General features: G+C 34.9%; 1 protein-coding gene across 2 annotated transcripts; it reads right to left on the bottom strand.

Annotated features, from left to right (window-relative positions):
- Nucleotides 1–70852: 70852 nt before the first annotated feature.
- Nucleotides 70853–261353, bottom strand: LOC149565469 (zinc finger FYVE domain protein). 2 transcript variants are annotated; one of them, XM_089819008.1, is made up of 36 exons: nt 260326–261353; nt 231041–231191; nt 230442–230726; nt 230001–230168; nt 229626–229847; nt 219687–219781; nt 197621–197798; nt 196862–197295; nt 181021–181144; nt 173351–173449; nt 173194–173265; nt 172913–173050; nt 172264–172417; nt 171797–172164; nt 155318–155787; nt 154843–155193; nt 154497–154724; nt 154154–154244; nt 153812–153889; nt 153313–153603; nt 152995–153192; nt 152344–152829; nt 152022–152183; nt 151592–151921; nt 151404–151486; nt 151149–151253; nt 150830–151067; nt 136335–136700; nt 128833–128934; nt 114690–114821; nt 98073–98161; nt 97613–97695; nt 97263–97378; nt 96992–97077; nt 96774–96873; nt 70853–71328 (listed from the first exon to the last, which is right to left on the bottom strand). In XM_089819008.1, the coding sequence occupies exons 1-36, from the start codon at nt 261249–261251 to the stop codon at nt 71263–71265; spliced, it is 7665 nt and encodes a 2554-aa protein (XP_089675134.1). In that variant the 5' UTR covers nt 261252–261353; the 3' UTR covers nt 70853–71262. The 2 variants fall into 2 exon arrangements, with proteins under 2 accessions (XP_089675134.1, XP_089675132.1); XM_089819006.1 differs by having other exon boundaries at nt 229986–230168; nt 260326–261335.
- Between the last annotated feature and the right edge of the window lie 27005 nt (nt 261354–288358).

Below are 288358 nucleotides of genomic sequence, written 5' to 3'. Positions count from 1 at the left end.
AGGGACTATACATGGGCTTATACTTTTCTTGATCAAGCATTGATCCAAAAGTTATTGCACTTGTCCTTCTACTTCCAAGTTTTGGTCTGGAGTAAGCTTATATGCTACATTGTTTGATAAGGATGCACTAGGAACAAAGTCTATTTGATGGCTTATCACCCTTCTTGGAGGTAGGGTGGTAGGAGTTCCATCACTCACAATGTCTTTGTACTTTTCAAGTAATGCTTGTACCTCTACAGGCAATGGGTCGTTGACCATCTCATCTTCTCCCTTGGACTTCAACACAACTACATAGCTTTGGCTCTATCATCTTTGAGATCCTTGAAAAAATATTTTCCACTACATAGCAACACACTAGGCACCTTAGGCTATGGTTCATCTCCCTCCGACAAAGATAGATTTTTAAAAGTTTGTCCTCCTTTCTTGAATGATATGGAGTTTTATTTCCCATCATATATTGCTTCTCTATCAAACTATTAGGGCCTACCTAACAAAAAATGGCAAGGATCCATGGGTAAGATGTCACACAATAGCCTATCCTTGTACCATGCTATGAATAAATCAACCCAAGTTTGTTCATTCACCAATATATTTTGACCCATGTTGAGCCATGTCACTTTGTATGGATTCACATGGGGTATCTTGGTCAACTTGAGCTTGTTGATTGATTCCCCTGATATTATGTTATCAGTAGAGTCTGAATCCACCACTACCTTGTAAACCTTCCCTAGACTATTACATCTTATCCTAAACAAATCCCTTCTATGCTTAGGCTCATCAAGGGCTGGTCGCTTGATCAATACCCTTCTATACATGAGGTTTTCCCCTTTTTCTGATTCTATGTGATCCATTTCATTCTCCTTGCTCCTAGAGTTATCCTCTTGAGCATATGCCACTCTTTTGTCATGGTTTGAAGAAGAGGGATTTTTAGGACATCTATACGTTGGATGGCCTAATTGACCATAGTTATAACATTTCATACTAGCAAAGTAAGAGTTACTTCTACTTGATCCTCTACATCTATTAGAACCTCCTCAATTACCTCTTCCTCTACTATAACCTCCTCTAGGGATGCTTTCAGTGGCTTTCTCAGTGATCTTGGTCTCACCTTCATTCCTCTGCTCATTACCTCTTCCTTAATATCCTCCTCTTTGTCTCCTCTAATTTTTTCCCTTGCCTCTATCCTTGAAGTTAGATTACCCTTTCTTTCTAGTCTTCTCTTCCACCTTTAAGGCTAGTTGATGGCACTTTTGAACAATAGTAGGTGTGCATAAGCTTATCTCCTCTTGGATATTCCACTTTAGATCACCCAAGTATCTAGCAACCTTGATTAGCTCTTATTCTCACTTCTTGGGTCTAAGGCATAACCTCTAAAACTCCTCTATATAAGAGGCCACTGCCAAGTCTCTCTATTTTAGTCCTTGTCTCCTCTTGTGAAGTTGAATTTCAAAATCCTTATACTTTAGTTTGGTTACCATATCATTCCAATTTTATATAGGCTTATTTCCCATCCCAATCCTTTCATCTTAGATATATTTCCACCATGTCAATGCTAAGCCTCTAAGCCTTGACTTGGCTACTTTGATCTTTTGTACTTTTGACACTCCTTTACATTCAAAGTGATTCTCCACATCTAACCAATCCATCATATCATCTATGTCCATCTTCCCACTAAATAAGGGCACACCTTCCAAAGCCTTCCCTTCTAGGGCTTTTATGGCTTTTAAGAAAGTCTCTTCATTTAACTAGCTTAGGGACAACATCTTCTTCTGTTATCTCCTTACACCTAACATTGCTTTCTTCTTCCTTTTCCCTAGTTGCATCAGCAACTACATCCAAATTTATCTTCACCTCTTCTAAGGCTTCTTCAAGGACTCTATTCTTTTCCATTTTCTCATCAACCTCTTTGGCTATCTTTTTATTTATCACCATTCTTCACTCACCCACTGACTCTCTAGTAGCTATAGACATACACTTCCTTCCCAAGTCTTTAACTTGCTTTGATACCACTCTAATGTAACAACTAGTCTTGCTCCAAATATAGCTCCTTCTAGGGTTTCCTTAGGTCTTTCTCTTGACCTAATAGGACTTCTAGTTACCCTACTCTCCTTAGGATCCTATCTATGAGGTCCTAATTCATTCAACTAGTACACATTAATTAGTTAGAATAACAATTCTTCCCCTACTTCCTAGACTTGTTAGCCCTTCTTGCTTTCTTGACAACAACTTTAAAATCATACCTCCTTTTGATCAATAAAAACTCCATGAATATGCACAAGTATTTTGAATCCCTTTCAAGATCCAAAACCACTTTGGATATTGGAACCTTAATTGAGTTCACAAAAAATACAACATTGGCTTTGAAAACTACCAAACAAGGCTACAAGCAATTAGCCCTCCTAATGATGGAAAATTGGAATAACTTGAAAAATTATTTAACAAGGGGGTAACCTAATAAATAATTCAAACACCCTTTTCAAAGGACTCAAGGATTCATGAGGTCTCAGTCTCCCAAGACATCCATATAGTATGACCTATAATAGTGCCTAAAAATTAGGGTTTGTAAAGGATTTAAACCAATCTGACAAGAATTGAGTGTTACCCTCCATAGAAGCTTCATCAATGCCTCCCCTTGCACTTGGGTCTTCAGCACACATCCCTCTATCATATTTTAAGTTTTTATTGAAGAATTCCAAGCATTCAATCCCTCCCAACACCTCTTCTTTCAACTATGATCCATAGGCATGCATCTCTGGCTTGCCTAGGGCACCACCAAAAAAACACTTCCCTTGCTTCCAAAGGACCCTCCTTCACTATAAAATATTCAAAAGGAGTCATCTTCCTAATCCCAAGAGCCTATATAGATTCTACAATGTGAAGAGGAGCTATGACTCCATTTTGCTCAATTGCTTGATTCAAAACAATAGGCAGGTAGAATACAAAACAATTTAAAAAACTAACAATAACCTTACAAAATCACAAAATACTAACCTAAAAAATATTAAAATGAATTCATCTAATACTTCTAATCATTGAAAACTCAATTTCAATCCATGAAAGTGCCAAAACACACATAAAGCATAAATTGTAACTGATTTCATGTTGTTCATTCCATACACACCAAAAACTTAGAAACTTCCAACCCTTTCAAAAGGTCGAGGGTAGCCTTAAGTACTCATCCTAAGTCCCATTCTAAATGTTTTAGATAGTTACCAAACCTTAATTGCAAATTTTCTCGAATGCAACAAAAAGTTGTTACTGTTGTCAATGACAACATTGACAATTTTTTAGCAACTTTTGGATCTTTTAGAGTTTGTCCCTTAAACTTGTTCCAAAGGTTACCAAACTTCACCAAAAGTATCAAATTGACTTAATAAATTTAAAAAGGAACTTAAACCACTTATTTTTCCATTGTACCTTCCAAAACAAAAAATTTCCTTATTTGACCTAATCGTGCAACTATGAGCAATTAAGGTCTCAAAAGGCTTCCTAACCTTAACATACCTAGGTTAGTCCTATTATTGTCCTAGTGGTGTGGATAGCACCACTACAAGCCAAAGTAACCTAGGATCCTAAGGTCTTCCATGAGCCTACCTAGGTGCCCCTACACCGCTATTCATCATATTGATCCTAGTAAACCTTTATCTAAGTCTTTTAATTCTAATGCTTTCTGTCAAAATCACCGTCAACCAGGTCATGATACTCAAAGGTGTTATGGCTTGAAGAAAATTATTCAAGATCTTATTGATTCCAAGGCTATTTTGATTGATTCTCAACTTAATCATATGAATATGTATATCGGACCACCTAATTGAAATTCGTAGATTTACACTAATCATTTGCATTGATAAAAAGAGAATGGAGTGAACATTTGAAATAGGGGATATGGTCTTCTTATATGGTATATTTTAAGATGGTATATTTAGTCCCCACTTTAATGGGGCTAAATGTACCATCTTAAAATGAATGCACTTTCCTTTCAAGACCTGTATTGTTTTCCCCTAAAAAATGCATATATAAGGTGACTTGGAGGATTCATTTTCATATCTCAACAACCAATTCACATCTCAAGATCATTCATACACTCAAGCTCTTTCTCTCTAGTGAAGATTTTGGTCTTTAGCATTCAAGCATTCAAGCAAGGGAATTTTTATTTGGCATTTGCTATTCAAGATCTAGCATATTGTTGGCCATCAAGGGAGGAGATCCGTATTGAAGCATTCATTATCTTCATTGATGCATATCCATTTCCATGGCACCATGAAAAAATTATGATAGATCCATTCCAAAGTGTGGAGATATCCTACATCCTAATTCAAGATCTACATTACATACACATCACATATACATAGGCAAGGTGAATCCTAACATTTTTCTTGTTCTTTAAAGCCCTTTACATTTACATTTCCCATTTATGGTTAATTACTTAACCTAGGGCTTGACCGAGGAAAGCCCTCATCAAACCCCAACCCCCAAACCTTTCTTTTTGTTTTGATTTACTGGTTGGGAGCAAAAATAATTGCAGATCTAGAACCTATAGTTCACAAGATTTTTGGACTCATCAGTTTCAAAGCCATGAAATACATCAACCTGGTTATAGGATGTCCTTCCATGTCAACCTAGTCCTCTAGTATTGGATTCTAGGGATATTTATGGGTTTTGTTCCTTTTGTCATTTTATTCCATGATTTGTGATCAAAATTTCAAAAAAAAATTAGATCCGAAAGTTATTAAGAATAAATACATCTTCCTTTATGCATTTCAAGGTGAGTCTTTTACATTTCATATATTTTGTTGGAAATCTCAATAGGAAACTAGATACTAAGAGAGGGGGGGGTGGGGGGCGAATCAGGATCTGTAAAACTTTTCACTGTTAAAATAATTAACTGTATTCACACCTAATCCATTTCATATCTTAGATCACATACTATACAATCATAAACATATAATTTTGAAATAAAATCTATTTGAGAATAAAATCCATTAAAATATAAAATCATAACATAATGATTTTGGTAACCCAGAAACACATCAAGATGAAGATAAAACTAGGGTGGGCATAAAACCCATGAATCTTTACTGTCGTGACAATAAAATTTTCCTATTAGGAATACAATTTCATTATATCTGATGATATACCTTGCGAGGGGTCTTCTCTACTACAAGCATTTAAGACTATTAGGTCTTACCTTGATTAAATGATTTTACACTTACAATAAAGTAAGGACTCCATTAGGAGATTTAATTAAGGTTTGTTAAAACCACTTTGTTAAGAGATTTTCCTTGACTCAATCTATCAAAATTGATTTAGTACCTAATCTTTCAATTTTCTCTGAATGTTGTTTATAAATCTCCTCTCTTCAATGTCTCAAATTGATCTCCTTATCTGATATGCTCTATTCTACCCTTCATTGCTCTGGTTTCTCTATCTGACCTCCTTCCAGACTTAGTCTCCTTTTCTATGTACTTATCTTATTCTTTCTTTCACACTCCTTCTCACTCTTATTATGATCTTAGGTCTAACCCTTCTTAAATAGATAATTGTAGAAAGTTCTAGATCTTGATCAATGATACATATTTCATCCTTTTGTGATTTTACTCTTCTAATTTTTTGATTGGTTAATCTACTTTTCTTGGGATCAATGCCTTCTAACAAAATGTGTAATATTCTCCTTAATTACCTCTACAATCTTTAAATGTCATGTAGAAGTTAGCTAAAATAATTTACATAAGTTTTTGTGCAATTACAAACTCATATGTCAAAAGTGGTTTACTCGGCACTTGAATGTTCTCACGCTTGGTCATAACTAACACTCGTATTGTCCCTTGACTTCTATATGCTCAACATATACTAAATCATTCAACATTAATTGACTTCCAAAATGTTCAGTCTCTTCTGTGTTACTCAACATGTGTGCTAACTTGATTTCTACTAGGGTGCTTGCAAGTAACCTTTGACTTACTTAGCATATGATAAAATATAAACAAGTCCTTTATAGCTCAACCTTCTTTGGATGGTTTAGTCATAGTGATGACCGTCCAACACTACCTTGGAAATGACTAAGTATTAGACACTAATAGGCAACTTGGGCTTAGAGATCAACAATCTCCCCCTTTGACATTAGTGGCAAAAACACTTTGTCATGAGTTAGCTATCCATACAAAAATAATGCTCCCCTTGAGACTATAACTTGGTCTTCAAAACTTTATCTCTACTATACATAACTATAAACTCTGATGTTGACTCATCTAATAATTTTATTTCGGATTTTTGTCTTATTAGAATATTTTCCCTTTCCCTTACATCATGAAGATATTTCCCCTGTGTTTTTGCCACTTGTGGCTTTGGGGTTTGCATGGGTTATCTTGTATTTATCCAAAAATGTTTGATGATTTGCCAAAATTTCAAGTCCTTTATTCCATCTATCTCTTCTTGATTTCCTGACTTGAATATGAATCTCTAGCTTAGTAGCTAGATCAATTAAGCTCTATGCTATTGAAAGATGTAGATATTTCCTTGTTAAATTTTGAGTTGTAGATAATTCCCTCTAAATTATCTCCAAATGGGGTAGAAGCATGAATTGAATTGAAATTAATTTATTTCCTATGCTATTTTCTCTAACCATTAACTTGGCTAATCTTTTTTGGTCAAATGTCAACTTATTGTATGAAGGTGAGCTTGAACTTACATTCTTACTCAATAAAATTGTACATGCCTTCATATCTACATGTATCAAATCAATAGAATGTTGATTCTCCAATGTGAAGAACTCAACATCACAAAGTTTCATATACAAAGAGTGAATGTCTCTCAAAATTCCTTCCAACTGAGTGGTAAAGTTAGAAATCTCACCCTGCCTAATTGCAAGTTCCATTGAGACCTTCTGCAAAACTTTGTGCTCAAATTTCTTCTTAGACCATCTCATCAATTTATCATTGGTCTCTATATCAAATGTTTGAACTTTATTTGAAGGATTTGAGCAAATACACAAATCAAATCCATGAATCCCTCAAATACATGCATGTAGAAAACCTATCACAGAGAAGAAAAAGACAAGAGGAGGCAAGGGTTTGCTCTAAAAACATGCAAATTGTATTCTCATATAAAGAAAAGATAAAGAATGACAAATACATCATTCCTTATAAAAGGAGATCAAAACCTAAAAAGGGTAACCTAATAGGTTACAAAGGGTAACCTAAAAGGTAAAATCTATTTAACAATTACTAATTAGTTATTAGATAGAGAATGCAAAAAAGTGCATAAATCGAAATCTTAAAAAGGGAGAAAACGTAATTTGATTACCACAAAGCCCTTGAATACTTGCATGTAGAAAACCTGTCATAGAGAAGAAAAAGACAAGAGGAGGCAAGGGTTTGCTTTGAAAACATGCAAATTGTATTCTCAAATAAAGAAAAGATAAATAATTACAAAGAGATCAATCATTATAAAAGGAGATCAAAACCCAAAAAGGGTAACCTAATAAGTTACAAAGGGCAACCTAAAAGGTAAAAGATATTTAATAATTACTAATTAATTATTAAATAGATAATGTAAAAAGTGCATAAAGTGAAATCTTAAGAAGGGAGAAAAGGTAATTTAATTAATGAAATTAAATTAACCTTTTTCTCTAACACCCTCCTTAAGATGAGCAACAATGTAGTTACAAGCAATGCAAAAAAAGAAAGGAAACTACAATGCAATGTTGAAAGAAAACTTGGGTCTCGGCAACAAGGCCTGATGAGGTACCCAATCACAAAAAAATCTCTATGAAATGGATAAATAGAGAAAACCTACTGGGAAAAACTCTACTCCAAAAAGAGATAGTTGAAAACCTAGTGAGGGACTACATAAGCATCCAACTAGAGGAATATTCCATAAAATAGGAACAAAGAGTGATCATGAAGAAAACCACTAAAGCATGAAGAAGTTGCAAAGTCTATCAAAAATAAATTGTTGATCTATAGAACTTCCTTTGAAATAGAACCTGACTAGGTAGAGAAGACTGTAATCTGCATCAAATCAAGAGGCAAACAAAGGTAAACAACTGAACTCAAAAATACAGATGGCATGAAACACCGAAGCCTGAAGTGTTGATCAATCAAACCAAGGAAGCATGAGAAAGAACATAAGAACCCCCCCTAATGCAGACAAGGGTGAGGTGATAGGCAACTAAGAAAGTGGGTCAATATCTCCTGCAAAACAAAAATAACCAAGAACATCAAGAAAGAGGAAGAGTTATATACACCTATAAAGGCACATGTCATCAACACATCATGGGGATAATGTCATGGAATGGACACTCACTTGACAAAGGAAGATGACACTAAAAGACAAACAACTATCCCCCTATGGAACTTTATAATGTGGTGTGAGTACAATAAGTCACAATGGTGAAAAAGATCCCGAAAATGAAAGAAGTGGCATTTTATCTTAGTGCATTTGCATAAACATGCTTAGAAATGATATCAATAATGATCAAAAAGGGAAAAGAGCTATTACAAAAAATAGTATAGCCCAAAAGATGACATCCCATGCCACAAAAATGATCCTCGAACCTAAAACATCCAAGATATCTACCATAGTGTAATAAAGAAAAAAATATGATAGAAAGAGAATGGAATAGAATCTAGAAGAAAAGCCAACATTTCTATAAAGAGAATTGAACCAACTTTCCAAAAATATAACATTTTTGAAAAATGAAGATGGGATGCTCAAGATATGCCCTCCAGAGTGAAAAACTAAACATCCAACTTTGACTACCCAAATACACAACCAATTTGCATCAAAACCAAAAAACTCCTACACCATTGTCTTTGTCTCGGAAACAACTTTCTGAGACTTCTTTCAAATCAAAAAAAGACATCTGTATGCTCAAGTTATGATGAAATAACCAACGGGGCCCCTAGAAATGCATCAAAAAAAATTATTTTTAAATAATAAAAATTTTAGAAAACTTTTTAAAAAAACCACACCACTAACGAAGTGGCGGTTGGGCAGTGGCAGTGGTGGGAGGGAGCAGTCATTGCGGTAGAGCCACCAACGGAGCCAGTAAGCGGTGACTGCCAACAGTTACCACAACAATAACTGCAATGGTGCATCTACGATTAGTTGATCACAATGGCTCAAAAAAACCCATTTTTTGCAATTTTTAAAAAAATATCACATTGAAGTGTGTGCAGAGGTCGTATGGCCCTGTTGGGCAAATTTTTTTGCCTCTCAGATCAACATTGTCCAAAATGAATGAACTTTATATGGAAGTAAGGGTTTTGACGCCTTTTAGATCCATTTGTGATGTTTGTTTGGCCTCAAAGTGCTCCAAATTTTAGAGACCCCCTATTTTCACAAAAATACCCAAAAAAACTCTAGTCTGATCCATCAAACCCTTGTTCTCCCTTTTTCTCCAAATACCAAACAAGCTACAATAGATCTAGCTCTGATACCATAAAGGATCTGAGAAAATACACAAATCAAATCCACAAAGCCCTCAAATACCTGCATGTAGAAAACCTATCATAGAGAAGAAAAAGATAAGAGGAGGCAAGGGTTTGCTTTGAAAACATGCAAATTGTATTCTCAGATAAAGAAAAGATAAACAATTACATAGAGATTAATCCTTATAAAAGGAGATCGAAACCGGAAAAGGGTAACCTAAAAGGTAAAATCTATTTAATAATTACTAATTAATTATTAAATAGAGAATGTAAAAAGTGCATAAAGCAAAATCTTAAGAAGGGAGAAAAGGTAGTTTAATTAATGAAATTAAATTAACCTTTTTCTCTAACATTATCAACTATATACACTAGCTGATCCAAAATTGGATGTTTCACATTAACATCATTAATCTAAAATGGATCAAGAAAAATGTCCTTTATATTGTGCAATACCTGCTTCTTTTAGTGTTCTCTTCTTAACTGCTCCTAATTTGTCTTGCGACATGACAAGGTTTGCAATTCTTTCATCTATTCTAGGGTCATATTATTCAATTCATACATAGGTAAGGTGATGATTTCATTTAAACTCATTGAATCCTCTATTATTTCATCTTTATGTGTCATCATTTGAGATCAAGAGGTGTTATCACTAAGTAGTGATATCTGCAATTTTTTTCCCTTTGCACTTGATCCACATGTCTTCTCCTATTGAGTTGATTGAACCTATTGGAAAGGTGCAACATTTAATGTCTCTATTGGTATGGCACTCAATAGTTGTATAAGAGCTTGAATAGCCTCTTGTTCTTTGGGTTTTTCTTCCTCTATTGTCTCTTTCTCTTCTTCTTCCACTTTCTCATCTGTTTGGCCCATTGTGATATGAGTAAATTGTGGAAACATAATTATGGCCTTTCCCTACTGCTTGACACTCATGTCAGAAACCATCATAACTGACATGACTTGAAAATCACCAATCTTTGCACTCTCAATCCTTGGATAGTCTTGAATTTGTAATAACACTAGATCGGTGCTTGGTAGAGAGGTATTTGATGTGACATTTTTTAGATCTTCCTCAGTTAACACATTCTGATTATGTGGGGATTAATCGGGAATGTCCCCTATAGTGGTAGCATCTTGTTGTTCACACCCTTCTACTAATTGTCTTATCTCCTCTACAAGTTTTGCAACTTCTTATGTATCATCTTCCTCTTCTTTTACTTCTTCATTTCCTCCTCCTCCTCCTTCTTCTTCTTCTTTGGTTGATGGAAAAACAATCCAAATGGTTCCTTCCATATAAGAATTCTTCATTTCTCAACTTCATGAGATTTATTCATTAAAAATTTGTAAGCCCTCTCCTTAGACATAAATTTATTTTCAAAATCTTTTAGGGCTATAGACATATGTGTCTTCCCTAAATTTGACATTTTTTGTGCTAACATGGTCTCCCTGATCTGTCTTTTAGTGGATAATGTCCACTTCCACTTAGCATCAACTTTATTATATAAATTCTCAGGAATGCCTTCAACTAACTCTATAGGTGTAGATTTGAAGTGTATCATCATATCTAACATAGCTTTTTCAAGCTTCTCTTGATCATATTTATTTAAAGAATAAAAATTAACTGTCTTCAACATTGCTATACTGGTTGATTCTTTCATTGTGTTACATACTTGGTCAACAATCATTGGAGGTGGTTTGGGTACAATCTAAAGTTTGCTCAGATCATCAAATTCTATTTCTTCATCATCTTCCTCCTCCTATGTTTTGACCATCTTTCTCCTTGGCCTCTTAGGTAAATTTTTCTTGGGTGTTTTGGTCGGATTCCTCTTTGATGGATTTTCTTTCTCTTTTTCAACTAGGGATTGAGATGCCTTTGACCTTGTAATTACTCTTCTATTTGGCTTTGGATCAAGTGATGTAAGAAACTTCTTTACACACTTTTCTAGATCCTCTTTCACTTTTGGATAAACAATTACTACTTTCTTCTGCTTTATTTCCTTGGGCTTGACAACAATTAGCTCTTTTCCCTTTGATGACTCGGCTTCAGCTTCATTATCAAATTCCTCATCCTCTCATTTTCCTTTAGTAATCTGAAGTTGACCTTCACCAATTTTCCCTCAAGTATCTTCTTCATTTTCCTATCTATCTTGGGAAATTTCATCTCTAATGTCATTCTATTATTGGTTGTGTCATATGTATTAAATGGCTCAACATTTGTAATAATTTCTTTAGATAACCATGCAGTTACTACTATTATCCCTTCACCAACATTCACTTCGTATTGCATTAACCTCAACCTTGCAACCCTCAATATTATTGCATGTTCATAGATAAAATTTGTATGTACCATAAAGAAAATATCATCAAAATAATTATCTACAGCCAAATTAGGTATCCTTATTCTATTCTTCATCTTGTTCTTGAATTCCTCAAAATAATTATCCATTATGGGTTCAAAATTTTCTCACAATTGATTGATCAAATCATTTATCTATTCTATTTCTGGTCTACTCTATCCCATGCTAAGGTGTCAATGGTGGGGAATAAATTTTTCATATAGAAGAATATACAAATGAGTAGGGAACCAAACTTACATGATGTATTCTTCGCTTTCCTTTTTTCTCCAAGATTTTATGACAATTGTTGCAGTTGCAACTCAACAAGATAGTAACTATGATCTTTCTTCATAATTTTGTATCTGAGGTCCACTACAATGCAAGGCACGCTATTTAGTTGGCTTGACTAATAGAACTTGTGTGCAATCACATGTATTGCAAACTCAATGACCGGGTCTTTAATCCCATTGATCAACATTCTAGGACTATTCCACTTTGCCTTCATTTGTTGCTTGACAACATCCCTCACAATAGTTCTCATTGTTTTAGGTCTATCCAAAGTAGGATAACTAGTAACTCAATGTATGATAACCTAGTTAATCTTTAAATGGTCCACCTTCTAACCAAATCTCCATGTCACGTACTTGACTCAACACAATTTTTATCCATACAACTTTGAAAACTTTTAGAAAGGCTAGGGCATGAGTCAACCCTTTCGTAGAAACAATCTTGAACTCATCCTTCAACACTCCATTATCACATAATTTCTCCAATGTTGCACAAAGTTCATAATCTCCAATTTATCCCACTTTAAACATATAACATGATCTTACATCATGAATCATCAATACCCTTGGTGGAATTGATGACAGGGAGCCAAATTCATCACCAGTCAATGCAATATTTGGATATTCCTTGAAGTTTGGTGGAGGACACTAATCGTTCCTCACAATAAATGCATTTTTTTCATTCAACATTTCTTGTGTAGATGTAGATACAAAAGATGCCATTTATGAACTAGGGTTTTGAACAAGTTCACTTCAACAACAACTTAATCTGGCACTAGAAAACTTACTGTGATCTTTCAATTTTCCAATGGCACGTTGTGATTCACTTGCTACATTGCTAAAATCACCTTAATCACTTTTAAATCTCTTGTGCATAGAAAATTACTTGGTAAAATGAAAATGAATACCAAAATTTGATATATACTTTCAATCTATCTATTTAGGTTTGCAATAAATGTGTTTGCACTTTGGTAAGTAAAAAAACAATTCTCTTAGCCTTCACAAGTTTTGTTTACACTTCTTTCCACTGAAATACTCGATCACTATCACCTCACTCGGTCAAATACCAATTCATTCAGCAAATACATTAGCTCGATTGATGTAAGCTCTTGTTCTATATTGTAATGTTTGGTCAATGCAAATTGTATTATTGATGCTCAACACTTGATAGTGTAACATATTCCATTGCTCAATGCATCTCTTAGATTTTTCCTAATGCATCTTGATTCATGTTGATATGGACTTTTAATAGCTTTTCTTATTAGGAACTGATGTATGATATAACATTTGAGTATACAGTCCCTTACATACCTCTTTGCTTAGTTGTATGTAGTGTGATCACATGATCCATTGGATTGGGTGATCTCAACTTTGCTTAATTCGCTACTTCCAACTTCTACTATCTCTTTCCCTATTTTACTCATCTCAACCTTCCCTTTTCCTTTGTTACTTTCATTTTTTAGTGCTGGTGCTCAGGTCCTATAGTCCTTACTAACATGTCCAACCTTAAGAAAATTGGAAAAAGTTATGTTTCTATTTAACCATTTCTTATAGTTTCTTCTAAAATGTGTCTTAATGTAATTCTCTAGAATGTGCCCATACTCTCCACAATAATGACAACTATACCATGTGTTGTAATCCTTCAAATCTGGGTGTAGTAGATGCATCACTTTTCTTTGACCAACATTCATGTGCTTGGTGTCCTTGCTTACTGAAATTAAAACAATTACCAATAAACTCAGGTTTAGGGTTTTGCATACTATTTTTGCTTCTACCAATGTTAGCCAGTATGTCCATGTTTACCACAATGATGACAAGTGGGTTTGCCTTTATATTTTTCATTTCTTTGCTATCCACTCCTTGATGAATATCCTTCCTTGGTAGATGAAGAATGTTTGACATGTCCTAGACCAAAGTATCACTAGATGACCTTGGTGATTTCATCAGTTCTTCAAAGTACTTAATAGATTCACTTGGTTTTTTCATTCTTTCCAAAAGATCTTTTTCAGATCTTAATGCATTCTATAGTTGGTCACTCTGTGATCTTAGATTTGTGATCTCCATGTCCTTTTTGTTAAACTCCTGATTTGTAAGTAACAACTAGTTCATCATGTCCAGCTGATTGTTTGTAAGATTTTTTACATCAAATGATCTTTACTCAAGTCTGGTAGCAATTTTTCTTTTGTCTTCTTCATCTTTCTTCTTTTGTTTGGTCACCTCACATAGTCTTACTGATTGAATTTCTTATTCTCTCTTGTGTTCTTTGACTTCTTTACTAGGAATGTTGATCTTCTCTAGTAGACTTGCAATTGCTTCATCAATTTCATTAGTATTCCCACTATTAAATAATTCTTTGACATCAAATTTCTTGTAAAGTGTGTCATTCCATTGAATGGCCATATCTTTCTTTTTCTTTAAGGATTTCCTTAATTCATCTTTTGCTCTTTCAAGTTGTTGCAGTATGGTATGAATTTAAATCATCTGGTTCTAAATGATCTTTCCCATTTTGTATTCCTCCATTTCAATATATGCACTCTTAAGTTGTTAGACTTCTTTCAAGAGAACTAAGCTTTGATACCAATTAATAGATATCTCAACGGAAAATTAGATATTGAGAGGGGGGAGGAGTGAAAATCACAATCTATAAAACTTTTCACTGTTAAAACAATTAACTATATTCAAACCTAATCCATCTCATATCTTAGATCTCATACGATATAATCATAAACATATAATGCTGAAATGAAATCTATTTAAGCATAACATCCATGAAAATATAAAATCATAACAAAATGATTTTGGTAACCAAGAAACACTTCAAGATGAAGGTAAAACTAGGGTTGGGATGAAACCCACAAATCTTTACTAGTGCAACAAATTTTTTTGCCTATTAGGGCTACAATTTAATCATATTTGATGATCGACCCTATGAGGGGTTTTGTTTGCTAATCGTGTTTAAGACTTTTAGGTCTTACTTGGATTAAAGGGTTTTTCACTTAAAATAAAATAAGGACTATGTTAGGAGATTTAAATAAGGTTTGTTAAAACTACTCTATTAAAATATTTTCTCTGACTCAATCTATCAAAACTAATTCAATACTTGATATTTTAGTTTTCTATGAAAGTTGTTTATAGATCTCCTCTCTTCAATATCTCGAACTGATCTCCTTATCTGATATGCTATGTTTTTTCCTTCACTTCTCTTGTTTCTATGTCTGACCTCCTTTTAGACTTAGTCTCTTTTTCTCTATACTTAGCTTATTCTCTCTTTCACACTTGCTTCTTCTCACTCTCATTATGATCTTAGGTCTAACCCTTCTTAAATAGATAATTGTATAAAGTTCTAGATCTTGATCAATAATCCATATTTCATTCTCTTTCTATTTTACCCTTCTGGTTTTCTAATTAGTTAATATATTTTTCTTGGGATCAATGCCTTTTGACAAAATTTGTAATATTCTCCTTAATTGTCTCTACAATCTTTAAATGCCAAGTAGAAATCAGCTAAAATGATTTATGTAAGTGTTTGTGTAATTACAAACTCATATGTCAAAACTAATGCTTAGTCATAACTAACCTTAGTCATGTAGTTTACTCGGCACTTGAATGTTCTAACGCTTAGTCATAACTAACATTCATGTTGTAACTGAACTTCTATATGCTTGACATATACTAACTCACTCAACATTAACTGAATTCCCAAATGTTTGGTCCCTTCTATGTTACTTGACATGTGTGTTGATTCAGTCTCCATTGGGGTGTTCGACAACCTTTTACTTTCTTAGCATATGATAAAATATAAACAAGTCCATTGTAGCTCGACCTTCCCTGGATGGCTTCATCACAGTGATGATTGTCTAATGCTACCTTGGAAATGACAAAGTGTTAGACACTAATAGGAAACTTGGGCTTAGAGATAAAAAAATCTTTACCCTAGATTTGCATCTTAATTGGATTGATTGTATTCACATAGCATCTAGGTTTACATTTCTTATGAAATTAGTTCAATTTTACATTCATATTATCCTATTAGAGGGCCTAAGAGAGTGTATTTATTTATATTAGATTCCTCTTTACAACCCATATTTTGTATTAGCACCCTTCTTCCTTTGTGTACTAGCTAATCTAATTTAGATCATGAGTAGAATTATACTTGGAAATCCCCCTCTTTCCCTCATATATATATATATATATTTTTTGAATGTCTCAATGCCTCGTAAAGTAGAAATCTACATCCTATTAGAGTGTGTTGGAATACTTTAGAATAACTGAGAGTGGGGGGGGGGGGGGTGAATCAGTTATCCAAGGTCCAGATGTATAAATAAAACTTTTCATAGCTTAGTGAACCCATAAAACATTTATACTTATGCATGCATCCATAAGATTATGCAATCACTAAAAACTTGTAGGTTAATGTCAAATCAACTTGTAGAAATGTAAAGCATGAAACATAATAGATTCATCAACACACTTGACACAATGATTTATGTGGAAACCCAATTTGGAAAAAACCACTAGTAACATGCTACTCTTTTCCCTCTTCTGAAGTGATGCCCTGTGAAAGGCCAAACCTGTTAAAGGTTACCATACACATTGTTAAATGTGACCCTATTAAAAGTGAGCCTTGTTGGAGGACTTTAGACCATTCACTTGGAATGTCACCTAGTTAAAGGATTCACAAATGACTGTTAGGTCAACCTTAATCCCAAGGATTTAGCCTAGATTGATACAATTGTTAGAGAGTAACAGTAAGGCTTTGATCTAATACAACTTACGACTTCACTTGTAGATTACAGATCTCTGTTTAGTCCTCAATTTTGCTTGGCCTTCATACTTGGCAGCTCTAATAGCTTGTTCACCCTTCAAGCATTCATTTCCTTAAGCCTTCTTGCTTAACATGCCATTTTAGACTCCTCTCTTAGGTCACTTGATGAAGCAAAACCCTTGACTCCTTGTCTCCCTTAGGTTCTCGCACATGACAACTTTGCTTCATGACTAGCCATTACTATAAATAGGAAATTAAGATATTTTGCTACTCATTCTCCATTGTCCAATTTAGGGTTTGGATGATTAGGTAGGATACAATGTATCTACCTCATATCTCATATCTCTTCTAGAAACTTCTCCTAGAATCCATTTTGAATTCACCTAAAAATGATTTACCTCAAATTTTGTGCCACCAACTCATCAACCTTATCTTTCATCTAGTTCATAAAATCCAAGAAAATAAACTTGTAGTCTCAAATTCATCGAATCTTCGATCTTTTAAATAATGTAGTAGCTCAACATTACCAACCTTCTGATGCTTGGCACATATTACGTTGCTTGAAATCCACTATGAAATTACTCAGCACGAACTAAAGTTTATTAGTGCTCGACATCAACTAAACTTTACTCGACATCAACTACTCTACTTGGCATACACTAGAATGAACATTTACTCAGCTCTAACTAATTTTCTATTCAACTTGCTCTATCTTTTCTCAACACCTACCGTCCACTCGATCAAGCTTGGCAGAAAAACTTTGTGTATCTTGTTCTCCTAAACTTTCTAAGTGTAACCAACCTTTGTAACCTTAAGTAGATCATTGATACATCATATCATCACTATCTTAATTGATCCTTTTACTTCATTACATAATCATAACTCAACCTTTCCTCTAGGTGTTATTGTTACATCTTTTGATTAAATCCTCTTCATCAATCAACTAAATGATAGTACTTGAATCTTATAAGTAGTTGTCTTACCAACAAATAACAAGTTTGATATTAGTGACAAAACAATGATTGAAACACATAGTCTTCTTCAACAATCTGCCTCTTTCAATCTCTCTCAACAATGATCTTTTCAATCAGATCTCAACAATCTCCCTCTTTGCCATTGATGGAAAACAAAACTGATCAACCAAATCAACCAAATGGTAAACACCTTTGTTCAACCAAACTGACTCGGTTAAAATAATAAGACAATACCAAAAAGAAAACTTGTATTGATATCTCTTCCTCTATCAACAACTTCCATGTTATGATTAGGTTACAAATTCTTTCTTATAACCCCCTCTTACTATATCTCCCTTTGACTAGGTAGATTAGGATTTCTCCCTCTTCCTTATATTCTTCTTTATCTCTTTGACAACAATCTCTTGATATCTCCCTCTTAATCAGTAAATCTTCCCTCAACATTTATACTGACTTGATTTATCACCCTCTTGATTAGTAAATCGCTCCATCTATGATTATACATATTGGTTTGATTAGAAGAATATCTCCCTCTTTGATAACAATGCCAAGGACATATGCTAGAAACTTGTCATCTTATCATGTAGATATAGGCTTTTTGGTTTCTTTAGTTTCTCCCTCTATCACCTTGCTTGTGACTAATTTGAAGTTTCAGCTCTATGATTACTTTAGGCAGGTCCTAAAGTAAGATCCTCTGCATCAATGTGTAATATATGAACATCAACTTGTTTGATGTAGGGCACTCCTCTTGTTACTTAGAAAACCTTTGATAGGGGTATCACCCCTAGTTTACCTCTTAGATACTCATGAGAATCCTTAGGTAATGCTTTTGTGAAGATATTAGCAATTTTCTCTTTTGTGTTCACATATTCCATCTTCACCTCTTTATCTTGAACTAGCTCTCTCAAGTAATGATACTTGATTTCAATGTGTTTAGTCTTTGTGTGCATTACTAGATTCTTTGATATATTGATAGCACTTGTATTATCACAATAAAGAATCACTAGTTCTACGATTTCTTCCTTCATTCCTTTGAGTAGCTATTTGATCCATACAATGCTTGTGCAATTTACAGTAGCAACAACATATTCAACTTCAACAATAGATTGTGAAGTACAATTTTGTTTCTTACTAGTCCATGTAACTAGTCTCTTTCCTAAGAAAAATGCTCCTCCACTGGTGCTCTTTCTATCATCAATGTTTCCAGCCCAATCAACATTAGTGTAGGCTCTCATTTCAAAATTTCCATTCTTCTTGTAGTATAGACTAGACTCTTTTGTTCCTTTCAGATATCTCATTATTCTCTTCATAACCATTACATGATTCTCCCTGGGATTAGCAAAAAATCTTGCAACTATCCCTACAAATAATGCAATGTCAAGTCTATTATGTACTACATATTACAATTTTCCAATCATAGACCTATACAATGTTTGATTCACCTCAGCATAATCATCATTATTTGACAAATTGTGTCCTGTCACCATAGGTGTACTTACTAGTTTGGATTCTTCTAATAAAAAAGTTTTCAATATTTCCTTTACATACTTTGACTGAGTGACGTATATCCTTTACATACTTTAACTAAGTGATGTATATACCATATTTCATCTGATATACTTGCAAACCCACAAAAAATTTGATCTCTCCAAACATAGACATTTCAAATTCTTGCTTCATCTAATTTGCAAAATCCTTACATAAAGCATCTTGACCTTCAAATATGATATCATCAACAAATATTTCAGATAACAAAATACCTTTGTCTTTCTTTTTCTTTACGTACAGATTGCTATTATCATTAGTCCTTTCAAATCCAATCTTCACAAGATAATTATGAAGTCTCTCATACCATGCTCTTGGTGCTTGTTTCAAACCATATAGAGCTTTGTGTAGTTTACATACCATATTCTTATTGTTAACATCAAAAAAACCTTCTAGCTATTGTATGTAGACTTCTTCCTCTAATATGTCATTCATAAATGTAGATTTAACATCCATCTAATAAACTTTGAAACCTTTGTATGCAGAATAAGTAAGTAGAGTTCTTTCTCCATCCAAACTAGCAACAAGGGAAAATGTCTCTCCATGGTCAATTCCTTCTTCTTGTGCATATCCCTTGCAAACTAATCTTGCTTTGTTCCTTGTGACTTCACCATTTTCATCTAGCTTGTTTCTAAATACCCAGTTGGTACCTATCACATAAATACCCAGTTGGTACCTATCACATTTTTGTCTTTTGGTCTAGGAATTAGACTCCATGTTTTGTTTTTCTCTATTTGTTCAATCTCTTCTTCCATGGCTTTGTACAAGTCAATATCTTCTAATGCATCTCTTACTAATTTGGGTTCCTTCATGCTCAACAAATATGTTTCACTTCTCAATCTATTTCTTATCATTGGTCTAGCATCTTTATCTCTAATGATTTGAGTAGTAGGATGATGTCTTTTGATATACTTAGACAATATTGGTTCAACTCCAGTTTCTTCATTTTGTCTTTCAACTTTAGGATCATTGTGCATATCTCTATCAGGTATCTCAACTTCTCTTCCATGTATATTAATATCAAAATCATAATGTGCATCCACTTCATTCTATAACTTGACAGCTAAATGTAGCTCGGTTCTTGAATGCAACTCGACATTCATAGAGTGTGACTCAATAGTCACTGTAACTTGCTATTGATTTGTAACTTGATTTGCAACATCTTCTTTAGTAGGCATAGCTTCATAAAGGTTTACAAATGACTTGTATTCTTCTAATTTTTCCATAGGTTCAGCTTCATATACTTATGTATATTCATCAAAGTTCACATTTGCACTTTCCACAATTTTGTTAGTGTTAGTATTCAAACACTTATAAGCTTTACTTCTTGTGGAGTATCCTAGAAATATACCTTCTTCACTTTTTTGCATCAAGCTTGCCATTCCTAATATCTTTAAGAATGTAACACTTACTTCCAAATACCTTAAAGTATTTTACATTGAGTGAGTATCCATACCATAGTTCAAAAGGTCTTGAATGAGTACCTTTCTTTATTTGCACATGGTTCAAGGTATAGATAGCTGTGCTTACAACTTCTCTCCAGTATTTCAAAGCAACATTCTTCTCCATCATGAGTGTTTTAGCATAGTCCATTATAGATCTATTCCTCCTTTCAACTATTCCATTTTATGGAGGGGTTCCAAGGACAGATATCTATCTTTTGATTCCTTTGTCATTACAAAACATCTCAAATTCATTTGATGTGAATTCTCCTCCTTTGTCAGATCTCAAACACTTCAGACTTTTATCTATTTCCTTTTCAACTCTTGCTAAGTACCACTTAAACATTTGAAAAGCATCAGATTTCTGTTTTAGAAACATAACTTTCATCATCCTAGAATAGTCATCAAAAAATAACATTATGTACTTATCTCCTTTGTAGCTTTGCACATCAATTGGTCCACACAAGTCAGTATGAACAATCTCTAGTATTACTTTAGAGGTATAAGTTTTACTCTTAAAACTTGACTTTGTCATTTTGCCTAACTAATATTGTTTTCACATTACATTATCAAGCTTCTTCAACTTAGGAAAACCTCTAACTTTCTTCATGTTAGTAATACTAACTAAGTTATCAAAATTAACATGACATAACCTCTTTTGCCATAGCCATACATCATCAAATTTTACAACAAGACAAGTAGCATCCTCTATATCAAGATAGAATTGATTACTTCTAGTTTGATCACCCTTTCCAATTAGTTTCCCCTTTGTGTCATACATCTTAGCAATTTTGTTTTCAAACTCAACCTTACATCCCAGATTGTTTAGTTGCGACACACTCAACAAGTTATAGTTAAGTCCTTCAACATAGTAAGCATTGTCACATAGAATCTTATCTATGAGTTTGATAGAACCTTTTCTTTTTATCAAACATGGTGCATCATTTCTAAAATTTACACCATTTCCATCATAACAATTTAGGGTAATGAACTTGTTTTTGTTTCAAGTCATGTGATGTGAACATCAACTGTCAATGATCCATCTATCATTCTTGTTCAAACAAGTCACAAGTGTAGTTGCATCATCTTCATCAGATTCATCCTTCATTGCAACATACACCACTTCATCATCTTGTTCATCAAAATCATCCTTTGTCTCCCTTTTAGCAATGTAGCAAGACTTCTTACCTTTGTCTTTGTAATCTTTGATGTCTTCATCTCTTCTACTCTTGTACTTGTCACCACCTCTGTAGTTCTTCTTTTCTGGACATCTAGCAGCAATATGATCAACCTAATTGCAATTGAAACAAATGATGGGTAACTTACCTTTGAACTTGCCTTTGCCTTTGTGAAATCTTCTTGCTAGTAGTGCTTCAAGTTGTTCAACATCCTCCTCATCTGTATCACTGTCACTGGACACATACTTCTTCTTCTCATCAAGTTCTGTTGGTCATATTGCCTTCCCACCAAAATCACCACATTTTAATTTAAAAGATAAACAACCACTTCCAATATTAATATTTAATGCCATGGAGAAATAATATCATAAGATTGGGAGCCAAAAGTCAAGGGTTCACGATGCTACAACAAGGGGTCCACCATAAGATTGCGAGGCAATTTTCAAAGGTTCACGATGCCATGATGTGGTCATAATGTCAAGGATATGAGACATAAGGTCCTCCAATATTACAATATGGTGTAAGATTATGCAAGGAAAAGGTGAGGTCCTCCAATGCTATGATATGATTAAGAGGTTGAGAAAGTGGATTTCAAGGTTCACGATGTTATGCTAGACTCATAAGATCAAAGAATTGTAATATCAGAGAATCAAAGAATTAGGAGAAGAGAGAGAAAGAATTAAGATTCTATGTCGGTCAAGTGGTCGAAAGTCCTAAAGGGGTCATTTGAAATGTTATGACAAGGCCTTAAACATAGCATCAGGAGGGAGAAAAAGAAGTGTTACGATACTATGAAGTGAAGAGGATATCATAGGATCATGAAAGGAAAGAGACTGAGCTCCGATGTTATGCTAGAAATAGCTAAAGAGCACATTGTAAGATCAGGATGTTGTAAGTCGAGATGTCATAAGATCAGGGATGTTGAAGGATCGTAAGGCCAAAGGTGAAGATATAAGATCTTACAAAATTGCCATATTTTGTAAGGTTGTAAAGGGAAATTTTCTTGGTTTTGATCTTATGCTTGAAGAACATGTGGGTCCAACTTCTTCAATAGGCCACTATAGACAGGGTGGATGAGCTATCAAAGTAGGTTGGCGTACGATGGGATTTTGATTGGCCAAGCCTCTGACATGTCAAGGTTGTGGGCCACATGTTTTGTGTTCTACCTTCTATCGTCTGATGCAAATAGATCAAGGGTGGTCACTTTGTCACTTTGAGAAGTTGCTTGATCTTTAGTTATAGCAAAAAAATGATGAGTTTCCATGTGGTAGGTGGGTCTATTCCTTTTGTGGGCCATAGTGTGGTGGGTCGATGTCAGATAGGTTGGCAAAGGACCCTATTTCTATTGGTTAGTGCACTGGCAGGATTGATGATTTTTTGGGACTATTAGATGGAGGAAGATTGATGTCTCTCATTATGTCGCTATGGAAAAATAATCAAACTTTAGCTATAGTGACATAGCAAGATCTTGCCACATGTCCCAGTGGCCCTAGTAAGCCAGTTACCATTAAATTTAACCGTTATGTGACATCATAGTTAAGTTGAAAAATTGGCACGATTAGTAATGATATGGTCAACTGCGCAAAGACTTTGTTGGGTTGGTAAAATGAAATAAGATTATTGGCCCATGTGGCCCATCTTAGTTGTAGAATTTAGTTGACTTTTGACTTTGCTGATTCATAGAGCCAAAAGCAAGAAAGATAGTGTTTCTTGCACGATCTAATCTTCATGATTGATCCCAACCACTTTCCAATGAATGCTATGCCTAGTGAACAAAGGAAACACTCCACCATCTCTGGTTTATCCATCTACTTAGTTAGAGTGATTTAATGGAACCATTTTTGTCTTCTCAAGGCTCTGTTTTGGCAAAATATTGGATTTCATCGTATTGAAACTTGTATTAAGATTAGATTTTCTCTAGATCTGGATGATTATTCTCTACACTCTTTAATAGTAGCAGTTGAGTTTGGTCCAGGACAGAAAATATCTTAGTTATGTCTAAGCTATAAAGGTAGATTTTTAAATCTTTGTAAGGGTTGATCTTTTTTTCTAAATTCTCTAGTATTACTTCATGCATACTACTATAATTTTTCATGCCTCTGAATCATTGTAATCCTTTCTGGAGTCTCCTTTAGCCATTAACACATTATCCAAGGTTCTTTGCCTCTAGTTAATGTTTTGTCTATGTTCTACAATTTGCATGATTATATCTACTTATGACATTCGAATGGTATTGAGTGGAGTTTCTTCCTATACCATTTTTGTTGTCTGATCTACATGTAATTATTGAAAGCAAGGTCTGAACCTATATTCTTTGAGGTTACAACTGGTTGATTATGCATTCATGAGCAGAGATAAGTTCAAACACTCTATTTTTGTGCATCACCCTTTAGGTTAGAGTAGGTAGATTTTCTTTCATGCATTCCTTCTCCCTTTTCTTCTCTAAGAGTAGTTAGGTGCATCCTGATAGTAAAGGAAGCCGGCCTTCTCCAAAGATTCAACCTCATAGTTCAAGTCCCATAGCTTGGAGGTTGTTTCCATGTTTTACAAGGTTGTCATTAGGTAAAAACTTTGGACAAGGGTGCAAACTTTTGTGATGACAGTTTTTGGCATGCCCGATGGGACAAAGAAGATTAAACTATATAAGTCTATTGGTTAGCCAATTTATCTAGATACACTAAGAATTTGGCTGTTATTCTTAGTACCATCAGCCTTTGGAGGCATTTAATCAAACACCATGGTGACTCTAGTGCACATCTTCTAGTTTCATACAAACATAGTGCTAGTATGTAAAGATCATCCTTGATCTTTGTGATTTTCAAGTTTTCTATGAGTATGTATTGTTCATAAAGCTTCAATCATGAATCCATTTCATAGAAATAATTACTACTTCACCCCATATCATGATAATTTTATTCCTTAGCCCTCACATTGTCAATTTCAATCTCAACCCCAAACTATTCATAGTCCTTCTACTCAAAATTATTACCCTCCCCCTACCCCTACTCCATTAGTGCAAACATCCTTATTTGAAGAACTTAAAAGTATGTTGATGGAATCCCAAAGGAAGATGGATGCATGGGATAGGAAAGTAGATGAAGGCCATGAGAAAATGCTAAACCTTGATAGGTGACTTGATGAGGTTGCAAGACAACAAGAGATAGAGAGACAAGAGGAGGAGATGGCCTACTAGGCCTATCTCCAACAAGAAGAAGAAGAGAGGAAGAGATAGAGATATTTTGAGGAGAATCTTGTAAGGAAAGTTGCTATAGCAAGAGGGGAGGAAATGAGGCTCCAGTCAACTCATTTTCAAGTCAAGGAGGCAGATGCCTCCCTTCTCCAAAGTATGTCATTCCAAGCTTCAAGAAGCCCCCTCCATTACAAGAGCCTTCTATTGTAGCCCCTCCACACCTGGTAAAAGAAAGTTGGGTTGATCATGACCCCCCCCCAGACCTATCACTATTACCCTATTTCAAGATGGATTAGTTGTATGGACTCCTAATGGTCCAAATAAGGAGTTTTGGGGGAGTGAAAACAAGCCCACAAAGATTTTATGTGAAGAGTTGTAGCTACTAAAGAGGTATTGAGGAAAAAGAAGACGACCCAATCCTCTTATTTGAAGAGCTTTCCTCCTTTTTTGAGGAAGAAGAAGACAACAAGGTTGTTCCTCACCTTGAGGAACAAATCATGGCTTTTGAGCCTTTAAAAGAAAATGAAAATCTGCCACAAGTTGAGCAAGAAGAAAACCATTTTTTGTAGCAAACAATCCTCCATGATATGGAAGATGGAAAAGAGAGCCTCAAGGATAGCTCTATCCTTGTGGAGGAACATGTTGATATGCACAAGGTTGTCCCTCAACCTATACATATCACTGCAATAGAGAAAAATGATTCTGATGAGGAGACCTTTTGGGATGAGCTAGAGATGTTTTGTTCATCCTTGGATATAAAACAACCAACTCCTTCATCAAATGATCATGAGTTGTAGCAGCAATAGGTGGAGAATTGCACCATACCAGTGAAGTGGTTCATGAACAACATGAAAAAGATGTGAAAAAATCTCTTCACAAAAGGAGGAGGAGCCACTTCCAAACCAGCAAGGTACTACCATTGTAGAGCATAACCAAATGGTCGAGGATGATTCCTTTGGCCGTGCACCATCAAGATGATGCCTCATAAGGCATCTAGCTCTACAACGAATTAGAAAGTTTCCCTTAGTCATGCTTATACTTGAGCATGAGGAGGAAGATCACAAAGAAGAGCAAGTGTGTTTTGCTCCACAAGGAAACACCCCAGTGTTGGAAAGCTTCATTGTTTTTAGCATTGGGAAGGAGGTGTTCCATGCAGCAACATGTTTGCCATACTTGCTGTCATTTTCAGCTGCCCTTTTGTATGAAAGAAAAAATCAACTAGTGAGGAAAGGGAGCTATTTCAACAAACCAGTCTTGGGCTTTCTTAAACTTGCATATATGTAAACACTTGTACATAGTAGAGTAAGTTTTGTTTTCATTTTTTTCTTGTTTTCCAAGAAATGCACGGGCATAGGTTTTCTCTCTATGAGATAGCGAGTTTTTTGAAGCTACAGAGTTCTTGTTTTGCAGTTAGAGGTAGGGTTTTTAGTGTTTTTCTATCATAGAGGTAGGGTTAGGGTTTCATAATGCACAAGATCCATATTTTTCATGACTTTTTAGCCCAGTGGATGCTTCAGGTAATTGGTGTTATGCATAGCTGGCTTGCATCCCCTTTGAGCCACCAGAATTGTTGGTCATATTGCCTTCCCACCAAAATCACCATATTTGAATTTAAAAGATAAACAACCACTTCCCATTTTAATATTTAACACCATGGAGAAATAATATCATAAGATCGAGAGTTGAAAGTCAAGGGTTCACGATGCTATGACAAGGGGTCCATTGTAAGATCGCAGGGCAATTTTTAAAGGTTCATGATGCCACGATGTGGTTGTAATGTTGGGGATGTGAAACATAAGGTCCTTCGATATTAAAATATGGTATAAGATCGCACAAAGAAAAGATGAGGTCCTCCAATTCTACGATATGGTCGAGAGGTCGAGAAAGTGAATTTCAAGGTTCACGATGTTACGCCGGACTTGTAAGATTAAAGAATCGTAAGATCAAAGAACCAAAGCATTGAGAGAAGAGAGAGAAAGGCTTAAGATTCTTGCCGATTGAGTGGTTGGAAGCCTTAAAGGGGTCATTTGTGATGTTACAACAAGGCCTTAACTGTAGCATTGGGAGGGAGAAAAAGAAGTGTTATGATACTATGAAGTGAAGAGGATGTCATAGGATCATGAAAGGAAAGAGACTGAGCTTCAATGTTACACCAGAAATAGCCAAAGAGGATGTTGTAAGATTAGGATGTCATAAGATTGGGGATGTTGAAGGATCGTAAGGCCAAAGGTGAAGATGTAAGATCTTATGAAGATGCTAGATTTTGTAAGGTCGTAAAGGGAATTTTGCTTGGTTTTGATCTTATGCTTGAAGAACATGTGGGTCTAGCTTCTTCAGTAGGCTTCTACAGACAAGGTGGATGAGCTATTAGAGCACATTGGCATACAGTGTTATTTTCATTGGCTGAGCCTCTAACATGTCAAGGTCATGGGCCACATGTTCCATGTTCTACCTTCTACTATTTGATGCAAACAGATCAAGGGTGGCCACTTTGTTGCTTTGAGAAGTTGCTTGATCTTTAGTTATAGCAATAAAGTGATGAGTTTCTATGTGGTACGTGGGTCCTTTCTTTTTGAGGGTCATAGTGTGGTGGGTCAGTGTCAGACAGGTTGGCAAAGGACCCTATTTCTATTGGTTGGTGCATTGGTAGGATTGATGCTTTTTTGGGACCATTAGATGGAGGAAGATCAATGTCTCTTGTTATGTCACTATGGGAAAATGATTTTCCTTTAGCTATAGTGACATAGCAAGGTCTTTCCATGTGTCCCAATGGGCCCAATAAGGAAGTCACAGCTAAAGCTAACCATTATGTGACATTGTGGTTAAGTTGGAAAGTTGGCATGGTTAGTAAGTGATATGGTCAACCTCGTGGAGACCTTGCAGGGGTGGCAAAATGAAATAAGATTATTGGCCCATGTGGCCCATCATAGTTGCAAAATTTAGTTGACTTTTGACTTTGATGATTTGTCGACCTAGAAGCGAGAAAGATAAGGTTTCTTGCACGATCTGATCTTCATGATCTTCTATTGTTTGTGATTCTCCATAGATGAACCGTGGGAAAGAATTTTCAAGATTTTTGGGCAAGTCATGCAATGGACTAGTTAGATTCAAAGGTGAACTTTGGGCATTGAAGAAAGACATCATGCATAATGATGGGAATGTACAAAGTAGAATGTAGAGAAAATGATGATTATGGAATACGTAATGCAAGTGGGTGGTGTTTTTGGTATCCTTTTATCACTGTGATGCTTGTGAAAGTGACTGACTTCTAGGAACTCGTATTTATTCTAGAAAAGTGCACCTTTGACAAAGCACACTTTCTCAAAACTACGCACCACATAGTTTTGTGTAACTGTGCACCTGCGTAGCTGCGAAGTTGTGCACCTGAATTTTGAAAAACTCAAAAAAAATTCTAAACTTGTGCGAAGCACAGATTATTGCAAAAGTGTAAAATTTTGAAACTTTGGCAAAAAAATTCTTCTTTTTTGAGATTTGAAAAGTGTGTCCCTCCTTTTAGCGCCACTTCTATTGGGTGATCATTATGCACAAGGTCAACGATAGGAATCCATTGTGCAATTCCTCTCTTGAAAAGCTAATATTTTGGGGATCAACTCCAAGGTTCAGTATTTGTCTTGCGATCTAACAAAATTTTCTTAGTTGAAGATAAATGTGATTGTTCATTGGGAGGCCTTTGCTGGTTCTATTATGATCTCGAAATAAAGTAAAATCTGTTCACTGTCTCAAAGTCACACATGAAAGAACAATATTTTTGTATTTTTTGGTTTTTCAATGAATGTAATTCTAACAGTGCAACTAAAATGAGTTCCTATTCTAACAAGGGGTTAGCAAAGAAAATAACATGAAATTTAAATAACAAGAAATTGAAATCCTAAATGGACATAAGCTATAGAAAACAACATGCTACGAGTTAAACTTTCAAAGAAATCAGTAGGAAACCAATGAAAATAGGAGCAACGCTTCCTAAAATCCACTGATGCAATCATTGATGAGAAACTTTAACAATCGTATGATATTTCACCTTTCATCAAATCACAAGGCCATGGAAAGTGTGCTCATGCAAGACAAAAAGTTATGCAGACACAATTTGATGATCTCTTCTCAAGCTTAATACGTCAGCAAAATTCTTAAAATCTGTAGCAAACACTAGAACTAAAAGATCGTACAACCAAAAAAAACACAATAAACCTTTGGCTCAATCACAATCTCATGATCAAAATTCATAAAAATATGACACATTCAGGCAAGAATCACTACACTCCAAATGTGAGCACCAAAAGCATAATTTTATTGCATAATGATGATGACCTTTGTTACATATTACAATGGGGTATTTATAAGAAATTGTCTCCTCAATTTGTGTTGAGAGTGAGAGATATCTTCATACAATAAAATGCTTTTAAAACATTAAAACAAACTAGATATATACAGACTAATAATTAATCTAGTGCTTAGAGGGACTCCATCCATATTCTATTCATTAATTGGATTCAGGAGCCCTTTACATGTCAAAAACAAATAAAATATGAGAGAGAAATTAGGAGGAAGCCTTCAAGCAAAGTAGGAGTGTCTTGAGGTGCCAAAAATATAAGCTAGTCCTTTACTAAGTGTGTGTCAAAGTTAAACTGCCATCAAAATGTGTTCCTGATGCATGGAAATCGCTATTTTTGGAACAAGTAGTTAACTATAGGCGCACCTCTAAATTGTGGAGTTGCAAACCCGCAGACTTGCACAATTGCATGAAAATGCGGACCTGTGCACCTGCACACCTAGAAGGTCCAAAAATGCAAAATTTTACTTAGTGCTAGAAATGAAATTCTGGCATCTGGGTTTTGTTCTTCTTCATCCCAAAGCTATGTTTGGATGTTTGCCCTTGAATTTCTCTATCATCTCAAAAATTTTAGCTGCATTTGGAAGATCTAAAGCCTCATATTTATCCTTGACCTTCTGTCTCTAATTTTCTACCTCAATTCCAGTGTTAGCAAAATCCTCAAGTTTGGTATCCAATTCTAACAAGGATTCTTCTATCCTGAAATTCCAAGGCACTCGTGTTGAATTTTATCATTAATAATAGCATAAGATGAGGAACCCATTCTAGTTTATGTGTCCAACCTCTATATCTTTGATATTTTCTTCTCTCCAACTGCCTTATCCAAAAATGATCAAATGTTTGAAACTTTTTCACAAGATTTTCTATGCATTTTTAAATGGCTTTTTCAGAGGTCTTCTACTCAAAATTTTAAGTTGAAACTTTCTTCGGTCCCTAAAAATAGGGAGCCAAAGGCTCAAGGCTCCCTAGTTTTAGGGACTAAAATTAGATTTTCAATTCTTCTTTCCACTAGTGTAAACGATGTTGATTTTTGAGCTATAGGTCAAAAGTTATGACCCCGACAAGATGAGGATGTCAATTCATCTGAATAAAAACAAACATTAGTCTGGAGGAGAAGAAAAATCAATTAGTTCAAACCCTAATACAAACATGAACAAAACTAAGAAATCCTAAATGCCAAAAAACACCAAAAAATTGAATTATAACCCCTTAATGCAAAAAGGGGTGCACCAAACAGGCACCACGCGGGTGTTGCCAAGCAGGTACTATGCGGTTGTGGGGCACGGGTGCACCATGCGGGTGCCACCACGAGGGCATGCCATGGGTTTTGCATGGGAGATGTCGTGTGGGTGCCGTGAGGGTACCCTGCAAGTGCACCGCAAAGGCACCATGCAGGCATGCACCATGAGGACGCCGCACGAGTGCGCCATAAAGGCACTGCACAGGCATGCGCCATGAGGGTGTCGTGCAGGCACTGCACAAGGGCACCGTGTGGGTATGTGCCATGGGCGCTATGTGAGTATGAATCTTACTTGGGCACTTAGTTTGTCGATGGAAAAAATGAAAATGGAGTTAGAAAAGAAATGTGGGGAGGGGGGTTTATAACCCCCTCACATGCAACCCTGCGCAGTGTGCACATGTTTTTTTTTTTTGCCTTTTTCTAACTTTTTAATTCTTTTGTGTTTTTTAAAATTTTGACTCTTAACATCTTTTCCCTTGACTCTCAAAGTGTGAGTTTAGGAGTAAGAAAAAATTAGGGGGTCCCCATTCCTAGTGAGGAATGGGGCGTGTGTTGTGAGACCACAACACTTACCAGTAGCTCCTCTTATTGCATTGACAACTTCTTTTATCCTTTCAACACATTGAGCAATATTCTCACCTTCTTCCATTCTCATATCATCAAACTTACCTCTGAGACTTTTAGCTTTGGGTCTAAGAACATTTGCATCTCCTCCACAAATAGTAGTTAGGGCATCCCACATTTTCTTGGCAATATCAAGACCTTTGATATCATCAAATTTGGCATAACATAGGGTAGAGGAAATCTCCAACATTTCTTGGTTGTGTTCTTTCTTCTTCTTCATATCTTTAGTAGTTGGGGCACTAACAAGATCAACATGCTCCATATAAATGGTAGATTGTGCATGATCTCCAAGTCCTCCAAGGTGTAGCTTCATCAAACTTTTCTATGCAGGAAAGTTATCCCTATTAAGCTTGGGTACTTCTCTTTTTGACATCTTGATCTTTGTGCTTCTAGTAATTTCAAACTAGTTCTCTCAAGTAGATGACTCTAAACATAACAGATTCATCAACACACTTGACATAATGATTTACTTGGAAACCCAATTTGGGAAAAACCACCAGTAACATGCTACTCTTTTCCCTCTTCTAAAGTGATGCCCCATGAAAGGCCAACCTATTAAAGGTTACAATACAAACTGCTAAATGTGACCTTGTTAAAGGATTTCAATCACCTTATTAGAAGTGAGCCTTGTCAGAGGACTTTTGACCATTCACTTGGAATGTCACCTAATTAAAGGATTTACAAATGATTTTTAGGTCAACCTTAATTGAAAGGATTTAGCCTAGACTGATACAATTGTTAGAGAGCAATAGTAAGGCTTTGATCTAATACAACTTACAATTTCACTTGTAGATTACATATCTCTGTTCAGTCCTCAATTCTACTTGGCCTTCATAATTTTTAGCTCTAATAGCTTGTTCACCCTTCAAGCATTCATTTCCTTAAGCCTTCTTGCATAACATACCATTGCAAAATCTTCTCTTAGGTCACTTGATGAAGCAAAACCCTTGATTCCTTGTCTCCCTTAGGTTCTCGCACATGAAAACTTTACTTCATGACTAGTCATTCCTATAAATAGAAAATTAAGATTTTTTTTGCTCATTCTCCATTGTCCAATTTAGGGTTTGGATGGATTAGGTAGGATACAATGTATCTACCCTATATCTCATATCTCTTCTAGAAACTTCTCTTAGAATCCACTTTGAATTCACCTCAAAATAGTTTACCGCAAATTTTGTGCCACCAGCTCATCAACCTTATCTTCCACCTGGTTCACAAAATCCAAGAAAACGAACTTGTCGGCTCAGATTCATCGAATCTTTGATCTTATAAATAATGCAGCAGCTCAACAATATCAACCTTTTGATGCTTGGTACGTACTATGTTGCTTGGCATCCACTATGAAATTACTCAACACGAACTAAAGTTTGCTAATGCTTGACATCAACTAAACTTTACTTGGCATCAACTATTCTACTTGGCATACACTAGAATGAACATTAACTCGGCTCCAACTAATTTTTTGCTCCACTTGCTCTGTCTTTTCTTGGCACCTACTATCCACTCGGTCAAGCTTGGCAGATAAACTTTATGTAACTTGTTCTTCTAAACTTATTAAGTGTAACCAACCTATGAAATTACTCAACACGAACTAAAGTTTGCTAATGCTTGACATCAACTAAACTTTACGTGGCATCAACTATTCTACTTGGCATACACTAGAATGAACATTAACTCGGCTCCAACTAATTTTTTGCTCCACTTGCTCTGTCTTTGCTCAGCACCTACTATCCACTCGGTCAAGCTTGGTAGATAAACTTTATGTAACTTGTTCTTCTAAACTTTCTAAGTGTAACCAACCTATGAAATTACTCAACACGAACTAAAGTTTGCTAATGCTTTACATCAACTAAAATTTACTTGGCATCAACTATTCTACTTGGCATACACTAGAATGAACATTAACTCAGCTCCAACTAATTTTTTGCTCCACTTGCTTTGTCTTTGCTCGACACCTACTATCCACTCGGTCAAGCTTGGCAGATAAACTTTATGTAACTTGTTCTTCTAAACTTTCTAAGTGTAACCAACCTTTGTAACCTTAAGTAGATTATCAATACATCATATCATCACTATCTTAATTGATCCTTGTACTTCATTACATAATCATAACTCAACCTTTCCTCTAGGTGCTATTGTTACATCTTTTGATCGAATCCTCTTCATCAATCAAATAAGTGATAGTACTTGAATCTTATAAGAAGTTGTCTTACTAGAAAATAGTAGGTTTGACATCAGTGTCAAAGCAATGATTGAAACACATAGTCTTCTTCAACAATCTCCCTCTTTCAATCTCTCTCAACAATGATCTTTTCAATCACATCTCAATAGAGTGCTTCCATTTTACCACTGAACAATTAGTTCTATTAACTTATAAGGTTATGGGACTTTCCTTACATTTTTTAACCATTACAAAACATTTAAGAGCCCTTCCAAAATATTAAATCACTTAGATACCACTAATACTATCCAAAAATAATAAATCCATTGTGTTATTCCTGTTAGGTCATCATTGGTCTCTCATGTGCCACAACCTTTTAGTACAAGACCAAGTTTATTTAAAACATACATGAGTCTACTTTAAAATAATAGACTCTAGGGATTTTTGGATGGTGACCTATCTAGGTATCATCAAATGCTCATGAGGCACTATATTACAAAGGGTTTTATAACAGTTTTAACAAAACTCAATCAACCTCTAAACATGTGTCATCAATACCAACAATAATGGATCCAAGAAAAACCTAAGTCAACAGTCTATAATTCAAAATTAATCCATGGCATCCATAAATCCATTTACATATTAAAAATGCATAAAAGAAAGGAAAAACATAACTGTTACTATAACTAATTATGTTTTCAACTTCAAACTGCAAAATCTTTATTGATCATTCAACCTAATACATTACAATGGCATTTTTTGGGGTCTACCTCCTTAACAACATGAACTAATTTATTCCTTTAATATCCAAACCTCCAAACTACTCTACTTCTAACTGTCTACATGCTCTATAAAGATAATAGTTAATGGTTTCTCTTATAAACTTGAGAAATAAGCCTCTAACTTTACACCATTCCCTTCATTCAATCAAATGCACCCTTTTTATAATGTTTCTTGACATTTATGGATCCTTGACTGACCAACGAACTCTTTTGACAACATTTCATTTCACTTGTAAAATGCAAGATTTTTCAGTGTTTCTCACACTATTATTTTGATAATTTGTTATGGAAAGGCAATCAAATTTCTAAAAAAATCAGTAAGAGTTGAGTGGGAAGTACCCTAAAGAATTAGACTATTATTATTTTTATCTGATGACAAATTTATTTTTCCAAGCCATCTTTCCATATCACTCGTGTTGATAATGAATTCATCTTGATATAGGATCATCCTGGCTATAAGAATCTTACATCACCCAAAACATATTCCACCCTTCATCAAATCTTTATCTCAAAAAATATCATTCATCAACATAACTTACAGATTCAAGGAAATATTAAGTTTCCTTTGTTGATATCCAATGAAATGTTTTATTTTCTTCATTGGCATAACTTTACATTGTTGAGATAATATTTAATTTTTTTATGTTGATACCTAATGGACTTTATCCGAATATCTCCCCATTACTGGGTTAGCAAAAAAATTTACTATACCAATTATCGATTAGTAATTCAATATGTTGTGCATTGATAAATTTTAGTAGTGAAACTATACATTATTAGAATAATATTTATTTTCCTATAATGATTCTCAATAAGTTATGTTAGAGTAACTATGTTGATACTCGATGGACTTCATTAGAATAACTATACATTATTGAAATAATATTTATTTTACTATAGTGATTCATTATAAGTTATATAGGAGTAGCTATGTTGATAGGGTAAACAATATTTTTAATTTGTTTTTGGTGTTCCTCATAATTTTGATAGTGTGTTCATCAAAATTTTGGTGAACCTCATCATAGAAGTGATAGTATTGTACCTACAAGGGTATTTTTTTTTCACTCATTGCTTCTATGAGGTGGAGGGTTTATTGAAAACTTAAATACTATGTTCATTAGAATTTTGACGAACACCTTCAAAATTAATTGTTGCTTGATCGAAAACTCTAACAAACGTATGGCTTGTTTCCAATATATGTTTTGTCAGAGGTATGATGCAATGTTTTTTCATTGGGCCATTTGACAAAAAAATAGCGATGGGGATCTCTTCAAGAGTTTATCATAATTATAATAGAAGTCTATCATAATTTTGATGAATGATCATGAAAAATCTACCTAAAATATACTAGCGAGTCTCCACCTCCATTGGGACTCAACCACCTCCATAGAAACTATGGAAGATAAGGAAGAAAATAGAACCTATCACACCCTTCTTGAGGCCATCATAACATGTCCCAAATCAACAAAGATGATAATAAACACAAAGTAGAAACAACCCATAACCAAAAAATAGGTCATTCCCTTGAGAACTATCTAGAGACAACTCGACGGTGGAGATAGAAAGACCACTATCCATGCAAAAAAGATGAATAATGAAAATGGATAATTAATTAGAAATAAAGAATCAACATAAAAATCCAGAATCCTTATTAAAATCACATCACTATGTACCAACCATAGGATCCAAAAGGTCCTGTTTAAGATTTATCTCATCCCATAAATACTTAAAGGAAAAACAATCCTCTAGATCACTGAATACAACCGGTAGACCAACACACCCAAAAGTAATAAATAATTTAGAGACCATGGGTCATTAGAGAAACTAAAAATATTTCCCTAATACAAATATGGCATGATCTAAACACCACCAAAAAGTGATATTCTAAAATCTCTCTCCTCAAAGAAGGCCACAAAAATATAGACACTCTAGTATGAAGGCCCCTCGCCATTGTCAAAAGGCAAAAACAACAACGATAAAAATTATATAACATATAAATAAAGAAAATGGAAATGTCATTCACACCCATCCAAAGCATAAACTACACAAAGAACCTCCATCTAATAAATTCTTGTTGGCATAACTGATCTACAACTTGTTGATGAAGAAAGGAACTTATGTATTTCATGTTCATCAATTATATTGTTTGTCATTAATGTCAAATGTTTGACATACTATATTAATTTATTACCATATCTTTAGCAAGTATAATATTAAAGGCACTGAGAAACTGACAAAGATTATTTAAAAGGAGACTTATCGGGTAACAATTAGAATAATCAATGGAAGAAATGTTAGTGTTGAAATGTCTTACCGGACTATCAAAGAAGAAGACTTATTGGAGAAGTGAATCTCTTATTAGAGACATGATAAAGGTCAAGTCATCATTAAGTTATTCATAGGAAGATTGTTTGAGAAGTTTCCAAAAGGATGAAAGGATATTATTGTAATTGTTGGATCTAGGTTTAGGATTTGTGATATATTTAAGGAAAAGAGGAAGAAAAGAAGAAGGTATTGTGACTACAAGAAGCACAGATGCAAAAAGGAAGTAGAGAAAAGACAGGGCTATTGGACTGCAGAGGCAGTGAGTGAGTTATGATCTTAGCAAGAGAATAGTTAATAATATGGTATTGTATTGAAGAACTTTAAAGGATTCGACTTACCAAGGCAGTGCATCTTATAGATCATTTTATTTTTGTTATCTTCTTAACATTGTAATAGTTCAAATCCCTTGAAAAGGGTGGCATTAATCGGTATATTGTAAAAAAATTAACAAGGTAGCGTTCTTAGATTAGAGTGTTGAAATCCTTTAGCAAGGGTAATCCTAGTCGAGTAAAGATCCTAACAAATCTAGAGGAAAATCCTTTAACAAGGTAGACTTGACAGTATTTTGTAACCCTTAATTGGGAAAGCTCCTAACCAAGCATATTCCAGAAGAGTACAATATTTGTGAGCACTATTTCCACACTGTGGTTTTCTTCCAAATCAGGTTTCCATGAGATAAATATTGGTTTTATTATTATGTGAATTCTTTTAGAAACTTGATAAAAGTTAATAAATTTGGTATAATTTCATCCCCACCTCCCCTCTCAGTAATCAATCCTATACCTAAAATTGGTATAAAATCTTTGGTCCTTGATTTGGAAGCCTAACTTCTTAGGGAAAAGACCTCAATATGTTTAAGAAGCACCCAAAACAATAGGGGGTAGGGGGCGTTGCGATAGATAGATAGATAGTTGTTAGTTTTGGAGATGGCAATTCTATATGTAACATGCCTATTCTAAGGCCTATAGATAGTAAGGATCAAAATACTTCATTTTGGATTATGAACCTTACTATCTATAGGCCTTAGAAAGTATGAAGATGCTTTTGGAATATGGGCTAGCAGGATGAAGTCACACTTATCAAGACTTGGAGATAATGCAAAAGACTATCTTACCACTAAGCATATAGAACCATTTGTTCCTCTTGATGACGCATAGAAGGAAGAAACATTAGTACACAAAATAGTAATAATATAATTGGCTAGTGCTTTGAGGAAATATGAGTATGTTAATATTTCGAATCTACAACCATTCAAGAAGACGTGGGATAAACTACTACAAGTACACGATGGAGACAAGAATATTCTAGAAGCTAAAGTAGAAGAACTAAAAGAAAAATTGGATGCCATGAGAATACATAAAAATGGGGCTATTTCTCAGTATGAAACAAGAATCAAGGAGATTGTTGCTACAATCAAAGGAGCCAAAGGAACTGTTGAATAAAGAGAATTTGTAAGTAAGATGTTGATAATGCTACCTGACTGATTTGCAATTAGAGTTTCTTCTATACAAGTGCTAAGAATGGTTGATAAAAGAAAGATTACCATTGATTCTCCTATCGATAAGCTAACATTTTTTGAACTAAGAAACTATGATAATAGTCAATCAACTAGTGAGATAACACTTCAAGATTGAAGAAGTGAAGAACCACACCAAAGAAGAATATTTTTTAATGATGGAGAGTATGAAGAACTAGCAGTAGAAGAGAAAGAGATAGAAGAGCTAGAAGCCCTAATTGCTAAAAGATTTCCCAAAGGAAAGGGTATATACAAAGGAAAGAATCCAATTACATCCTAGAATTGTAGGAAAATTGGTCTCTTTGTGCACATATGTCCTAACAAACCAAGCAAAGAGAAAACCAAAGAAAGGATGAACCTATACAAAAAGAATAAACACTTTGGTCAAAAAGGAAATAAGATACATCACATAGATGAGGATGAAGATAATGAAGATGATGTTGATGGAGATGAAGAAATATTATTTGTTTCTGAAAAAGAGCAGTCATCTACCAACAAGGATGTTATCAGTGAGCAGAAGGCATTAATCTCAAGCATGGATATTGGATCATTGATAGTGGTTGATTTCACTACATGACTAGAGATATGGACAAATTTGTAATGATGGAATAGTGCAAAGGAGGTTCAATAAAATTTGGAAGAGGGTCACTCTATGTAATTAGAGGAAAAGGTACAATCAAAATAACTGATCATATTATTTGTGATGAAGTTTATTAGGTAGATGGTTTACAATACAATATTTTATGTATTTCTCAATTGAATAACATAGGTTTCAAATTCAAGCTTAGTAATGGAAAATGAAAATATATGAAAAAGAATGGGAAACTAGTTGCTACTGATGAACACACAAAATAAAATCTTTTCAAGTTACATACCTCATTAGGTCATTATATAATTGCTAAAATAGAAGAAAGTTGGTTATGAAATTATAGGTTGTGTCATGTAAACTTTGATAATCTAGAAAAAGTGAGCAAAAAGAAAAGAGTAGGAGGAATGCCAATAGTGAAAAAATATGATAATGTTGTATCTAAGAAGTGTCAGTTTGGAAAAATGACTTTTTCAAGTGTCTCAAGTAAAGAACATTCAACACATAACCTATTGGATTTAATACATAAAGATCTTTGCGGTCCTATCAGTCCTAAAAACTATCATGGAGACAAATTCCTCTATATTATTTGTTGATGATTATTCAAGGATGATGTCTATTATGTTCTTAAAGGAAAAACTAGAAGCATTTGATATGTTCATAAAGTACAAGGCTAGAGTAGAGAAAGAAAGAAGCATAACATTGGAATTTCTTAGATCAAATAGAGGAGTTGAATTCACATCTAATGAGTTCAAAAAATACTACGAAGAAAAATAAATCAAAGGACAATTGACAACACCGAGAACACCCCAAAAAATGGCATTGCAAAGAGAAGAAACAAATCCATTGTGGAATGTGCAAGAACTCTACTAAGTTTGAATAAGGTGTATACATGAAAATCTTTCTTTTTTGGGAGCACAGATAAACAAGAAAATTTTAGTTGTACATGTATATGAAGATTCAAATAAACTTAAATATAACTAATCTACTTGAGTTTTAGAGCCAATGCAACCAATGAAAGGATCTCACACAACCTCAGAGCAACTCAACAAGGGCACCCAAATGAGACCTTGTTGGTGTACTCAAGATTGAGGGATGTGGATCTACTATCCTCAAACAAAACTATTGAATCTCAAGATGATACATGATGTGCAATGATGGGTATGAACCTATGCTAAATGATCAAGAATGCTTCAAGAGATGACTATGGAAGCAACCATTCTTGAGAGCATTCAAAGGAGGTGAATGTGGATAGAAACAATAAAATAAAAATGCAAATCTAGAATGAGAATACAAGATCTAAGACATAAAATGCAAACAAATACCAAATATTAGCTCTAAGCATAAAATCTCTAAAAATCTCTAGAACTAAACTAACATGATAATAATGCAATGAAGCAGATGAGAAATTCTTGAGACAAGGGTTCCATTTGTAGGCCTGAGGGAGACCTTGAGGAGGTGGCATCTATGTGGCATCTGCATAGGTGCCACAATGGAGACACATGGGCTAAAGGACAAGCCATGAAAAAGTAAAAAAGAGCCTTTATGATTTGAGTGGCTCAAGATTTTCTCACACATGTCTAAGAAACCTTGGGGGAAGGAGTGGGAGACAAGGATGTAAGAGTCCTTTTTGGAGAATTTAATGAAAGAGGGGCTCTTAGGAATTGAGTTGCTTATACATGTGTGAGCAACCACTTAGGGCTAAAAAAGGTGTTTAAGAGGGAGCTTAGGATCAATAAAGTGGGTAGGCTTAGAAGGATGAGAGTGATGGGTGCTAGGCTAGGTTTTAGGTGGGATTAATACTAAGATTAAATAAAATTTAATTTAATCACGAATTTAGAGCATTCAATAAAGTGGAGGGAATTAAATAAGTTAGAATTTATTTAAAAAGGGGATTTATGGAGCTCTTTGTATTAAATAAATTTAATACATTAGGGGAAAGTATTTAAATTGAATGTAAATACATTAGGGAAGTGAACCTATTTAATTTTAAAAAATTAATTAAATAAGTAGAGGAACGTGACAAATATAATTAATCAATATATAATTAATTACAGTGTCAAGGGAGATATTACTAAATTAATATAGTATTTTGGGACAATTTTAAGCATCCACATAAGGTATCATTCAAATTTTGGAGAGAAGCCATGATTACAACAATCTATACACTCAACCAGGTACAACTCTAAAAAGGAGTAAATAAGACATCGTATGAAATCTAGTATGGACGAACACCCAATGTAAGCTATTTTAGAATATTTGGAAGCAAGCCCTATATTAAAAAGGATGAAAGAAATGGAAAGCTTGAAACTAAGAGTGAAGAAGGGATATTTTTAGAATACTCAACTAGAAGAAAAGCATACAAGTGTCTGAACTTGAAAATAAACAAAATAGTTTAAAGTGCTAATGTGAAGATAGACAAATTCTCTGAATAGAATAAAGAAAAGAATAGTACAAAACTAGAGGAAGACAATGAGATGATATACTTTGAACCTGAGAAGATAGAAACACAACATGTGACTGCAATAACTAATAATGATGATCAACCGACAACAACATGGCAAGAGAACATTGAGGAGAAAAATTAAAATACATAACCTATTATGTCACCAAGACGCATGAGGATAAACCACAAATTTTTAGACATATTTGGAGATAAAAATGGAGGAGTATTAACCAGAAGTCAATTAAGAGAAAGGAATACAACAGGTTGAATATTAGAGATAGAGCCTGAAATGGTCAAAGATGCATTCAAAGATGAAGATTGGAAACAAGTTATGAAGGAAGAACTAGAACAAACTAATAAGAATAATACTTGGTCACTGTACATTTTGGCAAATATGTGACTACATGACTAAAACTTTTGGTCACGCTACTAAAATTTTTAATCAAGTGACTAAAACTGATCATATTTCACTATTTCTTAACAATTTACAACTATAGGTGACTAAGTGACTAATTTGGTCACCTAGTCAAATCACAAGGTAAAGTGACTAAATAAATGATCAAATAAACTACTAATAATTAGTCACTAATAACTAGTCACCCAAACTATTAAATAAAGGCTCACAATAGAGTCCAATGGTTATTTCTTGTCAAGGTTCTTTAAAAAATTGGCTTTCCAGATAAACGGTGCAAATCCTTTCTTGTCCATTTAGGACTTGTTTTTCCATTCTCATTAATGGTACTCTAGTTAGTTTTTTCAATGCTATGCAAGGAGTGCGTCAAGGAGACCCTTAATTGGAAAGATCTATTAGAACTCATAAGTGTTAAGAATGCTATATAGATACTCAAGTATATTGAAGTTGGAAAATTAAAGATAAATGACCATTTAAAATTATATAACATGTTTAGTAAATTTAAATTGAAAAATTAAAGACAAATAACCATTTAAAAGTTAAAGGATGTAAATGTAAAATATATAAATAATTAAAAATATAATTAACAATATTAACAATAATAAAAAATTAAACAATGCAAATGTTTTTTTTATAAGATAGATATAAAATAAAAATATAAAAATATAGTTTATTAATATTAAAATAAAATGAGAGAAGAGGTGCCAAAGTGAAATGTGAAATGAGGCAAGAGAGAAAATTTTGAGTTAAAAATTCTGCCAAAATTTTTCCACGGGGAAACAAGATCAAGGTTTCATTTTTATGGTTCTTGGTTGCAATGTTAATTATGACTTTGAAGGAAGGTACAGAGAAGGAAGGCACATGCATTCAATGACAAAGTTGAAGATATAGAGAAAATCGCAACCGTAAGCTATACTATCCACACTGACAAGGTTAATATGAGGAACAAGAGATATGTAACTTGTAAGGGTCCTTTGACTATTTATAGAATGAAGGGAGCCATGATTGTGAGCAATTTGAGGAATCTGCCCTGGGCTATGGTTACTTGAGTGGATATATTAAATTTGTTGAAGCTTGAATCAAGAGGACACTTTGGGCATTTTCTAATACAGACTAAATTTACATATGAGAAGATTGATGTTGTTTTTGGCTCTTTTGAGAAAAAATTCCCTATAGGAGAAGGGTTATGTATTGCTTTGAGCAAAGATAGTTATTTCTGATTTGGCAAGGATTGCAAATTCAAATGAAGTTCAATCTATTGTGAGATCTATTCATAAATATGTTAAGAGGTATCCCCTCAAGAAGAACTCATTAAAAAACTTGGGTGCACTTTTGAAGCTCAATCCATATGCAAAAACTGCAAGACATATGACACTTTTGGCTGAGAATGTTAAGGTCAGATAGGAAAAGCTAGACAAAAAGTGAAAGGAGCCAAAGGTAAGCAATCTCCTAAGTATTTAATTGATCTTATTGTGTTATTTTGAACTTTAGATTTATCGTGCTTATTTTTTTGTTGGATATTTAGGAATGCTATGAGGATTGGCTCTGAATATTATGGCTAACTATTAACTTCTCTTCTTGTAATTCATTTATTTATTTATTAAGTTTTGTTTAACTTTTTGGTATGGTTGAACCTTAGGATACAATAAATAGATTATTTTTATCATGACTTGTTAGGATTTTCTTACAGTTATTTTCTTTAAGACTAATGATATATTAGGATTCATACTTCCAATACATGTCAAAAACTTGGAAGAAGGAGAAATAAAAGATTTACAATTTCATAAATTATGCTTAAGTTTCAACTAATAACCATGATTATTGGTTCGAAGCTCTTCTTTCTTGACTTATAACTTGCAATTGACATATGTAATGGAAACAAGTAATCTAAAATAATAATCTTAGAACCAATAATAATTAGTAACTCTTTAGTAATCTTATGAGTAATCTTTATTAATGATCAATGTGTTGTCTCAATCACTTTACAAGTTGATATCACATGCATAATCTATGGTGTTCTTGTACATTAACTACCCCTTTGTCCTAATGTGACTAATTGCTATATTAATTGTAGGCACTTTCATATGACTTGATAAATTTGGATATTAGAAATAATTGCAATATTTTACAAATACCAATTTTTCCTGTAATTATCTTCAAGAAAATTTCTATAGTACACTTTCCTCTTGTTATCATGACCCTTTCCCTCAAGTCTCCCTTGTCCCTTTCTTGTAGTTATTTATCCATATTGTAGAACTACCACTGTGTTTGATCTCATGGCTTTATAACAATGTGCTATCACTCAAATTGTTATAGGGTATTAACTCCATGGTCATCCTATGAATCAGACTTTAATAGTTTGTGACTATTAAATTCCTAGTTTAAACTATCTTTCTACATCCCAAAACTGTCATTACTAGTTGTCCTTAGCTTAAGCTTATTTGTCCCCTTGATCTATCCTTCTTGTAATGCCTACTCATGTGACAGTCACTAAGTCTTTTAGATTTTTGTATTTACAATCAGATCATTCACCTACAATCTCATAAATCTCCTCTAAATTATCTATTGATGTTGTGTATAAGGATAAAGATTGTCATTTTGAGTTATATGAACCTTACCATATTCAATGTTAAATCATGTATCTTGAGTTACCTGAAGAACCACCTTTTGGGTTTTCTCATTGTACTTGAGGACCATTGTGTTCTTATAAACTATTATTGTCCTTGTCATTTTCCTCAAGCATTAGTATTATTGATTTTGTCTCTTTTCCTTATGAAAAATGATGCATTTCCCTTGTCCTTGATTTTTCTCTTATAGTTTGTATCTCATAGTGTTATGAAAGAAGTTCATCAGTATGCTTCACTTCTTCTAAGCTCAAGCTTCTAGATCTCATGGTCTTATCATCAAAGCTTAAGCTTTTGGATCTCACAATATTTTGTGCAATTGGAATACGTGCAAACAAGAGAGACCATATAGTAAGTTTCTTTTTTTCATTAGTTCCAGTTGTTTCTACTTTTAACAATGAGTTTGAAATAGTTGTGTTATTTACGCTTCTTGGAGACACCATGGTGCAGGGGCACCCAACCAAGGATTTGATCAAATGAAGACATCACGTGTGAAGGAAGGTTCAAAAATATTAGTGAAAGTCAATTCAATTTTTTTAAGGCCCACCATGGTCGTATGTAATGGTCAAACTAATAAAATATATATAAATCCTAAATGCCCTGATAAGGACCTTAAGGACAAAATGATGTAAGTGGGGCTAATAATGCCCATATGAGAATAAAAATGATATATAAAGGTTTTAGATAGAGTAAAATATCCTTAAGGAACCTTTGGAAGGAATTTGAATGATATTTAAATCCATTTTAGCAAAGAAATTAAAGTTAGAAATTTGAATTTTCAAATTCTAACAGTTAGGAGCATTTTGGAAGGGAAATGATTTTAGACCCTCAAATACATCACTAATGACTCCAAACCAGTTTGGATCAGTTGGGGAGGTTTTTTACCATGGCATATAACCTGGGAAATGCCTAGGGCATCAATATGTACATACTAAAGATCATATTGCATGGATTGTGGTTCAAAAGTTAATTAAAAAGCTTCATTTCTCTTGCAAATCCATTGATTTTTTTAATAATTTTTCCCATTAAATGTTATGATTTGAATTTTTTCTGATATTATTCATCAATATAGGTATTCCCATCGAAGCATTTGATTTTTTTATTACTTTCCTTTCAATATTGGCATATTGTTGTAGCAAACAAGACATTCCCTTAAGGCTAGATTTGAAGTTTTCAATATGAATGGAATTAATCCATGAATGTAGCTTATATTTTTCATGTAATAGACTCCATAACACTTTTATAATATGATTTTAACCAAAAATATGTAGCAAGAAGATATATCATAGGTGTACAACATTGGGAAGAGTGAGAAAATGACACAAAAGTGGTGTCATAGGTATAGCAGCAGAGAATCTAGCCAAAGGAGGTCATGGTTTTGTGTAAAAAAGTAAAATTAATCATCATATATATGGTTTAGGATAAAAGGATAGGTCCTAAAAGTGATTTCTTGATTGGGTTTGAGAAGGCCTTAGCTTTTTGCCTTATTTGGTGAGGGTTTCGTAAAATTCATATATAGGGAGTTTTTGGGTTCAAAATAATTGAATAATCCTTATTTTGGGAACATTAAAGGATAATTTACCAAGTTATAGGGTTGGGTGATAAGTATTTCTTATAGTTCCTTTGTAAAAGAGGGAGTTTTAAGCCTAAAAAGAGGCTCATAGTGTAACAACAAAGACATAGTCCAGAACAACCCTACCCAATATTTTTTTTTTATTGTAGAGAAGTAAAATGGGTAGTCAAATATATAATTTATTTGTCAATTTTCTTTTTAAGTTGGGAGAAAAATGTGGAGGAACATTGAAAGCCTAACTGGGGCAAGTAGGCCTAGTAGGCAAAGTTGTTTGGTGTTTTCTTAAGGATAGACACTTGAAAATTGGTAAACTTGTCATTTGAGATATATTATGGGATTAAAGGCCCTTAGAGTCTTAAGAATTCATTGAAGAGATCAAGTACTTGATTTGGGAAAATTAAGCCTTAAGGTTGTGTTGGGAAACCTTTAGAAAATAAATTATTTTGAGCATTTTTATCATATAAATTGGAAAGTCCCATCCTTCTATACATAAAGTGGTATTAGATAACAATAGAATCCTTTGGGAAAGGAGAGGGGAGTTCATGTTAGAAGGGGAAGAGTTTGGAGTCTCAAAACATGCCTCCTAGGATGACAAATATTGAACTTGCCAAACGTGTGGCACAACAAGCTGAAGAGTACAAGAAAGTTATGGAAAAGATGAGGAATATGGAAAGAGAGTTAGAAAAGTTGAACAAGAAAAATAATACAGGTATTTATCAGGAGGATCAAAGTGAGGATGAAGAAGAAGCAATAGAAGTTGAAGAAGAAGAAGAAGAAAGGACACCAAGAGAAGAGGTGGACCCAAATGATGTAAGAATGGCTAAACTTGCTCAAGACATCAGAGGAAATGACTACAAAGGAAAGTTTGATATACAAATGTATAATGGGAAAATGAATGAATATGAGTTGATTGACTGGTTTGGAGCGGTGGAAAAGCATTTTTATTGTGAATATGTGGTGGAAGAACATAAAGTCAAGATTGTAAAATCTAGGCTAAAAGGGCATGCATTGTTATGGTGGGATTGTTTGTAGGTGGAAAGGTGGAAGAAAAGAAAACCTAAGATCAATTCATGGACAAAAATAATGGAGAAGATGAGGAAAAAATTTCTCCCTAAAGACTACAAGGTGCAACTATACAAAAGAATAAAAATCTTAAGATAGAAGGACATGGATGTCCAAGCATATACAAAGGAGTTTCACAAGTTAGATATTAGGGTTGATCATGATGAGGAAGAAAAGGAAAAGGTTGCAAGGTATATTGGTCGATTTAGGTTCAACATCCAAGATGAAATCAATCTTGCAGCATCAAATACTATTGAGGAGTGTTATAAACTTGCAATGAGGGATGAGGAAAAGATTAAAAGGAGACAAGAGAGATAGAGAAATGACAGCAATAGAGGTAAAGGAGGAAGTGTCAGACCTTCAAATGACAATCAAGGGTAACATGGACAAGACAAAAGCACAAAGCCTTTGAAAGATCAAAATAAGAGCACAAAAGATGAAAGATTTTGTGGAGAAAGATAAGTCTATATAAGAAGGTGTTTCAATAGTGATAAAGTGGGGCACACTTCATACAAATGCCCATTAAATGAGCCCAAAAAGAAAGGAGGAAGAGTCCATTTGGTTCAAGAGAAAAATAAAGAAGAAGATATTTCAAAGAATGCAGATCCTAAGGAAGGAGAGTTCTTACTGGTGAGAAGGGTACAATCAATAAGATGACCAACCATACTTAGAACTAGGTGCAAGAGCAAAGGAAAATTTTCCCAAATGATAGTTGATTCAAGTTCACATGATAACTTAGTATCTTATGAAATGGTTGAGAAATTGGGATTTCCAAAAAAAACACATGATCCTCCTTATCAAGCCACATGGGTGAGTAAGGATCAAGGAATCATGGATTACTTTCCTTACAAAATTGGCATATTGTTGTAGAAAAGAAGGCATTCCCTTAAGGCCAATTTTGAAGTTTTTCAATATGAATGGAATCAATCCATGAATGTAGTTGTTGTTTCTCATTGAATAGACTCTATAAAACTTGTATAGTATGATTATAACCAAAAATATGGAGTAGGAAGAGATATCACAGGTGTGCTCCATTGGGAAGAGTGGGAAAATGGTACAAAAGTGGTGCCATAGGTATAGCAGAAGATAATATAGAAAAAGGAGGTCATGGTTTTATGTAAAAAGTAAAGTTAGTAATCATATGCATTGTGTAGGATTAAAGAATAGGTCTTGGAAGTGATTTCTTGGCCTAATTTTTGGCCTTATTTGGTGAGGGTTTCATAAAATTCATATCTATGGAGTTTCTTGGTTCAAACTAATTTAATAATCCTTGGTTTTCAAACAATTTAAGATAATATACCAAGTTATATGGTTGGTTGATAAGTATTCCTTATAGTTCCTTTGTAAATGAGGGGATTTTTAAGCCTTAAAAGAGGCTCATAGTGTAACACAAGAGACATCGTTCAAAACAACCCTAAACAATATTTTTATATGTTGTATATAATAAAAATTGGTATCCAAATATGTAATTTTTTGTCTTATTTTTTTGGAAATTTGGGAGAACAACATTGGAAGCCTAATTGAGGCTAGTAGGCAGAGTTGTTTGGTTTTGCCTTAAGGATAGGTGCTTGAAAATTGGTAAATTGGTTATTTGATTTTCCTCAAGGGATTAAAGGCCCTTAGAGTCCTAATAATTCATTGGAGAGATCAAGTACTTGATTTGGGCAACTTAAGCCTTAAGGCTATGTTGGGAAACCTTTAGAAAATGCATCATTTTGAGCATTTTTGTTTGGAACTTGGAAAGGCATCTTTCTCTACATTACACCACATTATTTCTTATAGATGGATTTATTTCCAAGTTATAATATGAACAAGAATATTCTCCTTAAAATGACCCCTCTCATCCTCATCTATAGTTTATGTATTCTTTCTTTTTCATTTATTGATTCTATAAATGGAGAGTCACTCTTTATTGTAACTTTGTGAAAAAAACTTAGATGGTCCTTTTACTCTAGTTTTGGGCTCTAATTTTATCTCTAAGAGACTCTCACCACCTAGCATGATCCACATATAGATTAGATTACCTCCACATGAAAAGAAGGAAGTCCACATTGTGCACTTGATCGCACGTGCAATCTTTAGATCATACCCAGTCACAGTTGGTCATGTAGCTCTTTCCTCACCACACATCCAATCCAAAAACCTTGCAGACTTCTCAGCTTCTTGGCCTTTGAATGCACCAAAACTATGTAATTTTCTATGCGTTTAGATTAACACAAGTACTAAGGACACTATGTGTATTATGCAAATAATAACTTATGTGTGAACTTGTTTGTCTTCCTCTAGGCAAATCATTTAATTGATTTATACCATTCCCAAACCACCATGACCATTGCATGTGGCATTTGAAATGAGGCTCTCTTAAAATAATTGTGGATTCTCAAACCTTCAAACTATGCAACCCACACACAAATAGAGAGAATAGTTATTAGAATTTATTTGAAAATAGCCTAAATTGATGGACATATCTATTGGTACAGTGCTTTTATTATTTTATAATCACTATGATAAAAGAATTCAGTTAGAAATATCTTGGATTGTTGGATATATCTATTGGCATAATGTTTCTGTTATTTTATATTCACTATGATAAAAATAGACAGTTTCTTTTCTTATTTGAGTATGTATGTTCTCTTAATAATAAACCTAATTCATTATGGGAATGACATTTGGTAGATAAAGGGATTTGTATCCAACATGGAGGATGAGATGGAGGCTTGTGGCTGCAACATAATAAAGGTAATTAAAATAACTCTTTTTAGGCTTTTCGATATAATATATAAAGTTTAGGAGGAAGAAACACCTAGAACTTGAGGAGTTTGTTTCTTTTTCTAGTATAAATACAGCTGATGAAAAACATATTGTTGACTCCATTAGAATATAAAACATAACTACTTCAGTAATCAAAAAGACAAGAATGACCACACTCAACTAGTCTATGTAGACTATGTTCAATGACATTTCAAGGAAGGGGATGGAAGTGTGTATATATGACATCAAGATTTAACCTTAGACATCTATTACTCTACTAAATTTGAATGAACATATTTAACAATACTATAGCAACAACACAATAGAAATTTCTGATTTTATTGCTAAAAAAACTTGATAGACAAGGAATATAAAACATTTGGTACACAATTTTATCCATATATTTTATAGAATTTTCATCCAAAGCCTATACACAAAGGCTTTTAGATTTGGAACCTTGATGTGTTTTTTGTGTCCCTACAACACCCAACCATCACTGTGTCAAGCTCAACCTCTGGGATAGAGTTAGTTTCTATTTCTCTAACCACCATTTTCTTGAAATAAGAACCAAAGTGATAAGAAGCCATTTCCCCCTTCCATTAAATCATTACTAAAATCAACTACCTAGAAATTTTATTTAGATTGAGAACAATACCTAAAAGGCCTTGGTAGTTATTGAAGTGTTCCTATTTCTTTTATAAATTGAATAAAAATTGATGTCAACAATCCTTGGAATTGTCTCCAAGATAATTAAGGGATGTCTCAGACATCTTTAGCCATTTAAAGGATGGTCATATGTACATGCATCATCCTACCTCTTTGGAAGGCATTTTGAGAATGTTTTCACGAATTCCCTAGATGTAGGGGATGACCAAGCCACTAAGGGGCGTCTATCGATGTCTTTCTATGGTTAACTATCAAGATGTAGGAGGTAGTGGATTTTTTAGAGGGGGAGGACACATCTCCATTTAACAATGTGAATATGAACCACTTTTCATGCAAAATAATGACAAAATAAAATAAGAAATATTCCTAGGTTAAAAACAATAAGAACACACACAATCGATTCAAAGACGATCAACTTATGGTTTATTTCATTTTATAAATTTTTTTATTGAAAATGGAAATGGACTTTTAAAATGCATATTCAATCAACATTGGAGAATAAAATCATTGGATGTTTTTAGAGTTTTTAGCATTGTCTATTTCCACATTTGTATTCTATGTAATACCATTTATATAAATAGCAAGTTTATGCACTAGCTTGATTTTTACATGTCTTTGATACTCTTTCCTTTGGCTAATGGTCGTATATGCCATCACAAATCTTCCAAGTTTTGCTTTCATGTCGCGTCCTCATTTATCTTTTGATCTCCACATCTCACATTTGTGGTCTCAATTCTAATAAATGGTGTCTTCTTTGGAGTTTATATATCCTCAAGAATCTTCTTCTTGACTATTTATTTTCATTGCTCTTTCTTAGTGAAATGCGATAAAGTATATGTCTCGAAGCTCCTTGTCATGGATTGAAATTTTGCTTGTTGTACATCAATGCTATTATCCATGACATAAATGCTCTATAATTTATTTTGTAAGAGTTTGATACATATTATGTTTGAATGACTGGTATGCAAATTTTCGGAAAAAGAAGTAATCTTATTATCAAGTGAATAATATATGGTTTTGCACATAGATTAAAATTTTCTTTACTATTTTCTTTCCCCATTTTCTCTCCTTTATCTTATTTTTAAATGGTATATAGAAAGTTCCCATTGAAAGTCACAAACGAAGTTGACCTTTCAATCTTGAAGGTTATACCATTACTCTCATCTCACACTCATAGGCTTCCAATGCTTGATATTTATGTGAGTGAAAGTTAAATGGTGATAATATAAACATAGATATCGATAGTTTCACTAATAGTAGACTACTTAAAAATTGGTGCACAATGATGTCACACTATTAATTGCATTAATGTGTACTTTTCAAATTGCAAAAAAATTGAAAATCTGAAAAACAAATAGCTAATTTAAACCATGTTTGTTTTAATGCACCATTATTTTCTTCAAACTCTTGTAAAAAAAGATTTGGGGTTATTTAGTTTTGATTTGCTAGTCTTTATCACTTTGTGTTTCAATTTGCCACTTTGATCAGTCTTTATCACTTTGTGTTTTAACTTATCTTGATCTGATAACATAGTGGTGGTAGTTTTTGAATTTTAATTTGGAGCACCGTTTCCATAAATTAGAACTGGATTCAGAATGCTTTTGAACCAATTCCATTTGGTTGCAAATTTCAGAATTTCTTGACTAGTTCACAGAAAGAAAAATGTTTGTAGTTTATGGTTTTATTTTAGATTTGGTTCATGGATTTAACAACCAATTTGATGATTTGAATGGAAGGGTCAATTCATAGTTTAATAGCATGAAATTCCAATGTTTATGGTATTTAGAAGATTATGTCAAAACTAAGTTGGTTGCAAGTGGTATAGAGTTGCATGTTATCAGATTATTTTAGCCATTTCTTGGTTATTGAAAATATTGCATGGGTTGCAAGATCAATCAGTCAAATATATTCTTCAGGACAAGGTTTTGTTGACTGAAATTTTAAAAATCCAAATCTGAAATATAGAACTGATCCAAACCTTTGCATTTGAATAAAACTTTGGTGCTTCTTGTAACCATTACAAGAATTAGTTCATATTAATGGAGATTGAAGTCTTGGTTAAGAAAATAAGTTTTTTCTCATTGAATGGCTTTATGTTCAGAGAATCCTTCCTAGAAATAGCCAACTCATCACCATTTTTCTACATTTAAGTTTGATGAGTTTCTTCTTGTAACCGATGCAACAATCTACGATTTACACAAAGTGTTTTTGTTTAATGTCATGGGGGATTTGATAGTTGCATATGAATAGTTCTTTGAAATTTCATGTTGGACATAGTTTATTGTATTCATTGCAGTCTTGAATTGGGGAAATTGGTTATCTTGTTTGTGGGAAACCAATCATAAGCTAGGGGAAGCCAATTGGGAGCCGATATGAGTATCAAACAAGTTATCTACAATTCATTTTAGTGTTCCAAAATATAAAAGTTGTCGGTCTTGGCATATCATTACAGTCTATATCACCTTTGGGTTATGCTGGATGATAATCTTTGAAAGATATGTTTACATATTACCATGAAAGAATATATGGTGCATCAAATTTTAAACTTGCAAACCGAGATAAAATCTATCACCCAACATGTGGTAAGAGTTGGATACCAATATGTTTGACAAAATGTAGATTAAAGAAACAAATGAATATGAACTACATGGAATGGAATTGTAGATGAAGGGTAACCAAAGATAGGGGATTGTCACAAGGTAGGATAGTTCATTTATTATTGATTTCTAATTTGTATAAAGTGGTAATGTTGATAAAGTGTTGGAACATGAAGTTCACTGGGTCGATTATCCAGATTTGATAGTAAGGTATGAATGGGACAGTCTTGATGACTCTAAAATGTGATTACCCATAATATCATGGTTATAGGGAAAAAAGCTAGCAGGAACTACAAAAGACATTGTGAAGTATTTTGGTTATGATTCTTCATGTCTTGTGATGGTAGGCTCAGTAAAACCCAAGAGAAATTAATTAGCTTTCATGGAAGTTCTTTCTTGCTTAATAATTTGTAATTCATAATGTGTATCTATTGTGAACTATAATGCATTTGAATTAAAAAAATTCTTTCTCATTCCGGGTTGGTGAAGACACTCACGGATATTGTGCATAGCAACAAGAATGGAATTCTGACTATCTTGACAAAGCCTTTAACTTTAGTTGGGAATCTTTTATTGTGAGACAAGTATGATCTTGTTTCCTATCTCCTTGTTCAAGTTCCATTTAGCGATTTTTCTTTTCTTTTGCTATTGACAACTTCTTTTGGTATCAAGAACAAATTGTTTAGTTTAGCATTCTCAAAATGAGCAATTGCCTTGGCTCAATTTGAACTTTTTTATATATGGTCTAACAAGGTGATTTTTTTGTCCCTATTAGTTTCTTAAATACAATCCTTGTGCTAACAACTCTTGTTGAAAACTATTTCTTTGTATAGGTCATGGATCTATCTAAAACTTGTCATAATATGACATTGCAAGGTCTAAAAATCAAAATCAGGTTTGAACATAAGATTCTGGAATAAGGAACAAAAATTAAAATTCTTGAATATTTATTGAAATAAAATTTTCTACCAATTCCAAAATAAATGTAGGGTATGACAAAATAAAAAATTTGTAATTGCAATTAGATTAAACAAAAAGAAAAATTTAGCACTGCTAAAATATTAGCTTAGGAAGCATAGATAAGAAAAGAGATTTTTTCATGAGATTAACGCACCAACTGTGGTTCAAAGGGTCCCTCAAGTGTGGCATTATTTCTACAATTAACAAACCAAACTCACTAGAGATCTTTATGCAAAGAGTAACTTCAAACATAACTTACTTTAATACAGGATGTCTTATTGTAGCTACTTTTTCACCTTAGTCCTTCTATCTTTTTCTTGTTGGATAGTTGATATTTTTAGAACTCCAAAACTAGAGTTGAGCAATACAGACATGGGATGTAATTGGCAAAAAAAATCCAGTACACCCACAAACCTAGTCTCTACAGACAAACTGATGTTTTAATCAACTAATTTTGAGGGAGCTTATGATCCTCAAGCATCTTAAGATGCATGAAGTGCCAAAAGTTATTGGCGTAACTCCTCAAAACCCTATAGAGCATGATATAGGTGAAGTGAAAATTTACATCCATCTTACAATCAAATATAATATTAATGTTGAAATTAGTATACATGAACTACTGGATTGTCCAATATGCATGAATTCTATATATCCTCTCATACATCGGGTTTGACAAACTCTAAACCTTGGTGAATTTTGTTATTCTTTTCTATGTCTTTTTCATTGAAGATTTTTTTTTCTTTACAAAATTTGTAATCTTCTAGATGAATGTTGTTCATATGCCTATTCAAGATGGTTATGCACCATTCATCATATGAAATTGTAAGCACCATAAAAAAAAATTTATCACACAATCTAGATTTAAAACAATATCTACAGTCCAAAATGATTAACCTAAGCTTAAAATAATTCTATAAGCTGAAACAATATGCACTAGTATTGATTGGTATGTTTTTATATGCCCAACATAATAAAAAATAATGACTATATTCATGATGATTTATTTCCTATGCAATTTTTCTCAAATACTTCCAAATATATTTTACAACTCCAAATTCTTAACCAAAACCTTCAAGTTACACGCTTATTCAATTTGAAATGTGAACTCTATTGGTATATTTTTATATAAACAACACTATTATAAAAATAATGGCTATGTTCATGATGATTTTTTTTCTATGCAATTTATCTCAAATAGTATTTTGCCAACTATATTTTACAACTCCAAATTCTTAACCAAAACCTTGAAGTTGCATGCTTATTCAATTTGAAATGTGAACTCTAAGATTTGTGGCCATTTTAGCTGAACTTAACTCTCTCAATCTATTTGGATCAAGGCATGTGTTTTTCACATTTTTATTTGATTCAACTCGACTTATTATTATGTGTAGCATACCAAGGGAAAATAAACATTATGGAACTCCAACAAACTCAACTATACCTTTATGAATCTAGGGGGGATATTCAAGTGGTTCTGTTGTAGCTATTGCAACCAAGTTCGTGGACATTTCTCATGGTGAGGGTTTTGGAATGGATTATTAGTTTTAGAAAACTAAGATCCGTTGGTCATTATTATAAGATAGTTTTGCATTCCAAATCACCTCTTTTAATTGTTAGAACAAGTTTTAGATCTCTTCTTAGTAGATTTCCTTTTATTTTAACTTGAATATTATGCATTTCTCAAATTCATACCTTGACATTTTTGAACCTCGAGCTTTAACATTTAGTTTACATTTGTATTGTATTTGCTACATGAAAAGTACTTTTATAAAAGGAAATGAGCATTGATGATTTTTTTTCAAGAGAAGCCCCGGGTTGATTACAAATGATGGCTCATGAGGTTCATATTGTGCAATTGGACTTAAAATCTCTTCTTTTTGTTATATGAACTTTTCTCTTAAATACTTGGCTACAATCCATTGATACAATGGGATGATTTCTCCTTGATGCTCTTTGAATAACATGTTTTACCACTAACCTTGAAGAACACTTCTGTGTACTGTTTGATATTCTCGGTTGCTTGCTTCAAACGTTGCTTGTTGTTCAAAAAATGAAACTGAAAAAGAATAGGAACAAACTATATCTTTAGTTTTTTCACTATCTGATCTCGTCTTATTATTTTTTCTTTTACCTTTCTGTTACATTTTGATTGTACTTCCCTCTAATTTTACACATATCTAACCCTCTTAGGATGTTGTACCTCAAACTCAAATTATTCTTCAATATTATTGATCTAAGGAAATAGCTCTTTTGGTTCAACATTTCTCAAAAATTTAGCAACTTCAATTGTCAACCTTTTTGAAATATTGGAGATGATGATAAGCACTTTGAATTTCTAGAGAATCTTCAACCATCATAGGTCAAGCCACCATGGAATCCAAAGGATACCATGGGATCCTATCCCAAAGTCTCACCATCCACCACAAAAACCATATTAACCAGTGACAATGTACTTTGGAGAAGCATTGTAAGGGCTATTTCCTAGCACACAACCAATAGATCCCACCCACAATAGAGCATCCTACATGAAATAGAATCCATCATAGCCAACCATTTCTAGACACGTGTCTAGAGATAGAAAAGTAATGCAAAACCTACCACAAACAATGAATATAACAAAAAACACTCTCTACCCCATATGCTAAACATGAAAGCCATCACTAATAACACCTTGGCACATAAAAAGCATCAGGGAAGCACACATACTCTTATAGGTGTTGAGTAGGGCCACACACAAGGAAACCCTACACAAGTCTTATAACATCATCTTCCACAAAGTCCAAAATCAAATGCAATAACAATTGGTTTTTTACAACCATTAAAGACCAATGTAAAGAGGTCAATCGAGATGTCAAAAAAATGGTATTAGAGAAAGTTGTGAATACCTCAAATAAAGGATAAAACCAATGTGAATATTCTCCATATGCAAACTCCAAACACTGATCAAACCTAGAGGGGAAAAGGTTAAAAATTAGGACCCCCATAACCAAAGCATAACTAGAGACAACCAAAGAGCCACCATGTTCAACATATAAGGCAATAAATCTCACAAGAGCCATTGGGGCTCCATCCACATAACCAACCAATATACTCATAAAATAATGTTGTTTTTAAATATTATTAATTCAACATATTTATTAGAAAAGTTAATTTATGAGACTTATTAATAAAATAGAATTTAAATAATAGAAATTTTAAAAGATATATAATGAAATAACTCAATAGAAGACAAAGTGTAGGATTGTTTATCCACTTCACACCTCCAGGAAATAAATTATTTATAAGATTAAAATGATGAAGAGGTAATCAAAGATGAATAGTTTTAGTGTCAGAGATGTATAATAGAATATAACAAGAAACCCACTAATAAAAGACAATTTTTTGAATGTTACATCTTTCCCAAATTTGAATCAAATAATATTTTAAACTTTTTATTAACCAACAATCCGGAAACCATTGTGATAATTATGAAATTGTTGTGATTATTATGAAACCATTACAACCTTTTCAAATTTACTAAAATAGCTACAAAATTGTTGAATATACAAAAAAAATGTTGTTTTTCCAATAGTGGTTTAACCACTAAATGAAAGACCAACAAGAACACACAAGGAAATAGGAGAGTCGAGAGGCATCTAAGGCACAAAAAAGAGATCAATGAAAACAGTAGAAGGAAACTATTAAAGGTTTTACACTTTTTGTCATAAAGATATTTTTAGACATATGTGCAAAACTTTATTTACAATGTCAAATAACAAAAGTGAGTTGATCTCTTCTAAAAAAATAGATATGATAAAATTATTTCACTAATGAGAAAATTACTTAAGAAGGATTGATGAATAATTGATAATCTTAGAGATGATTTCTTTCATACTTGACCTATATAACATTTAACTAAAACTACTCTGATTTTATTTGATAATGAAATTTAAGTTCGAAAGAAGTGATACTTATGTTTCATATATGTGAATTTCAATCTAAGAAAAACTTTGTATAATTGAACTTGAATAAAATTTAATCATCAATCTAAATTTTTGATAATAAGAACATTAAATCAATCAAAATTCTTTACTAAAATGTTATTTTTATATAAAAAGAAAATACAAATATATGTACTTACCAATAAAACCCTAGATTTCTTTATCAGCGGTCACTTCCTTTCATTTAATTTCAGTGGTCCCATTCCAACAACAACACATTTGACTGCGGTTCTGAAAACGACCTCTACTAATGCACCCAAATTTTTCTATTATTCTATCAAAATATTTCCTCTTACAAAGGTAAAGACCTTTTGTTAAATTTATAAAAATTTGTAATTAGCAAATGTAATAACGAGACAAAAATGAAGAGATAATTTGTTTTTCCTTGTGTTCCCCTTCCCAGCCATCTTTGTCATGTCACTTTATTATTAATTATTTTGCTTTGGATTTAGACAAATAGAACCTTTGGAAAAGGTATTCTTACAGCTTTATGATGATATGGGAAGACTAGTATTTCATCATCATGATGTAGATTTTATTATAATGCCTTTTTTAATAATGGCCCATCAAATTTTGCCCTTTTGGCTATGTGAATATGATTACATTTAATTGCTTGGAAAGTAATGAATGTGATGGGAAGGAGTAATCTTCCTCTTCAAGTTAAAGAATGCATAAGATTCTAGGGACACTTCATTCTTGGCTTGCGTTGGAGACATCATGGTGATGGGCATGTTCATCTTGTAACGATGTGATAATGAGTTCCTTTCAATGGCATTATTGTTAGATGTTTAGATTAATCTTATCGAAGTATTAATTAGATTTGTATCTCAATAAAGTTTGTTTGTTTAAGGTGGATGATATAAGTGTTTTTTTTAATAATTGAAGTATTATTATTTTATGTGGGCTTTAAAATATTTAGTTTTTTAAAAATAAAATTATGTTATTATATGTGTTCTATGGGGATGCATCTCTTATGGTTTTGGGGTTGTACTCATACCGAAAACAAAACGGGGACGTGGGATGGATTTTGGCTATCCCTTGACTCGTCTCCTTTTCGACAAATTCAGAAACATTTCCAAAATGACTAATTTTTTGACAAGAAACTTGGGGACGACCACTAGTACCAAGGACAATTTTACCATCCCCTATCCATCCCTGAAACTACTGGTTGTCCCCCTTTTTCCAGCCAATTTGGTAAATACAAAATGCCTTCCAAAAATCATTTTTTTCTATTTTTTGTTGTTCGAGCAGCCCCTAGTTGTCTTAAAGACATAATAAAAAAATGCAACCCATGTTTGATCCATTAAAACACTAACTCTTCTAATCATTTTTAGATTTGACATACTTGCTAAGAGGAAGAAAAAAAAACAGAAGTGCAGTAGCAGTAGTGAGAAAAGATTGTGTTTAGTGAGGAAAGATTGCATTTAGTATTTACTAACTAATTTAGTTCAACTTCTCTTTATTACATGCTGATTTCAACATGATACTTGGAGCCTTTAGGCATTTTGATTTTTGCTATATATGTACGTGATATTGTTATAATGGAAGTACTTAGTATTTGTCATTTGATAATATTCCATGTATTGATCTTCTAAAATGTCTATGGTGAATGGTTTATCAATGTTATGATATTCATATTTGAATTTTGTCTCTATATATAAAAAATCGCCTATGTTTTTAATCGTCATCCCCTAAATTTTGGCTTCGACCTGTACCTGTATCATAAACACATCCCCATCCTGGAAACTCCGTGGAGCATAGGTTATTATATATAGATGTTGAAATATTTTTAATATAGTAGATTATAATGATTTGAATAAACATATGCCTAAACTACAAGTCCTTTTTAGCTAAGTTACCACATGTCAAGGATCTAGTCCATCAAATTCATCTAAGGATCGAACATGACCCAAACTCGTATTTAAGAGTTTGAAATTTGGTGGATGTCTTTTTATATCTCATGTTATCATCTTCACCAATTGTATTCAATTGGTTGAGCTCAACTCTTTAAAAAATATTTAGTTTTAACATATAATTCTCGAATTTACTACTTTTATTGTTTGATTAGTTATTGTAAATAAAATATTATCTCTATTTATATTATACTTCAGCTATTAGCTATTAGTTTTTCCCTTTAATTTCACTTTCCAAATAGTCATGTGCTAACTCTAGCACTAATGAAGAATATTCATACCTAACTCATTATATCATCTAAAATTCATTATCCATCTATCCTCCAAGCTCATGCATGGATTATTATTTAAGAGTCACTCTTGTCATAACATCACATTACATCTACATATTTTTATTTCATTAACTCTTTGTTGTTTTGAAATTATTAAGAAACGTATTAATTCTTAAATTTTAAAATTAAGAACCGAAAATGAAATTTTTTAGTTTTTTTGAGTTAGAAATAAAAATTACTTATTTTTCATGACTCTAGATATCAATGTAGTTAGACGTGAGTTTATTATTGATCAGATGGTTAGAATGATAATGGAGAGAGTCATTATGGCTTGGTCTTTCATGTGTAGAGAAAGTCTATCTTGCTCATCTTGATGGAAAATGATCTATAAGGTATTGCTTACGTATCACCCATAATATTTTATTTTGGGGCTCTATTTACACCTTGCCTAATAATAATGTTACATAGATATTTTATTTTGGTACATATACAAATGTGTGTGTCATGTGGGTTAGGAATTCTTGAGGACGTATATATTATAAGGGATTTAGTAATACATAGTTAATGTGGGTGACACAACAAACAAAATAAATTATTTCTAGACTCATGAAAAAAAGGTTCATAGTTTAGTGAGCTCTTGGTTTTTAAGTAACTTTTTTTATGTAAATATATTTTGGCTTTTTGTGAAAGGTTGTTCTATGGATAATAATTACGATATTAATTATTTAGGTTGGCTTGTTGAACATGTGACTTGTTGGTTATATATTGCATTCTTTTTAATATGGCAATTGATCATGTTGTTGGGCTTAAACTTGTGTAACTTCATCATCATTTTTTTTCAAATCAATTAATAGGGGATTTTTGGGCTCCTAGTGTTCTAAATCAAATCATAATGGTTATTATAAATTTGGTGATCTCATTTCATGTACTTAACATTATTTTTTGATTATTTATTATGCATTAGAATAAAGAGAAATATATGATTTCAAAATTAAAGTCTCAACTTGTTGCTAGATTTTAAATGAAAGATCTTGGTGTAGCTAAACACATTCTTGGGATGAAATTAGAAGAGATAGAGCAAACTGAAACCTATGGATAGGCTAGTGTAATTATGTGAGTTCCATTTATAGACATTTTAACATGCAAAATTGAAGACCATTATGTTCACAATTAGAATGAAGATATCTATTTCATATTGTCCTACATCCCCATCAAAGATGAAAGACACAAGTAGAGTAACTTAGCATAGTGCAATTGAAATTTTCAAGCATGTTATAATCTACACCAGATCAAACATTTTCTAAGCATTCCTAGCAATGTGTGCTAAGTTTAGTTGGAGGGTCATCGAAATGGAAAAAGAAGTGTCGACCAATGAGAGTCATACTAATCTCAATTCCAATGAACATAACATGCCAACTAGTAGTTGCATTGAATATGCAAGTGGCTTGGTCTTATGGAACTTGGAATATTTCACATTTCTAAGAAAAACAATAGGAGTTGTTGACGGGATTACAATAAGGATGATTAGATAGGAAAAGATCGAAGGCCCAGATTGTAGTAGTTTATTTTAGTTAAGAGAAGACGTCCACATTAAATTATAGATAGAAAAATCTTTGCACAACAAACAAAATAAATTATTTCTAGACGCATGAAAAAAAGGTTCATAGTTTAGTGAGCTCTTGGTTTTTAAGTAACTTGTTTTATGTAAATATAATTTGGCTTTTTGTGAATGGTTGTTCTATGGATAATAATTACAATATTAATTATTTAGGTTGGCTTGTTGAACATGTGACTTGTTGGTTATATGTTGCATTCTTTTTAATGTGGCAATTGATTATGTTGTTGGGCTTAAACTTGTGTAACTTCATCATCATTTTTTTTTCAAATCAATTAATAGGGGAGTTTTGGGCTCCTAGTGTTCTAAATCAAATCATAATGGTTATTATAAATTTGGTGTTGATCATTTCATGTACTTAACATTATTTGTTGATTATATATTATGCATTAGAATAAAGAGAAATATATGATTTCAAAATTAAAGTCTCAACTTGTTGCTAGATTTTAAATGAAAGATCTTGTGTAGCTAAACACATTCTTGGGATGAAATTAGAAGAGGTGGAGCAAATTGAAACCTATGGATAGGCTAGTGTAATTATGTGAGTTCCATTTATAGACATTTTAACATGCAAAATTGAAGACCATTATGCTCACAATTAGAATGAAGATATCTATTTCATGTTGTCCTACATCCCCATCAAAGATGAAAGACACAAGTAGAGTAACTTAGCAAAGTGCAATTGAAATTTTCAAGCATGTTATAATCTACACCAGATCAAACATTTTCTAAGCATTCCTAGCAATGTGTGCTAAGTTTAGTTGGAGGGTCATTGAAATGGAAAAAGAAGTGTCGGCTAATGAGAGTCATACTAATCTCAATTCCAATGAACATAACATGCCAACTAGTAGTTGTATTGAATATGCAAGTGGCTTGGTCTTATGGAGTGTGGAATATTTCACATTTCTAAGAAAAATAATAGGAGTTATTGATGGGATTACAATAAGGACGATTAAATAGGAAAAGACCGAAGGCACAAATTGTAGTGGTTTATTTTAGTTAAGAGAAGAGGTCCACATAAAATTATAGATAGAAAAATGTTTGCACAACAAACAAAATAAATTATTTCTAGACTCGTGAAAAAAAGGTTCATAGTTTAGTGAGCTCTTGGTTTGAAAGTAACTTGTTTTATGTAAATATAATTTGGCTTTTTGTGAAAGGTTGTTCTATGGATAATAATTACGATATTAATTATTTAGGTTGGCTTGTTGAACATGTGACTTGTTGGTTATATGTTGCATTCTTTTTAATGTGGCAATTGATCATGTTGTCGGGCTTAAACTTGTGTAACTTCATCATCTTAGTGTTCTAAATCAAATCATAATGGTTATTATAAATTTAATGGTGCTCATTTCATGTACTTAACATTATTTGTTGATTATATATTATGTATTAGAATAAAGAGAAATATATGATTTCAAAATTAAAGTCTCAACTTGTTGCTAGATTTTAAATGAAAGATCTTGGTGTAGCTAAACACATTCTTGGGATGAAATTAGAAGAGATGGAGCAAACTGAAACCTATGGATAGGCTAGTGTAATTATGTGAGTTCCATTTATAGACATTTTAACATGCAAAATTGAAGACCATTATGTTCACAATTAGAATGAAGATATCTATTTCATATTGTCCTACATCCCCATCAAAGATGAAAGACACAAGTAGAGTAACTTAGCAGAGTGCAATTGAAATTTTCAAGCATGTTATAATCTACACCAGATCAAACATTTTCTAAGCATTCCTAGCAATATGTGCTAAGTTTAGTTGGAGGGTCATCGAAATGGAAAAAGAAGTGTCGGCCAATGAGAGTCATACTAATCTCAATTCCAATGAACATAACATGCCAACTGGTAGTTGCATTGAATGTGCAAGTGGCTTGGTCTTATGGAGCATGGAATATTTCACATTTCTAAGAAAAACAATAGGAGTTGTTGATGGGATTACAATAAGGATGATTAGATAGGAAAAGACCGAAGGCACAGATTGTAGTGATTTATTTTAGTTAAGAGAAGAGGTCCACATAAAATTATAGGTAGAAAAATCTTTGCGCAACAAACAAAATAAATTATTTCTAGACTCATGAAAAAAAGGTTCATAGTTTAGTGAGCTCTTGGTTTTTAAGTAACTTGTTTTATGTAAATATAATTTGGCTTTTGGTGAAATGTTGTTTTATGGATAATAATTACAATATTAATTATTTAGGTTGGCTTGTTGAACATGTGACTTGTTGGTTATATGTTGCATTCTTTTTAATGTGGCAATTGATTATGTTGTTGGACTTAAACTTGTGTAACTTCATCATCATTTTTTTTTTCAAATCAATTAATAGGGGAGTTTTGGGCTCCTAGTGTTCTAAATCAAATCATAATGGTTATTATAAATTTGGTGGTGATCATTTCATGTACTTAACATTATTTGTTGATTATATATTATGCATTAGAATAAAGAGAAATGTATGATTTCAAAATTAAAGTCTCAACTTGTTGCTAGATTTTAAATGAAAGATCTTGGTGTAGCTAAACACATTCTTGGGATGAAATTAGAAGAGATGGAGCAAACTGAAACCTATGGATAGGCTAGTGTAATTATGTGAGTTCCATTTATAGACATTTTAACATGCAAAATTGAAGACCATTATGTTCACAATTAGAATGAAGATATCTATTTCATATTGTCCTACATCCCCATCAAAGATGAAAGACACAAGTAGAGTAACTTAGCAGAGTGCAATTGAAATTTTCAAGCATGTTATAATCTACAACAGATCAAACATTTTCTAAGCATTCCTAGCAATATGTGCTAAGTTTAGTTGGAGGGTCATTGAAATGGAAAAAGAAGTGTCAGCCAATGAGACTAATACTAATCTCAATTCCAGTGAACATAACATGCCAACTGGTAGTTGCATTGAATCTGCAAGTGGCTTGGTCTTATGGAGCATGGAATATTTCACATTCCTAAGAAAAACAATAGGAGTTGTTGATGGAATTACAATAAGGATGATTAGATAGGAAAAGACCAAAGGCACAGATTGTAGTGGTTTATTTTAGTTAAGAGAAGAGGTCCACATAAAATTATAGATAGAAAAATCTTTGCACAACCAAAATAAACATGCTCAAGAATACAAAACAAAGAACAAATGATTCAACTTTTTGTATGTCTTCTAGATCTCAATGAATATGAATACGATGGTTGCATCTAGGAACAACAAGAATATCAACATGGACTGAGAGATTAGGTGAAGATTGCCTAGAGCCTAGAAATTGCGTTTTTTCAAAACATTGCTCCTCCTCCTATTTGTTTCTTTAATTACCGCCCTTCCCCTCCCTTCTTTATAGACCCCTCCCCTCTATAGCATGATGCAAAAAAAAAAAAAAAAGTTATTGTTAGTAAAAAACTAGAGTATTGATGGCATATAGGTGAGAAAGTCTGTAAGAATAATGTGGGAGGTTGAAAATAATACAATAGGTTAAAATAATGTAGTGTTCATGAATAATTATTTACTATTTCAACCAACATATGATATTAAGTTATATCATATCATATCACATTATTTATTTACCATTCCAACACGTCACTTTCTTTCTTTTTTATGAAATACTTTTTATTTATTACTTTTTTTAAATCATATATTTTTGTTGGAAGACTCTAGAAATCAACATTTAATACACATAACATATATAACTATTGACATATAATATGAAAAAGAAATATCTAGATTGAGGATGTATTGTGGGGTTTTCATTATCATATTTTATCAACATTGGTGTCATAAATGAAAATCATAGAATATAAAAATAAAATAATTATATCACCAAAAAAAATGTTTTTTGTGCAGTGAAACAACCAATAGACAATGATATATATATAATTTAAATTCTTTAGTGAATGTTAAAAAAAAAACAAGAGATGCAATATTAAATAAAATTCAAAAAATAATTAGATAAAAGCAAACAAGTAGAATTCAACGAGACTTAATTACGGAAAAAATGTTTTATTTTACTAGGTTTTAAATCATGTGGCAGCTACTCAAAATATAGAGCACCATGTTTGAGCAACGAGAAGCTTTTTAGGTACCTAATCATACATGTGCAAGGAAACATGCTGGATGGTTATAATGTTATCGTACTTTTGTTGAGTGAATTACATCCAATGAAGAGTTCCCCACGTTTGGAGACAAATGAAGAAATTATCATAGTTCCATGTCTCCCGTAAATTAGACGAATAAATGGCGTGCCCTGGATCTCCGCACTCACTACAATCGTGTCCTTATCCAACATACTTGGGGACCCATTTCAAAAGCTAGTCAAATGTTTCTTTTTCTATTTTAACTTCAAATTAATAATCCAACATGGAGCATGTTCTCACGTAAAGAGATCTTTTTCTAATATAATTACACATTATGATTGAAAAAACATGCAGCCAATTCGGTGATTTAAGAATAAGGAGCTCTTAATCGTGGTCAAAACAAATTATCATAATGTTCATGAATGGTCAAAAATTGTTGAAAAATAAAGAACATGATATATATAAGGATAGGTATTATGAAGAGAGTGAATGGAAATTAATTGTTTTTGACGATTTCTATGTTTGTAAAATGTGAATGAAAGAAGTAATTTTGTATGTGTAGGGTAAAGTTTTCGATTAAATATTAGTGAAGGTTAAACATCACTTAAAAGTAAACAATTGAGAATTCTTGATCCTTGTTAGTCATGAAGATTTTGGAAAGCAATAAGAGTATTGTATTTGACACTGTAAAATCATGCATTACTTTATGAGTCTACATTAAAAAACACACACTATTTGTACCTATAAAGAATGTAGTTATTTTTGTTAATATTTTATAGGATGACATTTTCGGAGTTTGATAAATTTGTGTTGTGTAGAAGTTTCATGAGGTATAATTCCTGAACATTTCACCATTAGCAAAATCATTTGGAGGTTGGGCTAGCCATTTTCTCTTGGTTGTTACTTAATGTGGATAGATTTAGAGGCTCAAATGATAGAAATTCCTAATAACTTTTGCAATTTAAACTGCTCCAAGCATTTGTCTAACGACCCAAAACCTACATGCTAATCCACCTCTATTTAACATGTTAGCAATTACCCTTACTATTTTGAGTTTTTTTGCAAGCAATGTAATATGTTTGATTGTTAACCATTACAAACAATAGCACTATTCTTCTAAAGCATTCCAACCCTATCCAATATATACATGTAGCATTTGATTATAGCCTCAAAACTTTACACATACCTCAAAAACCTTTGAAATTGCTACAAAGCATAAATTGATATTATCTATAAAATTATATGATCAAGAGAACTTCAAGTAGATGGCATGTATGAAGAGATTCTTAATACCTCCATTCTATAAATCAAATCAAGTGTAATAAATTTGTGGAATATGCATGCATTCAACTCAATAAAGCAATAGATCCCCTATCAAGCAACTTGTTAACTAATAAGTGCTTCAATTGATTACCAATCAAAGAGCCATACCTCCTTGGATGAAGTTGGCGCTATATGTGTAGTTGAGAAGACCTTAATTTGTCATATTTTTTCTACAAGGGAATTCAAAATGAAGCAATAAAAACAATAACTATTTTTGAAAGAGAACCTATTAGTACAACAATTAATGTAGTTAATGCCGACAAACATTCTACAATGGCAGAATGGGGGAGTGGGATGGTGTGAGTGTGTTAATGTTAACTTTTATTCTTCTAGGTTAAATTTGACAACCATCTACATGTCAAAAATTTAAATCTTATTATAAATAGAATATACTTTTAAAAACAATTTAATAAATACCACATAAAATATCCATTTAAACTATAATATTTGTAAATATAAATCATTGAATTTAAGAAATTAAAATAAAAAGCTTAAGTTAGTAAAAAACTAAATAAATGGAGATAAAGGGAATATAAATAATTTTAAATGTAGTAAATTAAATTATAATTATTTTGTAGTGGATATCTATCAGCATTTCTTTAGATATTTAAGATATCTATACTAGTTCTCTATTTCCATTGAAACAAAGTTGTAGCTTGTTGATACAACTTATCAATCACATTTAAGCACATTACTCCTAAATCACATAAATCAACTTAACAACTTGTTCTATCATTAACAACAAATTAAGATACTCTTTCCAACAATCTAAGCAAATAGGGGTATTGTAGTGCCAATTCACCTTTGCCTTGTAAATGTCTATAGATATATCAATGTGATGTCTATAGACAATGTTGAGAAACCACCGAACTTGACAAGTGAATGTGTTCTATTAAGTCAAACCCCTTAACAAATTGAATTAATGACAATGAATGAAGCAAAGAAGATAACAATCATAAAGGTTTAACTTGTCTATACGACAATACAAATTGAATTATTTTATTGCACTTTAAAATTGAGGCATGCTCTACTTATTCCTTGTTCTATCAAATTCACTTCAACATTTGTATTGCATGCATTCTAAGTGCAAAATAAATGTTTTTCACAAATTTGATGTAGTAAAATATATCGTATGATAGGTGGGAGAGGAAAAAACTGAACTCAATATCCAAAATTTCAAGGATTGGTTCTCACCCCTAAAAAATGAATAAATAATATTTAAATTAGTTTTGAAGTGGGAAACAAACACATAAAAAACTAGTGTATATATATAAAGAACAAATAAAGATGGAATTATGAGTCAAAATTAACATAAAGAACTATTCATAAGGTAGTTGAATATTTATTAAAAATAAGTTTGAATGTAAATTTATAACAAGTAAATTATCACTTATTAATATATATTATCGAAGTTAAACATTAAAATTAACAAGGAACCAAAATTAAAGAAAATTAACAAACATAACAATTTTAATATTAAATAAGAGACATAAATCAAATAATAATATAACAACTAAATATATTGGCATTTATATTTTAATCTTAATAACCAATTGTATATAATATTTACAAAAGTTGAATCCTTCCAAAAACTTATCATCACCATCACCCTCCCTCTAATAATAAAATAATGATGTAATCCATCTCTCACAAGCTTCCTAGACAATCTAATTCAAATCGAGTCCAAGATGAATGGCGAGCAACTAACATCTACACACGACACTATAAAAGAACTCCCAAATTTAAGTGTTTGTCCTTTAACAATAAGAACGCATATTCTCAAAATTGAATTGTTGAAAATTTCATAAAAATCTATTATATTTTTAAAAAATTTAAAAGCTACACAAAATGTTATATTATATGAGTTCAGCGGCCTATATCATATGGAGTTCAGCGGCCTATGAATAATACTTCAAAAAATCTTTAAGTCAATAATAATGAACGTCATTGCTTGTTGACTACCAAAATCATTGAGGAGGCCATTCTCAAAGTCTCCTATTCGACATGTTATACGTTATTGATTTTATATTATTTTGACGTGACTTACTCTACAAACTATTTTCCTACCAGTCGCATAATAATGGCCCCTCCCAAAAGACTATCGCAATCACTTTAGCCTATTGAGCAATTGGGGGGGCTCATCATTAGTCTACACAAGAGGCGAACAGCGCTACTTAAGTCTGCTTGAGTTGTCTTGCTGTCCCATAAGCTATTTTTGGCCTCGTGGACGTTAAAATTTTATCTATCTATCTATCTTTAGCCTAGACACGCACCTGACTCTATATGTAATATAGGCAGTATGCCTTCTTTGACTTTATATATGGTTTTATTCTATCACCGTATTTGTTTGAGTGTGCAAGTCTCTAGCCTGTCTCAGAATCCAGCTCCTAGGTGCATAGGAAAGTAAAGATTCGTTTACAACTGTTTGGAACTAATACACCATTCCTAAGGCAGTAGAATCAGTCGTTTTATTATATGCATCATTGCAGTTGTAATTCCATAAATACATCAGTCTTATGAATTGTTTTTTCACTGAAGTTGTACTTACTTTAGACTAAAGATTTATAAGCTACAAAACACACAATTAAGCACCAAGACAACCGCTATATATTTGCCTTCAATTTGATAATCAATTATCAATTCCCTTGGACACTAAGATGCTTTAAACGGATGCCCTTAATGAATTAGGAATTATTTATTTGGCTGTCATTAAGGGATGTCTAAATCTACTCCATCAAATTCCCCTGAAAAGTTATCCAACCTCAAACTCCTTTTAAGACCCTTTCAAGTTTTGACTTGCATTAATATAGGGCAAGCCTAGGAAGGTTTGATGCAATCCATCATTGCAATAATAATTGTCCACTGTACTGCTAGGTATAACTAAATGGACTCTTCCAATGCATCTTAAAAAATATTATCAATAGTATCATTCATAAAATAACTTATAATTTATTTGAGGGCTGCAATGAAGCGTCTGGTTCAAAATTTAATACCACAGCTGATGGCAGGCTCTCAGGTTGATGGATATGGAGTGTGCAACATAAGAAATATACATATAAACATTTTGAAAATATTTTAAAAGTAGACAGTCGAAGTAAGTTCTTTGAAGGGATAAGACTATGCAAGTTAACAAACTTCTGGATCAAAATTCATAATAAAAGGAACTATTAAAATTATTAATGTTGCAAATTTCGGTCCATTAAACTGCTTGCTCTCATAAACATCTTTAAAATTTTCTTCTCCAGTCATTCATTCAATCATTAATTTTGTTTTTAACATCGACCAGATTTCATCATCTACAAGACATCTAGACAGCTTGTGGAAACAACAGCATACCCATGGTTTTGAACGGGTGGTAGAATTTGGGAGTGCTTCCAGAACTTTGTTCACTCACAAACCTAAATAGGCATACAAATCCATACTTGTTTATGTAATTTTTTCTCTGAAAATAGATCTCTTTACTTCGTGCTTGTGCATGATTTTTGCATATTACTAGTACTTTCCCATCAATTAAAGATGGGACTAGTCATATCTTTGAATCACTCCATGAATTTAAAAGTTGTCATTAATCATATCCTTGGTTAATCCTGTAACCAATTTTTGCGCTTGTCGTATGGTCCTATTGAAGAGAGCTCTCTATTATTGCTTTACATGACCATCATGTAAGGGCAATATATCTCTAAAGCTTTTTATATGAGAGATGTAGCTTTGGCTAAACAATACATTTGTAAACCAGCATTTATGTCTGGATTTTTTTATACTGTAAGAAAAAAAAATTAACACAGATCCTTATGATGTATAATTAAATGACAAAACTCAAAATTATGAGGATTCTGCCATTAAAACACTTGATCAGGGACCCAAATTATATTGCTTGCCTTTCCTTGGCATAACTTGTCATTAATTGGACGTATGCATCAAGAAGTTCATTGTAAATGAACTTGTTCATCTCAACAAAATCACTGGAATTTTTACAATAAGCTGGATTACTCGTAGTCATACAGTAACATGAACCAAAATATGAAAAGAAATTCTGATTCACATGAGGCAAAAGTTGGCACGTAATTTTCTTCCAAAATTTTGGTGGAACTCAACACAGTGAAGAATAATGAATACATAAAAACGTAAACCTTATCTTTACATTTTCCACAAAAAAATTGGCCAGCATTCAACCCGCTGTCAAAACTAATAAAGAAATCAATGATATAATACAGAATGGACATTTTTTACTTGCAAGACAACAATGATCGTCTTGCCTCCAGCTTACGGCTATTGCTACATATATTGTGCCAGCCACTGTTTGCACATATCCAACACCGGAAGTGCTCCACTTTTTAAAGCCTGCAATTCTCAATGAGTTGAATGATCATCAGAAAAACGTTTTTCATACACAATGTAAAAAAAAATATGCAAAGATTATGAACATAGAAATCATTATTGTGCATTCTTAATTTCATAAAAAATTCCCATTGGTGTTTTTGGATAAGCAGCTTACACATTCATGATAATGTAAAACAGACACATTAAGTGTTTTAAATCTGTAACAGCTTCTTATGTTTCCGACTGTAATTTTACAAAATTTATGCCACCAATAGAAGAACCTTCCTTGAAATGTAAAGAAAAAACTGGAGTTTTTCAGATACTTCCCAAATTTTGGCGAGAACAGTTTTGTAAGTACTTATAGTACATAAAAACATATCCTCCTCTAGAACTATTTTCTATCGCCAACTTTTGAATGTGATGTAGCCTAAGATACGTGTGTACAATGCATTGGCAGGATCGATTTATAGATAGTAGATACTACGACAGGCGAATCTCCCACAAAAATGCACCAAAAACAAAACAAAGTACCAACTGTTTTTTTTTTCCAGATTCACAAAAACATAGTGATTTTTTTCCAAATTTTTTGTTGTTTTCAGCTCCAAATTATGCAGATCATGAAGATCAAATGCTGAAATTTTCCAAAAAATCCATGATGTTTTCAATCTTTGCAAAATTGGTCAACTGTACATTTTTGTGGGAGGATAGCCGCATCCATAGATACTCCTCAAAACTAAAATAGAAATTCCTGTATTCTTCCAACTTTAAAAAGTCAGATATATATTGGCCAAAATGAAATGATATTCTATAAAAGGACTCAAATATCAAAACTCAAATTGATCCACTCTTCTACTAGAACGGGAAAAAGAAGCAGAAAACTTTATGATGCTAGGACTTATCTTACTTTCTACACTAGCTTCTAATGTTGAAGAAAATTTAGAGTAACTTAGCTAATAAAGTATTGTCGTGAGATTGTCTGTTTTATTGTTGCTTTAATATTTATTACTTATATTAGTGGAGCATATCAATACATTTTTATACCTGTTTTCTTTATCTTTGTTTATTGGGAAAGGCATAGGTATTGATACAGTTTATAATGGCTGACGGTTCTAGTTTAAGAGGCCTAGGGTAGAAAGAATTTTCCAATTTGACCAAGAATTATCACTTTGGCAACGTGTTGCCATGATTGTGTAGTACCTTCATGATGGCATAGGTTATTTTTTGCATTACAACCAATACCATAACAAGTATATGGATTCATATAGTCGAATGAAAGTTCACTTTTGTGCAATGCAGGGTAAGGAATCAAAATTCACTTAGGACCTGCAAGGGAAAAGGAGCAAATTCTCTTATATATCAAAGAGCAAGAAGAAAAAGGCACAAACAACAGAGCACAATCCAAATCCCATCCTTCAAGAAAGAAAAGATCATATAAACCACTTCCAAGGCTGTCTTTTTCTTTGTCAATAATGATTATGGCCTTAGTTATTGACTTGGGATACGGATCTAATTAGGGCATGTGAATCAGATCTGTGGATTCGCGATTTTTTTTCCTCAATTAGGATTCGTGAATATATATATATATATATATATATATATATATATATATATATATATAAGAGAAATATACAATGAGAGCAAAATAGAGAGCAAATTTGAGGTGAACTGCATTTGGATGTTGCAGAAAAGGGTCGTTTTAGGGTTAGAAAGCAAAAGAGCTATTAAAAAGGTCATTAAATAAGTTAGACCCACTTAAAACCTTGGTCTGCATGTTGATCCTTGAGGATTCGTGCTGGATTCATGTTGATTCGAGTAGGATCCTTGTTTTACACAATGGCTTCTTTCGGATTCACAGCCCATCCTTGAGGATTCCTGCTGGACTCATGCTGATTCAGGCAAGATCCTTACACAGATCAACACGAATCCAGATTCGGATCCGGCCTCTAGGGCACAAATCCAGTAACTAAGATTATAGCACATCTATTGACTGCAACACCATCTTCCCATAAAAATGAAATAACCCTTTACTTCCAACAAAAGTGGCCCATTGGAAATAGAATATCAAAATGAAACAAGAAGCACTATAGATGAGCACACTGCTCATTTCATTTATGTTGATGGGCATCCTTTCAACCTTGTGAGATTGCTATATTTGAAAAGAACACTTATCAATTTATCGAACACTAATGTAATGTCCCCATTTTTAGTAGATTCCTGCAGTTGGCCAAGTCAATTCACCATCGCGACCCTCATAAGCTAATAGTAGGACTTGAGAGTCTCAATTGTGTGGTTATAGGCTTTCCAATAGCCTACAGTGTGCTTTGGCTCCGTTTGAGGGACCTACTATTTATAGTAACTCGATTTGTTGGTTCCAATGAGCTCAGTTGAGTTAGAGAAGCTGGGTGATGCTCTCAGTTTTTATTTCGGGCTTCCGATTTGAGCTCCAAGAATCTTGGAAAGAGCATCTATTTATAGTATGTCACCCCCGTCAAGTTCATTCATCATCTTTCATCAACAGGATTGGTGTTGTTAGATTTCAATTCTGGCGATTCTTCAGCTATTTTCGCAAGACGAGTGAATTATTATTATTCATTTAAATATGTTGAGGTTGTTATTTTTGTTGGTATTGTTTGTTGGTTACCTCAGAATCATAGCTCGTTGGAACCTGGACGAAAAGTTTTAAATCGTGAGAACAAGAAACAGTGGCGTTGCATTTCAAAATATTAAGTTATGGTGGAAAAGGTCATTTTTGGAGCTAAAAGCAATTAATAAATTATATTAATGGCACTTTATTATATTTTAATGTTGTGTGTGGGAAGCTTCTTAAGTGAAGTTCATTTGGGAAACTTGTGCCATTTTGAGATTATAAATATAAGGCCATTTTATGGGAAAGGCATCCGATTAGTTGTTTATCTCTTTGCTTGTCTTTGTGACAATTTTGAGTCTGTAGTTTTGTGCCCTTACTGAAGTATAAGGTTAGATTATGAGTTTATCTTGCAATTTGTTGTTGAGGCAAAGCAAATTGTAATTGCTTCTCTACTGTATCTACTGTTATTGAGAAGTTGATTGAACAAGTGCTGAAGACTGGATTCTGGAGAACGAATTGAAGGCTGAATTATTAATTTTATGCTTCTACATCCTGGCTGTGAGTTCAATCCAAGTGTTAGAGGGCTATTGTTTCACTATAGGGCAGCAATTTATCAATTGCAAGGTCATGTTCAGCCAAGGAGGGTTTATGTGACATTTCTAAGGGGCCGTGTTACAATTTCAAGAGTTGTGTTCAATTTATACGGCCTGCGATATATATTATTGGGCCTGCTGTAGATTCACATTGGACTGCAAATTAAAAGTCAAAGTCAATCTATATTTCCAGGTTCTTGGCATTTTAATATATTATTGCTGCTACTATTTGTTTGAAACATTTTTGGTAATGAATTAAAGCTGGAGCAAATCCTTTGTCTTTCATAATTATATAATTGCACAATTCGTAGGGCAGAATTATGAATTAATGTTGGCATTCATACAAACTTCTTAGTATTAAATTGATCTGAAATTTTAACTGCCCAATTGCATTAAAAAGTGTAATTTTGAAAATTAGATTATCAAATTTGCAACAATAACAATAAAGACTGCCAAATGTTCGACGAAATGTTAGAGTATTGATTAGCAAAGGAAAATTGATGATTGTTAAGGATATAGCCATCTAGGGTTAGTACAACCAACAAATTATATAGATCCTAGCTAAGAAAGGTATGTGCCCCCATATTGACAAAGTAAAGAAATTTCTAAGTGACATCTATGTGGTCAATCAAGGTTTCATGGGGTCAAAATGGGAATGCCCTTCATTTATTTATGGAATAAAGGTTTTTTGAGAGCATGTCCTCCATTAATTTTATTGAGTGCTTCCTCAAGGAGTAACGTTTTTAAAAGTAAGATTATGAAAGGCAAATAAAGGACACAAACTTCATGCTGACATCATCGAAGACTCAATAGACAGTGCTCAAACATTCTCCACACCATAATTGACAACGCTTGAAATTACAAGATAAGTTTACAGGTGGAGACAAATATTGGCAATTCTTTTGGACACCAAGTGTGCTCTACTTACTCAATTTGGAAATAAAAATAAGAATGGTTGATAGATCAAGTATATCAAAGAGATCCACATTGAGATTAAGACTCAAATGTTTATGAAAATCAACAATATACCATAAAGCCATAAAGCCATTTTCGATGACTCCAAGTTGGATTTATTAAAGTTAAAGAAATCTTGATATTTGATTTGTTGATTTACTTTGAGTTATCAAATTTTAACTATATCACCTTTTTTTCCTATAATGTCCCCATTTTTAGCAAGTTCCTGCAGTTGGCCAAGTCAGTTCACCATCGTGACCCTCGTGAGCTAACAGTGGGATTTGAGGGTCTCAGTTGTGTGGTTATAGGCTTTCCAATAGCCTATAGTGTGTTTTGGCTCCGTTTGAGGGACTTACCATTTATAGTAAGTCAATCTGTTGGTTCTAATGAGCTCAATTGAGTTAGAGGAGTTGGAGGATCCTCTCAATTTTTTTTCAGGCTTCCGGCTTGAGCTCCAAGAATCTTGGAAGGAGTGTCTATTTATAGTAAGTCACCTCGTCAAGTTCATTCATCATCAGGATCACTTTGGTGTTGTCAAATTTTGGTTCTAATGCCTCTTTAGTTGTTTTTGCAAGACGAGCGAATTATTATTATTATTCATATCAATACGTTGAGGTTGTTATTTTTGATAGTTTTGTTGGTTGGTCACCTCAGTATCATAGCATGCTAGAACCAGGACGAAAAGTTTAAATCATGGGAACAAGAAACAGTGGCCTTACGTGTTAGAATTGTAAGTTATGGTGAAAAAGGTCATTTTCGGAGCCAAAAGTAATTAATAAATTAGTTTATAATGGCACTTTATTATATTTTAATTTTATATGTGGGAAGCTTCCTAAGTGAAGTTCATTTGGGAAACTTTGTGCCATTTGGAGATTATAAATATGAGACTATTTGATGAGTAAAGCATCTGATTGAATATTATTTTCTTTGTTGTATTGGTGACATTTTTAAGTCTGATGATTTTATGCCCTTGCTGAGATATAAGGGTTTGATTTGTGGTACTCATCGTTGATTGTCAAGGTTGCATGGACAAGGATACGGTATCGGATACGGGAATGGTATCGGGTACAAGTACGGCTATTTTTTGAGACCTCTCATTTGGGAACGGCAAGATACAACATTCATAAAACACTTATATATATATATATATATATAACAAATTTTCTAAGTCATTAAAGAAGATTTTCATTATAATCAAAGCATTATGAACGCATAATTGCGACATATTCCAAAATACTGTAGTTAGATATAGTTTTATTTTTAAAACGAGATTCAAATACATAAATACTAATAGTTTGGTAGAATCACATGCTATCAAAAATATCATCACTGTTCTCTTGAAACTCGAGATCTAGATCATCAAGATTATCTAAAGAGCTAGGATAGTTGGATCATGTGCGACCACCACCTAGATTCTCAGAACCCGTTGACAATTCACCTAAGGAGCCTCCGACTTTGTCAAAATTGAGGTTGAGATGTGTCGATGCATTTATGGATACATCAATGTCACTTATCTCTAGTTCTACATCCCAAAGTTTATTGGGTCCTTTGATGTAGTCTGTGGAGGAATGTGACAATAGACGAAGATTAGAATGCACATAGACAAGATCCTCTACTTTGTTGGCTGCCAACCTATTTCGTTTCACAGAATGGATAAAGCCATATGTACTCCAATTCCTCTCAAATGCAGAAGAACTAGAAACCTGCAATAGAAGTGTTTATATTATAAGTTACAAAGACACAAACAATCAAATAAAATTGAAATAAGAAATAATTCTTATTAGAATAATTAGTATAAAAGCAAACCTGTGATAGAAGTTTGATGGCTAGCTTTTGCAAATGTGTAGTCAAGGCACCGTGGAAATTCCACCACTTTATAGGATCCATTTCTTTTTTATCTGCCATTGCATCAAAATCTGCATAAGTTCCATCAGAGGAAGCAAATGTCCCAAACTCATCTCGAATCTCTGCAGCAACTCTAGGATCTGTAAACATTTTCTTGAAAGCTTGTTTATATCCTTCAACAACCTCAACATCCCTATTTGGTGCTGTCCCATTTGGCAATGCTAACATATCAGCATGATAGTACTTAGGGTTTAAAGCATATGCCAAAAGTTGCAAAGGAGTTGTCATTTTATCCCATCTCTTTTTTATTACCTCATATATTTGCTTAAAAAAAAAATTCAGAGGGATCTTGCTCTTTTGCTATAATAATATCTCTAACTTTCTCCACCATTGTATCTATGCAATCATAGATGTCACCTAATATTGGCTTATCAGTATCACACCGACGAATGAGGGTGTATATTGGCTCAGTGAAAGATAGTAAATAATCTATTTGAGCCCACCAATCCTCTTCAAGAATTAATGTCCTTACATTATTTGCTCTATCTGTTTGTGATTGTCTCCATACTGCCCATATGTCACTAATCCCCATACTTTTCAAAGCTTGTTTGACATCAACAAGCCTTTTGAGAACAATGTAGTGTGTGGCAAAGCGTGTTTCAGCCACCTTCAATCAAAAAATAATTATTTTTAAAAACATATAGATCATAAATACATTTGAATATTTTTAATTTTTAAGACAAGAAATTTACCTTTAATAACTCCAGCTTGGCGAATTGTCTATAAATGGCTTGTGACACGTGATGATTACAAATAAACATCTGAATTTTTTTGGCTTCTTCATAAATCTTTTGTATCCATTGAATTTTGCCAATTTTTTGTAGCATCAAATTCAAGGAATGAACTACACAAGGAGTCCACCAAATTTTTGGATATCTTGCTTCCACGGCCAACCCGGCTGCTCTACATACTTTTGCATTATCTGTGATCACTTGAACAACATTTTCTGGCCCCACAGATTCAATTGCTTCAATTAGAATGTTAGCAATAAACTGTGTATCTTTCTCTTCAGCCTTGCATTCCACTGCTCTCAAAAACATTGCCCCCTTTGGGCTCATTGCAACCACATTGATTAGTGGCCTGTTTCTAGCATCCTTCCATCCATCACAAATGATGGAAACCCCTGAAATTTTCCATGAATCTCGGATCACTTGCAACTCTCTATCAATAATATCTTTTTCTTTAATCAAAATAGTACAGATCTTCTCGTACCCTGGGCTTTTGTATCCTTTTGGAGCTTCATTAATAGACCTAACCATCTCTTGCCAATATGGGGAGAGAACCACATTAAATGAAATTCCATTCGCATATAGACAACGTGCAATACTCTAATCCGTATCCTCTCGACTTTGCAAATTAAATGCCTTTTCAAGAGGTCCTAAATTGCGCCTCTTGTCACCAGCAAATGTTCCTAAAGTTGGATGCAAAGGAGGTCTATTGAGACTTGACCTTTGTGTTGACTTTTGAACTTGACTATTAGCTTCGTCCTCTTCTTTTTGATACTTTGCAATCTTCTCACATGATAATCCCTTCCCTGGTTGACCATCAACCTTTGGTCCAGGGCACACTTCACATCCTGTACCTTTTATGTGACAAAGGTGTCCACGAACCCTCGTATAAGAAACATTATAATCAATTAGATACTCATGACACCTCCATTTAAAACCTCCGCCACCTTGAAATTTTTCGATGATGGTTTTATGTTTCCATAATGGATATTTAGCATTTGGTTTGATCCACTTGTCATTTTCTGATGCTTTGACATCCCCTAACGATGATGCCATGATTAGGGTCCTGAAAAAAATTTAAAAATTAGTAAAATTATGAAATAAAAACAAATTTACATTGATTTTACAAAGTACAAATTTAAAATTATAATTTATAAAATGATTAGCTTGAATATAAATCAAATAATTCTTATTTCAAATTTAAATTTACAAGAATATACTTTAAAACTTGAATCTAAATTATTTTATAATTTAATAATAATTAAATATACTTATGATATTAATTAATTTTGTCAAAATATCTATATAATTATTAATGTTATTTAATGATTTTTATAAAGTTTAAATAATTAAATTTTAACAAAAATAAATAACAATATAAAGATAAATTTAATTTAAAATTTAGTAATTGTAAAATTATAATTATAATTTTAAATTTAACTTAATTTAAAAACTAAATAAAATATTAAGTTAATTTAATTTAAAAATATGTAGTACAAATTTAATTTTAAATTATTATATTAATAACTAATTACTATATTAACTTAATTTATATTTTTAACTAATTTTAAATTAAATTTCATATAATATAATATAATTATTATATTAATATTAATTTTAAATTTCTAAACTACATATTAATATAATAATTTCATTGATTAATTATCATTGAAAAATAAAATTAAACTTGAACTAGAATCGTATTTAAAAAAATTGAAAATAATTTATAATTACAAAACTTGACAAATAGTAGGGAAAATGAAAAATCAAACCGAATTTTTAAAAAAATAAACATTACCTGAGTTGCGACAAAAAACCACGGAGACGCACACACAGGAAAACGACAGAGACGCACACGCAGACAGACGTTCACTCAGCGGAGAAATGAGACGCATTACAGGAATAATCAAACGCAAATCACCAGAACAAGAACAATCAAACGCAGATCACCAGAGAAATCGAATCGCAATTCATTATTCAATCGATTGAAGCATTTATTTATATCGACTTGTTCTCTGTTTTTTCCCGTTAAATCTGAAGTTCGATTCATTTGTTTTTAGAATATGTATCCGCTGTTTCCAAATACAGCATTTAATTTCTTTAAAAAACGGCAGTAATGGCAGGTAACTCGTTTTTTACCCTAAATTTGGCTCTAAAAAATTAGCAAGTTGCAGTCAACGTTTTTGGCACGCATCTGGAAAAGATGACTTTCAAAATACGGGTGGAAATGAATTTCCGTCGTATTTGTGTCGTTTTGTATCCGTATCCGTATTAGATACGGCAATACGCATGTCTAGGGTTGGGGGGTGGCATTTCCGGTAACCTTGTTGATTGTGCCTTCCACGGCTGAGGTATTGTGGTTAAGTCTGAAATTGTTCTTGTTGCATTATCTTCCATGACTGTATTCTCTATTGCTTTCGAAGAAGAATTTAGTGCTGAGGGTTTTGACTCCTGAGATTGTTCTTGAAATTGGGTGCAAATTGTTGCTGTGACATAACAATCTGTTTCTTGATTATCCTCTATATTACTGTGGTTGAGAAGTTGTTATTTTCTGAGGGATATTAGCTGGTTGATGAGAGTTTAGGGCTACAAATTAATTGATCACACCTGCGATCTGCATTTAAGAATGTGTGGTGCATTTGTGAGGCTGCCGTACACATTCCTAGCAGAGTGTGGACTTTTTTTTCACACTTGGAATCATCCTATAAGGGCTGTGATCATACTTTTGGAAGCTGTGGTTAGTTTGGACAGGCTGCATTAAGTTTTTGAGGCCTGTGAACTATTTCCAGAGGTCTGCGTCCCATTTTCAAGGTCTGATTTTGACCAGGCAGTGGCAATGTTAGCAGCTGGGAAGTCAACACATCATTCCTACATCTATACCAAGTTCTTTAAGTTACAAATTGTAATTATCATTTGCTGAAACTAATTATTTGAATGACATGCAAATATATTAATTGATTGAGACTTCCAGCTCTCTGCATTTCAAATTCATGGGTTTAACTGCTTACTCTCTGCATTCAATATATTTAGACGATATTAATACATATTTCAAAATCAGAAACCTAAGCATTGTAACACAAATTTCCAAAATCAGTTCATATCATTTAACACTGTCAGTAAGAACCAGCTGGAGTTTTCACAAGGGTATTAGAGTTTGTTTGCCAAGTGTTTGACAAAATGTCAAACTACCAATTTGAAGTGGAATTTAATGTTTATTTGAACTAAACCGGCTGAGAGTTGTTACATTTCCCTTTTTATTTTTTGTTGAACATCTTTGTATGTTGAAAGGAGGGGTAAATCAGCATGCACAAAAACTTCACTCACTTTGTCATATGCCTTTAACAATTAACTTTAATCCAACTAACCATCAATGAAAGATATTACAATGAACACACACACATGAACAACAGACTTGCATGGGAAACCCAATATGAGAAAAACCATGGTGAGAATTTACTCACTGTATGAATAACTAATTACAGTATTTGTTTTAGGATCACTCTCATCAAAGTGCATTGCTCTCTAAAGGAGGATATGCATGCCAAAGGACACTGCCTTAGGACAAGCTACAGATTTGCACAAGTTGCCAAAAGAGAACACAATCTTCTAGCAGGTATAGTGAAATGATGACATAAAAAGATTAGGATCTCCTAATCAAACACTGCAATAGATTTGTCACATTTGCACCTTCCACCTCTAATCTCTCTTATTCACATTACTCTACCTTCACATTTGATCTATACACAATTCACATCCATTCCATACCAAATTCATCCTCTCACACATATATATATACTATCTTGATCATCAAAAACATAATAACATCATTTACAAGAAATATAAACAATGTCTACAGAAAGTTGGCCACCATGAACACAAATACTCCATGCAATTCACCCCAAGGGATGAAGGGCGGCAATTTAAATCATAACACACCGCCCATTAATAAATACATCAACATGCAAATATTGCAACCAAATTTAAAGCCTGAACTAAATGAATTATGTCAAAAATAATTAAAGCATATTAGCAAGTAGGCCCAAAAACACTCTGAATCCACATGATGCCATGCAAACTACCACACACCATGCCAGGATTGCTTTCAAACTCTTAACTCTTCTTTCAAACATATATGGATCAATAAGTTCATCAAAATTACTTGAGTCGGCCGGAAACCAACACAGACAACCATGACGCACTTAGAGCAACATAATTTAACTTGCAAAGCAAAGCACCATAAGATATCTAAACTAGAACACTGCACTTACATTAAAAATATGTCAACCAAATAGCAAAACCTGAGATACCAATGTGGAGCAATGCAAAGCATTCTTTGAGCTTGCACTGATTATTCTTGACAGCCAACCTTCCTATCAGCAAACAAAAAAACACAACTTCTTCCTCTGAACTTTTGTGGACTTGAAAAATATGATAGTGCAACATCAAAAATGATACATTTCAAAACCAAAACGCAAGTTGTCAACTTCTTATGTGGAAGAATGTAAAGCATTCTCCAATAAGGTTTTCAAATATTCTTTCCTACATATTCTAACTTTCCACACTTCCATCTTCCGAATAAGCCACATAATAACTTGGTATCATCATGTGAGCACATCAAGTACTCTTTCCTGCATATCAAACTTCAAGTACTCTTTTATATAAAATTTCAAATACTCTTTCTTGCATATCATCCATCATATTCTCTTTCCTGCATACGTCAATAACTCATAACACAACTTTCCTCCTTTTCTACATCAAGTACAACTCTCATACTTCTCTGCATCATGTATAACTCTCATATTTCTCTTTCATCAGGTACAACTATTACACATCTTTGCATCAAGTACAACTCTCATACTTCTTGCATTAGGTTGTCATCAATGACAATGTTGAACCCATGATGCTAACAATCTTCCCCTTTGTTACAGATGGAAACACCAACCATAGATGGAAAACTCGCAGATTAGTCGGCGAGTTTTAAAAACTCGCCGAGTACTTAAGCTGGGCGAGTAAATCCCAGAAAAACTCGCAGTTGGAAAAACTCGGCAGTGAGGCAAAAACTTGGCGATTACTCGGCGATTACTCGGCGAGTTTTTGGTTAAAACTCGCAATTTACTAGCCTGCAGCCTGTGACAGCTAAAAAGGGCAAAAAGTGATTTGTATAGTTTAGCACCTATACACTGTATGCTTATTTGTTGGGGTTAGCACCAAGAAGCCCTGATTGTAAAGTTGAGTCATGCTTCACTAGAATAGAAGTCGTCTAGTGAAGGAGGCATCGTACTTTGTACTCACTATTCCCTTATTCTCTTGTGTCTAAAAGTTTGAAGAAATGTTTTTTTTTAGGTATTTTTGTCCTGAATCTACCACATACCATCTAGTGTTCCTCAAGAAACCTAACTCTTTCATAATATAAATAACATCATTTAATGCACCTACAAGAGGTCTCATTCTTTCACAGCTGTAATGGTTTCAAAACCCCATGCTTTGTACCCAATTGTAAATGTGGTATCATAAATACCCATCTGCCCACTGGATCATGGTCAGTGAAGAGGGACCCACTGCAACTAAAGTTGGTTTTTATAGATATTATGCAAATTAAGGAATTTGGCCTAATTTTGTACTTGATCAAAGCTCAGTGTTGGTTTTAATAAATACATGCTTTAAACTTAAGCAATAAATTCTGCCAAACCTTTAAGTTAGGTGTTACATCATTAGATAAGACACAGGCTTCATTGCTCATAAATTCTTCTTCCTTGTGGTTGGTGACTCTGCAATCTACAGGGTGCAAAGTCCCCAACATGTAGCGTACTCACCAATCTACCACTAATTAACTTGGGTTCTCTAAACTATGCTTGTTTCTTTTGTATTGTCTTTAATTAACTTATTAGATGCATCTTCTCATTAAATTTTGCAAAATAAATGTATTTTTAATTAAATTTCAGCGGTTTTTTAGGTTCCCAAGTTTTTCCCGAGTTTTTTTTTTAAATCGCCGGGTTTTTCCCGATTAAACTTTTGGGAGGCTTGGCAAGTTTTCCAACTATGACACCAACAACAAAATAAAAGATAATGACCCAATATATGCACTCTTACTCATTACTTCTATTTCTTTCCCCCTTTGACATCGAAGATAAAGGGTGACAAAAACTAAAAGATTTTCTAATTAAATCACTCTACCTTTCAGCAACATCTCTACTATGTAATTCTCTTCTTTCTTATATTTTGTATATTGTTCTCTTCTGAACAAAACACTTTCATGAACACCATTCCTCTTGACAAGGAGCTTATATCTCTTTAGCTCTTCTCCTACAATCAGGAAACCACAACCTTCACTATTCCCTCGATAGTAGCACCTACATCGTTCTAGGAGACACAAGATAGACAAAAATTCTCCTAGAATGGAGTGCCTTTCTTATGAATCTAGATTGAAAAAGGAATGGCAATAACCCCTAACCTCTATCGAAGATTCTCAAAAGTATCCTTTGCTAATGCGTTAGCCAAAATATATACAATTTGTTCCTTATCAACTCAACTTACTTTTCAATAATGTACAATTTGTTCCTTACCAAGTGCACAATCCAACTTAATTTTCTCTTTCAATAAGTGATATAAGATAGAAATGTGCTTTAGTCTTTCAATGCACCAACAGATTCTTTAAAATATTGATAGCAATTGGGTTATTGCACATCATTAAAATAACTTTATCATTGAACATCTTCGTATGTTTAAAAGTAAATCTCATTTACATTACTCAAGTATAGCAAGATGTTGTTGCACTATATTTGCCTTTGTAATAGATAATGAAACCCTATCTTGCATTTTTTTGTCCAAGAGACTAGCCTATCTCCCAAGAAAAATGCACCACCACTTGTGCTTCTATCATCCGCACATCCGGCCCAATAAGTCAGTAAATGCTTTTAGATAAAAATCATTATCACTTTATACCATAATCAAAAGTCTAGACTCTCTTTCATATATTTTAGTACCCTCTTTACTTCCATTTCATGCAACTTACTTGGGATTAGCTTGATATCTAGCAATCCAACAAATTGCATGTACAATACTTGGTCATGAAGTAGTCAAATACAGCAGTCCTCCTATCATAGATTTGTAAAGTCTCTGATTGACTACCAGAAATTCATCATCTTCGCTCTAGTGACAACCAGTAGCCATAGGGGTTCCAACTAGTTTAAAATCCTCCATCCCAAACTTTTTTATTAGTTATTTGACATACTTGGTGTGAGAGATAAAAATACCATTTTTTCCTAAATCACTTCAAGACCAAGAAAGAATGACAACTCACCAATCATAAACATTCTATTTTTTTTTTGTATCTCTTCAACAAGGAACTTGCAAATGTTGCCATCACCTCTAAATATAATATCATCAGCACATGCAATTGCAATCAACAACTTATCATTTTCAATCTTTAAGTAAAGATTGTTATCCAGTGTTTGCAGTGTCTAAACTGAAATTCTATTGCAACAGACATTTGTCCAATCTAGCATAACAAGCTTTAGGAGCTTGGTTGAACTTATAGAAAGCTTTTTTGAGTCTGCAGATCATATCTGGATCATCTAACAACTTGAAGCCATCTTGCTGTTCAATGTAGAGATCCTCTTCGAGTACTCCATTCAAAAATACACACTTTAACATCCATTTTATATACTTTGAAATTCTTTCAGGCAACTAAAGCAAGAAACATTCTAATCGCTTTCATTCTAGCTATCTAAGCAAAAGTCTCATAAAACTCTATTCCTTCAATTTGAGTACAATAGTTTTTTTGTTTACTTGCCTTGGCAAGTCTTCTCCTTGTCTAATCACCTTTATCTCTGTCTCCAATGACCTGATCTTTAGAATGATGTCTCCTTGGTTCTTGAATTGTGCAATCAATTATAATTTATAAAATTGACATTGTTTATGGCTATCTTTGTTATGGGGCTAAGGAATATGCTTCAATATAGTGATCAGTATTGTCTCTAACCTATCTTTATAAATATGCAAGCTTATAATTGTTATATAAATAGTCTCCAATATCACATTTCTTTGTTTTATATGATCTTAGAAGATATTAAATAATGATATGTTCCTTTGTTTCTTCATTTTCATAGTTCTGATATCAGACTAGATAGTATTTCCTTTTCATAAGTTTTTCCTAGTTCTACTGCACTATTCCATGTCATTGCAATTCTTCTATGAATACAGTATTCTATTATTTATTGTTATTTCTCCATCATCAATATATCTCTAATAAGGTGTTATGAAACCAAACTATTATGCAATGCCCTCTAGTGTTGTGCCTTATGTCATTAATGAATATAAATAAGTGTAAAGTTTCTGCAAATTCTGAACTTGAATAAAACTTAGATTATACATTCTTTATGCTTGCTGTATTTAATCTTCAATGTTCAGTCTTGAATGAATTGAGAGATACACTTCTGAAAATGTTTTTCACTTCTGCAAGTCGTCTTAGGGCAGTATTGATTAAGGAGCAAACTTATTGTTTCTTGTGTGTCCTTAGACTTCAAGCACACCCTTATTAAATATAGGGATCAAGGGGCATGTCCTTACAAAGGACATGTCCCTTCCAAAGTCTCCTTTGACTCACCTTCTTATAGTCGGCAACTTTCCATGCAAATATTAGTTTCTGAACTAACCAATGTGATTAGTAAGTCCTTAAACTAGTACTCCATGATAGGCGCCAATATCCATAAGAGGATAAGACAATGACTTCAGACCAATTGAATGCAAGATCAGATCAGTACGATCTGTAATCAGATCACATGATTGAAAGTTACAGAATTAACACCCCCTCTTAACTTGATAATCATACTGAGAGATATCATATCTAGCAACATCAATTAAAATGAACAAGCAAGGATTGATACTCTATATCTATCTGAATCTTCTTAGAAATGCGGTATCATTGAACATATTATACAATGTCATATTACTAAACCTGTGATATGACATATCACTGATACTAGTGATAACAGTATTGCAAAGAATACAATATACAGGATAAATCTGGAGAATAATTAAATTCTTCCTTTATCCAAGTTGTGACTCATAGGTACTAGTATCCCTATATCACAACATGATCCTGAGTTAAGCTCTAATAGAACACAGGATAAACTTTAGAGAATAATAAAAAAATTCCTTTATCCAAATTGTGATTAATAGACATAGCAATGTCCACTTCACAATGTGATCTTGAACTCATCTAGATCTTACAGTAGAACTCTATTGTTTAGCACATTATCTAAGAGATCATCATCTCTCATAATGTCATTCGTACAAGTGTTCATTATCTTAGAGATGGTCACCTCTAAAGTAATGAATACAAATGAATTACAATTCAACTATACTAAGTCTTTTCCTGAAGTGATCTATATTCACTCAAGAGAGAAGTTTGGTGAGAATATCTGCTGTCTGATCTATAGTGCAAATGTATTCTAATTTTACAGTATTCCTATCTACCATATCTCTTACATAATGCTAAGAAATTTCAATGTGCTTGGACCTGTCATGGAAAACTGGATTCACTAAAAGCTTGATGAAACTTTGATTATCACAATGAATAATCGTAGGATTTACTGCTTGACCAAATAATCCCATAGGTAACTTTCTAAGCCAAACTGCTTCCCAAGAGGCCATCGCTACTGCAATGTATTCGACTTCTATGGAACTTTGTGCTACTGAATACTGTTTTCTACATAGCCAAGGTATCATTGTTGATTCTAAACTGAAACATCATCCTGAAGTACTTTTTCTATCCTTAATACTTCCACCCCAATCTGAGTTTGTGAATCCATCTAAATCCAAGTCAACTTTCTCATATTTGAGCCCAAGGTTAAGAGTGTCTTGTAAGTATCTCATAATGTGTTTGACTGCAACTAGGTGAATCTTCTTTGGCTCACACATAAACTGATTTAAGGCGTTAACAACATAGCAAATATCAAGTCTTGTATTTACCAAGTACATAAGGGACCAAATCATTTGTCTGTAGAGAATAGAATCTACGAAAGGTGATTCTGTTGCTGCTTCTTTAAGTTTATGTAGATTAGTCTCCATTGGAGAAGACATAGACTAGTAGTTCCACATTCCAAATCTCTTCAAGGTATCTAATGTATACTTCCCTTTATTAAGTATAATGCTATTAGAATTCTGTCGTACTTCCAGTCCTAGGAAGTAATAAAGGAGTTTGAAATCTTTCATCTCGAATTCTTTGATTAGATCTTTCTTGATCTATGAGATGATCATCACCTATTATTAGTAAATCATCAACATACAACATCAAAATTACCATATCATCTTTATCCCTTTTATAATATAGATTTGGATTGGCTTCATTTTTGGAGAATCCTAAGCCGGTGAGATACTTATCAATTCTTTCATACCAAGCCCTTGGAGCCTGTTTAAGCCCATAGAGAGCTTTATTGAGCCTACAAACAAAAACTTTAGGATCATGAGTTTCAAATCCTTCAAGTTGCTCCAAATATACCTCTTCAGTAATCTTTCCATTCGGGAATGTTGTTTTTACATCCATCTGATGTACTTTCCATCCTTTTGATGCTGCAATAGTTAGGACTGCTCTTACAGAGGTGTATCTGGCAACAGGAGCAAAGGTTTCTTCATAATCAATTCCTTCTTTCTAAGAGAATCCTCTGGCTACAAATCCGGCTTTGTATTTTTCAATGCTACCGTCAGCAGCACGCTTTATTTTAAATATCCACTTGGAAGAAACAACAAATTTTCCTTCAAGTCTAGGAACAATTTCCCAAACATCATTCTTCATAATGGATTGGTATTCTTCCGTCATAGCACCTTTCCAAGTTGTATGTTTAATAGCTTCTGAAACATTGGTTCGTTCTGATTTAGATAAATCATTCATGTTTGTTGTATAATTAGAAAATCTTTTGGGTCTTTTGCTTTCTCTGATTGTTCCAGATGGTGCAATGAAGTCTTGTGCTTCCTCTACTGTCTTAATGGCCCAAAGTGGTCTTTTCTTCAAGATTAATATTATGAATTTCATCTTCAATTTCTTCAATGTTGTCCCTCTAAGACTCAAATTCAGTATTTCTTTCAAAACTAGGTAATGGAGAGGCTTCTTCAGAACTTAAGGCTCTTTTGAATGCTGAATCTTCTTCAAAAATTACATCCCTACTAAGTTCAATTATTTTTTGACCAGGCATGAAAATCCTATATGCTTTAGATGTTTCACTATACTCTACAAAAATACCTTTCCTCCTGGAGGGTTCTAACTTAGTTCTCTTTTCTTTTGGAACATGTATATACACTAGGCACCTAAAAATCCTAAGATGACTTATATTGGGTTTAACCTTAGTAAAGACTTCAAAAGGAGTTTTATCTCTACGGTAGGAGTGAGGACTTTTGTTTTGAATATAGACAACAATACAAGAGGCTTCTGCCCAAAGATAATATTCTAGATTTTGATCAAATATCATAGCTCTTGCAACTTCTATAATTGTTCTATTATTCCTTTCTGCTACCTTGTCTTGTTGCGAGTTATAAGGAACATTATACTCCCTCTTAATTCCTATTTCTTTACAAAACTTTTTAAACAAATCTAAGGTGTATTCCCCTCCACTATCAATCCTAAGAGTTTTAATATTATGTTCCGATAAGTTTACAGTTAAGGTTTTAAATTCTTTAAATATCTTCAAGATTTCCTCTGGTTCTTTGCATTTTAAGAAGTGAATCCAAGTTTTTCTAGAGAAGTCGTCTATAAAAAGTATATAGTAACAAAATCCTCTGAGAGAAGGAACAGACATAGATCCACATAAATTTGAGTGGATTAATTCCAAAATATTGTTAGTTTTTCTAGTGCTATCATGAAATGGACTTTTGGTGTTCTTACCCAGAGCGCATCCATTGCATATGCTTGAGTGATCTTTATTCAATTTAGGTAAATCAATAACCATCTTCTCCATAGTTGATAATGTTTTGAAATTTAGAGGTCCTAACCTTCTGTGTCAAATTTTGTTTATATTAGGAGCTTAATGAATTAAGGCTTGAATAGGTCGATTAGGTTCTGAATTTAATTCATACAAATACCCTTTTCTTTGACCAATCAATTTTGCTCTCTTAAATGAGGAGTTCTTAGCCCAGGTTATGACTTTACTATCCATGTATGCAACATTATGTCCATCTTCAAGTGTTGTAACTAAGAGTAGATTCCTTTTCATTCTTGGTACATAAGAGTACTCCTTTGAGAAGAAGAGAACTGCCCGACTTTAGTTTCAAGGTGCAATTTCCAATTCTTTTGACGAAATGTGTTGAATTATCACCAATGGTGACTTTGCCATTAACCTTTTCTGATATAGAGTCTAGTGCTTCTTTGTATCCTGTAATATGTCGAGATGATCCACTATCAATCATCCATGTTTTACTTGAGACTTCATTTGATAGTGCCAAATACAATACACGATTCTCGGGATCATAGTTATCTTCTTCCTTCGTAATGTTTGTATAGTTCACTTGTTGTTTAGAATTCTCGGGGCAATTAGATCTGTAGTGTCCAAACTTTTTGCATCTGAAGCATTTTATTTTGGATTTATCTTTCTTAGGTTTGTCGTTCTTTTGATTACCCCTTTTCTTCTTGAAATGCTTCTTCTTGCCTTTCTAGGAATTTGTATTAAGAACATGAAGTTCTTCATCTTCCGTTTTCAATTTTCCTCCTTTCTTAAGATTTCTAGTTCTTCTTGAAGACAATCTCCCTTAAGTCTATTGAAGTCAAGAAGATTATCTCTAGCACTTACTCCTTGTGCGAATGTTTCCCATGAATCTAGTAATCCATCTATAGCCATCAATGTTAGTTCCGTGTCATTAATGATGGTTCCTATACTTGCAAGTTCACCTCTTAGACTAGCAACCCTTCGGAAGTAAGAATTCATTGATTCTCCCTTCTTTATTTGTATGTGATTTAGTTGCCATTTTAGTGCGAGAACTCTAGTTGCATTGTTAACCTCATATGCATTTAGTAATGCATTCATCATATCAAATGTTGTTTGATGTTTTGTTTGCATGGGTACTATATCATTTTTCACTCCATCTAATATGATTTGAATGGCTTTCCTATTTCCTTTACTCTAGATAGATTTATGAGGTTCGACTATAGGTTGTCTGGATGCTGAATCAACAAATTGTTTTACATAATTTTCTTCAAGAATCATCATGATTCTGAACTTCCAAGCATCAAAGTGTTCTTTCCCATCAAACCTGTCCTCGGGTCTGATTGTGTATGCCATTGAAAATAGGAGAAAGATGCTAGATATATATCAAGTCTGATTATTTAATTTGCAGAGCCTAGGTTCAACTACCAGAGCTTTGATACCATGTAAAGTTGCTGCAAATTCTGAACTTGAATCAAACTTAGATTATACCTTCCTTATGCTTGCTGTATTTAATCTTCAATGTTCAGTTATCATTGGTTGTCTCAGACTGCTGTGGATAGTATTTATTTACTATGTAGTGGACTGCGTATGTTGTGTATCCCTCCATAGAATGTTATGCAACTTATTATGCTGGTATCACACTTATTTCTTCTTCCATTTTTTTGCTAATTGTGCTTGCTCTACTTTTTTATGACTAGAATGGATGAGTCATCATTGAATCTCCTCTATATATTTTCATCTCTGTTCCTGAAACCTGCTGACATGTGACAACAGACTTCATTATCCTTTTGCACTTCAAACATGATTGCTTATAAGAGATAGAAAATATCGATGAGAGATAAGACTTGTGTTCTTATTTGCTACCCATTTGTAATCTACACAATTTCTCCCGCACACCTCTAGAGATTTCTAATTTCAATCTCTATTAAACTATTTATATACTAAAATAGTAAAACGATTTGGATGCATTTCAAGAGGTATGTCCTGTGATTTACAATTATTCATAACTTTTGTTTGGTTAAGAATCTATTATATTGTGATTAGAATGTACACATTAGTTAATTTATTATTGTCTTATTATATCTATATAATTCACTTAGTAACTATTTATATAATCATGTAGTGATATCTTAGTATTCAATAACATATTATATTATTATATGTCTTGATTTTCATATATAAGTTTAATTCTTGATTTAAACTTATTAACTCTTTATACAACTTATATACCTTTTTATTATTATATCAATTTATATCAATTTAATATATTATAAAAATAAATAATATTTTTAATATTTGGTCATTCATTTATTTATCATTATCTTTAATATTATTTATTAAATTCAATCTTTAAAAAAAAAATCAGATTACTTTTCTTCTTATCTGATCCTTCTGTCTTCCAAAACTCCTTTTTATCTATGGGGGCAACAAGGACTACTACTAACTCCATTTCAAGTTCTAGAATATTGTAGCACTAGCATGACATGCTTGAAGTAGAATGCCCCAAAAAGCTTCCCTCATCACATACAGCATTCAGGTGCTTTTCCAAGCCACAACTAGTAAGGTGTATTTGTATTATTTACTCTCATTTGTACTATGTTAAGAAGATCAACAACAATGTGTGCAAAATCTCTCCAATACACATTAGGGTAGGTTAGCATAAACCATGGTTCTAACCATTCTATAACTATTATTTTCTTGCTTTCAATTACTCCATTTTGTTGCAGAGGTCTAGGAGCAGACAGTTGTCTCCTAATGTCATTATCTTCAAAAAACTATCAAACTCATGTGATGTAATTCACCTCTATAAATATCAAACATTTGATTCTAGCATTCATTTAATTCTCAACCAAATTCTTGAAAATCTTAAACCTATGCAAAGCCTTTGATTTTTCTCTTCAAAATGTGACCCATTCTTTTAGAATAATCATCAATAAGAAGCATGAAGTACCTTTCACCATTTGACTCTCTTGTCGTTACGGATATGTACCAGCTCCGATGGTCTTGTAGTTGAGTACTCCTTGATTTTGTAATTGTTTCTGTTTTTCTTTCCCAACTGACATTCTCTACACATATTATAAGCAAGCCTGATGATTTTGGGCAGATCTCTCACTACATTGTCAGATTTGATCTTTCATCATATTATAAAAGTTTATGTCCCATCCTTTTGTGACATAGCCAACACTCATTACTTTGAGCAAAAGAACAACCTTCTCCACTCTTTTCCTTGAGATAGCAAAAATTTCCATTTCAAATAACTTCTCCAACTATTCTTTGAAGGCTTTTCTAGATACCACTTCTAAATTGATGAAAGTTAATCTCAATTCCCTTACTGTAGAACCGGCATATGCATAATAGATTTCAACTTAGTCCTTTTACATAATACACATCACTAGCTTTGTGTTTTTCATCAATGGATATAGTTACCTTATCACATATAGGTGAAAAGCCTTCACCAGTAAATGTAACTGATCCTCCATCATAGTTTTTCATCTTGATGAATTTTCTCGTCTCCAATCATACGATTTTATCATCTGGAATCAATGATCCAAGGTCTAGATTCTTCTCTAATATGTAGAGCTGTCTTCACAGATTTTTTGCAGCATTTTGTCTTTTGGACCTATTATTATAATAGCCAAGAATGGTACTTCATCATTTGAGCCACTTCCATCATCTTCTGATAAACGAGTCTCCATTGAATAAAAACTCATCTTTCCTTTTTCTCTGTTATCTATTCTAGTATTTATCCATACTGTTGCTTTATAAAATGATAATCAGCAAGTTTTAGTAGGGTTAGGTTATAGTTCTCATTTCTTGCAATAAAACTTCATTGTCTTATATATTTCCACCAGTCCCTGTGATTTCATTCACCCGGTGCTTGTAGCCTTCAATATTCTCATCCTCAAACTTTTTGAGAGTCCCAAGTTTATTTTTCAAATTCTGCAACTTGATTTGCTTGATTTTCTTATCTCCTTCATACATGATACCCAACTTTTCCCTAACTTCATATAAGACGCCTGTCTTACATCCCATGGCTTTCAGCAAGTTCGAATCACCTAAACAACTAATAATAGCCTTTGTATTATTTTCATAAGCCTTGATTTCATCTGGTGTAGAAGTGCCAGATGTCACAAGTGTCCATTTTCTAGCAACATCCAAAACTCCAAATGACAAAATCAAACTCTGATTCCATCCATTAGCCATCTCGGATCTCCCTCAAGCAATTAAGCAATGTAACACTAGTACTGAGGTATGTTGGGATGAGTTTTCGGGACAGGGAGAAATGGGCCTCATTTTCGGGACAACCAAGGAATGGTGCAAAGAAGGAATGTTGTATAGTATACATATAGAACTTGAAATGCTTGTTATGAAATGATGTCTCAGTAGAACATACCAAATTAAAATACTTGAACGTAACAAAATTGCAACATGAACTAGAACCATTGAACATTCAACATAGTAACATATTACATACCCAATAGTAACATTAAAAAATTGAAAGTCAAATAGAAATCCAAGTCCCCATACTAGGGGCAGCATGGTTGTGGAATGGCGGAGGTGGGGGTATTAGGGTATGTGCGTACCGGGTGCGGGGACGTCTCGGGGACGGCTACTCCGAGGTTTAGGAGGGGGGTGGGAGTCTCTGTGTAACACTGCAATTAAGCTTCTTTAAGAGGAACTCAACTCTCATACCAATTGTTGAACAGCTCTGAAAGCTAAAGAGGGGATGAATTAGCATGCATTGAAAACTTATTCATAATACACCTTTAACAATTAAATGCTAATCCAACCAACCATAAATAAAAGATATTGCAGTGAACACACATATATGGACACCATATTTATGTGGAAAACACAAAATGGAAAAAGCACAATGAGAATTAAATCACTATAAAAATAGCTAATTACAATATTTATTTTAGGCCCACTACCATGGAAGCACACTGCTCCCTAATGAAGGACATGCAAGCTAAAGCACATTGCCTTACGGAAAAATATAGATTTCCACAAGCTACCAAAAGAGAACATAATCATCTAGCAGGTACAGGGAAATGATGAATTGAAAAGATATAGGATCTCTTGATCAAACATTGCAATAGCTCTATCAAATTTGCACTTGTTTACCTCTTCTCTTTCTCATTCACCTTACTTTGCCTTCACATTCACTCCATACACATTTCGCATCCATTCCATAACAATTTCATCCTTTCACACACATATAGATAATATATATATACTAGCTTGATCATCAAAGACTCAACAAGGTTTACCATGAGAAAAGGACAAAATGTTTGCACAAAGTTGGCCACCATGAACACAAATATTCAATATGCTCCACCCCAGGAGATGAAGGGAGCCAATATATACCATAACATGTTGTCCATAATAAAGTCATCAAAGTGCAAGATCACAACCACATTTAAGGTCAGACCCAAATGAAACATGTAGAAAAACATTAAGGCGTATTAGTAGGTTGGCCCAAAAACACTTAAAGCACATGACATCATGGAAAGCACCACATTCCACAACAAGACCACTTTTGATCTCTTAACTCTTCCCCCAAAGCATATCGAAATCAAAAAGTTATAAATCAATTCAGCAAAATTTGTTGAGTCGGCTAGAGACCAACAAAGGTAACCATGTTGGGCTCAACACAACGGAGCAAACCAACATATGATATCTGAATTGGGACCCTGCAAAGACATTAGAAACGTGTCCACCAAATTGCACAACCCGAGATGCCAATGCAAAGCACTCTCCAAACTTATCTTGACTACTCCTGACAGCCAGCCTTCTACTTAACAAACAAAAAACACGACTTCCTCTAAACTTCTGTGGAGCTGAAAATATGATAGTGCAACAACACATTTCACCACCAAAACCACAAGTCATGGACTTTTTAATATTTATGCAGAAGAATGCATAGCATTCTCCCATAAGGAATTTTAAATACTCTTTCCTACATACTCCATCTTTTAGATATACCACATACTGACTTGTTATCATCATGTGAGCACATCAAGTACTCTTTCCTTCGTATCAAACTTCAGATACTTTTTCCTATATATTGAAATTTCACTTATTAAAACTTTAGTAAGCACAATGAGGCAATGAATAAAATTTACACAAATAAGAAAAAATATATCTTACATGGAAACCCTTTCGGGAGAAAACCATGACTAATAGCCACTTGGATCTATTATCCAAATCCAGCCTTGCAAAAATGGAGTATTCTTTACAAAGTTTTAAGGCACCAGGCCACAAGAAACACCAATCCCCTACAACTGAGAACCAAACCAGCAAGAAACATCAATCTCTTTGAATGAGAGGAACCAACACACTGATCTCCTTAGATAAAGCACCAACCTGCAAAATAATTGTGATCTGTTGTGTGTGTGCATGTGTGTTTGTGTGTGTGTGTGAGTGTCTGCCTTTGCATGCGTGTGCGTGTGTCTGCATTTGCATGTGTGTGCCTGCACTCTGCTTTACATAGTCATGATGCATGAGATGGCTGTTGCATTAATTAAAATCCTACAAACTTTCGGGTTTTCTTTAAGCCATGTGTTCTAATCCCGCATTTTATTTTGAATTAACTCTTTTCTTGTATTATATCATTTAGTCCAGTGCACAAATAGATATACGAAGCTTGATTTGAATAAGAAAACCACAATAATTTACCCAAACCTATTAATCTGGTTGCTACTGGTGATAGAATAATTATAAAAAAAACTTCTTAATGGCAAATAACAAAGTCTTCAAGGAGAATTTTCAAACCAAATATTACCTGGTGAGCAACATACTGAACATCTGCAACATTTCCACTTCGAGAAGCAATCTGAAATGCACTTTTTAAGCGACCACACACAACACATGCCAGAACTTTTCTGTATTGATGGTGACAAAGAAAATCATGATATTACTTTAAAAAGAATATGTTGCAGCAGATTAAGTCACTAATGCAAATGAAGCAAGAATTACAGATTATCTCAGGCAACAGAATACCTGTGGCTGCTAGAGAGCATATCTATAAGTTTGTCCGGGCGTTCTCTGTGTCTATTGGCAAATACATTTATAGCTGCTCCCAATACCTGGCATAGGCAAAGTCATCCACAATCATCATCAAATTTCCACTCAAGCCTTAGAATAGCACCGTGTTCTTTATCCTTCCACAATTGGAATAGATTAAGACTCGAAAATTTACCAGCCTAAACAATGCCATTTCATTGGAAAATCATACAATAGCATGATCCACGCAGAGACATAACAGCTTTACCTGATCCCAGTCATCCTCCTCAATTGTACCCTTAATGTTCTTTAGAAATTCGGTCAATTGATTTCCTTTCTTCCTCTCTGCAAGTGAAGCTGCAACACCAGCATAGATATGGACAGCTGCACAAAAAGTGAATTCGCAGTAAGTAATGGAAGAACAAGAAGAAACTGCATAACTTGAAACACAGTGTAATTACACATGAGAGCTTATATCCGGACTTTGTTTCTGGTGTCAAATTATAAAAATTGATGGATTGCACAACAGCTGCATAATCTGTTTTTACAATGTGAGGACGTTTATCCAGGAAAATTGAAAGAAAGAAAAAAAGACGTGCCAGATGAATTGACTCATACCAGGAAGATTGAATTGATAGATTATTTGAAAAGCTAGATCGAAATTCCGCTCAACAAGAGTTTCAGCAATTTCACACCTTCGTCTGCACAAAGTAATTGTCAACTAAAACAATGCTTAAAATGCAATGAAAAAGCAATATTGGCATGTGCAGAAACATGAATACAAGGATACGCAGAGTCAAAGTATCAGATTCATTACTGACCACACTATGTTGTCAATTAAGGTAGATTGAACATGTCATCAAAACAAAAAATCCAAAACTAGAAAATAATCAGCAATCACACAATTTCATGCCAACTGTCATTCGCTGGTGTGAGAACATAAGTTACCTTTTTTGCAAAGATAAATTTACATTGCAACTATTTAAATAAGTTTTTACATATTCTAAATTATAATAAAGTTCTCTGTGGACATTAAAATAGTTCCAGAAAACTGGTTTCCAATTCTAAGGATGCAAACCTGAACGTCTCAGAATCATTAGGATTTCCAAACAGAGAGTGCTTCCATGGTGGGAATTCTGCATCACTGAAACACCGAACTACATCCATCTGCAAGATTGATTCAAGTACAATAGTTAATACTTGCTCTTACCCAAGCAACAGATTGAACTATCAGATTGAAAGAAAAAGTATCAATTCTTTTTATTTTTCAATATAAAATGTGTTATCAAAAAAGATTGAAAGTTCACATCTTCCAGAAAAATCTTTTCAAGCTTTAAAGAAAGCATCATGGACATTTCCCTGCACAAAGCAAACTAATGCCCTTTTTAAATCACATTATTTTATCCTGTAACACCACTCTTTTTGTCCTCAGTACTATTATAATATATTTCAGTCTTGACTTAGTATCCCAAAGCCCAGGAATTAACACAATTTTAAGAAAAGAAATGTAATAATATAGCCTAATAAATATTAACACATTTATCAATATCCTTCCTAAAGTGCTCTAATCTATAGTCACAGAACTGACAACGGAAAAATAAAAAGAACAAATACATGAAAATAAAAGAACACGAGACTTGCATAAAAGAAATTCTGAAAGGGAAACACAAAGACAACAAAGGAAGCACTTAAGACACGGCATGCAATCCAAAACTACAACATACATGTTCAGTTCTGAAAGGGAAAAATTGGAACAAGTTTGTCAAGCCATAGAAATTGCAAAAAAAAATTGTAATCAATCCAAATAAAGATCCATTTGAATATCTGTTTTTTTTTTAAAAATTTAAACGTTAATTTAAACAACAAGATGAAAAATTAATTTAAGAAAAATCAAATAACATGTCTAATATAAGATTTAAGTTAGTAATTTAAAGCGCAAAATAAAGCAAAAAAAGGCTCTGGCGCGAAAAATGCAAACTTTGGCAATAAAAAATAAAACATCTTCTAATATTCATTTGGGTATTAGGGTTTCTCATCAAAAGCAAGGATTGTAGATGGTAATTGCTTCAATATACTAGCTAAATTGCCTTCCTTTGCAACGGGTGCAAATGGCATCCCTCTCAATCCTAAGTATGGAGGGTGCAGAAATTCCAGTGGATCTAGGACAAGCAAGGTGTGCATTCTGTTGACAATTTCCAGAATGGATCAGCAAGACCTCTGTCTTTTCCGTAAAAGGCAACTAGGGTTTTTAATAATCCTATAAATGCAGATAAATTTAAGTAGGGGCAGAGGAACGAACATCAAGCGAGCCAAGGATCAATGGGAGGCAAGGCACGATAGTTGGACCACTGTTTGGGGGTGTCGAAAATCTATACTCCCTAGACACAAGATCATCCTTAAGATGAGTGGAAAACTAACAAGAGGAATGTGGGTTATCCCCATAACTGGCAAATTCCAGAGATAGCCTATTAGACAAACAAAGTTTTTTGGGTAAGCCAACAAGTAAAGATTAACTGCATAAAGAAAGGGATGTGGCGCCATCAGACAGAGGACTAGCTGGCAGCCCTCCCCGCTCAACTGGGAATGTACAAAATGTCCTTAACATGACAAAAGATCAAATTGACCTTCTCAAAAATATTGCAAACCCTAAGATAAATAGGGTTCCTACAAATAATTTGTATTTTCCAACAAGAAATATCAATTTCTCTTATCTAGAACAATCTAACCTGAACACTGTAGGAGCACTAGAGTCTCCCTGAAATTTGCAAACAATGAGATCTACAGAAAAAATAAGGCAGGAGAGATGTATGGCAATTGTCATTAACAATGAATATACTAAAGGTCTCTGGAGGCATTGCAAGAAGCACAAATTATATCCAAAGTGGTGTGGCCTAGTTCCTCGATAAATGGCATTGTTGGTTGGCTGAAGGAATCCCTCAAAGAGCAAGTATCACTATCCTAATATGTAGTTTTCTTTACATCTATTGTATGTAAACTTCATTAAGAAAACATTGTTGAATGGAAAATATTACAATTTTTTTATTATATTTATAAATTGGAAGTGAACTTTGAACCAAAAAAACTTGATACTATAATTGCTCCGGGTAGTCATTCATCAAAGAAATTTTACACAGTAGGATCTTAAGGAAAATCGGGGGTTTGATGGGAAGAGCTGTAGGTATCAAAAAAAAAAAAAATCTTCAAACCTCTTCTGTCAAATTTTTAATAAATTTAGAACTTGATGCGACAATGTTAAAACCGGTAAACATTATAACCAACCAATCTATCTATTATGTTAATGCTGAAATGTATAATGGTTAGATTGATATAGGAATTGTCAAAAAAGAGGATGATTTACATAAAAAAATGGGGCAAATTTTGTGATTATACATTCACAACTACCGCAACAAATTGACTAGAGGTTCTTGTGTAGATGTTTGGAAGCATTTAGCTTTTCCAGACAATGGATAAATTTGATATTAATTGCACTTCCACACCAAAAGATTCCATTCTCTTTCATGGAACACTAAAAGGATTTTTTAATATCTCTTGGGTCTCTGGAAAGAAGATCCCATTGTTTCCACCAATATAGCAGAGTTTATTACCAAATACAAAACTTATGCACTTAATCTAGGTTACAATATTATCACGACATTCATACGACTAAATGGAAAAATACACACAAATGGTAAAATACATCTTTATAGATAGTATCAAAGAGTTTACATTACCAATACCAATGATATCCAGAATTACCATATCCTTTCCCATTCTCTAAGATCCCTACATATAGGGCTTGGGTTCGTTACGAAAGCCAACCGTTGCCATCCTTGGTACATGGTTTTTTCTAACAACTAGTTAAAAGTACCATCTATATTATCTCCTCCCCCCCCCCCCCAGCCCACTGAAAAACAAGTCATCTCCTGATGATAGTATCAACAATGCTTTATGAAGAGGGGTGAAATGACATCCTTGGAGTGGCAGACAATTTTTGTTTGAGAAGAATTACAGACCATTATTACACCATTTGTTTAGCGTGTGCACCTTCTAGAAGCTGCAATGCATCCATTCTATCTTTTCCTACTGCTGCCAATTATTCTACATGCATAGTCGTCACCTGTGCAAGTTTAGATTCCAGTTTCTCCACTTGCTCCCACAGAATAAATCGCTCACCTTCTGTCTTTGCCAATTCCCAAATAGCTTTTTTGAGCTCTATGTAGGTGGACCGAAAAACTTCCTCAATCTCAGACAAAATAGTCAAGAGAGGGTCATGTGCCCGTATAGCTCGTGATGCTTGCCACTATTGAGACTGTACCTTTGCCTCTTCAATAGGCTATCCCTGTTCAGTAAATAACCTTTTGCATTCCTCATGGCAACCATCTTTCATGAAGTGCAAAAGTGATTCGGTTGCTGAAAATACAGTGGTCTCTAGGTTTCCTTCTAATCTCATGTATAGCTTTAGTCATAGCCTCTAGCTCTTTAAGGAATTGTTGGGTGCATTCTTCAAAGTGTGCAAGTATTCCTTCTTCAGCAATGTGCTGATTTCTTTTCCTTTCATGCATGCGGGCTCTGTCTGTAGACCTCCTCCACCTTCTTGAAGTCGTAGAGATGGTTCCTCTATCATAGGTGGTGCAGGATTTCCCAACAAGCTTAGGGAAGGGGGCAGTATGTGCCCTACTTCAAGCTGAAATTCGGCAAGGAGATTATCTACCTCCTTTTCCATCATACCACGATCATGTTGTTCATGTGGCCCAGTCTCCATTGTACCATAGTTCTGTTGATTTTGTAGCCTTGTCAACTTGAGTTTGGGGTGTTCGCATTATTTTGCTTATTCCTCATGCAATTGGTTGTGTTGTCTCAATTCTTTGAGGGGTACTAATTCGTACCATATAGCCTGCCCCTTTTGTGGTCCTTAAATCCAATACCTTCGTATTTGGTATTATGTCCAATCGAACAAGCTGAGCCATAGATGAAATCTAGCAAGGTGCAAGTTTATCTACTTGGCTCCCCAATCTAGAAAAGCTAGTCCACCATCTACTCCGCCTGTGCCTTTAGTGTTAGTGTCGCTTGCCTATTCCATGTCCATGCAGTCCTCCTGGTTTGTACGCACAGTGTCTCGTGAGGGCATACAGCCTGTGGTCGTGCACGTACGACCTGTGTCCATACGACCCTCCTTGTGTGTATACCCCTTGTCCTTGGAAGCCATACGCGTACAGGTTGTACAACCTTCATTTGTTTGTATGGCATCATCTCCTTTGTGGTAAGAATGTAGCATTGTGCTTGTACTACTTACTTTTTGGGGAAGTGGTCCTTGTACTACTTCTACCATTTCAATGTCTTATGATGTGTCGTCCCTAGCTGTTGTAGAAGTGTGGCACTCTTCTTCTTCATCCTAGCTAGATTCTTCTGATGATGTTTCTTCTTCCTCTTTAGTGCTTCTTTCCATGGCTTGTACATTCTTTGTGTTAGTTGCATCCTGTATTGCCTTTTTCTTGCATGGCTCTACACTTCCTCCTGTTATGGCATCCAAATGCAGCCAATAGAACATGGTAGGTTTGCATTGTTGGTTCCTCAAATTGTTGGTTAGAAAACCTATGAGCCTTGCTTGCTCAATGCTGGGAAATTCAACACAATTTGGCCAACAATTGGGATTGATACTTACAGATCAAACCCTCTTCACTTTAGGATCCGCTAACCTAGGTGGGTGTCCCTAATGCAAACTTTTTGATATAGCTTATGCATATGTTATCGCTTAATGCTCTTGTGATAGCAAGTTATTCCCAAGGAGAAATCAATGGTGTAAAGTTGAATGCTAGGATGAATGTTTTAGATGTAAAAATATGATGAAGATGGTAATAGTGACTTAAAGTGATGTTGGTAATCACATAGAGAACCTTACTAATTATAATTGTTGATCAACTTAACAATAGCTAGACCAATCCTTTGCCATTAGGTAAATAGAGTCTAACCCTAAATCAAAGTACCATCAAACCCTTGAAGACAATGAGCACGCCATTGCTTATTGGATAGAGAACTTATCGAATATGGACCCTAGTCTAAGTGAATTTAACCCTAGTAACGGAGACCAATTAGAAAAACATTACATAGTATGCTAAAGTTGATAATCAAAGATACATGTAGAATTCAATCCATCAATGATAACATAGATTCAAGAGGACAATACTGAATTATGAGTTATTAAACATCCAAGGATCCGAATAGAGTATCAAAGGAGAGTATCTTATATTGCTATATGAAATAAGGAACAATAGTAAAACAGTGAAGATTGCACAAATCTTGAAATTGCACCAAACGTTAAAGTTCAAACTACTTTATAATATTGCATAAAGAGGTAAATATATCCAAAAATATCGAACTGTATAAATAACCTGTATGTATCTTGTAACTTGTAAGTTCTCTAAATGAGATCCTGGTACCCTTTCTTATAACTATTTGTAACTGACTAAACACTAATGCATATAAACTAAGAGGTTAACTTAACAAGTGTTGTATATCATTCATTCTCCAGTAGTGGCGGCCTCCTCTTCACTTGTTGTTGCACCCTCCTACACCAGCTCAGGTGCCATGTAGTCATTGATCCATTTAGAGATCTGTGCATGAGAGGGCCATGTGAATCTGGAAACCTTAGGAATTAACTTCCATATGTCTTACCATTTCTTTCTTGTAGCCACTCAAACATCAATTTGAAATCTAGCAAACTTGCTCTCCAAAGCAATGACCTTATCTAGTAAACTGTGGAAATCATTTATCTGGAAGCTTTCCTATTCTTTCAAGCAATTCGTTGCCCTTTGTGGCAATGTCATCATTTCACTCTTCCATTCCTCCAATCTTTTGGTCTTCCCACTGTTGAAGATTGTAGCTGCGATAGAGATTTTTAACTCTGAAAACATGGACATTATTACCGTTATTGTCATCTTCAGCTGAAAAGGTGACTTAAGTCTAGTTTGTAAATGACATGTGTCATTCACATGCACTGAGGCATGAATATTCGAAGAGTTATAATTAATTATATGAGTTATGGGAATCTCAAGAGACCTTCGGTTATAATGTGAAGATTCTCTCCTATTGTTATATATTCGCATCAAGCAAAGGATATTGAACACTTAAAGTTTTATGATTAATAAAATAATCTTTTGTTGTGTAGCTAGGTTTTTCCCTTCATTCTAGAAGGCTTTTCCCAAGATATTTCTAGTGTTAATTGTTTCAGTTTTGGATCTTTCTTATTGCCAGTTTATCATCAGTGATTCCTAGCGTCTAGTTTTAGCATGTTATCAGAGCCAGGTTTGATTTTAGCAATGAAGGAAGCCTATTCGTTTTGTATAATATAGTTGTGTTTGAGTTCTCTCAGTTTCTTTCTCATGTTGAATTATATAGTTGTGTTCAATTCTCTTGCTATTTGGCATCTCGTACGTTTGTGGATCATCTTTTGAATCTCTTTTCAAAGATTAGTGGTGATTAAATAAATATTTCCAATTTTGTCATTTTTTGGTATTTTTTGTTTTTGTGATTCTTGTTGGAATCTAATGTTTCTGTCGACACTGATTTATGGTAATAATATTCTGGAATTATCATTGTTCACATGTTCGGGTTGCATTTCTTCGATTTTTATTCTTCTAGATGATGTCATCTACTTTATATCTTCAGTAGTCTCATGGTAATGTTTTAAGGCGTACTTCTTTGGATATTGCAAGCTTATATTGTTGGGTGTTTTATGTCCTTTATGCCAAATTTTTAATTCATATTGGGCATGGCATTTTTGAGCAATAGGGTGGCTGTAGTGTCATCTTGGAAATTCTTTTCTCTTTGCATGCAACTTTATCCAATGTTGATTGAAACATTTGGATGTTATGTTTTGTTTTAGATTATTGTAGTTTGCATGATCTTTTATATTTTTTTATGAAGACCTCTAATTAAGCCTTGTTCTTTTCCGGCCCATATTTTCTATGGTTGTGGTGTGTTGGTATCTTAGTGTGTGCGTTCATCTTTCTTCAATATGTTTCATCAATTCTTCCAAGCAATGGATCAATCGTGCAACCTCATCTTATTTCAGTTAGAGCAAGAAGGGAAGTCACAGCTCCAATCGGTCCTCATGACATTTCTTTTAATTTATCTTGTAAATGTTAGGCTCTCTTTTTGGCATAAAGTATCAACAGACTCTAGTTTGATAGGATAATCGTATTTATGAATACACTCACTAAAAGATTATGTTAGAGATTAAAGAGCCTCTTTTTAATTAAAGGAAGAAGCAGGATTATTATTATTACTGTGTTGTGCAACTTTCAACAAGTGGTCTTACTTTTTCATTGTGAAAGACACATCAGCTATTGTTCATAATGGACTTCTCCTTCTCTTCCCACGTTGAGGATTTTGAGCAGTCAAGCTTGGAGCAAAATCGTAATTCTTTATATGGATGAACCCACCAAAAGAATCTGTGAAGATTAGTGTAACCGTTTAGGCTTCATACTCACGATGGTCGAGAACATGTTTGGAGTTTATTTTCTTTTCTTTAGATTGATAAGAGATGGAACGCCATTGATTTGTCATCATCATTGTCTTAATCTGTGTTCAGGTCCTTGTTCTGAAGATTTCCGCCTACCTCCTCAAGAAGAAATCTTATTGCGGTAGCCGAGGATCAATATAGTTAATAGAGAGGGTGACTAATGATAAACTTCCAGTAAAGAGAATGTTCTGACAATGTCATCTTTATTACAGGTCTTGCGGGAAGCATTGTCATTCACTCTTTTGTGGTAGTATACAACAAAAATTGAGCAATGTGTTGGAGGGGGACAATATATATGGAAATGCAATTTTAGCCAAAGCCAATATAGAAGCTCATATTACCAAATACACTTTCTAAAAATAGAAAGGATTCATCTCTATTACTCTTGACTTACTATACATAGTAAGTATGGAAAATGGAGTCCAAATGATATCGAACAAAGGCCAAATCCATAAGTACCTAAATGTTGGAGATGAATCAATCCTCAAAAGACCCTCTAACCATCCTCATTAGCCTACGAGGATCCAATATTAGACTAATCCCTGAAATTCTAATGCTGGCAACAAATAGGGACATTACAGATGCGGCCCATTTCTTAGAGATTAGTGATACCATGGTTTTTACCCAAAAGGGTCTCCATGAGATAATTTTGGGTGTCCTTGTCTTGCTGTTTTAAATCTTTGCATCTCTTTAGTTTCTTTTGATTTGAATTCTAAAATTATTATTCACCCCTCCCCCTCTCAATATTCTTGTGTTTTTCAATTGGTACCAGAGCTAGGTTCTTTCTTATAAAAGCTTCAAGCCTATGAATATGTCTGTCCTATGTAACCATGAGTGCCTTAGAGGGTTTTGCCACAAATCATGCTGCTCTTTTTTTTATGGGAATAACTATGTCTTTTGGAGTGTTCCAATGAAAACCTACATTATGTCCATAGGATTTGATGTGTAAATGTGTGTGCTCAATGGATACAATGCCCCAACTCAACCCCCTACTGATGCTGATACAAAAAAGGACTTTGAAAATAATGCCAAAGCCATGAATGCACTGTGAGTCAGCCAAAGAAATTTGGGATAAGGTGTTCAATGCTTATCATGGTGCTGATAAAGTTCAGAAGGCAAAAGTTACAAACCCATAGAACAATTTTTGAAGGCATTTGCATGGAGGATGAGACTGTAGCTTACTTTTTAAGAATTGATGAAGTCGTGAACGATTTAAGAGGTCATTGTGAAGCTATTGATGAGAAGACCATTGTCCAAAAGATTCTATGCACTTCGCCTTTAATGTTTAACGCAAAGTCTCTGTTGATGTCAGATTTGGATACTCTCACTGTGGATAAACTACATGGTATCCTAACAGCATATGAAATGGATACCAATGTTGATGGATCATCAAAAAGGCAAACTGTTTTCAAGGCTGCAAAAGGTTAAAGAGGAGAAAAAATCATGTGATAGCTCGAATGGTGATTCAAATGATGAGATAGCCAATCTTGTAAGGAGGCTGAAAAAAGGGCTTAGCAAATGTAAAGGTAAGCTGACTTTAAAATGTTTCAACTGTGGCAAGTTTGATCACTTTGCTTCTAAATGTCCTTATGAGAAAGAGGATGACAACAGTGACAAAAGAAGCTTTATGTTTGAAAGAGCTAGAAAATTTGTAAAAGGAAACAAGAGATTTGTTAAGTCTAAAACAGGTGCTCTACTCCAAGGATCGTAGTGATGGTTTTTCCAGCAGTGAGGATGATCCTCAAAATGACGAAATATTATTCATGGCAATAGATGACTTGAATTTGGAAGAGCATGAAAAATCTGGGGTTCCCAAGTTTGATGGCTCAAATTTCACTATTTGGAATTTTAGAATGATAATTTACATTTAGGCTTTGGTCTTGATGTATGGGAATGTGTTTCAGCTGACTATGTGCCTCCCATAAATCTCTCAAAGAGGATGACAACAAATGGAAAAGCAATGAGTGTCATCTTAAGTTGTCTTGCCAATTCTAAGTGTGACATGTACTTGCATCTGAACACAGCCAAAGAAATTTAGGAGCAGCTGTGTGCAACTTATAGGAAAGATCTTCAAAGTGATATGGCTCATATAGCCATGGAAAACACTCAGCTTGATGATCAAAATCCTAACGAGGATGATGATGTGGAAGATGGTGAAGTTGACTCGGAACTTGAGTTGGTTGCTGCCTTTTCTGAAATGAAGAAGCTCAAAAAGAAAAATCAGAATATTGTAGACCTACTGCAAGTGAAATGCCAAGAGAAACTAAAGATTGTTATGGTTCTTAATAAGGCTGAAAAACAGTTTGTTGATTCAAAGATTTTGAATGGAGAAAGATCCAGGGAAGTTCAGAAAATTAGATTCAAATGAACGAAGAAAACAATTTTAGACTAGAAGCTGAAGTTGTAACTCTTAGAAATCTTGGAAAATCTACTACTTTGTCAAGCAAAGACGTGGACATCAACAACTTCAGCACGTCATTGGATAATCTCCTAGCTTTATAAAAAAACAAGATTAGATAAGAGAGGGATTGGACAAAAAATTGGCCAATGCTCTATGTCTCAAGAAAAGGAACAACAGACCACAAGTGGAGAGCGGCACATTTCCATCAAACCAACTCATTTGAACAAGATGAACAAGACCACCTTCTATGGTTATTGTTTTTCTTGTAATTATTTTGGACACAAACCAATAAATCCCAGCTCTTTCTCTAGGAGAAAGCTTTATTACTTCAACAAAAATCCTTTTGGTTCTTATGGCAATTATAATATCATTTGTTATAGCTGAAACAACTTGGTCATACTGCAAAATTTTGCAAGAGTAATAGTGCAGGGTCATTGTACCATGGTGAAGCAAAATTAAAACCAAGGATTATGAAGTTCGGAGGAAGAAGAATCAAGAGGTATCTCTTAAATCCTTGGTTGTTCGGACTACTCTTCTTGCTAGAAATGAAAAAGACACAGTATGTAAACAGTGGCTGCTATAGACACATGACTGGTGACTTAGTAAGTTCATTCTATTAAAAATATGACAGGAGTAAGGTCAAATTAGGTGGCAGTTCATCTGCTGAAGCTATTGTATTGGAACCTTAACACTAATTAATAGTGCAACTAAAGTTGAGAATGTGCTTTATGTCAAAGGTCTTAAACACAATTTGTTGAGTGTAAGTCAGCTTTGTGACCAAGGTTATGATCTTGTCTTTAATTCTAATGCTTGCACCATTAAGAAAGGTGAACTCATTGCAAATGCTACTAGGGTAGAAAACAATCTTTAAATTCTCGATCATACTAATGATATAACTTGCTTTTTGAGTCAAGTTGAAGATGCCTGGCTTTGGCACAAAAGAATTGGGCATATAAATTTTGATAATTTGATTAAGTTCAACAAGAAGGAAGCGGTTAGAGACATGTCTTTGCTAGAGAAACCAACAAGCATTATTTGCAAGAATTGCCAAGGGAAGCAAACAAGAGCTTCCTTCAAACCAAAAGAACGTTCCAGCTGCAAGCCACTAGAGCTTATCCACACAGATCTTCGTGGGCCAACCAGGACAGCAAGTCTACAAAGTGAGAGGTACTTTATGTTGCCGATAGATGATTACCCTCACATGAGTTGGGTGATCTGACCTTCCCAAATGTGATACACCTCAATTTGCTATAATACTTTGAACTGGGTATTGAATTTTACAGTCCCTTAGGAAATTGTTATATGTTTCTTCCTGTTTCATAATGAGTAATATTATAATGAATTGATTATTTAGATTTATTAAGTGGATATAAGTACATGTACTTTAGCCCTCAAACATTTATTCTCATTATAATCCCCAATGTTAATGAATTGACTAATTGCAATATCCTTTTATTGAGATACTCCCAATCTTCTAACTCATATGGAATTTTATAAATGCAATTCATATGGTATGACACTCTTGAAATGTTGGGTCTACTTCTTTGTTGGTTGCTACATTAATATGGAAACTCACACTCTTAATTAGTTTCTCATTGTTGCTGGTGATAAGGTTGTTCATGGTTGATTGTCGATTCTACTATGTAGAACACCCTTATAATCTCCAAATGGTTGATTTGATGATCCATTATATACTAAGTACAATTTCCATACCTCTCTAAATCATTGTCGACAGTACTCTTCTTATCTTTTGCTGATTGTAAATGTGTAAATGCTATCGAAAACACGCTGATGTTTATATCATAGCTAATTTGATTGGAAAGTATTTGTTGGGACTATTACTTTCGCTGACTAGATTAGATTCCTTTACTGCCAATTGGATTAGATAAGGTGTCTGGCTCCTTCTTGTCTATTAATACCACTTTCCTTGCAAGTATCTATACCTCTGATGATTATACTTAGTCCTCCATAGTTATTGTCTGAATCAATATGAACCCCTTAAATGCTTAATGATCAGATATGGACTGTCATTAGTTTATAAAATGCTTCTATCTGTTCAATTTCTGAGTGTCGCTTGAAAATGAAGATTCCCCTCTTAACACATGCTAACTTGAATTCCTAATTTACAGAATAACTCATTGCAGGAGCTCTTGCAGTGACGACAATACCTTCGGAATAACTTCACAACATTGAAATCTCAGCAGCAACAACAAATACTTAATCAAACCTTGATTGGAAGAGTTTAGAATGAACTGGGAACAAACTATGAATAGAATGACGAGAAAAAAAATGGCTGCACAACAATGTTTCTGTTGAAATATTTTAAATCTTTGGTTATTTTCTTAGTCCATAAATGCTTGAATGAACTATTTGACTTCTATGACAAGGTATTAAACTCTCAAACCGTTGATTATATATTACTAACTCTGGAATGTTCAATTGTTTATGGTTATCACCATTTATAATCTTGTAGGCAACCTCCACATGAATAATTGACTGAATCCTCCCTGCTAACTCATGAGCTCTCTGCGATCCAACGGTTGAGTTTTCGTTGTCACCAATCTTGTTGTTACAATGTTCTAATCAATGCTCGATGAGTACCCTATTGATAGTATATTTCCTTGCTTCTTCACTTCTTCACCATTTTTTTTTATCCCCCCTAATTAATGAAGTCGACTCATGATATATAATATAATGGAGGCGGATAAAGATTTCAAATGTTGCCTCAAAGGATATGACCACCAATAATAAGAGTTTAGGAATTAATATCAACTCACATCAGTCGATTGAAGTTTTTATTTGTTTTATGGCATAAGCATGATAATCTTCATATATATATATATATATATATATATATATATATATATATATATACACACACAAGGTGGAGATGATATAATTTTATTTTATATCCCAAGGGATATAATGTTGCAAAATAAGGAATAGAAGTATCATTGTACGTCAGTTTACGCTTAGGTATTTTAGTTAAATTAAATGTTATTTATTTTGTATTACAATATTACTACATTCAGATTATATTATACCATTATATGAAGAATAAAATTATTAATGTCAATTTATACATTTGAATTATCATTTATTTATTTTTAAAATTTGATTTCATGTTTCTATTGTAATTATAATTATTTATGTTTATTTATAATCACAATTGTAGTTGTATTTATTCATTTCTTTAATATTTATTTATCAATAAGAAGTCTTCTGGATTCAATTGTGTATTTTTTTACCATCAACGTTTCGGATCATACTACATGATCCATCATCAGAATGTGAAAGAGTAGGATAGAAGAGATATATAGTACATGATTCATATCTCTACTATCCTACTCTTTCACATCCTGATGATGGATTGTGTAGTATGATCCAAAACGTTGATGATAAAAAAACACACACAATCGAATCCAGAAAACTTCTTATTTACAAATGGATTGTGGAAATCTGATGATGTTAATTTATTTATCATTTTAAAAAAATTATCATTTAATTTAATTAAAATAAGGGGACATTACAAGTAATTTTTCTCAAAGAAAAATCTAAAGCTCTAGAAAAGTTTAAATTATTTAAGGCCTCGGTTTAAAATGTAAGTGGATTTAAAAATTATATGTTTTGTTCTAATTATGGCGGTGAATTTATCTCTAATGAGTTTGTGAGTTTTTGTGAAAAACATGGAATTAAGAGACAAGTTTCAACCCTTAGAACACCACAACGAAATGGTGTTGTGGAAAGGAAGAATAGAACAGTTGTATTGCTTTTTGTCAGGTGGCAAACAATTTGCTGCTCCTTGGCCGTGTCTTCAGGACTCATAACATAATGATCTATGTGATTAGATTTTATCATTGACATTTTTTGCTACATCCTTGTGACTGTTCAGCTAAAGATTTTTCTCTCGTTAAGAGGGAGTGTTAGAGGTTGTAGCTGCAAGAAATCTTTATCTCTGGGCATTGATTCCATTATAGTCACCTTCAGCTGAAAAGGGTGTTTATGATAATTGTAATATTAAATATAATGACATGTATCATTCAACATGCATTAAGACACGAAATGCAAAGAGTTGTGTTTATTATAAAGGGTTATATTGTTAGGAATTTCAAGAGACCTTTCATTGTAAAGTAAAGAGTCTCTCTTGTCTGCTATCTATCACTTCAAGAGAAAGGCATTGTACACTTGAACATTTTATTATCAATAAAGAAGATCTTTTGTTGGTGTGGCTAGGTTTTTCCCTTCATTCTAGAAGGGTTTTCCGAGGATATTTATGTTTGTCCCTTGCATCTATTTTGGTTTTCCTTATTGCTATTATCTCTATTTTCTGGGGAAAACCCAACAGCAGTGTCTGTTTTAATGTGAAAAGCTTCTTGTTGTCTGTGTGTCAAGAGGCTTAGTGGTGTGTGCTCTGGAGCACACCAATAATTGTTCACAGGTGGCCAACCGTTTAAAACAGGTCACGCAATAATGGATGATCAAGCATTTCACAACTGGTCACTCATATTGGAAGGTGCATGGTCATTGCCAAATGGAAATGCTAAGATAGGTAAAATTGATGATATGCAAACACATAATCTCTTACATGGTCAATATTTCCTTCCACTGTGGAAATCACTCAAGGTATTCAATGTTGTATAATAATGGGAGTTTGCCAAGCCATCCGAAGGTATATCCTTCCATTGTTTTATAATGATCAACAATTATAAATAGGCAGGTGAAAATGATGTATTAGAGGTTTGGTGCCAATCTGCTTGTTAACGTGTCTGAAGCTATGACTGCTGAATCAACAGAAATAGTCAAAGATTCTCAGTACAACAAGTGCTTAAGAAATCTGGAACAGTTACATTTTTAGCACTGATTTTCCTTCAATCTGCTCATTAACGCTTGTGTTCTTACATGTCATGCCATTTTTGGGAGCATGCATGATTCAGGAAAATCATTTAAAACGATTATTGACGGACATGACAGGTGGCTCTTGGCAGACACAAAAGGATAGATTTCAATGCAGATAAAATGCCTTGGCGGTGACCATGGTTTGCATGACAGAGTGAGATTGAGGCGTTGTTGAACCATAGTAAGGTGTCAGATTGTGCTTGTTTTTACAAAAAAAATCCCAGAAGAGTGTTGCATTAATAAATAATGTTTTCTGCGTGAATACAGAGAGATAGCAGGGGTTAATATGTTCAGGGCTGTGAGCGTATGAAGATTTCTATGTATGTCAAGGTGCTTGGGTGACTGTGGTGAGCAGGTAGTACTAAGTTTGATTACTCTGTGTTGAGATAAGAGAAATGACCTCGGTAAACTGAGATGACTTTCACAGCGGTGAGTTGATGAGTTGATCTAGATACATTTGCATTTAGTTCAAGTGATCTTGAATATGCAGGAGCCTGTTTTCATTAAAGCATTTGAAAAGTCTGGGAAACAGTTTCAGTGAGTTTTAACAATTCCTGGTAAACAAAGAACTTGATCTGACTGTAATATTGATCTCTATTATCTTGTTTGTTAAGGGAAAGGGACTTCTGGAGGTAGTTGCCTCTGATTGTCAAGGTTGGAGCCTGTACTGATTTGGTTGTGCAAGAGTTGCAGCTCTTCATGGTACTGGTAGCAGCCCATTTCTTAGAGATTAGTGATACCGTGGTTTTTACCCAAAAGGGTTTCCACGAGATAAGTTTGGGTGTCCTTGTCTTGCTGTTTTAAATCTTTGCATCTCTTAAGTTTGTTCTGATCTAAATTCTAAAATATTATTCACCCCCTCCCCCTCTCAATATTTTTGCATTTTTCAGGCCTGCGTATTCAAGTCAACGAGTGGAACACCTTGGATAATTGCTTTCAAGCCTCTAAATTTTTTTAAAGTAATTAAGTGTTTTATCTTGTAGTGCATTTTTTGCTTACCTAGACAGTTTCTCTCCTAGCAATGTGAAAGTTGCCAACCTATATGTTTGTTTGCATTTACCCCATAAGTTTCAGCATGCTTTATTTCTGATATTCTGTTTGCCACTGTGTTGCCCTCCGTCTCCCAAGCATTTAAATAAAGATTTGCAAAAACAAATTAAATCAAGTACACAATTTTTGTTTGCCCAAAACCCTGCACAGGACCCCACATTCTGCTGAACGCACCTCCTTCACAGAAATCAACCTTTCACTGTCAGATCTGGAACTGCATTTGGCACTGCCAAACAAAATCCCTATCTGTTTGAACCCTTTGTCTGTCTACAATTGTATTGTAAGCCTGTTCAAAACCATTGCCGATTCTGGGATTTAACTGTAACATACTATCATCATTTGGAGGAGGAGCTATGAGTAAGGGATGAAAATAGCTTGCAATTATTTAAAGTTTCTTTGCTTTAAAAGTTCATATAGAGAAGAGTGCATAGAAATAATGTAGTTCCTTCGAATTTCTATACATTTTTTTTTTTCAAATAAATGAGTCTGTCTTGAGCAAATTGAAAACTAAGCCTGCCAACTCTAAGTTTTGCTACACTAATTTCCATATCAAAATATCATTTTTCTATTTAAGAATTAAATTCTTTTTCTTGTGGACTCAGACAAGATTGATTCATAATTTCCATCATAAAAGTTCAAATTTTCTAAGTTAAAATTAAAAAATTGTTGTCAACAATAAACTTTTCTGTTATTCAATCTGGCTGAAACATATAGTGTTTTAACTCAACTACCTTGGTTGTTACTTTATCAGTAATTAACTTATTTGTGATGTTCTTCAAATGGCAAAGCACAATCACAATGAGAAATCAGTTTATGGATATCCATACCTGTATAGCAACACGAGCAGAAAATTTCACAAGCTCTTCTTCTGTAAGCTTCTCAGAGGCACTCTTTCCTCGCCCAGGCTTTGGAATGCTTTTCAATTTATGTCTTGCTGCCAGCCCATCCTCAAAATGCATCTGAATATGCAAAAATAAGTTAAGAATTTTTAAATATTTACATTAAATTTCCAAATTTATACAGTACCTCTTTTACAAGTTCACACTATAGGCTATCAATTTGAGATCCAAGATATTCCTAAATTGTGAAAAGAAAAAGTACACTCCTTCTAACAAGGCCAATCCCCCTAGAACATGATTTTACATTCAAGATACTTAAACCATAGCCAGTGTATATCTTCCACTGCATGACGCAAATAATTAGCTTATCGGTATCTATGTTAGTTTAGCAGTTATGTTGTGCTTCCTGATGAAAAATAAAAATACATATCAAAGCCAGGATATTTTGTCAAAAAACATTATATAACTATCTAAGATCCAAGATGATTCTAAATTGTTAAAGGGACTGGGCAAAATTATGTTCCTTTTATAGCCGACACTGTAGGCTAACAAAAAGCATTATAGCACTAATTAAGATCAAAGGTACTTCTAAATTATCAAAGGGAAATCTATGTTCCTTTTACAGTCTACACTATAGGCTAACAAAAAGAATTATAGCACTAAGTAAGATCAAAGATAGAAATAAGTTCTCAAAGGGGTATCTATGTTACTTTAACAAGTCCAGACTACTGGTTATCAGAAATAATTACAGAGCTAATGAGCATACTTCTAAATGTTGTACGGAAATCTATGTTACTTTTCTCAAGGATCATCCTCCTAGAACATGATTTCTTATTCATGATACAAAAACCATAGGCAATGCATATCTTCCACTACATGACACAAATAACTAACTCATCAGTGGTTTAAGTTATTTAGTGTTTCTTTTTAGTATCCTCATCATAAAAGCTATATACACAAATCAATTAAAGCATTATCTGCTGAAAACATGCCTTCACAATTGTAGCCTCCTACCAACACTTATATCATATATCAATAACGATGCATCACAATTGAATATTAAACATGGGAAAATATTAAGTACAAAATTCCAAATAATATCAGAAACAATATTAAACCAAATATATTAACACAATCAAAGATAAAATTGTCAACATCTAGGCTATATAGATAATGCCATTAACTAATCTCATTAAACTTAGTTATGCAGAAAACATAATACATGTCATAAGCCCATGTGTAATTAGAGAAAGTGTAAAGTACAAAATTAGGATACAAATGTATAGCTTTAGGAAGAAAATTGTCAATAGAAGAATAAATTTGCTTCAGATAAGAGGATAGCGTGGCGGCTAAATTCTTCAGATGTCCCATTGAAACTCGGTTATTAAGTGGTTGGTTTTAGTTATGCATATAAACTTAAGGTGACTAAATAATTGGCGAAGCTTCTGCATTTAGATTACTCTTCTCTCTTTAGCCCCCTTTCTTTATAAAGGGCAGATAATAATTGTTTCAGTAGTTGGAATATTTATTCAGAATTATGTAGCAGTTTTCACATAAAGATTGTTTTTCTTCACCAGCTGGCAGCTGCTCACCTTAGAGCCTGGGCTGTTCCAAAACTCTAGAATACAATCATTCCACTCGGTGTTCTCATTTTTGCTTTAGCGACATGATATTGATTGAGTTAATAGTAACTTCTTAAATGAATGTATTGACAAGAGTTTTTCTATTTTAGTTTAGATTGCAGAAAGGATCATTACTATAGTATCAAAGCCTTGATACTACAAACCTAAAAAATGAATTCGATATGCACAGAACTGAATTTGAATACAAAAGTAGAAGGAACATAGTTGACAAACTTGTAATAAGTGCTAAGTGTTCCATTCACTCTCATGAGAAATGGGTTCTTGTGAACCACTAATCATGGAACATGGGTTAATAAATTTGACTCAAAAAACTACAAAAGTGAGTCCTTGTAGTCGGTAAAATGTATAGTGTAGCCGACGGGTAGAATAGTATCCGAATGGGCGCATGACGCTTGAGTCACCCCTTCGGAAAGGTATATGTACATGCCCAAGATGGACTTTGGAATCATCGTTGTGATCATTTGTAGCCATTGTATTTGGATTGTAATCATTGAGTGCATATATGAATAAAGTATCTGTTCTGCGTTGAATCGTGCTATACTATGTGTTAGGTTTCTTTACCCTGTACGGTAAACATTTGGTGCCATTGCTAGATGTACCTGGAACGAAGGAATGATATGAAGATTAATGCCGAATTTGCTTAACAAGGATAGGAACAAGGTGAAAGATAAGGATGAACTACGTACAACACAAGAAATTTTAATTTTAGCACAACAAGCAGAGCGCATGCAGAGACTTCAGCAGATTGTCGAGGGGCACCGAAGGGGTGAAGAGGCACAGACGGAGGGAGTACAATCACCTAGTAGGCTAAGGAGTGTTGAGGAATTGCTAGAGGAGACTCGACAACGCTTAAATTTGGTGGAAGAAACGAAAGAGTTTTTAAACCTGTATACGCCGAGGGTAGAGTGTTCGAACGGAAGGAAAGCAACTCGCACAGCTCAAAGTGTCGAGGGAGCATGAGCGTGGAGTGATCTCTTCGTTCCCGATACATCAGACGAACGGATACAGGCGGAGAATAGAACAGCCTCACTTGAAGAAGACCTTTCACTAGGCAATGCGGTTGTTGGAAACAAGACTGATATACAAAATAGTGCGGGTGTACAAAACAACGCAGGAGTTCAGAACAGCACGGGTACACAAGTACCTCAGAATCAAAGGAAAGTAACGATGGCAAGTCCTAAAGAAAAATTACCCAAGTTTCATGGTGAGGGTACAGCTGTAATGTTCCCTTTCTAGCATTCATAGCATGATGTTGTCGTTAGCCTATTTCCCCACAGTCCCGTAGGCTAACTAGGACATTAAAGGGGCTTAGAGGCCATTTGGCCTAGACAGTTTCAATTGCAGGTCTTTCTGAGGGGTTCTGAGGCAACTTTGGGCATACTTACTATTTATAGTAAGTCATCTTGGACATGGCCGGACATTCAATCACAGTGGTATGTCGATGGTAATTGTTTAAAATCGATAGGAAAACTTATTTATCATTGATAAGATTTGTTATGCATTGATAAAGCCATTTTATAAAGTTAAATTTAAATATTTAACTTTATTAATGCATAGACTATAGTTTGTGGAAAATATTTAAATTAAAAGAGTTCCCTTTATTTTTATAACACATTGGAGACATAAGGTACATAAAGGGAGTTATGTTTTATCCCACATTGAGAAAACGAAGGATTGAGCTCTTGTGAGAACACTATAAAAGAAATGGAAGAGCTTTTTTTTTGTATGCTTGGATGAAGATTAATGTTATGTTGTTGGATATCTGATTATCGGGCTTGGAGGACAGAATCCCTCGTTGCTAGCATTCTCTTCGCTGTTGGAAGACACAGTCAGGAGGATCAATGGTGTTTTCACTTCAGGAAATACACTGGGTTTCATTTGGGACGTTCGCATAAAGAAATTTACAAGGGTTTGAGGTGCAGATCTTAAGTTAGTTATTGCTATAGTGCTGCATGAACAATATTTTTGCTACAGTCGGCATGAACAGTATTTTGCTACAGTACGGCGTGAACAGTGTTGGTATCAAGTTTACTTGTTTTTCCGGCTGATTAGAAGTTTGGAAGGCTGCCGACTACATCTGCAAAATACTACGGCAACTAATTCCAGGTTTCTTCTGTCAAATTTTGATACTTTGCCTAATAATTGTTGAATACAAGTCTGAATAGTTGTTGCAGCCTTTAAGGCAGCTGTAAGTGCACATCTACATTTAAAAATCACCCTTTATCAGCAGATTGAAAGAGTTTCCAAATTTTTCATATATTGTTGAATGTGTGCCAAGTGTTTGTGAAAATGTTATGATGGGTATTATGCATTTTAATGTCACTTCATAGTTGTTCGTAAATCTACTTATTGGAAAGCAATTTATTGAGGAAATCAGCTTTATGAGTTTGCATACAAAGTGTTTGACAATATTCCTTAAGTTAAATTTCTACAAGTCAAAGTTTCAAATCAAGGGAGAATATTACAACAGCAGACCCTATCCGACATTGTAAAACATGTGAAACCATATGGACGGCAAATGGTATGACAGATGAAGATGATTGGGTCAGACAGTTCCCAACGACCCTACGGGGTGTGGCAATAGATTGGTTTTCCGACATCACTCCTCAGAAACTCAATACATGGGAGAATGTTAAAAAAGAATTTATAGTAGAATTCAGATTGCTTCGGGATGATAATGAAATAGTGGCTGAGATATATAGTACTAAACAAGGAAAGAATGAAACAATCCGGGCCTATGCCAGACGACTAAAGAACTGGTTGGAAAGATGGAAAGTCAACCAACGGACGGTTTGAAAAAATGGTGGTTTGTGGAGAGGCTATGGCCGGCTCTAAAAAAGAAGATGAAGATTGTACCACCGGCGTCATACACCGACACATATACTCGTGCAGTGGATTTAGAAAGTGAACAAAAGACAAGTAAGAAGAAAAAGCATAAATCCTCCGATTCAGATGATTCTATTGATGTTTAGCATCAGGAGAAGCAATACTTGAATCTTCTATGATGTTATTATTTGCAAATACATTTCAGAGATATAAGCATTTGTATTCTGTCACTGATATTTGCCTTACATTACAAAGATATAACTATGTCACTATCTGATATGCATCACAGAGGCATATGTATACGTACATGTATTCATATTGATTTATGCATACATATATGTATGCATATACCTCTATTATACATATAGAATAATTGACAGTAGATATGCATAATGATTGACCAAGTCAATTGGTCGGGTTTCATATTACTTGTGACAAATATTATTGCTTTGTTGGGTTCCATATTACCTGCAACAAATACTATTGTCTCCGTCGGGTTCCATATTACCCGCGTCAAGTTTCATGGCCTGTGTTGGGTTTCTAACCCATGCCTTGATTATGAATATTGTTATTGTGCTCTTATGTTGTTATCGGGCAACAATACTTAAACAAACGTTGAAACAGTTTCATGTTAACTAAACATGCCTCCGAAGAGGCATGTCCCTACGTGGCCTTTGTAGAGACATGACTCTTCGGAGTCATGTCTATCTCCTCTTATATGTATATGTGCTCATTCGACTACAGTGAAAGCATCAATAACAGGCATTTGAGTACCTGCAATATAAGATCAACATTATTGAATATTATTGTTATTATTTACATCATTTGTATTTCAGTGAGCCAATACAATGATCGTTGATGAAGAAGGAAGACTATCAAAGACCTTGCTGCAATCACAGTGAAAGATAAGTACTTTCATTCTGCATATTTGAATCAGAATTTATTTACAAACATTTTGTAATTGTTTGTCTATCAGAGATCTTTTATTCTTAACATGGTATTAGAGTTGCACTGATAAGAAAACCATTACAAAATATTAAATTCTAAGTCTAAATTAAAAGGAAAGAAAAGTTTTTGTTAAGCATTAAGATGGTGAACCACATAAGAATTGAAGATAGACTAGATGAAGCATCTAACTTTTCATCTTGGAAAACCAGGCTATTAATAATTCTAAGAGAGATGGAATTAGAAAATCACATTGAAACAAATTTACCTATGCCTGAAAATGAATCTGAGAAAGCAACATGGAAAACGCATAATAATAAAGCAATGAAAATTATCATAGATTCAGTAAAAGATCATATACTTCTTTTTATAGCCAATCTTAAAACTGCATTTGATATGTTCTCCACTATTCAAAATACATTTGAAATTAATAATACAAGTAGATTGTTAACTCTGAAACAAGATCTACTGTACATAAAAATAAAAAATGGAGAATCCATTACCTCTTATTACCTTAGAATTATTGAATTAAAAGATCAACTTGCTACTATGCAAAGTCAAATGGATGATAAGGAATTAAGTATGATTGCCCTTAGAGGTCTTCCCCTATCATGGGAAACTTTCATAAGAGGTTTAAGCTCTCATCCTGAACTTCCAAAATTTGATCAACTAAAGAATGAATGCACTCAAGAGGAGTCCAGATTAGCCTCCAGATGTTTAATTTCAAATCAAGATGGTGACATCCAAGCATTGTATTCTAAATCAAATTAGAAAAGAAAGTTCATGCATAACAAGAAGGACAACAAAAAAAATCACAAATCTCACAAATATCGTAATTGGTCCAAAGTAGGATGCTTTAAATGTGATAAGCTTGGTCATTCCTACTATGTATGCCCTGGAAAACAAAAAATTCAAGCAGCTTTAGCAGAAGTTAAAGAAGAAAATAATGAGAAAATAGATAAAGAAAATTATGCATTCATAGTAGCTCTCTCAAGTGAGTTAAGCACTAATCATAACACCTGGATCATAGATAGTGGAGCTTCTTGAATGATCTGAGAATGATCTGACTACTCTAGGAGAACATGGATTTATTTTCTAAAACAAAAGAAGTCATCTAAGATCTTATCTAAGTTTAAAGAATTTAAAGCCGTGGTCGAAAATCGATCAGGACAAAAGATCAAAACCCTTAGGTCTGACAATGGGGGTGAGTTCACATCTGATATTTTTAAAAACTCTTGTATTTCTGTTGGGATTAAGAGGGAGTGTTCTGTACCTATAATCCTCAACAGAATGGAATAGCTGAAAGAAAAAATAGATCTATAGTTGAGTCAGCCAGGGCCATGTTACATGATCAAAATCTTCATTACTCCTTTTGGGCTGAAGCATCCAATACTGCTGTCTACATTCAAAATCGTTGCCCCCACTCTATATTGGAAAACACCACTTCAAAATAAGTATTTACCGATGTTAAACCAGATTTAAGTCACCTAAGAATATTTGGATGTCCAGTCTATATTCACATACCAAAAGAAAAGAGAACCAAATTAGAGCCTTCCGAGAAAAAGGGAATATTCATTGGTTATAGTGAAACTTCAAAAAGGTACACGATTTACATTCCTGGACAAAGAACAATTGAGATTAACAGAGATGTCATATTTGAAGAAGACACTGCCTTCAAAATTTCTATTACTAGTGATGAATCCATTTCAGAAGAAGATCAAGCTACAGAAATTGAGAGGAAGAATAATTCTAACATCTCTTCCATGTCAAATCATACAAAATCAGAAAACGTCAACCATACCAATAAGAAGAGACCCCTTTGGGCCAGGAAAATGTTAGCTGAAAATCAAGTTGAACCAGATGATGTAATTCAAGAAAGCAAAAGAACTAGGAATCAATCGTGTTATGTTGCTCTGCTATCTGAACTCATAAAATCTGAACCTACCAATGTTAAAGAAGCACTTTCACATCAATTTTGGAAGAAAGCTATGATTGAGGAATATAACTCTATATTGAAAAATGATGTATGGGACATTGTACCAAGACCCAAAAACAAATCTATTGTTTCTTCCAAATGGTTGTTCAAGATTAAACATGTTGCAGATGGGAGTATTGAAAAATACAAGGCAAGATTTGTAGCCCGAGGTTTCTCTCAAAAGGAAAGCATTGATTATGATGAGACTTTTGCCCCTGTTGCCAGGTATACTTCAGTCAGAACAATCCTAGCTATTGCTACATCTAAAAGATGGAAAGTACATCAAATGGATGTCAAAACAACGTTTCTCAATGGAAAGATTGAAGAAGTTTATGTTGAACAACCAGAAGGGTTTAGTATTTTTGATTGCAAGACTCATGTTTGTAAATTGAAGAAAGCACTTTACGGTCTTAAACAGGCTCCCAAAGCCTGGTATGAAAGAATAGATAATCATCTACCGAAATTGGGATATGCCAAAAATGAAGCTGATCCAAATCTATACTTCAAAACTGAAGGTGATGATATGGTTATCTTTGCATTATATGTTGATGATTTGCTAATTACAAGTGATGAACATCTTATAGAGAAATGCAAACAAGATCTCTCTGCTGAATTTGAAATGAAGGATCTAGAGTTACTTCACTATTTCTTAGGGTTAGAAATCTAGTAGCTGGACAACTGTATTATACTTAACCAGGGAAAATATATAGTTGACATATTAACCAAGTTTGGAATGATGGAATGTAAACCGACTGCTTCACCTATGGAGATAAACCTACACAAACTAAAAGATGATATGAATGAATCTAAAAATGTGGATCTTACTTATTACAGACAAATTATTGGATCCCTGATGTATCTAGTTAATACACGTCCTGACATATGTTATGCAACTCATACCTTGAGTCAGTTTATGTGTGGACCTAAGAAGATACATTTGCAGGTAGCTAATGAGGTATCTAAAAGGCACTATTGGAATGGGAATCAAATATGACAAAGTCAATCTTAAGCTAATTGGATACTCAGATTCTGATTGGGTTGGAAGTTCTATTGAGCGCAAGAGCACTTCAGGATATTGTTTCAGTCTTGGATCTGGTATGATTTCTTGGACTAGTTGAAAACAAACTTTTGTAGCCTTAAGTTCTACCGAAGCCGAGTACATTGCATCTTCCTTAGGTGCCAAAAATGCAGTATGGCTCCGAAAGTTGCTCTCAGATCTCTTCAAAAGACCTTTGAAGCCCACCATGATTTATTGTGATAATCAAAGTTGTATCAAGCTTTCCTCTAACCCTGTGTTTCACAATTGCTCTAAACACATTGAAATTCCATTTCATTACATCAGAGATATGGTTAATCGAAGAGTCATCAATGGGAATATATATATACAAAATTACAAATGATCAAACGGCTGATATCCTTAACAAACCTCTTGCTAAAGTGAAACTGAATAACTTCAGAGAAAGACTCGGTATGATTATTTGTAATGGAAATTTTTTGAAATAAAAGAGTTGTTCATTTGTTTCCACTGGTTACTTAATATTATTTTATATGTAATGAAAGGTGATGATCTTTCATGGACATATTCAATTATAGAAAATTATTTACAAGGTGACGATCTTGTAAATAGTTGATTATTTTTGGGCTTCTCTAGACATTGCTTAAGTGCAAGTAGAGATCATACTTGGCCTTCTCTAGACATTGCTTAAGTGCAAGTAGAGATTATGTGTGTTATCTCTAGACATTGCTTAAGTGCAAGTAGAGATCATTTACTGTTCATGCAGTATTGCTTATAAGATGACTCTGACTGATGTTTTCTTCTTCTCCCTAGCTAAAGAGGGAGTGTTGATGTTTAGCATCAGGAGAAGCAATACTTGAATCTTCTATGATGTTATTATTTGCAAATACATTTCAGAGATATAAGCATTTGTATTTTGTCACTGATATCTGCCTTACATTACAGAGATATAACTATGCCACTGTCTGATATGCATCACAGAGGCATATGTATACGTACATGTATTCATATTGATTTATGCATACATATACGTATTCATATACCTCTGTTATACATATAGAATAATTGATAGTAAATATGCATAATGATTGACCAAGTTAATTGGTCAGGTTTCATATTACTTGTGACAGATATTATTGCTTTGTCAGGTTCCATATTAACCATGACAAATACTATTGTCTCCGTTAGGTTCCATATTACCCGCGTCAAGTTTCATGGCCTATGTCGAGTTTCTAACCCGTGCCTTGATTATGAATATTGTTATTGTGCTCTTGTGTTGTTATCGCACAACAATACTTAAACAAACGTTGAAACAGTTTCATGTTAATTAAACATGCCTCCAAAGAGGCAAGTCCCTACATGGCCTTTGGGCCACGTAGAGACATGACTCTTCCGAGTCATGTCTATCTCCTCTTATTTATATATGTGTGTGTGTGTGTGTGTGTGTGCGCGCGCGCGCGCATGTGTGTGTGCTCATTCAACTGTAGTAAAAGCATCAATAACAGGCATTCGAGTACCTGCAATATAAGATCAACATTATTGAATATTATTGTTATTATTTACATCATTTGTATTACAGCGATCCAATACAGTGATTGTTGCTGAAGAAGGAAGACTATCAAAAACCTTGCTGCAATTACAGTGAAAGATAAGTACTTTCATTCTGCATATTTGAATCAGAATTTATCTACAAACATTTTGTAATTGTTTGTCTATCAGAGATCCTATATTCTTAACAGATTCATCCTCAGAAAGTAGCAATAGTGATGAGGAATCAAACAAGAAGGTGTGAGCATTACAGAAAGATATGCTTCAGATGATGAAAGAATTCAAGAATTTGAAAAAGAATCCAGACACAGTGAAGAGAGAATTTTTGTGCACAGATTGCAAAGAGGATGGCCATACGAAGGGCTCATGCCCGAAGAAACAATTTTGTGACATCTGCCAGGTAGCGGGACATTCGCTGAAAGAGTGTCAATTTAACATGAAAGCGAAAGGACACCAGCAGGTGTTACATCCCAGTTTTTGACCTGGTTTGAAATATAGCCGTTGAGATTCACATGAAGTCAATTGACAATTTAATTTGATGTAATCTGGCGAAATGGTAAGTTAGTCGGTCGATATGATTTCAAGAGCAGATGACATGTTAGTTGATCGTTAATCGCCAATTCATGAAATTAGGATGAAAGGTTAAGTGTCATGATTATTTATGATTATATAATTTATAATACGGAGAAAATTCTTGCAGGGAGCATGCCGAAAGGGTGGAAGCATTGTCAGAAAAGAATTAGGCAGAGCGTCACCATCACTGGGCAGACGGGTAAAGGACCTAACCAGAATACATCTGCAAAACTTGCATGAGTTATTTTAATAAATAGTTTAATTAAAATAATTGATTTATTTAATAAATTAATTAATTTAAATAATTAAATTATTTATAAATTATAATTTAAAGGACTTTAAATTACCTTTTGCCGTAGTACTTTTAATAATTGTTTATAAATGTTCATTTAAATATAATCAAATGATTTGGCACCATTAGTATTTAATAATAATTTAATAGTTGTACATTATAATAATGATCAAATTATAATAATTGTATTATTATAATCTTCGAATTTTAATTTTCCAATTCTTTCCAACTTCTTATTCTTTTCTTTTAGTCAATTTAATATTTGGTATCTGAATGATCATCTTGGGTTGGAAACCAATTTAATTTTTATTTTTTTTGGCATTTGGAACTATGTTATAATCTTTTCATTTTAATCATTTCCTCTTCTCTTTTTAATTGATTTATTACCTTGGGGATTTAAGTCGATTGAAATCGTATAGGTTCTTGTAACTGTAGGAAGCTGTATAGTCAAGCCTTCCATTTTAATTGAGCCACACATTCAAGATCGAACTGTTCATTTATTTTTCCTCCATGTCAATACCTGATCGGAAATTCTCAATTTTGCAAGGTTGTGGAACAGAGAGAAAGGCAAAAATACTGGCATCAAAGTAAGCAAGAGTCACGTAAGGCTTATGATTGTTTTGTTCTTGTACCTTTAATCACTAAATCTGCACTTTAATCCAGTATGCCGAAATGATATTCATGTTTAAGAAATGTTGAGTCCATAGCCAAGGCAAAGATATATGCATGTTCTCCCACCCTATTTCTGAGCCGGATGTGAGTCTGGAATATCCATTGGAGATTGACTGTTCTTTCATTTTCTTTTTATCACTTCAATCTCCTTTAGCGCTTCATTTGTCTGTTATCGAGAATCTATTATGATTAGACTCTTTGCTGATGACTTGGAACAAACTTGAAGTTGATAGAAGGTTATAAAACGACAATCATATCACTTGTAATGTATTGTGATTGCCGTCCCAATGCTCTGGCCTCTTAATATACATGCTGATACGCTAGTTCCATATATATGTCTGAAGGTATCGTGGAAATCTTTGATGACATGGGTTGTTTATTGATTAAACTCTTTCATTATTTTCCTCTATAATGGTTTGAACTCAAAAGATTCCACATATGATAGAATATGTTATCGCTCTATAAATATATGTACGCTGGTTCATAAATACATTTATGCTGCTTTGGAAATACATGACGTGGCTTTATCACAACAAATATTTGAAGGTTTTGATACTTTGTTTATTACCTAGTGTCTTATTTGCCTTAGTCTTCATCGTTGGTAGTATATCAAATATATGTATCCAGGATGGCATATTCATCGTATATTTCTCTGATTTTGTTTAAGCTTCTATTATGTGCGATATGTATGAACGTCTCTGTTGTTCGTCTTTATCTTTCTGATCCATGGTTCCTTTAGACAACACTTTGAAAAACTATATGTAAATGTCTGCCACAAGATTGCTGTTTATACATTCATCAGGCTCCATCTTCTCAGACTCTCTTGATATAATATGTGTTGACTATATACCATTGCCTTTTCATTGGAAAGTATTGACTCTAATGTTCAAACAATTTAAGAGGTGACCAATCATTTCTTTTATTACTGGCTTCCATAGTTAAACTATTCGGCTATAAACTCTCAATGCTGCTCTGTATTTTTATGAGGTCTGGAATGCTATTATCGGGACATGAATTCATGAACAGAGTACCAAAGAATTTGCCAGGCTTAGAGCTATAATAGGGTGAATAAGGTACATGTTAAATCAGTAAAGGTTAAATGTTCAGGCACCAAGGAATCACCGGCCTAATGGCCTGATTATGGTGAGGTGTAGATGAACCTGTGAACAAGAAATGCAAGAATGAAATCAATAATCTAAACATTTATATATATAAACAAACTAATATTTATTAGCTCATACAAATTCCTGTTATGGTGATCTCCTGTTGCCAAGTTGTATAGCGTGTTATACATCACAATGCCCAGTGGATGGAATGATGTTCCCTGTCAATTTCGGGTAGGGAGAGCCTTTCTCGTTAGAGATCGTGTGGGGACATATTGTGGTCCGAGGTTGGGTGGTTAAGCCCCTGACAATATTTCACCTCTCTCAAGATGTTGGTTATGCGTCAGACAAAGATAAGCCATGCATTCAATTGTTTATCAGAAACAAGTACTATCATTTTTATTTATGAGGTAAGATTAAATTGAAGTATTTCATTGTTATCATCATTTTACTTTCATATGTATGAATAACGAATATAAGTATACTTTCTAATCTTGAGTTACTATCACAGATAGGTAATCGAAAGGAAAAGAAATCTGAAGCCCTAATTGATTGTATGACAGTTGGAACCTTAAAAGATACTGTGGTATTGGAAGCCCTAATTGAATCCGTGGTATCGAAAGCCCTAATTGTATCCGTCGTCGAGGAAGCCCTAATTAAATTCGTGGTAAATGATGCCCTAATTTAAAAGTAATGGAAGTATTTAATTGTAATTATCATTTGATTATAAGATAGCGGTTTTTAGATGGAATAGTTAATTGGAATTCACATTCAAGTTTTTTTGCCAAAACTACCTAGATTTACCCAATGTCCTGCCTCAGCCCCTATGCATACCTTCCCAAGCCATCTTAGATCCAAACCTGAACCAAGATCAAGTTTTTGCTTAATACGTAGTAAAATCAAAAAACCTGGTAACTTAGATTGAGGTAACAACTATGTTTTGGAGCTTACCTAAATTAGATATGTACAAAAGATCTTGTATAATTTTTATTTTGACTCGCACTCTTGCTACGGCTAATAACTGTTATGCAATCATCTGGAGTTAATTCTTATCTTTAGGCTAAAACATGTATAAAATTATATTTATGTATTTTGTATAGTTTATGTACAGACATACATACAATGTATTCAACTAGAAAAAAGAAAGACCATACAAACCTACCCAAATCCCTATTTCTGAGCCAATACTTTATCATTACTGATAAAATGCAAACATTTATACTATCCTTTGTAATTAAGTTTTTAAATATCAATTTTATATATCACGCTAATTACTTTCTGCCAATTATCACTAAAAATTAGGAAAAACAAAATAGTTAGCCCATTGCCCAAGACTCATTCCCCAATACCAGACACTCTGTTGGAGACTAATTTAAACGAGTTTTCATTAAAATTGCCATTTCCTAAGATTTAAAAGGAAAAAACTATAAGAGCAATATTTATTTCATGACCAGCACTAGCATACTACAATAAATCAGGAGTATTTTCATTTACTAGCTGTATAGCCAAAAAAGTGATCTTTACTTAAAAATTTACAACCTTTGCATGCTCCAGATGCTTAAGTGCTTGTTCTTGGTGAGCTGAATTGAGAAAGAGTTGAATACAACAGAGGCCTGCAGCAACATGGTCTTTTCTTAAAACCTGCAGAAACAATGAAAAATGTCATTTAAGCACTAGCCATTTAGATCACAGTAAAACAACGTAGAGCATGAGTGAGAGAGGGTAATATTTTCTTCTCTGATAAATAATTACAGTTATTTTTGTGCACGAAGGTGATTTCTATTTAACTCAACCTCTGTCAAATGACACAGCAGACCTCAGAAACAAGAAATGACAAAAAATGGACCAAATATACAAGATGCTAAGAAGAATATTTCAGATAAACGCCAACCATAATATGATATGTGGGATTGACAACATACATCTGTACAACAAAAATAGGGCAACAGATTTGCATACATAATTTTATAAGCTAGAGGCAGAAAGACGGCATTTAATCAGTATTTTAAAACGTTTAAATTTATAAACACATAAAACCACACAAAACATAAAGAAAACAGCTATCAAATTACTTTTTGGACAAATTCACCAATTAATTTAATAAAGTTAACATATAATTATTTGGGGGCATTATGACCACAATGTTTGATCCACAGAGATCGTACATTTCATTTTAATATGATGGGATCTAGTTTTGTGAAGCATTCACTATCATGAAGCCTTCATTTCCAGATGGTAATCCCTTGATGATATATTTTCAAGTACATGAACCCAGCTAAGGCTTACTAATCTTCCCTTCTAGTTTTGGACTATATCATCCTTCTCATTTATTGAAAACTTTCAGTAATTTTTTTCAGGAATGTGAATTCCAATTTCTGTCATACAACTTGTTCTCACCTCCTTTTTGAGGAGGATATTTATAATGAATTTGTAACTAATATTGAATTTAAAGTGGCTAAGTATCTTTGGAAGGAACCATTCAACCATGAAGGTATTGCTTTCCAGTGCAACATGTGCTTTGGCATTGGTTATGTTGCTGTAGATTACTCCATCCTAAAACATTAAAAAAAATCGGCCTAGCTTCATGGTGGCAGGATGCTTGATGCCATCACTTAACTGTGTGGGAATTCCTGTTGGATTTTCTATACTTTCCTAATAATAAAAATTTGAAGACCTCTTTAGACTCTATACCATTCTCTATACTTAGGAAAAATGACATAAGCTCCCTTGGTGTCTATCACACATAAATCATAAATGGTTTCCAATGCAAAAACCCACATGGGTGTCTTCAATCCCATGTGTGGAGCAGCCAGATGTGGTGCTAGAGTGACCTACTTGATTCTCCCAAAGGACATGAAATGGAAAATTGTTTCCAATTAGAAATCTAGAAGATCAGAGTATAACTTTTTTGTAATGTCCCCTTTAAAGATTGACCTATTTTTTGACATAAAATCACAAATTCAAGTAAGAAACAAGGAACATCACATTGTTATGGATATAACTTTACCCAAAGAATTAAGAGCAAGATAGATCCTTGTTGAGACCTTAAATCATGTTAGACAATCATTGAACATACAATTCACAAATTCATTCATTACTACTAGAGCTAAAAAATATATTTTCTCAATCATCTTAATCATATAACATATATAATTTATTATTTGAGTTCAGCCATAACAGGGCTTGGGCCATGTCAAAGACTGGGGCTGTGATTACCATGACTTTCTGGCCACATAAGTGGTCTTCTTGATCTTGATGTGTTTCTTCTTTCTCATTGTATGTTAATTGTTTTCCCTATTGCTGTGTTGTGTCTCTGGAGGTGCATTTATTGGAGCATTCAAAACAATGTAGTTTCACCCTACTCGGCATTTCTGTCGGATGTTGTGCTAGGCTTGAATAATATGTTCATCTGTCATTCAACAACCGCCCAACCAAGTCTTTCAAGGAAGCAGTTACCAGCAAGGAAGTAAGTTGCCAGACTCTAGACATGTTTTTTTCTATGGTTTCTTGTGACATGAGATACAAAGAATGCAGAGATGTTAATTGTCCATCCTCTTCATTAAAACTATCTTCACTCACCAAAACAAGATTTGCTTGAAATACTTTGTAAAGAAAAAGTAAAATTGTAGAATGTATCAATTCTCCTTGATGCTATAGATATTAGCAAAGCTCTAGCAAAGAATTTTTTGGATGACTTGCTTAGGAATCTTTGGTTACATAAACTCGGTGTTCAGATCTCCTTATGTAGGCTTATTCATTATTTTTCTTCAAAGAATGTAAGATGGAAAACATTGTTACAAGTAAAGAATTTTGGAATATTGCTCAATAGGGCCCATAAATGATCCTCTGATATTTTTAATGATGTATTATTGACTTTACCTAGCCCTCAATGGCTCACCATCAAGAACGTTCCTCCCCTCTTGTCGTCATTTATCCCCCAAATCCTTGCTTCCATTGGCAACCCTCTTAGGATGGACGACATTTTGCTCTTGGTCACACCAAAAGTCAAGGTCCCAAAAAGAATTGAAATCTCTCCAAATGAGAATAGCTTTATATACAAAGTGGAAATGCTAGCCACAATTAATGCTTACTTTCTCTACAACATCTTAGGAAAGATTGTCCTATTCTCTCAAAGAGGAATCCTAAGTCCCTTGTCATGACTTTTGTGGGCCCTTATGTGAACTTGGTCCCCAAGGCTTTCTCTTTTGATGCAAGAGCATCCTAGAGTAGGTGGCAACCCTATATGCTGGAGTGGTTTTGACTTTGGAGTCGGAGGACTTGGTCATTATCGGGGTAGTTCTTGGTTGTAGTTTCACCCAAGGGACTCAATGACTAAAGGAGCGTGGTGATGATTGTGGTGCTTGGTTGATGTTCTACTCGGTGGAACTAGTGCTCAGTGATGCCTGTGGAAGCTCGATGGGCGTGCTTGTTGGGTATACTTGGCGTGCTCGGTGATTGCTGCTAATGCTCGATGGCTTTGCTCACCGAAAGGTGTTCATGGGAGATTTGATTGGCCGACTTGGTGCATTTAATATCTGTTGTGTGTGTTGTGACATGGATTGATCGTGGGATGTGTGAGAACCTATTTAGGATCATGTTTCTTTCTCCTATGTGCATGTAATGATTGTTGTAAGCTGGCTAAGGCATATTATGTTTATTTGGGTTCTAGATGATTCTATTTGTAACAAGCCGACTTGTGGCTGTGCAAGTATAAAGAGAGGTTTGGGTAATGTTTTAAGCAATAGATTCAATAGAGTCAAGGCATTGGGTAGCAAAGAATCAAGGAAGGAATCTGGAGTGACGAATTGTGAGCAAAGCTAGTAGCTGAGTTTGGGGTTAGGAAAGAAGGAGATTACTTGGTGGCTTGCGAGCACAAGTTTGGATCTGTGAGGTCTTGCAAAACTACTACTATAATTGCTTTGTATTTGGGAAGGCCTTACAGCCTGACACATCGCATGTAATCAATTATTTGATGAATAAAGAGTTGGATTATCTATCAGATCTATCTTGTGTTGTGTTTCTCTTGTGTGGTTGTTGTTAGGATCTTGGTCACTAAACTAGGGGTTCACTCAGCCTTGCACTGCGTCAGGTGGTATCAGAGCGAAGGTTTGATCTGGTTGGTGATTATTGGAGCGTGGTTGTGGGGATTTCCTAAAATTCTTATTGCAGATCCATGTCCTAGATTTGTGAGACTTTCTTGTTGTTGTGTGAGGTAGCAAGTTGTGATCTGACTTGCAAACAACTCAGGTTGTCACAAGGTGCTCAGGTTGGATTTGTAGCAAAGGGTTTTCAAAGATCTTGAAGGATGACTCAAAGAAGATTGGACCCTAGGGCGATTGCAGATCTCTGTAACACTGTAGAGACTAAAAAAATAGAGAACGTTAGATCAGATTTCAGATCTGAGATGGAGTTGAAGAAAGATATGGTTGCTAAGATCATGAGAGCTATAGCTAGCGTACCGAGGAATGTGGGTACTATAGATAGTTATGAGGAAGTTGTTAAAGACTTTGAGGTTGGTGGATCTAGTGATGAAGACATAACCAATCGGATGTAAAGATCTGTGGAAGATAGAACTAGTCATTTGGACAGATCTAAAGCTCAATTGAAGCTGAAGCATAAGATGGATGTTTCTAATTTCTCAAGGACTTTGAATCCTGAAGACTTGATTGATTGGATTGGTGAATTGGAAGATTACTTTGAGTTAGAAGATATTGTTGATTTGCTCAAAGCGAGGTTGGCACAGACTAAGTTGAAACGACATGCTACCTTATGGTGGAAAGAATTGCAAAGAGATCGAGAAGAAGATGAATTGAAAGTCACTGGATGGAGATTGATGGTGACAAAATTGAAGGCAAATTTCATTCAAGTTGATTATGAACTTGAATTGTTTAAGAGATTGCATAGTCTGAAACGGATAGATATGTTTGCGAAGGACTATACCGAGGAGTTCTACAAGTTGACTATTATGTCTAGACATAGAGAACTTTCTAAGAAAAAGGTGGCCAGATATATTTATGGTTTGAGATTCAATATCAGGATGAGATTGGTATGTTGAAGATCGATTCGGTTGAGGATGCTTATCAGTATGGTCTAAAGGCAAAAGATAAGTTGAAGAGAAGACATCAAGGTAGTTCTCAATGGAAAGAGAAACAAAATCACTCGGTAAAGGATAAACAGATTGCTGACAATGAACCGAAACCTATTGAACAAAGGAAAAGAGAAGGTAGAGGTGGATTTAAGGGTACTTGTTTTAGATGTGGTGAAGGACATAGATCTTTTAAATGTTCCCAAAAGGCTAGTCATCGAAGAATGGTTGTGGTGAATGAGGTTGACTACATGGTGAATGAGCCCAAGCGAAAAGAGAACTTGTTGGTTCAGCGAGTGTTGCTTGGTAAGAAGATGTTGGAACCTTGACAAAGGAGAAATTTGTTTAGGGCTCAATGTAAGTTTGGAGGCACATATTGGAATGTGATTGCGGATGGTGGTAGTATTGATAACCTAGTTGTTGAGGAGATGGTTCAAAAACATGGTTTGAAGAGGGCAAGACATCCTTGTCCTTATAGGATTGGTTGGTTGCAAGATGAACATGCTTTGGAAGTGAGGTAGCAGTGTCTTGTTAATTTTCAGATTGGGCAGTATGTGAATCAGGTGTTGTGTGATATTGTTGAGATGAGTAGCTGTCACATATCACTTGGTAGACCTTGGCAGTATGATGGCAGGGCAATGCGTGATTGTGTTAAAAATGTATTTACTGTTGAGAAGGATAGCGGAAAGATTTCCCTGATTCCTTTACAAAATGTAGAACTCGATATGAGGAACCTAAATTTTGGTAGACGAGTTGAGTTCAAGGATTCTCAAGGGGTTAGAGATTAGAGTGGGAAACAAAGCTATGTACACCAAGGAAGGATGCGAAGAGGCAAAGTCAAGAGTTGTTTGTTGCAAGAAAGGATTTGCAGAAGTGGAACAAAGGGAAGAGTGTGCAAGTTGAAGACTTAGAGGACATGTATGTGAAGACCAGTTTAGGGTTTATTTGCTGAACCTTGGAATATGTTCTTCTATTATTGGGTAGGTGGCAATATTGTATGTTGGAGTGGTTTTGACTTTGAAGTTGCAATAATGTTCAATGCAACGAAGATAAACTCCATGCAAGAAATGGAAAATTTAACTTGAATGTCAATAAAACAATCTCTATCAATTTTAAGAAAAACTAAGGCAGTTTATATCCTCAATCAAGAAGCTCAAATGCACTGTAAATATAATAGTTCCTGCTCAACGTGGATTTGGTTAAGGATGAGGACTGTTGTGATGTAATCCTTGTGCTTAGGAGGATTAACCAATGGATGCTCAAAGATGTTTCAGATATTGATAGGTGGACTATGAGCATTAATAGATGGAAGATATGCTAGGCAAAAAGAAAGCCTTTGATAAAAGGAGCATAGAATCTATCTTGAAATATAAACTTTTTGAGATAATAATAAATATACAACCCCACAAACATTGGCAACAATAATAATCTGGTCGAAGTTAGAATTACTCTTAACAAATTACAAAATCAAAAGATTAGAGGAATAAGAATCCAATCAAAACCCAACTGGATGAAGAATGGAGACAAGGGGTCTAAATTCTTCTTCAACATGATGAGGAGTTAGCAAACCAAAGAAAATATTAGCAAGATATTTGATTGGATACATATCACCAATGATCGGGATGGAATCAAAAATATGTTTATAGATTTCTACAAGTGCAAAAGACAAGGACAATAACTACGATGAAGCAAGGAAGTTTTGTGCATCAACTATCCCTAACAAGATAACTTAGTACTCATCTCATGTGAGTGCTAAGTGTTCCATTTATTCTCATGAGAGATGGATTCATGCTGAATCACTACTCATGAAACATGGGTCAATGAGTTTGACTCAAAATCACACAATTAAATCCTAATAGCAATATCACAATTTGAATTGCTATGGAAATTAACTCCTACTTATCAATTGATGAGCTTAAGGGGCTTTCTAATGAATGGTTCATAAGGCACAACACTTAGTGAAGGTTTTGCAAATGGGGTTGCAAGCTTTGGGTTTAACCATGGAAGAAACTCCATAGTTAAGCACACTCAGACTAGAGTAGTACTGGGATGGGTGACCTCCCAAGAAGTCCTATTGCTTCACTCTTGTGAGCATCACCTAGATCCAATGAGTGCTAAGTGTTCCATTTATTCTCATGAGAGATGGATTCATGTTGAATCACTACACATGAATCATGGGTCAATGAGTTTGACTCAAAATCACACAGTTAAATAATGATAGCAATATCACGAGTTTCTTATTTGTTTGATTAATTACTTTTAAATATAAATCTTGGTGTTCTTTCTTATGCTTGTGGTGTTTCTTATTTGTTTGATTAATTACTTTTAAATATAAATCTAAAATGTATGAATGAATAGAAGAATGTCCAAAGCCTTCAAAATAATTGAGTAGATTGAGCAGGACTGCCGCACAGAGTAATATTTCCACTATCCAAAAGAGTTATCTACTTGTACTCTCTTGTAGATCTACAAATTTGTAAAGAAATACTGTACATTGAATTGTTATTTAGATATAGGAAAATTCCATTGAAAACTAAAAAAATTAACTAAATATCTCAAATTACGAAATTGTTTTTCCAATGAAAAATACAAGAATTGTAGATAGTTGAATGTTCTACACCTTATATGCCTGCCACATATTTGTTAAGGAAAAATAAAACAGCTTGCCTTGATTTAGACATAATACATTTTCTAGATGCTACTATTTCAGAAAAATATAGAAAGATAGTTTAATTGTAACATTGTTGTTAATTTGTTGCATATTTAATGCTACTTGATGAAATATCAATAACATCTCTCCAAAAAAAAATATAGAGCTATATAGAAGTATATTAAAAGAAATAACCAATCCAGCAAATAAAGATACCTACAGTGTATGATTTTCATATAAGGATGCGATACAACAAATAAAGATACCTATAGTGATATATCTTTCATAAAAGGATGATATACAAACCTGAAATCTATATAAATGGTTGAAATTGCGATGTGTTTCACAGTAATTGCAGATACGGGTTAAAGCATTAGCTGTGTGTTGATTCACAGCTGTCTCCTGTGTACTAGATCCAATACTTCTCGTTGCAATAACATGCTCTAACACAGGCATAGCTCCATGGCCAATGCATAACTCACAAAGATCATCAATTGTCCCATAATCTGTTGCTACTGAATCCTGCCTTTGTGGCAATGAAGATGCAGTTGGTTGCTGGTGCACAGAAGATTGTGGAGGTGCAGGAACAGCATTTGGAGGAAAGAAAAGCAAGCATGCATCTTTATAATGCCCATGTCTAAACATGAATTCAAGTATCTCCCCACGTGCATACTGGAAAAAAAGGTATATCAGTAGGATATGTCACAAATATTCTTTTGAAAATTACTTCAGGATTATTCAGCATACATGCTAACAGTTTTCTACTACCCTTGTATAAGTACAACCTGCCTTGCCATACTTTGAAAACAGACAATTAAAGAAACAGAAAACACAATAATACAGGTGAATTCATATGATATAAGATTTATATCCTCAAGGATTATTCCAATCATGGGCAATATATTTGACCATAATCATAACAACTGAATTTGTAGTGTGTGCACAGCAGTTCCACAAGCTATACCTGTAAAGGCTGTAAGCTTCATTACCTCCAAGAAATGATCTTTTAGCATTTTAGTGAGGAATGGAACAAAATAAAAAAGAGTGAATGAACATTCAGCTTGTGAAACCTAAATTTACACCCTAAGTAAAAAGCTCTTGAGAAAACATAGATGTTGAATACATGTGAAAACAACTATAACAAAAAGTAGAAAAAATATAGGTGATATATATTATTAGTGATCAATATAAGGAATGATCATTCAGTTGAAAACCCTAAAAGTGTTCATTCCAAGAAAATTCATTTCTTTGATTTGCTGCAAGCCTGCAACTCCATAACATAGTTCAACTCCATAACAAGTTGAGACTATGTAACCATTTTCCATGATAGTAGAAATTATTGCACCAATCTGAATATAAATTCTAAAAGTTTAGAAATGGCTCCTACAGTGATTCCCAAAATCAATAAAAATACAAATACCTAAGGCCTCAAGCACCCAACAATTATCACAAAAGTGTATTTGAAATTAAATATAGTTGTAGTTAATTTTGAGTCTCCCTCTTTTCGGATTTCTCATAAACTGGTAACCTCAATCAAACAAATTCTGAATCTTTGGCAGGTTGTTTGTAGCTTTTACTAGATGATAGTAATTGAAGCATGTTTTCTTGTCAATCTGCGTAAGTCCCTGAGTCCCTTCTATTGTCAAGGTTGTCACTAGCAGTTCCATCGAGCTTGAGTTTGATCCGAACATTTCGAGGTGGGTATTGTTGAGGCCCTTCATCGAACTCAGAATTTGATATTTAGTGACATGTGGGTTACATTTACTCATAAAATGGTGGTCAAACATTGCTTTTTAGCATAAGTTCCATGTTGATCAGAAGTCAGTCAAGATCGTTATACCAATAATTGTTGGAATCAATTCAAGATGTAGAGTTGGTGAGTTTATATGATTAAAAAGAGAATATTGTTCCTTTCTACTCATATGTGCCAAAGGATATGATGAGCAACTCTTTGTAAATTCAACTTCCATTCCACAGAGCTTTTCCACAGGCATTTTTTTTAGATGGAAATTGTACACCTTCGGAATTAAACATTTGGCCAGATTGGTCTGAAGATAAAAAAATTTGGGAGCACTGAATGAAGAAAGAGGCATTGCTTCAGCATCTCCTTAGCGATTAGGCTACCGTGGGGATCAATAACACCCTTAGCTAAAATATTACAGATATATTTATTCCCCTATAATAGACCACAATATAGTGTTGAGAATAAATCTGTCCCCTTAAAGATTTGTGTCTGGGTCTGAGTCTGGCTCAGAAAGTGTACGGCCTAGCCTCACAGACTTGACAAAGTTTGTAGAAAATCTAGAAAATCAACAAGTAATTTTCACAAAAAAAAACAGAAAAAAATTCAAAACATTTTTCCTCGTGTATCATAGTTTTTTAATTCCGAAGTTTTATCAAGTCAGCTGGTGCCAAAAAATTGAGGTAGAAAACGGCTTGCCAGGTCCAAGACAATGCTATCATACTTGTTAACCATTTTGCCCCCTTTCCTAATTCCTTAAAAAACTATGGTGGTTGCCATGTCCACGTCCTTTGAATTATTATATTGCCATGCAAGCCAATAGGGATATGGCAAAAATCTTTGACTTTTCTTTTGTATCCCTAAGCCTTATAGCTTTCATATCGAAGGAGGCTTTTCAAGCTACGACGATGCGATTATCCCTTTTCACTCGGTCATAGGCAATTAGCACTTAACCGTCAGGGAGGCTGCAAATGTGCGATACAGTCTTCTTAACCATCAATGCAGCTTCCTAGCAATTAGTGCTAGCATCCAGTTTTTGGGTTGCAAGGTTGTGAAGGACGAAGGGCATCTATAGTTTTCTTCCTAGCCATCAAATGAGAGAGATCGACGCTTGGCATTTCCTTGCTTTCTGAAGATGCATGATGTTTAGTCAAAGTGGGGAAGCGACAAGCTGTCGTGTGGACAAGTAGGACCAGATTCGGTATGTGGGTCGTAGAATGAAGAAGGTGACAGAGTGACAGTGCCTGATTGGTCAAAGGTTATAATTATGCCAAAGGTTTTCTAGTTTTTGCAACGATTATCAAATCTCGGCGGATCAACGATCATTGCTTTCCCGGATTTTGAAGGTGATCGAGCTTTAGCCATTGGGGGAAAACGAGCGTGTGACGTGTGTCATGGTGGGCCAGGTGCATTTGAAATCCTTCAATCACAGCGTCACAAGGGTCATTTCGAAGGGGAATTCATTGAATAAGGGCTGAGCATTTCAATCGATTTCTTTCCATCGAGATGGCTTCATTTTCCAAGTTGCGATGTTGCAAAAGTCAAACATGCTGCATTCAATTTCAACGTTTTCACATCATCACCAGGGATAAATGTTAATTCGAGGTTAAGGTTGGTAGAAGGTGAAAGCCTTCACTCAATTTATCACAAGGTTAAATTACTAACCTGTGGTCATGGTTGTGAAGTAGTGAAACACTTTGAGTGCACCATCGCAGAGTCAATGGTTGAGTTAAGGTTTTAAGTTGCAATGGCATGATGGCAGTTAGCTTGAATGGCTTCGCAATTTCACAAGGATAAGAAATGTTAGAGCCCTAAACGCGGCAATGTTGCAAAGGGTCATTTTCAAGTTAAGCGTAAGGTTGCAATAGTTAAGAGGACCAAAATGATAACAGGCTCTGAAGCAACAATAAGGCAAAGATGAAGACATTGCAGTTTCGCATGGTTAAACAGTTAAAAGGAAATATCAGTTGCGAAGCCGCAAACACTAGGAAGTCCATAGGTCAACATAAAGATGAATGATAGGTAGGGTGGCGGAATGCTAAAAGATCATTGGGCCACGCCGCGAGGTTGATTATTCCAATGCTGACACAACTTACTTGGCATGGTTACAAACACGACATCAAGCAGTTCTTCAATGGTGAATAGTTTCTTTCCTTCGTCACTCTGGTTATCCATCTACTCAATCTGATTGGTTATGGCCGCCATTTCTATCTTCTCAAGGCTCAACTTTGCACGTAAGATCAGATTTCTTGCATCTAGATGTTTACCCTGATCAAATCTTCTCCAAATTTGCAGTGATTGTTCTCTATGATTTTTAATGACAGTAGTTGAACTTTGGCTTAAGGTAGAAGTTTCTCAATTATGCTTGAACTATAAAAGGAAGTTTTGTAACCCTTCCAAGGGTCGGTCTTTTTTCTTTGATTCTATAGCAGTTTTATCATATGCTCTGCTACTGTAATTTCCTTTTGCCTATGAATGAATATATTTCTCTGTTGTACCTCATTCTCCCTATAAAATAAGTGCAAAACCTTCTTGCCTTGTTAGTGTATTGCTTACATTCATCAATTTGTATGACTATATCTATTTGGCCTTGAATGATATAGAGTGAAGTTCCTTCCTTATAGCATCTCATTTGGTCCCTTATCTGCATGTGATTGTTGAATTAAGGCAAAGGTTGAATTAGTGTATTTTGAGATTATATTGGTGAATAGTGCATTGTTAGGCAGAGATAAGACTGAACAAACTATTTTGGTGTATCACCCCTTTAGATTAGAATAGGTAGTTTGATTTTCATGCATCTCCTTCTCCCTTTTCCTATCAAGAGTAGTTAGGTGCACCTTGACAGTAAGGAAGCCGGCCTTCTCCAAAGACTCGATCTCATTGTTCAAGTCCCACAACTAGGGATTGTTTTCATGTTTCACAAGGTTGCCTTTAGCTAAAAAAATTCAAGGAAAGATGCAAACTTTTGTGACAACATTTTTTGGCACACCCAGTGGGACTGGTATTGAAGCATTCTTAAGTCTATTGGTTCACTAGTGTCCAAGAAACGAACTTCAAATTCATGTTGAGAAGATAGTGTTATTCTTAGTATTTTGAGCCTTCAGGAGGCTCACATTCAAGTGCATGGCGACTTCATCTCCACATCTTGGTTTCCAGACCAAAGTTGTTGTGATTCATGCCCAAAGCTCAAACAAGGGCATCTTCTAGAGGTACTTTTCAATATACTAAACTTTCATTTTCAAATCCTAGAAGAAGAAATAGACTCTCTCTATCACTAGTTAGGAGTTCGGTAGTAGCACATACACCTACAAGATCTCTTTCTACTCCTCTTGTTGATAGATCATAGCCTAGGGTACCATCTTTCCATTTGAATAGACCATTATTCCACATGGCCCAACCCAGAAATCAGGTCTTTGCCACTTTTAATGGTGGGAGCACTCTCATTCTAGTTTAGAGACATAATATTCCAGTATCTGCTCTCAAAAGCCTACCTGATTTTACTGGTGAAACTTCCATCTCTCCTATAGAGCACATTCAAGAAATTTCAAACATCTATAATATGCATGGTATTACAGAAGATGATATTGTTGTTAGATTGTTAGCTTCATCTCTAAAAGGAAAAGCCTTACAGTGGTATAGGGGATTACCAAATAATTCTATCACTAACTGGGATGAGTTAGGGGAAAGATTCTGCAAGCATTTCAAAGATAAAAGTGATCACCTATCACTTTTAGAACAGTTAACTACCATTAAAAGGGCACCCCATGAATATATGACTGATTTTAATTATAGATTCCAAAAGACATGGGATAGAATACCTGCTACAGTGAAGCCTACTCCTGGTAATGCCTTCTTACACTACCTTAGAGCTTTCAAAAGTGATATCGCTACCAAAGTGCAAACTATGGGAGGGGACACCTCTCCGGCCGCATATGAAATTGCTGTAAGGGCAGAAAACATCTTGATACAAGGAGGGAAATTAGCTTCAAGGCCTCCAATGCCTTTCTTCCTAAATATGCCTACTCAACAGCCCACGGTAGCCCCTATCCCTACCACACCCACAAGTCAACCTCTTGCCATAACCCCAATAGCCTCTACATCTTCCAATGAGTTAGGAGAGTTGAAAGACATGATGCAAGCTCTAAGCAAAACATAGACAAGATCAAGGAAAGAAGCTAGAGGATAATTTCTCAATGGTGCAGAAAATGAGCAACAAGATGGGTGACCTTGGAAAGGCAACAAGCTCAAAACAGCAGACCTTTTCAGCCTCATTATCAAAACCCCACAACTAAACCACCAAATCAAAGTCAAGGTTATGTTCCATACAACCAAAATAGGCCTATGGTTAATACCCCTGCTGCAAATACAAGCACAAATCCAGTAAAAGCGTTAGTTCCTCAAAACAACCTTGCTCATGAGAATGATTTTTGCCTTTCTTGCAACTATTCCTATGGGTATTGTATGTGCTAGAGGGCAGAATCACCTCAAGCACTAACCACACAAGATCAAGTAGCGGGACAGCAATATAGTGCCAGCCAACCTATTGATGTTTCTCATCTACAACAGCAGGGTGATTGTTCTTTCATGAACCATCAGCCAGAAGAACATTGTCGTGCTAATCATGATAGCTATCACACCATTTCCCATAACATCAGAAGCAAAAGGAGAGTTGTTGAGGATGCTACACCTCCATCAAATCAAGCGTCAACTTCAAGCGTTGCTCCTCACGTTCCAGTCACAAGTGCACAACCAAATGTTGCTCCCCAATAGAAGCAAGATATGAGCAGCAAGAGGCCTACTGAATCTCAGACTACTCAATGTCAGTCTTCAGTCCCTATAGCCCCCAAGGCTCCAGTTAAGACAGTTGGCACTCATCTCAACATTGTAGATCAAATGAAGAAGGCCAATGTTAGTATTCCTATGTGGAATGTTGTTGCCACTATGCCATCACAATTGGAATTACTACAACAGGAGTTGAAGAACATAAACGTTATAAATCACTCAGTTCAAGAGGATGGTGCAACAAGCCTAGTGAAGCCAAAAAAGGAAGGAGAAACAAGTAAAACAAACAGACCTCCTCCCTTTTATCTCACTTTGATTATAGGGGGCAAGCTAGTTCATAACTGCATGATAGATTTTGGAGCTAGTAGTTCTGTAATGCCTAGGTCTATAGCTGACCTCCTTGGTATTAAATATGAGCCAATGGTTAAGGATGTACTCCAGTTAGATGGTAGCTCTGTCAAGACAGTAGGAATCTTAAAACATGTGGAAATGGCATTGCATGCATGCCCTGGCTGTACTGTCACTGAAGACATATCAGTAGCGGAGGCTAAGCCACATTTTGCAATCTACCTTTCTAGGGATTTCACTGCACAAATAGGTGGTTACATTGCATCTGACTGGTCCATGTTTTTTAGAACAAGATATGGAACAAAAACCTCCCTAAGAGCAGAGCCTTTAGCCCTCAATCATATAGAAACTTATACTCCCAGCCCCATAAACATGAATTGCACAATTAGGGAAGAAGATGAGGAATGCATAACTCATGAACATGCCTCTTCTCTACCAAAGGTGCCTAATTATATTTTGGATGAGTAGCCCGCTACTTATCAATTTAATCCAATGCAAGAGGCTGAGGAGACAGGTCTTGGAACTTATTGTATATTGGAAAGGGATACTCCTATTCCCAATCTCATAAAAACTAAAGAAGATACCAATGGATTGTGGAATATGTTCTTTGATGGCTGGAGGAACAAAAATGGTTCAGGTGCTGGTGTAATGCTTGTTTCCCCTAATTTGGAGAAATACTACTTTTCATATAGACTCCAATTCAGTTGCACTAATAATGTGGCAGAATATGAAGCCCTGATCCAAGGTCTCCAACTTGTACAAAGGAGAGGCATCAAACTCTTGAAGGTATTTAGAGACAGTGAGTTGGTTGTAAATCAAATCAGGAATTAGAATGTCACAAAGAACAACCTTCTAAAGTCATACAAGCATAGAGTTTGGGACCTACTTGAAGACTTTCAAGCATTCAACATTCAGAGCATCCCTAGAAATAAAAACAAATATGTTGATAGGCTTGCAACAATTGGTGCTCATCATAATATACCAGAGCATGTTGCTGATGAAAAGGAGCAACAAATCAGTATTGTTGTAAGGCCTGTTGTCCCAGACAACTGCACTAATTGGCAAGTATTTGACTCTAACTTGCAAATTGTTAATATTTTGCAAAATGAGGCAGAATTCTTTGCTGAAAATCAGTCTAGGCTGCAAAGTCAGTATGGAGATCAGATTGTGAATCTCAACTCCAACAAATTGCCTAATGGTCTAGTCACTTTGGAGGGCATATTCAACTTTGATGATCAACCGAGAGGCAAAGGTTAAAACTTGACTGTAAAGAAGGATGACTACACACCTGTCACCATTGTTGATGGAAAGACTCTCAACTTGGGAAAGCTATGCACTAAGACTGAACAAGAAGTTTTTGTTAATCTATGTCAAGAATTCAATGATGTTATTGCTTGGACATATGAAGACTTAAAGGGTTTTGACCCAAGTTTATTCCAGCATACTATAGATTTAAATCATGATGCAAAGCCTGCTAGACAAAAGCAAAGGCCAATCAACCCTAAGATTGAACCATTAATAAGAAAAGAACTATTTAAGCTCATAGAGACCAATATCATTTTCCCTATTAAGCACTCCTCATGGGTAGCTAACCTTGTCCCTATTAGGAAGAAAAGTGAAGAAATTAGGCTATGTGTAGATTTTAGGGACCTTAATAAGGCTTCTCTTAAGGATCACCATCCCCTTCCCTCTATGGAATAGATTCTATCCAAGGTTAGTGGCTCAAAAAGGTTTTCTTTCTTATATGGTTTTCCAGGCTATAACCAGGTGTTAGTCCACGAGTCAAACCGATACAAGACAGCCTTCACTACCAAATGGGGTACTTATGCCTATTATAAAATGCCATTTGGACTAACTAATGCAGGTGCTACATTTCAAAAGGCAATGGAGATGGCCTTCAAGGGTGTGCTAGAGAATTTTGTGCTGGTATATCTCGATGATATAACTGTCTTTTCAAAGCATGCAGCAGATCACTTTGATCATTTGAGACATGTATTCATTAGATGCAAAGAGTATAGTGTGTCCCTAAACCCAAAGAAGTGTGTTTCCCACTAATCAAGGAAAGCTCTTAGGGTACATTGTATCAAGAGATGGCTAGCCATAGATCCAAAGAGGGTGGAAGCAATTCTCTCTCTCCCACTTCCTAGCCATTAGAAAGGATTGCAAAGCTTTCTTCGTAAGAAGGTTCATCCCTGATCTTGCTTCCATGGTAAGACCTCTCACGGTCGTGTTGAAGAAGAATATAATGTTCACTTGGACCAAGGAAGGGAAGGCCAACTTTGAAGAGATCAATAATCAATTGCATCAGCTCCTACTCTTGTCAATTCTAGGTTTGATAGAGATTTCATCCTCTACTCTCTTGGAGGGGAGTCAAGTATATCAATTGTTCTAATGCAATTGAATGATGAGTATTTGGAGCAGCCCATTGCTTTCTTTAGTGAAGGGCTTAGGGATTATAAGAACAAATATAGCTATGTAGAGAAACAAGTCCTTATTGTTGTAAGGGCTCTCAAAAAGTTCAAACACCTTCTGTCTCATAACTATGTCCAACTCTTGGTTCCACATGCAAGTGTGAAGGATTTCCTCTTGAATAAAGATACCAATGAGAAAAGAGCTAGATGAATCACCAACGTCATGGAATATCAAGATCACCAAGCTTGAAAGAGGTAAAGGATTGTGTGAGCAAATGATTTCATCCCAAGAGATAACTGAGGAGGTTGCTCTAGTTTTAGAGGATGTAGAACCAGTAGGGGATGGAAATCTGAATAGTTGGATACATGACATGACTACCTTCTTGTTGGGAAGAGAATATCCACAAGGATTAGATAGAGCTAAAAGAAGACAGTTCAGATTACAGTCTATTCCTTTTGTCCTTGTGGATGGGTTTCTTTTCAAAAGAGACCTCAATGGAGCCCTGTTAAGCTGCATTAATCCTGATCAAACTGATAGAATGATCAGAGAGTTTCATGATGGTCCTGATGGTGGTCACTCCTCAACCAAAACAACAGCCGTGAAGATAATGAGAGCTGGTTATTATTGGCCAACTTTGTTCCATGACTGTCATAAGCATGTAAGGAAATGTGAGAAGTGTACCTTCTTTTCAGGAAAACAAAGATTAGCAGCTCTTCCTCTTCATTGTATTTAAGTTGATCAACCATTTGTCCAATGGGGGTTGGACTTTATCGGTCCAATCAATCCACCATCCAGCTTTGTCACAAGTGGATCTTAGCTACAATGGACTATTTCACAAGGTAGACAAAAGCAGTAGCTTTGAAGGATGCCACAGAAACTTCAATAGTGGAATTCCTTGATGGAATTGTTACCAAGTTTGGTGTCCCTTCAACTATAATATCAGATAATGCCAAGTCCTTGTTGGGAGTCACATTTTATCTTAGCCAATTGACCATGGCAATGGCTTGGCTGAGTCCTCCGATAAGAACCTAATTAGGATTATTGAAAGGACAATTGAGGACAATCAGAGGTCCTAGCTTTCAAAGTTGAGAACGACTCTTTGGGTTGACAAAATTACACCCAAGAGAGCGATTGGGAGCTCGCCTTTGTATGTTGGTATATGGAAGGGAAGCAAGGCTCCCTATTTCATAAGAGTTCCCCTCTCTCAAATTGGCTCATCAATTGGAGCTAATTGAAGATAATGCCATGACAGTAAGGATGGCAGAATTAATGGAATTAGAAGAGGAAAGGCAATAGGCTATGCAGACACTTGAGACACACCAACAGCTGGTCAAGAGGAGTTTTGACAAGAAACCTAAAGCCAAGGTTTTCATAGAGGGAGATCTTGTTCTCAAGTAGGACAGAGCTAAACCAGGTAGGCACTCCAAGTTTGATACTATGTGGAGTGGCCCATATGTTATCACCACCTATAAGGAGGTCAATGCTTTCCAGTTATCCAAGCTTGATGGTGATACTTTGATAATTCCAATCAATAGAATTCATCTTAAACCTTTCTTCTAGAGAAGGGTGAAGGTTTTTTGTACATAGCAGAATCGTTTTCATGTTTTCAATAAGTGCACGAGCATAGGTTGTTTCTCTGTGAGATAGCAAGTTTTGAAGCTTTGCAAATGCAGTGATGCAAAGTTGTGACCGAATGCAAGGTTCATTTTTGTGACTCCAGCCCAACAGATTGCTCAAGGCCACTGGTCTATGCTTAGCAAGCAAGCATCCCCTTGGAGTTGCCAAAAATGTTAACCATTTTACCCCCCTTCCTAATTCTTTGAAAAACCAGGGTGGTTGCCATGTCCACATCCTCTGGATTATTATATTGTCATGCAAGCCAATAGGGATACAGCAAAAATCTTTGACTTTTCTTTTGTATCCCTAAGCCTTATAACTTTCATATCGAAGGAGGCTTTTCAAGTTGCGACGATGCAATTATCCCTTTTTTCTCGATTGTAGTCAGTTAGCACTTAACCATCAGGGAGGCTGCAAATGTGTGATACGGTCTTCTCAACCATCACTGCAGCTTTGCAACAATTAGTGCTAGCATCCAGTTTTCGGGTTGCGCGATTGTGAAGGACGAAGGGCATCTGCAATTATCTTCCCAACCATTAGATGAAAGAAGATCGACGCTTGGCGTTTCCCCACTTTCTGAAAATGCGTGATATTTAGTCAAAGCGGGGAAGCGACAAGCTGCCATGTGGACAAGTGAGACCACATTCGGTATGTGGGCCACAGAATGAAGAACATGACAAAAAGGCAATGTCTAATTGGTTGAAAGTGCTGATTATGCCAATTTTGCAGCGACCGTCAGATCTCAGAGAATCAACAATCATCGCTTTCCCAGATTTTGAAGGTAATCGAGCTTTAGCCATTGTGGGAAAACGAGCGTGCAAGGCATGTCATGGTGGCCAGGTGCATTTGAAATCCTTCAGTCGCAGCATTACAAGGGTCATTTTCAAAAGGGAATTCATCAAATGAGGGCTGACCATTTCAATTGATTTCCTTCCATCAAGATGGCTTCATTTTCCAAGTTGCGATGTTGCGAAAGTCAAACATGTTGCAGTCATTTTCAATAATTTCGCATCATTGTCAGGGTTAAGGCTGCGAGAAGGCGAAAGCCTTCATTCAATTCGTCGCAAGGTTAAATTACTAAGCTGTGGTCATGGCTGCCAAGCAGAGAAACACTTTGAGCGCACCATCACATGGTCAATGGCTGAGTTAAGGATTTTAAGTTGTAATGGCGCCATGGTGTTTAGCCTGAATGGCTTCGCAGTTTTGCAAGGATAAGAAGTGTTAGACCCCTAACCACGACGATGTTGCGAAGGGTCATTTTCAAGTTAAGCGCAAGGTTGCAACAGTTAGAGGACCAAAATGATAACAAGTTGCGAAGCAGCAATAAGGCAAAGATAAAGACATCGCAGTTTCGCATGGTTAAACAGTTAAAAGGAAATATTAGTTGCTAAACCACAAAAACTGGGAAGTCCACAGATCAAATTAAAGATGAATGATAGGCAAGGTGGCAGATGCTAAAAGATTATTGGACCACGTGGCAAGGTTGATTATTCCAATGCTAACACAACTTACTTAGCATGGTCGCAGACATGGCATTAAGCAGTTCTTTAATGGTGAACAGTTTCTTTCCTCCGTCACTCTAGTTATCCATCTACCCAATCTGATTGGTTATGGCTGTCATTTCTGTCTTTTCAAGGCTCAACTTTGCACGTAAGCTCAAATTTCTTGCATATAGATGTGTACCCTGATCGAATCTTCCCCAAATTTGCATTGATTGTTCTCTGCGATTTTTAATGACAGTAGTTGAACTTTGGCTTAAGGCAAAAGTTTCTCAATTATGCTTGAACTATAAAGGGAAGTTTTGTAACCCTTCCAAGTGTCGGTCTTTTTTCTCTAATTCTATAGTAGTTGTATCATATGCTCTGCTACTGTAATTTCCTTTTGCCTATGAATGAATATATTTCTCTGTTGTACCTCATTCTCCAATTAACATAAGTGCAAAACCTTCTTGCCTTGTTAGTGTATTGCTTCCTTTCTTCAATTTGTATGACTGTATCTATTTGGCCTTGAATGATATAGAGTGAAGTTCCTTCCTTACAACATCTCATTTGATTCATGATCTGCATGTGGTTGTTGAATTAAGGCAAAGGTTGAATCAATGTATTTTGAGATTAAATTGGTGAATAGTGCATTGTTAAGCAGAGATAAGACTGAACAGACAATTTTGGTGTATCACCCCTTCAAATTAGATTAGGTAGTTTGATTTTCATGCATCTCCTTCTCCCTTTTCCTCTCAAGAGTAGTTAGGTGCACCCTAATAGTAAGGAATCCAGCCTTCTCCGGAGACTCAATCTCATTGTTCAAGTCCCACAACTTAGAGATTCCATGTTTCACAAGGTTGCCTTTAAGTAAAAAACTTTAGGCAAGGGTGCAAACTTTTGTGACAACAGTACCATAAAAAAGCTTTTAGTTTAGCCCAATTATCGAACTGCCAAATGTAATTCCACTTTCTAGGTCTGCTCAAATGATTGTCAATGTGCTAGCATGCTGAGCGGATCGTTTGTCTCGCCATAATTTTTAGTTCCTCCTGGAAGATTGGACACGCTTCTACTTCATACTTCTTGTTTAAACATATGGCATTCTGTTTATAATGCAGCATTAAGAACCCCAAGGTGGTTGAATCTCCACTCTACAAACCCTTACTGATTAGAAATGCAGAAATCAACCAGTTGTAATATTTTGTTCCTCAGAGTTGTGAAAGTCTAGGAAAGAATTAGATTGAGCTCTTGTAAGCATTCCACCAGCCAGGCCAAAAGAATTTAATTCCATTTTCTAGTTGTCAAATTAGATAATGATGAAGTATTTTGGTGCCTATGTCAATGTGTCTAAAACTTTAAAGACACAAAATATTGGAGAGCCATTGGGTATGATATTGAAAATAGTATAATCTGGACCCAAGTGAGTTGTTGAAAGGTTTGTAATCTCCAAGCCAATTTTATAGCAAACACTACTTAAAACTGTTCTCAGTTCCTTTCCATTAAAAGTCTTTAACAGGTTCATTTTTCTCCCTTTTAATCATGTTCAGGTTTTGCATCTTAATTGTTTTAGTGTCAGCTGATTTCTAAAAGTTTGGGTTCTTTCTGCTCTCTATTTTTCTACTGTAACTATATTTACTTGAGAGTCACAATGATATACTTTGGAAATTATAGAAATTTCATTTCAATTATTTTATTGAAGTTTAAGAGACTGACCTATTACAACTAACAGCCTTTTATCTACCAACTGTTGCATTAATTTGTCTTGGTATACAACCTTGTAATTTAGGAATTTATTTTTCCTCCTTTAAATGTATGAGACTCTCTCAGAATTCCTTTTACACTATAATTGAAGCTGCACTGTGGAGTCCCATTCACCTATTAAGGTCATTTATGGACATCAAACTATTATTTTTCCATGCAACAGACATTTAGAAACTCACTGCAATAAATGCTTGGGTTGCCATATTAAATCCAATAGCGACGTTTGATTTCTTGCTTAAATGGAAACATGTCCATTGTAGTTTGAGCCTTTACCCATATTTAGTTGCACCCAATGTTCTATTAGATGTACCAATGTCAAATCCAAAAACTCTTCAGAGTATGAGCTTGTACTCTTCTACCCTTATTAACACAACACTTAATTTTTGTTATAATTATCAACTCCTGTCTAACTTAATTCAATGATTGGCCAAAGTACTGTCATCTTTCCTGACCAGGATATAAATCAAAATCACTAGTAACCAAAAGTGTATTATATAATCCAATGGATTATAGGTAACACCAGACCATATTGGATATATTATCTCAAATAGAGTGAAAAATTATGGCCAAACATAATTGCCTATTATTCTGATACCATATAAGGCATGGCATTCAAAGTTCAAACTAACCGCAATTACACACCTAAATTTATTATAGCTTACCTCTTGTAAATAACTAACACATTCCATATAACGAGCATTGTCCAAGTTACTCCGAGGGCCATCTTCTGCCATTTCTTGGGTAGAAAATGGTTTGTAGGGATCAGTAGAATCTTCAGATGGCCTTCTTAGTCTCTCAGACCTGGGGAATGATGAAGGCATGTACAGCACATTCAAATATGCATCTGCAGACAGAGAATCGTCCAAAATGGTTGGTGCACTTTTTGCTAGGTGATCATACCTGCAATGAGCAGAACAGATGAAAACATGTTCTTTCTGGTTCTTCTGGAAGCATTTAAAATGCATGATAAAAATTACTTACAGTGAATGCACACCAGCGTTATCTACAGGTGGACCTGCTTCAATTGTATTTATGATCTCACGAATAACAGGTACAGGATCACCTTTGTGCAACTGAAGAGCCTGCCTATAATTCATTAATAATAAAATAAGTGAGAAGCTAGTTAAAGTTTTAATTGACCAAAGAGCTTCTGATTCTACATATAAATTTTGTAAATTATTCATATTTGTTTATAAAGCTTCACATATAAATGCAAGTGTCGCATAAGAAACATACTTAAACTTCACACGAGCCTGGGTATAGTGTTCCATGCGAAGCAAAGCGTGACCCCATGCATTCCAGACAGGAAAAGCATCAATCTGACAAACAAAAAGAACACACAAGCCATCATGCCAGAAGCTCCATACAAGCATTTTAGCTACTGTAGTATATTACCCGCCTAAAGATTAGATTCTCAAAAATACCTTACACTTCTTGCATGTATACACAGCCATGCTATACCGTTCATCTTCAATCAATCTGTCACGAAGCTGAGCAGCTGATTCCTTATCTGCAACATCACCCAATGATGCAACTACACCTGATCCTAGCAAACTTTGTAGCAACTCAGCATGACTTAACCACAAATCTGCTTGTGCTAAAAGTTCAGACAATTCGTCTGTAAGCTGATTTCCAGTGCTAGAACTACCAGTGTCAGATGATCCATCATCAGTCTCACGGCTTTTATTCATGCTAGTTGATAACTCTGCTTTTCCAGAAAATTTCCTCAATTCTGTTTTGGCATGGGCTAGAACCTGCAAGTAAAAAGCACTAATCATTAGAATTGCTCTTTTATGGAAAATAAGTAAATAGCCATTTTATACTCAGAATTACATGCTATAAAATAGTTAACACCTGTACAAAAGTCTCTGTAGCATGATATGCTCGACCCACAATTTCAGTTGAAGCATTCAACGGTATCTGCTGTGCACTAAGTACGTGCTTCATTTGTGTAATGCACAATTCCAGAGCTCCTTTTGCAGCTACTGACTGATCCGAGCACAGAGAAAGGAGGGCCTAACAGTAGAAAGAATGCTTGGACTCACCAATTCCAGTATATGTACTTGTAAGAAATTATAATCTTCAAACAATTCAACATGTAAAACATCACTAGATAACATTTATTCTGATATAAATAATCACAACTCTAGCACATAGCAAAATTGATGATATGTACCTTCAACAGAATGATGTCAGGTGCACTCTCATATCGGTGAGAAAGACGAACACCCTCATCTTTAACTGGATCTCCAGTCAATACCCACCCTTCGGCCATTGCTACTGATGCAAGACGTTCTTGCCCATCCACAGAGAACACAGGTGTTCGATCCTCCTGGATACCTGCCATTGCTTCCCATGCAACTCTTTGTGATGGAGGCAATCCTGAGCTTTTTCTTTTCCTGTTCATTTCTTTTGGAGCAATTTTATTTCCACTATCACGGGAAGTCCATGAAAAAGCTCGACGAGCCTCTTTTTGCAGATTGCTTAAACTGTTGCTAAAATTTGATCTGGTTGATGCACTTGTGCGAGGGCTTGGTTTGCTTGATACATTTGCCATTGATGAGCGTCGTTCACTAGAAGGATAAGTACTAACAGCAATTGCCTTAGCAGCATATGTAAGAATCAAATGTTCATCTCTCAAGGAAGGAAACTCGTTAAGCAGCTGCAAACAAGATCAAATTAAATGACATAACAGTACTGTTCATTTCAAAGAATAAAAACTAGACAAAAATTATTCCAATTTCCTTGTAAGTTACAACCCATATATAGATTAAATTTTAAAATGAGGGCATGTACACATTATGCCAAATAGCAGAAAATAGGGAACCTGTTTAGCAGACTGCAACTGTTTCCACATCAAGAGAGTCTCCAGTATAAGATGTGGATGCTCATGCAATGCTGAACACCGTTGCTGCCATGGCAAAGGCAAAGCCCCAAGCACCCGAAGACCCAAAGCCCACCTGTTCAGTCTGGCAGCTTCTGAATCTGATAGTGTTCCCATTCCCCTCTTCAGAAAAAAATGGACCTACACAAACCACCATCATGGTGTTTTCATGGACACTTCCATCCACTATTTTCGCTTGATAGGTAGAAGATAAAAGGCCCTACTCTAATGCAAACTGGGTGCTTAAAAGTTCAGTCATACCAAAAGTTGTTTGGATTGCAGGTTTGGTAGTTGTTGCATGGCACCCATTGCAACGGGCAAAGCATCATCTGGTTCATGCAATGAACAAAGAAATCTGGATGCTTCTGCAGGGCCTCCACCACCTATGGGATCAGCTGTCAAAAGCTTGACAAGCTGTCGCCCCTGCAACTCACGGCGTAGTTCAATTGATAAACCAGCACTTTCAGCTACTTCCAATGCTGCTGAAACTGCTCCCTTGCCAGCCAAACGAAGTGCCAGCCCTTCTGGATCTACTTTGCACTCATCTTCAACCTGTCATATTATATGAATAACGAAGTGAATAAACAGTGTTTACTTGTGGAACAAATTCAGGTATGCAAAAGATTATAAATATACATTTCAATAATGATACAATCCTACTAATAAATACAATTCATCATCAAGAAAAGATTATTTACAAATAACATCACAAGGAGAACAAAACTTTCATTATATTTTTCATAAAGCCAAAACTATGAACCTCTTGCCAACTGCCAAACCGTCCATCCACACACAGAATGTGGTTACATCTCTGCAGTGCTTGCTTCCTGTGTACCACCTGGAAGAAAGAATGATTCACTGTGACTTATTTCCTCCATGCATCAATACAATTGCTACATGGAAAGAATGCATTACTTTACAGAAGTTTATCAAACTGCATTAAATTATATTTTGACTTCATCAAAGTAATAATCAAGCTAACATTGAAAGGTAAGAAACTTCGTCCCCAAAGCATTTCCCTAAATTCATTAAATTACATAACATCCAACTAGTCACTATACCATATAACAAAACCACGTGAGATAGTAAAAAATGCATATACCTCACGTCGCAAAGTATCTTTCTCGTCTAAGTGGCAGCTACACATTGTAAGAACATCCATAGCCTTATCTAATTCCCAACGGTGCAAATATCTAAAGGCAGCAATGTACAAGATGATCGCAAAATTATATAAATCTCACATCATGAAAAAAGTCAATACGTGTTCTTTAAAGAAATGTCGCATTGTGAAATGCGGATGCAAAAAAATGTTTCGGCCTCTAATGCTTTCAGATGAGCACTGTACTAATAAATATAAAAAAGGTTTAACACATGAAAGCATTTCATTATTAATAAAAGAAAGAGAAAAACCAAAGAAATTATATTTATAGGAATCTAAAGAATACTTGAGAGCCAGATTCGCAGCAAGCCTTTTGTCGCGAAGCCGAATGCAGTATTGCCAGCTACTACTCCAAAAGTTTTGATGAGTTCCATATCCATATAGCTGTCCAGACTGTAAATGGCCCTCTTCTCCTCGCTCAATAAGCAACTTTAACAAACGATCTGAGGCTCCCTCCCGCAAACAGCGATCTGAAAGAGCTAGAGCATCAAGCAATTTCCCTTCCTCTATAAGACTGTAAGAAATAGAACGAATTCAATTAAAGAAATATATAATGGGACAAAAATAGACTTAAACAAAACATGAACACTCTAAAGACTAAGAGTAAAGAAAAGCAAAAGACTGAGATGAACCTCTCTACAGCCTCTTCATAAGGCACCTCGTTGTCCCAATCAAACAATAATGAGTTTATACTGTCTGGTTTTAGATTCCTTGAATTCATAACCTCCTGTGGAAAAGCTGAAGAGGTCGGATCATCCTTAGATTCAATGTCAAAAACAGATTTTGTAGATGGCATTCCAAGGATAACGTCATCATCTTCTTCTGACTCATTGCCTTCAGAGTCACGGAGACGCTTTACTGTAATTTGTTTATCTTCCTTGCTTTGCAGATTGGTTTCAGTCACACGCCTTGATGTGATAGGTGAATCAGACAAGCGATGCAAATTTGCTTGCATTTGTATCCAACGGTTGAGAGTTGGAAACCTATTTTGAAATTTCACCAAATAAAACTAGAAAATTTAGAAAAAGAAACCAGATAACATATCAGATGAATACAAGAATAAATACAAGAATCATTGTGAACAGCTGAATTCAAGGTAGCTAATACCGATATGATTGGTCAAGCGAAAACTCATAAAATATTCTGTCTGCATCTGATGAGTCTGCTGAAGATTTTTTCAAGCCAACTGACTCGGAGTACTCGTATCCAGCTGAAAAAATACTACTCCCAAAAACACATGCCAATACAGCTCTAACAGGGGAAATTGTAGATAGGTGCTTGACTACATTCAATCGAAGAGGATAAAATTGAGCTTTAACATCTTTTGATTTTCCATACAAAGAGGCATGAGATCTGGAATGCATTGAAGCAGAAGGATTGCCATGAAATCCATTTTCCACATTTTGTTGGGAATAGGCAGCACGAGGAATGCATGCCCAACCATTTTTAGATCGTGGAGGGAAGACAGGAGGCACACAAGCTGAAATCACCTCATGAACCAGATCTGCCCCCATAATATCTGCTACTTTACCAGCTGCATCAGCACTTCCCCTCTCAAACACCAATCGAGTCAACAACTGCAAAGTTAAGTTCCAAGTTAGAAAAGTCAGCAGAGATGAGCACCCTAATAAACATATACACCAAGCTAGCAGAATCAATGGCATGATAAACATAAAATACAGATCTTTACAAATGTGGCAGCTCCAAAGCAACTAATCAAACATCCCATTAGCATATACATGGATCACTAATGTTTGCAAGTCATAGCATATTGAGTTTGAAAAATCAAACTTACATTACACTACAAATCACCTTGAAAGTATTAAATGCTTAATTAAAAACACAACTCAGCGGAAGCCTTAATACATTTATACATACATGAAATTAAGCATCAAAGACTTTAGGTGAAATAAACAGAATTGAGAGAGAGAAGAAGATAGAAAGTGCAAACAAAGTTTGATTTCGGAGTTCGCCACAAACATGACTACGTCTCCGGGTCGACTCCAATAGAGTACGACCGATCCGATTAATCTCCAGAAATCAATTACAATTATGCACCAAGAAGACCATTTCTTCTAGCAATTCGATAACATAACAATACTCCGAAGTACGAAAATGGCTCCAAAAAAAAACTCCTTGAAAAATCTCCCTAATCCTTCAATACTTCACCAAGAGCAATTTCTCTCCAAGTCTCTCTTAATTTCCCTCTTTTCCAAATGACATCCTACCCCCCTTTTTATACAAAATAATTTGCCTAAATTGGCTCAAAACCAATTAAGGGTATAAAACAAAACATCCCCTTCGAATAACCCCCTTTGCCATTTTTACATTTTGGCATTTATATAATTTTAGGGATTAATGTTGTTAAAAATAACAAATAAATCTATTTTAAGGGGGCTCTGCTGTTTGATACAGGTTAAATAACACATCTGCCATGCATTTAACAAGCCACATAAGTGGTGTATTGGCACGTAGCTATTTTAGGGACGGCCAGGTCGAGGGTTCAACTCCCACCTATGCATCTTTTCAAACGGCTTTGGCGGCATTAATAGTTTAAATAGAATATTTGACAACTACATCATAAACACTACATGTGACTCAACGGCCATGCCTTATTTTGGCAAAAGGGTGGTTGGGGATTCGACCCTCACCAGTCCAAGTCTTCAATCCGCTTGTGTAAATGCCACATGTCAAATGATGACGTCATGATGATGTCACCATTTTAAAAAATTTGCCTCCATCTTCAAACAAGCATAACTTTCACATATGAAGTCCGTTTTTGATGAAACGAATGCCGTTGGAAAACTTGTGACGAGATCTTCATTTTAAAACCCATAATATCTGCTACTTTACCATTTTAAAACCCATAATATCTGACTTTTAGAACTTCCCCTCTCAAACACCAATCGAGTCAACAACTGCAAAGTTAAGTTCCAAGTTAGAAAAGTCAGCAGAGATGAGCACCCTAATAAACATATACACCAAGCTAGCAGAATCAATGGCATGATAAACATAAAATACAGATCTTTACAAATGTGGCAGCTCCAAAGCAACTAATCAAACATCCCATTAGCATATACATGGATCACTAATGTTTGCAATTCATAGCATATTGAGTTTGAAAAATCAAACTTACATTACACTACAAATCACCCATATGAGAACCATGCACACACAACTCACATGAGAGACATGAAACCAATATGGTCCCTCGGAAGAGGCTTTACATTATCGAAAACTCGCTGAAAATATCCCACATAAATATGTATAGTAATAAGGGCCAACCTACAGATTGAGTTTTACCCAAATGTGTCTCATTCCAGCATAATCATATAAAAGTACATGAAGCTAACTCTCTCCCAAAAATTCCTAATTAATATTACTTCATCCCTATGTATTCCACTTTGTCTACTGTTTAATAGTTACTCAACAATCTGACATGCTTTGATTTATGGTGTGTCTGTTAGCTTAAAAGATCTTTGGACATAAGTTTCCTGTTTGTTAAGGGATGTGTACTATCCTTTAACAAACCAGATCTGAACATGCTTAAACATGGACAGGAATGGCCTCTGCACCTTAAAGTATTATAAGAAATGCAAGTGTGATGAAAATCAAGGCAAACTACTTTGTTCAAGAGCACTGCAATCCAGTAACCATTGTGTGTTGGAGTTTGCATGTTGTTTCAGCTCTGTCAAAGTCGTAGACAAGGAGTGCACAGTATCCGACAGACTCAGATTTTCTACCTCTAGTTTAGCTATACAGTCAAAGAGCCTTTGGTGTTTGATTGGCGCGTATGGAATCTCCATCATACCACTAAAAGTCTCCTTGCAGCAAAAAATACAATAGAAGAGAGAAAGCGCCTGCCACCATAACTGGATCAACCAAGTCTTCAGTTGAAGTAAAAACCAGAAGCAAGAGGTTCCCAAGAGCCTGAAGAGGAATGACCACAACAAGTAGAAACCAGCACAGAGTGAGACGACACTACACTAAGAAAGAAGGCGCACTTAGGATGAGAACCCACAAACAAAATTCCACAACAATAAAGAGATACAGGGTCAGCTTAGTGGTCACAAAGCAAGACTGCGATGACAAGAACAACCACCTCCCATCAGGCAAAGGTTGAGGTGAAAAGGGCAGGAGTGAGAGCAATCAATAATGTAAGCCAGAACTGCTAACAGCGACAATAACAGAGGAGAAAACACCTGTGCAGAAAGCAGATCCAAGCTGACACCCGGAAGCCAAATCAAGAGGTATTCCCCGTGTAGGAGGAAAACAACACCACAAACTATTGAAGCAATAAAAGTAAGCAGTAAAACCCGCAAAAATACCTAAGTTAAAATGCCAAACGAGGGCCAAGAGAACAGTCGCCTGACGTAGAAAGGTACCACGACCAAAACAAAATGATGCCAAAGTCTGTTGCAGGGAGTGAAAAAAGAAGACACAGCGACAACAAGAACAACCCATAAGCAGAGAGACAGTGACTAGAGAAACCACAAGAAAACTGCGAGAGAAGACAGTGCAAACCTAACAACAACAGGAAAACCAAGCCAGCACAAACACATAGCAAGCCAAGAGATAAAGCCAAAATATAGGCTCCATGGTCCTTCTTAAACATGTCATTCTTGACATTATGCTGAGGTAATATCATATTTTGTGTTTATCCTCCCTAGCTAAGAGGGAGTGTTAATGTTTTGTAGCTTAAATCAGATAAATCCTATGAGACTAAACTATTGAAGATAGATATATTTTATTTTATTGTGTGAGATATAATATATATAGATGTATATCTAAATTTTTATTATGAGAAATCAATATAATAATGATTCAAAGATATTATATATATATATATATATATACTCAATTGTTATTATATTAATCAAATAATAATGAATAGACATGTCCCATGAAGGGATGTGTCTCTCCTAGCCTCATCCTCCATATAAATGCAAGAGAGATCGCTGCATTTGAAAAACATAGAAATCACAGGCAATGCCATTACATTTGCAGAAATCTTCCTACATTAACATGATATTAGAGTAAGGCTGCAAATGTAAGAAAATCAGAGACAACAATAATGTGGAATGCACAAGCTTGTTTGTGAAATAATCAATAAGATACTTTGCATACTTTGACAATGCCAGCATGTGTTTATGGAGACTAAATAACAGATACCTCGTTTTATATTGAGCATTCAGTATACATAGAACGCATTCAATATATTCAGACCAAATTCAATATAGGGCATGGTGGAAAACAATAATTGTAAACAACATCATCTATTTGGGTAGAATACACAACTACCATCAAAGACTTGTAAAAACTAACAAAATGAAACTCTCAGAGCAGCCTGAACTAAATTAGAAGAATAGTTGAGAAGCAAAAACAATGATTAATATAGGAAAGCCCTATCTTACACATTGGTACAATAGACTATTATCACAGCAGTCCCACATGCCCAATAAGACTGCAACATTACAAAGCGCTTGAGCCAAGGACCCATCATCGACTATGTGGCAAGACTTTCATGGGAAACGAAATCCAATGAAGAGACCGTGCAGAACAAAAGGTAGTCAATTTAGTGCTAATATATGTATGTGTGTGTGTGTGTGTGTGTGTGTGTGTGTGTGTGTGTGTGTGTGTGTGTGTGTGTGTGTGTGTGTGTGTGTGTGTGTGTGTACAAGAGCAATACATTATGATTGTACAATGAGAAGAAGAGAATCCAACATAAATAATCTCATTCTATAAAACATGGCTGAGACAAAGTGGTGACAGCTGACAAGTAGTGAATAGAGGATTATCAAGAATTACACAGCGACCATATTATAGGGTCAAGAGATAAGTGAAAACCATGTATCTTGACCGATATGAGATAAAATGGGACTTGAAATAAAGTGGAAGTAATATATTAAGACAAATTTATTGTGGGACTAACCAAACATGTGGAACGAGTAAAGAAGATTCGATACAAATCACAGGGAGGAGAATTGGAATACCATACAACTAATAATACATCTAATAGTGGCATCAGTAATTTAGATAAAGTCATAAGACGAACAAATCAGCATTTACAAGGACAATCAAGGATGTTGATGTACAGTTAAGTATTACATTTATCTACTCACTGTAATCTCTCTCTTATTTGAATTTCTATACGGATTATAAGAGCTATTTGCCTTGATCTTTTCTTTTCTCTGTGGGGATGTTCTTGCAGGAAAAAGAAGATTGATATCAAATTCGAGGGAGTATGACACTTCAAAGGTAACTTTGAACGAGGAGCTCAGAAAATTGATTCAGAGGGACTCTGACAGTTTATCATAAGCAATCTTGGATGAAAGGATCAAGAGATTGATATATACTTAATGAATTCTTCTTTGTGAGAGAAGTTCAAGGTGAAATCACTTGGTTCCACCCTCTACGTTGAGGCATGGTGGACGTCATGTGAGTCACTACATGACTTTGTGGTTACTATAGTAAGTTAACAATCTTACAATAGTCTAAACTTCTATTATGATGGATATCTTATGATGTCTAAGTAGGTCATGATAGATTATATCTTGCATGGTGGATTAATTTTCTTAAACAGAGCATGAATATAATGTTCCTATGGTAAGTATTATTAAGGATTTGAGGGCACACTTATGAAAATTTGAGTATTTGGTGAATATCATGTGACTTGATATTCTCAAGCCATTATTCTTGATATCATGAGATGATATCTAATAATGAATATCCTCTGAGCAAGGATATTCTTAAGCATGTCAATCTTAACATTACGCTAAGGTAATATCATATCTTGTGTTTATGCTCCCTAGCTAAGACAGAGTGTTGATGTTTTGTAACTTTAGTTAGATAAATCCTATGAGACTAAACTATTGTGTGTGTGTGTGTGTGTGGGTGTGTAATTGTATTAGGAGAAAATAAGATAATAATGATTCAAAAATATTACACACACACACACACACAATTGCTATTATATTAATCAAACAATAATGAATAGACATGTCCCTTCATGGGACATGTCTCTCCTAGCCTCATACTCCATATAAATGCAAGAGAGGTGGTTGCAATTGAAAAGCACAGAAATTGCAAGCAGTGCCATTACATTTGAAGCGACCCTCCTACCTTAACAAGGAGCAATGGAGATCTCGGCAACAATAGCATCAGGAGTCATCATCATTGTCGCGTTGGGAGTCATCAACAGTTTATATAAAGACTCCACCCTTTTTTGAGATGAAATGCAGTGGCGGCCCATGTCGGAGGGGTGAATCAGTAGAAGAGATAAAATTCAGATCCTTAACCAATTAAAACTTTTGATAAAGTTAACAATTCTTTAAATTGAAAACTAAAGGAATGCAACTTGAAACTAAATTTTGAAGAAATGCAACCACACAATGAAGCCAATGCACAGTAACTGCAAGGAAAACCCACAACAGGAAAAACCATGGTGAGAAATGTTGCTAGAATCTACTGTCCCAATCCAGCCTCAAGAATAAAATGATTTACATTAAGGGCACCAACCCTAAGGAATCACCCAATTCCTTGCTAAAGAACACCAACTCTAGTTATCAAATCTCTTCAATCTGAGCACCAACCCAGCATCCTTGAGGTACCAACTACAGAAAGTTACAAAACGGGTGTTTACTAATTTTAAATCTGCAACTTTAAACCTCACAATTATGATGAGGTACAATTAAAAGCTAAGTCACAGGGTTCGCCGAATTTTCAACTTCAGATTCGGAATTCTGCGAACCCATAAACAATATTAAAAATTCGTTCATATTCGTCATTAATTCGTACGGAATTGCTTTGTAGGGTTTTCTAGAAAAAATTTGTGAAACCATGCCGTTAGTCTGCTAAAAGTGCAACCGTTTGAAGCTTGGCTGGACAAAAACGATTGTATCTGCTACCGCAGCTACGACAAAACGATTGTTCTACATTTCTGACTGTGCCTGCGTCTCCGTTTTGCTACATCGAGCGTGGTCGACAGTGGGGTTGCGTCTGCGTCCAGCGTGGTCGACAGTGGGTTTGCGTTGGCTCCAGCGGGATTGAGGTCGTCGGAACTCCATTTTCCATGTATCGGTTTAGGTTTGTAATAATTGATAACAATATTACTATTATAATAACAAAATATGATTTGTAAACGAAATTATAAGAATAAATATAGTTTATATTATTTTAATAGTTTATGATAAGGTTACACTTATTTTTATTTTTTTTATGATTTGTATAAACTATATTATAAGGGGCTGAGTTGGTGATTCATATAATAATAGAGTTTATAATAAGATTATTTTTATTATTTTTTAAGCAAACGGAAATTTTAATAATAAATAACATTATAATAATAAATAAATTAGACATATAAAAATACTAATAAATAAATTCATAAATATATTATTATAATAATAATAAATATATTATAATAATAATAATAATAACTAAACCCATAAACATGTAATTATTCTTTGCATGAAACTCATAAATATATAATAATAATAAATAGCTTTTATATATATATATATATATTTTAAAGTTCTATAAGGCGAATTTTATGTCGAATTTTTTTTGATTTTTTTAACTTGTCGAACTTCATTCGAACTTCATAGTTGTCGAACTCGAACCTTGAGACTTAGATTAAAAGTACTGCAAACCGAATAGTATCACCCTTCAGATGATTTGGTCTGATTTATACATCATAAAAGAAAATCAATCTCCTGATGAATCTGCAATTTGCAAGTCCTGTCCACGTTTTCTGAGCACAGCTCCATCAAACAAAACATTATTAAACAGTGTACCACTAAATATTTTACACCATTTCAACAGTGTATTCCTGAAACAGTGTCAAAATGAATAATTGCATATAGACTATAAAACTCAGAGTTTCAACATTCACAGAATTCTGTACTTGATCAGAATTCTTGAATAGATCGTGTGTCTATTCACCCATTACAACTCAGAAATGATTGCAGATCGCAGTATTCTGAATCATATATCACTATTTTGAACAATTTATCTATGTCGGGCACCTTCCTTTCTCTTCTGGAGGCAATCAATAATCAACCACATAAATATCAAACTCAGGCTGCAATTAAATAATGTTCCCTATCTCCATAGGCTATATGGTTATAAGCAGTCTCAACTACCGAAGAGGTTACAACCACAGCCTTAGTAGTTACAACTGCCATCCCTTTAAAACTTAACATTTCCTTATCTTGCCAAAACATATACACATCTCTAGAATCGTTAATGTTTTATGAAGTTTGTAAAGACGGTTTATAACAAATTTAACTGCACCAACCACCATTTAATCTCAGTTACCAGATTCTGCTATTTAGGTTTGGGTCCTGGTACTGGTACAGTTTCGGTACTGGTTCCTTCAGGGTACTTCATGGGTTCTTTGTGGGTCCTTCTGTTAAGGACACACAACGAACATTGGCACCTAGGAAGTGCCCCAGGGCGATAGGTCAGTTTATGTATGTATTTCTGATTTTTTTATCAACATGCTCTTTGTATCAGCTTTAGATAGTGTCTTGCAACAGCTTGGTAATATTATTCAAGTCAAAATTGGTCTATGTAATGCACTTAGTTTATGACAGAAGTTAACAGCAGTCCTACTTAATTCATTTGAAGATCAGAGATTGATATTTTTTGTTTGTAGATCTGAGAACATTACTGTTGATAGATTGGTAAAAGTCAGCCCATAGCTATGTCTATTGATGATTGTCGGATTGATGTCAATTTGTAATTCATGTAATCTGAAACTATATCAGTAATGCAATTAATTCATTTATAATTTTATTGGCCATTATGGATTTATGAGTATCACTCTTCTTTTTATATTTGAAACGTTGATTTTTTAAAATAAATACATACATATATGTAAGAACCGAAACCTGCAAGGGGGGAAAATTGTTGTACCCACGTATCCAAACTCCGTATCCATACCCGAACCAGAACCCGAATCGGCAACTTAGCATTTAATCAATGCCAATCTTTTATCAAACACAATAAACCATGACTGCAAGAACTGAAGTAATCACTCAACTTTATTGAGATTTTTCTGAAATATTCTGTAATCCTTATACGTTTGCAGATCAAATTTTGTTCATTCCATGCAGATTGAACCGAGTATTAACATGTAGATTGAATTATGCAGATATAACCACTGAGACTTCAAATGTGTTTGTTCTTATCAACATTAATCCGCTCTGTGTTCACTTTTCAACATCAATACAAAACAACTCTGTCCTTTATCAGGATTAATTTCATTTGCCAAACGATCAAAAGAAAAATTATCATTAACTGTCATTATAAGATGCAAATTTCATTAAACTTCTGTGACTTCTGTATTTCTTTATATTTTCTAACACCGTACTTGACATCAACGACAAATATTCTACAAACTAATTACCACAAAATATTAAATTTTGAACATTTAAAACCCTAGTCACTAAGCTAATGCCCTGTCTTCATTACCCTTTTGGTCCCAGCTCAATAACCTACCTCTTACCCACCCTCAACCCTTAAAATAATCTGAATCAATCTTAAGAATCCTTATTTAGAATTTAAATACATATAATCAAATGATACATTTATTTACCATAAATATCTAAAATTTTCAACATTTAAAATCCTAGTTACTAAGTAAGATAAGGCCCTATGTTCTTACCCTTTTAGTCCCAACTCAATAATCTATCTCTTACCCACACTCAATCCTGAAAACAACCCAACCAGTCAACATGCCCTTCCAATACTAATTAATGGTGTATTCACACAACACCACACCCCTACCCATGACATCCTTTTCTCCACTACCCAACACATCTAAATAACACCTACATCATTATTCTTTTTAATAGTGTGTCTTATATGCAGACAGCCCCTGAGAAACCTCCCACAAAATTCACTCCCTTGTGGAAGGCTGGAACAAGATCACCACACCTGTCAACAACTTCATGGAGATAAACATCACAATCTCCCTTGGACAGTAGCACAAAAACAATTGTTTTCATACTTTCCAAGTCATACTTATTCTTCCTTGGCTGTACAAAAAATATCACAGGGAACAAAGCAGAGTTTTTTGACTTGTCTCAGCTGCTCAGTGCCCTTAGACATGACCTCCATTTTGTTTGTTTTTTTAAGAAGCCCACTTACACCATCCACCACAATATGGATTGGCAGCCTGTGGATGATTGGTCTGATCATGTACTCATAGTTCAATAGAAAAAGATAGGGGCTCCTCCTACCTCAGCACCCTCATTATTTTACTATCCCTAAATCCATTATTCATATTCTCTCCAACTCTTTCCATAAAACAATAAAAGCTAACATTGGCATTCTATCTTTCAACAATAAGATCTTGACCAATTTCATATTATTAGCATCTCCCAACATTAACGATTGTTGGAAGATCACTAAGGATTTGTCAATATTTTTGTCAGTTTTAAAAACCAAAATTCTTGTGCTAGACATACAATTATTCACATCAAGTATACAAGAAGATGAAGAAGAAAGGGTGTAGTAAGGCCTCACTTTTGTCATCCTTATAATGTGCATAGCCCATTATCTAAAACTAGACAGTAACCCTTCATCAACTACTATCGCTACTTCCAAGTACATTGTCAGGAAATTAAATTTAAAATATGACTAGTAAAATTTCCATCGCTTTCCCTCTTATCCATGGTCCTGAATTTGCATCTCACTCTTTCCCTTCGCACAAAAATCCACTCCCCATAGTGTGAAATTCATCTCTCCTTCTACCATTGTCACAACATCCCCCTTCCAAAAGTTTTGTCAACCTTATTTCTATGCACAAGAATGCGCATAGCCCATTATCTAAAACTTAACAGTAACCCTTCATCCAATACTGTCACTACATCAAAGTACATTGTCAGGGAATTAAATTTAATATCTCACTGGTAAAATCCTCATCACTTACCCTTTTATCCATTCTCCTGAATTCGAATCTCACTATTCCCCTTCACACACAAATCCACTTCCCATATTGTGCAATTCTCCTTTCCTTGCACCATCCTCACAACATCCCTCTTCCAACTCTGGGCCTCTACCTTGCTCTGCCAACTTCTATTCCTAAACCCACACCCATCCTAACCCCATCAACTACCCATTGTCATGTTTTTCATTCACTCTCCAAAAGTACAATTCTCTAGTGAGTATAGTGTTCAGCAGACATCTGCTACTGCAAATGCAGAGCCCCTCATATAACCAAAATCAGACTTCTTACAATATTTCATGAGATTGTCAGCTTCATTCCAAGTCAAGCAAATTATATAAACGAATCTAAAGCCCACAATTCATTCATAGATACCAATCCATTATAGTTGCAGCACATTGTGACGAAGCAGCAGGGAGTGATAGAGACAACAAATAATAACATCAGCATGCTCAATGTTTTCCATTATTGGGTTGCTAACAAGATTGCTTTCAACAATATTTAAAGGGCTGAAGCCCAACTTTGATGGAGACTCTATGACTAAACTTAGCTTAGTCGGTGCACGTGGCATTATTGGACTGCTTTGTGATTAAAAGATATTACTACCTGAGGGTTTGCTCCTATGATGAGGTAGAATGGCCATGTGACTGAGTGGGAGATGATGTTCAAATATATTGTGTGTTTCGGGAGGAAGAACTTGTAATAAACATTAAACTATCCATTATAGCATGTTGTGGTCATCACCACGTGTTACCCACCATAATGGCATGTCATCAGATATGACCATCTGCGTTATCCAATAAAGGATTTATGATGTCTACCATTACGACATGAGGTCAGGAATCACCACTTGTGCTACCCACCATAATGGATTTAAGATATCTACCACTATGGCATGTCGTCAAGTATCACCATGTGTCATCCACCATAATGGATTTACAATATCTACCACTATGGCATGTCACCAGGTATCACCACATGCACTACCCACCATAATGGATTTGTATATCTACCATCATTATGAATCGTCACCTCACAATGAAGGTCACAGCATACAAGTGTCTTATCTTTGTAAGATCGTCACCTCACAAAGAAATTCATTTCACAGATAAAAGTCACCAAAGATTGTCTCACGTCTTGTTGTCATGATATATACCATGAACCATATCAAAATATGGTAATTAGGGCTTATCCCTCAAAATTCTCCCACACAAAGAGAATGCATTAATTAGGGATTGTTCCTCAAACTGCTCCCTCGCAGAGGACGCGTTATAGTATATCTCAACGGATCACTGATACTAATACTCCCTCTCAGTCATGGCTTCATTCTCCATAATAACAAGCCTATCTCGAAAATGCATAAATTTCACTCTAGTAAGAGGCTTGGTGAGAATATCAATTATTTGGTCCTCAATGCTTTTGTAATTCAAGTGGACAGAATTCCTTCCACCATATCTCTATTATAGTGATACACATTCTGTTTTTCCATGAACATAGGGCTGAATTCTGCATCACTCTTGGTAAGTCCCAAGCTCACAAGTATCCATCTAAGAATATCTTGAGCTGGGTATTCACATTAAGGTCTTCTAGCCAAAGGACTGCATTCTCCCTCCGAATCAATATGAACAAGGTCCTTGGAAATTAAATGAAGAAGATCTTCTAGTTGCTCCCTCTAAAGCTCAAGTGCTTACATCAACCTCCTGAACTGTTCATCCAAGCTTGCCTCTAATGGCTTGTCGACTCCCTCTTTTGAAGAAGCATCCCCAACTACCAACTCAGTCTCGTAGAAGCAATTACCAAGTTCTTCCTTCCTTGATTTCAATCTCTTATGGTTCTTGGCCTGTCCTAAAAGAGTTTAAGAGAGAGATTACAAATAGTTCATAAAATTAAATGATCCCGTAGGGAAATGCCAGAGATAGAAGCATTAAAGATTTAACATGAACTAATTACTTAAAAAATTCATGAACATTATTCAAGGATATGAGATAATTATCTCTTATTATCAAGTCTTGCAGCCCTTGAGTTAGTCATGTAGTTGAGACTTATCTTGTCATCCACAAGATTTGTATAAGACTCCTCTAGCATTATTCTTTATATCAAGAATCTTTTGGTATGCATTAAGGTATGCAACATTCAGAAGTGGGTGTCATTTTGAGATTTGATTCTAGGAATCCTCCAGAAAACTTTTATTGAGACTTAAACTCATTTCTTTGGCAATGATTTATTGCATTTAATAAAAGATTATTCAATTGCATTCAATAACAGCTCATGTCTAGTGTAAGATAAGACGGCCTCATTAACTGGTCGATCGGCTGTCATTTGGAGGATGAACCCTATCTCAAATTCGACTTAATCAAATATGAAGGGATCCCTATTTTTTTTCTTTCCTCCACTTTGCTTGGAAGAGAATTCTTATTCTGTCTTAACTATTAGTGACAAGCAATTTGGAAGGGATGACCTCTAACGGGTCCTATATATACGATTTTATATCCCTAATCATGGGCTTTTTTATTCTTATGATTCCCAGTCTACTCCTGGTCATTGGGAAATTCAGATATTTGTAAAGCTTCCAAAATTGCATTTGGAGTTTTCTTTATCTGATTTACACAAGCTTGTGAGATTTGAATGCCCTCCTTAAGGGGATGTTTGTGCTTAAGCTTCAGCAGTTTTCTCTGATAAATCTTTGGGTGGGAAATATATATTTTATCTGCATTAGCTGTCATGATGGTCTAAAAGATCAACATTTCATAAAGTCTGAGTATTTAACATTTCATAAATGATTGACGATTTAAGGCTTCTCATCAACAAACAGGTGTTTAAAAGTCTTGTTTGTTTCAGGCATGGTGCTTGTTTTGGGGATACCACTAAGTACTTATTACCATTTTGGGAAGGTTATGGTGAGCAGAAAACATGAACACGAAATTAGATTGATAAACTAATGACATTTCATTCTTTGTACTATTCCTCAATTTCATGCTTGGGTTTTATAACCCCAATTGATCTTCCTTAAAACATTATTCCATTTCTTTTATGAATTCTGAAGTTAGGAATCTCTGAAATTGTAATGAATATGCAAGGTATCCCACCAAATCTCAAATTCACATTCTTTTTTTTCTATCTTAAAGTTTTGCCTGTAGGAAATTGTGATCTTGTGTTGAATACAAATGTTAAACCTGCGAATTTATCTGATTTTTCTCTTTGGACCTTCTCTTTTGGTGCAATCTTAGAACCCATATTCTTGTACTTGAATTTGGAAGACGGGCTGGAGATAGCATAGCTGCGAAGCGCCTCTCTGTTTGGAAAGCTGTTTGGTTTTTATCTTGATTGATGAATAGTTTGCTGTCATTATGTGGATAATGGCTTCGGTTACGGGCATCTTATCTTTCCAAAAGCTGTCATATCTAATGACCTGAAAACATCCTGAAATATTGACGTGTGGATAATGGATTTAAAAGCCAGAGGCATCCTCCTGACTTTCCATGTTCTGGTATATTCAAGTGGATAAAGTAGACTGTGTCCATGCTCGTCAAACAAATCAGGATACTCACATTATGATGAAATGAAAACAGAAGTAGCTTCATTTACTAGATGCACGATTACCTCTCTATTCACCCCTTCAAGGCTACACAGGTTTTTTTTAGGACGTTCAATCATCCAGTTTCGAATCAATTTATGTCATAGAAGTCATATTCTTGCTAAACCCCAAACATTAATCTGGCAAATTTTATTTTTTTATTGAAACTGCCAACTTAACTGAAGTTAGGTACCATGAAATAATAAGATCACAGTAGCCTTTATGATATTTATAGTATTGAAGGCTAAGTCCGTTTTGATTTTCTATATTTCCACACCTAGTTCATATTTTATTTTAAAATGCTATATTTTTTTGGATTTCCAGAAATGTTATTGTCATTTGGTAGGCATATTTAAGCAATGTTGTAATTATTAAGAGTGCACACATAATGTTTCATTCACTTGGATGGTTTAAATGCAATGTGCCCAATATGCCTTTTATCTTGCAGCTTCATACACATATTACTTTGACATGGATTCAAAAGGTACTACAGATCCAAGTCTTGGTATGAAACGGCCAACAAATCTCATGTTGTCACCTTTGCTTACTGATCTGTACCAGTTCACGATGGCATATGCATATTGGAAAGCTGTCAAGCATCTTGACAAAGCAGTGTATGTAGTTGCAAATTTGTTTCAATGCTAAGATGTTTCTTGGACTTACTTCTGGTTTTTTTTTTTTTGGTTAAGTAAATTTGAACATTGTTTCGTAACAGGCATACGAATAAAACTCTGGAATCATCAGTATAAACTTTGGTTTGCTCCAAGTTTGGCACATCGTAAATTGAATAATGTTATATGGAGAATTATTACAAAAATAGGCTACTTGATCTCTGTCATCCCTGACTTACAATGGAAATGACAAACGATGGTGAATAATGTATATTCACGATTAAAGTTTAAGGAGGACAGCACTCTTGGATTCTCTTCTGAATATCATTCACTAATTTGTTTGGTTATTCAGTGACACATATAATATATCCAGTGACATGTATATTCACCATTTCCTCCCTGACTATGGTCGTAGGCTCCCGTATAGTATAAAAGACTTAATAACTGTGTTAGATTTCAAGGAATTGTTGCAGATTTGTCAGATTATCATTACATATGTCTCAATAATAATAGGCATCAAAGTGCCTGCTCTGATACCATGTTAAAATTTTACAGGGTATTTTATTTATTTATTTTAAATTCATCTTTGGAGGAAGACCCAATCTTCCCACTTATATGGTGGTGGTGTCTTGTGACCAAAGGGACACCACCTTTCATTATAGCATAATCATAATTATATAATATAATAATTTTACTAAATATAATAATTACATTTTCAATTTCATATAATATATAATATAATTATTGTTAACACAATAATTATATTATCATGAACTTTATGCTATCTATGTTGGTCAAAAGGAATCTGGCCATAGCTACAATGACATCAATAATCCTATTAGCTAGGGAGGAATCTTCCTTGATAACTTCTAGTTAGTCTTCCTGACAATATTTTCGACAATCCCTCTTAACTAGAGAGGAATCAATTTTAGATTACGTCATAATGAATAATTAATGTAATTTGTCAGTTGATGTCTCAAGTAATACAAAGCAATATTTGAGACATCGTTGTGAATCTAATAAGTAAGAATCCGAAAGCTAACTTCAACACAAAGATACAATAAAAAATTTATTTTATTGTTTGAAGTTGACTTTCCAACTGATTTGCCATAGAAAACACCTTCAAATCTTGAGAGGGTGGAGTTGGGGGATGCAAGTTACAAGACTGTTGATAACTGGAATCTACAAGAAACGTTTTTTTAACTATTTCAAATTTCAGATGTATTTACCTCCCAAAACTGCTATTAGATTGCTTTCCAAACTATCTGTGGAAAAGAAATAAATAATATATCTTGTACATTTTTAAAAGTGTCATGTACACATACAGTAAGTGAAATGCAAATCAAATTAGTTTGAAGTTCCCCTTTTACACCCAACTTAGTTTTACAACTTAACAAAAGAAACAATTCAAATATTAACTTCTCAAGAAAAATACATGATGCACTCACATCATTTGGCCACTCATAGACAAGAGAGAAGAAGTTAAAATCATGAGTGGTATCGATCCCATCAACAATATCGCCAATCGTAGCAATGTAACGTATGAATGCTGCTAGATATGCTGGTTGTCTAGAACTCAAATGACCAATCAAGCGTTTTCCAGCACTCTTGATGCCAAACTGTAAACTCTCCCCACTTTGATCACTAGTTGGTGCACTAGACGTAACCTGCTTAGCTGGGCGAAATCCAAGTCCTAGAAATATCTCTTGCTCATGAAGCAGAACAGCTTTTCTTTCTGCATAGGTGCTCCCCACTTTTGTGTTGCTTTCATCAGATTCCTCGTCAGTAATAGCCTTCACAAGATTATGTAGTTTACCTGGGAAAGATGAGAACATCACCTTCAGTTGCTCAAGAAAGGTTAATTTGTGCTAATAACAACCATTTAACAATAATTATTTCCAATAAAAGCACTAACCACTAAGAAACTGCCGCTTTCCCCTGTGTGCATCTTCAATTATCTGCTGCAAACTGAGTAAAGCACGGTGCCTGTTACCTTGCCTGTTACTATCATAAGATGCAGGTGCAACAGTTTCTCCAGAAAGTGTTGTCTGCAATGTCCCAGTCTTATACTGGAAATCAACATATATATCAGTATCATATTATAACAAGAAGAAAAATTGAACAGATGGAATCATTTAATGTGTCTCAACTAAATACTGAGTCAACAGCTTGGATGATTGATCTCGGCCTGGACGATAGGTTACTACATTAATGCTGTAGCTTCTAAACTAGGAAAATAAAATTGATGATTGAACCTCATATATAAATTAGAAGTACAGGGAAACTGAAAGATCAAAAGAAAGTTATAATTACATTTTGTAGTTATTTATATTTTCCTTCTGTAAACTTACAAGCACCCATTGTAAATCTCCCTTATGGCATATAGCATTTGCAATGTAAACATTTTCTTTCACTTTCATATACTCTGCCGATCCTAGTATGTGCTATCAGTCACTATCAACCTTGTATCTTATGGGAGTGAAGGCTGTTTGGTGTGTGTGTGTGGGGGGGGGGGGGGGGAGCATGCCAATTAATGAGCTGTAATGGAACTTACAAGAAATTACCTGATCCAGAAGCTCCTGGGAGCGCTGGAGGACACGCTTTGCCACAGAAATGATGCATAGTTCTTGAATCTGTTCCCAATGAATTAATCTTTCTCTTTGACTGCACCCTATAGAGATTTCAGATAGTAATGTTCGAGCCTGCAATTTGTACCCAAGCTTTTATAACTAAGATATAAACAGCATACCATTTTGCATAAAGCAAAGTTGTCAGGATTGAAGTTACATTCCAACAATATACTCAGACATGCATCCAAAATGCATGAGAAAAGATAAAGGTTTACCTGATCCAATAACTGTGCTGCCATATTTGTAGACCTGGCTGAAGTTACAGCTACATCAATGCAGAGAAGAACCTGAGCAATAAATGTGCATGCAATAATAATATCAGATCAATACATAGATTTAGCAAATGAAAGGCACAAGTATGAAGCAACTTACTGTAGCTCGAGTTCCTAAATGAGAACGGAATGTTGCAAAATCAAGGCCACCTTCTGAACTTAGCATTCCTTCTGCTACACGAGACACGGCATCTTCCACCTGTTTACAAGGGGAAAGAGATATTCTTAAGAAGATACAATATTTATTTCATAATCTTCCATTTAAAGATCCCTACTGTCAGATCATCAACAGTATCTTTTTATGATAGATACATATTAGTTGATATCAACTATTCCGCATTCTATTTTTACAGTTCTCTGCAGATGGTAAGAAAACAAGCTCACTTATTTGAGAGAAATCTCCAATCCAGAATTTTCATTTTAATTCTCAAAGAAATTGTTCTTGGCAATTTTTCCTGCATCTCATCCAGGATATTTCGTGTCTAAAAGATGCAAGCTTCACAGTGGTTATATTTTGACATGCGAACAAGTCATGAGATGGGTCAAGCCGTCAAACTATCATGTTTGCTTGTTGTATATAGTTTCTCAAATCGGTGAGTATCAACATTAAAAAAAAAAATCAGTGATCCATCAGTTTAGTTCATATGTGACCTAATTTCTTGGAATCATATGTTTAATTGTAATATCAGGACGAGGGTTCTGGAGGTATGCATACTTGGGGATCTGGGTGACACTCCAAGCATCCTGATCATCCCAACAGCATGGAGCGAGGTTTCATTTCATCGAACACATTTAAAGATCCCCACTGAAGTAATTCATCAGACAGATCAACCTACTAAAGGTAAAACCATCTCTATTTGCCTTGTCATTGTAGACACAGAGTCTATCAAATCAATAATCATTCAACATAATTTTAATCAGTGGACTATCATATCAGTTCATTTATTGCCTTAATTTCTTTGACTGATATCTTTAAATAATTACAATAGTACCAATATTTCTGGAGGCATTCTTTTTTCCAAGATTGGACAACGTGCACAATTTGAGGCATAAATTTTTTAAATGGTATCTTTTTAAAGAATGAATTATTGAAAACCCCCTAAAATTTAAAAAGGGGATGATCCACGTTAAAAATTCAGCATATCAGATTTATTTTTTATCAATTCACCTTCTATAATTTCTATTAAAACCAGTAAATGTTTTACCATCACAAAATCTCAGAGGAAGACTGATCAAGGAAGATGAATGTTAATGACATTTGCACCCTTAGCATGGTAATGGAGCATTCTCATGATACAATATTACATGTCTTAAGTTCAACCCAAAACCAACATTCACTACCAAGACAACAGCTAATGGGTATTCTATAATCAAAACAGAAAAAAAAGGGAAGAGTCCAATAACTGAAGATGAAGTATTTTGATACATTAAAGATGACAATATAAGTTTAAACCACAAGATGGAACTACTATGAAAGCTGAGTAATAAACAAAAATACAACTTACTGAATCAGAGATGGAAGAAAAAGGGCAAACGATGCTACAAGCCCTCCAATCCACAATCAAAATGCTTCAACCTTTAGAAAATGAACCTTAAGACATTATAAGACCTAGCTGCACATAATCATTCTTTATACACAGCATAGTCTAGAGTCTAGACCAAAGTAACGAGACTCAGACCCGGCCCAGACTCAGCAAGGGTAGCTCGACTCGTAACCTGGCTCGGACTTGCTTGTGACTCGGCAGTGACTCGGCAAAGTGACAAACCCCTTGAAATTTAGAGATTTTTTAGGATTTAAAGAAATTCCATGCACCCAGTATTGAATAAAGCTTAAAGACACAACAACATCATGAAATAGAAGGTAATTTGATCACATACATAACATACATCGATTACATAAGTACAAAGATAAACTTCAGATGTATTAAGAAGATTTTGAAAACAAAAATTAAAAATCAGACGAGTCAGATGAGTCAGCCGAGTCAACTAGGCAATATATCTTTACCAAAAAAACTCAAGAAATTAGTACACAAGATCCTAAATATAATGGAGGCTGCATAATAAACTTAGCTAATTCATTCTTCACAGGATCTTAAACCCCAAAAACCAAAATGGCAAACTAGCCAACTTTAAACAACCACCCCTATTTTTGCTTTTATAGAAACAAGCTCATTCAAAACCACTGACGGGTATTATATAAAATCATAGTTGCACTTATCGCAATAAGTGAACTTATCGCAATAAATGCTGGTGCGCTAAAATACCACTTGTTATTGCCGATAAATCTGCATCTTATTGACAATAAATTGGCAGTAAGCTTATTATTAATCAGGCACAATTGCCTAATAGGGAAGGCCGCCTAAACACAATATTATTTTTCCTTTTGTGTGTTTTATTGTGTCGTTTGGGGAGAAAAAAAGTGTTCCAAGGTTTTGAAATGTAATTTGCAGGGATCTAGAGCAATTTTTGGTATATTTGAAGTGGATATGAAGAGTTTTTGAAAGAAAACCAGATTCACATTTAAGTTTTCAAATTTGTTTTTGTTTTTGTTTTAAATTATTTTGTCTTGTCATTGCTACATCTAGGTTTATAGAAAGTCTATATTACCATTTAAAACTTTAAACTGTTTTAGAGCGTAATGAACAAGATTCAACACCAATTTTAAGCAATTTTATTAGATTTTTTCATAGTTTTCTCAAAGATCTCATATTGCAATGTTGCATTAAACATTTAAAACCCTAACACTTTTTTATTCTTTTTTTTCAAGTTTCAACTATGGTTAAAATTAATTAAGCTAATTTAGTTTGTTTGCTAAATTTCTTTATACTACATATCTTATGTTGGAATATGATTGCCAGCCAAAGGCAAGTGCATTCGCGTGGGTAGCATTTCGGGGAAGAAAATTGACAAGGGATAGATTGAAAAGAAACAATTTTTCTGGGAACATTTAAAAGTGTAATGTGCAATAGTGAAGAATAGAGTCCATTAACCAAAAACACTTAATAAGCTCGAATAGAGTTGGTATGCATCACCGGTCATCTAGCAGATCTGGAAGTAGAGAAGAAGGTGCATCTTCTAGGATAAGATAGAAGGACGGGATCATTTCTTGCAATGGGTGGAAAGAGCTATATTCGAACTAGTAAGTAAATCAGCTTTACAGAAAAATTTGTTGAAGCTTCCTTTTAGTCTAGAAGATAGAAAGATACAAAATAGTTGGCCTCTTGTTATATTCAGCCTCACAAATGAGCAAGATTCACTTAATCCAATGAATAAGGTGATGGCAAGAGAAATGTACACCTCCAGAGAAAGGATAGGTTAAGACTAATTTTGATGGGCCTCCCTGGGTAACCCAAGCCAGTCCAGAGCTAGATGTGAGGCCTGAGATTGGAAGGGGAATATACTATTGCTTGGGGCAAAGAAATTGGGTAAGGGAACAAACAATGAAGCAGAAATGTAGAAGACTCTTTCAGTGATACTGGTGATGAAGAAATTGAAAGTGGAAACATGTCATATAGATGGGGTCTCATAGATTGTTGTGAATGAAATAGAGAAAAGAGAATCGGGAGCTTGGCACTTGGAAAAGATCAATATCCTTTTGGGATAATTTTTGGTATTCAAAGTTTCTCATGAGGTGTAAAGAAAATGAAGTTGTAGATGGTTTCTCAAAAAGTCGGAGCAAAATTGAGAGAGACGATGAAAGAGTTATTAAAAGGTTTTTCAGATCTAGATGGCAAGGAATTGGAATTTGGGCTCTTGGAGGAAAGATAAATCAGAGCTATCGGTGAAGTTGGTGATATTATAAAATCTATTAGCTCTCATAATAAAGGGATTAATTATTTGAGAAATCATTTTAGGCATTGATTGACATAATATAGGGGTTAATCATTTGAGATTATTGGAGGTATTGATTGACATTCGAATAGAACCGATGAGTATTGATAGCTAACCACTGAAGGGAGACATGACCTTTACCTTAATGCATAATAAAGGCATGTTGCAAGGAAATACGAAGTAGTCATTAAATAATAGAATGCTAAGTAATAATGTTGCATCCTTTGAGGGATGATGTGAACGGTTGTAGAAGTACTTCTGTAATTAAATTGATGAAGCGCCTAGATGAAGATATCAGTGGCATGTGAGAGGTTGATGGTGGGTTTTAATTTGGATGTCCGAATTTTGAATACTATGCAACAAAGCATGAGTCCTGCCTCAACCAATATGCCAAACACAATAACTTAATAACAAAATGCATAGCTGCTGCCAATAAATAGTATCCACAGCTAAAATAGCACCCACAGCAAGTGCTAACACATTCATCTATCCATACCCCTTAGGTATACAAAAATATGAAATGAACCTCATGCATCAACATATACAATCCATAAACATACAATCATAAGCTCCAAATGCCAAACATTCACTAAAGAACATCTGCACCGAGGAACTCCAATTGCATAAATAATGCCAAAACTGAACATGATCAAGACATCTAAAGATCCACAAGAAACATTCACAAGGATATGCAAATCTTGTAAATCAGTAACCTGCAAGTACAACTCTCACCACAAGTCTCCATAGCTCTCCCAAGTTCTCAACATTTAACACAAGAAAAAGATAAAAGAACCTCCATGACATCAACCAAAATGAAGTGACAACATTTGACCACAAACTAGTGATCAATTCAGCTCCAAGCAAACCTCAAAACCAATTTCATGCAAATTCAAACATTCAGGAAGAGAAACAAAACTAAGGGAAACAACCTAAAATTCCCAAACGCAAATAACAACTGCAACAAACATCCATTCTTAAAATGGAAAATCAGCCCACTATCATCTCTTAAACTCAAAATCAATGAAACAACTCACAGTGCACAAGGGGATAAACATGCCATACATCCCTCAAAACGAATTCTGCAGAACCAAATATCCATAGCTCTAAGACCCGTGCATAAGAAGACAAAGCATAAACCATAATGCATCTGAAAGAAATAATGGGCAATACTTCTCAACTGAAAAAACATCTAGTAGACCATAAGTGGGGAATAAGAATATGGTGAATCCATCCTCTACAAAAAGAAGAGGTATCCCAAATCATCCCAACTACTTCACAGGTTTCCCCACATTAATATGTTGCACAAGCAGCTTTCCCCATGACCTAGGTATGTCAGGAGAAAGATTTTATATTTATAAGGCATCTTAAGAAATTTATTAACATCATCTCAGATTCATAGATCGGGATGGCTATAGGATTAATACAGAGATTAAAGAGCTCAACTCTCAAACTAAGAGACTTCAACAAAAACAATATACAAACTTAAAAGCATGCAGTACAGAATACTGGAGCTCCTGCATTAAAGGATCTTTGCTTCTATTTTTAATCAACTCAATAACATTCCAGTACCATAGATTTAACTCAGTGAATTTTCTGTTTGCACAAGTTTCATTTGGGCTGTTGGACATGGTGATGTTCCTTTTTGTTCCATAGTCTCTTTGACTCTTCTTGATATTATGAAACTATATGTATTAATTCATAATGTTCCTTTGTTTAAAGCTTCTATGGACATGGCTGGGAGACTGAGCAATGGCTATCGTTTTAGTCATACTGAGCTTGTTCTGTACTTTCTTGAAGTATTTGATTAAATGGTTTTGAGTTTTGTGTTCCTGGACTGATTTTTGGAATGCTGAAGGCTGCCAGTACCAATGTCAGATTAACTTCTGTCTCAAGGTTGGAATCTGTGAAATTTTTAATTATGCCATTGTGCTGGTTCTTTGTGATTCTTATGTTCAGATCTTTGAAAAACAAATATAAATGTTCCAAAGCTATATAATTGTAAAATTTCTAGTATGATGGAATGTCCCTTATTAATGTTAATTCAACTTATTCTAATTAATCATAATCATCCTGTACTAACCTAATATTTTTGAAGTAATAGTTCACAGCATTTGAATACAACCAAGAAAAACCTTAGTTAACGATTCATGAATCGGATCTGTGGATTCATGATTTTTTTTTCCCCAATTATGACTCATAGAGGATTCGTGTGTGCGTGTGCGTGTGCGTGTGCGTGTGCGTGTGTGTGTGTGTACTTAAAAATGAGAGAAATATACATAATTCTAAAACTAAATCATTTCATGGTATGAATTTGTGATTCTGGTATGAATCTACGCATCAGAGTCATTATGGTTATAAGAAAATAATCGGAAAAAAAAAATATATTAAAAAAAATTGGAAAAAAAAAGCAAAAAATATATTTTTTTTGGAAGAATCCGGACGAATCTAGGCACAGATCCGGATCCGGATCCGGCCTCTAGGGCAAACTAAGAGAAAAAACATTGAAGAAACAAATGCAATGTTATATAAGGTGTGTTATCTTCAATTCCTTTCACACAACTCACCAAAATAGGCCTCATCTGATATGCATTATTTTATTTGGTGAAATCAAATAACTTATCTCATGAAGGATCTCCCTTGCATTAGGCACTCCTAATGACTCTTTTGCAAAAATGACACAAAAAAATGGTTGAAGAGGGCAAGAAATCAGAAAAAAACAAAGGTGAGTATATTTCGATTGATGATATCATTATAATACATAGTCATCGCTAACAGAACTGATCCCACTGAAAACACTCAGACAGACCAGACTACCATCAAATTTGGCAAGATTAACAAAGATAGTTCCAAGGATTGTTGAAATCGACAAAGACAGTAGGGAAAGGAAAAGTCTGCAGCGATTGAAAATGCCAAAAGATCAAAGATTCAAGAGTTTCGGCTAATGAAAAAATCCTGGAAACTTGTAACACTTCGTTTATAATAGCTCCAAGGGAGGTCATTGTCACAAAACCATCTCAGTGTTTTCTAAATTATTTGGTTGAATTGAGCTTATATTTCTTCAAACTATGAGTCTCTCATAATAATTGTCTTAGACTGAGCTTATGTTGCATTAATCTGAGTCTCGGAGGGGTTGCAGTAGTCTTAGCTGTTGAAGATGGTAGCTACGATAGAGATCTTTATCTCTGGAAACATGAACGTTATTATCGTTATTGTTACGTTCAGCAGAAAAAGACACTTAAGTTTTAATTTGTAGTATTAAATGTAAATGACATGTGTCATTCTCATGCATTGAGGCATGAATATTCGAAGAGTCATAATTAATTATAGGAGTTATAAGAATCTCAAGAGACCTTTCGGTTATCATGTGAAGAGTCTCCTATTGTTATATATTTGCATCATACAAAGGATATTGTACACTCGAATTTCATTATCAATAAAGATATGTTTTGTTGTGTGGTTGGGTTTTTCCCTTCATTCTAGAAGGGTTTTCCCAGGATATTTCTAGTGTTCCTTGTTTCAGTTTTATCTCTTTCTTATTGCTGGTTATCTTCATGCATTTATGGGCTCTAGTTTCAACATTAGCGAAGTGTGAGTTGCAACGCTTGTAATAGTCCATTAGATAGTGGCTTGAGGAGACCATTTTTTCAGATCTCCAAGTCGATCATTGTTGTTTACTTCATTCTTCATGCATTATGTGCTCTCTAGTTTGACTACTTTACATATGGACAGTTTTCCATACGAAACTACAATTTCATCTTTCAAAGTCATTAAGATGAGCAATATTTGTCCTGATGGATTGAGTGGAGGAATACCCATACTAATGATGGATAAGTCTCACATGCCATTCTCCTAGTTAGAGAGTTTCATTGTTGAGGAAATGAACTTCAAAATTGATCTTCTCTTTCAAAACAGAAGAATCAAAGAGCTTTAGAATCATACCGATGCCCTTGTGAAAGCACTGTCAACCCACTCAGCAAGTTGCAATGCTACTTTATCTTCTGGCGGCAATGCAAAACGATGAACAGCTTCTTCTCCAATATCATACTGTGCTCTTTGCATGCACCTAAAATAAATGCAATTGAGAAAAAATATTATTATGTTAACAATCAGCAAGCAATATATCTCTAATAATCACATTTTCAAAATATCTCTAAATATCTCTAAACAGAATGTTTGGAACATTAGAATAAACTTGTAGTTATAACTCGCAATGGACAAAGCTTAACAACTTGACATAGTACTAAGTGCTTCTAAAGGGGAAAAATGGAATAACATGATGGATGAATGTGAACAACTCATATGAATACTTGACCCAATCATTCAACAATTATCAACATGAATAAGCCCTTCTGAAAATGGGAAAAAATAATATGACATTATACATATCAAAAAATGATGCACTAACTAAAATAATTTTAATGGCATACAGCAAACCTAGTAATCTATTGATCTGCCAATGTTACATCAGTCTCAAACTATGTCATAAGGCTCATGTTGTTATCATGTTTGGCAGAGATAAAATTCAGATAAAGTTCTGTAAAGGTAAGATTAGACAAAAAGAGACACCATTATTTAATTTAGACTATTCATGAAATCACAATATCAAATTTCATATTTCTGAAAGTTAGAACAATATTGATACATTATAAGAACTTATCACACAGCTCTTCAAAGTTCTAGTCAACACTGGTACATGTGAGGATGTCTCAATAAAACGTTAGCAGGCCTGTGGTAAGAATTTAAATGTAATGACCACCATATCTTCTTCTTCCATTTTGCGACCTGTGGCTTGACAATTGGCCACTAATGGCTTTGATTTTCATCAAGAGCTCATGTAGAGACAACTTGTCATCCACCATGATTGACAAAAGCTTCACAAAGATCCTAAATTTTTTATGTCTTCTGTACATCTTCGCCAAGGCTTTGCCTATTTGAATCTCCAAAAGCATTTCATCGGTTACGAATAATTTGATCAGCTGACAGCTTCTCCATCACACTGGTCAAGCTTGTCCCAGGTTTGACTCAAAACATCTAGCTGAATGTCAATACCAAGAACAACATTATTGTGGCATCTACAATTGAAGATCATGCGCATGTGTTGCTTACACGTTAAAATTTTTGCCTATCAACATTGGCTGCCTTCCAGCATAAAGTTGGGTAATGAAGCCATACATTCTGCAGCTTGTACTCATGAAATACACTGTTCTAGAAACCCTATAAATTCTTGAAAACCTTGCCAAATTTTCAATCAAACCCCAGTCACCAAAATAAAACCCACAATTTTGTAAAAAAAAATCCAGTCAAACACCTGTATAAAACCGACTAAACCCAACACAACACAGTTTGCAGAAAACACATGATTTTATAAATATAGTCACAATCATGTGTGCCAGTTGTCGGACTGCAAAAAAGATTATTAACCTCAGTGAATTTCTGAAAAATGTAATCACAACTACAAAAAAATTGGGAGCGAATTTTATTCAGACAAAAAAAAAACTGCACAATTTTCAATGTAAAATCTGCAATTAAAAAAGGAAAAAGTGCATTTATTTCTGGAAAAAATCCACATTTTGTAAAGAATCCATGTTACCATGGCACACACCAATACGCATTGTGCGGAATTAGACACAAGTCAGAATGCATATAAACTAACTCCTCTACCTCAATGAACATGAACTTGGCAACTTGTTGAGACAAAGTTAGAAAGTTAACAATTAAAATTTTATACATGAAACTTCAAGCTCAAAAATATTATTTCAAAAATAATAATAAAAGAATTCAAATTTATAGATTCCAAAAAAAAGTGAAAAAACGCTTGGCTAAGGCAATCCACATGAAAGAGTTTCTTTTAATGGGTATAACGATGCTATGGTGTGCCTCGCCCACCCCCAACAAGCATCTCCCACTTAAGTTGTTGCAGACCCATTATTGAGTAGGGAAATTCCAATCCAAATAGCATGCAACAAATGATTGAACAAAACCAAGGGTGTGGTTTCCCAATAAAAAGGAAAGCACCAACTTATATCCACTTCCTTGACATCACCCAAATGCTTCTATCCACATTTGCCCATTTCATAAGGAAAAGAACATATAGATCTCAATTCCATGATGAAAGGAGCAAGCTGCGATACACCCCACTAAACAGGATGGGCTTTCATAAGAGAAAGTTGGTACCCAAATTAGTAGTAATTAATAAAAGTCATGACTATTGGTGTTGTTAGGAAATTGATAACAGGAGGCTAGAAGTATTGGAATGTTTAGCAATACTGTGACATACTTCTCATTATCATAAAGATCATAAATTGTTTGGCCATTGCAATGGATTAAGTCACCAAACTCATTTGTAACTATATCCTCCACATTATGATCAAGGAAAAATCTAGCAAATGCTAGCTAGTACCCTTTACTAATCCACATCTTTGTATGCTGCAACCCTACTTAACAAACAAAGGATTTTGGAAGGCATGAAGATGTAGCTGAGTTGGTCCTTTTGTTCCACAATTCATCAATAATTGTCTACAAATATTTGAGGAAAGCTCTTTGAGTTCTTGTTTTTTCACATTTATGAAAAACTTTATCTTCTCAATCGATGAGTCAATGTCATTGTATACTTCTCCCAAACATAGTTTATCTATGTTAGTAAGGGAACGTATTAATAATGGGTTGCATTAAACTAGAATATATTTCTCACAATTCCATAAGGTGTCATTTAAGACCATTTGCTCAACATTCATTGTCATCTATTAGATAGCCTCCATATAAACCAAACTTAGTTGATGACAATTAAAAAATCACATTTAATTGGATATTGGAAATATTTAATTTTCGAAAAGCCAACCCTTTGAGTGCACCCATGGATGAAACCTGGAGACAAGTGGTAGTCTTTGTAAGGAATTTCTCACAGAATGGCAACATTGAAGTAAATTTAATGTAGTCACCAAAAATTAACTCATCAACAATTTAGCAGCTTGTGTGTCACATTTCTATATAATGAAATGAATTTTCATTTAATTATCACATTGGAAAATCAGAGAACGAGCAAAGGTGACAGTTCTAAAGAATTTGTGAAGAGGCTTGCAAAAAATAGCATGCAAGTTTTGGAGAGAGAGAGAGAGAGAGAGAATCTATTTCTAAAGAGGTGAAGTTGCACTAATCACGAGAATCAAAGAAGAGGTTGTGAATCTCATAAAAGGAATAATTTAGCAAAGTTTGAGAAATCGAAGAAAAGGCATAGGCTTTTTAAGAGAATTTATTTATAGAAATGGAGGGAATTCTCTACTAAATTTCCAAGTTTATTTGTTCTATAAGGGGAGAAATTTAATCTAGTTTTTATCCTTCCAATGTTCTTATGTTGCTTATTTTGTTTTACTGGAAGGAGAATTGGTGGAGCTCAAAGGAGCAAGTTCCTCCAAATCGGCCTTGATAAAAAATGAACAAAGTTGATTTTATCCAGAATCATTGTATCAAAGTGGATAATTGTATGGGACACAAATTTGGGAGATTTGGACATGGGTGAATTCAAAAAGAGAATGTTCAATTATAAAGATCATGATCCCACATACTTAGTATAAAGACCACAATCCCACATACTTGGTTCAATTGTCAAAAGTGTGATTGTGGCTACAATTGGATTCCTTTTGGTCTTCTAGCATACAGAGTTGATCGTAGAGTTATTGAGACATTACAATTCTAAAGTCAACAATTAGAGATCCAGATGGTAAAATAATGGCAAACCTTTTTCCACAAGCGATTTAGAAAGGATTTGGACTCCTAATGTACAAATCAATAGTGTTGAAGTCAAAGTTGTGGGCCCTCAAAATATATATTGTCTAGATTGACCATTGTGATACGGTGATCAATCATAAGAGGCTACAGATGAATAGGGCTCACTAATCCCCAAACAACTATCTAGTTAGACCTCCAACAACAGTATAGTGATTTGGTCATGATGCTGAGGAGGATATTTACGATCCCCAAAGTCCTACGCATTTGAACCATGGATGTGGTATTTTGTTCAACAAGTGATCTAGGGATTTAATGATATGGATTGGGTTGGAATGATCAATGACAACCTGAATGAAGAACTTGGGAATCTAGAGCAATCGGGAGAATTCTACATGAGCTCCTATGTCATTAATATGCTAGCACAAATGATGAGGTATGATGGATTAAGATGCAAAGGGGCAATAGGAAGTGGTTCACACAGTTTGAAAGTGCATGAGTACTACCCCTCAATTACAGTTCTATGCTAGGGATGACTTCATGAGAGTCAATGATGCTTTTTCCATGTGCACTCTACAAGGTACATTACACATGAGGCTATCAATCGAGGTAATGAAGTTGATAGAGAAGTATGGAGCATGGTATGAGCAGAGGCTGATGGTGGAGTGATAGGGAAGGAGAGATATATGTTTTCACCCGTTGGTACAACATGGTAGTCATGGCAAAGGAGATGTTTGAGAATTCTAGTGAGGAATCCACTCGATTGAGAAAGGTTGCCAAAAACATTCAACAAGGGATCTCTAACACAGTTCCAACCTTAACAACATTGAGATTAGTCAAGAATAATATAACTGTAGATAATGTCAGAAGTAAGGTGGACTACTTTTGGTTAAATTTCTTTACGAAAGATGACTTTAAGAACTATTTCCATATTCTTGTATATCATTCACACAACATTAGACTCATTGCCAAATTGCGGGAACAATTTGAGCAAGTGTAACGAGAGATGCTAGTTTTGGTATTCAACAAATAATCAACACAATTATGTAAATGTAACAAGAGATTGAGTTAGTGACAATGCTGTCTAAATTCTAAGCATTCAAGAAACAAAATCAAGTATAGGCTATTTATTCTTAACAAAAGCATTTAATGCATACTAAGCATCCATGTCACCCTACTCTCCTTTTGAAATGGCTAGCATATGTAATGTCCCCAATTTTGTCAACATTAGAGTTTCCGGGATTAGCCTATTATTGTGATCCTCGTACGCTAATTAGTGGGGATGGAGGGTCTTCTATGGCAGTGGCTTGGCTTGGGAGGGTCTTGTCTTCTCCACATCTCAATAAGCTACAGGGTGGTCTTTGTTTGGCTCAAATCGGACTTAGTTTTGTGTACTTACTATTTGTGGTAAGTTGGTGTTGATCGAGATGGACCCTTTCTATTTTTCGAAAGTGCATTTGGTCACATGGAGAAATAATAGGTATCACTCCTATTTCAGACAGCATATTTAAATCATGAGTATTTTGGGAGTTATTATATTTCTAGTGGCCAAATTATTATTAATTATTAAATGGCTTATTATAAAGTTATAATTTAACTTTATAATTCACTTAAGTTGAGAGTTGAGTTATCATTGGAAAGTGTCATTTATTAATTAGTTAAGCCAAGTGAGAGAATCTAGTGGAAGCTTCTAATTAATGTTGCGTGGTGAAGCTTCTTGAGTTAAGTTACATTTTGGCAACAAAAAAAAACTGGAGGTTATAAATATAGGCTCATTTCATTGGAAAAAGCATGCTTGATTATTTTATTTGCTTTTGATGCCTTTGTGGCTTTTTCTGAGGTTCTGATTTTTATTGCCCTTGCTGAAGTATAAGGGTTTGGAGATTCTGAGAATTGCATTTGCAATTTATCTTCTGAGGTATAGCTAAGATTGCCTAACTTCTCTACTATTTACCACTGTGGCTGAGAAGTGATAAATGTTGAAGGTTCGATATTGGAAGTTGCATTCAGTTCAATGCTTATGTATGTTGAAATGAATCATCTATTAACTCTGATTTAGGGTGTCTTCTTTCAATATGCTAAGAAGGCAATATTTGTGTTCAGAAAAATAGTGTGGATCTGCATTGTTGGCATTAATGTTTCCCAGAAAATTGGCATTTCTTTGGTGACTGATTATCTGCATTCAGGGACTGCACATCATGTGGTTTTGCCAAGATATTGTGTGATCGGAAACTACCACTGTGGGTCTATTATATCTCTGATGCTATTCTGGGCGTCTAGGAAGTCCCTGGTCAGCATGGGAATAAAGTGCATGTACTGCAAATTCTGGGAGTGTGAATTCAGCACCTGTAGACACCATTTTTGGTCACCTTTGTCAACTCTTGCAATACATTTGGGCAGCATTTCAGTTTGGCATTATTGGACGCTAACCTGGGTAGTTCAGTGAAGTCCTTGACATACAGTTATCTGCAACTTTCCTTATGCTGCGATTTGAAAATAGACACCATTGTTTACAAGTCCATGATTACATATTCAGGTCACTCCAATTTCCTTGTACATGTGGTAGTGAAATTTGAATAAGAATTTGCTAATTGTTCATTCCTTTGTCTTTAGCTCGTTCAAATTTAGCATAGCTCTCATTCACATTTATACATGTTTGTGAAATATCAATAAGTAAAAGTCAAAAGGAAGATATATACATTTTGCAAATTATCTGCATAGGGTTGGATTGGTTATAACTCATTTCTGGGCTATTAAGATTGATGGAAAAGTGTTTGACAAAATGTCAGACATCTAAATAGAAAAGAAATTGTTTGACAAGGTTATAACCAACAGGGTTATTACAGCATACTGGGCATTTATTACCCTGCTAACAAAGTAGTTTTCAATTGATTAGTCTATTTGGACCTATGCATTAAGTTTACAGATTATTTTTCTTTCCCTAACCCTAATTAGGGTTGAGGTGGCACAATTTGGTTCATCGATTTTCTTTCAATTCAAGCCACTCATTGTAATTAAGGACCTATATAAAGGCCTCTTTCTCAATTGTAAAGGATGAAATTTGATGATTGTTGCTTATGAACTACTAAGATGCTAAAGTTGTCGTTGTAGTTTGGTGATCGCTTATCTTAGTGTTTGCATGTTCTCTTAGTTCCCAAATTTAGTTTAGAAATTGCATTCAAGTACTTAAATAAATGTGATTGATAATATTGTTGGGGCAAAGTTGCTTTGCTCATAATTTTTGTTCTTAAGTGAATCTTTAGCCCAATGTAATGTTGGTTATTGGCCTTTATGTGGATACTACTATTGTTGATGCATATTATTTGTTATGATGGTATTGATCAACATGTGAAAATCCTTTGCACAGCAATTGTAGATTACACCAACTTTGCATAGTTGTGAATTTGGTGAAACAAAGTTCAGTAGACATCATTGTAGCAATGTTCATCTTTAAAACTCTTAGGGGTAGAAAAGAATTCTTCAACCCTACTCTCTTTTACTTTTGCATGTTTGTTGAAAACCCCTAAAAGTATTCTTATTACAATATCATTTAAAAGCTCCCATATCTAGTATTGTTTGAAGTCATCTTGAAGACTATTGTAACATGCTAAAAATTTGCAAGTTTAATAAACCGATTAACTAAAGGAAAAAGCAGCAATCTTAACCAAATGAAAAGAGATACATCAAATCAATTATTCTATTCTTTCACATGAAGGGAAAATACGAGATAACTATAATTTACATTTCCAAATGACTAGAAACCAAACTAACAAGACTCGGACCCAGCTCGGACTCGGCAAGGATAACTCTACTAGTGACTTGGCTCAGACTCACCTGTGACTCGGCAAAGTGATAAACCCCCTTGAAATTTAGAGATGTTTTTGTATTTAAATTAATTCCCCATGCACCACCCATTATTGAATAAAGATTAAAGATACAATAACATCATAAAATAGAAGGTAATTTGGTCACATAACATACATCGAGTACGTAACTAGAAAGGCAAAAAAATTGAAAATCAGCCGAGTCAGATGAGTTAGCCAAGTCACCTAGGCGAGTCAGCCGAGTCAGCCAAGTCAGGCGAGTCAACTCAGTTGACCCGCCGAGCTAGGGTCACAGATCATTTTGACCCGGCTAAGGTGACTTGACTCGCTGACTTGGACAACTCGCCCGACTCATGGCAAGTCTTGTTATTATGCTAGAAACTAACTACCATTTCAACTATTAGATTCACATAACATTCAGTTAATAACTACCATTCCACTGACATTTCATAAACTAATTTCTTGACTTTAGGAAAATATTCAAAATACATGATAGCAACATATTCATCAAATGAAATGCGAAAAACATGAAAAGGTTACCAAAGAATAAGCAGATAATGACCCAATGTTTTGCAAGCCTTGGCATCTGGAAGAGAGGAGAAACACTGCCATGGGCTTAACCTCCCAACTACAAACCTTTAGCATCCCCACACAATCTCCATTGAGAAATGCTCTCCCTACACTGGGAGTTGGCTTGGGACACCCCTATCCAACCACTAAGCATCTTGGTGTTAGAGTATCGACTAGTCAACTGACGAAGTCGTGTACACTTTCCAATAAGCCTATCTAACAACTACTAGTACTATGAGCTATGGTGATCACAGTGGCAATCATGCCATTAACGACCTTGGCCAAGAATTTTAGATGGGAAATTTAGATGCCCGATCACCCACTACTCGACTTGACAACAAGTATTTATACTAAGGATTACCATGAGCTAACTTAGTTACAGTAATTGAATGTTATTACTGATTATAATTTCCTTTCATTGCAGGATTATTCCATTCTCTCCCTTCATCTCAACCATGCTGGTCCTCATGGATGTTTACCAGGGAGGTTCATTAAATGATATCTGTTTCAAAGAGTACTTATACATTTGCCATTTTTCATGCCAGCTCTGCCCTATGGCATCATAAGTCTGATTATTGCTTTGCATATAGAGAAGCATCCCATCTCTGTATGGGTCAGCACTCATGACGGAAACATGTGTTTTCAAATTCAAATACTATCACAAGTAAAGCCTTTTGACAATCTGATAATTACCTTCTTGTAACAAGTTTATAGTATAAAAAGAATACTTCAAAATAACACATCCCGATTCTGGAATTTCAATGGAAAACATATATAGAGGTCAGCTCTAAGTAGCAAACAGCAAGTTCAGATTGCATGACTTAAGCATGATAAATTGTATGTAAATGTAAAGCATGACCTGATTCAATCAGCCTGATTTGAGAAGTATGAATGGAGCACCCGCCTATGCTTTCAAACTTTAAATTGTGTCCTAAAAAGAATAGTGGATTAGTTCACAAGCTCGACATAATCTCAGACAGCACCCAACTAGATCCACCCTCTTACTTGGGAGTGGGCAAAGAAAAATATAGTATGAACAAGAAAGAAATTTTGTGGTAGCGAAATGTATCAAAAAGGGCCGCCCAAGTGGTGAAAGCAATGTGTATATAATTCAGCCATGGAGAACAGCAAGATAAGCAATAGTCACCTGTGTGCATGCTCAGCTACACAAAAGACTGAGGTGGCAAAGAAAAACGTTCACATAGCCTTCCAATTTCATAATTTTTATAAAGGAAAAGAAATAAATGGTGGCCACTCAAGGCAATTAAATAAATGAGAAAAATCATTGCCAAGGTTTGAAATAAAAAAATAAGGTTGGCAATAACATCTTCAATCATGCCTTAGTATATTAATGTTGCCCCTTTATATTCATGTTTGTTTGAGTAGTCTTAATATGTATCTATATATATACATATACATATATACATACATACATACATACATATACATATATATATATATATATATATATATATATATTTGTATACACGTGTGTGGGTCTACATACGTACACATTTTATTCCCACACAAGTATAGACACAATATTATTATACTAAAACGTGATAGTGTTTGCAAGATACATTGAGATTCATCCATATAATTAAGGTAATATTTCTTATTTGAGTTTTTACAATGTTTTTCATTTAACTAGTTAGCCCATGGTCATCCTTTGTACTTTCTTGCTTTAGTCATTTCACCTTGGTCCAGGTGGTTAGATTTCATACCTGATGGTTGATGGTGGATTCAGGAGTTCCATTCCTAACTCCCATTTTGGCAACAATTCTTCTCCTCATCGTGCTCCTACAAAATGGAAATTGTTCTGAGTGATAACATATTTCCATAATTTAAAATAATAATAAAATATCACATAATCATTTCCAATTTCTAAGATATTCATTTTCCAATTCCCATCATAATGGCTAACATGTCACATGAAGCAATAACTAATAACCGAAATTTCATTTCACAAGAATAAAAATATCTCAACAACTTTACCAATAGATCTATTATAATGATAGATAATCGTCTATTATTAGTTAATGGTAATCTATTGTAAATATCTAGTTAGCTTTAGTTAGCTATACCTATTTTAGCTTTCTCAGCTAGAATTGAATGTTTCTATTCTTTACGATTGTTTCCTAAGGAAACATCTTTTATTCTTTTGTATATAATGACCTTTTGGTCTTTGTTAATAACTAGCAAGTATCTACCATTTACTTCGTAATATGGTATCAGAGCCAATGCTTCAAATTTTTTTGAACAATCTATAATTTCTATTGAAATTATTTGTTAAGAATTTTCCTAATTATTTCTGCTCTTTCACAACAAAAAACCCATCTAGGGTTTCCCTTTTTTTGGATCATGTGTTCGAATCTTGGAGATTTGCAACCGCACCAGTAATAGATTCAACTAGGGTTTTCAGTGAAACAAATCACCAAATTTGTATGCAAATCAACTGATCCCTGGTTCGTGGTTCGTGGACGCAAAGTTTTGGCCATTTGACTGCATCCCGTGCGATTTTCTCCACTCACGATTGGAAAAAAATGCATATAATCTCTACCCCTAAGCGATTTTCTCCGAATCGTATCTGTTCATGTGTACCGAACTAGTGTTTGTTCCTGTGTGTGCCGAACTTTGGCGTCATTTTTTGCTAGTATAAGGCAGCTCGCAACTCTGCATTTCTCCATTTTTTTTACCAAATAAAATCGCACCCTTCACACAGCCTATCACGTTTCAAATCTGCCTATCTGTTAGTTGACGTCTACGAATTTCGTCCAAATCCGACATTATTGGACCTCATTTTGCAGTCAACTAGGGTTTTCTTCAAAAGCCTAATTTCTAAGCTCGAAAAATTATTTTGATTTCAGATTCTTGGTGGGTTTTTCAAGAGCCCAACGGGGTGGTCCGTTTTTCTAGGTGCCTCAATTTTTGTGCATCGATTTTTGAGCTAACGGATCCAGAAACAGACAACATAATCCTTTTGGGTTTTTCAAGCTCTCCATTGGGTCACTCTTCAAATTTTTTGGGTCTTCCATTTTTAGCCTCGAAGAACGTGCTTTCACAGATTTTCACATTATTTCATTGAAAAATGTGCCATGGCATCTCTGAAAAACATTCTGCTCAAGCACAATTCCTAATTCAATGGTCAAAATTATGGCACTTGGAAGCAGCGAATCATCACAATTTTTGAATATCAAAACACCGTCAACTTGTTCTAGTTGTTACAAAATGTCCGACAACTCTTGGTTGTGATCAAGATACATGGGATCTGAATAAACGGGAGGAAGTGATGCTTCTCAAGTTATCCATGGTTGATGATCAGCTGTATCAGATTCCTTTCGGTAAGACAACTACCGAAATCTAGACACATCTCAAAAGACTTCATGAGACTTCTGACAAGAGCAAAGCTTTCTTTTTGAAGAACATTGTTTTCTATTGTCATGGATGAGCGAACCTCACTCAAGGCACACCTGAATAGGATTCAGGAAATTCGTGATCAATTGCTTGCCATCAGTCGCAAGATGGAGGAAGAGGACATTGTGCTTATCACTCTTCGGAGTTTACCAAAGTCCTATGAGCATTTTATCGAGACTCAACATTATGTTTTCTTGTGTTGATATGAAGTTCATTGATCTCTGCACTCTTCTGCTTCAGTGAGATTGATGGAAACAACAGTTCAGTACTAGCTCCACCTCCACCTCCACAGAACAAGCCTTTGTTGCTAAATCCTTTTAAAAGGATAAAGGCAACTTTCAGCAGAAGTCTTCCTCCAGCATCAAATGGCTCCCAGAAGAAGAATATTCAATGCAACTATTGTCACAAGTTTGGTCACATGAACATTGAATGTTGGAAACACTTAGTTGCACAATCTAAGCAATTAGGTTCGTAGCCCAAAGCGAACAGTACTGAGCACACTGAGCAGGTAGAATCTACCTTTTATGCCTTCATGGCTAAAAGACTTGCAGATCATGTAAAGTCATCGGCCTAGTACATTGATTCAGGGGCCTCTCATCATTTCACTCACCGCAAAGACTGGTTTACTAACTACCAACCTTATTCAAACTTTATTATTTTTGGTGGTGGAGAAGAGTACACGATCGTTGGCAAAGGCAACATTCAGATTCAGTTTGCTAGGAGGAATCACATTTTCCTCGATGTGTACTACATTCCAGGGATGGAACTAAATCTACTCTCAGTCAGTTAGTTGCTGCGACACTCTCCACACTTGAATGTCACCTTCAGTCACATCAATGCACCATCACTGATAGGGCAACTTAGTCTACCATTATGGTGGGTTTTGAGGATCATAGTCTTTTCAGACTTATTGATTCTGGTGATTCTTGGGACTTAGCTATGGCTACTCGGTGGTCTTTTGTTAGCACACTTTGGCATCAGCGATATGGGCACTTAAATGTGCATTATCTCTCACAACTTGCTCATGATGAGCTTGCTCTTGGATTGCCAAAGATTCAGACTCAAGAGCTTGGGGTTTGTGATGCATGTTACGTTGAGAAGCAACATTGTACACCTTTCACTAGTGGCAATTCATGGCGCTTCTCAAGTACTTTAGCTTGTTCATGCTGATATCTATGGCTCTATGGCCACTCTTTTTGTTCTTGGGTCCAGGTATTTTTTGTTGTTTGTTGATGATTTCAGTAGAAAAATGTGGATGTATTCCCTTAAACAAAAATCAAATGCATTTCATGTATTTCAGAAGTTTAAATCTTTAGTTGAAAAAGAGTCTGGAAAATCTATTATTACTCTTAGATCAGATAATGGGGGGGGAATTTTGCTCTAATGTTTTCTCTAGCTTCTTGGATACACATGGCATCAAACGCCAGTTAACCACACCCCACACACAACAACTAGAACAGTGTAGTTGAACGTCGAAACCGGGCAATCACCAAGATGGCTCAATCCATGCTTGAACATAGACAAGTTCCGAAGCAATTTTGGGCTAAAGCAGTTAACACTGCAGTTTATCTGTTGAACTGATCTTCCACAGTAGCAGTCAAAGGTAAAACTCAAGAAGAGACTTAATCAGGTCACAAGCCCAGAATCAGTCACCTGAAGGTTTTTGGCTCCCTTGCTTTTGTGGTGTGGATGCCGATAGATCAACTTCACATGAACAATTATTTTGACAAATTTACTGAACAACTAACTTCACATGAATTTCCAACAACTAGAAAATTATTTTTAAATGTAGCAAAATTTGGGATGTAACAAATATAATGTAAGGCCCCTTGTGATACCAACATATCACATGACCATTGAGGGTATCCAATCAAAGAAGGAATGGTGGAGATTACCCATGTGATCATACTTGCAATCTTTGCACACATGTTATTTTGATCAAGAGAAGATACGATACTTCAATATTTTATTCTACTGTTGGTAGGTCATAAAACACACATCAACATGACATAATGGTTGGTTGCAAACATTTGACTCTCTTTGACCTTAACATGCACTTGTCTAATCCAATTACTTTTGTTGTTTATCTTTTGTACAAAGTAAGCAAGATGAGGTGTTCAAAATATATGCGAATAATGTTCCTCAACCAACAAACTAGTCATTCTACAATTTCGTATTGTCCATTATGACATGGACAAAGTTATTAGACCCACTTACTAGCTTGTCTGAAGATGTCAGCAATAAATATTTCATCCATCATCTACTCACAATACATGGCTTTCAAAAGCATTTTTCTTTAAAGGACTTTCCATCACACTAGTTAGGGTCCTATTTTTGTCATGCTTCCATCCATCATAAACAACAAAGACCCCTCTCTCAATACCTGAATCCCTAATGAGATTAAATGAATCCTATGCAATTGTCACTTAATTTGGCAATAAGATGCCACAGTCTCTCTCTAAACTTATTAGACCCACTTATGGCTTTCATGAAAATGTCAACAATAGATATTTCATCCTTCATCTACTCACAATACATGGCTTTCAAAAGCATTGTCCTTTAGAGGGTTTTCCAATCACACTAATTAGGGTCCTAATTTTGTCGTGCTTCCATCCACTGTAAACAATGAAGACTCCTCGCTCAATCTCTAAACCCCTGATGAGAGTAATGAATCCTATGCGATTCTCACTTGATTTGTCAATAAGATGTCATGCACTCTCTAAATTTAGATCTGTGTGCCCTTTTCGAGCCTCATTAACTCTCCCTCGGCAATATGGTTGCTTAACAACATCTTGCAATGTGTCAAGTGGCAATCTCTCACAGTTCATTTTGAAATGTATTTCTCGTGGCCCCTTCATTCTCTTATATGAAGCAAACCCTTGTTCATGTGACCAAAATTGGTCAGGTCTCTACCATAACTTCAAGAATATTTTTAGATGGAGAAATAGGGGTCCTTGATCACAATCATCTCTTACAAAATAATGAGTTGTCAATTGTTCTGATGGTGATTTCTTTCTTTGCTTGCTCCAACTCTCTGATATCGTCCACAACTAAAAATTTTGACAAGTGTAACTTCCTTAATTGGCAAGATTTTATACTCAAGCAAGGAATACCACACATATTTCATTCAAATGTATGAGCTTGTATATTTGACACTACTCCCATTGCAAATCCACACATAACTCTCGACACCTAAAAACTGTTAGATTGTGACAGCAATTTTTCACAATGATGAATTTGGGTCTGTTTTCAAGAAAGGTTGGCCCATGAAGCTACAACTAGCTGCCATTTTAATTCCTAATGCAACAAGTTTGGAAAGCAACACATTACAAACAGATGAAAACCAAAAATATATTAATATCACAACTCAAACAATTTTCCAGATCTGTAACACTGAAATGTAAAAGTAAAAAAGAAAGGAGACAAAGCAATAGAATTTTTATGGAGATGAAAAAGTAAAAGAAAACCAAAAAGGCTTACCTCCATTCCAAGAATCTTTCTTAACAATCTCCGTGGCTGCAGATAGACTCCTGGAAATGCATAATAAAAAAAATCCAACTTGCTTGGAACTTTCAGTTATCTTCAGCTTTATTTTGTTTGTGTACTTCGTTTTCAAAATAAGGTAAATCTGTTTGTTTTTATGTTTCATGTTGTTTTGAGTTCAAATTCAGGGTTGGGGGAAAAAAATTAGGTTGAGGGGTCCATCAAGGCCCTTGCAGGACCAGCAAGATACATGAACAAATCCTTATCAGAGGCCAAACTCACAAGGTAAGTACAAGATGCAAAACATGTACACAGCAAACATTCATATGGGTTTAGTATAACTAATCCTTATAGTTGGTGGTTGTCAAAACGTGCTCTCCATTAGCAAGGCCCACAGATGCAAGCTATTATCTGGTTAGTTGTCACTGTCACAATTTTATCCAAAGTAGTTAACTTGTGCAAGTAGTACCTACAACATATAAAGTTAGCATGGTATTTAGTTTTTTCTTTAAGGGTGCCAACTTTAAAAATATTTCAAGTAGGGCATAACAGTTGTGATAAAGTAAATTTTAACAAAGGTTTATAACTCTCCCAATAGGGGTAAAAAGTGAAAACTGGCATATTAAGTCCGAAAAAAAAATCACTGGATTAGTTGGCATAAAACATCCTGAGATATATCATTGTCACCAAAACAAGTATTTGCAATAGTAATACCTAAATTCAAGGCATACAAAAAGTTGAAACAGTGATTGAGTCTAATTACTTACAAATTTAACAATGTTGAAGGTGCTGCACGCAATATTGCCAGAGCTTCTTTCCAATTCCACTGTCGTTCAGGAGAAGGCAGCAAACGCTTCAAAACTGAGAGGCGCCATTCCCAATCCTCAACAAACTGTTTCACAGTGGAAGCCCTCCATTCCCATGCCTGCTTACCGGCTCCCCCTGCAACTGCACTCCACGATGGCTTGAGTTCAAGTTCAACCGCGGCAGAAGGTAAGCAACGATACAACAACTTAAGGATAAATCCAATCACTGCAACAACTGATTGATCTTCATGTTTATTTGGGCTCGGCATGGCAAATTCCTCCCTGGCAGATGCACTTGAAATTCTTGCATGTAGGTCAGATAATTGAGATTGGTTTGTATTTATAGAAATGTCATCCATATGAAGAAGTGAAATAATGATGTTCATCATCCACAGCTGCAACGAGTGAAAATTTATCACAACAAATAAATGAATCAAATCCATGACATTTATTCTAAACAAAAGATATTTCCCAAAATAGAAACAAAGATAATATTCCTATAATTGCCATATGTCTATTCTACGTAACCAAAACTTATGCATGGTATAAACATATTGTAAGTAGATGGAATCCAAAACAAAATTGCTGCATGTTAATGCCATGCCAAATTTGTAAATATTTCCATTAAGAAAAGGCAAATTATATATAGTGCTAGGGGAACTGCAATTGACAGATCTTAGTATCCACAAAAAGAACATAAATTAGGGGAAAAAAACATACCTTTCGTGGAGGACTCCCAACTGCCTCTAAATGATCCCGAAGTTCTTTCAAAAACCACAATGCCACCTGATCATTTGCTTCAATACCATCATCTGACATACTTCTCTCCATGATCCCCAAAGCAAGAACAGCACACTGTAGGCCATAGTGCATATGAAGCAGTTCAACATCCTGCAATCTAAATATCTCCCAACAAATACACAATGAGATATTGCAAGCCATACTCCAATCAACACAATAAGAATAGTCCAAACAAAATCTACAAGAAATGCCATGATTTTGGATTATTGAGTCTTAGAATATTTTAAAAATTTAATCAGTTAAGTCAGTCATCTATCTTTGGACTGTTTAGTTAATGGTCATTTAGACTCTGTTTTTCTAATTGTATTTTAAGTTGTCTTTATGAAGGCGCATTTGCTTTTATGTTAATGCTTTTAATAGTGTTTGTAAACTCTATATAATCTTGGTATTTTGTTAATACAATTATATTTTTCAGTTTTTCATTGTCTCAGAACTGGCTGAGCTTTTAAGGGGATTGTTTTCTCAAAGAAAACATTTTCCCGTAAAGCAGATTAGTGATGTTAAACCTGTCTAGGGCTTCTCATTTTTCCCACAGCTTTTCACAGATCTGTTCTCCCATGCATTTGTATTTGCTACGATTTTCTTGCATTTTCCATGCGCAATCCATTTATGCCTACGATTCGTTATTTTATGCAATTTATTTGCATCTGTATGCCCACCGAAATCTGTATCTCATGTGATATTTCCCATTCTACCACCCCACGGTGATTTTTGGCACAGCTTTTTAGCAGATTATTTTTTTATCACACACACGACGAGGCTTTTTCAGCATGGCCACTCACAAATCTGTGTGAGTTTATTTAAGGTGTTTATGACTCACCAATGTTTTTGGGTGCTTTTTCGCCTCTCCTGCGATTTATTTCCGATTTTTTTGACCATGCTTTTTCTGCATTTGTGTGTGCAATTTTAAAGATGCAGCCTGTGATGCTTGCATGGTTTCAGTAGCTATGTCAACGGCTAAAAAAAATTTGCAGATTATTCAGATCTGCCAATTATCTAGAATTGTTTCAGATTTTCATGCATTCCGTATCTAGCGATGTTAATCTTTTTTTAAGTAAACAACGTACTTTATCCTGTCAATTTTTTCTAGAAGTTTACTGCAATACGGCCTAGGGTTTCACAACCTTCACTTTTGCATCTAAATTTATTTTGGGTCCCCGTTGACAATATCTTTGGCCTTGGTTTTTGTGCCTTCACGGAGCTGACCACCAATCTCAATATTCATGGTGGCATCTTTGACCAACATTATGTTGGAAGGCAATCAAAGGTTCAATGGCTGCAACTACAACACCTGAAAGCAACAGAGGATGGCAATATTTAAATATCATTGTCTTGACAAGAGTGCTCTAAAGTCTAAACAAAGTAACGAGAATTGGAATTGGATCAGAATCAGCCAGGCCAAATCGAATTGCTAATCGGCCATGAATCGGAATCGAATGGGCTATGAATTGGCAAATTAAAAAAAACCTTGAAATTTAGAGATTTGAACAATTTAAAACTTATTTTATGCACCCTTTATTGAATATAGCTTAAACGCATTGTAACATCATCAAATAAAATCTAACATACATAAACAAGGAACATAAATGATAAATCCAACTGATTCATGGCAATTCATGCCAAGAAATCGTCGATTCGATTCACCGATTCACAAAAAATTGCCTAGCTTAAATTGAACCACCAAATTGTGTGAATCACCGCAATTCTCGTTACTATGGTTCTAAATGTACTCCATGGTTGAGCACGCTTGAGTTAAAATAGTACTAGAATGGGTGACCTCCCAAGAAGTCTCGGTACTTTACCTCCATGAGCATCACCTAGATGAAATGAGTGTTAAGTGTTCCATTCATTCTCATGGGAGATGGGTTCTTGTAAACCACTAAACATAGGTCAATGAGTTGAATCTTGATAACTCAAAAACTAAATAGTTGAATCTTGATAGCAATATCACAATTTGACTTGATATGGAAAATATCTCCCACTCATCAATTGATGAGCTTAAGGGGCTTTCTAATGAATGGTTCATAAGGCAATATACTTCTTGTAGGTTTTCAAAAATGGGGTCCCAAGCAAAGTGGGCTTAACCATGGAGAAAACTCCACTATTAAGCGCGCTTGAGTTGGATAGTACTAGGATGGGTGACCTCCTGGAAAGTCTCGGTGCTTGGCCTTTATGAGCATCACTTAGATGCAATGAGTGCAAAGCTAAGTTACTAGTTTGATTCCAAATGCAGATGCGGATACAAAAACCCAATACGTGGATATGTGGAAAAATTTAAAGGGGGTTTTTAATTGTTTGGGTATGTTTATACTTATACATATATACATATATATAAAGAATGCATTTCAAATTTGATAGTTTCTTGCATGTAATTTAATTTATGAGAGCTCCCTAATTTGATCTATTTCATACACTAGCTTACAACTTTATACAAATTCTGCATAAATGCTGCCCTATCTAATTTGCTTGATAGTCATTTGTTTTCCCCTTTAGAAATTTAGAAGACAACAATGTTGGGTAACCAATTTGAATTCTACCCTCAACCAACTTCAAGTTTTATGCTCTGATAGATCTGTTGTCACTGAAATGCGCCCCATTTTGATCTTCATGTGCCACGATCGATCAAATTATGGCAGCATTCAAATATTACACCAATTCACTAAAACTCAATTGCAATCAATTCAATTTGGTATTTGTGGATCACAAAGATGCCTGATGGTTCAAGTAATCGATGCAGGAGCACCATGTGTGTAAGGGAAATCTTGCATCACCCAAAAATATTATCTAGTTTGTCCTTTCAATAAGGGCTATCTTAGTGTAGAGTTGCTATTTCTAGAAAATTACTGTGTTTAGTCAATTGGTTGTTGAAACTTAGAATGTTCGACTTTCTCCCTTGGAGATTCACTTTGGATATGTCAGCTTGCTAGTAAAATTTCATTAAAGATCAAGTCTAGTTTTGAAGATGCCGAAAAATTTGGTATTGGCAAAAGGGTACAAAAACTTTGAACTCAACTTTGAAGGCTCTAGAGGCTCTAAAAAATAAATCAAACCTTGGCTAACTAGAGCTTGCGCGAATCAAGCATTGTAGAGCAATTTGTGGCATTTCCAAAATGGGGTGATAGTAGTCAATTGAAGCAACTGGCAATGAGTTATAGTCTTTGGAAAGTCGTGTTAGATGAAATCAACAAAAATGAAATTCCTACACAAAAAAATTGAGTTCCGAAATTGTTTGGACCTACTCTAATGTAATGAAATATAAATAATAATATCTTAGGGTAGGTCAGCCTCAAAGTCTTGAGCGGTTAAACCTTGCCTATTTAAAGAATGTCAGTAGGGTTGTCTAGGATAGTTTTGGGGATATATGGTGGCTCTAGCTTATAGAATATTGTGAGGAAATTGCCCATGTGGCTTTGAATGTTGTATTTTTTGAATATTGTACTTCCGTTTTATTGGAATTAATCTAAAGAAGTGCAATTTTCTAAAGAAGTTAGTATTAGATAACTAGGGGGGGTGAATTAGTTATATCCAATTATTCCATAGGTCCTTTAAACACTTTTCTCAACTTCACAATATCATTCAACTTAAAACTTTCCAATTAACTGTTAACTTCATATACCCAGTATCAGGGTAATCCTTATGTATAAACCGAGTTGCAACATAAGACACTAAACATGAAAATAACATGCAACACACAATTCATCCACACATTGTGACACAAGTATTTAACATGGGAACCCTCTTAAGGGAAAAAAACACCTGGAAACCAGCAACCCAAAATTTCACTCTTCTAAAGTGAGCTTTATTAGGAGCCAACTTTGTAATAGGTTTACGTACACATTGTGAAATGTGACCTTTTTAGAGGATTTTCACCAACAAAACATCTAGACCTTATCACTCATTATTTAGAGTGGCCTACTCTAAAGGACTTACAAAGCATTCAACTGAATGCTTCCATACAAATGAATTTACAATTAAGACTTGTTAGGTCCACTCAGTTAAGATATTATCATGATCTATTAAGATTACCAATTCACATCAATGACAACATAACAACCGATATGACTCTTCAACATACATAAACAAAATTATCAGTTGGGGCTAACAGTTAATGTATCTAGGATTTGTAGTTTCTGTAGAAGGACTAAAAATGGACCTACAGAAGGTGAAGGCTATCCTCGAATGGCCTACTCCAAGGAGTGCTAGTGAGGTAAGATATTTTCATGTTTTGGCTAGCTCTTACAATAAGTTTATAAGAAGTCTTAGCAATGTTCATCGACCCTAGACTAAAACAATGAGAGGGGATACAAAAGAGTTGAAGTAGACTATAAGGGCAGGCAAGAATGTTGAATCGTTAAAACAGAAAATTACAAATCAACTTGTTTTGGCACTTTTAGATTTGTTGTGTCAATGTCACTGGTGTTGCTTTGAGTCAAGAAGGTACCCCCATTGCTTATTTCAGTGAGAAGTTGAATGGTGATAAGAGAAAATGATCTATCTATGATCAAGAATTCTATGTTATAATTTAAGCATTGAATAAATGAAGTATTACCTTTTACCTAAAGAGTTTGTTTTATATACTAATCATCAAGTTTTGCAATGTTGAACAATCAAGGAAAGTTGAATCAGAGGCATTCGAAATGGGTTGAGCTTTTGCAGAGTTGCACAATTGTTTTGAAACACGAGAGTGGAAATTCTAATAGGGTTGCAAATACATTGAACCCAACAACCTCAATGAGATAGATTAATATTTTGCTTCTGGATTTGATTGTGTTCGTTTTTTTAGCATCAACGTTTCGGATCACACTCTGTGATCCATCATCAGGATGAGAGAATGCAAGAATGAAAAAGTGATTTTCATTCTTGCATTCTCTCATCCTGATGATGGATCACAGAGTGTGATCCGAAACGTTGATGCTAAAAAAACGAACACAATCAAATCCAGAAGCAAAATATTAAAAAGTCTAATGGATTGTGGAAACCTAATCAAATTGAGATAGATTAACTTCAAAATATCTATCAACCTTGAAAATACATTGAACAAACCTGCTACTTACAATGCCATTAGACTCTATGACATCATCTCTTTGAATCCTTTAGAATTAAGCCTTTATGGAAGTCCCATGTAGTCTTCTTTTAACCCATAAGAACTAACCATGAAATGCTAGATGTTCATCCAATGACCTTCATACTTGCCACTTTAACATGCTACTTTAGTCTATTAAACAATATTCATAGTAGATCCATAGATTGCAAAGGTGTTGGATTGCTTAATCTACCAATGCATTATGATTGATAAGATTTAGCTTTGTCTTAGGAAAAAATTAAAATCATCGATCAACCTTCTCAATGCATTCTAATTTCTAAGTCTACTAGATCATGAGTCCTAACTTCTAATTAACTTGCCCTTAACATTAATAGTTTTACAAATTGAATTTGTTTCAATGCCTGAAATAAAAATACTCGGGTAACAAATAGAAATTTAAATATTTAAAATTATTTTAAGTCAAAACTGCCTATTGAGCGTCTTAATGCATCTGAATGCACTCGAGTGCATATGATGCTCACAGGGAGTGTGATTTCTCCCTCTGTGTTGAGCATCTGTATGTGTCGCACACTAAGATCCACGCCCAAACTTCTCTGAATTCAAATGTAGGACGAGGATGCATACACCCAATAACTAAGGTGCTAAGTGTTTCATTAAATCTCATCAAAGGTGTTCAACATGTTTTAGAAGTTCAAGGCCTTAGTTGAAAAAGAATCAACCTATAAAACAGTCACTCTTCGGTCCGATAATGATGGAGAATTTTGTTTAAGTGATCTACATGGGCGTTGTACTCAATTTTGACTTCACAAAATTGTGGCAACCCTACGCAATTTTGATTTTTGGTAAACTTTCACGTCTTTTGTGTATTTTTCTTTTTGTTGTAAACAGTTTTGAGTCTTGTTTTTGCCAGATGATGATGAGTCTTTGCAATCTCGCTTGTCTCGAGCTAACTTAGGCCCCAAACGAGATTGTCTAGCTCAAGATATAAAGGAAAAGGTGGGCTTTATTCAGGTGACAACACGTTGTGATTAAAAAACCTCCAAAAGTGGGCTTTTTGTTGGGAATTCAACAAAATAAAATTATGTTTAATATTTAAAGTGGATTTTGACATCCAATTTAAAATTTCAGCTCATTTTGAGTTGATTTGACCATTGTTTTTAACATTTTATGAAAATCAGCCTTTTAAAGTCTATTTTCACATTAATTTATTGAAGACTAGTTATTTATTGAATTTAATTACATAAGACATTTAAAATGCATAAAGGTGGGGTTTTTATCACTCAAAGCATATATCAGCATTCAAAACATCTATTACAAAACTCACTGCCAATAAATATGTCCTAAATGCATATAAGTAGACTTTTTATGGGCAATAACATGTTTTATCACTTAAGTACTTTGAAGTGGAGAAATTGAACCCAAAAGCACATGTTATTGCACTTTTAAAGTTATTAATATGTTTATTGACCTGAGTTAGTATTAAAAATTAATATGCTATAGGTGGAGAACTTGAGCCCAAAAGCACATGCATTACCAAAAAGTATGTGTTATTCCTCCCAAAAAACACATCATTACTTATATTAGCTCTTAAATGCCTATGCGTGGCGATTTTCAAGTCAGAGGCACATGTTTTTGTGACCAAAAAGTGAAATTACTCTCCTTAGGAGCATTTTAGAGTAAAAAATGCATATGGGTCGCAATTTTAGACTCAAAAGCATGTGCTTTGATGACCAAAAAGTGCATCCATAGTCATTTTATAACTGTTCACTTTATGGGTGGTGATTTTGTTTTCAAAAACACATGCTTTTCACTCAAAGCACATATTTACTCGATTATACATGTGTTTTTTAGAGGTTGCAATTTTGGGCTTGAAAGCACATGTTTTGAGCACTCAAAAGTGTGTCTTTACTCATTTTTGCAGCCTTTTTGTTTGTGCAAGCATGGGTGGCAATTTTTAAACTAAAAGCACATGTTTTTGACTCTGAAAACTCCCCAAATTTGGATGTCTTTTTATAAAAAAAGGGTTTTACAGCAAAGAATCACTAATATCTTGGTCAATTCTTGCTGGATTTGCTCTCCATAGGGTCAATTTTGCATGAAATCACCCAAGGATCATTTTTAGCTACTCAAAAGTGCAAATTAAAGTTTAGCTCATTCTACAAGCTATCTAGTGCACACTTCTGCCCAAAAATGCCTTGTGTTTGAGCATTTTCCTTCATCAAATCTTCAACTCTTTGGCTCAAGATAAGATCTAAAGTGTTGTTTATCATTTCTTGATTTCATACAATCCATTTCAAGTTGCATACTACGCTTTGGACGCCATTTTTAATATTGGGTGAAGATTCAAAGTCTATTTAACTCCTCATCTTGCACAATCATTCTAAATCCAATAAATCTTTGGATTCATTTTCAAATCTTTTGCAAGAGATTAAAAGACTTCTTCCCTTGCTTCTTGAGGAAAACGGTATGATTCTTTGTCATTTTCATAAGGCTTTGTTGTATATAGTCGTTCTCTTGTTTATGCAAGTCTTTTCATTTCATTTTCAGATTCGCATTTGTTTTGTATATAATATGTGATTTCTATCTTCCGTCTAAATTCTCCAAGCTCCATATGCAAGTGTTTCATCTTGCTCGCATATGCAGTTGGGATTTTTAAAAATGTTCTTGAAAGAAACGACCAAGGAAAGAAAGCTCATTTTGCAACATGCTTTTGCATCCAAAAAGCCCACGTTTATGCTTGCACGCACTTCTTCCGCGCTTGTTATATCGCTTCCATATGACTCAAAACTCATGATAGTGGTTGCATGCATGCTTGCGTAGGATGAAAACATAAATATTTCATTATAAGTAGATTTTGTGCTGCACATTTTCCACGCATAAGGCTTGTTGTTGGCACGTGCCTTTGACCTCCAAAAATCTGTTTTTGGTTTTTCTATCATATAAGCACATAATTCAAACTTAAAAGCATGTATCCATTTGTTGTCCCAAAATTATCCAGCCGTACTCCACATGCAATGCTCCCAAAAAATCTCATTTAATTTTTCCCCCATTTTTCACCTCATTTAAATGCTCCAAAGGAGAAAGGACACGAAACAAGCATGATCACATAATAGAGCCTACAAGGAGGTGAAAGAAAAGCATAGAATGCTTTCAAGACAAAAATGGTCAAGGAACATTCAACAGAACAATCAAGGATGCATATTCATATTCTGGTTCAAGATGCTTCCACCAAACCTGAGCATGACAATTGTAAAACATTGGGCATCTTGTAGCAACATGGAGACTAATAAATCATGATGTAATAGAAATCGTGTCTTGTTAGGCACTTAGAATACTTCCATCGTGTATTTGTAATTTGTAATTGACATATTACATGTAATGGAAAAACAAAATGTAATTGCATATGATAGTATCACATGCAAAGTTGTAACATATAATCAAGTTTCAACTGCATTAGGCATGCAACTTTGAATAAGTCAAAGTTAGTTAGGAGTTTGTTTTTAATAAATCAAGGTGGTTGAGGGTTTCCACTTTCTCTCTCTTCTTTTCCCATAGAAAGAAGGAAGCTCATTGTAAATAATCATCTTTTGGCGAGGCAAGAAAATTCTACCAATTTGTATATGCACTCTACAACTTTGAGCATAGATGTAAATCTAAATTGCTTTCAATAAATGAGGACTCTTCAAACTTTGTGTTGACTCAAAGTGTTGTGTGACAACATTTTTTGGATGTTAATTGTGAGTTTTGGAGCTTTTCTCAAGAGGGATTTGAATTTAATTGTGCAAACTTTGAGTTGTCTGTTGCATTCAACGCCAATTTGAACTTTTGAAGACTTTGTGCTACAAAAGAAAAAATTGTAATAGATAGTAGTGGTTGTAATCACTTACAAATGAAGACTTTGGACTTTATTTGTAAATGTCTTCATTAAATTTGAGATATCCAATAAGAGACATTGTGCCTTACTGTTTATTCTTCTTGAATCCTCATTCAAGACAAGCGCAAGAGACTTGAATTCTTACGACAATTCTAGGATCACCAATATTATCGTAGCAATAGGACCTCTTAGTAAAGTTTGAAAGATGTAGTTGCTTGCAAATCATTCCTGAAAAAGAGGATTTGATTAAGAAAACCGTCCTTTTTTGTAATTTTCAATTAAGTTTTTGTAGGAGCCACCTATAGTAAGAAGAGGGCCTCCCTTATAACTAAGAGCAGAGAGAGATCTATGAAAAATTGCCTAAAGTCACAATTTTGTAAGCTGTAGTCAATGACATTCAAAAAATTTAGCCAACAATGGGATTAAGCATCACCTCACACACCTTACGCCCTACAACAGAATCGTGTTGTTAAGCATAGGATTGTACAATCACTAAGATGCTCAATCTAATGTTGACGCATAGAACTGTTTCAAAGAAGTTTTGGGCAAAAGTAGTTTATATTGTTGTTTACCTTTTGAATCAATCTCTTGCACAAGTCGTTGAGAATATCATCCCAAAGAAAGCATAGTCTGGACAGAAGCCCAAAATTAGTTATCTAAAGCTTCTTGGCTCTACATCTTATGTTTGGCTTCCAGATTCCAAACACACAAAACTAGATTCCAAGACTCAAAACTAACGTTCACATGGTACTGTAATGTCTGGGATTTGGAGACATAAGTAATCAATTAAATAATTAAATAATAAGTTGTCAAATTATTTCAAGTTTAAAGATGACTTAATTTAATTATTTAATAGTGTCTTAAAATGACTTAATGGAGCTCAGTAAATAATTAATATCATTTTAATTTAAAACAGGACGAATAAATGTTTGTTTTATTATCAGAAATAAACTAGGCAGAGATGCAAGGTGTTACATCCCAATTTTTGACCTAATTTTAAATTTGCTCATAGTTGTTAGAATGAACGAATTTTTCTTTCATGATCATGTGAAGTAGGTAGTTATTTATATTCGTTGTTTTAACTGTTAATGAAGATGGTCGTTATCCATTATTGTTATATGATGTGTAGCAGTTGCTTGATTTTGGAATTATGGTTAATAATCAAATTCTTTAAACGTTTATATGAAAAATATTATGGAACTTTTTATTATGGTGGAAGTGTTTCACGGGGGTTGCAGGAGATGATGAAGGGGGGAAACATTGCTAAATGGGATCAACGGAATGGGATACTAGCGTAGTCCAGTCAATAAGATTGACAAGTATGACTATAAACTTCTTTGGTAAGGACCTAGCGATTTGAACTTCAGGATACATCTATAAGACCTGCATGAGCTATTAAATAAACAATTTAAAACATAAAATCATTTAATTAAAATATAATACGTACCTCAAATGATTTTAAATAATCTTTCACCATATCATTATAATATATACTTATATACGTACACATACATATAAAAATGAAGTGATACCATAATATTATTTTCTTATAATAAAATGATGCCACCTCACCAATATATCTACATGTACGTAGATAAATTTAAATCATAATATTTTTCGAATTATAACCTTCAAACCTTCTTCCATCATTTTTATTATTTTTTCTTGTTTGAAATTGATTGAACACTTGGCACATTTATTTGGCGTCCAAGAAGCAATACATTTCCTTTATGTTAGGGCTTCTTGGAAGCCAAAGAGTCACATCACTCTTCTTATATTTTGAAGTTGAAGGAGACGGAAAGCAGCACTCTATTCTTATTTTCCTACAACACCCGACTACCTTGTTCATGCATACGATTTTTGTGATCATTTCTACCACCTTCCACATTACTGACTACCTTCTTCTTAGTGTCGATATCCATGCTGATACTAGTCTATACCATTACACTAATCCTTCCCACGATTTCTTGCCCACTCAGTTATTTTGTCGGAAATCATGAGCACTCTTATGTTGGCACTGCGTTAGATATTTTGCAAGTAAAGGTGTGGCAAGTAGCTGAGCGTCCAGCAAGACATCATTTATGAATTAATCCAAGTTATGTGGATTTCCCAAATCCAATATTTCAAATACAACTTTTCTTGAACAAATGGTGCAATAACATCGAATTACATAGCAATAAGCTACAATATCTATCATGATGATATCTTGTTTGATATTATAGGATTGATCCTCTTTATATTAGATTTGTTCATGGCAAGTAAAAGCCAAGTAACCATGATATGAATCCATGGATCATTACGCCAATGGAGATTAGAGTTAAACAATAATTTCTGCAAATCTTTAAAAATATTTTTCTCAAATCACAGATTGTGATAAGCTGAAATATATATATATCAATCATGAAATAGTTGAGAATCAATAGACAGAGCCGATTGCTCTAAGATTCGGGCACATAGGACTCACCGGCTATATAGCCATGGAAAAGGTGAAGAAGTGAAATGGAATTTGCAAATGATATGGAAATAAAAGTCTCGATTGCTCTGAGATTCGAGCACATAGGACTCACCGGCTGTATAACCATGGAAAAGATGAAGAGGTGAAATGGAATTTGCAAATGACATGGAAATAAAAGTCAATTATGATGAATTAGAACATTAAAATCATTTTATTAAATAGCTCATGCTCGTCCCTATTATTGTTTCCCATTGTCAAGTCAAGCGGTGGTGATCGGGTCATTGAACCCATCAGAAAACCTTGGCCAAGGTAGTTTAAAGGCATGTTTGCCATCTATTGATCACTTGATGTCAGTGATGCCAGTTATGCAGACATGTCCGTCCATAACTGTGCAGACATTCTAAACACCAAAATGCTCAGGTCACTAGACTAAGAGTATCCCAAGCCCAATCTCGGGGTAGGAAGGGTCTTTCTAATTCAATAGATTGTGTGGGGATAAGTATGGTCCGAGGTTGCGAGGTTAAGCCTAAGTCAATGCTTCTCCTCTTACCGAAAGTCGAGGCTTGCACAACTAGCTAAAAACCCACCGGTTAATACTTGTATGTTATTTTTTCTTCTTTTCATGTTAGGCATTTACTTGTATGTAGAGAAAGATAACTAATCATTATTAGAGTTATTTTAGTTGATCATTGATACAGTTATTTTTCAATTAATCGTTAATCTAGTTACTTCAGTTGATCATTGATACAATTATTTACAATTAATCGTTAATCTAGTTATTTCAGTTGATCATTGATACAGTTAATTTTCAATTAATCATTAATCTAGTTATTTTAGTTGATCATTGATATTGTTATCTCAGTTGAACATGGTTATTTCAATAAATCATTGATAATTAAAACAGTTATGTCATGAGAAAAGGAATTCAGTACCTTTCCAATGAATGTTGGGAAAATCTCTTTATAAACTATCTTTGTTTTTGCTATGAAAAACCGCTTGTTACATATGGTATCAGAGCATTGCGTTCGACATTGAACCCAGAGCACACTACTTACTAGTAAACCTAAAAGTTCTTAAAATAAATGTACAGGATGCAAGTATGTAAAACACCCCACAAGAAGGCTCGACATCCCATCATACTTAATTAAAAACATGCCAAACTTTGATTACACTTGTTGCTTCATGCCCCAAGACAATGAAACTCTAAACCAGGCCTTGCAACGAATGAAGAAGGAAAGACTCAAGTGGACTCGTGCTAATAAAGCAGCATATAGGAACAAATTAATTCAAAATTGGAATGCTCGTCAGTGCAACTCTCTTCTGCATTTCCACAAATCTTCGATGGTGCAAGATATGTACAAATCTAAATCAAAACTGAATGCTGAGAAGAAAAATTTAGATTCCATAATGTAAACATCCTCAGTAGAGGAAATTTTTGTAAATAAGGCTGCCATGAATGCAGCAGCAAAAGTATTAAAATTAATTAAATAAATTGGTATATTCGTGTATTTTATGCACTCGCAAAACTCTTTTAATTTGTTGTAGGCACACTTAAAAATATGTATACAATAAATTGACACAAAATTTTGTAAACTCACAGGTTAAATCAGTAAACAAACAAAATGAATAGCAACGAGAACATTGCAGATCATGACATAGTCCGTGAAAACACACAATCATCCACTAATTTGTTACTTCAGATTTTGCAAGAAACGCAACTAAAGTTGGATAATATGGCAAGTAGAATAAATGAAATGGCAGCCCAGATAGGGCATAACCAAGAGGAAACGCAATCATCACCTCCTCTCAGAACAAAGACAGAAGTCTTCATATACAACAAGAAAACCTCTTCACGCAATCAAACTAAAGAACAAAAGAAACAAGAAATAGTGACTGATCTGTCAGCAAATATTAAGAAAATCAAACCACCCAAATTTGCTGATTTTGAATCCAAAGAGGATGCAAAGGCTTGGTTAACTGAAATGGAGCAATATTTTGAAATTAAAAACTTTTCAGAAACCTCAAAAGCGGTTTGGGGAATATACCACTTTACTAGAGAAGCTGCTACATGGTGGGGAAACACCAAAGAGTAGCAAAACATTAAAACCACTGAAATTACCTAGGAAAAATTTGTAACCATTTTTAGGAATCATTGACTACCCCAAACCTTTTATGAGCAAGAATTACTGGATTTCCAAAACCTAAAGCAAGGAGACATGATTGTGCATAAATACTAGGCGAAATTTACCCGACTACTGAAGTATGTACCACCATATCAGCAAGATAAAAATTTGAAGGTGAGGAAATTCAGTATGGGTCTGAGTAATAGAATAGGAGGAGCAATTGATGTTCTCACTCCTCGAACCATGGATGAAGCTTTAGAGAAAGTTGTCTGACAGGAATACAAAATCAAGAGAGATGACTCCATTCGGGATAATAAAAGGAAAACAAACTGGAATATGGAAGGTGCAGATATTGGATCTCAAAAGAAACAGTTTAAGGATTACAAGTATAGCAAGCCAAAATCAAAAGAAAATGGAATCAAAGATTTTAAAAGTAATTTCAGTACAAGAAAAAATAATAAGAGCAATGAAAAAAAGGGGTGACCTTTAGGATGTTAAAATTGCGGGGGAGATCATTATGCTAGTAAATGCCCCATCAAATCCAACACCAATCAGCTGCACCGACCACCTCTTCCACAACAACAGCATGTTTATCAACAAAGAATTCACATAACCCTTGACAATAGACAAGCTAAACAACAGATAGGTCAGATTGAAATTCCGGGTAAGATCTACAGGAACCTTGTCTCTATTTTAATTGGAACTGTAGCTTTTGAATGTTTTATATCGCCTAAACTATTAAGTAGATTTCCAAAGAGATCTAGTTTTATGGGAAAATCATAGATAGTCGAGTATGCAAACCAGTCAAGGGCTAAGGTAGAGCAGTGTTTGTTTGAGGCTCGAGTTGACTTTCCAAATTTTTCCACTAAATTGAATCTGTATGTAGCACCTCTTGGGTTTTACAACATTATTATAGGCATCAATTGGCTCAGTGAGCATAAGGCCAAGGTGGATTGTCTTGCAAAAAACTGTAGATTGTTCGGATGACCAAGGCAAACCTGCAAGCATTATAGGGATTAAACATGAAATTGAATCAAAACAAATATGTACCATGCAACTTAAGAAATGTGGAAGAAAAGGCTGCGAGATTTTTGCAGTAAGAGTTGAAGATATGAGAAATCCTGTGAACACCACATATGGAGATGATTACATTTTTGAAGATGGAACAATCAAAGAAAAGTTAAAGAAATCTTTCGAAGAAAAATATCCCTACCTAAAGAATTATCAGGACGTGTTTCCTGAAGAACTCCCCAATTTACCACCATCCCGAGTCTTTGATTTTACCATAGATTTGATACCAAGAGCATAACCCATTTCTCGAGCACCATATCAAATGATCACCACAAAATTAATGGGGTTGCAAATACAATTACATATGTTAAACAAGAAACTGATTCGGCCTAGTCTATCACCATGGGGAGCCCCAGTACTGTTTGTTAGAAAGAAGGACAAAACCATGAGATTATGCATAGATTACAGAATGCTCAATGAGATTACTATCAAGAACCGGTATCCACTTTCTAGAATTGACAATCCCTTTGATCAAATGAAAGGCACAACAATATTTTCAAAAATTGATTTGAGTTCAAGATATCACCAGCTTCGTATTAAGGACGAAGATATTGACAAAACTACATTCAGAACCAAGCATGGGCATTATGAATTCACAGTGTTACCTTTCGGGTTAACCAATGCTCCAGCAGCCTTCATGAACTTAATGAATAGCATATTTCAAGATTGCCTAGATAAGTTTGTACTGAACTTTATAGATGATATTCTAATCTATTCAAAGAACGAGGAAGAACATCAAGAACATTTGGAAAAAGTTTTACAAAGGTTAAGAGAACATAAATTATATGGAAAATTGTCTAAGTGTGTTTTCTATCAAAAGGAAATTCAGTATTTAGGACACATTATATCTGCTCAAGGATAGTTGTAAATCCGTCAAAAATCAAAACAATTAAGAAATGGCCTATACTTAAAAATGTGACAGAAGTCAAAAGTTTCATAGGATTGGCAAGTTTCTATAGGAAGTTTGTCAAGAATTTCTCCAAGATAGCTTACCCGATTACATCACTTCAGAGAAAAGGAAAGAAATTTCTATGGACAGAAAAATATCAATCAGCTTTTGAATACTTGAAGGAAAAGTTAACCATAGCACCCATATTAAGAGTACCTGACCCACAAAAGAAATTCATTGTTATAATTGATCCATCAAGAGGAGTAGGAGGTGCATTAATGCAGTATGAGCAGGTAATTGTATACGAATCTAGAAAATTGGAAAATTATGAGCAAAATTACGCCCCTCGTGATCTAGAATTAGTAGCTATTGTTCATGCTCTTCAAATGTGGAGACATTATTTGATTGAAAAACGTTTTGATTTACGATCCAACCATCACGGCCTAAAATATATTTTTACTCAACCAAATCTAAATGCTAGACAAAGAAGATGGCTGGAATTTTTAGCAGACTATGAATTTGACATAAGTTACATCAAAGGCAAGGAAAACAAAGCGGCAAATACCTTAAGTAGGAGGAGACACATTTCTACAATGGCTACTATAAATTTCAGATTAAAGGACCAAATTTTACAACATCTAGAGCATGATGAATTTTATGCAGAGATCAGCCTAGTTTTTATCAAAGACCCATAGGGTCCCAAGTATTCAAAATTTTGGATGGAAGAGGATGGATTGTTAAGAAATCATAACACGATTTATGTACCTAACAAAACTAAACTTCGAAAAATGATTCTGGAAGAATCTCATTCAACTCCATATTCAGAACACCCTAGAGTAACTAAAATGTTGTCAAATATAAAACCACTATATTTTTGGAAAGGAATGAAAAGGGAGATAACAGAATTTGTGCCAAAATGCTTTGAATGCTAAAGAGTAAAAGCTAAACATCGATACCCAACCAACCTTTTGCACCCAAATGAGGTACCAAAATGGAAATGGTAGATAATTTCCATGGATTTTGTGCAAGGAATACTTATGACACGAAATAGACACAATACCATTCTAGTAGTACTAGATAGATTGACAAAAGTTGTCATTTTATACTAGGAAATCTAACTAATGGAGCACCAAAAATTGCTCATAAATTCATCAAAGAAACTTTCAGATTGCATGGAGTTCCAAAGAAAATTATTCAGATAGGGATCTTAGGATAACTTCCAGATTTTGGCAAACATTATTTTCAGCACTAAGTACTAAACTAAATATCAATTCAGCTTATCATCCTGCAACAAATGGTCAAACAGAAAGAGTAAACCAGGTATTAGAAGATCTTTTGAGATTTTATTATATGGATCAGCAATATCAATGGGAAATATATTTACCTTTGGTAGATTTTGCTTATAACAATTCCTACCAATCCACCACTAAAATGGCCCCCTTTGAGGCTCTATATGGCCGCAAATGTAGAACTCTTGTGAGTTGGAATCGATTGGAATATAGAATTATTGTTGGGCTTGAAATGCTTAAGGAAATAGAAAAAAAAATAATCCAAATTCATTAGAGATTAAAGGAAGCTAATGACAAATAGAAAAGTTATGCAGATGCAAAAAGAACACCTAGGGAATTCTTAGTGGGAAAAAACATACTATTAAGAGTAAAACCTCAAAAGAGCACTATCAAGTTTGGTAAGAATGCCAAGTTAGCCCCAAGGTATGTGTGATCCTTTGAAATATTAGAAGTGGTGAACCCGGTAGCTACAGGATTGCCTTACCACTAGCAATTGCAAGGATGCATGACATTTTCAATGTGTCATACCTTAAGAAATACATTACTCATCATATGATCATATAATTGATTGGAACCTATTATAAGTGCGAGAACCAAGGGTGGTGGAAATAGAACCACTTAGAATACTCAAGGTGCATAAGCTACACTTACAAAATCGAGAGGTGACTCAATGCAAGATCCAGTGGGATCAATATGCAAAAGATAATGCCACTTGGGAAGATTATTACCAAATTTTTCAAAAATGCCCTCATCTTTTCCCCAGGGCTAGAACCTGAACATTTCTTTTCTTGAAATAATCTGAATATATATTGTTAAAAGTTTTGTTGTGATATTCATCGAGGACAATGAAAAACTTAAGGGGGAGGGTATGTTACATCCCAATTTTTTACCTAATTTTAAATATGCTTATAGCCGTTAGAATGAACGGATTTTTCTTTCATGATCATGTGAAGTAGGTAGTTATTTATATTCGTTGTATAAACTGTTAATGAAGATGGTCATTATCTATTATTGTTATATGATGTTTAGCAGTTGCTTGATTTTGAAATTATGGTTAATAATCAAATTCTTTAAATGTTTATATGAAAATTATTATGGAACTTGTTATTATGGTGGAAGTGTTTCACGGGTGATTGCAGGAGAAGATGAAGGGAAGCATTGCTAAACGGGATCAACGGAATGGGATACTAGCTTTGTCCAGTCAATAGGATTGACAAGTATGACCATAAACTTCTTTGGTAAGGACCTAGCGACTTGAACTTTAGGATACATTTGTAGGACCCGCATGAGCTATTAAATGAACAATTTAAAACATAAAATAATTTAATTAAAATATAATACATACCTCAAATGATCTTTCACCATATTATTACAATATATACCTATGTACACACACATAGATATAAAAATGAAGTGACAACATAATATAATTTTCTTATAATAAAATATTGCCACCTCACCAATATATCTACGTGAACGTAGATAAATATAAATCATAATATTTTTTGAATTATAACCTTCAAACCTTCTTCCATCCTTTTTATTTTTTTTCTTGTTTGAAAACGATTGAACACTTGGCACATTTATTTGGCGTCCAAGAACCAATACATTTCCTTTATGTTACGGCTTCTTGGAAGCCAAGCAGTCACGTCACTCTTCTTATATTTTGAAGTCAAAGGAAACGGAAAGCAACACTATTCTTATTTTCCTACAACACCCGACTACCTTGTTCATGCATACAATTTTTGTGATAATTTTCGCCTTCTTCCACATTACCGACTACCTTCTTCTTACAGTTGATATCCGTGATGATACCAGTCTATACTATTACATCAATCCTTCCCACGATTTCTTGCCCACTCAGTATTCTGTTGGAATTCGTGAGCACTCTTATGTTGGGATTGCAATAGATATTTTGCAAGGTGTGGCAAGTAGATGACCGTCCAGCAAGACATCATTTCTGAATTAATCCAAGTTATGTGGAATACCCGAATCCAATATTTCAAATATGATTTTTCTTGAACAAATGATGTAATAACGTCGGATTACATAGCAGTAAGCTACAATATTTATCATGATGATATCTTGTTTGATATTATAGGATTGATCCTCTTTAAATTAGATTTGTTCATGGCAAGTAGAAGCCAAGTAACCATGATATGAATCCATGGATCATTATGCCAATAGAGATTAGAGTTAAGCTGGAATATATATATATATATATATATATATATATATATATATATATATATATATATATATATATATATATATATATCATGAAATAGTTAAGAATCAATGGACAGAGCCAATTGCTCTGAGATTCGAGCACCTAGGACTCACTAGTTGTATAGCCATGGAAAAGGTGAAGAGGTGAAATGGAATCTACAAATGACATAGAAATAAAAGTCAGATATGATGAAATAAAAGAATTAAAATCATTTTATTAAATAGCTCATGCTCGTCCCTATTATTGTTTCCTGTTGTCAAATCAAGCGGTGGCATATATATATATCATGAAATAGTTAAGAATCAATGGACAGAGCCAATTGCTCTGAGATTCGAGCACCTAGGACTCACTAGTTGTATAGCCATGGAAAAGGTGAAGAGGTGAAATGGAATCTGCAAATGACATAGAAATAAAAGTCAGATATGATGAAATAAAAGAATTAAAATCATTTTATTAAATAGCTCATGCTCGTCCCTATTATTGTTTCCTGTTGTCAAGTCAAGCGGTGGCGATCGAGTCATTGAACCCATCAAAAAACCTTGGCCAAGGTAGTTAAAAGACATGTTTGCCTTCTATTGATCACTTGATGTCAGTGGTGCGAGTTATGCAAACTATCCTAAGAAAATCCACTTATGATTGAGGAGACTCTTCCCCTTTAGATAAAATACTGCTAGAGTTGAACAAATTGCTCCTCAAAATCAATTTTCCGCTCTACTACTGTAGTTGAAATTTCCTTGACTCGAATTACTTGCTATGCAAGAGAATTGCATATTCTATATATATATATATATATATATATATATATATATATATATATATATATATATATATATATATATATATATATATATATATATATGTTGGTGGTGAATTCTTAACTAGGTTGGCCAACAGGTTTAGGTGACCAATAGGGGAAATTTTTCTTGCCGCTACCAAAAAAACACTCCTTAGCTAAAGAGGCACTTTCCATTGTCATATCCCCATTTTAACATAGAATTTTAATAATAATTAGATAATAAAATGTTATTAAATAAATAATGATAATAAAGTTATATTAAAGCTACTACTAAAATATAAAACAAAGAAATAATAATTATTTAATCTATATTATTAGTGAAATAATATTTAGTATGATATTTTAAATAATTAAAAAATAATAAAATTTCAATAAGTAAATAAAGAAATAAAATTAGATACAAGAGACAATATTGTAGAAAGTATAATAATTTTCTAAATAGAATTTAATAATAAACACAAATGAGTAAGTAAATAAACAATATAACATAAAATAATATAAATTAACTAAATCTAATGAAAAGTCAAGAGATGTTAAACAAATAGACATGACTCCTTAAAATTAAGATATTAAAGGGAGAAGAGTTTATTTTAGAGGGGACAAAAAGGAGGAGAAGAGAGAAGTTCAAAAAAAAAATGGAAGAGGAAAATAACATGAAGAAAATAAGGAAGTGACTTTTTGAAAAGGTGCCAATGATGTTGAAAGGATGTGAACCTTCGAAAGGGTCATAATTATGAATAATTGTGACTCTTAAAAAATATTGTGATTATAAAGTAATGGGACTTTTCCAAAGGATTTTAGTTATGAAGTGTTGTGACTTTTTGAAAGTATTATAACTATGAAGTGTTGTGACTTTTCAAAGTATTTGTATTATGAAAGGGTGTGACTCCTGGAAAAGAAGAAGGTAAGAAAGGTATGTTCATGAATTATAATTGTTTAATTATATTTATGAGTTTATTTATATTAATGAACCATGCTTGTGGATAATATTGTGTTAGCTCATGGGGTTAACACCACAATTATTAATGAAACTCGAAGCATGGAGCATGTGAGATATTAAGATCTCCATTGTCCTCCATGGCCGAAAATCAATGTGAACTCGAAGCATGGAGCATGTGAGATATTAATATCTACATTGTCCGCCATGGCCAAGAATCGATATCGAAGCATGGAGCATGGAGATATTAAGATCTCCATTGTCTGCCATGGCCAATAATCGATGTGCCAAAATATTCTGATGTTGTCAAATATATGCATATGTCGTTGGCCTTGGATAAAAGATGCCCGTCCAAGAAGAATCTTAAGGAGTGCGCTCCTGGGATGACGGCGAGGTAGCTATGAGCTAAGAAGCCCGATTTGGAGACATCCTTAAAATTGGGGTTAACTTAGACAGTAGAATAATATAGTTAGTTTTATTATTATTGTGATTCTAACATTTATTTTGCAGGTATTACTTGTCCCTAACTAACCCTATTAGTGGGGACATTACATCCATATTCTACAGTCATGGAGTCTCTCAACATGACAGCCGTAATGACTACTCTTTGTATAAAGAACACGTCTAAGCTTAGAGATGTTAAAGAGTTCATCATGTAGTCACTCAACATAATGTCCACAATAGTTGCACACATTTGTGGAAGGAAACACATTGTCATGGAGTCTCTCAACATGAAATCCATAATGGCTACTCCAAATGATTGCTGAACATGTCTCAGGCACAGAGATGTCTCAAAGATCTCAATGGAGACCCCAAAATCTTGGATGTAATGATATGCTTTACAGCAACTAAATGTAGTTGTTTTGGTTCACACATGAATTAAATAAGAGCATTAACTGCATAACAGATATCTAATCTACTGTTGACTAGATAAATCAACGATCCAATTAACTGTCTTTACATGGTGGGTATTGATATATTTAATGTTTTTAAATCAGTTAAGTCAGTCGGCCATTTTTAGTCTATTTCGTTAATGGTCATTTAGACTCTTTTTTAATTGTATTAATCTGTTTTCTTATTCGTCATTAGTTAGACAAATTTTCTTTTTTGTTAACACTTTTAGTAGCATTTATAAATTATATATATTCTCCGTTTTGTAAATACAATTATACTTTTCAATTTTTCAAAGAGTTCATACATTCAGAACATTTTATTTATCAAAATCTAATTAGCAATTAATGTCAGGTACCAAAAAACTTTTCTTGAGCTTATCTCACCTATGCCATGCTGCAGTTGCACCTGGAACAGGTTGCATATTCACAAGTTCCAATGCATCTTTAAACTTGATGTCTGGAACAACATCAAATAACACCTACAAAGAAGAAAACAACAAATACTTGATTTGTACAGCATTATGAAAAAATAAAAGAAAATACGTGATCATTACAAAATTGTCAACACAAATAAAACAATTACATAAGAGCACCTTCCCAAAAAAATGCATACTTTTCATAACAGAAAAGATTGCAATAGATTAATTCCCATCAAGAGCCAAAGTACCAATGGAGCACAAAACTATAGTAAGTTAATCAGTCGTACAAAAAGAACAAGATCAAAAAACAATGCACATCTTAAAATGAAACTAAGAATTTGAAGAAGCAAATAACCATGGCATTAACTGAGATAAAAAATGCAAAAGCCATACTGTATACACAACAAGATACAGAAATATTATGCACCTTCTTGTTTCTACAGACAACAATCCTCAAAATGCTAAATGCACATGTCTGTCTATATCCTAAGCTGTGAACATCAGAGAATAATTTATAAATTCTAAGTGCACAAAAAAGATCTCTTGCATGCAATGGTGTCTGCCAGAGGAGAACTTCATCTGGCACATAAACTGCCATATGTGCTATTGACCACAGTAATTATCATGTGCTTGACACCCCCGATAGCTGAAAGAGGCTACAAAAAGCAAGTATTCCATCTAATATTCTTCAAATTACCCCTTTTCTGAAAATAATTGCTTTAAATATTATAGGACCAAACGCATCTAGTTTAGATAATAAAAAGGAGTACAAGGCCCCTGTGAGTTTCTGATATAAAAATGAAGTTACATATATAACCATGACAAAGGATAGGCACCAAATTATGATGATAACCATGTTAAATATTAACCATGATATTCATACTGGTCTGAGAAGTGCAGACCGCACCTTAATCTTCTCCCATTATATCATAGAAAGCATATATATATACATTACACTTGGCATTAGAATGGGCGGCAATCCTTGGCAGAAATTATATCTTGTACTAACTATAACAAATTGTTAAGCTAGTCAAACATTGTATTATCTCCTTCTATGTGCCGATTTCTACAAGTGGTGTTTGGGCCGACCTAGAGAGGGTCATGTCCCTTTAAGGGACATACCCTTTGGTTTTGATATAAAGGGTAGGTTTTATTGTAGTTTGAGGACACACAATAAACACAAGTCTACTCCCTCAAGCAATAATACCTACACAAATATATTGCAGATATAAAACAAATTCAGATCAGAGTTAAAGGTGATCACTCCTCCTACCTTCAGAACATTAAGATCACCTTCAGCAATTAAAAGGATATTATAAAGTCTGAGTTTAGAACAGAATTTGCAAAAACTTTACATGGTATCAAAGCTTTGGTAGTCGAACTTAGGCTCTGTAAATTAAGTAATCAGACCTTATATATATCTAGCATCATTCTCCTATCTTCAATGGCATACACAATCAAACCCAATGATAGGTTTGATAGGAAAGAACACTTTGATGCCTGGAAATTCATAATCATGATGGTTCTTGAAGAAAATGATGTAAAACAATCTGTTGAATCAGCATCCAGACAACCTACAGTTGAACCTCATAGGTCCTTCTAGATTAAAGGAAATAGGAAAGCTATTCAGATCATATTAGATGGAGTCAAAAATGATGTAGTACCTATGCTAACAAAACATCAAACAATATTTGCTATGATGAATGCACTACTAAATGCATAAGAGGTTAACAATGCAACTAAAGTTCTTGCACTAAAAAGGCAACTAAATCACATACAAATAAAGAAGGGAGAATCGATGAATTCTTACTTCTTAAGGGTTGCAGCCTAAGAGATGAACTTGCAAGTATAGGAACCATCATTAGTGACATGGAACTAACACTGATGGCCATAGATGGATTACCAGGTTCATGGGAAACTTTCGCACAAGGAGTAAGTGCAAGAGATAAACTTCCCGACTTCAATAGACTTAAGGGAGATTATCTTCAGGAAGAATCCAGAAAACTAAAGAAAGGAGGGAAATTGAAAACAGAAGATGAAGAACTTCATGTTTTTAATACAAACTCCTATAAAAGCAAGAAGAAACATTTCAAGAAAAAAAGGGGAAATCAAAAGAATGATAAATCTAAAAAAGATCTATCCAAAATAAAGTGCTTTAGATGTGAAAAGTTTGGACACTACATATCTAATTGCCCTCAAAATTCTAAACAACAAGCGAACTATACAAATGTTACTAGGGAAGAAGATAACTATGATCTTGAGAATTGTGTATTATATTCGTCACTATCAAATGAAATCTCAAGTAAAGCATGGGTGATTGTAGTGGATCATCTAGACATATTACAGGATACAAAGAAGCACTAGACTCTATATCAGAAAAAGTTAATGGCGAAGTCACCATTGGTGATAATTTAGCACATTTCGTCGACGGAATTGGAAATTGCACCTTGAAACTAAAATCAGGAAATTCTCTTCTTCTCAAAGGAGTACTCTATGTACCAAGAATAAAAAGAAATCTAATCTCGATCATAGCACTTGAAGATGATGGACATAATGTTGCATTCATGGACGGTAAAGTAATAACCGAGGCTAAGAACTCCTCAATAAAGAAAGAAAAATTGATTGGTCAGAGAACAAGGTATTTGTATGAATTAAATTCAAAATCTAATCGACCTATTCAAGCCTTAATTCATGAAACTGCAAACATAAATGAAATATGACATAGAAGGTTTGGACATCTAAATTTCAAAACCTTATATGGAGAAGATTGTTACTGGTTTTCCTAAACTAAATAAAGACCACTCAAGCATATGCAAAGGGTGCACTCTGGGTAAGAACACCAAAAGTCCATTTCATAATAGAACTAGAAAAAACAACAATGTTTTGGAATTCAATCCATTCAGATTTATATGGACCTATGTCTATTCCTTCTCTTGGAGGATTCTGATACTATATTTTGTTCATAGATGACTTCTCTAGGTAAACTTGGATTTACTTCTTAAAATGCAAAAAATTAGAAGAAATCCTAAAGAAATTTAAAGAATTTAAAACATTAACTGAGAACTTATCAAGACATAAAATTCAAAAATTTAGAACTGATAATAGAGGGGAATACACCTCAGATTTGTTTAAAAGGTTTTGTAAAGAAACAAGAATTAAAAGGAAGTATACTATTCCTTATAACCCAGCAGAAAGAAATAATAGAACAATTATAGAAGCTGCTAGAGCTATAATATTTGATCAAAATCTAGAATATTATCTTTGGGCAAAAGCCTCTTGTATTGTTGTCTATATTCAAAACAGAAGCCCTCACTCCTACTTTAGAGATAAAACTCCTGAAGAAGTCTTTACTAAGGTTAAACCCAATATAAGTCATCTTAGGATTTTTGGATGCCCTATATATATCCATGTTCCAAAAGAAAAGAGAACTAAGTTAGAACCCTCTGGGAGGAAAGGCATTTTTGTAGGGTATGGTGAAACATCTACAGCATATAGGATTTTCATACTTGGTCAGAAAAATATTGAACTTGATAGGGATGTAATTTTTGAAGAAGATTCAACATTCAAAAGAGCCCTAAGTTCTGAAGAACACTCTCCATTAACTAGTTCTAAAAGAAATGTTGAATTTGAGTCTCAGAGGGACAACATTAAAGAAATTGAAGATGAAATTCAAAATCTTAACCTTGGAGAAACTCAAAATTCAAAGAAAAGACCACTTTGGGCCATTAAAACAGTCGAGGAAGCACAAGACTTTACTGCACCTTCCGGAACAATCAAAGAAAGCAAAAAACCCAAAAGAATTTCTAGTTATACAGCAAACATGAATGATTTGTCTAAATCGAAACCAACCAATACTTCAGATGCTATTAAACATACAGCTTGGAGAGAAGCTATGATAGAAAAATACCAATCTAAAAAGACCCAAAAGAATTTCTAGTTATACAGCAAACATGAATGATTTGTCTAAATCGGAACCAACCAATACTTCAAATGCTATTAAACATACAGCTTGGAAAGAAGCTATGATAGAAGAATACCAATCTATTATGAAGAATGATGTTAAGGAAATTGTTCCTAGACCTAAAGGAAAATCTATTGTTTCTTCCAAGTGGATATTTAAAATAAAGCATGTTGCTGACAGTAGCATTGAAAAATATAAAGCCAAATTTGTAGCCAAATGATTCTCTCAAAAAGAAGGGATTGATTATGAAGAAACTTTTGCTCATGTTGCCAAATACACCTCTGCAAGAGCAATCCTAGCCATTGCAGCATCGAAGGGATGGAAAGTACATCAAATGGATGTAAAAACAACATTCCTAAATGGAAAGATTACAAAAGAAGTATATTTGGAGCAACCTAAAAGATTTGAAAGTCATGATCTTAACGTTTTTGTTTGCAGGCTCAAGAAAGCTCTCTATGGGCTTAAGCAAGGTCCAAGGGCTTGCTATGAAAGAATTGATAAGTATCTCACTAGCTTAGGATTCTCCAAAAATGAAGTCGATCCAAATTTATATTATAAAAGGGATAAAGATGATATGGTAATTCTGATATTGTATGTTGATGATTTACTAATAATAGGTGATGATCATCTCATACATCAATGCAAGAAAGATCTAATTAGAGAATTCGAGATGAAAGACTTGGGACTCCTTCATTACTTCATAGGACTGGAAGTACAACAGAATTTTGACAGCATTATACTTAATCAAGGGAAGTATACATCAGATATTTTGAAGAGATTTGGAATGTGGAATTGCAGTCTATGTCTTCTCCAATGGAGACTAATCTACATAAACTTAAAGAAGCAGCAGCAAAATCACCTTCCATAAATTCTACTCTCTACAGACAGATGATTGGATCCCTTGTGTACTTGGTAAATACAAGACCTAATATTTCCTATGTTGTTGATGCCTTAAGTCAGTTTATGTGTAAGCCAAAGGAGATTCACCTAGTTGCAGTAAAACACATTATGAGATACTTACAAGGCACTCTTAATCTTGGGCTCAAATATGAGAAAGTTGACTTAGATTTACATGAATTCACTGACTCAACTTTGGGGTGGAAGTGTTAAAGACAGAAAAAGTACTTCAGGATGTTGTTTCAGTTTAGGATCAGTAATGATATCTTGGATATGTAGAAAACAGTCTTCAGTAGCACAAAGCTCCACAGAAGCCGAATACATTGCAGTAGTGATGGCCTCTCGAGAAGCAGTTTGGCTAAGGAAGTTTCTTGTGGGATTATTTGGTCAAGCCATGAATCCTACGATTATTCACTGTAATAATCAAAGTTCCATCAAGTTTTCGGTGAATTGTAATGTCCCCAATTTTGGCAGGTCTATGTAGTTGATGGAGTTAGCTCATCATAGCAACCCTCGTGAGCTAACAAGGTGTTTTGGGGGTCTCAGTTGTGGACTTACTATTTTTAATAAGTTTATTTTCAGTAGTTGCTATTTTTTGCAGTGTAGTGGATGGCTTCAATAGTTGGTCGTCACCTGCAGTTAATAAAGTAATAGATTACATGAGCTCTTATTTATTTATTAATCGTTGAGTTGCATTATTATCATAATGTTTATATTATTATAATAATAACTTCAAGAGGTATTTCTAAAAAGCAAGTTGGAAAGTTTCTAGTGTTGAGTCTTTTGGGAAACTTCCACAATTTCTGAAGTAGAGTTTTAAGAAAACTTTGGCCAACGAAAGCTTATAAATGAGAGCTCATTTCATTGGCAAACCATGCTTGGATATGTATTTGTTTTTTGTGCCTTTGTGGCTTTTACCTAAGTGCGAATTGTGAGCCCTTGTTGAAGTAGAAATGTCTCTAAGTTTCTGATGTTTGCAATCACTGCTGAAATGTCATTATATGTGTCTGGAAGATTGGCGTAGTAATTCTGAGAAGTGGTCATTCACAGCTGAGTTTATGTTTCTTTGCTGTGAGACCACATTGGAGGACGATTTAATTCTGGAAGTCTATATACTGGCAGCTGTAACTAAGAGGGGATTGGACAGCAACATTATATTGTCGTACTAAGGGTTATAAGGAGTCACGTCTCAGCAACAGCCCATTGCATGCCATTTGCACACAGCGTTCTGCATTCTCAAGGGCGGCCAAAGACATTCATTGCATTGCGGCTGGGTCAGCATTAAGGAGAAGGCATTTCTGGTGGCACGGTTGAACCTACGACTCCTATCCAGTCAGTGTGGAGGCATTTATCTCAGCTGCAGGTGTAATTAGTGGTCGGCAAACTGATAATTGCTGCATATTCTTCACTGTGGCATTTGCATTGTGATTTGGAGGAAATTGCAGAACTTTTGCATTGTGCAAAGTGGGAACAAAGTTCAGGTTCTATGTGTTATTACTTTACTACTGTTCAATCAGATTTATATATTTGTTTCATGGTGGTGAGAGATTGTAATTAGTTTGGTTGTTGAGGTTTAAAAGAATTAGTCTCAACATTGGATCTCATTGGAATTTGATCCTCTCTTAGCTATTGCACGAGTAACGATTTCAGTTAGCATTTGGTTTCAGTATTTTCATTTGAATGTATTTAATTTGCAATTCATATATGCCAGAACTCAAAAGCATGTACATTCCAATATTGATCAGTTATGTGCCAATGGTTTGACAAAATGCCAAACATCTGATTTGTGAGGACAAATTGGTGAAAATTAGTCAGAATTGGAATTGCTTAAGTTGTAGCCAAGGGAGGGTTATTACATGGATCCAGTTTTTCATGACAGGTCCAAGCATAACGAAATTCTATGTAAGAGATATGGTAGATAGGAATACTATAAAATTAGAATACATTTGCACTACAGATCAGACAGCAGGCATTCTCACCAAACCTCTCTCTAGAGTGAAGATAGATCACTTTAGAAAAAGACTTGGTATGGTTGAATTGTAATTCATTTGTATTCTTTAAATTATTAATAAAATTATTTTATTTGTCAGGCTATTGACTGTCTGTTATAGGCTCCACCATCTGTATTCATTATTTACGAGGTGACAATCTCTGAGATAATGAATACTTGTATTAAAAACATTATGAGAGATGACGATCCCTCAAATAATGTATTGAACAGTATAGAACTACTGTTAGATCAGGTGAGTTCAAGATCATTTGTGACATAAGCATTTCCATGTCTATGAATCACAACTTGGATAAAGGAAGAATTTATTCTTCAGACTTTATCCGGTGTTTTGGTAGATCTTAACTCAAGATCAAGTTGTGATATAGTATTGCCAATTCCTATGAATCACAACCTAGATAAATTATGAACTTAATCGTTCTTCAAATTTTATCCTGTGTATTGCGTTACATGCAATACTAACGTCACTGATATAAAGTGATAAGTCATATCACAAGATGGTTATATGACTCAGTATCATATGCTATATGATACCATTTTTCTCGAAAAATTCAGATAGATATAGAGTATCAATCTGTGCTTATTCATCGTAATTGATGATGCTAGATATGTTATCTCTCAGTATGATTATCAAGTTAAAAGGGAGTGTTAACCATGATATTCATACTTGTTTGAGAAGTGCAGACCGCACCTTAATCTTCTCCCATTATATCATAGAAAGCATATATATACACTAGACTTGGCATTAAAATGGGTGGCGATCCTTGGCAGAAATTATATCTTGTACTAACTATAACAAATTGTTATGTTAATTAAACATTTTATTATTTCCTTCTAGGCGCCAATTTCTACAAGTGGTGTTTGGGCCGACCTAGAGAGGGCCATGTCCCTTTAAGGGACATGCCCTTTGGTCTTGATATAAAGGGTAGGTTTTATTGTAGTTTGGGGACACACAATAAACACAAGTCTGCTCCCTCAAGCAATAATACCTATACGAATATATTGCAGATATAAAACAAATTCAGATCAGAGTTAAAGGTGATAACTCTTCCTACCTTCTGAACATTAAGATCATCTTCAGCAATTAAAAGAATACTATAGATGTCTGAGTTTTAAAACAGAATTTGCAGAAAATATACAAACCAAAAAGGCTCAGGATTTACAATAGATCATAGCCTAGAGAATGAGTTACTGCATTATCTCAACATACAACCACCAAATAGGCCTAAAACTGGGGTACAAATATTCAATCAGCATATAGCAGTGCAAATTAATGGTTGTGATGAAGTCAAGCATCTTGAAGGTCATATCACATGAAACCACAAATTATGTCGATCTCTCAACTCTTAATGGTCAAGATAATTGGGATATAAAATGGTGTTGCCAACAGCTTGAAAGAAATGCTCATAGTGAGAAGCCATCTCAAACTAAGAGAATTTCTAAGAGAGATCAAGACAAACTGAATATACACATTGCTCAGCCAATCTCCAATTCAACCAAAATGCACTCACAAACAAAATGATAAATCATCAACTTCTCGGCATCCATTTTGCAAGGTAAAAGAGGGAATGTAAACATGAGGGTATTTCTGGTTAGAAGCAAGGAATAAAACAAGCAATAATTAAGTTGGTGATCTGTAAATATGATCTCATCTTATTGGAAGATTTTGAAGGCTTATTTAAATGCCAATAAGAGCTTTGTTCTAGAGATCAAGTCAAATTTGAAGTACTGATGTATAGAAAGCTGCCTGAAAAAATAGATATCTATCCTATGCTTTTCCAAATAAAATACACTGAATGTGTTTATGAAAAGAAACAAAAATCCACTAAGGTAAACTCACCGATATCATAATTGAGTCAATTTCAGACTGATGCTTTAATTCTGAAACCTTAATGATCATGGTTTTCAACTTTCAAAATTCTTTTATTTTGTTTACGTTTTTCAGGCAAGTTTTATTTATTTGTGTTTTAAATATTTGAATATTACCATACATGTATTTTTATTGCCATACTCCCACTATCCCAAAAATCTAAGAAAGTTTTGTCATCCCCAAAAATGTAAAGAAACAATGCACCACTCAAATCATTTAAAAGGAAGATATTTCAGGATTTTATTATGAAATAGATTGTGCAACTTATTACACAGATTCCCACAATAACATTTATATTCAAATTCATATCACTAGTCCAGATTGTTGCAAAACACATGCACCTGCAATTCTAGCATCATTAAACATTGCAAGCATTATTTATATACAATATGGCATGTGGTGGGTTACAGACAATTCTATAACAACATACATTGCTCTTTAAAGTTGGGTAGTCTCATTGAAAAATTCAAAGAAACAAATATCATTAAAATTATTTTCTAGACTCGGATTCTATAATGATTTGGCAGGTCAAAAATATTTTTTAACAAGACCCAAGAATTTATCAATTTAATGAAAGCTGTTGAAAGTCCTCTGTCATTCATAAATTTTAAAGCCACTATGTACTTTGTAGAACGTCAATAAGCCATACAAATAAAGATTGCCATATAACCTAGGTTGTCAAACATTGGCCTTGTAAGGGATTTCTTTGCAGCAATTTCAAGGATCAACCCTCAAAAGACAAAAGAGAATAAAGAAATTTAAATTCCAACAGACCATGTTTTGATGCACTACCATGAATTATCAAAAGGCAAAATTCAGTACTTGCATTTTGATAGTTGAATACATAAGTGCTTCTTGTATGTCAGTATGAAATATACAGGTTAATCTTTTCACACTTCTATGTTCATAATATGCACCTATACAATTTTTACCCAGAGCACTACACTATTTTAAGGGGTATTCCTTCCTTTCTCACACAATTCCATCCCAAAAGTAATTACAGCCTACAACCTCATGACATATTTTTGATGGAGATTCTATATGTTTCTCATTATCATTTTGCAATTACTATCAGCTGCCTTTTACTTAAAATATTTATTAGAAACTATTGTAAATCTTGGAAAGATAAAAATTTGGGTAAATATTGCTAAATATCAAAACTGCTTACCCTTAGAGGAGTTTGCACAGCAAGACGTTCAAGTACAAAATTTGCAACAAAGGAATCTAATGGCCCTCCATCTGTATCCTCACTTATTATCTTCCCTTTTTTGCCTGAAAATAATAGACAAGTCTTGGGATCCCAGTTTTGACCAGAATTATTGCAAGCAGCAAAGTAAGCAAGCTCCAGACGGAAGCAGAGATGATCACAAAGATGCTCTACACAGCAGATCTGCATCGATGTAAAAATTAGAATGGGAGATTTTTGAACAGTGCTGATAGCATATTACTGTCATAAAATTAGAACCTGAGGAAAAATAACAGAACAGTAGCCATGATCAACTCTAATAATGCATGAAGTATAGCTTACATTAGAAAATGTTACCTCTTCTCCTTGTCTTCCATATATAGAAAGGTCCTCTAGCCTTAATTGAGCTGATTTGGTTGTCCATAAAAGCTCCAGCATTTTTCTTCGAGCTGTTGTCTTCCCACTCAGTAAGTCCCAACCCATGGCAGCAACCAGTGGTTGTAGACGAGGATAAAGTGCAAGGATCTGCATTGAGAATAAATATTAGTTAATGCTATATGTTGGATGCTGTCTGGAAAAGATAAAAACCATGTATAAAACAAAACTTGGATCCAAAGAAATTTACACCAAAACCACACAGAAGCACAAACAATTTTATTTCATAGAATTCTCATTATTTTAGAGAACCATTTAACTATAAATGTAGATTCTACCAAAATGAACAACGTATTTCTATACTACAATAAGTGCCTACCAACTATAACCTTATTGAACAGCACAATCACTATATAACCATACATTGCTAGCCTCCTGTAGGTGTTCATTCTTGACAGCAAAGAGAGCAGCCTTCAAAACAACCTCAAGGACATGTTCTCCAGATACTCGAGCAAAATGATACAGCTCTTGCTTGCAAGATTTAATTACCAGACCCTCAGCTGTAGATAAATCTATTGAAAGAGTAATGTGCCCAGAATGTAAAGCCTTAAGCAATCTATCAAGCTTTTGCAGTGGGGGTGGGAAAGAGTATTCATTGCAAACTCTGTTGATCTCAACCTCTTCATGAATCAAGTCATCCTGTATATCCTAAAAAACAGAGCAGCCAAATGTTCGTCATTACTTCCATCCAAAGGCAGTCAATCATTTTTAAAAAATCCAAAATGTGGTAAACCAAACACAATCTAAAACTCAGCAGCCTATTCTACTTTTTTTATTAAAATAAGGTCTAACATATTCAGAATCATATAACTGTGATGCAAAACCCTGGTGAAACCAATAAGCAACAGTATCTCATCTTTATTTTGCCAAAATAGGTTTTTGACTTGGCGGTCACCACCAACCAAAAATAGCCATCTCAACAAATAAATAGAAGCTATACTCATGTTAAATATTTTCATTACCTCAAGCATTTTCATGAGTTGTTTGCTATTGGATGCCAAGACTTCTTCATAAATCTTCAACATCTGTTCCTGCATTTGTGAGTGAAACCATTGGCTTCCTATATCATCATCTGGGGTCTTCAGCACCTTGACAAGATCACGTATACTCGACCTGCAAATTATATGCATTTCATAGGAATAAAAATTTATGTCAAACCAAAAAGCTTCAGAAATAAATTCAATTCAACAATAAGTGCAAACCCATTCTCTGGAAGTCTAACAAAAAATAAAAACACAACAATGACCAACATCAGACCTCACATGCTTTTTCAATGGGTAACAAAGTATGAATTCATTTGCAAAAGGCGAGACTCGTTGAAATTTACTACAGATTTTGGCCTCTAGATAACACTCCTATACTATCACTAAGAAAATTGATCAGTGCAAAAATAAGTTTACAAAACTACCACGGTCATTTAACAAATACAAGTTTTAACAGAAGTGTGAATCATTCTCTAGAGTCTTACAAAAAGTATATGGAGGCATGGTCAAGTTTCTCATTTAGCGCAAGCCATCAAAGTTTCAGAGCTTCCCTTCCCAGCGTGAAATTCCTCCCATGTCCACATTCTTCTCTACTCCTATGACAGTTTCAAACCTCTTCATTCAAACATAGCTTCCCCCACCTTCTTTCCCTTCTAACCAAACCCTAATCCCTAACTTGTGGTATGAAAAACAAGATATCCCTAATAGCCCAAGTCCAACCAATCTCGCCATTTCTCACTATTCATCCTACATAATGATTAGCACATTAATGTGCAATAATGCTTATTTTAAAACACCACTCCAACTATGGTACCATATCACCAGTGACATTATTTACTTCAGGGATCCAGCTCCACCCATATTTCCCACTAGAAGAGTTTAAATGGGTTTATGGACAGAAATCGTCAAAACATGAATGTTGGAAACTGATGACAGTTTGAAGTATCTTCTACAAAGGAAAATGATGTTAGCTAGTACGTGTGCCCCATCTTGTAGATGGTAATTTAAATTCAAATCAGGTCAAGGAAAACAACTTTGATCAAACACCAAAACATAATCAAAACTATCTCAAGGACCCATGCTCAAACAAATAGGTTCCAATGCTACATCTCAAGCATCTATACCAAGATAGGGGATGAAAACCATATTAGTTCAAGAGGGGTTGAGGATGAAGCCCCTATTGGTTAAAGGAGTGATTCTCATCCAAATGTTGTGTTGAGCTTTAAAGGTGTTTGACAATAGCGGTGACATGTCTCAAAACTTATAATTGTCAAAAGAGAAGTTATCATAGAGGTGTTTGTGGTGGGGAGTACCCAAGGGTCAGGTGAGACCAAAGTGTTCAAAAAATTAGACTCTACCAAAGGCCCCCAATTTGGGGTTGCAGAATACTAGGTACCCAAATAACAAGATATTTGAAACCATGATTCTAAATAGATGTTCTGGTGTAACATGTCCTTTACTAAGTGTAATAAGTAGCTACATAAGTGGAAAGTAAAAACTCTTAACTCCAACAAGATAGTTAGTGCACAAAGTCGAGGAGTCAAGGTTTCAAAGATTGGGAGGTTATAATGGTTCCCAAATAAAGGAAGATTTGGAACTCAAATGCAAAATGGAGTTACTCCAAGTTGTCATGGCAGCAAGGAGATGGTAACTAAGAAAGAAAATGCCCAAACTCCAACAAAAATAAAGGAAAAGTGTACTCAAGCAAAAATGCATATCATGAACAACAACACTAAAGCTCCAATAATTTGCAATTCTGCACAAACTCAATTAACTGACTAAGGAGATTACAAATGCAAACTTTCGTCCACAAATACAACTTTGTTGAAAGGGGATATTATAAGTCCACCTTTCCTAAAATTACTTCTCCTCGAGCAATTCAAGCTCTAATTGTTCCAAGTTTTCCAATCCGTCCATAGTAAGCATCCTTAATATGTAATTTCACCAGTGAATTGAATATGCTGTGATGGCTCTGTGTGCCAACATTTTTACCTTTGTGACAATGATAGCAATTGTTATCCACATGTGTAGCACACTACTATCTATCAACTGAGATAATTCCTATGATGAGTAACTAACATATCTGCCATCTCCATTGCTAACAATAGTTTTAAGAAACTTTTGTGGACCAATCATCTCTTGAGAGATTATTTCCACCACTTAATGTGCATTGAATAAACGATAAATGGTAGTATCCATACGCATTTACCTTATTCACAGCACAGATATAATATTTACTAAGTGCCTTGGGCAAACGTATGATGGGTCCCTCAACAAACTTAAGCAATCTTGATGAGAGATAAGAAAAAACTGCAACAGAGTTGCTAAAAAATCATGTTATTTCAATAATTGTACTATCTAAAAGTGTCACACTATAAGAGCATCATGCAAAACCTTCAAAATCTTCTACTTCATTTTGAAGTCTGGGATATTAGCAACTCAATGGAAACTGGCTAAAAATTTAGAATTACTCATGTTTTCTTGTTTAAACTAGCAGAGTTGCCTTTTGATATTATCATTTCTTATTCCCGCCTGATTGGATCATCCTCAAGCAATTTGGTTTATTGCCATGTACGAACTACGATACAAAGTTACGTCCACCCGTATTTCTAGTAATCTTAGAGATTATTCTAAAACAAGATCTTCTTGATTCCTGTCAAACTCTTGGATTACCTACTTAATTTCCTTAGTCCATGCTCTATTCTCTTGATCCCTGAATTTTGTTGCAGATCCAAGTTGTTATTCACCTCCAAAAGTGGCATTTGGGTTTTTTCTAAGGATTTCTTGGTTGATTTAAGCTCAAAGGTGAGTTCACCCTTTCTTCCTCCTTTGTGGATGCATTCATGGCTATCTTTGCAATTGTGATGATTCTGACTTTGTGTTTGATCAAATGCAGGCATCATACTTCCTTCCTCTCCAAGGTACCTTCACTACCTACAAATCTGCAAGAATGGTTGTATGTTTAGTCACGCTAAAATTACTTCATCTATATTCTGTGCCTTTTTAAAAACTATAATTAGCTCTTCAACGACCCTTCTCATGTTGTCTAACTCAGTAAAAACTTGCACCTATTCCTCTTATGTTACTTAAACATTTCATGTCTAGCTCTTGGGCGCAAACTCTAGAACCTCCACATGAAGTAGTCTAGGGAACTGTTCTAATATGTAGTGAAAATTACTCGAGGATGCCACAAGACATTCTAAACTGACTAAGACCTCTCACTTTGTAGGAATGATCTACATAAATGAGCTGATGTAATTCGATGCTGCTGAACTTTGATGTTCCCCAATTGAGTTAACCACCCAAGATAGCTTTTGAGTCGTCAAAATTTGACTTTGCCACATAGTAAACTGCACTACAGCATCTGAACAACCAAGGGTTTTAGCTATCAACTAATTCTTTCAAATCATCATCCTCCACAGCCCGAAGAGCTGCCTTGCAATCTCTTTTTACATACCCTAAATCATAAAAGCACAGATAGAATGAGATAATAGGAAAGAACCCAATAAAGACACAACCTCTAACTTCATAACTAGGTGTTTCTGAATGTTACTTAAATCTCTCACCATCATGCATGAACATTTTTTAAGTTGGAGGAAAGGATCCCTTTTCCATTTTGTATCTTTCATCATTGTTAGAGTACTTCTCAAGCTGACAGAAAAATTGTAAAAATAGCTTAAAACTCCTTGTATTCACTAAGTGTCCAAAAGGCACCTTATGGCTCCAAAGGGTCAAAACTCAAACCCACATTAGCCCAATGATTCTAACTCCTCAAATCACTTATTCGAACCTAATATGACATGAAACAACAGGTTTAAAAACCCCAACCACTCTACAAGTATGAAAACCCAAATTTACCCTTCAACTAGGCCTACTAGCCCAATTACCCCTGCTGGGACTTTTTTTGTCGTTTTCTCAAAACTTTTCCAAATAACCCTAGAAACAAATTACATATTCGAATACCCTTTTGCAAGTTCTATAACATATATAAAGCTCAACTACAGCTACTTTGTACCAAATGTATGGAGATTTGCTGATTTCACTATATTTAGGCCTAATTAGGCCACTTTTACAAAGGAACCTATAGCAAAACATGTTACCAAAGTCTTCCACTTTCAGTAGAGTTGTATTTTGGTCCAAATGAAAGGATTTAATGGCCCATTTGAACCCAACACTTCATTTCATATGAAAAGTATAAAACCCATAGCAAAATAGGCTTAAATTCATTTCATATGAAAAGTATAAAACCCATAGCAAAATAGGCTTAAATCTAGGGCCTCTTGGTAATCCAACCTCCCAACACTTCTGAGACCAAATCAATGATCCAACACAATCTCTAGATCATGTACTAACTCTGTTTTACATAAAATAACCACCTCCTTAAGCTAGATCTCTTGCTGCTATACCCTAGTCTCCATTTCCATGCACCTTTCTCCTCACGGTGTACACCCTTCAAACCACTTCTTCTGCAAGTTAAAGTATTAGTAACATCAAATATATGTTACATAGGATCCATACCATGAGAAACAGCAACTAAACATTCATGGGATGGATCCCCATTCTCCAAAAACCCTCAAATCAATGAAATTAAGAACCTTGTTTTACACCAGTCAGCAAAAACTGGAAAATCAGATTGTTCAAACCCTCAAAATTCCTTATCGGATTATGAAACATGTAGTAATCAGTTTCTACTTCATCAACAATAATTGAATACTCAAAACTATGCAAGAATCATTCAAAAACCTCAAAAGGAAATTGCAAGAAACTAAGCTTTTTATTGAAGTTACTGTAGCAGTTTGTACAATTTCGTACAATACCATCTCATGCCTCTAAAAACTCATTTCCCAACTTTCCAAACTAATTCCCATTGGTTTTGATAGGATTAAACTCCTAGGACCTAAACAACTCAAAATCTAAGTTTCCCTCCTAAAGCCAAACTAACCGTTACATTTTGGATTTTCAAATTTAAAATCTTGACAAATAGATACAAATGGAGTAAAAACCATTACTAAAGCCCACAAATTGATCCAATTACATTATTTATTTATTCCTAAAAACTTACTACCTCATTGTTACCTATAGACCCATTACTTTTCGTATATTGGTTCTATGGTTCCTTCAGGACCATAAGGATTTCTTGACCTTATATTCATTTTATTACAATCAAATGCCATGATAGGCTTTAAAACATCATAGTTAACCTTTATTGATTTTCCAAATCCAATAATAGCCCCTATTGTCTTCATGTCTCCAATGATTCTTCTAAGTGTTCTTGCACCAGAGAGACTATGAAGATAATACAATACATCCTTGCCACTGTTATCCTCTTTATATCAAGTCCTAACCTCAAAGGAATCAAGAAGTTTGCCCTTTTCTTCCGTGATGAGGTTAAGTGATCTCATCTTTTCTAGCATTAGGTGGATAACAAGATTAATCATTCAAACATGAATACCAGGAGCTACATGCTTTGCTTTGGAAACATTTCTTGCCTTTCTCCATCTCATCGACTTAAGAACTCCACAAACTTAAAGAGTTTGATCTTCTATCTACTCCACAAAAATTGTTTGTGTTCTTCAAAATGTTTGGTGTTAGGTATAAATTGAATAAATGGTTAGAATTGGTATTTAATGCATTTATTGCATCGGCTATGTTATTATATACAATTGCACTTAATCATGTGTTCTAGTGTGCAGGATTTATATCCTTGGCAGTGGCACATGGAGTTAGTGATTCAGCTATTCATATTTTACCAATGTCATCCCTGTATGGTCGACATATCATTAATTAATTGTTTAAATTAAACCTTTCGGTGATTAGTAAATCTGAACTCATTTGCATTATGTGACTAGACCAATGAGCATGTCTATGCATTTAAAGGTTCGCATTGTCGTGAAAGTTATTAAAGAAATTTCTGTGATTTTGGGTTTTTCGGACTTTAAATTTTATTAAGTTTAATTTCTGGCAGCTTTGCCATAGATGAATTCCTATTTCTAGGAATAGCTTGTTTTCGTTTGGATCGATTCGGAGTTTAGCCAGTCTAACTGGTTATTTGCCCTAATCGATTATTCACTCGAAAAGTGAATAAGTATTGAAAGAGGAATTTAATTCCTCACTTCTCACTTTTGCAATTTAGAAAATTGAGAGCTTTTTCTTAAAGATTGGTTTTTTGTTCGTTGTGAGAGCTACGGGCGTGGGATTTTTGCGAGGACAGACTCGTTGGATCCAGCTCGAGGAGACCTTTCTTTGCCATCATTTTCAACTATATCTACAGGTTATCTATTTTACCTGGTTGTCTTCCATTTTAGCCATTTTGGCTGTCAGATAGGGCTCTCTCGTTTTCTTGTTTCAGCTTAGATTTTGTATCTATTTTTGGTAGTTGTTTGTCTAGAGGCAGATAACTAGTGTTCCCCTCCATTTTTGTTTGTTGGTTTTGCCAGGTTGGTCGAGTATGAACATTTTCCTAGCTTTTGGGATGAGGGTTTGGGGTTTCACACCGTTATGCTGGTCATTTTTGCATACAACGTTCAAACCCAAATTTTATTGGATTTTCAACGCTTTTTTGCCAAGAGACCAAATGGGTTTTAATTTTAAAGTTTTCCAATTTTGGGGGTTTTTACCTCGTTTTGCATGCCGCCCTGTTTCCTCAGGTTTTCTTGACATGACATTGGTCGTGGACCTGGATCATCCGTTTGGATGTCAGTCAGACCATTGTTGCATTTTTATGTTGCATTAGGATGCGTGTCGCATCCGTTCTCTTGAGTTGTTTCGGTTGAGTGTTATTTTGCTTGTGTTCTCATCCAATCCTTGTGTTATGATCTTTGTGATGGTGGTACGCCACGCACAAGTACGCGTGCGTACATTTGTCGGGTGACTTGCAAGGCCCGATCTTCTATGGTACTTCTGGGAGTTATGATCATTGGGGTTGAGTTGGGAATATGCATGCCTGCAGGCACTCATCATTGGATGAGCATGGGTAGGGTAGGGTAGCATATGGAGAGGGCTTCTATCTCATAGCCTAGTGATCATTTACCCAGAGGATTCGTAGAGGAAGTTTTAAGTAAGTGACAACTAAATAAAAACACTGGGTGGTAATAAATTTAAGATAATTAAAACTAAAATGTGCACCTTCCATTGGGGAGAGCAACTACCAATACTAGCTTGGGCTTGTTGATGCCAAGCGACTCTCCATGATGTCAACCCCTACATAGTAGCCCATTGAGTGTCTAACCAAGACCTGTAATTTATGCATTGTTTCGGATCTTGGTTTCAGTCATCATACTGTCTGGCATGAGTGTTAGCCAAGGACGTTTTCTTTATGTGTGTTTGTGGTTGAATCATTATCTCCATCAGCACAGCGAGAGTGGACCTACGAGTTTCACGTGGTTGGGAGTAGTAGCTACCTTCACCACTGCTAGCGACCAGTGTACAGAGACGATCTATTGTCCCAATGCGACTGTTGCTAGATGTTTTCACTTGGTACTTCGAGTTCCAAAGTAGGCTTTCTTGTGATTTATGCTTTCATTGGAATGCTTGTATATCATGTTTAGATGATGTTAGTATGGACGCATTTCCTTATTATGATGTTATAATGTTATCTGCTTTGTTGGAGTTATTGCTTTTGGTTCAGCATGTTAGATTTCATGCTCTTATGATGTTATTACGCTTTAGTAGTGACGTCCTTATAAGACAGCTCCAACTATCTAGTTGGCAGTTTGGGATGTTACACACGAGAATGCCTAGGATCTCCGAGGTTTCATGATGCTATTATGGTTGCAAGGAATTGCGCACTTAGCTTGTTGTTTCAATTCATTACGATGTTGCTTCTGTACACTGCAATGTTGCTTTCAATTATTTCCTTTCACTGCTATATTAGATGGTTAGACGCAGTTTCGGTCTTGCAGTTATTGTTTGAGTATCTATGCCTCGACCGTGGATCCAGTACTCCCCGATGTGAAGGTTCTAACTTCTTGTTTTATCCCTTGACTTGTCCTTGGAGCATTTCTTGTTGTTCCTAGGTAACCATGCATCAGCATTGGGCGATACTTTAAAGTATCGCACGCCCAAAGGAGAAATATTGTGTGATCCCTAAATGTATCGCACACCTTAAGGAGAAATGTCATGCAATACTGGAAAGTATTGCACGCCCATTAGAGAAAGGTCGTACAATACTTAAGAAGTATTGCACGCCTTCTAAGAAGCGTACCCAAACCCTAAAAGTATCGCACTCCTCCATTAGAAAGGTCGTATGATACTAGAAAGTATCGCACAGTGCTGAATTAAAGTATCGCCTAGGTTTTGGAAAAACCTGTCTGGGCAGACAGCAAGCCCTTTTCGCTTTGACCAAAAGTTTCTCAGAGGTGTTCTGGATACCCTTTGCAGTGTTCTTGAGTACCTTGGAATTGCAATTTGAAATGTTCTCGGATTCAAATTGTTTACGTCGTTCCACAGTTAATTGTTTTGGTTAGAAGTGGTGTTTGGAGATCGATTGGTGTCTGGATGTTTGTTTAGTCTTCTGTTGCGATCATTGTGATCCTCGTATGTTGCATGTCGTGTGCACCCATACTTGTTTTAAAAAAAAATCTTGGCTTATATTTATCCTTGTTCCAAGGATCTCCGAGCAGGTCATTACATCTATTGTAGCTAATACTTCAACAATGTGATTCTCTAAGACATTCTTAGATAAGATATGAATGCATGTTGCTATAGCAATCAGGTCCCTTTAACTCTAAGGGATATGACAATCAAAATCTAAAAGGGTTTTGCTAAACTGATTGACAATAAAGTGATAAGTATTTTTTATTATACCTTTGAATATTGGTTATGAATTTTATGTAGTTCATTTATGCAATAACATAGGAAAGATTGTATCATGTATGCTTCTAGCATTAATAGGTGTATTTCTCTTCGTGACATAGATTGAGTCTATTACTAATCTCTCTAGAGTGCTTCCAAGACAGGTCATGAAGCAAAAGAATGATGAGAGACTACATAAGGAATTCAATTATGAAAGCTCAATGAGCTGAAGGACTTATTTTAAGGCTCAATAACATTCAAAGAGAGCTTGTGTGGCAAAGGGGGAGTGTCAGTATTCAAATGATCTCTTATGTGCTTTAATAAGTTTTTCTTTGTAAGGGGGAAGTTCAAGGTGCAATCCCTTGTTAATGAGTTCTTTGTGAGGGCGAAGTTTGAGGTGCAATGCCTTGCTAATGAGTTCTTCTCTATGAGGAAGAACTTTGAGGTGCAATCCCTTATTAATAAGTTCTTCTTCGTGAGGGAGAAGTTTGAGGTGCAATCCCTTATTTATGCATTCTTCTTTGTGAGAGAAGTTTGAGGTGAAAGCTCGTGTTCCACCATCCAGGTGTAGCCATGGTGGAAGTCATGTGTCAGACTACATGACTTAGCTCTTCTCTAATTCACCCTCAAGGAGTAGCCATGGTGCGAATGCCATGTTGAGATGATGATATCACGTGATAAAGTTTCAATGTTGGCACACATGGGTGTTATTGTGTTTGTCATTATGACATCAAATCTGCATATGACATCTCCTTTTCTCAAGGGAGTGTTAGAGCTTGGTAGCAACAGCAGATATCTATGTACCTATAATTGCATCAGCATTATATTTGAGATATTTGTTACTGCATTATCTAATCCTTCAGTATAATTAGGTTGTGTAGAGTCTTTATGAACAATCTTTCACATCAAGAGCCACATCTTTTAAAGATCATGAAGAGTCTTCATGAAATTCTCCTTTTTACCTAGACCTAATTAAGTATTTTGATTACTAAATCTTAGACCCTTTTGTTATATATGTAAATGCTTGTCATAACATAAATCAACATTGATGAATAAACATTATTAAATTTTATGTTCACAACCTAAATTAAATCATTGAACACTATTATTTGCAATCATAATAGATAAATGGATACATATCTGTGTAATGAAAGAAGTCTAATGTTCTTGCATGCGGGAACACACAGAGGATCAATGTAAGTGTTAGCTTTTTAGAAGAGTAAGCATTCACAGGAGGACTCGGTTCTTACTCAGAACCTCACATACCTTCACAGTATGAAATATATGCCTCGCGGCATAAAAAACCACAGCCCTAGCCAAGACACTCCCAGGTGTACATTGTACCCTAAGTTGGGCACACATTGTGTGCCCCTTCTCCAATGCTCAATGTCATGTCTCCTCTTTAGCTCTCTCTAGTAGTGACATGAGAATTAGCCTATTACGGAGTCTCGTAGGCTAGTAGTGGTGATCAGGGACTCAATCAGGGTTTCAACGTCCGAATTTGGTATTATAGGCAATAGTAGATTAGTTGAGAGCAATTTCTTGGTTTTAGGAGGGAGTTCCTTGATTGTAGGAGGAGATTCCTAGCTTTTAGGAGGTGCTGACGTTTTCTAGAGTTAAGGTTCTATGAGATCATCCCATGGTCTCAATTTCAAAAAATTTGGGTGTGTTCCCTATTTTTTAGTAGTATCCCTAGATTTGAGGGTGAGACTGCTAGTTGACCTAGGTTGTCCGACATCAGTCACAGGCAAGTGACAAACTCAATTTCATGTTTTAGAGGTGTTTAGGTTGTTCCTTGGCTACTTAGGAAATATTTTAATATATTTAAATATTCTCTTAAGTTTGCATTTTAATAATTTAAATAAGGCTAAGTGTTTAGCCATTTTGGAGTAATAAGGAGTTTTCTGGCTCCATTTGGATCGATTTGCCTATGTGTGATAGCTTGTTGGAAAGAGTTCAATCTCTATTATTTGATTATCACTTGTCAGGGCTTATTTGATGCTTGGAGACATTTGTCATTAATAAAGTAATGATTTCTTTCTATTTGGACGCCTTTATTGGGAAAATAATGTTATATTATAAAGTTCAAATGAAATCCATTTTAGGGTTCTTTTAGGGTTCGATTTGCCTTGGAGAGGGGATATAAGGAGATGGTAACCTAAAGGTGAGTATCTTTTATCATTTTGTCAACCTATTTTGGATGCCATTGCTTTGGAAGATAATTCCTCACCTAGGACACAAACCCTAGTGCTGAGAGCAGATTTGTTGGGACGTAGCCCTCAACAAAATCAAATTCAAAGGTTCTTATGCATACAATTTGATCAAAGCAAAGGATCGATTTCTAGTATTGCAGTCACACTTTGCAGGCAATGGATTTTAGGGAAGGCGACCACTTTGGTTCAACTTGGCATTTCCTTATAGCAGCTCACGTGAGGAATTCTAGGGTGTTTTATTGAAGCAATTTGGACTTTATCATTTGAACTTGTTTGGCTGTAGCTGGTTCTCGTCTTCAGCGGGCGTCAACTTTGTTTGAAGTACATCTGTATTCGGACTACTCTAAAATAAATCAGACTCTGTTGGTACGGTTTTAGAACCATTTCCAAAGTAGTATGTATTGTTGCATATGATTTCTATCACTAATATTTTATTAGTTACTGTTATTTATTCATTGCAATACCTATATTCTGAAAAATACAAAAAGAAACAACATTCTTCTACAACTTCTATCTAGCTCTATAAGATCACAAAAATTCTACAGTAAAATATAATTCAAATAAAATTAAAAATTATAGCAGTAGCAGAGCAAATATCCATTTGGGATATTTCACTCAAACACCCAACCAAGACCCTCACTATGCACTCTATGTACCCCCTACATAAATTCTTTCTTTCTTTTTTGTTCTCTTTTTTCCTTTTGGTATTCTCATGAGTAATCTCCTTCCTTTTTCAACTCTCCCAAATGACTTGTATAACCATTTTAAGGGATGATTTTTTTTAACCATCACACCAATTCAAATTGGTCGCATTTATTTACCCTTTCATATATAAAATCAAACCTCTTCTTTTAATAGATTATTCATTAACATGATTTATGTCATGTCCCCTCTTTTAGCTCAGTCTAGCAGAGACATGTGAGTCAGTTTATTATGGGGTCTTGTAGGCTGACAGGGTTGGATAGAGACCCAGTATTGTTATTCAATGTTGGGGACTTGATGTTCTGGCAGTTATTGATCAATTGGGAGACGTTCCTTGTTTTTAGGAGGCAGTTCCTACTTTTTAAGAGGTATGATCTAACCCAGGGTTGGGTCTCCATGAGATTACTCTTCGGGTTCAATTTCAGAGGGATAGGGCTTGTTTCCTAAATTTTAGGAGCATCCCTAGATTTTAGGGGTGAGACTGCCAGTGGATCCTTGATTTCCAACTTTATTCACAGATAAGAAACAAGATGATTTTATGGTTTGTGATGTCAGTTGGGCATTTTGTGTCTATTTGGGTTATATTTTTAATATTTCTTAAGTTAGTGTTTAATAATTAAATTAGGCTAAGTTATAGCCATTTTGGAGTAATAAGGGGTTTTTGGCCTCATCTGGATTGCTTATCCCTTGGTGTAATAGCTCGTTAAAAAGGTCTTGAACTTTTCTAAATATTTCTTTTTGACTCAAAGCATTTCAGTGAACGGATTTCTTTCTATTGGGAAAAAGGTCATTTTTTGGATACTTGACCACTTAAAAAATGAGAAATATATTATTTCATAACCCAACGCCATATGGAGACACTTTTAGGGTTTGAGCTAAGTTTGGTGGGTTATAAGGAGATGAAAACAAAGTTCGAAGGTATTATTGACATATTACATTTTGGATTTGGGTTTTGGGCTCTGATTGAGCTTTCAGCATTTGGGACGCCAAACCCTCTTGCTTTGCTTGTTTGGGACGTAGCTCCCAAAACAGTGGTTTGGATTCTTAGCAGTCAGAAGCATCTTGGAGATTGTGCATTGTTTCTTCAGGGGAACGCAGTATTGAGTCAGAGTTTTAGCTGGGGTTTGGACATTTTATCCACGTGTGAACACTTTGCAACTGTACAGCCGCGCCTGCAAGCCATATTCTTTCCAACGTGCAGCACTTGAAGAGCTCGAATCTAGACGTAACTTCTTTCTAGGCTCATAATTCTCATTTAGCCTTCAGGTTGGCTTTGTCCTTCATTGTATTCATCTTGATATGATTATAAATCTTCATCCGAGTACTTATTAGGCGTATATTTAAGAAAATCTGCTTGAAGCGACTTTGTTTTAAACATATTTAAAATACATTTTCAAAACTAGTTCATGTTATTGTACTTTTGTTATTACTTATTGAAAATCATCAAAAATACAAAACAATCAAAGCCTTCTACAACTTCTATCTAGCTCTGCAAGAAAATTTTAATAAACTGGAAAAACAAATTTAAAAATATAAATTTACAGCAGATTAGTAGAAGAGATCCATCAAGGATCTTTCAGTGGTATCAGAGCTTACATCCTGCCAACCTATAGCGTTTGTGAGAAAGAAATTGTCACAACAGATTTCAGCAAAAGTCTCGATAATTCATTTCAGCATTTGGGTACTGGCTAAAAAGTTTTGATAATTCATTTCAACATCTAGGTATTGGCTAGAAAGTTTTGATAATTCATTTTGGCATCTAAGTATTGGATAAAAAGTTTTGACAATTCATTTTGACATCTAGGTGCTGGCTAGAAAGTTTTGATAATTCATTTTGGCAAGGGTTTGGAATAGACCAAGAACCTACCATGGCTAGAAATAAAAATGAGTGCTCTAAGGTTTCATCTTCGTTAACAAGCACAAGTAAGATGCCTCTTGCCAAGACATTCAATGTTGCAGTTATGAGCAGCTACCACTAGTATTGTTCTCTTCCTAAGGAGATACGCAACCTCCTTTCCTTTACAGAATTTATGGGTGTACTTGAAGCAGATGATAACTGGCTATCTACAAGCTCTTTTCAGCAGCAAAAAGAGAAAGAAATATTAAATGATAATAATAAAACCATTAGTCACAAATTGGAAGAGATTACAATCAAGGGACAAACCATTAGAGATGTTGGAAATGTGACACCAAGGTGTGAGGCCTATTCTGAAATTTGCAACAGCAGTTCAAATCATGAGGTAACATTTATTTCAAATGGAGGTAATGATATTGATGATGGTATTTAACTTAAGAATGGAACAACAAGTAATACAAAGGGTCAGGATTATTTTGGTGAGTTTGCACGAGAGTAATCCAGACATAGGCATTTCAAAGGCATTGGGTGATGAGACTTCATGTCATGATGAGTCTGATTTCTTAGACCATACCTTAGAAATCAGAGTGGTGTGTACTCATAGTGATACTAAATCCCAAGATCGTGATTCGGTTGTATGTGCAGACACATGGGGAGCTAATGAGAGTGAGCATAGTGTGGTGACAGCAGTTTCATCATTGACAAAGGAGGTGGTCTCAAAGGTACAAAGTTGTAGAACTATAAATGAGGATACATGCATTAGTGAATGCATACTAGATACTCCTTACAGCAATGTACATGACTCCGACACAGTATTCTACCATAGCGCAGATTCAGAGGTAGTACACATGCCTGAGAACTATCATTTTCAGACTCCTCATCACTTGATTAGACAACTCAAGGTTTAATGGGATCTTGGAGTGTTTTGGCCTAGTCATTTCCAGTTTGGGCCAAAACGAAGTTGATTTACTCAGTTTCAGGCATACTTACTATTTTTAGTAAGTCGGCAGGACACAGTGCAGGTCAATTTTGGTGATTGGATTCGATACTCCTCCGTGAGAGCTTTCCGATGAGCTATCACTCGCATTATTCGGAGTTCGATTGCTAATACATTTTAATGCCTGAAGTTTTATTAAAGTAACGTCTAATTTAATTGTAAAATATTAAAGTGTTACTTTAATATATTTTTTATGGTGATGTGTACCCAAGGGAGACATAAGGGGTATTTTAATATATGTTTTATATTACACATCTTTTATCCCACATTGCCCATATGAGTTGAGCGGACCCGTGGGAATAGAATAAAAGGAAGCATCTGTGGCTTCATTAGGCAGGTTGAATATGAGAAGAAATTGGTATGTGAGTTGCAGCTCAGTTCTTGGCATTTGAGGACGTCTATCCTCTCTTGTAACATTCTAGACGTCATTCCCTTGGGGTTTGGCCTTTGGAATTCTTTTTTTTTGGCTTCATTATCAAGCAGTTTAGTTGCATTTCCGGCTACAGGCAGATTTGGTATTTTGCTCATATCTTCTTCACTACTTGTCCGACGCTTATGCCGCTTTGAGGGAATGGTATTACGAAGGTAGTGGACTGATTGAAGGACAAAGTATTGTAGCAGCAAGTTCAAAAGCATGGGCTGGAGTATTATGTCAATACTGCTGAAGTAATTAGTGAGTTGTTAAATCTGCCATGTATTTGGTTTTATGAATTCTGAAAATAACATTTTATTAGCAGCAGTTCATTTCCACTTTGCATATTATTGTAGTTTCTTTCTTGTTTATGTTGTATGATACCAATTCCATGCACAAAACACAACAAACAAATAAATGTTTGATTTTCGGAGTTATAAGGGGTTTAAAACATTAAACGGAGAAATAAGAGGTTGCATGCAAACTGTTTGACAAAATTCCTTTCAGCAAATTGGTTTAGTTTTTTGGGACATCCAGGGGTGCCCATTACAGTGGTATCAGAGCTATAAGTCCTGCCATCCTGTGGAGGTCTTATAGGGAATTTGGAACAGCCGGATAGAGGGAAAAAGTAAGTAAAAAACACAGGCTAAGCATTTATGTTTGAGCATGCGACAGGGGTCTTATAATTTCCGCGATACCAGAGCAAGACAAAATAGGATTTCAGACTTGCAAAGCAAACAGTCTAGTACATCCTTGCAGGGGGACATTGAATTCAACCATACAGACACAGAGGAGATATTCTGTGATCAGGACAATAATATGGGTGATCAAGATGACAGGAATACAGGATTAGGCGGAGGCAGAAATGCTGGTCCAGATCAGGAGGAGGTACTGTTCCGACAGTTACTGGATACATTAGAGCAGGGGCAGCGTATGCAGCAGGAGCAGAATAGGCGAATGGACATGATGTTGCAGCTCATGGCTAGACAGATGGGTGTCAATATTAATCCAGGTGATGCCAACAACAGAAACAATAACAACGAGGGAAACAATAACAACGGGAGAAACAATAACCATGAAGGCCAAGGCAACAACAATGGTCCTGAGAATAACATTAATGGTAATAATGGACACGGCAATAATGGGAATGAGGCTGATAACTTTAGACACGTTGCACGCCCAGCACGGACTGCGAGCTCGAGACCTCTTCTACCCACTTTTCCACCCAGAGATCCGGTTCATCCAGTAAACGAACCGCAGATTACCGAGTTACAGGATCAGTTCAGGAGGGACTAGGAGGCTAGTGGACCAGAGTTTCAGGCGGATATTTCTCTTAGAGATTATATGGACTTGAGGATGAGACACATGCCTAAAGCAGGAGGGAGGAATCAAAACTTTGAGCTGAGGAAGAAAGTTGGAAAACTTTCTTTACCTTATTATGATGCTTCAGGGAAGATGACTGCACGAGCTTGGGTGCAGAAGGTAGATACATACTTGCAGCTAAATCCTATGCCTGAGGAGGAGGCTATCAAGTATGCGGCTATGCACTTGGATGGCATTGCACATGAATGGTGGCATCATGGCATGGTGACTTTGGGGCATAATCAGATTACATCCTATGAGGAATTCACTGAAACATTGATTGGGAGATTTGACACTAAGGATCCCGAGTTACATTTCAAGGAGCTAGCACAGTTAAAACAGTCAGGTTCTGTGGATGCTTACATTGCCGAGTTTCAGCGCTTGTCTGTACTTGTTACTGATATCTCTCCTAGGAGATTGGTGGTGTTATTTTGTGATGGTCTTGCTGATCCATTACGAGGTTGGGTGAAGGGACATGATCCACTCACGTTAGCTGAAGCAACTAAAAAGGCACGAGATTTAGCCCCTTCGGTATACAAAGGAAAAAACCATTCAACAGATTCTTCCTACCGCAAGGACAAAGACAAAAAATCATTTCAGAAAGAGTATAGCAAACCCAAAGAAGGATCAAAAGGACTAGACAATGAAACCTTGAATGAACTTCGAAAGAAGAAGCTGTGCTTCCATTGTAGAGAGCCTTGGGACTTATCTCATAAATGTTCTCTCAAGGCTAAGGCAAATCAAATGGAGTATTTTTCAGCAGAAGAGTCAGAGTCAGAAGGGGAGGATCAGCACTCCGATTCAGATGAGGGTAACACTATAGAGGAGAGCAACATTCCTAAGGATGATAGATCGTTGGCACGCTTGACAGGGGCCCAAAAGGCAATCACATTTAAGGTCAGGGGTACTATCCAGGGGCAGAAAGTGATATCTCTTATTGACACTGGGGCTACACATAACTTCATAGATGCACAGTTGGTAGCCAGGAGAGGGTTACAGACAGAGGAGCATGATGGGTTTAGAGTCATGGTGGCTAACGGTGATAAGTTATTATGCACTCAGAAGATATCTAATCTTCGCATCAGGTTTGGAGATGGCTACGAGTTGGAGGATGAGTTCTATGTTGTGGACATGGGAGATTATGATGTCATCCTCGGCATGACATGGATGGCTTCACTAGTTGAGTTCACACTCAATCTAGCGAAATTGGAGATGAGATTCCAGCATGAGGGGAGAACTGTGGTACTTAGAGGGCTTTCAGATGGAGGTTGCAGAATAGTGTCCTTGAGGAGAATGCAGAGACTTTTTCGTCATGATGACATAGAGTGGGCGGCAGAGTACCACATTATGCCAACTTCACTAGAGCCACAAGAAAAGAGTCATCCACTAGATGTCCAGAAGATACTCGATAGACACGCTAAAGTATTTAGCGATATTCCTCATGGGGTTCCTCCTGACAGAGGGATGGAACATGTTATTGAGCTCGAGGAGGGAGCCAAACCAGTTATGATTACTCCCTATCGTCATCCTAAGAAACACAAGGATGAGATAGAGAAGGCGATTAAGGATTTGTTGGAGATGGGGCATATCAGGCCCAGTAAGAGCCCTTTTGCTTCAGCAGTAGTATTGGTAAAGAAGAAGGATGGGACGATGCGCATGTGCATCGATTACAGGGCACTAAATAAGAAAACAATTAAAAACAGGTATCCCATTCCTAGGATTGATGAGCTGATTGATGAGTTGCATGGGGCATGCTTCTTCACCAAAATTGATTTGCGATCCGGATACCATCAGATCAGGATGAGAGCAAAGGACATTGAGAAAACAGCCTTCCGATGTCACTATGGCCACTTTGAGTTCATGGTTATGCCATTTGGTCTAACCAATGCACCTGCTACATTTCAAAGTTGTATGAACCAGGTATTCAGGAAGCAGCTGAGGAGATTTGTCTTGATCTTCTTTGATGACATCTTGGTCTTCAGTAAGACCTGGGAGGAGCACTTACATCATCTAGAGGAGGTGTTATCTATTCTGGAGAGAGAGTCATTGTATGCCAAGGAATCTAAATGTGAGTTTGGCATGACTGAGCTCCTTTACCTGGGGCATATCATTAGTGCAGATGGCATTCGGGTTGATCCAGAAAAGATTAGAGCTATTGTAGAATGGCCTACTCCCACAAACCTTACACAACTTAAGGGATTCTTTGGTTTATGTGGTTTTTATAGGAGGTTTGTTAAGGGATTCTCACAGATTGCTACACCCTTGACAGATCTTACCAGGAAAGGAGCCTTCGTGTGGACAGGGGCAGCACAGAGGTGTTTTGAGCATTTCAAGCAGGTAATGTCTTCATGTCCAGTTCTAGCTCTACCGGATTTCACGAAGCCTTTTGAGCTTCATTGTGATGCATCTGGTGATGGGATTGGAGCAGTATTGATGCAGGAGAAGCATCCCATTGCATTCGAGAGTAGGAAGCTCCGAGGAGTTGAGAAAAGTTATTCTGTCTATGACCGGGAGATGTTGGCCATAATGCATGCATTGGCCAAATTTCGATCATATTTGGTAGGTGGACGTTTTGTGATCAAGACTGATCACAACAGTATTAAATACTTCATGAGCCAACGTGATCTTAATGACCGGCAACAAAAATGGGTGACTAAATTGCAGGCTTATGACTTTGACATAGAGTTTGTCAAAGGTAAGAAAAATGTGGTGGCTGATGCCTTATCTCGGAGACCTCACTTATGTGCTCTGGCAGAGATTTCAGGAGATTGGAGAGATCGGATTATAGCAGAGTATGTCGGAGATGCTTGGGCTTCTGGATTGATTTCAGGTACCATACAGGATGATCGCTATAAGGTGATAGATGGATTGATCAGAGTTCAGGACAGGCTTTATTTGATTCCATCATCACATTTGAGAGAGGCGATACTGAAGGCATTTCATGATGCACCCACAGCTGGACATCCGGGGGTCTTCAAGACCTACAGGCAGATCCGAGAGCGGTTTTCATGGAAAGGGCTCAAGGATGATGTTCAGAGGTATGTCAGGGAGTGTGTGGTTTGTCAACAGAATAAGGGAGAACACACATTTCCTGCAGGTTTATTACAGCCCTTGCCCATTCCTGATAGGAAATGGGAAAGTATTTCGATGGACTTCATCACTGGTTTACCACGAGTACAGGGAAGGGATTGCATCTATGTGGTGGTGGACCGCTTGACGAAGTTTGCTCACTTCATTGCTATTCTGTCCACTTACACAGCAGCACAGGTGGCAGAGCTTTTCTTTAAAGAGATATTCAGGTTACATGGGTTGCCCAGATTCATTGTCAGCGACCGGGATAGTAAGTTTATGAGTGTTTTTTGGCAAGAGTTGTTTAGGTTGTGTGGTACAGATCTAACACCTAGCACTAGTTATCATCCGCAAACAGATGGGCAAACAGAGATTGTGAATAAATGGGCAGAAGGATATTTGAGGAATTATGTAACTACACAACAAAAGGCTTGGATCAGATGGTTGCATATGGGAGAGTATTGTTATAACACCACTTATCATATGTCCATCAAGATGACTCCTTTCATGGCACTCTATGGTTATGAAGCACCTAGCTTCATGGATTTAGTTTTGGGGGACAGTAGAGTGCCCAAAGCCAAAAACTTATTGCAGGATAGTCAGGACATCCTGAAAGTGCTCAAAGAGAATATACAACAGGCCCAGAATCAACAGAAATTGTATGCTGATCAGCACCGAATAGAGCGCAGCTTCGAGGTAGGGGATATGGTTTACTTGAGGCTACAACCATATAGACAGTCATCGCTCAAGAAGAGCGAAGCTGAAAAGTTGAAACCTAGATTTTATGGTCCATACAGGGTGATTCGCAAAGTGGGCAAAGTCGCCTATGAGCTTGAGCTTCCAGAAGGCAATCGAGTGCACAATGTGTTTCATGTGTCTAGGCTTAAAAAAGCCATCGGTCAGAGTGTAGTGCCTTCTGCAGATTTACCCCCTTTGGATGAGGAGGGGAAGCTTGTGTTAGTACCTGAGGCTATTCTGGATACCAGAGAGAGGAAGCTTAGAAGCAGGATAGTGAAGGAGTATTTGGTCAGATGGAAAGACTTGCCGGAGGAAGATTCTACATGGGAGAGTGAGCAGGTTATTCAGCAGGCTGGACTGAGATTGCTTGAGGACAAGCAATTTCAAGGGGGGCGGACTGTAATGTCCCCATTTTAGCAGTTAACCAAGTGTGTGTGCGTTAGCCTTGTTCTACATGGTCCCGAGGGCTAACGAAGGGTTTAATGGGATCTTGGAGTGTTTTGGCCTAGTCATTTCCAGTTTGGGCCAAAACGAAGTTGATTTACTCAGTTTCAGGCATACTTACTATTTTTAGTAAGTCGGCAGGACACAGTGCAGGTCAATTTTGGTGATTGGATTCGATACTCCTCCGTGAGAGCTTTCCGATGAGCTATCACTCGCATTATTCGGAGTTCGATTGCTAATACATTTTAATGCCTGAAGTTTTATTAAAGTAACGTCTAATTTAATTGTAAAATATTAAAGTGTTACTTTAATATATTTTTTATGGTGATGTGTACCCAAGGGAGACATAAGGGGTATTTTAATATATGTTTTATATTACACATCTTTTATCCCACATTGCCCATATGAGTTGAGCGGACCCGTGGGAATAGAATAAAAGGAAGCATCTGTGGCTTCATTAGGCAGGTTGAATATGAGAAGAAATTGGTATGTGAGTTGCAGCTCAGTTCTTGGCATTTGAGGACGTCTATCCTCTCTTGTAACATTCTAGACGTCATTCCCTTGGGGTTTGGCCTTTGGAATTCTTTGTTTTTGGCTTCATTATCAAGCAGTTTAGTTGCATTTCCGGCTACAGGCAGATTTGGTATTTTGCTCATATCTTCTTCACTACTTGTCTGACGCTTATGCCGCTTTGAGGGAATGGTATTACGAAGGTAGTGGACTGATTGAAGGACAAAGTATTGTAGCAGCAAGTTCAAAAGCATGGGCTGGAGTATTATGTCAATACTGCTGAAGTAATTAGTGAGTTGTTAAATCTGCCATGTATTTGGTTTTATGAATTCTGAAAATAACATTTTATTAGCAGCAGTTCATTTCCACTTTGCATATTATTGTAGTTTCTTTCTTGTTTATGTTGTATGATACCAATTCCATGCACAAAACACAACAAACAAATAAATGTTTGATTTTCGGAGTTATAAGGGGTTTAAAACATTAAACGGAGAAATAAGAGGTTGCATGCAAACTGTTTGACAAAATTCCTTTCAGCAAATTGGTTTAGTTTTTTGGGACATCCAGGGGTGCCCATTACAGGGACCAGCAAACAATCCAACATTATGTCAAGTAGTTTCCAACATGGGCTATCACATCTATATCACAGAGACTTCATCCGGGATCATGGTTACAGGATGATGTGGGTATTAGCAGACATGATTGTTTGGACAATTATTACTTTCGTGGTGGTATCACAGTGGTTGCGCAGAGATATGGCATGATAGAGGTTTCTAGTTATCCCTGTTTATACCTGATGGATGGGTGTCGGTTCAGATGGTGTTGGAATCCAGGTGTTGTTTTGTTTGACGCCTTGTCTTACAAGGATTCCAGTATGTCACCACCTTGGTTGTGGGAACACTCTCATCCAGTGTGGGATCCTAGTATTATCCTATGCAGTGCATTTGATTGGGCGATCCTTGATGTGTTGCTTCATTTCACACACCCAGGAGTGTATATCAGAGTGGTGCAACAGGAGTTTGTTTATTGCTTGTGGGCAAGCATCTCCGAGAGGGGAGGACTGTCATGTCCCCTCTTTTAGCTCAGCCTAGCAAAGACATGTGAGTCAACTTATTATGGGGTCTTGTAGGCTGACAGGGTTGGATAGAGACCCAGTATTGTTATTCAGTGTTGGGGACTTGATGTTCTAGCAGTTATTGATCAGTTGGGAGACGCTCCTTGTTTTAAGGAGGCAGTTCCTACTTTTTAAGAGGCATGATCTTGCCCAGGGTTGGGTCTCCATGAGATTACTCTTTAGGTTCAGTTTCAGAGGGATAGGTCTTGTTTCCTAAATTTTAGGAGCATCCCTAGATTTTAGGGATGAGACTGCCAGTGGATCCTTGATTTCCGACTTCAATCACAGACAGGTGACAGGATGATTTTATGGTTTGTGATGTCAGTTGGGCATTTTGTGGCTATTTGGGTTATATTTTTAATATTTCCTAAGTTAGCGTTTAATAATTAGATAAGGCTAAGTTATAGCCATTTGGAGTAATAAGGGGTTTTTGGCCTCATCTGTATTGCTTATCCCTTGGTGTAATAGCTCCTTGGAAAGGTCTTGAACTTTTCTAAAAATTTCTCTTTTGACTCAGAGCATTTTGGTGAACGGATTTCTTTCTATTGGGAAAAAGGTAATTTTCTGGATACTTGACCACTTTAAAAATGAGAAATATATTATTTCATAACCCAACGCCATATGGAGACACTTTTAGGGTTTGAGCTAAGTTTGGTGGGTTATAAGGAGATGAAGACAAAGTTCGAAGGTATTATTGACATATTACATTTTGGATTTAGGTTTTGGGCTCTGATTGAGCTTTCAGCATTTGGGACGCCAAACCCTCTTGCTTTGCCTGTTTGAGGCATAGCCCCCAAAACAGTGGTTTGGATTCTTAACAGTCAGAAGCATCTTGGAGATTGTGCATTGTTTCTTCAGCAGAACACAGTATTGAGTCAAAGTTTTAGCTGGGGTTTGAGCATTTTATCCATGTGTGGACACTTTGCAATTGTATGGCCATGCCTCACAGCCATATTCTTCCCACGTGCAGCACTTGAAGAGATGGAATCAGGCCGTAACTTCTTTCTGGGCTCATATTTCTCATTCACGCCTTCAAGTTGGCTTTGTCCTTGGTTGTATTCATCTGGATATGATTATAAATCTTCATCCGATTAGTTATTAGGCATGTATTTAGGAAAATCTACTTGAAGCGACTTTGTTTTAAATATATTCGGAATACATTTTCAGAACTGGTTCATGTTATTGTACTTCTGTTATTACTTATTGAAAATCATCAAAAATACAAAACAATCAAACCCTTCTGCAACTTCTGTCTAGCTCTACAAGAAAATTTTAATAAACAGGGAAAACAAATTTAAAAATATAAATTTACAACAGATTAGCAGAAGAGATCCATCAAGGATCTTTCAATTTATTAATCACTCTTTACATCAAAGGATTCTAATAGCATTTATTTGTATCTCCCTTCTAATACATAAATGCTTATTTCATACCTTCATCTTCTCTTGGAGAAAAAGTCACATAACACTTTACCATTGCCTAATGAAGAGACCATGCACAGATATTGAAGAGTCAAGACACTAAAGAGTCAAGGCAATGAAGGGTCAAGACAACGAAGAAGATAATAGGATGGCGGCACGTGTATCTATTTTATATTGCAGCTTGAAGGCTCATGAAAGTTGATATGGAAATGATATTGTTTTTCTCTTTTTAATTTGAATGCTTCAGATTATTTTTAATTTATATAAGGTAGGGACATGGCATTCTTACTTTGTTGGGAGTATGGCTCATAAGTTTAAAACGTTATGATCTGAGTCTATGATGGTGACATGGCAGAAATGGCGATGCAAGGTGAATGTTTGATTATTATTGTGAGTACAACATCAAAATGGGGGCATAGGATGTTGGCATGTGTATTTAATTTATATTGCAACTTGAAGGCTCGTGAAAGTTGATATTTTGTGGCATGAAGATACCTCTAACGGTAGCCTCTAGTGTTATGGTGCAGGGCAAATCAGGAAGGAATGCAAAGGGGAAAGGGATAATGCTAGATGATATGCCAAAGAAGCGAAAGAGAAAAGTTATCTAGCGAGAAGGTGGTGGTGGGTTTTATCTCTAGGATAGATGAAGGAATCATCGACCCTAGCTTGCAGCTTTGGCTGGAGGAGATGTGGATGATAGTGAAGGAGATGGGATGGGGCTCTTGGAGTCTGTACAATCTGGTTATCACTAAGCTTTGGTAGGATCTTGGCTCCATGCAAGGGTGATGGAATAAATTTGATGCTGCCCAATAATTGGCTTGTGTTTCAATTTTGTCACCAACTACTGGCTCTTTTCTGCTACATGATGAAATTGGTGCTGTACTTCACTGGGTACTCACTTCGACTTTTTTCTGGATCCTTTGCACAATATCAAGAAGCAAAAATGTGTTTTCAAAGGATCTTGAGGCCATAGTTAGGAGTTTGAACATTTTTCTGCGGTTGGATACCATTTTGGGTATTCAACTTGCTATGAAAAAGACAAAGCTTTAATTGTGGAGGATTAGCAAGGGCACAGCACCAGAGGTTTCTATTACAATATTAGATAGTTTCTATTTTCTCTCTCTTTTGTCTTTTTCTAATGGTCAATCTTTTTGTAATGTTTCCATAAAATCCTTTTGTTTGGTATGGTAACTTTTTTTTTCACTCTACAAGAATGTTTCTATTTCCTCTCTCTTGTTCATTATAGAAACATTCTCTTGTATCTTGTATACATAGATCATTCATGATCTTTGTTTAATAACACATTCAATATTTTACCATAATATGGTATCAAGCAAATTCCTAGCCTCTTCGAAAAAATTTAATTTCATTTTGAAATTATTTAGTTCAAAATTTTCGAAATATTTGCCAGTGTGTTCAAAATTTGCATCTTTTTTTCCTCCAAACCTGACTAAAGACTCGGCGTCCAATTTTTTTGCAATTTTCTTTGTGTTGCATGATTTAAAATCTGCCTTTTTTTCCAAATCTGCCCTCTGTTCAACAGCTCTCCAAATTTTTTCAAGTTTTTTAATCCAACTACAGCTTTTTTGAAAACCTTTTATTCTTGTGTCGGATTAGCAAAAAATTTGCATATTCCTGGTGGGTTTTTTAATTTTTTACAGATCTCAACTAGGTTAGTGTCACTTTTTTTTGGATGGATTGTTTTTCATGCCTTCATTTTCGAGCCAGCAGATTCAAAATCTAATTTCACATTCTTTGTGGGTTTTTTTAGCTCTTATTCGAGTGTCTACAAATTTTATGGGTCTTCCGTCAATCTGTCTCGAAGTTTGTGCCATCTCAGATTTTTCACGTTTTTTCATTGAAAAACATGCAATAGCATCTCTCACCAGTCTCATGCTAAAAAGTAGTCAGTGTTTCAAGAGAAAGAACTAAAACACCTGAAAGCAGAGAATGATAACGATCTTTAACTACCGTCACCTTGAGGCACTTATTCTGGGCACCGAGACTCGTCCTACCACAATTGATGCTACTCAAGAAAAGTTTGATAAGTGTAATTATGAAGTGGTTATGCTTATTAAGCTTTTAGTTACTGATGATCAGCTACCTCAAGTGTCCTCTAGCAAAGCAGCTGCAGAGAACTAGACAACATTAAAAGATCTCCATGAGACATCAGCTAAAAGCAGAGCCCTTCTTTCGAAAAAATCAGCTATTCTCTTTGTTATGGATGAGCACATGTCCTTACAAGAACAACTTCTAAAGATTAAGGACATCAAAGATCAACTTGAGGCCACTAGTCGTACTATGGAGGAAGATGATATGGAGGAACATCTTGTAAAGATTAAGGACATCAGAAGATCAACTTGAGGCCATTGGTCATACTATGGAGTAAGTGGATATGGTGCATTGCTTTCCATGCCTCGACTCTCGAGCTAGCAGATCCAAATCTAATTTCAAATTCTTTGTGGGTTTTTTCAGCTCTTATCAGAGTGTTTACAAATTTTATGGGTCTTCTGTCAATTTGTCTCGAAGTTCATGCCATCTCATATTTTTCATGTTTTTTCATTGAAAAACATGCAATGGCATCTCTCACCAATCTCATGCTAGAAGGCAATAAGCGTTTCAACAAAAAGAACTACAACACATAAAAGCAAAGAATGATGACAATCTTTGAGTATCATCGCCTTGAGGCGCTTGTTCTGAATAACGAGACTCATTCTACCACAATTGATGCTACTCAAGAAAAGTTTGATAAGTGTGATCATGAAGCAATTATGCTTATTAAGTTTTTTGTTATTGATGATCAGCTGCCTCAAGTGTCATCTGGCAAAACAGCTACAGAGATCTGGACAACCAGCTGAATGATCTCCACGAGACATCAAATAAAAGCAAAGCCTTCTTTTTGAAGAATCAACTATTCTCTATTATTATGGATGAGCACATGTCCTTACAGGAACATCTTCTAAAGATTAAGGACATCTAAGATCAACTTGAGGCCATTGGTCGTACTATGGAGGAAGAGGATATGGTGGTCATGACTCTGAAAAGCCTCCAACCGTCCTATGAGCACTTTATTGAGACGCTCAACATTACTGCAACTAATGTTGACCTGAAGTTCTCAGATTTGTGCACCAAACTTCTACAGTAGGATTGTTGGAAACAACAATTTGGTAGTAGTGCTCCTTCGTCCTCCTCTAAACAAGCATTTTCAGCCCAATCCTTTAATAAGGATAAAGGCCCATCTAGTCTCAGAATAGCTCCAAGAAGAAGCAAATCCGATGCAACTATTGACACAAATTTGATCATGTGATTCAAGATTACAGGACTCGCATTACTTCTGACCAGCGAAAGTAAGGAGGGTCTCAGCCACAGGCCAACGTTGCAGAACATGTAGACCTCTCTAATCGACCCGAGGCTGCCTCTTAAGCTTTTTGAGGACATGCAAATTTATGTTTATTGAAGATAGATTGACCATTAAGGGAGGGTATTACAATATTAGATAGTTTCTATTTCTCTCTCTTCTAGTTTTTTCTAATGGTCACCCTTTTTGTAATGTTTCCATAAACTCCTTATGTTCATTATGGAAACTTTCTTTTTCACTCTACAAGAATGTTTCTATTTCCTCTCTCTTGTTCATTATAGAAACATTCTCTTACAAATTTTTGTTTATTGAAGATAGATTGACCATTAAGGGAGGGTATTACGATATTAGATAGTTTCTATTTCTCTCTCTTCTGGTTTTTTCTAATGGTCACCCTTTTTGTAATGTTTCAATAAACTCCTTATGTTAATTATGGAAACTTTCTTTTTCACTCTACAAGAATGTTTCTACTTCCTCTCTCTTGTTCATTATAGAAACATTCTCTTGTATCTTGTATACATAGATAATACATGATCTTTGTTTAATAACACATTCATTATTTTACCATAATAGTTTTGTCAGGTGGCAATAAATCTTTTGAAAGATGCGAAAAAATGTATGTCTATGTCTGGGCAGATCAGATGCTAGTGTAATTTGCCTCAGCTCATTGGTTAGGTTTGCGTTGTCTGTTGAACTTCACATAATATTGTATGTTATTACCTTATAGAGTAGAAAGTATGGTAAAGATGTTGATGTTTGTCCAAGCAGTAGGTTGTGAGCAGTAATCTAATCCTACAGTTCATTGGAACCTTAATCAATCAGTGTAACAATTTTGTGCGGTTCTTCTAATTCTATTCATTGTGATTTTGCAGCATGCCTGTCTCAAGAGTATAACACAAGAAACATGTAGAGAAAATTAGCATCTTTTCTATGAATTATTTTTGGCTAGTCAAAATGCTAGCAGAATTTTGAACTTCATTGCTGTTTACAATTGGAGATGTGCTGTTGTCGAGATTTTTTTCACTTATATTGACAACTAAGGTATTTTAGAACATAATCTCAATTAAGGTTTCCATAAAACATGTCCACACTATTCATACACATTTCCTGTCCTCCCATTCACATCTCCTTGATAGTTTTGTACACAAATACCAATTCTAAAGCTTCAGGAGATGCTCCTGGGCATCTTCTTTTTGCATTCCTGTACTTTATTTAAATTTAGATTGGAAATAAACTACAGCTCTTGTAAGAAAAGTTTTGTGACATGACTGTCTGAGAGTGTGACATGAGGAACACTGAAGAGAGAATTAGAATCTTCAATAGGAAGTTAATTTTGACTGACAAACTGTGGCAAACGTTTTGAAGATTATTGATATTTACAATCAAATGTGTGGTGTAAATAAGATTGTTGTCACCTAAATTGTCAAATAAGGCTTTTTAAACTTAATATGTCACATAATGTCTCCATGTAGACACATCGCCACTCCTCATCTGCCTTTCATTTCCTCCTGTTCCCATCACCAAATTATCGTAAGATTTCAGAATATACTATAATTAATGTTTTTTCATTTGACCAGGTCAGTCAGCAATTTAAAACAAATACGAATTTTAATGTAAACCTGGTTCTACTGATCGCTGTTTTAGTAAAATTAAAATATGATTCGTAAAATTTCTACAAATAGATTGTACTTTTTAGTTTTTGCCTCATACTGTTTGCCTCTGTAAAAGGCCATAAATCAAATAATAAACTCTCTGAAGTAAGAACTTAGAAGGCAAACGTTTTACTATTGTTTTTTTTTCTGTTCCTTTCTTGATTTCTGCAGTATGTTTAAAGAAAGCAATCGGTTGTCAGAGATGCCAATCTGAAAGAGTGATCCGCCGGAAAATTCATCTATCATTCACTGATCGACTTGTCCACTTAACAACTGAATTATTAAAAGTTGGTAATTTTTAAGATTGCGGATAATAATAAAAGTAAGGTTTGTGAAGACGTGCCGTAATTGGCGTGTATTTACAGAACTCTGGAGCTTTCCACCATTCATTATGAATCAATAAAGCTTAAAGGTAAAGAAGAAGAAAATAAAGCGCTTTGAAATATCGAGCCAACTCAATTTCTATGTAATTTTCGGAGAAAGCTCTCTTTGTAACCAACGTGGATTGCAGACATTTTAATTCTCTGGTAGCAACGTGTCCCACAAAAATGTAACTTACAGGTACATAGAATAGTGAAATCCACTGTCTAACCTGACTTACTGATAAACGAATTCGTAACGTACCAGTACATGGAAGAGGGAAGCCCGTTGTCTTGCCTAAAAAACCTGAGACGCTGAATCGCGCTCTCCAGATCGCCGCGCTCCAGAGACTCCTTCAAGACATCCAGATGAGCCAATTGAGCTTCCTCTTCTATCCTCAACCCCAACTTGAAATCATCCCTCGCTTTTTCAGACACCGAAGAAGACTCACCAGGAGGACGATCCCCCGAACTCTGCAAGCGATCATCCTCGGCCTCCTTCAAAGATCTAGCGTGATCATATAAACTAATTGCCAGCTGAGACGCGGAATCGCTTTTAACATTCACCTGCCGCTGAATATTATCACAGAGAGCCGCCACGAGCTCTGGATGATCGCGCGCTACTCGACGCACGGTTTCCACTTCCGATTCCGTTAACGATTCGGGTAAATTATTACTGGATTTGAATATTTCTGCCTGCAGCCTCTGCAGACCGCAAGAAGAGAGAGATTCGAAAAATAATAAGCTTCCGTCTCCCTCAGACGTGGTGGCCGTTTCTGGTGCTGGCGCCTCTGCCTGTTCTCCATTCCGCTCATTTGACGGCCCCTGAGATTGGTCCGTTAGGGTTTGAGGAACAATGCGAGATTTAATGATTTCGATTAGGAGGAGGAATTCGGCCTTGAGTTGAAGGGCCTGTGGATCGGCAGCTGTTGAAGTTTCGAGATTAAGTAATTCAGCGATTGAAAGCCAGGTTAAATGGGCAGGGGAGCTGGTGCGACTCGACCAAGCTACGCCATCTATTCTTGCGCCCTTCTCTATAACTGTCTGCAAAATGGCCACCGAAAGGGCCGGATGTTTTTGCTTTAGCCTGATTAAAGAAGCTCTGAATGTCTCAAACTGCGCGAGAAACAGGTAATTTACAGTGGCTCGGACCAGCAATTGCTGCTCTTTCTTTATTTCCTCTTCCGCCATTACTATGCCGTGGCTCTCGCGCTCTGTGCTTATTATTATGCAGTCGTGTTTGTGTGGGAATCGTTATCTTTCTGTTTTGCTTTCGCTTTAATTTATTTGAATCGGTTAAAACATTGTTATTTTTTATTTTACTTTATGGACTACTGCTCGCCGCAAATGAAAAAATGCTTTGGTGGATTGATGCACCTTCTTCATTCGCCGTTCACAGGCGAAACTGACGTCATTCCCGTCGCCACCATACGTGTTTTTTGGTTGAAAGAAATGCTGGCAATGCTCCACTTAGGGCCCGTTTGGTGAGCGGAATAGGAATACGTATTCTGGAATACGTATTTCAAAAATTGTGAATTCCTTGTTTGGATGCACTAAAACGGGATTGGAATACGAAGCAAAAATGGAATACGTATTCCATTTTTGGCCCAAAAATGAAGTTTTGCAATTCCACCAAAATAGGTGGTATTGGAATATGTATTCCTATTCCATTTTTTTTTATTTTAGAAAACATAAATTTTCGGGTCCGCGAATTCCCATCAAATATTCGCTGAACCAAACGAAGAACAGGAATACGTTCTATTCCAGAATACGTATTCCGGAATACGTATTCCAGAATACGTATTCCTATTCCGCTCACCAAACGGGCCCTAAATATCTTGGGGTTCATTTTTATGACGGAATTTTGTTGGCAAATCCACACAAGTAGAGCTTTGGTATCTTCGAGAGTAAATTTTTATTCGTGGAACTTTTCAAAATTATTTGAATTATTAGTAATAAATGTGAAACATAGATTAGTAATAATAATAATTTAAATACTAGAAATTGTGTGTTTGTGGGTGAGGTTCTATATTTTGGAAGGGACAAGCTAATCTCCATCCAAAATGTACTAACGACAAAACAAAGTCAAACTTTTTTTTCTTCCATATCAATGAAATGTAGTGATTTTTTTCTAAATCTTTTGTTGTTTTCGACGACGAACAATGTAGATCATTGAGATCAAACGCTGAAATTTTTAGAAAAATTCTTGATGTTTTCGATCTTTTGAAAATTGGTCAACTGTACAATTTGGATGGAGGATAGCCGCGTCCTTTTAGAAGAGGTGAGGTATGTATAATTTAGACAATAATTTAATTGTTTGATTGGAAAAGTTGCCAAATTTAATAAATAGTTTGAGAACAATGTTGCAAGGGAACAAAAGTTGAAATTTGCAAATTGTTGTCACAATTCGATATAGTTGGACATTTTTCTATGGAGTGGAAACCATTTTAAGTTAGTCATTTTGAAGGAAAATGAATTGCAAGAGTGATCGACCCTAAATCAAAAGAGAAAATGTGTTACATTTAACTTTGTGTTTGTATTTTAGACCTAACGGCACACCCGGAGTAGAGGGATGGAGATTAAAAATAAAGTACACAGCAACAAATTAGAGCACTACATTGCACATTTGCAAAGAGTTATAATAATCAACATTGAAAGATGAGTAGTCACATTTTGCCTGCTTAGGTAAGTCTTGGTTGCAATAGTAAAATTGGTACAAAGCATATGGGGGGAAAATATTCAAGCAATGATACAACAGAAGTTCATAGTGAGCAAGATTATCATTGCAATGAAAATATTTGATGCTTATACTTGTCAATGTCATAATTAGACACAGAAAATTTATAATACAAATATCAATCGTAATGCCAATAGCGGCTTTGTTCAATTTGAGAAGCGTTATCCAAGCAATTCTCATATTTTTTCCAATTCCTTTCATTTTTAGTTATTGTCTATGCGAACCTTCTAATATCATTAGTTAATGATGAATATGACATGGTGAGGGACATTTGTAAAATGGTTGTAGCCCAAATCATAACCAGTCACAATGTAATACCCTAGACAACCCAAGTTTTGCTCAAGACTATTGATAGGCAGATGTAAGAGTTCTTCAATGCAAGTCAAATTATCAAGTGTGTGTCTCTCTTTGATCCTAAGCATAAAGATAAATAGTAAAATGGTACATCTTCATAATCCTAGTGCAATGCTTATACAATCTAACAAAAGAATGTGAATAATATAATGGCATTATCCACCTAATACTATCAAAGTTGAAGAACAAGAAATCAAAATTGTAGTGGAAGGATGCATATTGTGTTGACTAAAGTTTTATGTCGGTGAACAAATTGTTGAAGAAGTAGAAGACCAAACCAAAATGGCAATCAATGCCTTTTAGTTTCCTTTAATGGTCAAAGAGTATTCTCGTGGAGGTTAGGTCTACATCTCAATGTCGATGGTGTGTTTCTTGGGGTTCTTACCCATTAGGTTGTCATCTATGTTATTCTTTTTTATTTTATGTATCTTATTTTATTTTCTAATTTTCTCAGCATATTTTAATTAGACACTTGAACAATACATGGCCTCATCATGCTTAAGCTAATGTTGCACTACACTTATACAAAAGAGGGGAAGATAACTAGAAACATTAGCCTAAAGAATTAATTTTCTACAACATTTCTTACTAATTATAGGAGAGTTGAAGTGGTGATTAAATAAAGAGAATAGTTAGAAAATAGTCAGTTAGTGAAATTTAATTATATGACACAAGAAAAAAAGCTAGGGTAAAAATGTTCAAGTAGGTGACCTTGTTGACAAGTGAGTAATAATGTAAGCAAATTTTCATAATCCATGATATATGCAAAAGTTTGTCTAGGTGTCACTGTGTTGCATTTTTTTTTACCATCGATGCTTCGGATCATACTCAACAATCCATCATTAGGATGAATGAATGCCAAGATACAAATGATAATAATTGTAGGATACAAGTGAGTAATAGGTGAATGATTAGATATTTTCATTAATAACAACATTAGTGGTATGATCACTTGTGTTGGCAATCATTTTTTATATGGCATGAATGTGAAAAATGCCTAATTCCATAAAGGAAATGCAATATGTGGAGTGTCAATTTTGGTTAGCGACAACAGAGGACTTATCAGATAAGGTTATAACTTTGGGAAGTTGATGTGTAGGTTGTATATGAGGTACCATCATGGTTGCTTGTGCCAGTATGATGTATAGTGTGAGTTTTAGCAATGCAAGGTGGAATAGGTCCAAGATGACAGTGTTTTAAGATAGTTTATGGAGATAGGGTATTTTGGCTTAGCAATTTGAATTGTCTTGTTAATTTAATTGCTTAGTAATAGTGGGATGACACCTAAGGACTTATCTATTTGATAATAGAATCCAATTGTGTATTTTGGTAAATGAATGGACTTGTTTTATGAAGTGTTAGTGAAGTTGACTGAATAAGGAAATGTAATGGTATAAAGGAAAATCTTTTTTTGGAATACCAAGCTATATACATGTGTGATATAATGTTATGTGCAAGTCTTGATGTTGGATTACAACATATGCAAGCTTCATTGGGACTAATCTCACATTGTGATGTTGTATGTAGTTCTTACTTTCATTGTAATGCTTTCTTTATATTGGACAATGAGTTAAGAAGGTGGCTTTAACCATCACCCTTGAGCAATGAGCCCTCTTTTTGTCCTCTGAACTCCTAATAGAGTTACATACTTCTAACAAGGTCTTGTTTCCTAACTTAAGAACCTATGTACTAAATATTATGTAACAACTCCTAACACGAGCATGTCCTCTAACAAGGACATTTTTAGAATAGTGCATCATATTGTGGGTTTAATCCCCACCAAGGTTTTCCCTTGGCCAAGGTTTCCCCAAGAACAAATCATGGTCTTATGAGTTCTCTTATTGTGTGTTCTTTAATTTCATGCTTTATTATTTCAGTAATTGTATGGATATGTGGTAAAAGATTTAGTTTATGTAAAAGTGTTACCACATTGATTCAACCCGATTGTTGGTCCCAATCCCTATTGAGAGGGGGATGAATCAGTATCACCACCAAAATCAGTTATTCTCTTAAAAATCTCAAATACACTAAACAAGAGACACTTAAATACCAATACAACTATAAATATGGTAAATTATAAGTATGTAAACTCACACATGAAAGTGTTCATCAATGGACATACATATTTATACGTGGAAACCCTCAATGAGAGGATGAGAACTAGTGGGGATAATATATGTCCACTAGCCTTTTACAGTAGATAAAAGGTTTCCCATTTAAGAGCTACAACTTGTTCCTTCTAGGAACACATTTGGTTAAGAATTTCCACAACCTATTAGGATTACAATCAACCTATTAAGGTTGCCTTGTTACAGGATTTTAGCACTCCTTCTAAGACGCACCTTGTTAGAGGATTTATTATTCTTGTTATTGAAGCATGCTTGATGAAGAGCTTACAAAATTATTATAATGGGTAGAGAGAAATCAAATATGATATGGACTATATGACGCACCTTGCCTGATAGATCTCTAGTATTTACCTTGGAAGACAACTTGATTTTCTCTTGTTGCTTGGGTGATTGTGATGATAGTCTTTGTATTGCTACTATTTTCTTTATCCACTTGCCCCTATCTATAGTGTAGAAAGATTCCTTGGGTTGATGTTGCTTTCTATTTCATTGCATTATTCAATGACACTTGTTCTTCATTCTCTTCTTCCAAACTAGTTTAGTGCATCTGCTTACTCTTCATCTCACTTCACACGCACAAGCACACACACTATTTTTAAATGTATGGTACCTTACATTTTTGGGTTTCAATACCCTAGAAAATTATCCCTCTTAACACCAGTGAATTTAAATTTTGAATTGTGTTTCTGAGTGATTCATGAACAACTTGTGACACCTACATCATAGGGTATGGACTGGTAGCTTTTCTTATCTGCTCTAGGTCTAGCCTCGACTCTATTGGCCTTTCTCCTTTACATCATTTTGTTAGAATTATAATATCATTTGAATGTTTACCACATTCTCTTATCCCATGTCACTATGACAACTCTTCGTGTTGATTGTGCCAGTCTTTGTTGTTTCTTCATCTCCTATGCAAACTGGTGTAGATGTCTATTGGTACTCATGAGATGGTATACTCCTCTTTACCATTTGCTAATTGATGACAACACTTTGGTGTGTAAAGTATTTACAACACCAACTGACCTTCATAATTCCCATGAGACCAATAGGGTCAACAATCTCCCCATTTGGCATTGATGGCAAAGCTTACGATCCTTCTGAACTTGATCTCCTTCATGTTTCAATTTTTTGGGATTGATATGTTGGACTAACCACCAATGTTCCCCTTTTGGATTTGTGACATGGCTTAACCACCTTTTTTATTCTATAAGCCTAGTGGTTGTATCGATCTTTGACAAGTGGATCTTTTGATGCAACGACAACTCTAGCTTCTAACAAGTGGTATTAAAGCTTGGTCAAAGGTTCAAATCTCCTCAAGCAACACTGAAGGGGGGATTTTTGGACTAACCACCTATGTTCCCCTTTAGGGTTTGTGACATGGATTAACCGCCTTGTGTGTTCTATAAGCCTAGTGGTTGTATTGAGCATTGATAGGTTGATCTTTTGGTGCAACGACAACTCTAGCTTATAGCATGATACTGGTAGAATCTTCACCAGTAAATGGACTTAGCCATTTTCTTCATCACTTTCCTTTGTGACTCCCCATATGTTTGTTCATTTATATTTAGTCCTCTTTCATTCTTTCTATCTTCCCTTAAGTATGTTTCGCTCCCCTTTTAGGATCATTTCCCATTTTTCATATCATCTTTCATCAACTTCCACATTGGTTGATCTTCATTGTTAGTTTGTGGTGACTGATCAAAGAAGTACTGTACATACTTCATAAATGCTTTTGAAAAAAAAATTGGTACTATTCATCGATTTTCCACTAAAGTTGTGGCTATTATTCGCCAATTTATGGTCCACGTGTTGTAACCCTGAAGTGGAAAAAATACTTGTATAAAAGGGCTTAGGGTTAGGGATTGCATTATTGTGAGTGATGTGAAAATTGATTCTTACGATGTATTGAGTTGTAAGGGATTATAGATTGTAATCAGGTTATAAATTACTAGATTGTAATAATATCATACTTGTTGTTTGGTGGTTGTAGCCTAGGGTTTGGGTGAACCATGTTAAATCTTGGTGTCTTGTGTTCTTTTCTGTGTGATCTATTATTTTCTGATATTGTTTATATTTGCATGTAATTTTTATTTTTGTCTGAGGTTTAATCCTAACAAGTGTTATCAGTGCGAGGCTATTTTACAGTTAGTTATCCTTTGCAGGAAAGTCTCACAGTTTAGTGGGAGCGATGGAAGACGAGGGTAAGCTAAGGGTTGACAAGTTTAATGGGTATAACTTTTAGTTGTGGAAGTGAAAACGGAAGACTATCTTTATCAGAAAGATTTATGGAAGTTGTTGGAAGGAAAAACCAAGAATCAAAGATCTATGTCAAATGACGATTGGGATTTTTTAGACAGAAAGGCACTTGGAAGCACTTGATTATGCCTGGCACCATCAGTGGCATTTAATATTACACAAGAAGAGACAACGAAAGAGTTGATGCAAAGCCTAAAGAAATTCTATGAGAAACCCTCTGCTTCAAACAAGGTATTTCTCATGAAGCATTTATTTAATATGAAAATGGCGGAAGGTGGATATGTTGCAGATCATTTAAATGAGTTTAATACTATTACTAGTCAATTATCTTCTGTGGATATCAATTTTGATGAAGAGATTAGGGCTCTCTTGATTTTGGGTTCTTTGCCTGAAAGTTATAATAACTTGGTAATGGTTGTGAGTAATTGTATTCCTGGATCTAGTACCCTAAAATACGATGATGTGATCAGTGTTATTTTGAGTGAGGAAACTTATAGGAAATCCTTAAGTGGATCTACATTAGGAAATGCTTTAAACGCACAAAGCAGAGGCAGAATAACTAAGAGAGGAAGTAATTTTGAAAATCGTGGGAAATCAAGAGGAAAGTCAAAGGGGAGGAGGTCTCAATCGAGAGGATCGAATGACTGTTGGTATTGTGGAAAACCAGGGCATAAAAAGAAAGATTGTTGGAGTCAAAAGAAAAATGAAGGAGACAAACCAAATGGAGACAAGGAGGCAAATGTGGTAAGTAACAAATCCAAACAGGATGCTTTGCTTCAATCTTTAGAAAGTGTTGATGATTCATGGGTTTTAGATTCTGGTGCTTCTTTTCATGCTACACCTCATAGAGGTTATTTTATTGATTATGTCCAAGGGGATTTTGGGCTTGTTTATTTGGGGGATAATGAACCCTATCAAATTATTGGGAAGGGAAAAGTTAAGATTAAGTTGCAGAATGAGAATCATTGGCTACTACATGAAGTAAGACATGGTCCAAGGCCGAGTAGGAATTTAATTCCAACAAGGCAACTCGGTGATGACGGTCGTGTAGTTACTTTTAATGATAAAAATTGGAAGGTTTCAAAAGGTTCCCTTGTAGTAGCAAAAGGTGTGAAAGTGGGCACCTTATATCTTTGTACAGGTCATATTGTTCCTTCTACTTTAATTGTTTTAGAGAAAAATGGATGTTCAAGAATAGTTGCTGCAGTTGAGCAAGGAGAACAAATAGCTATTGTAGATTATGATACAACGTTGTGGCACAATAGACTTGGGCACATGAGTGAGAAAGGTATGTGAGTACTTCAATCAAAGAAATTTTAATCAGGTCTGAAATGTGTTAATATGGATTTTTGTGAAAGTTGTGTATGGAAAACAAAAGAGAGTGAGTTTTGTGAAGACTGGGAAGGAAAATAAAAAGGAGAAATTAGAGCTTGTGCATACAGATGTTTGGGGATTGGCTTAGGTGTCTTCCCTTGGTGGCTCTCATTATTATGTTATATTTATTGATGATGCAACTAGAAAAGTCTGAATTTATTTCCTTAGACAAAAATCTGATGTATTTCAAACCTTTAAGAAAGGGAAATGCTTGGTTGAGAATGAGACTAGTAAGAAATTAAAATATCTTCGAATTGATAATGGTGGTGAGTATTGTAGCCATGAATTTGAAGATTATTGCTCCAATAATGGTATTCATAGACAAAAAATATTCCAATGACTCCACAAGAAAATGGAGTGGCTGAACGCATGAACAGGACTATAATGGAGCGCGCAAGGAGAATGAGGTTGCATGTTGGGTTGCCCTTACACATGTGGGTGGAGGTTGTCAATACTATTATATCTTTGATTAATAGAGGTCCCTCTACTCCTTTGGGTTGTGGTATTCCAAAGGAAGCATGGACTAGTAAGAAGGTGAGTTATTCTTTTCTCAAAACCTTCAGTTGTAAAGCATTTGCTCGTATGGATTCTAAAAAAAACCAACCTGGAAGCTAAGTTAAAGAAATGTGTATTTGTTGAATATGGCATTAATAAATTTGGTTATGAGCTTTGGGATTTTGAAAATCATAAAATTGTAAGAAGCACAGATGTCATATTCAATGAGAAAGTGTTGTACAAAGATCTGTTGCAGCAATGTGAGAAGAAAGAAGATGATTATGTAGTGTCAGATGATACTCCAAAAGATGATATTCCAACAATTCCTCATGATGTGCAATAATCGCAACAATAAATACCACACCCACCAGTGAATGTTAGATGGTCAACAAGGCAAAATAGACTTCTAGAAAGATTTTCTCCCTCTTTGTATTCTATTTTACTAACAGATGCTGGTGAACCTAAATGTTATGATGAAGTTGTGCAGGTGGATACTAAGATTCGGTGGGAGTCTGCAATGAGAGACAAAATGGACTCTTTGCTAAAAAATAAGACATGGGATTTATGCAAGTTGCCCACAGGTAAAAGGGCTTTACAAAATAAATGGGTTTATAGGTTAAAAGAAGAGGATGGAGGTAAGAAAAGATTTAAATCCAGGTTAGTGGTAAAAGGACTTGCACAAAAAAAGGGCATTAATTTTGATGAGATATTTTCTCCTATTGTTAAAATGACTTCTATCCGTACTATTTTAAGTATTGTAGCTACTGAAGATTTGCATTTGGAGCAACTTAATGTTAAAGTAGCCTTTCTTCATGATGATTTGGATGAAGAGATATATATGGCTCAACCATAGGAATTTGAGGTCAAAGGTGAGGAGAAATTAGTGTGCAGGTTGAAGAAAAGTTTATATGGCTTAAAGCAAGCACCTCGGCAATGGTATCTAAAGTTTGACAGTTTTATGCATCAACATAGATATAGTAGGTGTCATTCAGATCATTGTGTTTATCTTAAGAGGTTGGATGATGACAGTTGCATTATTTTATGTTTATATGTTGATGATATGCTTGTAGCTGGGTCTAACATGGATCACATTAAAGGTCTGAAATGCTAGTTAGCATATGCTTTTGCCATGAAGGATTTGGGGGAAGCAAAAAAAATCCTTGGTATGATGATTTGCAAAGATAGGAAGAATAGGAAATTGACTTCATCTCAAGTTGATTATGTTGAGAAGGTGTTGCAACGTTTTTCTATAAAGAATGCTAAAGTTGTCAACACACCTTTACCTAGTCATTTGATGTTGACTAAGGAGATGTTTCCTAATACACGAGAAGAGGAGGATAAGATATCCAATGTACCCTATGCTTCATTTGTAGGAAGCTTGATCTATGCTATGGTATGTACAAGGCTAGATATTGTACATGCAGTGAGAGTATTAGCAAATATATGAGTCATCCAAGAATTGAGCATTGGAATGCAGTAAAATGGATTCTTAGATATTTGAGAGGAACATCCAGTAAGTGTTTACACTTTGGGGGTTCTACTACTGACATATAGGGCTATGTTGATTTAGATTTGGAATCAGATATTGATATCAGGTGAAGTACTACAGGTTATGTATTTATTGTTGGTGGAGCAATGGTGAGCTAGGTTTCTAGGTTACAAAAGGTTAATGCTTTATCCACTACAGAGGTAGAGTATGTTGTTGTTACAGAGGTAGCCAAGGAGATGATATGGCTTCAATCTTCTTAGAAGAATTGGGACACCCTCAGAGGGATAATTATTTGTTTAGATAGCCAAAGTGTCATTCATCTTACAAAGAATTCAGCTCTGCATTCAAAGACTAAACCCATTTAGTTGCAGTATCATTTCATTCAGTCAATTTTGGATGATGGACAATTAAAGTTGCATAAGATACATATAGATGGCAATCCAACAGATATGTTTGCAAAGGTGGTGACAAGGGAGATGTTGAAGTCTTCTTTAGCTTTGGTTGGTCTTCTAAATTGAATAGGAATAAAAGAACAATAGAGCCCAAGGTGGTTTGATCTAGTGGGAGCCTCATGGAGTAGCGGCATAGCTATAGGATTAGTCTCCAAGTGGGAGATTGTTGTCTCGTGTGGAGTCTGATCAGTCTCCAAGTGGGAGATTGTTAGTTTGTGGTGACTGATCAGGGAAGTACTGTACATACTTCATAAATTCTTTGGAAAAAAAATTTGGTACTATTCCCCGATTGGCCACTAAAGTTGTGGCTATTATTCACCAATTTATGCCAACATGTTTTAAACCTAAAATGGAAAAAAATACTTGTATAAAAGGGCTTAGGGTTAAGGATTGTATTATTGTGAGTGATGCAAAAATTGGTTCTTGTGGTGGTCTTAAGATATAAGGGATTACATATTGGTAATCAATTTATAATCATTGGACTGTAATAATATCAGACTTGTTGTTTGGTGGACGTAGCCTAGGGTTTGGGTAAACCACATTAAATCTTGGTGTCTTGTGTTCTTTTCTGTGCGGTCTATTATTTTCTGATATTATTTATATTTAAATGTAATTGTTATTTCTGGTTGAGGTTTAATCCTAACATCCATCTCTTACATTTTTTCTTTATCTCCTCCTGTTTTGCCTTCCCTTTGTTCTACTTTATCTCCCCTTGTTCTTCACTACTTTATCTCCCCCTTTTCTTTCTATTTTATTCCCATGTTCTTATCTACTTTGTCTCCCCCTTTTTGTCATCAGTGACAAAGGGTCATAGAATGTTTGGGTACCTGGTCTTTGAAACATGAAAATGTATCTTTTGTGACTAGTATAGGTTATTGAGTGTTAGTGCAAGATTCATGATTTTTGGTAGTCGACTCTCTATATTTTCAACAATATCCATGGGGTTGGTGTATATAAGTTTATCTACCTCTTGTATATGTCCTTAGATAATTCCTATCATTGGGGATAGAAAGCATTATAGCTCAAAGAGCATAGAGTTCTCTTGTGTTTCTCTACAGTGATCTAGTTGATCAAATGTAGCTTTTATTGGATCTAATCTATATACTTGATTACTAAACTTGTTGTGATGTCAAATGATGTTTGCATGACTTGCAGTGCTTCATGAGTCCTTTTCAAAGTGTCATCCAGATCTATCATATAATTTTGTGAGTGTAACATCTTTAGTAGAATGAGTGAAACATTCTTCATCAAACCTACTATTGTGTCCCTTTCTCTTACAAGTTCCTTTCTATGGTGCTCAATGAGTTGCATGAGCTTCTCCTTTTGTTTCCTCTTACCAATATCACCAATTAACTCATTGGTATCTATAGGTTTGAGTAGTTACTCAAGTTTATGTATGAGATATGCATTAGTATCATACTTAGCATCAATAAGTAGTCCTTTGATAACTTCTCATGCTTTGATCAATGTTTGTGTACAAGTCTACTTTAGGTGTGATTGAATAATTACTTTGAGCTTCCAAACTAATTGATTATGGTGATTGAGTTATTCATTCATCATCTCCTTTACTCTCCTTGAATTTCTATCCAGTTCCTCCTAAATTTTCTCAGGGTCTTCTACTTCTTGAGCATGTTTCTCAAATAGTGGTCCTTCATCTTGAGAGGTTGAAGATGATGAAGATATGGATGGTAATCTTCTCCTTCTCCTCCTTTTCTCCTTCCCGTGTACTGGTTCTTCCTTTTCCAAATGCAAATTCCTCTTTGTGGGTTTGGGCTTAGTTGAGTCTCAAGACCTTTGAGTGACTCTGATAATCATTGTAGTCTTTTTTGGAATATATTAGTGGGTCATCTACCTGTTTCTTGATTTCTTGTGTTTTTTTATGTTGTACATATTTAGTCAAAACCTTTTATGGACTCTTATTTTCCTTGCTAATATTTTCTCCTTTTGATTTCAACACATCTGTTGCATCCTTGTATGCTTTTGTTGCAGCTTTTGTTGTAGGGGTTAGCTTCACTTGGTTATATTTTGCTTGTACGCTCGGTTGAGTACCACTTTTATCTTTGTCTTCTTCTTGTTGTGTTGTGTATGATTTTTCTATATCAGATACCTATGGTAGATTAGTTTTCTTTGGAGTCTCAGTTTGATCAAATGGTCTTAGAGTGGTTTACAGATTGATCATCGTTGGTGATCATTGACTATGACTTTCTAGAACAACTAGACTATGAGCGATTGTATACTTTTCTCTCCTGGGTGATGTAAGAGGATTGAAATCAATAAGTATCTCTAGAATTTCTTCAACATATCACTCTTCTTTAATTGCTCTACTAAATCCAATGGGCTCAATCTTCTTCTTCTTTACCTATATCTAATTGCCCTTACCTTTTGGGTCTACCAAAGTTTGAGCTTTGTCTTGCTCATTTTTCTTTTGAGCATATATCAATTTCATTTCCTCTGATGTGGTCTTCTAGCTTTTGATTGTGAATTCAAATATTTCATTTTCTCCTCTTATGGTTATCAATGTAACATTTTATCGAGTTCCAAATCTTTCAAAGTATACATCCACATACATTTTCTCTCTCTAATTGGACATATTCTAGCCTAACCTTAGTTAGTGCATCATCTAGAACTATTTTAATTTTAGCAGTTCCTTTGTGTCATCTTTTCCAAATGATAAGTACTAAATATTTTGGCAACTCACACTTCACCATTATAGGTGTCCTATTGTAAGTTCTCACACTAAATAGTATAGCACTGATAATACACTTCTAATCCTTTTCACTGATAAACAAATATCTATACATATTGTGTTATAGTTTCCATTGTGAACTATATCATTTATTAAATCCTCAATTGAAAGTGGAGGGGTTGGATTACTACCTCTTTTTTCAGGTCTTCTCATCCTTGATAATGGTTTTTCTATAGATGGATTTGATCTCTTGTGACACTAAAACATTTGGGGTCAAATTGAGATGACAGTTTGCGACTACAGTCTAATTTGTGGTGATTTTCATGTTTTTGTTTTGTAATTTTCCCTTACTCTATTACATTACCAATGTAAGCATCATAATTGTGACGTCCAGGTAAATATAAACAAAAAAGAAAAATAAAACACAACATAAATCATTTCCCATTTGTTTTGATTGTGGAGAGTTGCGAACGAAAGAAGGTGGAGAGCTTCAAACAAGAGTTGGGAGCTCTTAATGACATCATGCCCTTGTGCTTGGTGCATTTTTCTCCTATGATATATCTATGCATTTCATTGTCATGCCCTTGCTCTATGATTTTTTGGTTGTGATCTTTGCATTTTGTTGTCATGTCTTTACTCTACAATTTGGTCATCATGCCCTTGTGATCTTTGCATTTTGTAGTCATTCCCTTGCTCTACGATTTGGTTATTGTGCCCTTATCATCTCTATATTTCATTGTCATGCCCTTACTCTGCAATTGTGGTGTCGTGCTCTTGCTCTGTGATTTTTTTGCCATGGCGTGCCCATGCTCTGTGATTTCGTTGTCGTGTTGTGCCCTTGCTCTGCGATTTTGTTGCCATGCCCTAGCTCTATGATTTTCTTCAAGGGTATGTAAATGTTGGTTTCTTTTCCTTCTAAATAGGTATATCTTTATATCTCTTTCTAAATATGTGTATTTAAAGATCTTTTTTAAGGTGATTATTACATCTTAACACAACAGAAAAATTGATCCAACTCTGTACATATTCTAGAATCCAAATAATAATAAAATAAAACTCACTCATCCTATGCTAAGTGACTTTCCTCAAGATCCTGCCCTTAATTATTAATTCTTAATTCTTTTCCTTGTAAATGTTGTCATACCCTTGTGATCTTTGCATTTCATTATCGTGCCCTTGCTTTGTGATTTCGTTGTCATGCCCTTGTTTTGTGATTTTTTTGCCATGTTGTGCCCTTGTGATGTGATTTTGTTGTTGTGTCGTGCCCTTGCTTTGTGATTTTGTTGTCGTGCCCTAGCTCTATTATTTTCTTCAAGGGAGCTATGTACAATGTTTCTTTCTTTTCCTTCAAAATAAGTATCTCTTTGTATTTCCTTATGAACATTTTAAAGATCTTTTAAAAGGTGCTTATTACATCTTCATACAATTAAAAAATTGATCCAACTGCATACATATTCTAGAATCCAAATAATAAAACAATAAAAGTTACTCAACCCATGCTAAGTGACTTACCTCAAGATCCTCCACAAAAATAATGCAAACCATGAAAATTGGGCAGAGTTTGCAAGAAATTTTACAAAAAACATATCATAGAAAATATTTTTAAAAAGAAATTAGCCATAACCCAGTAAATTAGGTCTAGTTGCTTATTAGTTGGGTTGATTACAAATTCCTATAGAATTGTCATCAGATTAGGTACAATAAGATGAACACATTATGTTCTCCTTCGCTCTCTTGCCTTAATTTTTTATTATCAAACTTTAGAATATTTGCCTATACCTTGTCTAAAATCAATAGCTTTTATTTCAGCATTCAAGTTTTCAAGATTGGTCAACACCCTCACTTGTGGACCTCTCATGTCAAGCACTTTCTATACTATTTGAACACCATGTTCTTGCTTCTGAGATAATAGTTCTTCAGGTGCATTTTCTAGTAAAAATATAATTTTGTTGAATAATTGTAAACTCTTAGAAAGTGCATTGTTGTTTTCGTGTATGTATGTATATATAATAATGAATACTAATAATGTTTTCATGTATGTCAAAATAATAACTAACATTACCACTGGATCATATAATAACGAAGTAATCAACCCAATTAATCGAAAACTACACCAATTTAACTATTGTTTCCAATATCATAGTACCTACTGCAACACTTTCCTAGATTCTATCTAGTGGGTCCCATAATATCCTATATGTTTTGTAGTTGTTATTTCTATTGTACAATCTCTTTCTAAAGCCACTCCTCCTCCTTCTCTTTCTAAAGTTGTTCCTTCTCCTTCGCTCTTGTACCTTAAATTTTGATTATCAAAGTTCTAAATATCTATCTCTACCTTATCTAAAATGTGTGTTGTAACTCTGGCATAGGTGTTTGATCATCGATAGCTTTTATTTCAACATTCAAGTTTTCAAGATTGATCAAGACGCTTACTTGCGGACCTCTCATGTCAAGCACTTTTTGTATTGTTTCAAAACCATGTTCTTGCTTCTGAGCTAACAGTTCTTTAGATGCATTTTCTTGTAAAACATTAATTTTGTTGAACAATTGTAAACTCTTAGAAACTGTATTGTTGTTTTCATGTATATATGTATGTATATACGTATGTATGTATATGTATGTATTTATATTTATGTATGTATGTATATATGTAGAGAGATCTTGTGGATTGTGGATTATGGATTATAAACAAAAAAAGAAAAGAAAACATGACATTAATCATTCCCCATTTATTTTGATTGATTATGGAGAGTCATGTACGAAAGAGGGTGGAAAGCTCCAAACAAGGGTGGAGAGCTCTGAATGTTGGTTGAGATCAGTGGAGACCTAGGATTTTGTTGTTGTTTTGTTTTGATCTTCATGCCTTGCTCTACGATTTTCTTAAAGGGGAGAAGATGTACCTATGTAAATATTCTTTTATTTTCCTTCTAAACATGTATCTCTTGTTCATATACAATAGTTTTGGTCAGTTTTAAGGATAACTAATTATGATGATTGTATGCATATGTCCATGTATGTATGTAAATCAGTTCACTATGTGAATTGTTTTACATGCATATGTACACACTTGCATAGTACTTGTGCCAAAATTAAATTAATCATTCATGTCTTGAATTCACACAAGCAAATATTGTTGCATTCAATCAAATTTAATCATACCAAACTAAGTATGTAGAAATATGTACTTACAGATTATATTATCTCTTGGTGGTTGAATAAAGATCTTGTGTATGACATCGTCCAGGTAATGATCAGATGCTTTCACACTGAGTCATAATAGGATCGAGAAAATGATCCATTTATGTTACTTCAGACTTGTTTTATTGAACATTTTGTTTAACATAATCAGTAATAATAGAATTATACAGCTACAAATAGTACTCTTGTTTATTTTATTTAATCATATACATTTAAGACTATTATTTTTCTTAAAAGTAGATTGTATATTTGTTATCACTAAAACACAAATATAGATCTCTAATAGTTATCTTTTTTAATTTCAAGATCTCATATTTAACGTAAAGAGTTTCCACTACTGGACAATGGAATAGCCACAATGTGGAGCCAGATAACTCATGGCTTTTTCCACCAAATTATATTTTTATTGTATTATTGTCCTTCAAAAATATTATAGGTGAATGCTCATCTAATTTTCCATATATTTAATAATTCTTCACTTGTCGTTTCAGGTAATTTTCTATTATGAGATAGAGACATTTATCATAAGGATAGACATGCCCATTTTGATCATACCACTTCCAAAGTTGATTCCCTTATCAAATTAATGAAACTAATTGCAACTGACTCCCTAATTTTCTTCAACTTTCCCAATTAGTCATTCACACAACCATCTTCCTCCTACCTTTGAGGTTTACATATTAGTCCCACCATTTCAAAAGATCAAGTCCAGTGATTTATATCTAGCAAATTGATGATATAGAAATTCAATATGGAGGAGGATATATTGGCATCACAATCAAATCATCCCATATCTATAAACAACATCTAATATTTTGTAAGCATCTCTCCTTTAAAGACCTAATACATGGAGTCATTATCATCATGAGTAGACTCACTCTCCTTAAACGAATTCAATCAAAAGTATTCATACCAAACTAAGTACGCAGAAATCTATACTTACAAATTATATTATCTCTTGGTGATTGAGTAAAGATCAAATACAGTTTTCCAAGCTAATAAAATTACATATGCATATGTATGTATGTATTTGTGCATCTCGTTGTTGTGCCCTTGTGATCTTTGTATGTGTATGTATGTATGTAAGTATATACATATGTATATATATGTGTGTGTGCATGTGTATATACATACACACACATGTGTGTGTCTATGTATGTGTGTATGTATATAAATAGAGAGATTTTTTTATATATACATACACACATACATAGACACACACACATGTGTGTATGTATGTATGTGTTTATAAATGTGTTTGTGTGTGTATAAACAAAGATATCTTTGTTTATATACATACACACATATATAGACACATGTATGTGTGTATATGTATTTATATATACACATGCATATACATAAAGAGAAGCTTCTCTATACATGCATATACATATACATATATGTGTGTGTATGTATATATACGCATACATATACATAAAGAGAAGCTTCTTTAATCACCTACTGGGGGAAATATAAAGAGATACATGTTTAGAAGGAAAAGAAAAGAAAATTTACATAGGTACCTCTTCTCCCCTAAAGAAAATCGCAGAGCAAGCACTACTACATTTGGACCCAAACACCACATTTTACACCACCATCGTAAATTTGACCCCAAATGTTGTAGTGTTGCAAAGGGCACAAAGATCACAAAGGCATGACACGACAATGAAACTGTAGAGCAAGGGCACAAAGATCACAAAGGAATGACAATAAAATGTAGAGATCACTAGGGCACAACAATGAAATCCTAGATCTCCACTAATCTCCACCAAGGGCATGATAATGAAATGCAAAGATCATAAGGGCATGACAATGAAATGTAGTGATCACAAGGGCACAACAATGAAATCTCCACCAATGTTCATAGCTCTCCATCCTCATTCGAAGCTCTCCACCCTCTTTCACACACAACTCTCCACAATAAAAAAAAATGGGGAATGATTTATGTCATGTTTTTTTGGGTTTATATCTAAAATCAACTTCATGTTGTGTTGTAACTCTATCATAGGTGTTTGATCCTCGATGGCTTTCATTTCAACATTTCAACATTCAAGTTTTCAAGTTTCCTCTTCATTATATAGTCCTTTCCGCCCTAAAAACCACTTTGTTTTAGATTATGGTAAAAGCAGGTTTTGAAGGGACCTCGGAAACAAAGCAAATGATATAACAAAGCCCATATTCCAGAATCCAAATAATAAAACAATAAAACTCACTCAACCCATACTAAGTGACTTAGCTCAAGATCCTACACAAAAATAATGCAGACCAGGAAAAATGGGTAAGAAATTTTAGAAAAACACATCATAGCAGATATTTTTATAAAGAAACAAGCCATAACCTAGTTAAATTGGTCTAGTTGTTGATTAGCTAGGTTGATTACAAATTCTTGTAGAATTGTCATTAGATTAGGTACAATAAAACAAACAATTAGTTGTTCCTAGCTAGTAAGATCAAATACAATTTTCCAAGGTGATAAAATTGCACATGCGGATGTATTTATGTATGTATGTATGTGTATATATATGTATGTATGTATGTATGTATGTGTGTGTATATATATATATGTACGTATATGTGTATATGTAGAGACAGAGATCTTGTGGATTGTGGAGATCTAGGATTTGTTGTCGTGCCCTTGTGATCTTTGTATATATATATGTGTGTGTGTGTGTGTACATAAATAGAGAAATCTTGGCACAATAGAAAAACAATAAAACTCACTCAACAAGTAGCATGGCCACAGGTATTGTTACAAGGTTTTAAACATAACTATATAAGCAGTAAGTTAGGAGGTATATATGTTAACCTTACATTAACTATAAACTACAACACAAAAGTTGCACTAGGATATTATAGTATTGTAATTATAGAAAACTGTCTGATTCACCTGAGTGGGTGTATGATGGCAAAGAGTTGTATTAGATGAATAAAGCTCACTAGTGGTTATAGAAATACACCTACATCAAAATAATTAGAAAAAAAAACTACATATTCATTAGAGTGAGTAGTTCAAGGGTCTTAATACCTTGGATATGTGTATGTAGGTAGCCTGGTAGGTGGAGTATGCCTCTAGTGTGTAGACGCCTTGGACATAGTGAGGTAACACTTAACTATTTTAAGACATTATATGTTAACTCATGAGGCTTATATTTTAGGACATTATATGTACCTAGTGTACCTGGCTTTTGAAAATAGAAGGCTAAACTCTATGTTTTAACATTAACTTGACTGGTCTATTTAGACCCATTGATTATTGTTACAAGCTTTTAAACATAACTATATAAGGAGTGAGTTGAGATGCATATAGGTTAACCTTACATTAACTATAAACCACAACACAAAAGTTGCACTAGGGTATTATAGTATTGCAATTATAGAAAACTGCTTGATTCACCCAAGTGGGTGTATGATGGCAAAGAGCTATATTAGGTGAGTAAAGCTCACCAGTGGTTATAGGAATACACCTATATCAAAACAATTAGAAACCAAAACTACATATTCGTTAGAGTGAGTAGTTCAAAGGTCTTGATCCCATGGATACAAGTATGTAGGCAACCTGGTAGGTGGAGTATGCCTCCAGTGTGCAAACGCCTTGACCATAGTTAGGTAGCACTTAACCATGTATGTATTTATATGCGTATTGATGTAACTATTCTCTACTTAATAGTGTCATCCACATGGGGTGGTGGGGGGGGGGGGGGGGGAGAGGAGGGGGTGGGGGGCAAGCTGTTGAGCTTGCACCTTCTGCAATACTTCATTTCCATTATTTGCACTCTTTGAATCAAAGGTATATAACTTAATCACTTGTAACTATAATTTTCAAATAATACAAACCACAATTGTTTCTTATAATTTTATGGTTCTCTTTGTAAGTTTACAAAATTGAAGTTTAAAAATTAATTGCATTTATGCACATCTTTTTCAAGTTTAATATTTCTCTTTTTCTCGACTCACAATCCAAGAATAATTTTTCAAAACACATATTGATCAGTTGGAGATCAAACCAAAAAAATTGTAAGAACAATTGTGCCAAAAGAACTAAAAAACATGATTGGTGCACGATAATCATCTTTTTATGCTCTTTTTGACATAATTGTTCTTAAATTTTATGATTTTTGGTGAGAACAAAATTCCAAACTAATTAAGTAGGTGATCCAAAATTAAATCATAATTGGTTGAAGCATGTTTAAATACCTTATTTCACATGTTATTGAATGTTATGTGTTTATGTGCTATTGTTAATGAATGTTAAAAGATGAACTGATGTTAGATGTTAGCTTTGGAGATTATTTTATGGATGCTCATCATTATTTTTTACTTCGTGTGATAATGAAGGAATGTTATATTTTATTACTGAATGAATGTGAGATCCATCTCTTCTTAGGTACTCTTTCTAAGCTATTGTACTAGTTCTTATGCCCAAAATAGATAAATCATGATGAAGGATTATATTATTTTCTACATATTTCACCACATAACAGTGCACTGTAGGTTCACATACATTCTTAAGTAGACATTTGTGAGCACTAGGTGTATGAAGGCTCCATGCAAAATATGTAGAAGCAAAAAAGGTCATGATGAACATTTTCAATGACATGTTTTCCAAGAGCATACACAAGTTTCTCAAGGTGACTTCGCATTATTAAATTTTCATGTTTGCCAACAACATTGCTCTTCCTCCATATCATGCACAAATAAAACATGTTGCCTCCAACATTGCAACCATATGATAAATGGAAATAACACATTCTTAAGTCATTGCTGATTAGTTGGGTTGATTACAAATTCTTGTAGAACTGTCATCAGATTAGGTACAATAAAATGAACAATCAGTTGTTCCCAGCTAGTAAGATCAAATACAATTTTCCAAGGTGATAAAATTGCATATGCAGATGCATCACTTGAATGTCAAACATGAAGTGCATTCCCCAATTTATAATGAATGGTTGGATATAAAGGCTCCATAAGTTGGCCTAACAATGGAAGCCAAGGATGTAACCATGCATGTATTGGCACACTCTCCCTGCAAGGATCCCAAGTATGTACTATTGCTGTTAATTTGGGTATCACTATATGATCCAGAATGTTATAAATTACTGAAGCCGGTAGTAACTTCTCTCATGTCTCCAAAAAACAAAGCATAGGTTCAGGGTCCCTTGGCTCCCACAAATTTGTAGTAGCTATTTTCATTGCTGGAAGAATAACTTTAGTGAAGAGTTGAGTGTAAGAAGTTGAAGAAGCAAGTTATGCTTTTGTGTAAATGCCATAATCACGAGGCTCATTCCCTTGTAGAAGCCACAACCCAGAAAAATATATGTACATATCAACCCAACTAATCAACAACTAGACCCATTTAACTGGGTTATGACTTGTTTCTTTCTAAAAATATCTACTATGATATGTTTATGTAAAATTTCTTGCAAACTCTGCCCATTTTTCCTAGTCTGCATTATTTTTGTGGAGGATCTTGAGGTAAGTCACTTGGCACCTTAAAAAAGATCTCTTTGTATACATACATACATATGTTAGAAATGCTTTAGAATAACTAAGAGAGGGGGTGAATAAGTTAATCAAGGTCTAAATGTCCAATTCAAACTTTTCATCAAGTAAAGTGTGCCCATCAAACTTATTCATTCATTCAAGTTTTGACTTTCCCATTCAACAAGTTACTGTAAATCAACATGCAAGCATAACACATAAAAAGATCAACACATAACACAATGATTTACGTGGAAACCCAATTTGGGAAAAACCACTAGTGACATACTACTTAATTCTCACTCTTTTGAAGTGATGCCGTATGAAAAGCCTACTCTGTTCAAGGCTACAACACATTGTTAAATGTGACCTAGTTAAAGGATTTAACCACCTTGTTAGAAGTGGGCCTGGTTAGAAGACTTTAGAACATTCACTTGGAATGTCACCTTGTTAAAGGATTTACAAATGGCTATTAAACCAACCTAAGTCCATAGGATTTTCTTTCACCCTAACTGATACAATTGCTAGAGAGTAACAATGAGGGGTTTCGACCTAATTATAGCATACAACTTAGCTTACAGATTTCATATCACTCTTCACCTCATAACATTGCCTAGCTTTCAGTCTCTATAGCTCTAACAGCTTGCCCTCTTTTCAAGCTTAATCTCCTTGAGTCTCCATGCTCAATGTAGTAGTGCAATCCTCTCTTTCTAACCACTTGTCAAAGCAAAGTCTATATACTCTATTCTTCTTTCTCCTAGATGTCTTCTCCTTGACACCCTTTCAACCACTTCGCAATTTGGCACTCTAGCATCTTTTGCTTCTTGGTCTGTGACTCCTTGAATAGAAGTTTGGAATTTCTTTTTCTGCTTGATTAATTTCAATTCGTAAGGATTAGGTAGGATTCATTGAATCTAACCCATATTTTGTTTCTTCTACAAACATCATGAAGAATCCTCTTGAGTTCACTCAAAAATGGTTTACATAGAATTCTGTGCCACCAACTCATCATCCTTATCCTCCAATTGGTTCACAAAATTCAAGGTAGCAACTTTGTCGGCTCAGATTTGGCAAATCTTTGATATTTCCAATAATGTAGTAGCTCGACACTATTGAAATTCTTATGCTCAACACATACTATGTTACTTGGCATCAACTGTGTTTTATTGATGCTCAACACCTATTGAGGATTCACTAGGCATCCACTAAGATTTTTTGATGCTCGGCTCCTTCTGTATCACTCAACACTTGAACTTCACTCGGCACTTGAAGTTCACTTGACACACACTAGATTTTACATTTTCTTGGCAACTAAAAATTTGCTCCGCTTACACTAGCTTGCTCGGCACCCACTGATGAACTTAGTTTAAACTTTGCAATCAACCTTGTTCCATCTTATACTTCTGGAGTTTCTTAGTGTGGCCAACCTTTGTATCTTTGAGTATGTTATCAATACATCATTAACCATTGTCTTAGTTGATCCTTACACTTCATTACAAAATCGTAACTCAACCTTTCCCTTAGGTGCTTTTGTTACATCTTGTTGATTAAATCCTCTTCATCAATCAACTAAGTGATAGTACTTAGATCTTATAAGCAATCATCATTCCTACAAGTAGCAGGTTTGACATCAATGACAAAACAATGATTGAAAACATTCTTTTAACAACAATCTCCCTCTTTCAATCAACCTTCTTTCCACAATGATCTTTTCAATCATATTTCCAACAACATACACACACACACATGTGTCTATGTATATATGTGTGTGTGTGTGTGTGTGTGTGTGTGTGTGTGTGTGTGTGTAGACACACATACATGTATGTATATATGCATGAATGTATCTATATATGTATGTACTTATGTATGTATGTGCCCTGGTGATCACTGCATTTCATTGTTGTGCCCTTGTGATCTTTGCATCTTGTTGTCATACCCTTGTGATATCTATATATGTATGTATGTATGTACATAAACGGAGAGATCTTGGTACAATGAAAAAATAATAAAACTCACTTAATAGGTATGGCCACAGATGCGATGAGAATGCCTATTGGTAAGTAGATTCTTCTTTTTTTCTCATTTTTCACGTGTTTATTTCACTTGAACTATTATTTCTTAGAGGGGTATTTTCTAATATTGGATTCATTTTATGCAGGAGGTGATGAGGACATTCCTAGATGTACCCATGTGATGAATTGCTCTTGAGCAATGAAGATGAACTTCCCTTGAGAGTAGTAGGAGGCGATGAGGACATTCCATGTACTTTAAAGATTGATCCTCTCTTAAATATTTTAGATGTTAATAGAGAATTTATATGTTGTGGGGGGGGGGGGGGGAGAGGCAAATGAGCTTCCACCTTCACGTGGTTGGCCCTGATTAGTAGAGAACATTAAACTATTCTCGAAACCAAGTGAAGCTCAACATTAACCTATGATTGTATGACAACTAATTGTATGAATCTCTTGGTTTTAGGAAATGCATAAGGATGCCATAGTTCAATATGCAATGTCAATTGCTATGCATACGACATCAAGCAGAGCTGAAAAATACAATAGTTTTGCATTTTTTTAGAGGTCTTTAATTAGGTATTTTAAGTTATAGACCATCACGAACATTGTTCATGATAGTCTATAATTTTGAAAACTTAATAGACCTATTAAATAAATATAGTTATGTTGTGTTTTATCAGCTTTGCCTGATGTCCATGCTTTTGAACACAACTACACATGCATTCTCAATTTAGAGTGGCAAAATCTTGTTTTGAATGCGATGGAAAAATGACATGCACTAGAAGATGGGAAAATGATGCCACTTTTGCAGTCTAGAACTTTTTTTGTACTTTAAAGATTGACCCTTTCTTAAATATTTTAGATGTTAATGCGGAATGTAGATGTTGTGGTGGGTGGTGTGGGGTTGGGGCCAAATGAGCTTCCACCTTCATGTGTTTGGCTCTGCTTAGTAGAGAATATTAAACTATTCTCAAAATCAAGTGATGATTATATGACAACTAACTATGTGAATCTATTGCTTTTAGGCAATGCAGAAGGACACTACAGTTCAATATGCAATCTCAATTCATATGCATATGATATCAAGTGGAGCTAAAAAAATCCAACAAGTTTGCATTTTTGTTAAAGGTTTGCATAGACCTATTAAATAAATGTAAATGTGTTGGGTTTTTTCAGTTCCTTCCATTGTAGATGCATATAGAACATAGCTGCACATGCATTCTCAATTCAGAGTGGTAGAACCTTATTTTGGATGCGATGGAAAAATGACATGCTCCAGAAGATGGAAAAATGATGTCACTTTTTTAGGTTTGGAACCTTTTTTGTACTTTAAAGATTGATCCTTTCTTAATGATTTTAGATGGTAAAGGGGAATTTAGATGTTGTCGGGGGGCGGGGGGGCAAATGAGCTTTCGCCTTTACATAGTTGGCCTTGATTAGTAGATAATATTAAACTATTCTTGAAACCAAGTGAAGCTCAATATTAACCTATGATTGCATCATAGTTATTCAACATTTGCTGCCATTTTTTTAAAATTAATACATCATATCGTCGCAATTGCAATAGAAATTTTTGATGGCTAGCCATCAATCCTAAAACACTCCTACCACATGCCCATCTCAATTGTGACAGACATTTCTAAGCTTGCTGTGGGGACCATAACATTTTTGTCGCACAGACGTCACAATTGCGACGGTGTCTTTGACATATTTTTGTCATAACTATGATGGTGAAAATGAATGGTTTAGCAATATGTTAGCTCAATTTACGACACCTGTGGCCATCATAATTTTGATGATTGCCCTTGCCATCACAACTTGCGAGAGAAAAAATCTAAAACCCGTCCGACAGGAACCAATTCCTCTTGATGTCGATCGTCTTAATTATGATAGCCTGTTGTTGTAATTTGGGCCCAAATGTAGTAGTGTGAACATGGGAACGCTTCTTCTTTTCTTCACCTTTGCTCCTCTTCTTGATTGTATCCTCTTCACTCATCTTGAGTTTAGGTGAGGATGACTCTCTTCCTAAGTCAATGTTTATTTCTTCATCTTCTTGCCACTCTAAAGGTGCCTCTTTACCAATGACGTTCATCTTCTTGCTTGAACTAGTTTGAGATTTAGTTTCATCTTTCCTTTTGCTTTCCTTGCTTGCTTCTTTTTTGGTTTCATTCTTATTTTTCTCAATTCTAGTGACTGCACTGCTCCTCATTGTGCTAGTGTCGTGCATTGGCAATTTGCAATCAATAGGCATTGACAATAGTAGCTTGATAGAGGGTTTGGTCTAGCCTCTTTCTTTGTCAACTCTTACTAAAATGTTGTAAGCCAATGTGTTCTAGGCTTTACAATCTTGTGTGCTAGAAAATATGACTTGTTGGGAGCACGAATCAACAAACAAACATTAGTTAAAAACCTCAAATATGCATCAAAGACTCAACAAAATGAAGGAACATTAACTAACTAATGCTTGCTTGAGTTTTGCAACTCTAAGAAGCAAACAAACCAAATCCTCTAGCCACCTCTACAACTCAACAAGGGCACCCATGAGAGGCCTTGTTGGTGTGTTAAGATGGGGGGTATGTTTGGTGTGCTCTCCTAAACACAACAATGTGGTGAATCTCTTGAATGTGAGTGTGCAAATGTGAATGATTGTGAAAACCATGAACGTAAGCTATATGAGATGGAGAACACCTCAAGAAATGGCTACGGAGAAAGCCATACTTGAAGGTATTTAATGAAGATGATATGAAATGTAATGAAGCAGGCTAACTAGTATGCAAACTACACTAAAATGTAAATGCAACGGAAATGTGCATGCATAAAGAAACTAGATGAATAATGCAAATGCAAAGCTAACCTAGCTACCAAAAGGTTAGTATGCACCTAAAAATAACCATGAAAACTACCATGAAAGCTACTATGGAAGCTTAAACTAACATGAAAACTCAACTACAATGAAAACTCAAACTATGAATGCAAGCTCAAATCTCAAACTAACATGGTAACAATGCAATAAAGAGAGATGCAAATGCTTGAGACAAGGCCTCTATTTATAGGCTCAAGAGAGGGCTTGGTGAGGTGGCATCCATGTAGGTGCCACATAAGGTGACATGCAAGCTATGCAAGTGGTCAAAAATTCAAAGTTTTCTCACACATGTGTGAGCAAACTTGAGAAGAAGAGTGGGAGACAAGAGTGCAAAGGGGAGTGTGTAGGCATGCCATCTCACACATGAGCACACTCTTAGGCTAATGAGGGGGATTAGGAAGGAGATTAGGATGATTAGGTGGGATTAGAGAAGAATTAGGCTTAAGAGGATAAAAATGATGGTTATAGGCTAGGCTTTAGGTTAGGCTTAAGATTAAATTAAATGAAATTTAATTTAATCATGGGTTTAGAGGAATTAATAGGATGTGAGGATTAAATAAACAAAATTTGTTTAAAAAAGGGGATGACGAAGGATCAACACATTAAGGCTAGGGGTATTTAAATTAAATTTAAATACTTAGGAGAATGAACTCATTTAATTAAAATAATTTAATTAAATAAGTAGAAGAATGTGAGCAATATAATTAATTAATTAATAATTAATTACAATGTCACGAGCAATATTAATAAATTAATATATTTTCTAGGGACAATT

Source organism: Cupressus sempervirens, chromosome 3, assembly GCF_028749045.1.
Source record: "Cupressus sempervirens isolate cs-2001-9-10 chromosome 3, ASM2874904v1, whole genome shotgun sequence".
Taxonomy (NCBI): domain Eukaryota; kingdom Viridiplantae; phylum Streptophyta; class Pinopsida; order Cupressales; family Cupressaceae; genus Cupressus; species Cupressus sempervirens.
Note: the sequence above shows the minus strand (reverse complement) of the source record. Positions and strands in the feature narration are given on the sequence as shown.

Bases quoted from the DNA above. Each gene is read 5' to 3' on its own strand.
- LOC149565469 (XM_089819006.1), bottom strand. From the start codon at position 261,251: ATGGCGGAAGAGGAAATAAAGAAAGAGCAGCAATTGCTGGTCCGAGCC. The intron at 172,165-172,263 runs GTTAGTGCTTTT...CATCTTTCCCAG, and splicing joins AAAGCGGCAGTTTCTTAGTG to GTAAACTACATAATCTTGTG. The intron at 151,487-151,591 runs GTATTTTTGAGA...TTTGTTTGTCAG, and splicing joins ATACATGCAAGAAGTGTAAG to ATTGATGCTTTTCCTGTCTG.